General features: G+C 39.6%; 1 protein-coding gene across 6 annotated transcripts; it reads right to left on the bottom strand.

Moving 5' to 3' along the window:
• Window positions 1-25,234: 25,234 nt before the first annotated feature.
• pcdh15a (protocadherin-related 15a) lies at window positions 25,235-247,768 on the bottom strand. 6 transcript variants are annotated; one of them, XM_038737732.1, is made up of 39 exons: window positions 247,161-247,768; window positions 223,904-223,959; window positions 184,131-184,249; window positions 168,008-168,073; window positions 147,301-147,461; window positions 143,935-144,090; window positions 142,732-142,851; window positions 142,483-142,593; window positions 136,505-136,675; window positions 131,395-131,503; window positions 131,136-131,248; window positions 126,981-127,187; window positions 123,506-123,640; window positions 119,295-119,444; window positions 117,733-117,926; window positions 116,550-116,682; window positions 114,934-115,013; window positions 109,213-109,306; window positions 105,150-105,278; window positions 97,394-97,699; window positions 95,609-95,839; window positions 93,218-93,334; window positions 88,713-88,853; window positions 86,233-86,345; window positions 63,501-63,610; window positions 60,811-60,951; window positions 52,733-52,860; window positions 48,685-48,900; window positions 47,220-47,308; window positions 45,554-45,730; window positions 42,706-42,924; window positions 41,348-41,356; window positions 39,814-39,933; window positions 31,836-31,857; window positions 31,137-31,175; window positions 30,918-30,991; window positions 29,248-29,362; window positions 27,237-29,083; window positions 26,475-26,536 (listed from the first exon to the last, which is right to left on the bottom strand). In XM_038737732.1, the coding sequence occupies exons 3-38, from the start codon at window positions 184,219-184,221 to the stop codon at window positions 27,260-27,262; spliced, it is 6,411 nt and encodes a 2,136-aa protein (XP_038593660.1). In that variant the 5' UTR covers window positions 184,222-184,249; window positions 223,904-223,959; window positions 247,161-247,768; the 3' UTR covers window positions 26,475-26,536; window positions 27,237-27,259. The 6 variants fall into 6 exon arrangements, with proteins under 6 accessions (XP_038593659.1, XP_038593660.1, XP_038593655.1 ...); XM_038737727.1 differs by lacking the exon at window positions 31,137-31,175 and having other exon boundaries at window positions 247,161-247,767; XM_038737729.1 differs by lacking the exon at window positions 31,137-31,175 and having other exon boundaries at window positions 31,836-31,854; window positions 247,161-247,767.
• Window positions 247,769-248,367: the final 599 nt, after the last annotated feature.

The following is a 248,367-nucleotide window of genomic DNA, read 5'->3' as shown; positions in this document are numbered from 1 at the left end:
CTGGACTGGCGACCTGTCCAGGGTGTACCCCGCCTTTCGCCCAATGTCAGCTGGGATTGGCTCCAGCCCCCTGCGACCCTGTACGCAGGATAAGCAGTTGACGATGGATGGTTGGTCAGTGATTTTGAATCCACCTGGAGTAAAAAAGCTTAAATAATTAAGACATACTATTTCTAGGATCTCAAGAATGGTGATGCAAACATTGAAATATATACTAATGTTGCCATTTGGTATGGTTATTGGGCAGGTTCCTCCTGTTTTCTGGCTTAGTCGAATGGAGTCAGTGGCAACAACTGGAGCATCTGGACACAGTTTCCAGATCAGTTTCAGGTTTAGAATAGAGGATGAGTAAGAAATCAAAGCATGGCTTAAAGATTAAAGTGAATAAAGTGATCAAAGATCTTCAAGTGGACAACAAGAACTACAAGCTTTGGTGAGATAACACAGATCACTGGTCTGTGAACAAACACACCGGCAGCATTACACTTATCAGCCCGAGACAGACTCTTCAGCATCCAAGTGTCCCGATCACATGCAATATTTCCCAGCACACAGGTGTTTACAACCTTTTCCAAACAACCGTGTTTGCAAAAACAACAGCATTAAAAAATGATTCCAAAAAAAGTTACAGGCAACGAGGCAATCAACGCCTGTGTACCATGTCAAGTGCCTCAGCTCATTGCTAATGGTTTGGGGCTGAGTACCAAGCCTGCTTTTTATTGAGCGTTCTACTTGTGAGACGTCCAAGTGTTGCCACAAGGGAGTTTTTGAAACATTGGCTCACCTGAGGCACAGAGGTTTTTTTTGGTGTTATGTGCGTGTAATTTACAATCAAACTTGCTACTGTTGACTCCCGCATTGCAATCACATAAAGTTAGAATTTTTAACTGGGTGCTCTTTGGATGCTGTACAGGAGCAGTGAGACATTACATTCAGCTTGGTGCCAAGTTTGGCTCTCAGCTGCAGTTTTTCCACAGAGGAGGGGAAAAAACAACTAATTAGTGGCTCATTTATGATAAAGCTAAAGTTGTTGTCATTTTAATTTAAAGCACTTTGAGCTTATCTGACAGGTGGTATAAAGTGTAGAATCATTATTCTTGTTAAAAAAATCCAGTTCAGTTACGAAATTTCTCATGTTTTCTTCAAGTATCTCTCCCCTCGCTTCACCACATGTATTTCTCAGTTCAGTCCCTCTTTTTCCCTTAAATGTTGTGTATCGCTGTTCCTCTCATCTCTGTCTCTCTTTTTCTTCCCTTCTTCCCTCTGATCTGTCACACATACATTGCAAGGAAACTAACCCCTGCTCCTTAGAGATCTGTGAGTGCATTGGGAGGAATGTGTGTCCTTCCTGACATTACAACGCTCTTTATCAACTAACAAGATGAGTAGGAGGGGAGCGGGGAGGAAGAGAGAAGGATGTTAAGATGTTAGGAACGGTTTGGGAGCTGGAAAAAAAGAGAGCTCTTTGTGGCCGCTTATCTGACAGGATATGAAGCAACTCAATGGCTTTGGCATTTGGCAAAATAGCTTCCTTCAATGGGCATTCACTACAAGAGACATCCCCTGACAAGAGGCCACATATGTCTGAGCAGCTGAGAGAGAGAGAGAGACAGAGAGAGAGAGAGAGAGAGAGAGAGAGAGAGAGAGAGAAAGAGTGAATTTCAGGAAGAGAAAAGACAGCCGGAGGGTGTTTAAGAAGTTCCGTATTTTGTTAATTGCCCATGATAAGATGCAGCAATTTGCCAGTAGTTGAGATGATTATCAATGGCAGCAATTTAACAGATGTTGGTGCAGTGTTTGAGCTTTTAAACACATTAGTCTTTCCAGCGCTGACTAAAGGACAATCCTGACACATTTCTGAAGCAGTTCTAGTAGTAAAGGAGCCAAATGTTAGAGTTGAGAAACTAAATTTAACTCACCAAAGGACACTTAAAGTGCTTCCTACATGGACAAGCACAGAAGGCACCAGATACACACACACACACACACACACACACACACACACAGACCACAGTTTCTGAGTATTATTTTTGTTAATGGGATCTAAGGGGACATCGTTTTCCTGATGTGGTGTAATTGAAGCTGCTGTATTAAAGGGTTGTGTTCCTCTCCTGCTGCTGAGACACAAAGTAATGCTAACCCATCCCAGTTATTAACCCAGGAAGTCCCCACGGTGCACTACACTCTAATGAGAGAGGCCGATATGTATTTTATTTTTTCTTTCATTTAGATGTTGCCCTTTTGACCCCTGTGAAGCTTTTCCAGGGCTCAGTGGTCTACCTCTGTCCCTGTGGGAAACTTGCTACATCCAAATGGTCCCTTATTCATCTTTTTTAACCTTTTTCCCTCCAATCAAATGATTAAAAATAGGAAAATTAAACTGCATTGCAAGTTTCCTCTGCCTTTTTTCCACACATCTCCCCTTTTCTGGTTAATGGTATATTATTTCAACTTTTGGGACAGTAAATATTTGTAAGTGAAAGGAAATAATAGAGAGACTTTAATGCAGGTTTCAACCCCTTGAGCTACCTGTCACCTGATCAGGAGCTTTACCTTTTAAACTTCATGAGAAAGATACACAACAGATTTGCTGTCTTCAGGATTAGCCATGTCATCTCAAAGAAACACGGTTATACCATCTCATTATGAGGTTAGAAGATGATTTGTATTTGTATCCCCATTCTACACTTTAATATCAAATGTTTACACATTTCTTTGCCTTTCTTCTCTTTAGCCACAAAACACACAGCATTTTTTAAGTAATTGTATCTGTGGGTTTACTCTTGAGTGTTCCTTTTTTTTAATCAGCTGCACACAAATATTTTCCATTCATTAACGATTGACGTTTTCATTTGCTAACATTTGCAGATACATCTAATTGGCGCTGTCCACGCCCCACTCTCAACACAATGGGCCTTCTTCTCACAACACAACAGCTCCTTGTCTTTAAACAAATTAACGCTAATGCATCTTAATGGGGTTGAAATTACAACCCCATGTTGCCCAAGGGCAATTTCTGACAGGGATTCTTCTTGTTTTTCTCAATTTCACCAAACATCTGGTGTTTCCCATAGTGCTTTCACTTACTGCACTTTATTGGTCCACTGGCTCTATCTCCATTTGTTCACCTGATTGGCTGTGTTTCATACTATGTACCTCCACAAGGAATGCCATCACTGTTGTGTATCCAAAGAAGAGATTAACCGTACAGCACTCAAAACACTCCTGATTTTCTCACACAAGGCAAAAACCAGTCACAGTTGTATTGTCTCCTTTGCTTTGATGTAGGACTTTCAGCCCTGACGGACGTATAATATCATTTACAGTCAAAATCAGGGGTGGTCTTTTCCTGGTGTTAACAGCTCACCCTGCTTTGTGTCCCACTGATTCCAAAAGACTGGATTTTTCTCAGGCTGTTGAACATTCATTGAACAGCTTAATTGCAAGCAGACTCAAAGAGATGGATATTTGAATCACGCTGAATAAAATATGGCTCCATCTGGATTTGATAAGCTCAAAAATGAATGCCATCTGATGCTGATTTTACACTTTACACTTCAAACAATTACATTAACTCCAGGGCACCTACTATACTACGCCTGTTGAGTGTAAAGGCACTAATCAAAGAGTAGACACATGGCTAAAAAACATAAAATTTCATGTTGCGACTACTTCATAGTTCTAGTTCTATTACCAAGGAAAACAAAAAATGTGACATGTTTGCTAAGAATAGAGAATAAACAAATGAAATTAGCCTCCTTATAAGTGAGAACCATTCATCTTTATCACAGGGATGGATAGTCTCATCCTCAGAGAAAAGGGATTGCAGCGTTTCCACTTTTTAATACCAAAACAGTTTTTAGCCAGTGTTTGGAAACAAAAAAAACATTTGCCAAAAGATCTACTGCAATCCCTGACTCAATAACATTTACACACCAATAGATCTGATGAAGAGTTCATGAAATATGTGTCAAAACAGGTTGCAGAGGAAGCATGAATCTATAATTATATAGATGGTATAATTACAAATCAAGCACGTATACAATTCATGGTATAATTATGAACCTCTGCAGTTATAAGCCACTAATGGGAACTGGGAGTGAGGAGTTATTCAACATGCAGACAGCGAATTACTGTGTAGACTTCGTTAATTGGTTATGCCCCCTGTTTAGAACAGGAGCGTGATAAGGTTGGCAGATTTATGGAGCAGTACCACACCTACACAACACTGACAAGCATTTTTTTTAATATGGCATCTTTCATCTGCGTTTACCAGAATAGGTATGAGAAAAGTGTGACAGAGAGATTGACCACATAGCACAGAGAATTTGTCTCACAGTGAAGAGAAGAGCCGACACTGATAGTTGAGATGTTTTGCAACAGATGACAATGATAAAGTCCACCGCCGTGTGTGATACAGAGACTTTCACACATGATGTGATGAAAAAGGCAGCCGTGCAGGAACAGCCAAACGATTAGCTTTGTGGTAGTAAAAAGAAGAGAGAGAAAAAATAAAAGGATTCGGATAACCAAAGCAGCTTGGTTTTGTATGGAAACAACTGTGGCTCGATGTTTGGTTCTCATGGAAGCCACATGACTGGGAGGTCATGAGAGAGACAGCAGGCCCGGCACTGTGTGTGATCTCACCGCACTCATTCTCCACCGCACTTTTGATGTTTCCCTCCTCGACTTTTATCATTGTTATCATTGAGAGAGAGACCCCTAGTCACTGTCAGGAAAGCACACACACACACACACACACACACACACACACACACACACTCCCCCTGGCCCTGCTCCATCTGGGCAGAAGCTTGGCTACTGCCACCCATTTCCAGCTTCACAAAGCTATTTTAACAAGCACAGAAAACATTCAGTGGACACTTTCCTGGATCATAGAACACCAAATGATGGCTTTGGGTTCCTGCGCTTTTATTGATCTGCGCTTTCCGATCAAATGTATACTTCCTGGGCCAGGCTGGTCAGCTTAGAAATGGAAAGAGGAAATGGGGAGGTGTTGGGGGGAGGGGGAGAGGGGGTGGTGTGGGGTCGGAGGACAGGGTGAAGTAGGGGGGTGCTCACATGAGGCTGAAATGTGATCCGGAGCCTGTGTTGCATTAGCCTTAACGGCCGTGCGGCAGACGCACTGGCACCACAGAGTGGAGAAGACGGGCGCTGGAGGAGGAGGACTGAGGAGGAAGACGACAGAGGCGAATGGCCGGACACCCTGATGCAGGAAAAGCATGTGGAGCTAAGGAACGTCATCATCCCCACCGGACGGTTTTCTGACACCTCCCCCAAAAAAGGAGACAACAGAGCGGGAGAATGATGCTTATCCCTCCATCTAAGTCACCTTTGTACCCACAGCACACACATCATCACACGTCTTCTGTCATCCTGTCATCCCACAGGGTCACGGTCAGGCTGGCGCTCCCTCTCTCAATGTGTCATGTTGTCTCTCCCCTGCTCTGTAATTTCCTTTTTTCCCTCTCCTCTTTCCCGAAAGAATGCTTCTCCTGTCGCTCCCCCAGTCAGTGTCAGGGGGCTAAACAGCCCATTTCAGTGTCTGACTCAGTTATAGAGTCTCAGAGGTGCCTGAAGGATTCCAAGAATTCCAGCTTTTGCACTCACTGTGACGCTACCTGAGGGAATGCCATAGAGATCATACCAGACACTTCCGGTACACACTCAGGATTCATCTTCCAGCAGCAACATGAATCCCTGTTTACAACTGAGATCAGGGCAAAAAAACAAACATAGTAAATGTATATGAAGCATGACTGAGTGGAATGTTGTACAAAATACAGTGAATGGAAGACAGGGTGATGATGAAAGAGAGGATGAAGGAGCAAGAGAGGTAGAGAGGGCAACAGAGAAAAGGAGACAGAGCCAGAGTGAGAAGAGTGGAGGGGGTAATGACTAGGTCTGCTCAGGACAGAGGAGGCGACAGAGGGGGAAGCGTCTCCGATCGTCTCCTCATGGCTCCTCTTTGGCGTCTGTGATCCTCGGACCCTTCACGCAATCTCCCTTATTACAAGGCTTCCCCTCTCCACACGGGCACCACTACAAAATGGAGCAATTACATTTAATTAGGCTGCAGAGGGTAGCTAGCCTGTCCCATCCCAAAACCTCAGAGAAGCGCAGACTTCAGGTAACACAACGGTCGGGGAGAACTTCAAAGCGATGTAAAATTACAGCGCCATTAGTGGAGCCACCACAGAACTGCTGTGAAGCCAGGGAATCATTTGACCCAGAGAGGTAGATTCAAAGGAGTTAAAACTGAAAATCAGAGCAGTGGAGACAAAAACATCTCAACAGCCAAAGATTAAGGGGCAGACTGAACACTTCCCTAAACATTGTTTGTGCTGTATGGGAGACTTGAAAAATTAAGGAGTCTTCACAATGCCTATTAGTTATCCCATACCCATCTAGCCTCTCTGGAAGGATGCTCTTTTGGGGCATGTCAAACATTTTGTGGTTTTACAGTAAAACATTTTGTTCCAAAACAAACAGTCTGGGATTAAGTGTCCTAATAAGCCATTCAGACTGTCCTAGAAAGACGATATGCAAGGCAATCCCACTTTATCTGCCTGCTGTTTGTAGTGCAGGATTTTGGCTCACAGAGGGCATGATGGCCCTAAAAGTTTTATTGATGCTGACTCACTAGTTCTCCAACCAGAGTGGAAAATTCTAAATTAAATTCTGTTAGATGTGCGTATGAGAGACAGAAGGACTCTTGTTTAAATGCACAACATCCACACAGGTGAGCAAACAAACAAAAATGACTCATTCTGCATTTTTTCAATTTTTCCTTTTGGTTGTAATGCTGAGATTGAGTCAAGCGGTGGGTCAGGGTATTTTGACACACACACACACACACACACACACACACACACACACACACACACACACACACACACACAGACACACACACACAACCAGCCATGTGGGGACCTATCATTGACATAATGCATTCCATAGCCCTTTACCCTAACCCTAACCATCACAACTCCTTGAATAACCTTAACCTAATTCTAACCTCAACCCTAAATTTGTTCATCTTGACCCTCAAAATGCCTTTTAAACTTGTGAGGTAGAACATTTTGGTCCCCCATAAAGCTGTAAGCCCACAAGTTTAGTGGAATCTTGTTTTTTTTGACCCCACGAATATAGTAAAGCATGTGCACATTTCATGTACTTTATTTGATTCCGCAATACAGTCACAATTCATCGGGAATCAAATTTTCTGAACAGTCCAGCATCAAGCAGATCACACTTCATTATGGGTGTTCAATTTTTTAAGGGCAAAGATGTTGTTAACCATCACAACTACATGGTTAACCTTAACACTTACCCTAAACCTAACTTTAACCTAATTGTAACCTGAACCATAAAACCAAGTCTTACCAAGTACCCTCAACCCCTTGGGTGACATGGGTCCCCATCGGTGAGTCTCTAAAGTCCCCACCGGGATACAAAAGCTTGCACGAATAAGCGGAGAAACATAACAAATGCAGATGCACAAAGGGTCTTTGTTAGATGTGTGTTACATTCTCATTTTGTCCTCACTACCAACAATGTCTTCCAGCATCATAAAATTGTGGAGAATTGTGGAGAAAACACAATCAGCCCAAGACCGATCACATTTAATGTGGTATCCACATGGTATCTCCGCTGCCGCCGTAGCCCCAACGTGTAATTATAATTTTGGATACAGCATAGCCCCTTAATGCACAACTATAAGTCCAGCTTTACACAGCATTCTCCATCCCCTAATCAATCAAAAAATCACCCCTCTGATAGAGTTCAGACTGAGATTTGTAGGATCTATGCCAAGTTGCTTTGAAGCTGTTCTTAAGGCCCATGGGGGGCTCAACACCTTACTAAGACACCTAATGTCAGTGTTTCCCTTAATTTGTCATCTATCTTCACATTATTTCTCTTCCCATTTTCACAGCTGGTCCTCTTCTTTGATTTTCTCCCACTGAAATGTTCTTTCGCACGGGTTAATGTGTCTTTTGTAGTTAACTGCGACTCTATAAAGAAAGGGCCGGGGCTTTTTTTTTTCCACCACAAATTAGTCTCATGCTGCGTCATGATTTACTGTCTCCGTTAAAGTAATCACAACCAGATCTGTGCTCACCGTAGACTACAACGACTGCTGGAAACTTTGACAGACAGCCAGTCGTACTGTTGTCGCCAGTGTCACCAGTGCGCTGGGTATGAAAGAAACGCCATATTTCAGTAACTGGGCTGATGGGTTACCACAATGTTCAAATGTATTCACCCACTGGATTTAATATTTTGTTTTCTTCATGTGGTCAACTAGAATTAGTGATTATAGTAACATTCCTTGTAAAATACAGCACAGAAATAATCATAAAATAAGTAAATGGATACTGCAACTGAAAGAAAAAACAAGACTTATGGAAACACTGAGGTATATAACAAGCACACTGGAACGTTCAAATTAATGGGGCTGTGGATACTGACAACCAATTTGTACAACAAGCTGGTCCCTAATAAGCCTGACAAGATAACCAAAAATATTCTCAATAGATGTTAAAGGAAAAATACTGTTTGTGTGGCACATTTTCAGCACTTTACACATAGATAAATATTTCAAAGAGCTATTTATTTTTGTTTGATTATGATTGTGAACTCTAATAGTTCCATAATTCAGCACAAAAACACATTCATTAAATGCTCCAGCAGGACTCAACTTCTAACGATCTAATGATCTAACAATTAATATATGAAAAGTAACATCCTTTTGCTTGTGTGCATCTTTAAGCTGTAAAAGCAGAAGAAGGAAATGTTGATTTAAAGTGTGACTCACAGTGTAGTGCAAACCTTTGAGTTCAAGATGACATCGTGTCTTGCTTGTGTGTCCTGGGCTCAGCCTCCTGTGGCTGGATGGTGACGACAACATAAGACCAAAAGCATTCCAGCGTTCATCAGCTGCTATCTGAACGAGGCCTGCCTCCACTTCAGGCAGCATGGATCTCAACTTAAATGCAGTGTCTGGTGATGGGAGCAGCCTGTAGATACAGTGAGTGATATAAATCTTGGGATAAGAGAAAGAGACACAAATAGATGAGAAGCCAGCGAAGCGAAACAAAGACGGGAGCAATATCTTGTGTCTGAATGGTTCATGGAACGCACAAAGGATATGAGGCATGTGGTGCCCAGCTGCGTTTAGCCTAAAGCAAGTCAAGTTCTTCCTGGTAAAATATATTGCTGTAATAAAGGTATTCCTAGAGTGCTTCTATAAGAATAAACTCATATATTCTGCTGTATGAAATGACAGGGCAAAATCTATTTAATAGATCATCAAGATCAATGTAGTGAGCCAATCCATTGAAGGGGCAATGTGAGCTTTAAGATTTCGAGTACTGCATAATGCCAAACATCCGAACAACGTCTGGCATGTTCTCCCCACAATACGTTCTTGAAGGTAAGCAGACGTCTAACCGCCTCTACAGCTGAGAGAGCACACTGGCGCTCACTCATCTATGCAAGCATGTCATTGGTCACATGTGCATAGCATTAACAAAGACACAAACAAGGCAGGGGTGTACCACAACCCTATGATTAGGCTGATTTATGAAGATGTCAGAATGCACTCCACATAAATATGATCCTCTTTCCCCCAAAAAACTTAATGGATGAGCATTTAATCAAGCAGCCTTTCTTGGTGACATCAAATTGCAAATTGTGCTGAATTATGGAGGCCACAATGTTCTTTAACATAATGGCAGAGTTTTAAAGAAGGCTTAAATTTGAAAGAAACTCACGTTTAAAAATACATTTTGCAGACAACAAATCACCAAGGCCACGGAGGTCATAAAACTTTAGGAATCATCACTGCTGCAGTGCCCTAACAATGACATCCCAGCTTGACAAAGAGGCCTGACTGCAGCTCTCCATCACATCACCGATCAATACAATCTCGGCAGACACAAAATACACTGCGGGCAGCATTGCCACAAGGCCCTACTGTATCATAAATCACCATTGAGACCACCATGCTACCAAACCGCACCAGGCTTACATTTAGGTCACTCCTAATGGGAATCACTTACAGCTCAAACCCTGTAAATGATTAAGAGCTGAGGTCATGAGTGACATTTTACATTATGACAGCCTTAAACATTTTTCTGGTCTTTCTGATGCTGCTTCTCTGCCTCACTTTCCCTGATATCTTGTGGAATTACTTTCTCCAAGAGAACCAGAGTGTCTCTCAAAGTTGTCACTCTGATGCTCCACTTTCATCCCAGGAAAGCTGTCACTCCGTTTGCCACATTTTAGCCACATTCAGAGATGTGCAACTTGGTTTTGTGTCAATACACATCATTGCAGGATAATATCCAGTCTTTCCTCTCAACACCTCTTCTATTTCTGCCCACAGACTTTGAGAGGTACCAACTCTAGCCCTGCTGCTCAATGGGAACCCTGGACCATACAGGTTGCATAACTCTCCCTCTTAAGAGGTCTCTCTTTATTTCTTTTTCTCCCTTGTCCTCCTTTCAGTAAACACCTCTACTTTGACAGGAGTGGCAATTTTCATCTCACTGATTGAAGAGTAAAGCTGCTGCTGGTCCGCCACACAGACTCCTGCCCTGCCCTGCCTTGCTCCCTCTCTCTCACTTTGTGCTATCAGTCATTTAAAAGAACCTCCCCCATAATCTTAATCCTTCAAGTCTCAAGGCCCCTTAAGAACTGTGTCTGAGCCCTCAGTGTCTCCACTGGCCTGTTTTCTTTAGCTCTCGAGATACAAAGCTGCAAAAGCAGCACAATTTTAACTTATAAAAACTGCTTCAGTCACAAAGCAGTTTTTCCAGGAGCATGACTTTCTGCACAAATCCCCACATGCACGCTAATAAGTATATTTAGACTCATGGACAACAAACACAACTTGGACAAACTAACTCAACCTTTAATGAGTTGACTGCTTGCAGTAACACAAAGAACCACTTCATTTCTCCTTTCTTAATCTGCCAGTAGCCTGTCCCTTTAATAGCACTGCTTAATTGTAATGACTGTGTCTGTTTGTCTTGGGATGAATGAGGCTCTTGGATAGAAGGGAGGCGGCAGGCCTAAACCACAGCAGCAAGGCTGGGCAGTGCTGACGACTAACAGCTCATCAGTATTGGAGACAGAGGGCACCTCATCAAAGACTAAATCAACTAAACTGTCCCCCCACAGATTAGAGCAACGAGTAGCCGAAGCCTCGAAGCAATGACTTTGGATAATCTTAACCTCACCAAAGCCTTAACTAATATGAAGAGAAAACACAAAACCAACCACAGATTGTGTCTAGACGGGGCCTTAATCTACTCTGATGACCTATTCTAAGAACTTGGAAGTTGAGGATATTGACATCACTGGTCTAGTTTAGAAAGAACACTACACGCAAGTGAAATATACACATTTGCAAATAATAATAATAATAATAATAATAATAATAATAATAATAATAATTTGCAAAAAATGAATGTACACTGCACACCATAAAATTAAGGTTCACAGATTGTTGCACAAAAGTATGTCGACAGAAACTAGCTTGAAGAAGACATGAGTTTTAACAGTGACATACAAAAGCCAGCTTTAAGCTCCTCAAGCTGTTAATTTTCAAAGACTTGTAGCTTTGGTTGCAAAAAGAGATTGTGTCTTGTTTTTAATTAAAACTTTGGAACGTTGATTAAAGATGTGCTTCAGGACCCAAAAGCTCTGCTCTATAACTCTGTTTTTAGAACAATCGAGCCTTACAGGTAGCAATTAATTCTAAAATGAGCTGAGGTGACTTGCTATAAAAGCCAATAGGTTTCAAATTGGAACAATTATCTACTACAGGTTGGATCATTAATCTGATGGAAGTGGTTTGTCTTCTTTTGTTACATCCCTGTAACATTCAGTCCAGAGGACGTAGATAGGCAGGTGGTGACGTAATGTATTGTTAGCCAGGCTGTTACATAAGTTTGTACAATCTTTAATTGTCTTATAAAAATGAAACAAATGAAAAATAGGAAAACCTGATTAATGAAAAAATGTAACAAAACAAGAACACTGATTTATGTTTTATCTGCTATTTTAAGGCCTATGACCAACCACAGACCATAATAAGATACTAATCTACACACTACATTATGTATTTGTGTGAAGGCATAAGTTCCAATCAAATCTGTGTGTGCAATTTTTGAATGAAAGAGGCCAAATATGTTTGAGACAATGCTGCTAAAAAAACATATACAAGTAAATAAGGTGTCATCAAACTTTCTACTGATAATATCTCACTCTTACTACAATATAACATGTTGACCTTAGGCCCCATCCCCACTACTCCGTCCACACCAGCGTTTTAGCTGCGAATCAGAGTTGGTCTCCGTCTATATTAAAACGACTGGAAACGCACAGGTAGTGGCCATTCACATACACTGGGCATGAGCGTGCCGGTGTAAACATATAGCAGATGGTCTCTCTCTTCCATAGTTACAAAACATTTGGCGAAAGAATGAAGTACTACAAAACGAAGAACCGCACCAGGTATTTTTTGTCATGGACCAATAATGAGCTGGGACTGTTTCTGAATGTAACACGGGAGTTAAAAGTGGCTGTGGCGGTGGAAATCAGACTAGGAGTCGTCACAAAGTAATTATGGCGACATACACAGAAGTACAAGTGTAGGCTATAAGTGTTATTTGCACGGTACAAAATATTTTAATAAAATTACCAAATTAAAATCTCTGTCAGTAGCATTGTGTTTCTGCTTTGCATGACTAATAAGACCCAATCAGAGAGCCAAACATGAGTGGCTACTTCCTTCGTTTTTGCCCGTCTTTACTAAAACGCCCTCCAGAGTTTTAAAACAAAAAACAGGGTCGGCAGCGTTTTCAAATTTCTATATTCATAACAATATGCAGCTTTTGCCAGTGGTTGGAAGAGGTGGAATGAATATGAGTTTGCTTTAAATACTATATTTTTTTAGATGGACAGGAGAACAGCTACAAAATAATAATTAGCTCTAAGGATAACTCCAGACTGCAGCATTCATTGTGGCATGTGATGATAACACTACCTGTGATGAGAGGAGCAAAACAACATGCCTCCTTTGCATTTCCCCCAATGCCTCACTTGATGTTCCTGCATGATGAAAGCATCCCATAATCCCACTAGAATGACAGTGGACAAAACATGGATAAGAGCAGGGAGGAAATTGCAGTACAAACAGCCTGATGAGTGCCAGAGACACGGCCCAATGAGTATGGTCTGATCTGTGTTTGCACAGGACCGAAGCATGCAGATTGAAGCTCAAAGCCTGTATGTGTGTGTGTGTGTGTGCTGCATTGAGCAACAAGTTGAGGTTGAGGCACAACAGCAAGTGAGGCCAACAGGTGATTCAGGAGAAGACTCTTCTGCAGGGATGGATTCCCATGGGATTTGTGGCCAGCTTTTTCCCCTTTGCTTGTTTCCTCTCATAGATCCCATAGGTGTGATCAGAAAGACTTTAACTAAGATCTGTTGTGGATTATTGACAGGCAGAACACACAATAAACACCTCTTTTTTCACACGAATTGAGCAAGGCACAAGGTTTTGGATGATAATCTTTTCTTCCTCTCAGAAAGCGTCTAATTGCAATTGCCTGGCAAGCCCACACAGAATGGTATGCAGTTATGAATGGTGTGTTTACGCAGGTCGTTTTTATGTGAAGTGTATGTTTGCTCTCATATTGCATATAATTTGCCCAATAACACTCACATCTACTATTAACTTACCACAGTTACTTCAGGCAAAAACACAAGGGATTAACTCTTTGTGTTCTACTCTGGACAGCAATGAAGTATTAAAAACAACAACAACAAAAAGATTGGAATTTTTCTGCTCTAGAACTTTAATTGTAGGTTTAAAATTAAGAATTCAGCTCTTGTGGAGCGCAGCCATCCCAAACTTCATGTTAAAATTGCTGTTTTTTGCTCTACATATAACCAGCCATCCTGTGGCTATTCAAACTGTCCCAGACGCCACAGACACATTTATTAAAAAGACATTCACATCCAAAATCATTGTTAGAGCGGCTGTAATAGGTGGATAGTGTCTATTCCCATGCTCGCATTGTCCCTCCACACACAGCCATGGCTAAATCAGTGGCGCCACAGCCGCAGAAGCAGGTAGTAATAAGGCTCTGGATGGTGGCCCATAGATGTGTTAGCTGATGTGTTACTCAGAGGGCCCCTATGAAAAGACCCCAGGCGCCTATCCCAGTGCCTGTCTCCACAGCACTAAGCGACCATTAGGCTGGATTTAAAGGGCAAGACATTTAGGCTGCTGTCATCTTGTGTCAGTCCACCACAGGGACCGCGCCGTGGTTAAACAGGCTCGTAAATAAACACCACACGCATACAGGCAGGGAGCTGGGCTGTGGTGGTGCTGCTGCTGCTGGTGGGGGAGCCGACCACAGGTTTGGACCAAGGCTCCTCTCAACGCCCCTCTCCCCGCCACCGCCAGCAGCTCTGTGAATTGCCAGACCTAACCTTCAACTTCATCAGTCATCGACCAGACTGATGGCTCCCCACACAGTCGCTTTGTCCCCATCTTGCTTTCTCTCCTCCATCTTTCTTTCTCTTTCTCTTTCTCTTTCTCTTTCTCTTTCTCTCTCTCTCTCTCTCTCTCTCTCTCTTTCTCTCTCTCTCTCTCTCTCTCTCTCTCTCTCTCTCTCTCTCTCTCTCAGACACACACACACACACACCATCTGCCTCACACTGTCCCCTGGCTTTGCTGAGAGGCAACACCACCACCGTGGTGGTGGCAACAGCAGTGATGGAAAAACTGAGGGCTTCTTTCTGAGCAACCCTGGGGTCCCACCACCCCTCCCCTCTCCTGTTTCTCACCCTCTGTCTCTCCCCTGTCTGTCTTCTTCTGGAGTGGGGACCACACAGATGTTCCAAACCACATCCAAGCAGTCTGGCTGTGATGAGCACATTTGCACATAGAATGTAAGCTAACAATCTGCCAACAGCTAAAATGTGTCTGACTCTGGCCTAGCACTAATCTTTGTCTAAGACAACGGCCACTGGAACTAAAATTGAAGCTGCTTACGTAACTCTGGTAGACTTACTGGGAGACACACATAATGGCAAATTATCACATGGAATATGGGATGAGCTGTTGCTCTGGAAATACGGTGAACAACTTAATAGCTCTGGGTTGCCTGTTGAAGACTCAACTGTCAGCAGTAATGTTTTGATTATCAAAAATAAGACGAAGTATAAGGCTGTTTGCAGAAAGGCTTGTGCCTGAAATCACTCAAGAAATGAAAATAGTGAGCAAGAAAGCCATGGATTAAGAATGTATTACAGTCAGGAACAGCTTAAATGGTGTGATTCAGTCAAACTCCACCGAATAAAGGGGAATATAATAAGAGTTACTGAATGCCACGTCCTCTTTGAGTAATCAGCCATCTTTACCAGCCTCACAGACATCAATGCAAGTATGTCTCAGCCCCTGTCATTTAAAACAGCTACTGTTTTAATGCACCAAAAACTAGTCAAACCCCTCAATTACTCTTCATGTGAATAGTGTGTGTGTGTGTGTGTGTGTGTGTGTGTGTGTGTGTGTGTGTGTGTGTGGAGCGCATACTCATCTGAAGTCTGTGGTTTGGTATGGTTTGGCGGGTGTGGGAAAGTGTGGTTAGAGCTACACTCACACAAATAGCGGTTTTCAGTGTGAGCAGACAGTGAAATTCTCATTTTTAAGACAACAACACAGTATGTACCTCGAGGCTCGCCAATGGCCAAACCGCACAATGTTTAAATCATTTTGGCTTAATTGCTTTTTAACAAGGCTCCCTACTGCGTTGACATTATACATTAACACTGTGGGTGCTGAAAGCTCACAGTCTGACAAGTCTGGCCATGTACAGCTGCGTGTGACTCAGAATAACACAACAGAGGCTTTTTGTGAAAAAACTCCATTATGGGCTGTTTATAAAATCAAGAACAATGAGAGCAGAAAAGCGCTGCAAAAAGCATTAAATTATATTTTGATGCAAGAGGAATAAAAATCTTTTTATTTTTTTAAATAGTGGCTGGAATAATGTCTCCACTATGTCTAATAGACTGAGCTCTCATTGCAGACTTGCACTGCTGGCAAATATAGGATGAGATATGATCTGACCTTGTATCCAGTGATAGAATGGCACATGATACATGGTGCAAACACAGGACTACCAGTCATAAACCCCTTCATTAGGAGAGCCAGACAGTGTGGAGCATGTATTTTACTACACACCCAACATTTCGGATAGAATATAACCTTTGGGCGGGATGTCGTAGGACTGGGCTAGTTGAGTTGTGTGTGTGTGAGAGAGAGTGTGTATGTGTGTAAAACCTCTCTGTCAGTTAAACCTTACTTTGGGTTTTGAGTACATTTCCTAAATAACAATGTGCAGCATAGAAATTATAAAGCACTCAAGATGTACAATATATAGTTATGGAAACCTAAAAACATCTGAAATGACTACTAAAATGGCAGTAAGTGAGATGGCACACGCTTTGTACACACGACGCTCGATGAAGGACGTCAAAACAAAACATTCTGAGACATCCTAATATCCTCAAATTAGTTTGAAAGCAGGTCCCCGGATAGCTCCGGCTGCGGCCATCAGGCGCCTATTTTGGAGAGGCACAGTCTTAAATAGCTGCAGGAAATGAGGAGATGATGATGGACTTGAATCTACCCTCTGCCTAAGCACTGCTCTCTGAAAATAGCAGTGATCTGTTGTCCTCTACATGCCAGAAAGAAAGAATATAATCAGATTGAAAGAAATGTAAACTTATTAGGAAGGCAGAAGCAACAACAACAAGTCATTGATGTATAGTATCATAATGGCCTGATAAAATCACAAAAACACAATTAATTTAATGAATATTTAAGTAATATTTAATGGGCTGCCACAAAATGACATGACAATGACATTGAAAAAAAAAAAAACAGATTAACACAGCAACAAGGAAAAAAACCTCCTCAAATGTTACTTAAGTAAATCAAACAACTACTGTTATTAATATTTTAACGTTTCTACTTTGGTCAAAGGGAATTATCAGCGTCGTCAGTTACAGCATGGCCTCCCTTAGTGGAGTAATAAACCCACACAAGATAAATAACCAGCCATGCTTTAGGCCTCTAATGTCCATAGAGAGTACAAGCCAAATATATTGTCTTTCATTTCCACTCCTCAGTGCCACCCCTTTATGAGCAATTAGCATGACTTCATTTGCATTCTCATCTCACAGGCAAAGCAACAGCCGTGAGTTTCAGGCGCCATCTTGTGGCCATGTGTTTACAACATCTACATTCACAAGGATGAAAATGCATCATAAACGATTTAAATGGATTCACAGCACTCAGGGTGTGTTCAAGGTAACCATCAAATGAGGCTTTCTTCATTTTTTTTATCCTGGTTTCACCCTGATACAAAGTTTGAAAATTAATGTAAATCTCTTCATTAGTGACAGCTAGACATTGATTTATTAACGGTATATGGATGGTATATGTCTGTGGAAGCAAATGGCTCCACATTTCTAAATAATCACAATATTCACTATTGCCTCTCTGCTGCCTCCCTGTTTTATGATGTGGAAAGACTGACAGCACGAATACCCAGCGAGTGAGAGATAATTAGCATTTCATAACTAGGACATTAAATAATATAACTTCACTCTTCAAGAGGAAAGGCAAATAATTAACTACGGAATCCTTAGAAACACTGGCAGGGTACAAAAAAGTACATTACATGATGAACGGGCTGCATGGGATTAACTTGTGAGGAGTGATTTAATGCATTTCAGCTGCAAATACTTTGTTCCTTGAAGAAATAAAGTCTAGGTCATGATGTTCTTGCTGGTCATTTATCATTTCTAAGGGTGTCTCTCTATGGGATTAACAGTTGCGGATGCTTCTACTTGGGTCATGCAGGGATTCCCAAAATTATTCTCAGTTGACTTCACCCTCTATCTCTCCGATCAGAATTTCGACTCCACTACGCTCCAGAGGAAATCTAATTAGTAAGCAGTGATGTGCTGAAATGTGAAGAAGTTGGGTTAAGTGTAATCTTAACAGGTGGCTGAGCTGCAGGGCATAACCGAAAAGGTGGGAGCCAAATTGATCACCAGTGAAATGAGTGGCCTCTGGGTGCACCGAAGAGAATTTGCAGAATGTTTATGAATTGGACTTAAGTGTGGTTAATCAAGTTACGGCCGATGGAGAAGCTATGATGAGTTTAGCATCGATCAGGAAAGGCCAAAGCTCCTACAATAACACCACTTGTCAGCGGGATTAATGAACTATCTGAGAGGTGCAACAACATCAGAACCCGATAAGCGACTCAGCTGTGTAAGCAATACAGAAAAGGACACAAGAACAATACATTTTAGTATGTAACTTTATCTGACACTGATGGAGCAAGTAGGGCAACACATACGCTCTACATCTTGAGTATACGGTAACATATCAATCTTAATGCTTAATGCTGTTTGAAAATGGAGAGTAGATGACCAGGAGTCGTTGCTTCAGTGGTTTTGAGCTCAGGTCTCTGTCAGTCTCTGTATCACAAAATGAGAGATGATTAAAGAAAAAGTTAGGCTTAAATGGATATCTGTTTGAGTTGAAGAATATCTTTAAAACATGTTTTCATCAACAAAGATACTGACACAGTGATATAATAGTAGAGGGAGTGAGCTTGTTTCAGTTCAATTGAACTTCCATTTTGTCCATAACAACTGAATCCAAAGAACACTGTTTACTATTTACATAGCAAGACACAATCTACACTCCATCTCCGCAGATATCCCAGTCTTGTCCTTCACAACTGTCACCATCGCAATCTATAATCCATAAGAGTTCTACACTAATTCATAAACTGCCCAACAAAGCATGAAAACAAAATAAACCCTATGTTATGGTTATATTAAAGATACACATACATCTGGAGCACTTCTCAGAGGCCTGAAGAGGTAAAATATCCGCTGATTCACTAGAAAGAAAGCAAAGATTCGAGACAAGTCCACAAAAATCAACATTATTGTGTGTGATCTTCTGATCCCTGTCCTGTTAATCACCTTGAGACCCCTCAGAGTCACCTTGCGACCTCTTGTGGGGGTCAAGAGTTGGTCAGCCTTCCATAATGGAAAAAAACACAGCTGTTAAATGATTTAATCCTCTTCACATAGTCATAACATTTATAAAACAATTGGCTCGTTTATATCTTCAACATAAAGTTTTAGTTATTACCTTTGACAGTTTAAAATTCCATCATCAGCTTATTATTGTACACTGGTGAATGAAAAGCCAAGCATTCACAAGTTATAATCACAGCATCCTGTCTGTGTGTATGCAAGCAAACCCCAAAATCAGGAACACTACCAGCATGCACCTTGTTTACCTTTCAAAGAAAACCATCAAAGCTTCAGATTCTTAATAATAAAACAAAGAAAACTCACAGTTTTGCTGTTTATCAAAGAAATGACCCCTACACCAGATGGTGTATTTGGCATAAACAGTATTACACAGCACCCTCTAATGTGGCTCCACTGTAATAACCAACCTGCGACCAGCCCCTTTCTCCCCTGCAGCATTTAACTATTCCCATCCGTTCCTGTGCCAGCTACAGGGCAAACCTGATCTAGTTTAATGAGTGAAAGCCAGAGTTCACTGAATTACAAAAATAATGATGCACTCGAATGCATGGCAACAGTTGTATTTCAACAGTAGCTGTGCTGTGTGTTCACAAAACACAGCAGCCTCTGTGTTTGGGCTCAGGATTATAAAATGTATGGAAATATGACTTTTTTTTTGTCTTGATTCCTTGTCTTCAGTTGTATTCATATATTCAACTGATTTTGCAAAACTAAATAAAAATGTGACCTCTAATTTTAAGCCTGAAGTAGTGATTTTTTATTATCTATTTGAAGCTAGATTTAGGAGGAAACGAAGAGTCCTGCCCTCCAGGTCTGAGCATGCAATAAGCAATGGTGACGGATAGGTATTATGAGGAGTTTCTCCTGCCTCCGTTGGGGATTTGTGATGATCTCCTTTAGAATGAGTCATGGGTAGATTACCATATTGCCTGCTGTAGGCCAGGATATCCTATATAGGCTATGCTAATAGGTGAAACTCAGGAGGCTCGCCGGTGGACTTGAAATGAGAACAGTGCTTACCTGTACCAAGGGAGCACATTCCTGAGCAAGAGGAAATGGTATTAATGTATTAGCCACTCCTCCTGTGCACACAGAAAATCAAATCTGCATGCCTGTGTTATGGCTTCAGCTATGTGACATCTCTTTACAAATTCACGACATGCAGATTTACATGTGATAAATGTTTGGGCACCGTGTTTGCTTTTTCACACACACTCGGGGGTAAAGATCAACAAACATGGGTGCACAAATCAAATAGTACTCTTAATATGGTGTCTGCTGTGCATGTTAATGCAAAGACCTCAGAGGCTTTATGTGCATTCATTTTTGTCAATGCAGTGTTTCTTTATATATAGTTTTTTGATGAGTTTCCTTGGCTTTTGAATCATCAGTGTTTCTAAATGTTTCAAAATGATTGATATACCCACAATCCTGAAATGTGGATTATGTTATTAAACATTAGGAATGACAGGGATCATGCTCTTTGCAATAGCATCACAAGTATGTAAGTTAACCATTTATTTACCCTTGTACTGGGCATGCTTCTTCTGACATCAAATGCAATAAGATGGTATGAGAAATGTGTTCATACAATGCCAGCATGGGATCTATAGTCCACAGGATTAATCACATTAGACTACTGACACTTATGTCAGTGTATGTTTCTATTTTGCATTAACTATGAATATTTGATTACAAGGTGATTCAATATTGATGGATTTCTGTGAAGTTGCTCCCACTTTAAAATTAAAAATTAAAAATTGAATGTTATCATATCAGGAGCTACTGTTTATGTGGCTCTGTCTGCTGCAGCGATACTACATCCTCAGCAAGCCAATGAATTTGTTCACCTGTTACAGAGGCGTCAGGCTTATCTGAATGCATGCATGAGCTTGTTGCACTGATTAAACTAAGGGCCAGGAACAAGGCCTCAAAAGGCCAATTACAATAAGTAAACTGTCACAAACTAGCGACAGAGCATGCTCCTGTGCCATTGTTTGGCACATACTTGCACAAAATTGCACTATGAATAATCACCTTCCATAAGATCTTTAGAGATTTATGAATCTCGGAAGTACAGCAGTATTTCTGTATCATGATTTACATTCACAGGTCTATTACAGAATTACTGCTGCAGAAAATTACTTCACATAACACAAACTGGGACAGAACCTGTTTTGGAAGACGTATAAATACATTTAAATGAACCCTGAGGTGAAGATTAAGATGACACAGGAGTACAGAAATACTGCTTGGCACTTAAGCGATCAGTTCATAAAACACAAATTCAACATCTTGTTTACTATGAATCCCACTGTGACCATAACAATCTACAGACACAACAACATGGGTGTATAGAACAATTTTATATGTGCATTGCAACTTCTGCAGCTGTCACCCATTTGTACAAAAATTCGTGACCTCAAAAATTCATGTTTGAAATAACAAGAAATGCACCTGGATATCTGCAGGTTACTACATACCCAGTGAAATCTTTTTTGAGGAGGGTCACATTTTCAAACAAGCCAGAGTCTACAGCTACACTAGCCTCTGTGTGGCTGCTCTGTGGTACGGCAGTGCTTTGAGCTAAATGCTTTTCGTTTTAAAACGGAGAGCTTTTGCTACATTTGCACCTTGCGTCCAGACTAAAACGGTGAAAATGAAGACATAAAACGGAGAAGTTTGGAAACGCTGCCGACCCCGTTTTTCGTTTTGAAACTCTGGAGGGCGTTTTAGTGAAGACAGGCAAAAATGGAGGACTTTAGAAACAAAAGCTTACTTTTGGCTCTCTGATTGGCTCTTATTGGTTCATGCAAATAAAAAGGTGCTTTTTTTTAATGCTTTGTCTGCATTACTTTATTCTTTTGCCAAATATTCTGGAACTAAGGAATAGACCATCTGCTTCATGTTTACACCGGCACACTCAGTGTATGTGAACGGCAACGAGATGTGCGTTTTCATTTGGTGTGGACGGAAATCGTATTCGTTTTAATTCTCCCTTGGTAAACTAAAACTGAGTAGTAAGATTACTTGCTCACTTTAGTAACATGCCGACATTTAGCAGGCAAGCTACAATGTTCACCATTTTCGTTTAGCATTTTAGCTTTTGCTAATTAGCACTAAATCAAAAGTACAGCTGAGGCTGACGGGAATGTCATTAATTTTAGATATTTGCTCGTAAACCAAAGTACTTGACATATTGAAACTGACCTGATCATGGCGTTGTTAAGACATTTCATTCAGATCCATGAATGTCAACCTCATGGTGTCACTGGAGGATTAGTCAGGGGATGACTAAAATTATTAGGATTCATATTCTAGGGATATTGAATTTCTGTATGGAAATCAATATTTTCTGACTGATATTTCAGTCTGGACCAAAGAAATTCGGAACCCATCGGCTATTGTCTGATGATGATTTAGCCTCTGGGGGCAACGGCCAGTGTTTCAGGGTTTCCGTTGTAGCCAGCGGATATCCAGATATGGTAAGGTCAAGGTCATCATTTACAGTCTGATTAGCAATCTTGGAATCCTTTGAATATTTTCTGACAACAATTTTAATGCAGCTGAATTTAAAAAAGCTAACAAAAGGCTAATCTCTATGGTTCTGAGATTGATAAAAAAATTTTTACAGATCATATGGTTTGAAAATAAAAGTGCGTAAAATATCTGGAAGTTAAAAGGTTACAGCATGACACTAAAGGGCAGTTAATGTTGCAAATTATTCAATCTTTAACTTGCCACTACTAAAACTGAAATGTAATGCAACAAGAGTAAGCTAATTTATGTCTATGGTCTTTTCCTAGATAATTTATTGTAACATCTTGTATAACTTTTACATGAAACAATATAATTTGGTCCCATTACGATAAAGTGGGAGATGGGCATTATTTTTGCATCCTTCTATCAATAACCAAATACCAATTAATATTTTCTAGCATGTCTTCTAACAATTGTTTACTGAAGCAATCTGCTGAAGTGTAGTGGACTACATCCCACTTAAATATATTTCTGTCATGTGTATTTCCGAGGCAGAGGATTTGGCATCTTGAAAATGTTTTAACATCAGGTGTTACTGGACCAGGTTTTTAAATATTCTAGCTCAGTAGTGGTGCTGGCTTTAAAAGATTGCATCTTTATTTCTATAACCTTAATGTCTCTCACATTTAATCCTGTTATTTTTATCATTAATATATAATCTGTCTTTTATTAGGCTCAGAGGTATAATTTAATTTGATCTCATTTCAATTTAATGTGCCCGTTCACTTTGTTTTTTGTCATCTTGTCTATACAAGCCTGTTATAACACTGAACAGTAATGAAACAAAAGACCTGCATAGAACCTTTTCTTTAGGTGTGCAACAGTTCATCATCTTTGGAATATATTATATGCAAATGATGAATAAATCCTATTTGAGGAGACATTGGATTGTGGATCCAAATGATCCACAACAATTACCCATTGTTAACGCTGTAACTTAAGCTACTAAGTGTCGGGGTGAAGAGTAAAGAAAGGGTTGGGGCATAATCCTGTGTAAGATTGAAATGCTCAGTCGTAACGCTTCCATCATTCGTTGGGCCAGCTCCAATCCAATTCATCAGTATTCCAAAAAGAGATTGGTGAAGTATGTCCTTGTGTTTGATAAGATGAGGGCATAGATGCACATCATATCTACTGGTAATTATTTTTCTTTCTGGTTCAGAATGCAGAGTTTTATAAGAAAATTGTCATAAACAGCACAATATTGCTATACACCCACCCATCATACACCAGCATGGTTTTTACAGTGCTGTTCTCTTGTCACCAGTGGTAGTTCCTGTGAGTGTGCATGCAGAGAGGAGTGGGTCGCTCTTGATAGACAGTGAATACTAGCGAGCCTCATCTTGTCTGTGCAAATCCAAAAACGAATCCACATAAGATGTCACTATTTAACTGGTGAAAAAGACACAACTGACAATTAAAACAGACTGATCTTTATACTTTTTAGCAGATCTTGCTTCCATTTTTTTTCTTTTTTCTCCTATCAGCATAGCATAGTTTTTCTTTTTTATCCTTTAGGACAGCAGACTTGTTGTGGTGGGAACAAGGCTCCCTCCTGACCTATTTTCTGAGCAGCTTTTCAAGCTACTTCACTCTGGCATTCAGCTCCTGCTCCTTTCTGAACTTCAGCCTCCTGTGAACTTGATTGGCACTCTCACGGTTTGATTGACTGCAGGACACTTTTTGTAAATGTCATTCTGCATGTGTTAGATGTGTCAATCTCTGATAAAACAAGAAACAAATGAAAAGAATGTGCTTGAGATTTCCATTGCCGTCTACCTTTTTGGTTACAAACACTGCCAACTTTAAAAACATGTTTTATTTCCCCTTTTTCGCAGTTGGTGTTGACAGTTGAGAAAGTGGGCTCAAGAAGACAGTCAGTTTCTCATACTTTCCACTGCTTTTCAGAGATACAGTAGCTATCCATATCCCCATGTTTGGTGACCTGTCAATGCTCTTCTTCAGAGTGAAAGCCCAGAGAAGGCCTCATTTTGACAGACCTCTCTCTACAGACATTGCCTTTTTATGAGCTGACTGCTGGGTTCTACTGCTCTGTGCTGCCTAATATTCAACTTTCATTCATTATGCAATTCAAGGACTCTATCTTTATAACCCCAAACACCACATTGTCATAAAAGGCACACAATTATGTACTTTAATAACATTAAACCGTGAGCTGCCACCAACACTATCCACCTAATGCACCTAATACTAATGCACCTTGACAATGAGGATATAGTGAAGTTGCAGAAATAGTCAAGGCCTGCAATTATGCTTCACAATACACATAAAAATAGGTTTGAACTTTATTGTTGAATCTGGTACATTTTTTGGTAGTCTTATCCCCCCAGTATGGGGTCCTGATGTGTCAGTAATTAAATTATCATGAAGATAGTGAAGCATGTAACAGGTTTGAATATACCACATTCTGTATATACAAATGTCCATAAAAACACTACTACTGTCATATTTCCCTGTTGAAATACAGCAATGACAGCCATGTGGGTATTATGTCTTTAATGTCATATGTTAGATTCTCCATCTCTGTTAGATACAAAATAGACAAAAATAATTTCATATACTTTTCAGAAATTTTCAAAAACATTGTCAAGTGATCACAACATAAAATAATCAATGACAATCTTAATTATTTGCAAGTAAAATGCTATTATCAAAATAAGTTTCCTTGACTTTATCATAGACTATCATCACAATTTCTTCATATATTCACCATGATTTCTCTGTAAATATCTTTAACATCATAGTATAATGGATGACGATCTCTTTGTGATCCGTTGCAGCATAAAAAAAAAAAATGGAAAAAGAAAGAATTCTATAAAACAAGCCCATCTTCTGTGTTGAATAAAGATTTAAAATTACAGTTAAGCAGGGTTCACATAAAATTATATCATATTTCTTTGAGGCACTCATTGCCTTGTAGCTCTATGTTCCCATCTGCAATAGCCCTGTCTGTGATAAATAAACGTTTGTACGCAGATAAAAGTAAGTTTTAACATATAATGGTTAAATTAAATTTGACTATAGGTGCAGTCATGTGTTGTTGACAGTGATTGGAGCTTATCCAGTTGAGGCACACAATCATTTTTTAATGATACCTTCCTAAACAAAAGCAACATGAAAAAGATACAAACATAACAAAAAGTAAATACATTTTCTGCACGGCCAGTCAGAGTTTTGTCATTGGTATGTGCAGGCTGTTCCAGGGTCCCATCCATAACTCCTCCTCGTCTGATAATGTGTGGTCACTGTGGGACTCCAGTGTCTCCCTACTGTCTTTGTGGTTATCAAGAGAAGTCTCTTGGTTCTCATTGACACATAGGCCACTGATGTTTCTGTCAATCAAGGCCTTGGCAAGATTGGTTTTGGACCCCAAACTTCTAAGATCTGTGATGGTGGATCCAAGGGAGCCACAGGAGGACCGAGTATTGAGGTTGACATCCACGTTAGAAGGAACACATGTACCTGTTCCATTTTCTGTCTCGTTTCCTGTGCCCTCAATGCTAATAATTGTAGTGGGTTCTTCATGAGTCACACCCAACTTGTCTAGTTTTTTAAAATGCTTACTGAGCCTGCATGGAGAGCCCACCTTCAAGTTGTTTGGTTGGGGTGGCCGCCTAGTTCGGATGATAGTGCCATTCTGTGCGAGGTAGATGTTCCCGTTGATGTTGCTGTGGCTGTTGGAGAGTCGGCTGCGCTGAGTCTCTGTGGTGCTCTCCTCTCCTGTAGAGCTGGTCTCATTCTCCCGATCTACCACCAACTTAATCCGCTTCTTTTTCCCAGGCTAAGGAGGAGAGAAGGGGTCATTGTCAATATATGTTTTTTTCAGAAGGTACAGTACAGTATACACCTGTTTTTCTGAAAAAAAAAAAAGCACGCACAAACACTTCAGAAAGGTGGGTTGTACACCACGTATTGAGATCCAAAATTCACAAGAAATGCTCGCCATAATTTACTCCCTTGTCGCAGGAAAAAGTAGGATTTGTGCTTTTTATGGTATGTCTATTTGAGAACTGAGGACTATCATCCTTCCTCAAAGGTCATTAATGATACCAAACAATGCTGTTATTATAGTAACATAACAACACACTTTTAAAAGGAATAGTTGTTCTACTAAAGACTATTCATACAAAAGAAATTTAGAAAATCTGTAGTAGCAGTTCTGTTGAAACTGAAATTATGGCGAGAAATCTCGGTTTTCTATGGAAAAGAGTAATAGGTAATCCTGGAAAGTAGTTATTTCACAGGAATCACAGGAAAACATGCAGAATCTCATAGCAGAAACAAGAGCATAATGTTGTACAAAAAGAACAAGTTAAAGACGTAAGAAAGACAGCAAAACTCATAAACTCTGCAGGAGGAAACCACCAAATTGTTCCTTGACGAGGAGAAATGAGGAAAAATTGGATTTTTGAAACACTCTGTAGTGGAAAGGAATATTTCTTCACTCCCATGCAAGGGTAATTGATTTTATTCACTCTTACTTCACAGTGGGCAATATTTCTCTCTAGAAGGCAGTTGAGCTTCCTTCAGACCCTGTTTCTGTTTCTCCTGACCCCTTTGACGCACTGCCGGCCTCTGATCCAGAGCCAATGACTGAAGATTTGTCAGAGGAGATGGCGTCTTCGTCCACCTCAGTGATAGGGGACAGTCCTCCGTATGTCTCTACAGAGGTGTCACCGATGCTTCTGATCTCTGAGCTGTATGAGGGACCAGTGTAGGGGGCAGACGGCCCTGCATTTTCAGACGCCACACTGGACCTCCTAGAAGATGCATCATCACTGAGCTCGCTGGATGACTCTTTGCTCTCGCCAGAAGTCTCAGAACCTTCCTCATCCTCCTCTTCACTCTCCTCTGTGATTGTGTCCTCAGATCCCCGGCTCAGGATGGACTTTTGGGAACGCCGGCTGCCACTGGTGGACTGGGAACTAGCTGAACTCTCCTTACTGCCCAAGGAACTCTGATCTGTCATTTGACTGCGGGCTGAAGACCCTCCACCAGACTCTGACCCAGACATTTTCCTCTGGCTGGACCCACGAGACGAAGAGCCTTCACTTCCTGACCCTGACTCTGCCTCGCTGGCTGTCCCTGTCCCTGACTCCGCGTCACTGAGGTCTTCACTGGGTTTCTCTGAGGTTACTGCGCTTTCTGAGGATCTAGTTCTTTGTGACGACCTTACACTAGAGCCAGATAAGGAAGCAGCACTACTGCCACTGCCATTACCACTGCCACCTGAAGCGCTACTTCCCCTGCTAGCCTCAGTAGCTGATGATCTCATGGAAGAGTGGGCAGAAGACCCACTTTCTCTGGTGTTCCCTGATGCCTCTTCCTCCTCAGACTCTTCATCAGAGTCTCTTTCTGTTTCCGAATCCTTTTCTGTGCTTGTTTCTTTCTCTGTTGCCGTCCCTGTTCCAGATTCTGTTTCTTTCTTGGATTCTGACTCCTCCTCTGGCTCTTCCTCGGACTCTGACTCTTTCTCAGTTTCTGACTCTTTCCCTGTAGCCGATGACTTCTCTGACTCTGATTCTCTTTCAGTCCCCGATTCTTTCTCACTGACAGATTCCTTCTCAGTTTCTTCGCCTTCAGATTTAGACTTGCTTTCCTCATCAGAATCCCCCAGCTCTTCATCAGGCTCTTCCTCTGAGTCCACAGTGCTTTCGTTGGCATCGTCCAGGTCTAAATCTACTTTCAGATAATCTCTGTCAACACTGCTTTTCTCAGATGATTCATCATCAGAGCCTTTCTCCTTACTTCCACTTCCACCTGCTTCTGGCTCACTTTCTGTCACACTAATAGACACTTTAGACTTCTTTTCATCCTCACTGGTTACTTGCGAAGCCTCCTCATCTCTCTCGCTGCCCGTGGCCGAGCCACGACTCAAACTACTCTGTGACTTCCTCCGGAGGTGCAACTTTTTGCCTAAGTTGATTTTCTTCATAACTTTGCCAAGCTTGCTGCGAGTATCAGACTTGCTATCGATTGGTCCCGTAAGTACAGGTCCGTCAGTCAGACTCTCCTGGCTGTCAATGCGGCGAGCTGACATCAGTTTGGCATAATCCTTGCCCTTCTTCCCGGCACCAAACATCTTGAACATCTTGGCTTTCTTCCATGGAGATGGGCCAGAAGGAGCAGCATCAGATGGCTGTCCTTTTCCCTTGCTGGCCGCCAGGAGTTTGCTGAGTTTCATGACAGACTTCAGTTTCTTGGCAGCCTTAGAAGGCTCCTCTGCTGGCTCAGCTTGTTCGATTTCATCCTCTGGTGGCACATCCTGAAATGCAACCCTCCTGGGTGGACCTCTACCCCTCATGCCGCCACGGCCCCTGCCTCGACCCTGAGACAGTCAAATTTAATTTAGCAACCTTTTGTGATGATAAAGTCACAATGTTGGAATGTCACATAGAGTTGATATTACTGTGTCAATACTACAATGGACACACAACCTAACTTATTATGGCAATAATGATTATGAAAATCACATTTAAGGAAAGATAATACCTCAGGGCCATGAGGACTGGGGTAATACCCGTCATCCTCCATTATCACCTCTCCATATTCATCATACATGGGAGTTATCAGCCTCCTCCGACTGCCATACTGAGGAAGGTCGTACCTGAGAAAAGGATTCACACAAAATATAAAAAGAAAATACAGTGTTTAGAATTACTGTGGACTATTCTGATTATTTGCTTAAGGTTTTAATAATTCCAAAATTAAACTAGACGGCATCAATAACAAAGATTTAATGATTATTAGTTTAATAAAATATACAATAAAAACAAATGTATGACTTATAAATCAGACATGAAACATGAGGACAGTGCAACATGACTTGTCTAATATTGCATTAATGTCATTGCCAGAATTATGAAAGCCCTTACTTTTTTCTTTTTGTAATTCCTCTAATTTTATTTTCAACCCCTTTAATCCCTATATCTTCCATTATTATATCAGGCCGGCTCCATTCCTTACTTCTTTTGACCTTAAGTGTAGATTTGGCAATATTTTTGATCAGGTAGGCAGTAATTGCTGTGGTGATTTACTGCTCTTTGTAAAAACAACTTTGCAATGGTGATGTGTCAGTTGCGAATGAAATAACTTTAAGTGAACGATGGGAGCGACTCCCGTCTGAGAGCTCATTAAAATCAGGTTGCATACTCTCTTCTCTACTGTGCTGATTTTTATTATTTAATTAAATAATAATATTGTCTTAGATTGTCAATATTGAAGATTTTTCTTCTTAATCTACAATACTGACTCAGTGATGAACCTGAAGAGGCTGATGGCAATATGTCTTACCGCCCCCTTCTGAACACAAGAGTGGGGCTGAGAGGACCACAAGGTCTGGTGATTGCTGGATTAAAATCTTGACCGTAGAGATAAAGTGTGCCCTTAAATGCAAATAGAACCAGATCAAAGGCATCCGGTCACAGTTATGGTACACTCATAGGCCATAGCAGCTTTTACAAGGAACTTTGTGACATACCATCAAAATATAATTACATCTTGTTGAAAATGAAGGCCGGTATGATTCAGACACAGGGAGCAATAGATGAGGAAATTAGAGCTAGTAAAGATGGCAAGTAGGTCGGCGAGTAACCACAGAGGCAATTACAACACCTAATTTTAATTTGGACAGTTTCTAGCATTTCTCAGATTTCCTTTCAGTGATTAAAAAAAAGCTTCTCCCTGCTTTTGATAAACTTGCAGAGTAACTCCCCAGAGTGGTGCAAGTCACCTGCTATAGAGTGGGAGCATTTAATGAATAACAATTTCTCAGCAGCTGTTGAGGTCCATGTTTTTCCTCTTTAGACCATATGGGCAATGTAACAGGCAAGCCAAAAAACCCTCTATCTATTAAACCATGGGAAAACACTTTCAGACTGTCAGGTGCCCTACTCAAAGCAACATAATTGATATAATTTAATGGGAGTAGAGAGGGTAAATGTACTGCTGAAGGGGTAGGGGAAGTTATGCTCATCATTTTATTCTGAACTTTTTTAAAATGCTCCTCCAAAGGAACTAAGCACTGGGAGTTGGAAGGCAAGGTCACAATAAATAAGTCTTAACGACATAATTTTAAAACTTTAAATGAACCAATGGAGATCAGTTCCATGGGTTAGAGTAAGATGATGACTGATGAGACGGTTAGTGGGCTGCACGCTCACCCTTGGTCATAATTATAGTAGTCCTGTGTGTAGTAGTCCTGGCCGGGGTCGATACCTGACTCCATGGAGAGTTCCTGCATTTTAGAGAGGCAGAGAGAGAAATTACTCAGCACTCCTCGGAGAAAGACAGAAGAAGAAGACCAGCAGCAGCATACAGGGTGAGTATACAGCAGAATGACTACAATCCCTGTGAATTAAGAAAAGCAGGAGTGTTTCTACCTCAGGTCTCAGAAGAGATGGCCTCAGCAGTTGCTGTTGCTGCCAAAGATTAGTACAGAAGAAGGATAAGGTAATGGAAGGAAGGGATGGTCAGGACAGACACAAACATAGGGAAGAGTTCACTGTACACATTTCTGATTTAAAGCCAGAAAATGCAGGCCTCTATTGTGCTTACTGCTAAATCGATGTTATACGCCATGGAGAAGCAAGGTGACAAGACTGATAAAGTATTGATGGAAATGAAGCAAGGAAAAAGAGGGAAGATGTAGAACAAGCAATGGAGACGTAGGAAACTGCAACAAAAAAATACAACATCCTGCGTATGTCAGATGTTGACAGTTCACAGATTATTTGAAGGTGACAAAAAAAAAGAGTTGTGTCAAATGTTGTCAAACAGAATCACTTGGTTTGGTCCCTGATTATGCCTTTTTTCCAACAGGAGGTGAAAAACTCATCCAAATGCTTATCTGCTATTTGACAGGAACATTGGAGAATACAACAGACTTCCGAATCAAACCTAAACTGTAATGTCAGTGTCGTGAAGTCCTATCACTGGGATCTCATCTTAATCTCATTCAGTGTTTTCCATCAAGAGAGTTGCAGATAAGAATAATAGGATATAAGCTGCCTCAAGCTACCTTGAGAGCGACAAAATGTCACAGCGCAACAGTGAGATAAAAACACAACAGGAATGCTTACCTGTCTGCCGTAGCCTCGCCTGCTGTGCGCCGCAGAAAGGAGGAAATAAGACAAATAATGAATATGGATTGTCAGGAACATTTCAAGTGCTGTCAGACAAATGAAATGTTAAGTCTACAGGACTAGCTCATCTACATTCTGCTGACCAGTGAGGAAATTGCAGCTTTACTTACTGTGCATTTTCATGTGTTCAATTACAAAGTTTCAGATATTGTTCAGTTTTAAAAAATGTGCACAAGGCCACAATGTTATCATGCTGGTGTGGGCTGTTTTTACCCCCATTATCTCATCCAAAGAGGGAGAAAAATAGATACAATAAATGCAAATATCAAAGAGGCTGGGAAGATTGGAATTTGAAAAAAAGTCAGTGTTTATACAGACATATCTAGAGCATCTCCTAGCAGATATGAAAAGGACATTGTGATTCAGGGCAGAATTACTGACTCATAGAAAGTTGATAAAATTGTCTTTGGTTATCACGCCATAATGTGCCATTTTCTTCTTCAACTAAATTGAAATAAGTAAATCTTTTCATCACACACATACAAAAACTACTAAGAGCTGCTCCTGAGGACAACAGTGCATCTGCAGTGCATTCAGTACAAGTCAATGTGAAACGGCGAGTAATGGAGGAGCCCGGCTGAAACCTCCAGGTTCACAAGCGTACAACTGTAACCTGTCTGGGCCCGTAAATAATGACAAGTTTCACACTCAGATATATTGCCAAGCAATGATGTGAGCATCCTCTGGAGAGCTGTAATCTGTTATCATGGGCAGGGACCAGGGGGACAGGGCTGAGCCATATGGCCACACCTCCCAGGCAGAGGGGATGATGGGAGTGGGATCTGATGAATGACCTGTTGGCTTGGCTGCTGGCTACTGCTGTTCCATGGAACATCAAGAAAAATGGCCTGGTGGACGGCAGCCATAGAAAGTTTGCAGAAGAGGGGACTTGGGGGAAGATAGGTGATAAGCTAATGTTGTAGAAAAAGAGGTGAGCTCAGAATTAGAGCATGAGTTGAATACTGAAGAACCCAGCGTATTATATCTACAGTATAACAGTAAGGTGAACTTGGCATCACAAATAACTAACTAGCTTTATTCTTTTTTTATCGCATATATTTGTGTATAAATACCTATGTAGGAGATAATAATTAGTTTGACAGTTTGGAAAATACTCTAATGCTTTCTGAGAGTTACTGTAAATGAGAAGATTGATACGACTCTTGTGTGTTTGGTAAATATGAAGCTAAAGTTGGCAGCTGAATAGTTCTGCTTAGCATAAAGACTGAAAACTGTGAAATTGCCAGCGTGGCTCGGTCAAAAGGGGGAAATATTTTTTGCGTCGGACATGTAGCTATTTTTCTGTTTCTTTGTGCTAAGGTAAGATAAACGGCTGCTGACTGTAGCGTCACATTTACTGAACACACCAGAGTGGTATTCAAAATATTTTACCTGTGACAAAAACATAATATAGCATGTGGTGTAAGAGCAGGTGGATGTTCTCATGCAACAAACAACCTATCTAATCAGCATTTGTGTGTACATATTAATTATAGCTTAATTGTTTGTATACCATATGGTTTTTGGTTTGTATTGTCTTGTCATACTTTGCTGAGATCCGGTTATTTGAGTATATACATAAGGTCCACTGTTGATTTTAGATATTTTTATCTCTCATTTTGTAACTTCTCTTTAGAAAAGTGCTGTAGAAAAAAAAGTTGAAAACTACTTTAATTATTACATTTGGTTTAAAGTTTTTTCATGTTACTGCACTGAATTATCAGTCAGAACACTAAAGAGTTTGATAAAAATAGTTGTGAAAAATGGAATATAAAGAATACCATCCATTAAGGCTCTGGGTTGAAAGTAGAGCTGCGAGCCCTGTCAAAAAAGCGATTACCCCATGTAGTGAACATGGAATACAGAATTATCAGGCCTTCGATCTGCCCATCAGGGGAACGTGTGATGAATCAAACATTACAATGCACTGGAAGGCAGGTATGCTAAGACCATTTGCCTTAGGGCATAGAAGGTGGAACAAACACATGAAGGGTATGTGGGAGAAAGACAGAGGAGTGGAAGTGAAAAACCTGAGCACAGGAAAAAAAGAAGGAAGAGAGAAGCGACAGAGGCCGCATTGCAATGAGTATAAAAAAGGTAATAGAATCTCCTGAGATCCATGAGGAAAGATTAAAAAGAAGAGGCCAGGGATTGTAAAGTATAACAACTAACTAACTACAGGGGGAGAGGAAGTGGGAGAGAGAACCACAGACCAATTGGACAGCAAGAAGGTCAGAAGGATGGAAAAGGAAAGGAGACGGTAACTGTAGTTGACAGTCCCACAGCCAGCGGCCCTGGTTAGCGATTGATTGGTTCTCTAATTAGCCTTTTCCAGCGTGCAGTCGAACATCACAGTGACTACTTTATCATGCTGGGAAGATCTCTGCAGACATGTGAACAGACCGATCCCCCAGAGGTTGGCTTTCTTCATTCAACATGAGTCTGCCTGGGAACAGAGTCGATGTATTTTTATAGCTGATGCTTGAACAAACACGTAGACGTGCCCTATTGTATCTGCATTTAAGTAAAAAGATTTACTGTAGCCTGCCTCTGTATAATATCCAATATGTCTAATTTCATGTAATGTTGGTTGCAGTATATATATAGTCCTAGATTAGTTTTTGTTTATGTTGTCCAATGTTCCCTTGCTCAGGGGGCTGAATCATACATGTGTAGTCAAGTTTATATCTCACCAACATTCATCACTATGTGAAGTTCCTGTTAAATACACTTAAACATAATGTACCATTTTATGTGAGCTTAAGCCACTGCAACAACTTTCTGAATATGTTTCATCAACAAATATGAATACAAAACTGAATACTCTGAAGCGTATTTCACAGAATTTGCATACCTTTGGGAAATTCTTAACAGTTATGGAAATTTTCCCTCATTCGAAAAGAAAACATTTATCATTTTTTCTTTTGCCTAATTTGGATTCTACATGAAGCAACAGCATCCCACATTTTCATGCTCTTATCTTTGTGAATAAGTAAAAGAACAAATTCAAAATCAGCAAATGGTTTAGGAAACAGACCCCAGGGTTGAGGGATTTATACATTTTGGTGTTGAGAATAATTAAATTAAGCTTTGGTTATGAAATGTTAATGTTAAAATCATGAACTAAAATAACATACTTATAACATAATGAGCTGACTAATTCTGGGGTATATTTAACACTATAATAGATATCATAGCAGTTCAGATAATTAAAACACACAAATGAACTGGGAGAAACTGATACTGTGTATAAGCATCTTTTATGTTCTAATGCAAGCCTGTAAGCATATTGTACAGTCAATGTAGCACAGCTGAGTGCATTTCTTGGCAGGTGACACTAAAATTTGATTTCCACACAAAGTATCAAGTAAACCTACAGCTAAGGCTTATATAAAATACTACCATTTGTGCAAAAAATAAAAAAAGTATTCAGAAACAACAGAATAAACAGGCATGAAGATGTATAAACGGAGATAATGAGAATATGGAGACAAAGTCAGAACACTGTGGACTGAGAGGAAAAGTGTTCACTGAACTCTGCAGTGTTTGGGCTGTTCGAGTTCAATTGGCTTGTCTGCTGAACCTCTGCTGCCATGTTCAGTTGACTCATTTCATTTTCAGCACAGTTTATTCTTGCTGTTGAATTGATTTGGACCGCAGAGCAGGAGTTGGGTGTTTTTGGCGTGCTCTGCTCATCCCAGGGATCAGAGCTTTGCAGTCTGTTAGCACCCTCTGATTCCTCAGTCACTTGTGGTTTCTTGTTAAACTTGGGCACCTTGCAGTTTTTGTCTACTTGGCTGTACAGGTTGGCAACAGACCTCTCTATGTCGGCTAAATTTTGGATGTTTTTCAGGATCCCTTTTAGCTCTGTCTTCTTCCCGACGTCAGTTTGTGATGGGTCAGGAGGAGGGGGGCGTTTCCGTTCTGAAACAGGGCGAAGCGTGGACACAGGCGGCAAAGAGGTTGGAACAAACTGGATGACTGGGCGCGGCGGATTGCTTGCAGGTGAAGGAGGGGGAGGGAGAGGCGGTGGAGGTGGAGGTGGGGGAGCAAGCTGTTTATTGACAAGAGGAGGAGGGGACTGAGGGGTATGTTGAGGTTTATGAAGGTAGGAGGGTGAAGGGGGAGAATAAGGTGGACTAGGGGGAGGAGATGTTGGTGGGGAAGGTGGATGTGGTCGCTGTGGAGGAGGAGGTGGTGGATTTTCTGGGGGGTCTGGTATGATCTCCACAGTGATCTGACAAGGCTGAACTGCCATGTAGCTGGAGATGCTGGAGCTGAACTTCCTGAAGACCGGTGAAGTTGTTCTCTGGCTATCCAGAGGCCATGACTCATCTCCCTGAGTAATGATAATGCTGGGGGACACATCCCTGCCAACAGACGTGGAGCTGTAGGGATAATCTATGATAGAGAGCAAGTTTTCTGAAGTGAGCTCCAGTGTCTCATTGCTGTCTCTATCCCTGACAAGGATGGAAGAGAGGGAGCCTTGGGAGTCTTTGTTTTGTTTTAGGGTTTGTTCCTGGAGGGTCTGTTGCTCAAACTGCCTGGCCTGTTCATGGATTGACAACTTGGTGTCTGTGCTGCAACTCAGGCGACGCGTGTCCGAACTCTCCGGCCTTCGCTTGCCTGTCATGGCTTGTTGAAGTATCTGCAGTTCCCAATCATTCGGGTCCATAAGAGCTTGTCTCCTTGGCATCTCATAACCGTGCAGATCTCCGTGAATGCGAGCGGGCATTGACCAGACGCACCCTGACTCTGCTGAGTGGAAAGGTGAGAAGGAGAAACGCTTTTCAGACAGACTCTCCCCCCGAGCAACATCAGGACTGCTGAGGGGACTGTTGTCATCGTAGACAGGGTTGTGAGTAGTGAGTGGGTTGCAGTCAGAAAGGAAGGTCACGTTGCTCCCTGACTTGGGCAAGTTGATATGCAATGCTCCGTTGCCTCGGGCTGCAATGGCACGACAGGCAAAGGTGCTAAGAAGCCTCTGGTGGTCGGCCTCCTCAATGACAGACTTTTTAGCCCTGCTCCAGTAAAAGGTGGAGGTGAAGAAGAAAAAAAGACTTGAAACAGATGAAGAGAGAAGCAAAGAAAAAAGGGTGAGGCAAAAGCAACAGTGCTAAATAAACTAAACTTAATTTGACTCTAAGTAGTGTGACTGTGGCTCTAATTTGTATAGTTTTTTTATTTCAATAGCTTAATACATGGTTTAGTTTTCAACTGTGTTTTGAACATCTGCATAGCATACATCAAAACATATGTGGGTATTTTGAAGCAAATCAAATGAAGAAGTCATTAAAAATAGTTTTCAGCTCAAGCTACAGAATCACAATGTGATGCGATTAAATATTGAAATAGTAAAATGATGAGGCCCACAGATGTGCTGGGCTTCGGTCTGAAGATACAGTATAATACAAATAACCAGCATCAACCCATATTGGATGCATTAGTGCAGTCAGTCACAACACCAAGAGATGTGAATGTAAGGGCGACAGAACATAAAAGGAGATGACTGTCTAATGGGAAGGGAAAGAGACAGCTATAGTGATCTACTGAATTGCAGTACTTCTAAATAAAGGGAGCTTCACATTTCCTGACTACATGGAAGTAAAAAGGGCTTCACTAAGCTTAGAAAACTACAAAATCTTCAAACTGTTACCACTGAGTTTAATTAACAAAACAGGCTTTGCCAATTACAAATGCATTAACGCACAAGGGTTTTAAGGATAAAAGAAAAAGCCATACAATTTTAATAAAGGTTACGTACATACCAAAATCATACCTATATATTATGCTTATGCTCAGCAAATGCTATAAGCAAGAAGGGAAACAAGGGTGCTTCTCCTGTGCAATAGTTACAAATAATACTGATCATATGCATAGACCTCATCTGTCATATGTTTTGGGATTACTTACTGCAGTCTGAATCCAGGGAGACAGGGGAATGGAAATAATGGAGAAGATAGAAACACAGACAGATGGTAAGATGACTGAAGCAGAAATATCAGGTGTGGATAAAGTGTAGGTCCAAGAATACGTCAACGTTTTGCATTTTGAGGGTAAATACTGTGCTGATTTATTTGCTGTGTGCATCTGAGAGTATGCAGGACTTCTGGCACAAACACAAAGCGCGCGCGCACACACACACACACACACGTGCGCGCACACACACACACACACACACACACACACACATGCGCACACACACACACACACACACACACACACACCCTTTCTTCATTGAAAACTTTGTGTTTTACACATGGAGTTTTAAAGTGTTTTAATGGGATTGTTTATAGGACCAACCCCTCTTGCTCCTAGTGCAGACTGGAAAATAACCCCCAAATAAATGATGCTCGGCTACAATACAATCCCCATGAGAGCATTTCTCCTGCTACAGAATCAAAAGCTTCTGCTTGTTGTTGAGTGTTGGTCAACATCTGTTGTAAACATTGCAAAAGCTCTTTACTGCTTGCCATTAAATTTCCATTTTCTTTTTTTAACAGCAATTGCGATGCTTGTAGCAGTGTTGTTTTAACATACTGTAAATCAAAATTATTAAACCCAGCGGGGCAGCAGATTCAATTCAACTTAATTTAATCAGCAAGCATTAACATTTCACTACACGTGCATGGTAGTATTTAACATGAAAGGTGAAATCCAATTGTGCTGATGGCAAAACACTCTGGACATAAAGAGGCAGGAATTAATCAAAGAAAAATTCAGTAGTAAGTAGTTTATGACAAAAAACGCTAAACTATCTGGTATTTTATGAATTTAAACACACTCTTACCTTGGGAGAGGGTCTTGCAAAAATGCATATGCAGTCAAATTAGAAACACATACATATGCTTAAGTGTAATCACCAGCTGTGCTGTGACATACAGTGCGGTTTGCAGACTTCTAAAATGGATCATGGTTAGGAAGCCAAAGATCTAGGAGATCCAGTGATTCAGCTTCTTATATATCCTAAAGCTGCAGGTAGATATCGGAGGTCAACAGTGAAATCTGCCAGTGGTCATTTTAGAAGAGAGGAGTGATATTATTTTGAATCCTAGACAGTGGTTGGTGTAAAAAGCAGGAAAATACTAGCATTTTACCTAAAAACATTTTTCTGAGTTTGGATCAAATCTTTACTTTTCCCAGTGCACCTCTGCCATAACCACGCCAGAAGTCCAGATTGCCTGTTTACAGCGTACAGCTCATAGGACGCAAAATATGTTGTTAGCCAAGTCATGGCATTAAATAATATGATATAATATCATCGTTGACCTACCTGAAAAAGTTCACCACAGTGTATTATACAGTAAGCGCTCAAAACCCATAGTTCAACCACCAATTAATGAGTCCCTATCTCAGTTCAAATCTCCTTGGAGTCCATCTTTCTATATCCCAGTATTCGGACTTGTTTGTTTGGTTTGAAACACCGTTTCACAGATATTTCCTGAGTTGACTGGTGGCTGTGTGTGTGATGCAGTCGGCGATCACCACAATACGCTTACCTTCCTACACGTGTCTTTTTCCTGTCCATCAAAGCGGTGGATGGCCCAATGATTTCACCCACCACCAAGTTACCTGCAGGTGGCGGGTTCTAATTTCATTCCCTGTGTGACACTAAAGTTTCTGTAGTGTCAGCTTCTGTCAAGATTAAGGCCATTGTACAACAACAAGTTAAGGTACAGCGTAACATGCGAAGTTGATGCTTTGTCTGCAGACTGCTTTACTCTTGGGTGTCGTGTGACCAGAGTGTAATTGCAGCCTTTGGAATTAGATTTTCTTTAAAAATCACATTGCGATACTATCGCAAATGCAATTAATCATTCAGCCCTAGTTGTTACCTAGCTAAGTTTCTAATAGCTGCACCAATTCTGAAACAGGTGGGATGGGAGACATATATAAAGGGTCAGGGTTGACTCACATGCTGCTGTCGCCCAGTTCTTCATAGAGGTTAGCAGTGGGAGCACCTGCTGGAGCTGCTTTTCCTCCTGGTGGTAAAGCCATCTGAATCCTGGCAGTTTTGGCACACTCTGCCTGTCGCCTGTGAAAAGTGTTAACATTTACAGTCATGTTTCTAGTACCCATGTGAAAAAAAAATACCTCATGCACTAACATACAAAGAAAAATCAACCCAAAATCCCAGTCTTTGTTTCTTTCGCAGTTCAGAATGAACTCCCCCTTTACCGAACAGTGTGGTTAAAATGTGAGTAGAAGCCAGACACATCACTTATGCATGAAGTCTCGAACATGAATTAACCATGTGCTTTCACAAGGAATTTTTGCAACAAAAAAAATGCAGTAACTGGAGGTAAAACTAAGATACTGTTGTATCCAAGAAATGTTGGGGATAGGAAAATAATAATGTGCTATTTTGGGCTTATTTTATGTCGACGGAAATGCTTCTATGGTCAGAAAACAGATTCCAAAGCAAGCTTACAGGAATGAGCCAAGATACATTATTTTAACTTAAGTCAATTAACTATTAACTATTTAATTTAATCTAATTTCTTATGGCTAACATGCTAGCAAACAATTGCCAGCGACATTGGAGTCATCTTAGTTGCCATATTTCTACTGTATGCAAGTCCAGAATTCACTGCCATTTTAGTCCTGGTTTGTCCATCAACATCTCTTAAGAAAAATACCTAGCTGTTGTTCAACACTCTTCACAAGCTACTTCTTTATTCTGAAAGCTGCTTAGAGCTGCAAGTGTTGATTCTTAGTGGGATAGGCAGTACTAGCAACCCTTTGTCTTTTAAGGGGTGCATTTGTTTCAGTGTTGGTAGTAAAAATATTGCTTAATGGAGCTTTAAACACAAGAACGACATCATACAAGCACGAAACAAGAATGTTTTAGATCACAAGGGAGCAATGAAGTTGTGACAATATAGTTGTATTAAGACAACTAAATAAATGCGCAGTAATCAAAGAAAATTACATTGGGTAGTATGATATCTAACAAGTGAAACTCGCTAAAAGCTTTTATTTGTTTTCAACTACATATTTTGAGTTAAATTCTACACAATTATATTTTTCTTAACTAGTAGGTCTAAAATTAATATACATGCAGTTTATGCATAAGAGGAACAGATCAGAAGGTTTTCAACAGAGTGTAACTTTAGGGTTGAGTAAAATGATATTAGGACAGAAGTGTGAGTCTTGTTGACTTTGGGTTGATTTTCACCAGATTTTCAACATGGAGAGAAAAAAGTTATTAACTAAACATTCATTCTATAACCTAAAAGATGAATCAGTGTTGCTTTATGCCATTATGTTGTAGACATTTCAAAAGGGTGGCATAAGCTAGCATGTATTTTGTTCATCATCTTCACACATTGAACTCATCTTTAAGTAAATAATGAATAATGAACATGAGAGAAACTGTACTTTTCACAAAAACTTCAAGCAATGAAAGAGCAATCCCTTGTAAAACATGATGAAGAAGAATTACTTACTCTTTGAACCTGGTGATAGGATTTGAATCAGAGGACAGGAGATGAGACAGGGAGAGAGAGAGGGGGACAAAAAAAAAGATAAATTACATAATTTGGCAAGACCCAATACATTTTTAATGCTAGGAGGTATTCTTAAAACACAGACACACATACGATTAAATACTGAGCCTTATTCATGCAATCCTTACTCAGACAACAGAAGATCTTTGTATAACATACCACATTTATCTATTTAATCACAAAACAGAAGAAAAGCCCTTAAGACTTCAGCAGTGACCACTGGGCTACATGCAAAAGTAGCTATTACTTAAGTGAATCTGCTATGCTTCACGTCACCATTACTTATTCACTACCAAATTCAATTATTCCACACGAATAAACTGATTCATGTTTTAAATATTATATTAATTCCCAAATTTAGGCAGCATCGAATTATGTTGACACACAGAAATGAGAAAATGATTTCCTAAATCATTTAATTTTACCAAAGTAATGTTGCCACCAACAAAGCGCCATCTGCTGTGACAGTTTGTGCGTTAGGTCTAATGTCACCATCAACAGCTTTCTGCTGTGTGTTTGGTCTGTACATTTGCGTAAGGACAACCACTTCGCCCATCTGCTGTGAATAAACATTTCCCAAACATTACTGTTTATGGAACACTTGCAGCATGCCAACAATTAGATGGGATAGGAACCTGACTCCTGCCAACCAAGAGTTCAATTACCTCAACAATCTGAATAATGCTTTAAACAAAAAGCCTCATCTTTTGTGTACATGAATGAGAGACAGAGCAAACCAGACCGCGAGAGCACTGTTTACTGTGTGTGTGTCAGGGGGAGATGATTAAGTAGCGTGAAGACGCACTTTGACGATCACAATTGGCTGTAGATATTTGTCACAAATGAGTGTTAATTAATCTGCTTTCACAGAGCATGAGCAGGGAGATTAGCCCAGCAGAGTGCGCAGTCAGCATGTCTGATGAGAGAGAAAGATATAGAGAGAGGGAGAGAGAGACACATACACACACACACACAAATAGGCAGCAACCAAGCAAGAAGTGCTCTCGCTTTATCTTAAATACTTGACAAATACACTTTTCAACAATGCTGTTTGTGGTTTTGCTGGCTCTATTCTAACAGGCCACAGGGTACAAGAGGTAAACAATAGTTTATATTCCAACAATAAATATCTGAGTGAGGAGCAAACACTTTAGCTAAAACCAAGTGTAACAAAATATCTCCCAAGAACATGGTCTGTATAATTAAAATGCATTTCCCTCTTAATTTCCTGACACCTAGTTAAAGATGATTAATTGATTGCAGAAGCCAGTGATTATTAGTGAGGCAGGAGTACTCACTGTTTGTAGGTGACCATGACGATGAGGATGGCAGGGATGCAGCAGAGGATGATGATAATGGCCAGGGCCAGCAGAGCTCCCTCTGTGTAACCCACAGCCTGGGCCGCCTTCTTCACACTAGCCACAATGTCTGGAGAGCGGATCTCAAGGATGCGGCCCCCCTCACCCAGGTACGGCTGGAACTCCTTGTTGATTTCCAGCACATTCCCATCGAGAAATCTGATTGGTAAAATAATGAAAATAACTTGTTTTCTAGCAGCACAGTGGCTTAGCACAGAGTTATCTTAATGTTGTAAACTGCTGAATATCATATTTATTATTAAGCGGTTTAAATTTATATTTCAGTCAATATATTCAATATATCAAATGGCAATGTGAAAACAACATGAAAGTGATCACTTATAGTGAAGAACCTACAGAAAATTACCACCCAAATCTAGTGAGTTTCAGCTCTATTATTCATAGAAATGTATTTTTATGTTTAATGATTTGTAAAAAAGGAGCACTAAAAAATAAATGAAATACTTGTGTGACCAAGCGTTGATTCCCACTTCTACAGTGCTGTTCCAATGTTCTTTTGTAACAATAACCAAAGTGGCTTTCAAACATTCTGCATCACAGGAGCGAGCACACTGCCACATCCTATTACTGTCATTTTTTTTTCTATAAGTGAATAAATGAGTGGAGATGAAGGTTATCAAGTGGACTCTCTGGCTATATATCCTCGAGAGAGAGAGAGCTGAAATTGTAGACAATGCTGTATTCAAGGTGGCATAAGGACACTCGCATGCAAGAATCCACTCACTGTGTTGTCTTTCTCTTACTCCCTCTGTGATCTGACAGCAAAGTCGCAGACGTATTACATGCAATTACCCCTCAACATTGTCAGACATGCACGGCATACATAAAAAGACTCTCTCCTCTAGTCTAAATTATTTTCCTGACAGCATCTGTACCTAAGGAAGCAAATTCATACTAAAGCAGGAATGTAGCATGCCTCTTTTAAAATGAGCTTGGCCCTCTCAAAAGCCACTTGCAATAATTGCGACAGTCACTAGTTTTGGTTAAGAAAAGCAGTTTTTATGACACAAGTGCCACCCATTCCATGGTCAACCACAATCCCCCACTTAAACACACAGTTGAGGCACTCAGCTGAGGGTCAGACTCTGATACACTGTTTGTAGATTAATTCTGCACATACACAAAGCACTGCTAAATAGGGCTGTGCGATATGAAGATATCTATCATTTGACGATAGAAAAACCTCTACTGTTCACAATTGTGCTCTATCGTTTATTAAATTGAGTCGCATAGTCCACACTTTACCGTAATATTTTGGTGAGGGTGAAGTTAGTTTTACATTGGATTCACCATCTATCCAATGTCCAATGTAAAAGTAATGCCCAACTTTAAACTAACTTCACCGCATTCTTCTTCCACACAAGCCGGTGTTGCAGGGACAAAATTTGCATTGAAAACAATGGTCGAGCCACACAACACTGTCCAGCAGTGGCAGCCGCGATGTGTCAGTCAGGTAATGTTAAGTGACTTGCCCATGGACATACAGCTTACTTTCTAGTTTGTCAAGACATGCTAATGTTGAGAGTCGCTGTCTGGAGCTGCTGTGCTGACTCTGGGACCATCTCATCCTCTCATGTTAGCTTTGCAGCAGCAAGTAGCCTTAGTTTGCTAATCCACAACCTACCTAACATTAGTTACATTACTTGCTGTGAGGTTGTTCACTGTATCATGCTATTTATCGTGGTGTTGGATTTCTGAAGAATCGCTTATCCCACTTTTATAATGTCCCGAGCTACAGTTGGAAATGCCATTTCATTGAATTTACAATTTTTTTTTCTATTTCAGGATATGTATCGTTATTGGGATATGAAATGACCTTTATCGGGATATGAATTGCGTCATAACGCACCGCTCTACTGCTAAATATCATTTGAGAGGAGCATTTACAAATGAGCCGAAATTGTCACAATATCATTCCAAAGAGAAGGGCTGAGGTTTCTTAGGAGCCACGCACAAAAAGGAATTGGCAATAACCATGGATAAGGAGAAATAAAGACAGAAGATGGTGTCAGATAGCTCAGTGTAAGACAAGCAGGAGGGCAAATAGGTAGAGTGGGGGGACAACTTAGATGGGGGTGTTTCCTATTGATTGGCCACTCACATGCTCTTATTTTGCGCTACCTTTTTAAGACTGGTGTCTGATTGGTTGGACAGAAGGGCTAAGTATTATGAGAAAAGTAAATACAAGATTGTCCTCAGCTAAGGCCAAGGTCTTTTTTCTTCTGACAGGATGAAAAAGTGCCTCGCAAGCCCTTTTTTTCTGTGTTGCTTTAATAGCATGTGAGCATGGCCTCTCATTGGTCAAACAGGGGTTCAGCACACAGACGTCTTGTCTATCTCTATGTCCCCAAACAAAAGGAATGAAATGTATTACTGGTATATATCCAAGCTCTTGGAACAGCCTTTCAGGCACTGGCATAACAGGTTGATGAACTGACTGAAATGCTCCCTGCTTCACTGTGTCCTTCCCTAACTTCACCCAGCCCTTTTTCTCCCTTATATCTTCTCCTTTTCTATGACATATGACAGATTCGGTGCCCCTGCAGGATAATCAAAGTAAAGAAAGTGAAGGCAGTGAAAAAACTGAGACGTTGCAGAGGAAGAAGCCTAGGGGGGGGCCTGAGAAACGACACATTTGCTGACTCACTGTATGGACAGAGGGTAAAGAGAGACTGCGGGGAAAGCATGCAGCACAGCAGGGACATTAGGACATCAATTTAAAACAAATGGTGGACTGTACTTCTTGTAATAAAATTCCCCCACTCACTTGAATAGCTCCTTGGGTGAAATGGCCCTGTTCGTGAGCGGGTCAATGGCATACACCATCAGGTCCGACTTACTGTAGTCCTCTAGTTCAAAGCCATCGCCATGACGACGTGGCCCGATTGACTCTACAACCACCTTGGCACCTGGAATCTGGTCCTGTATGTGGCGCTCCAGGATGCTGCAATAACCACATTTCAAACTTGTATAAAAGAAAGCAATAAAGGTGTAAAATGCTAAAAAAGCAGTCAAGAATTATATACACCAAAATCCAGGTTCACAGCAGTTCAAAATATTTCTGGCACCTCTGTGCCCAAAGCAAAATGAGAGTCACCAATCTTAAGTACTCCTCTCTGGCAATGATTGTCCCATTGGGCAGCAGTTTGCTTCTCCACACTGGGCTCTTGGCAAAGCAAGGCTTTGATAATCCTCTTCAGGAAGGGAGAAATCCACACCTCAAATTACAGCCAATAAAGGAAAGCCTTGCTATCTGCCTTTGCCAAGGTGGATAAACAGTTTGAGTACTCAGGTGAAATGGCCCAGGATCATCACCAGCACTGGGGAAAATCACAGACCTCTCAAATGACATAACTGCAAAGGGCTTAACATGACTAATGTGTGTGTTTATCAGCCTAATGACAATGTCACTTGTGTGGGAGAGGCACACCATGCTCTTGAAAAACAACTACTAACACTCATTTGCCTTTCAAATTGACTAATTAGACAAACACTGTACCCAAAAGATGTCATGAATCTCTAGTATTAAATTAATTTGGACTCTAGAGGATAGACTCTATTGTTTCATTGGCCAATCCATGATCTTAATGGATTGGTCTGTGGTTATTGAAAAATCTAACTGCATAACTTTTATTATGCAATTAGTGTTTTTTTCAAATGTTGTTTGGCACAGCTAGATCATACACATCAGTCCATATTAAGGTCCCACCTTGAACCAAGTTCAAGTCATATCATTGCGGGCAAAGCACTGCCCAAAAAGATGCAATTAATTTTCCACTGTCAGTTCTTCCTGAAATCAATTAACAAAAAGAATAATAGAAGGCACATACTATAAAACTATATAGAAATATTCAAATGTATGTTTAATTATTTATAGGGACAATTCACAACAATCAGTTTTGCAACAGTAGGATATTCAAATACTACAAAACTATTTAATAAGGGACAATTCACAGTGAATGCGTTGTTGCAATACATGTAAAATTGTCCCTATTAGACAGGTTATTACTTTACTACTGACAATTTCTTTCCACGGGTCTTCTGCAGGACAGCCTCTATCTGCTCAAAAACAGACTAATAAGTGAGTCTGACGAAGGCTACTTTCACATGGGCAACACTCCTCCTTGTTTATAAAGCATGACTAGACATAGCTTTTGTATTTTTCTCAAACGGATGATCTTACTCTGCCCATACAGCCACAAAGTCTTTAACGAGCTTGCGTCTTGCATCTGCCAATGTGGTTGCACTTCTGAGAGTTTGTTGAAGTGATAAACTCTTGCTAGAGCACCGACCACTGATCTGTCGTGTGCATGTGTGTGATTCCGTCCCTGTTTTCCGCATAGTGTTTCATTCATACTTTACAGCACTTTTTTGCCCGCCTAAAAACTTTGCACAGAACTATATACTGTATATCATGTTAAATTTTTTCTTACCTAATGAGCTGCTCCTTATGCTCTTCCACTAAAGTGGATGGGACAGTGGACACAACAACTTGCATGTCCAAAGCATTGACCACAGAAACCTGAGGGAGAGCAGGGTAGAAGGAAAAAGAGAAATAAAGAACAAAGAGGTAAAACAGAGCAGAACATAAAGATAAATAGTGATAAAGCCACTTAGTTACATGTGTCCTAGTGTTGGCTCGATTGACTCATTCAAATACTCCTTTAGGTGGACCAAATGAGACCCTCTAATTGCCTACTTGCGTTGGTGCCATGCAGCAAACTAAACAGGACCTAATTCTGATGCCACAGTTAAGTGCATAGGCAACAGCCTCTGTGCTCTGAAGCCAAATCTCCCATGCAGCTCCTGTGAAATTAGGTTTCCCCTTGAAAATTAACGAGCACCATGGTTAAGCACTCGCTGCTCTCTCATATCCAGGCAATGTCCCAGACCCTCCTTCTGTCTCGTTAGAGGCTTGTTAGCCAGACATATTTCACTGAGACGAAAAATAAGCCTGCCCACAGTCAGGAAAGATAAGTATTGAATTGGGGGCAAAGCTGAGCCCAATCACAGTGAGTGCGTGGAGAAATTATTGGGAAAAAGAAATTCACGCTGAGCCTAAAGACACACAGACACATTGACACAAACATACGGACACACACAGACACAGACAGATGTGCATAATGTGTAAAGAGTTAATACACAAGGCTGAAAGAAAGAGCTTAATTGCCACATGTTGAGTGTCCTGTACCTGCTGTGAATAATTCAATAGACTGGAGGACATTAAGTGCTGAGTAAACACACAAAAAAATCATCATCATAGGCTCATTATGAACAAATTAGTAAAGAAAAACAGAGTAGAGGTTTCTCTAAAATGAATAAGTCAAATTTGCTCTCATATATATACAGTGTGTTCATGGCAGGCATATTTTGATATACTGACAGATTCATTATTATAACATGCCAACAATTCTACTTCATAAAACATGAATCTCTAAAACAAATAATATGGTACTTAATATTCCAGAATGTAGCGGGAGTAGATGAAAAATCTGTGGAGCAGAGACCAAGCTATCCTGACTTTACTGACTCCCATGTATGGGTCAAGCTCCAAAACACTAGAGCCGTTTCCAGTTTTTGTGCTAAGCTAACTGGCTGTAGCTTCATTTTCATAAAGATTCTCAAGAGTCATCCAGATCATAGCTATCTAAGGGTTAAAATCAAGGGAAACTGGACTTGGTTGAAGATACTTCAAGACGTATACACCCAAGAGGCTTCCTCAAGTATTTTTTTAGTTTTAGTCCAGTTGCCCTTGATTTTAACCCACCTTGGACTTCATATTTATAATATGGACATGAGGCTGATCTATCTATCCATCTATAAATTAAGTATAAATATACATTTATATTATTGATCATTACAAACATAAGTACACACTCTAAATGGCACCATACTCACCACCACGTCGGCTCTGCTGCTGAGACCTTTTCCATAGTTGTCGGTGGCAATAACTTCAAACTTGAAGTAGGACCTGCGCATGTTTCGAAACATGATGGCAGACTTGACGATACCTGTGAAGGTCTCGATGACAAAGCTGTCCTGGCCTTCTGGTGTGGGTGGGATAATAAGGCGGTAAGCCATCTTACTGTAATTTCCAGAGTCCTTATCGGTTGCCTATAACACACATGTCGCATACACATACAAAGTTAGATGGGAAAATGTGTTATACTCAAAACAATAAGAAAAAGAGACGAAACTAACATGGACTTTGTATTTTGAGATTTCAATGGGCCTGAGCCAGCATCCACCAACCCTTAATTGAGCTCTTGACCATGATGGTGTCTGTTTAGTTCCAAGCATATTGCACTTCTGGCAACTTCCCGATCAGTGATATCACAGGGGATATTTAGTCTTTGACAGTGGATGGAAAAACGCCTGCAGTGGCAGGAAATTGGGCAGGAAGAGCAATATGCTTGGAAGTCTAAACAGAAAACACTGCAGACAGGGTTGTCTTCTGTGTCATTTTTACCCTAAACACCCCCGTGGTGCATCAATCTTGCTGTTGCTTATCACACAATTATTCTGCAGCGATATGACAAATCAAAATGATATAATTTTCTCATAACAACAGATCACCAGAGCTGCATGGTTATAGAACTGAAGGTTAGCATGTTTTCCTTCCGGGGGGCTGCATTTCCTTTTATGCATTCTTGGTTTGTTGCCATGGCGTTATGTTGCCTAATGATATAAAAACCATTGACAGGCAGCCATTATAACATTATGTTAAACTACAGCTGACTTGAGTGGGAACCACTGACAGTTTGGCACATCTTTTTATTAACAATTCATTGATCACAGCAAACTGACAAGAAAGAAAAGAGCTGCAGCTGGAGGCCCATAAGTGTCTCTACCTGAAGTGGTTTGTTTCACGCTGCTGCACCTTTACTCACTGTTACCCCTATAAAAAGCTAAAGAGAATGCAAGATTTCCTAACTTTAATTTTATTTTGTTTAATGCAAGTGATTTTTTTGACCTGCTGGAGGTAGCGTTATCAAGCTCTTTGGTGCTGAGCAGGGCAGTGCACAGTGGGGTTTTAGAGCTTTTTTTGCTGAAAAATATGCTATAAAAGCGTTATGAGTGAACCAAAACTGTAAAGTTGCCGGCTGGACAGCCAAACAATGAGCTGACACTCATCACAAAGCTCTGTAAAGCAGAGGGGAGCAGCAGAGTCAGGTGACAATTCTCTGTACATTTATCACTATGAGCAACGCCTCTCACATTTGACATTGTCATGTGAAAATTATTATTATAAAAATATCAATTAAAATTGCTTTAAATAAGGAAACCTATTAAATTTGAGCAATTACCTTTTAATTTTTTCAAAGAATTTTGGACCAATGGTTATTACCATTTCAACAATAATAATTTCAGCATTAAAAAACATAATCCTCAAAAACAACATATAATTTATGAGGATCATAATCTGCATCTGCACTTTATGTCAATGTAGGCAAAAACACAGAGCACAAGTTCTGAATGGTCACTGAGCTCACACACAGACATCCATTTTCAGAGTGGTTGTCTGCAGCTAGTGACACTGATAAATAGGAATAATCTCTTTTTTTTTCTCCAGCTACAGTATTGGCAGAGGACAAGGAGGGGGAGCAAGGTCCCAATGAAAGGGCTGCATATATCATCAGAGTGAGATACCTTCATTGGGTAAGACATATTTACCAAACATATGCACCGGCATTATTTATGTAGGGCAAACCTTAAAAAAATTGTTATAGACACTGGGAGGAGGAAAACAGTCACTGAGTGAGGTTTGTTTGCAAGGGGGAAACGTATGGATCCCACATTAAAAATCCTTTAGAACACCAAAATTATTTTTTAAGGCATCTTGTTGTTTTACAAATCTTTCCCCTGTGCTTAAAATTAGGGGTCAAGCAGTCAAGGAGGGAGCTGAGAAAAAGTCATTTGGCTACCCATGAATCCAATTACTTACTGATTAAAAAAACAGGTGTCACAAGGAGCATGGTGTAATCAGGTAATCAGACTTTTCTTCTAAATAGCGGACTTCTACCTTGTTAATGAAATATTTTTGACTTAAGTTTTCCACTCCACTGAAATTAGACTTCAGCAGCAAACAAGGCATGGAATGTTCATTTGCTTAAATGAAAATGAGACTTCTTATTTGACTATTTCTTGCTGAGAGTGAAATAGCAGAAGTGTCAGAATATGCCAAATTTTGACAATATTTCTAAGGATTATCTCCAGAGAAAGGGCCACTCGGCTTCATTACTAATTAAGTCAAGTACAAACGCTTCACACTAGCCATACTCCAAAGAAGCCTTGGCCCCAGGGAAATTATAGATAGCACTTGACCCATAATTCTACACTTTGGTGTCCATTCCAAGTTAAAGGAAAGACAGAAATGGGATTCCGAATTGGTCGGGTGGTAGGAGCCACAACACAGTGTTTAATCAATGCAACATCGGAGCCTACATGAAATGGGTACTGCATATTTAGAGGAGATGCGCGGTGAGCAGGGTTAATCAGCCATTGTTTTTAAAATAATCTCCAGTATTTATGATTCCAAAAGCTCTGCATTCCTTATCAAAAACTACAATAACTTCCATCCCTGTTTCAGGTTTCAGTTTGTACATAATTAATTTATACATACTGTCTCTCACATACAGACACACCCACACATTAGCCATGCAAAGTGTATTTGTAACAATGGCTTAACTTCTTTTATCTAAGTGTAATGATGAGCTACTGTAGTAATAATGTTCATAATCAAATTTTCTGCAGGTGTTATTATGTTTACATACATTTCTTTGATAGTTATCTGCTATAGTATTTGCATGTCTTCGCGTGCCGTAATCTGTCTTGTTAATATATGCTAACCCCATGATTAGAGTTGTTAAATGCAGTTGAACGTTGATGTCAGTCCTTGAGGAATGTTTCTGTGCCCTACAAAAACTTTTTTTTTTAAAGTTCTAACATAAAGATTAAGGATAAGCTCATTCCCCGCAGTAAAAGCAACACTAGACTTTAATTTGAGACCATCAATAGAACGAGTTTCTTCCCCGGCTACCCTGGTATTCATGTCTTTTTACTTTTATACAGCAACAAATTTCTTGCATATTTTGGTAACGAAGACATGGATGTCAGTGACTGCTCCCACCTCTGTATCATTTGCTGGTCTTTGCTGATTTTCATATCTGCTGAAAGGTCTGAAATACTTTTTATTAATCTCCCTTGATGACCTTTGTACTTCTAAACCTGCCTGCTAGATATTACACCTACTTCTTTTCTAAAACATTCTCTAGACACCGTTGGCCTGTATCCAGTGTCCATTATAGTGTAAAAAGCTCCCATTTTAATTTAAACTGGCTACAGTTCCTCCCGAACTAGTTTCATTTCACATCCAAAATATTTGAAAAGGTGGTAGTAAAACCCATAATATGTATCAGCCATATCTATTTATATATTTCCACTTCAGTGAATGACACTCAAGAAAATTACATATTGTACATTCACTTATAAATGGATTACTGTATGTCAGCTGAAGTGTTGACATTTAAGGCATTGCAGGTACTAGTTCTCAAGCCACAATCCTAACACCAAGTGCAAGTATACACCAACACCCACCCATGCATACAGAAAATAGACAAACAGTGAAGTACACAGGATGACAAAGTGAAACCTTGTCCAGCCATACTAGTAAACATACTAAGATTATGCCGCTCACTCTGATCCCACCTGCTCGTGGACAAGATAGACAGTGGGGAGAGCAAAATTGAGGAAGAGATGAAGCAAGCAACAGGGGAGGAGACAAAACTGTGCTACAGAGAGCAGATCGGATGAATTCTCCCATCATGGCTGCAGGGTAAATGTTGAAGAAGTGGGAGTGAAATCAGGCATTTTAGTTTCAACCTGTTTCCATATATGCTGATGCAAAAACAAACAAATACAAAGACCAGTGCTCATGTTTTCTTACCACTATCTTCAGCACAGAACTGAAGATCTTGCTGTCCTCTGCAACGCCACCAATGTAGAGCTGCCTGGAGAAGACGGGAGGGTGGTCATTCTCATCTTGCACATCAATGAACACCTTGGCTGTGTTGGCTGCAAAAGGCAAATTACACCAGAATATAAATCCTGTGGAAGTATTTCCCATATAAATACAAATCTATGCATCTAGCACAGTATAAGACCTAACAGCACTTTTGAAAGTAGATGTGACACAAAAAAACAGCCTGTGACCTCAACGTACTAATGTATGTAGTGTATGATTAAGGCATCTGATAACCCACAAAATAAGAATTGGGACACACAAACCCAGAAACTAGTCACTAGTTGCCAAATAAACACATATGTGAAGTCATCCAAACTGGCATTGATCAAATGTTGCATAATTTAGCCTCAAAATCATCACGTCAATATAATGTTTTCATGGTCATCAGTTATTTCACAACTTCAAAAGAGAGCTTGAAATCATTTTCCAGAATATTTTGCAAGTTAGTCATCACTGAAGACATCACAGCATGGGCCAATCCCAATCTCTAAACCCTGAACCCTCACAGACCGAGTTGACGTCACCTTGTAAGTGCTTGACTGTGAGAGACTGCAAGGGCCCAAAATGGTGTAATGGGACAACACTTTGTGACATATCACGTTACCTTGACGACACCAAAACATGTAATGTACAATTGTGGGTTTGGGAGTTTTTATTTTGTGATTTTTACATTCTTCATGGCCAAGGCACTGAGGGAACCCACTGCCTTACAGTGGAAGAAAGGTAATTTTCAAGTCAATTTACTTTTCAAAACTGCATCATACACTTCCATGTAAGCTTCTTTTTTTCTTGTAGTTGCTCCTTCCTTGTTTTTTTTGTTTTTTTTAAATGCCTCCGGCTTCCTCTGGCAACCTTGCGTTTAATGTTATGAACGCTATGCACACTGACGGACAGTTGTGAATAAAGGGTTCAAAATATCTGCAAGAGAGCTGCTGAATGCAGCTGAAGATTTGTGGAACACCCCTAAGCACTCGCAGATTTACTGGGATTGGGCCTCACAGTCCGTGAGTCTGTGAGTGTGGAGAGCGGGATTGATTGTCTGTTTTATTGAATACCACTGTCATAAAGTAATACCTGTGTATTTTTTAATCATCTGAGGATAAATGGTTTGACCAATTTTGAAATGTATTATATTTTTAAATTGAGGAATCAGATTCACTTAGCTTTTGAAATCTGACTGAAATTGGGATTTGACTGAAATTGGGATTTTGTGAGAATACTGACTGCAAACAGAAAAACTATTTTCTTGGTTTCATTTTGACCAAACATAGACTGAGTGAGTTGAGAAAAACCCCTCTTCATTTAGTACACTTTGCACTGCTATTACTATTTGAAGTGGATTTGTAATTGCTTGCTAAAAAGAGAAACATATTGCATTAGTCCTTACACAACAATTTCGGATGAACCAATTTGAGAAGATATTTTACTAAAGCTGAAAACTTTGAGTCAATAATGAGGAGGTTAATTTTGTTTTGCTTACAGCAAATATTTTGAATCGAGAAAAACTGAGTCTGAAGTATGCTGATGACTTCTCTCTCAGTGCCCCCAATAAGTAGATCAGAAAAACAACTGAGCCAGTTTGCAGTCTGTTTACCAACCAATTAGTGATTACACTCACACTCTGAGTGAAATATGGCTCTGTGAAATAATAGAAACGATGATGAGATCTTGCCTTCTAAACCATTATCTTTAAGTGAGGTTTAGCTCGCATTATTTATTGTTGAGAAGTTTGTTTTCCCCACAGTTTGGTCCACGACAATACTATTAATAAAAGGCAAGGAAAGCAGTTTGCACATTATTGGGTATAATAACTTGAAGGCCATCCAATAATCAAGCAGTAAGAATTTCTCTGGAGTTAGAGAAATACTGTGAAAGAAATGGAGAATGGGGGCAGAAAATGTGGTATATTTATTATTAAATTTGCTGGTTAACTGGTCTTTTTGTGAGGCTTTTGAAATATTCATCCTGTCACTTTCAAAAGTAAAACACACATATCCTGAGAATAAACATTTGTCCCTGTAATTTGTCACAGTTACACCTACAGTGTGCAAGGTACAGCATAAATATGTACAGCGCAAATTCTTTCCAACACTGCAGTTTAGTTAAAAATATGCAGTGTCAAGGACCATTTTTCTTCCAGTGGCATACAAAAATGTAAAGTCATGTGGCATTGGAGCTAAGGATGCACCAGGGGTATTGGATAAACAAAAACACAGCACATCAAATTACTGGCACAAAAGCTGTAGCGTGAGACACAGAAGGAGGACTCCAGGGGATGCGAAAGAGGTCTGCAGAGTTTCTTTGTTTGTAGAAAGTGGCTACATTCCATCCTCAGAGTATCAGGACATAAAAACATACATACAGTACACCCACTCCTCCTGAGACACTCACAGATGCATGAAAGAAGCAGCTCCATTAAAAGGAGGAATTCTGCTAAGGCAGAGTAGGCTTGAGTGTGCATATGAGTGCATTATCATTTAGAATTCGTGTTTAATTAAATCTCTTACTCTGGATTATTATATGTGTGCATGTGCATATGATTGTCAGTATGTACCTATGAGTGCATTTTGGCAATGTGCACAGGTCCTAACAGGGCTAAGATACATCCATCTGACAAATCAGTCCAGTAATGCTGTGATAATTGAAACTCAATATAGACTCATTGATGAGAAGAAAGATATTCCCTGTCTTGGAGCCCTGGTCGGCATTACAAGTGAAAAAAGAAATGGTTCCTTTACATTGCGCCAAAAGAGGATGGCAGCCTATAGATGCCAGGAAGGCTCACTCCTTTGTGTGAGAGAGTGCTTTACTTTACACAAGTGTGTGTGAGTGCCCGAATATTGTGTACTTGTAATTGCTGTCATTATTAGTATGTGAGATACTGACACTGCAAGAAGGACTGAGGCTGGTATAGTAGGTCATTGATTATTCATTGGAAGCTCAAATGGATAGAGAGTGAGGTATGCACCCAACTTCTTGTTAGCACATCCATCATTTTACAAAATGTTTGTCGGTAAACTGTCCATAAACAAGCCTAATTATATTCCAACTGAAGCATGGCCATCAAAGAGTGCAGCCCGAGGTTCTCAGTATGCTTCAAAGAAAGTGCTTCTCAGGTGGTCAAACAGTGTCTCAAACCTCCTTTCTGACTGCGGGTGCGTCTGACAATTTATGTATGTTTCTGAAACTGCCAATCATCCCTGCTTTACGCAACAATTTTCCAGGTATGAGGAAGTTTGAACTTTGAACAACTACAAAGACAATGAATTTTTGGAGAGATCGGAGAGGCAATGGGATGCAGCCAGGAAGAGGCTTTGACAGCAGGCTTTTAGCCCCGCCTTCGAGTTTCTGGCTCTCTGTATGCTCAATCACACTGAGCCCTTAAGAATGGAAACACACAGGTGTTGCATTACTGAGCCTTTGCGATGATTAATGTTATGTCACCCAGTCTCGTTTTGGGGGCGGTCTGCCTAAATTAAAACAAATGGGCTATTTCTGTTCGTTGACTCTTGCAACAAATTTTGACACAAGTTTTCAAGGATTTATGATATTTTTGGACTGACATGCTAAATAGAGTTTATAATAAGTCATTTTAATAAGCTTGATGCTGAATGGAGTGTGAAAATGAAAAACCAAATCAAAGGCAGCAGCAAAGGTGCCACCAATTATACAAACGGATCAGTGCAGTGAATAAAGACAGCTGTACACACTGTTAACCTTGTTTTGATCTAAATATGAAGCCTAATAGTAGGGATGGGATTGAAACCCAGATCTAAAAGGACCCGGTTACAAAATTTCTCAAAACCCGAAAATCAATAAGGTCCGAACTTATTGATACTGCTATCGAGACTAGTGGGTCCTTTAATGTAACATTATGTCATGAGCATTAAATCTTATTTAACGCGATGGAAAAGAAAACTAATGTTATTTAGTGATGCCACAGACGCAGTATTAAACGGGCCCGGGACTGCTTATCATCAGGCTGAAGCCTCTGCTGCTCTCTGTCAGCTCCTACAGACTGGGATTTGTTTTGTAACTGTAGAATCGATCCGTACCTGTAAACGTTGGATTTTTCTGATATTCAGATTCATACACATTCAAAACTTTCCCACACAGCTACAAAACATTTTCACGAGTATACAACTTTTTCACACAGCTACAAAACATTTTCACGAGTATACAACTTTTTCACACAGCTACAAAACATTTTCACAGGTACAAAACTTTTTCACACAGCTACAAAACATTTTCACAGGTACAAAACTTTTTCACACAGCTACAAAACATTTTCACGAGTATACAACTTTTTCACACAGGGTTGTGAAAGGGTTAATTTAATCCTCTCTCTCCTCAGTCTGTCATCCTGAATGTTATATACAAGCACAGCAAATGTTAGCTTGTCAATTAGCCAAATGTTAAAAACAAGCTAGATAGAAAGCTGTCTGTCTGGAGCATAGACTGGTCTGTATTCTTAAAATTTCACACATTGTTCAAAACTCAGCTGTTGGCTAAGACAAACCAGCCGCTCCTCCTTCTACCAGGTGATGTTACCTGCAGGCAGTGAATAGCAGTGCAAGCAGATAGGAGGAGGAGGGACTGATATAGACATATGTCTGGGTTTTTATTCTTCTAAACGTCACTCATTATTGTGATGTCAGATATTGGGTTTATATATAGTGACTTCGCTGTTGTTAAACATTAATGTTGCTGCTCTAGAAACAACATTCAGCTGTATGTAAAATATTAAATTCTAATCCTATAATTCAGTGGTTCCCAACCTTTTTGCCTTGGCGCCCCCCCTACTTTTATCTAAGAAAAGCCGAGCCCCCCCAACAGCTGATAAAACATGCACACAGAATATTATGTAATTACTTACTAATAGCGAACAAATGGAGTCAAATGACACCTCCATGGCTCTGTGTAAATCAATGTCAGCTCTTGGTTGGCCTTCACCAACAGTCTCCTGGTGTTTTGTTTCTTGGTATTGTTTAATACCAAGAAAAGGGGTTTATAAGGTGTAATATTTACAAAATAGCCTATAGGCCTACAGCTTGCACTAACTAGTGTTTTCAACATAGGCCTATACTTCTATACTTTACTTGGGCGGGCCGGACAGGTATAGTTGCACCTGCCAAAGTATATTTAGTAAACCCATTTAGCATTCTACAGAGAAACCGTGAGCGAGAGGTCATCTGGTATTACGTTAACGGACACGCAGGAAATGTTACATTACGGAGCGACAGTGAACGCACCACTGCAGATGTCACTCACTAACGTTAAGTTTCAGTTTCGATCCACATGCGCTGCACTTGAAAACTGAATCACAGGTGAATTTATACAGGGAGAGAGAGAGTGTTTGCCGTGTGAGACCAGAGGTGCAGGCTAGGTGTGTGTGAGTGTGGGGAGAAGAGCAGAGGAGCAGAGTCAAGTAAATAAACACTAAACTATAAGGTGGAAAATGAAATACACTGCTCAAAAAAATAAAGCGAACACTTAAACAACACAATGTAACTCCAAGTCAATCACACTCCTGTGAAATCAAACTGTCCACTTAGGAAGTAACACTGATTGACAATCAATTTCACATGCTGTTGTGCAAATGGAATAGACAACAGGTGGAAATTATAGGCAATTAGCAAGACACCCCCAATAAAGGAGTGGTTCGGCAGGTGGTGACCACAGACCACTTCTCAGTTCCTATGCTTCCTGGCTGATGTTTAGGTCACTTTTGAATGATGATGTAATTTCACTCTAGTCGTAGCATGAGTCTACAACCCACAAAAGTGGCTCAGGTAGTGCAGCTCATCCAGGATGGCACATCAATGCGAACTGTGGCAAGAAGGTTTGCTGTGTCTGTCAGCGTAGTGTCCAGAGCATGGAGGCGCTACCAGGAGACAGGACAGTACATCAGGAGATGTGGAGGAGGCCGTAGGAGGGCAACAACCCAGCAGCAGGACCGCTACCACGCCTTTGTGCACGGAGGAGCAGGAGGAGCACTGCCAGAGCCCTGCAAAATGACCTCCAGCAGGCCACAAATGTGCATGTGTCTGCTCAAACGGTCAGAGACAGATTCCATGAGAGCCCGACGTCCACAGGTGGGGGTTGTGCTTACAGCCCAACACCGTGCAGGACGTTTGGCATTTGCCAGAGAACACCAAGATTGGCAAATTCGCCACTGGCGCCCTGTGCTCTTCACAGATGAAAGCAGGTTCACACTGAGCACATGTGACAGATGTGACAGAGTCTGGAGACGCCGTGGAGAACATTCTGCTGCCTGCAACATCCTCCAGTATGACCGGTTTGGCGGTGGGTCAGTAATGGTGTGTGGTAGAATTTCTTTGGGGGGCCGCACAGCCCTCCATGTGCTCGCCAGAGGTAGCCTGACTGCCATTAGGTACCGAGATGAGATCCTCAGACCCCTTGTGAGACCATATGCTGGTGCGGTTGGCCCTGGGTTTCTCCTAATGCAAGACAATGCTAGACCTCATGTGGCTGGAGTGTGTCAGCAGTTCCTGCAAGAGGAAGGCATTGATGCTATGGACTGGCCCGCCCGTTCCCCAGACCTCAATCCAATTGAGCACATCTGGGACATCATGTCTCGCTCCATCCACCAAAGCCACGTTGCACCATAGACTGTCCAGGAGTTGGCGGATGCTTTAGTCCAGGTCTGGGAGGAGATCCCTCAGGAGACCATCCGCCACCTCATCAGGAGCATGCCCAGGCATTGTAGGGAGGTCATACAGGCACGTGGAGGCCACACACACTACTGAGCCTCATTTTGACTTGTTTAAAGGACATTACATCAAAGTTGGATCGGCCTGTAGTGTGGTTTTCCACTTTGATTTTGAGTGTGACTCCAAATCCAGACCTCCATGGGTTGATAAATTTGATTTCCATTGATCATTTTTGTGTGATTTTGTTGTCAGCACACTCAACTATGTAAAGAAAGGAGTATTTAATGAGATTATTTCATTCATTCAGATCTAGGATGTGTTATTTTAGTGTTCCCTTTATTTTTTTGAGCAGTGTACAATAACCTACTGTTAATACAAATAGCCTACAATATACACCGCTACCGAGCCCACCCCCCACCAGCTGCCGCCGCCACAGTTGCACTTGAGTGTCTTTATGAGAGCTCAACAGTCCAATGAGCGGAAAATGTAAACAGACTTTTGTATAAATTATCTAGTGTGCTATCACATTTTTTTTTTGACAACCTCAAAACAGATAAAGCATTGGGCACCCCTGTGATCTCTGGCGCCCCCCTCAGGGGACCCCAGGTTGAGAACCGCTGCTATAATTCATTTAGCACAAACAAGCAGTTAATATGCACACTTCAATATTTGTTTATTTATCGCAAGTTATATGTCATCTCAATATATAACAGATAACAATGTTATTGCGCATTGAATATTTTCCTCATACTGTGCAAGGGGTATTGATAAAGAATCGGATTGTCAAGCAGTCTCAATAAGGGTATCAATATCAATAAAAAATAATGATCCCCATCCCTACCTAACAGTGTAGGTAGCACAAATAGATTTCATATGTAAAGGGTGTATAATAATACTGTAATAAACGAGGATCATGAAGCTTCTTTATTAGACTGTACTTTTAACATTTTAAAAGCACATCTGATGTTGCTGGTGCATGCCTATGAGGCACCAGTGAGAGAGCATGTTTCCCATTTCTGTGACATTTTTCTTCAGCATGGCTCTTGTGAGGCAGAATTAAGCATGTAATAATCCACACATACATACAAAAATATAATACAAAATAGCTCTACATACTTGCGGCAACTGTGAAAATAAATATGAAAGGTATAAATAGGCTGCGATACAATTTATACAAGTGTATTTAATCATAATCTGTCACAGTGAGGGATTATGATTACATATAAATGCAACACCTGGAATCATATGAAACAGAATTTCATCCCCGATTTCCTACAACACAACTCACCCTCCACATTCAGTCATTTATTATCAGCTCTTTCTTACTTTTAGAAGGCACACGCAGGTTGGACATGACAACTTCCATAGAGTCCGCCTGGACCCGGAGGACATAGGTGGTCACGTTTTCATAATCCAGAGGTTTAGCTGTGAAGATGACACCTGTCCTGTTGTTCACCTTAAAATGATCTGGAACCAAACACAGCAAATGAAAAAGTGGAAAAAGAACTGTAACAGAATGGATGGCAGATTGATGATGATTAGCTGCATAGTTTACACATGTCTACGTCAATACAATTCCACTCTGCAGGTATAACAACTGAATTCATATGCACGCCTTCACAGGCACTTTTCTCTTCATGGTCAATTAGTTCTTCAGTGTAGACCTTAATAGAGCCTTTTTGAACAACTTTCATACACAGAGCCTCCAACAATCTCGAGTTCACTTATTGGCAGTCTTCACACATGTGCTATAGAAAAATTTACAATATGTAGTGAGTGGCAGCACTGGTTGAATAAAATAGCTATTGTTGGACAATAAGGAAATCCCTTAAATCCCTGATAAAAGAAATATTGCAGAAATACATCTGCCTTTTTCCCCCTTTTAATGTCATGGACAGATCCTAACTCCTCTGTGGTTACGTAAAAAGGTCAGGCTTCAGAACGCATTTGTTTTTGCTTTTGCTGAGAATATTATTGCTAAGGACATGGAGGTAGATTTATAGAACTCTTATTAGGTTTTGAGCCTGCAATTTTCAGGAGTGTATCTATGGAAAAGTGACTCTAGCTCCGGTTTCCATATGACACAGACATAGATCACCGCAGGAGCGCTTGAGGTGCATGTGGGGAAGCGGTTACTGACTGACATCTTCCTTATACACTTTTCGCTCTCTCCAGCTTACAGGTACATCTCCTACTTTTGGCTTCAACACATGAGCTAACCTCACACCTGTCTGGTGTACTCTCTCCCTGGGTGTAATTATGCTCTTCAGACTTTGCCAACGAGTCAGAGAAGCATTTTAAAGCTGCAAGTATCTCAAAATTGTCTTCTCTACTTCTAGAAAAAGACAGGACAAACAGTGGCTGTGGCTATGGTGTGCATCCCACAATTTTCAAAATAATGTGAGTTTTTTTTAGGGATGGGTATTGCTACTCGATACCTTTATGGTATCGAATGAAACAGCCCAGTATCGAGTAGAATTGAAACGTCTCCAGTCAAACAAGTACTTCAAACGATACTTTTTGTAAACAGATCGCTGCAAAAAATGACTTTTTGTATGGTTTTGCTTGCATCCAAACACGCAAGCAACACACCACTCCCCTTCACCCCCAGACAAAGCAGTCTCTTCCGACTTTTTAACTAATATCATTTTCAACAGCAGCAAGGAGTATGGTTTTTACAAAGCATATAGCCTAGGCCTAACGTTTCTTAACGCCACCGGCTGAAAAAAAAAAATAAAGCAAGTAAATCCCGACTTTTAAACAGCTGAATTTCTGCACATGTAGCCTGTTTATAAGAGCAGTCTTCAGTAGTTACAAAACTTTACGTTAACGCCACTCTCTCCCGACAAGTCCAAGCATTAGTGACAGTAGCTGCTGAAGTTTCTTTCTATAAGTTTCACATTGCTGTGCTACTTTAGCAGATGCTTCAATAAATCAGATGTAGAAATGTTCGTGGTTGAAAGCATTTTGCTGGTTTACACTAGACAATGTTCTTGCATCTGTGACACAATAATGGCAGTAGCTACTTACAGCTGTGGAAAGAACGCCTCTCTCCCTCGTTCTACTTTCTTCCTTCAGTTTTGGCTGTTATTCCAGTAACACATTACTGCCCAACACTGTTTGTCACTGATCGATCAGCTGAATTTACTCACAGAGACTCTGGCTACAGCTGCAGCTGCTTCAGGTGTAGCTGGTTTGATCGGCTGGACGTGCAGCCTCTGTTTTTTCCTCTGTTTGTGAGTCTTTAGCGTAGTTAAGTGTCTCGTTTAAACAGACTCCTTACTCGTTTTGTACTTATTACTGTCATCTTTTTGGAGGTTTGCGACTCATCAATAAAGGAAAAAGCACTCACGGAGATCTTTCAATTCAGTTTATTGATCAAAAGTTAAATCAATTTTCCGTTGTTTACTTCCAACACACGCATCAAAGAATTGCCTTAAATTCGTTTCCCACAACTTATTTGGTCACTAAACTATTTCACTCCTCCTCTCTCATTCAAATATTAAAAAAATTGCAAGCTGTAGTCTTTCCCCATATAGTACTACCTGTGAGGATGAACTAATTAGGAGGAGGATGTGTTACAATTTCCCAGTACTTTTATGAAACAATTATTTGAAAGAAGAAAAAAATAAAATAGATAACTACTATGGGTTCAACAGGTGGCATTTTATGCAAGGTATTGAATGAAGTACTCAATTGGTATTGGTATCACTTTAAGGGTACTGATTTTGGTACTGGTATCGTAAAATTTTAAACGATACCCAAACCTAGGTTTTTTGCAGGAGTATTTTCAAATCTGACTACACCTATATCGTTTTGCACTTTTCTTTACTGTGGAGGAAATCTGTTTTTTCGACAAGTGCACTTGCCAGAGAAAAGGCTTTGTAGAAGTTTGACACACTGGCACAAAAGTATCTTTGCTTTATTTTTAAGTAAAAAAGTAAAAAAAACATTCACTTGGAGTTTGTGAATTGTAGACTTAACTCACTGTATGGTATACAATCTGTTGCACATACCTAGTTCATTTCCTGCCACAATGGAGTAGAAGATAGTTTGATCCATAGCAGCAGCAAGAATAGTCCCCACTGGGGTGCCAAATGGAGCCAGCTCACTAACTGGAGGAAACCTGGAAAGACAAAGAACACAAATTATAAAAAAAAACAGTATTAAGGAAGTGAGGTACCAACAAAGGCGTCTGACATAGTGGCAGATATTTCAATATCTACCTACAGTATAAGGAAAAAAAACCCTTAGGAATAAATTCAAAGTCGGGTTTGATTTCAACGATTGAATCATTTAATCACTTAATACATGAAAATGGTTACAGAGTAGGTAATGATTACTGAGACTGTGTAAATGTTTGGTAAGTAATTTAAACATTTTAATGATAATTTATAATCTTGGAAAGAAGTATCTGCCACAGACACAACTCTTGCTCAGCAGTGAGGTTTAGTGGTGTATACATGTATTTCTTTTTACAGTTTTTTCCTCCTTGTTTGCACCGGTGCATCAATCATCGTACTTTCTGCCTTTGTGGCTACTTATATGCAGAGGAACTGAACTGTATCATATATATTCACTGTACATATTCTTAAGTGTTTCCGTTATGGATGTGCTGTTGTAATGGTTTCTGGTGCCTGTGTTTGTTTTTTCTCTCTTTTTACACTGGAACTGAGCTACCATGCTGTACTAAAACAATTAACACCAACACTGTTGCGCCGCAATCATCTATCTATCTATCTATCTATCTATCTATCTATCTATCTATCTATAGAATTCTCTGTTTGGGTGAAATGTGTTATCAACAATTGCTGAATGTACATTTTTCTGCTTTGAAACCCTTATTGTTCCACTGATTTGATTTCTTTTTTTCGCTTCTTCCAGAAGTTTTACCGTTCACTTTAACTTCCCTCAAGTTTCCAGATAACAATACAGCACATCATTTTCTCCCTTGTAAATGAATAACTAGACAATTTCCCTCTAAGGGAGCACATTGTAGTTTGGGGAAAATTACTTAAATAATAAATAAATAAATAAATATTCTACAACAGCTTGGACTGATGCCAAATCTTCCCACATATCCAATAATAATTTAGTAGTAAGGATAAGAACACTCAAAAGACGCCTACGGGTTAGGTGTATCAGCACCAATAACGCTGGCTTTGTATTTGCGTTATTGGTGCATGTAATAACGCATGTTATTGATCTCTGGGAGGTCTCGAAAACAGCTGACTGGGAGTAGAAAATGGGGCGGTCCCTTATTATGGAATAATTAGATCTTTCAGCTTCCTAACAGTGCGGGTGTTTTTTTTTACCAGGAGGAGTTGCTGGGGTAAAGCATGTTTGGGCTGCTCTGCTGGTCCTGTTACCACATAAACTCTGACCCCTGCTCTCAAAGTAGAACAGCAAGGAAAATAATCATGAATCCAGATTTTTTATTGTTATGGTATGTGAATCTACTTGCTCATTTATTCATACATTCATCAAACTCTTTGAATATGAGGCTCTTTGAGCAAGTTTAAGCAAATACCTTTTGACCCAAACTGCCAGACTGTGTTATTATCAGATATAAAAATCAGACCCAAACAAAGGATTTGATAGCAAATGCAACACAAATTGTTCTGTGAACATATTTGAGTGTTTTTCCCTGATAAGTGAGACTTTGTAACAGTTAATGATTATGCTTGACTATCAGGCATACAAGTGGGTAATCATATCCAGCAGATATGATTGTCACCGCTCTCCACAGAAATTACAGCTGCCATAAATAGCAGGGAACCCTCTCTAGGCGATGTGTCGGTGAGGGCTGATTTAAGCTGATAATATCATCTCACGGTGACACCCTCTTGTGATACTGCAACTGCTTTCTCACTTATTCCCTCATCTCTGCATACGAGGAGTGTGTTTATGCGTTTGGGCATGCATGGTGCCTTCTTTTGCAGTTTTCATTACAGGTTTGACTATTATTCTGTGACAACTTTGTGGGAGTGATACACCATAATCAGTCAGATGATATTATACAGTCAATGTCAGTGTTGGAGGGTATTTTGGGGAGTAGACACTATCTTGGCAGTCTGAGTTATAAACATGGACTGGAAACACTTAAACGCCTTCAGTCCATGTTTATCCATTGCTTTCTTCTCTCCAGTCTTTGCTGACCCCTCAGTTCCAACAAATCTTACTATTAGAACAAAAACACGTTCAGCCTAAGTTCCCCGTCTGGGTTTATTGTTATTTTATAAACGAGCTCTCCCTTGTACGATTGCAGTTGTGAGAGGTTCCATAAAGGAAGAACCAATTTCCCAGGGTGACGATTAAGAGTAGGAAGAACTTAATCCACACAGCAAGAGCGAAGTGTACTTGCTGAAAGGATTCACAGGTGTTGACATAATAATTTACACTGTCTTTGCTGCTCAGTGGAGTAAAACAACACACTCTTCAAACTTTTTCGACAGTTGGCAGTCATAACAGTCACTATAGAATATGTGTTTACTTCTCTCAAAGTTTCAGAGGCAAACAAAGGTGCAAACTACATCCTTGAAGGACACTGAGTAAAAAAGTCTCTGCAGGCAAACAATTCCCAAGGATATCTCAGGTTAAGAATAATTCTGGAAAATGCTACCCATTCTCAGAGGATGAAATAGCATGCCATCCTGAGAGATAATATTGTTAAGTGTATGCTGCATTGAAATAATTGAACTGCATGTGCTCACAAGCCTTTCACGAAAAATACAATGGTGTTATTGACACATGATTAATGTGTTGTTAGGATAATACTAAATGACTTCTGTTCAGTTTCCCTCTAGGAGTACTATTGGGCTGTCACTGAATAATTGCTGTCTCTGTGGCATCCAGGAGCACGAAGCCACATCATGCTCCACAGTGATGGGAACCAATTCATTAATGTGGCTTTCACATAAGTAGATTACCTGTTTGGCTCGGGAACAGGATGACAAAAATACAGAGGTAAGCCCTCGAACAGCGTGAGCACTGTGAGGTGCAGCACAGCTCGACATGTAATTCTAAATCAGTCACATAAATGTGCCATTCATTGGAACCATCTCACGATGGTTGTCACTAAATGCACGCGCCTTCACTTTTAATACCCTTTTCAGCAATCTAATGTCTGTTCTGGAGATTAACAGCCCAGAAGTGGGGATGTCATTGGCCAGATGAGACTGTTTTCAACACACAGTTACAACTCCCTTACTGCTAAGTGGCTGGGGTAGAGACTAATACAAGTTTTTAACCACAGACCCTGTTTATGATACATGTTATTGAACACAGATTCAACTGGTGTTTTGACTATTCAAACCAGACTGATGGTCAATGATGTGAAAAGTCTGGTATAATTTTTTGGATATCTGTTTTTTATTTGGTCAATGTATGAAACAGTTGTGCAAAAAAATCATCTTTGTCAACCCTATTGTTACTTGTGTTAAATGTGTCCACTGTTTAATGTGAAAGCAAGGTTGTATCAGCCTCATTTGTAGCATTTGAGGCCTGAGTTTGAGGCTGTGTTTTCTGCTCATTCATGGTTACTGCAGCTAGAAAAACAAATTTTGGCATCAGCGTGGAGCCTGAGAGAAGCCGGGGTGGAAGTAAGCACCAGCCACCCCAGCTGAGAGACCCTCCAATCAAGGCAAAATGCCCCCAAAATGCTTCTTTTTGAGCCTTGCTGTGTTGTTAGTGACACAATCACTACCAGACCACACATAAATTGTGACATAAGCCACTGAAGCCCCAAATTCATCTAGCAAAAGGCAATGGCACTCAAGCAAGAACTCTTTTATATTGTTATCCTAAACCTACTTACTTCCAAGTAGCATAATCAATGCTTCTAAAATGCTATATAAGGTGACTTGTTCCACTCCATTTGTGGGCAAACTTAATTTATTAAAAACATCACAGCGTGGAGCTTCGTGTTCTGCTGTCGGAAATCAGCAGACGAACACTTGAATAGAATAGAAGATTTATAACAGAAAGTAGAATTAACATAAAATTAGATGCTAAAAATGCTTTCTTAAGCAAAGTGGTCCATGATGGGGCCGCTTTGTGTGGGACAGTCCAGAAATTGGATGACAAAAAATTATACAATAATATTAGTATGCTGGGTGTTAAATAGCATGTTCCCCTAGACAGGCTGTAAACCTGAGGTCTCTGTCGGAGTGATCATTTTCCTACCAGTCACTGAACTGTGGTTGCCATGCCAAAATATGCCAACAAAGAAAATCAAACAATAAAAGTGGTAAATGGGAAAGCCATGACACACATTTTATTTTATTTCAGTTATTTAGTTTTTAGTTTATTTTTGTAACAACTTAAAACTCCAAATTCATGCGGATTAAGTCATCCAAATGTCAAACAAGTGTTTTTCCCTTGTGAAAAAAGGCAGACTGTTTGAACATCGCTCGTAAGACATGTCTGGACCATACAGGAAATTCTGAATATAAGAAAACTGGTAAATGTGACAAATCCTCTTAACTCACTCATCTGACCTTAAACAAACAAATCTGTTTGTACAAGCAGTTATAGTGTGACTTTCTGCACAGATCCTGGGCATTTCCCAAATATTGAAAAACAGTGTTTTCATTCAGTTTTTGGTGGTTGCAGCTTCGGTAAAACTGTGGTCTGGAGCAGGATAACCTGTGCCGGCCCACTCATAGGTTTTCATCAGTTTGTTCTTTGAGTGTGAGTGGGGTGTGAAAATCTGTGTGGAGGTAGTACAGGCTGCATGGTGTGATTGCCAGGAAGAGGCAGAACTGACATGTTATCACTTTCCTACAAAGTGGCTCTGCCTGAGGGTTGTAAGCTGTTGAGAAATGCCAAGGGGGGTGTGAAGGTGTATGAAGTGTGCAGATTAATATAAAGGTGTATCCACATGTAGACAGAAATGATGACAGAAATGTTAGATACAATAGATACTGATAGGTAGGTAGATAAAAGGGCAGACAGAATGAAAAATAGATCATCTAAACAGCTACTTGAGCTAAAGCACTCTAATAAAATCCGATAATTAGGTGGGGGAAGTTATGTGATTGCTGATACACTGAGACCTGAAGACACAAGAGAAGGTAAATAAGTTGTGTATTCAAGAGGCAAGTAGTAGGCAAATTCAAAGAGTCAATTATGCATAATGCAATACCATGTACTACGGAGTAGAGCCATAACCACTTTTTATTCCTTTCATATTCAGATGAGGAAAATCCCATCCAGAGAGAGAGAGATAAAGAGAAGGGGAAGATGCTGACATGTCTACAGGCAACAGCAGAGAGTCCTGGTGTCAACATGAGAGAGGGAGAATGGAACGCCACTGAGAAGCGCGGGCGGCACACAGGTGTCAGCGAACACTTCCGCCCCAGGGCCAATGGCGGAGTGATGCTTACGAGACAAGGCAGAGGCGTATAAACCTCGTCACGCGCCACAGGGGCCGCTGTTACAGTGTCGACACTCTCTCTACCTTGCCTTCCTTCTTTCTTCATACATTGCCTCACAGAGTGGCAGTGGACACGCAGGGAGATACAATGAGTGGCATCACTGGGTGCAAGTCTCTGCTAAAGAGTCTTCTGGTGGATGTGTAGATGTGTTCCTTTCATATTCAGATGGAAGATTTGACTGTAATGCTCACTAGCAATCATCATACTGTGTGTGAATACCCATAAATATGTACTTGTAAATGTGTTCCAGCATATTTCTGCCCGACTACGGCACTGCGTATTTTGTTCAGCAATTATGAATCAGCCTAATTCGACGACTGTTGAGGTGGATATGTGCTTGAGAGTTTGTTAGTTAGCTGTTATGTCACCCTGGTGTTAACTTGTTTGTTCCTGCCTGGAAGCAAATCTGGAGAGTGACAAACAGAGACGCCTCTGACTTGAACTAAAATACACATAGGGAACGCATTTCAGCTTCTCCTCGAATGTAAGCAGACAAAAAGGAAAAACACTGTGGTGAATCCAGAGCTTATGTTCTCTATTAAGACCACGGTTCTAAGTTCTAAGTGATTTTGACAGCAAAGGCATGTCAGCTCAGTTACACAGGCAATAGCATTTTAACCTGAATCTTAGTATAGGTTTTCAAATTTCATTAGCGTTTAACATTCAAAATGAATAACTGAATAATTAAGTATGGTATTTAATCATGGCATCCCAGTCCCAGATGTTGGAAACTGTAGCCAGTACCTGGCTTGGAATATTACAATACCTGTGAATACTGTATCATGTGTGTCAATAGTTTCAAAGAGGCAAATCTGCTTTTTGAGAAAATTACAAATATTCCTTTAATTTGCAATACTGTGCAAAAGTGAAAAATGCTGTAAAGTAAGAATGCTTTCAAAAATAAACATGTTAATAGATCATATTCATCAATTAACAAAATGCAAAGTTAGTGAACAGAAGAAAAATCTAAATCAAATCAGTAGCTAGTGTGACCACATTATGTCTTTGTCAAAACAGAATCAATTCTTCTAGGTATACTTTTGCACAGTCCTGTATGTATTTTCCTTTTTCAGACATAGCAGTCCATTGAAAGCAAAGTTCATACTGAGATAAAGAGTGCCCCCCCCCCTTAATATAAGTTATTTTAGAGTTCAGCTGTAGAGTGTTATGGACTGAAGGGTGAACTGTAAAGATTATGTTTGGCAAGACCAAAAAGTGACGGAGAAGTAGAGGGGAAAAGGTAAACAAGAAACAGATAAAAAGAGGTAGTATGAGATCCTGAAAGCACTCAAGACATTCAGATGGTTTATGAAAATAGTACAAGGTCAGACAGCCAGGGTATTACAAAGCTTTTTCATTTGGCAAGAGTCAACTCTCTACCTGCAATATAGGATAAATTACTGCCATTGTCGAAGGTTAACTCACCATTTAACTGCAAACGCTCAGGAGCAAAAACATGGCAGGTGATAAAGACTGCAAATATTATATACATGCATTTATGGATATGTATGCGCATATGTTTTCAACTTGACTCCATATCTATGGCTTGATAAATGTTCTGCTGTCTTCAGTGAGAGCCCATTTCATGCAGCATATCTACCTGAGCAGGTAAGCAGGTGTTGATTCTCAATGGGATCTTCAGTAATACCCACTCTTTCACAGTAAAGGGAGTAATTTGATTAAGCGCTAATATCAAAAATATTGCTTTCACTCTCATTTGAATGCCCTGTCCAGTGACATCAATGTAAGTTTTCTGTTTGATATCTTCAATCAACCAAATTTATTTTTGGCTTCTTAAACGCAAAGAAAAATGTGCAAAAGGACAATTAACAGTAAAAGTAAATATCCACACTGTCAGTCTCTGATAATCACACTCTCATTAGCAATCTTTTTTACAAATTGGTTTTAACAGGAAAGCTAGGTCTACATAGCTTTAGCATCAATGTTCAAGAAAAAAAGGCCTCTTTTGAATTGTGGTATTTAAGGAAGGGTTTAATTGAGATTTATAACTTATTTCAGTATTTCCTCTTTTGCATATCAGTTTCAACCTGCAATTAATTTCAAGATATTTCATAATTGTTGAGACACCAAGACAAGGCAATGGTCCATTTTAAAAGGATATGGGTGCAGTTTCAATAACATTGCAAAGAAGTGGAATTTTTGATTTGCATTAAGTGTGTAATTTAAGTGTAAATTTGTCCTTCCAGCTTTCCAGCATTGCACAGCTTATGCTGAATATGAAAGCCCTGCAGCTTCCTAACACCACATTCTGAGCTATTTCCATTCAAAACTATTATACGTTTTATCTATACCAATCAAGGCCTCCTCAAATTCCTCAAATTTGTGTACAAATGAACAATTCATCACCTCCTCCAGCAAATGCTCTCTCAGTTGTAAAGCAAATTCAAAACTAGCAGATATTAGTACATACTGTTTATGAGCTGCTGACTCACACTTCCTAAGAGGATTTAGCAAAAAATGCTCTGGTGCTAACAAACATTTCAGAAATCCAACACTTCTGACATTAAGTAATGCTTAAGCAAGTATTCACATTAAACTATCGTGTTCTATAACACAAGATTTTTTTTTTTTTACACAACCCCTCGTTTGATCATGTTCCTCTCTGAGCTACTCCTCTGATCACTTATCTTGCCACACCAGACCCAGAATTTATTTTGTATTCACAGAGAGCCATTTTTCTGAGTTCCATGAGAAAGAAAGGGGATTCAATCATAAATATCTTCTGGAGGGCAACATGGAAAACATTAGCAAAACTAGAGAAACAACATTTACTGTGAAGCCAGACAGTGGTCCCACTCTGTGCCAGCTTAGCCATGTCAGCCCACAGGACATAACTTCACATATCATCCACTGGGTCATTTAGCACACAAGAGGAGACCTGGCCAGCGAATGTTTGGACGCTGGTGGACGAGTGTTATCTAAATTGGGCCAGCCATTCAGGCTTGCAATGTAATATCACACGGTGCAATATTAGGACTGTCCCCGACTAAGGATTTACCAATTTGAACTGACCTTCCTCGTTGTTTAATCACCTCACATAAAAGAGATACTCCTTGTCACGCCCAGGTGTGAGAAAATCCAGGTCACCAGGGACAGCCCTGAACTTCTTTATGTAAACAAAGACTGCTGTCTCCCAAAGACTCAAAGCATTACCTTGTTTAATTAAATAATCTTTTAGTTACTTGATTACCTTTGCCTCTATTTGATTAGTTATGTTACCATGTTGTTGCTATCTGTTGTTGATATTATTGCTGAAAAGAATCTAATTGAGTTACTTTTGCAGTGTTTTAATTTTCAGCAAGGTTAATGACATTCCTTCATTTTATCTGTAACCAAATTTCCCAGTTCCTGAGCAAAGATTGTTTTAGGATTAATCTGAGCTATCCTCATGTAACCCGAGCTCCCCCAAGTGGACAAAATAAGTATTACATGCCATCATTCTGAAATGCTAACCTTATGCCGTTAATGTATAAATGTCACTCGGTATTTATCATGACCAATAATCTGACAATTGTTTCCCTAATCAAGTGCTTAAAACTAAGAATGGTACATCCGTTTGACAATTGAGGACAATTCTTTTCCTTTTTATAGACATAATAAAAGTTTAGAAAGACAGTACCTCGGGAAACCGGAAACAGCCCGCCCCTCCGGGAAACGAAGGACCGCCCTCTGGGAACCATGCCCCAACAGACAAAACAGCGACACACGCTGTTGTTCGATCTCTTGACGCTTCCCTCTTCTTCTTTGTGCTCTGATTGTTCCTGACTCTTCAACGGCGCTTCGGCACGCGCCCGGCGAGCCCCCCTCTCCCAGCAATGCCCTAAGAGTTCGGCCCGGCGTAACGTACGGCCTTTGTTCGCTTCAAGCTTTTCCTCGTTTAACAGCAACTCTACTTGCGTTTTATTTTCTTTGGTTTTGTTTTGTTAAAAGTTATCAGTCCGTTAAGTTACACTAGTTTAATTCAAGAACGACCAAGTTCTTTTTAAGCCTTATCCGTCGAGCTAACTTCCACTGACCCCCACTGCGAGTTTCTCCATTAAAGCCGACCAGAGACGGACCTCCAGAGCAATTCCCTGGCAAAGAAAGCGACTCGCCGGCGGCTTGAAGCTGACCTAAACGAGAACGCACGGACTCTGCCAGTGTGAGGCTGTTTTACCAGCAACCCGGCGGGGTGAAACACAAGCAGAAAGACCAAAACCCTGCATTCTGTGGTCAGTAATGTCCAATAGTTGGTTAATCCAGCATATGTAATCCTTGAAATGCCTAGACAAATTTAATCGAGTTATCATCTAATTGCATTCATTATAACCAAGGAATTGTGTGTGTTGCCTATTTCTAAGTCCCTGCCAAGAGAATTTACCCTTCAGATGAGACTGACTGACTGATTGATTTAAGATAATTGAGCGATTATTAGCTAATTGATCACTAATGAATAATTGTTTTTAATTATTAAAATGCTACCCAGAGGTCCGGAGACTTTGGGTTAATAACAACTCCGGTGGTGCCCCGAAACGAGAGATTTATGGATTAATATTTTCTGAATATTAAAATTCATAATTGGGTATTAATTCTCATAAATGTATTAAAAATCATACGTAGCTTTAGACCTGCTACAATTGTAATAGGCTGTATATTAACTTATTGGGAGAAAACTGGTAGTTCTATGTAAAATCAGACGTAGAGCACCCCCATCGAAGCATCGAATCTTCGACTATTTGGGGTCAGCCCCATGCAATATATGTACTGATTCCATCCTACATGCTTGACTGTCAAATTGCTGCTCATGAAAAAATGTTCTGTTCTACCACTCCAACACATGGAGGCCTCACAGACAGAACCACATTAGTACCTCTGTAACTAGCAGAATGCTGAAGGAGATATCAGGAACAGAAATTGTCTGTTGGACTGGATACCACAAATTACAGAAACCTTTTTGGAATGTATCCAGCGAGAGCCCAGTCACATCTGAACCATGCCACATTCACGTTTAATGGGATGGATGGTAGAGATAGGAAGGATTCTAATTTTAACAATTTGCGGGCATTGACGTCATGACGTCGTGATGATTAAAATACTGTGCATTTACAATATATCCATTACATTTACAATATATCCATTACATTTTGCATTAGTTGAGTTATGCTTCACCAAAACATTTAATTTTACCTTTATTTGGACATTAGGTGATGTTCATAGTAGCCATTTAGTCTCACGCGACACATTGTTTCATATGTCATAAAACATGAGTAATGAGTTGAGATTTTCCTGTTGGTTTAGTCTCTGTCCTGCTTGTTACCGGTGTCCTAATATGACATTCTTCGAGCAAAAGGGAGAATCAGGGGTGTTAACTTACCTATAAATTTTCAGTGTGGTAATTGGTCAGAACCAACTCATAAGAATCTATGGAGAAGTCAAAACTTCAAATGTGTTACCCAATATGATTTCTTAAATCATACAAAGCAAAGCAATATTGTCGGTTAAACTAATCAACTATTTACACTTAACGTTATCCCTTTACTTTGTTCAATATGTTCCCTTGTCCCCCATTTTTGTTATCACTGTCTGATCTGACAGCTATAAAAGTTTCCCTTTTGTCTCTTTGTCAGTCAATCATCTTACTGTGTTCATTACTCATGCCTGTAGCTCAGTTTCTGAAGTGAACCTCATAGGAGGCTAGAAAGGTTCATATTAGTAAAATGATGTGTTTATTTCATTTCATAGACTTTGAAATTTAAATAGAAGAAAATAAAATCCTTAAATTGCACTTTTTCCTCTGTTGTGTTGTTTATCATCCTCTGTTCTGCTAAAATGTGGGAAATTATGAGGGAAAATAACTTGCATGTCACAAACATTAGGCAATGGTGAGAGCAGGCCTGTCAGATATAAGAGGAGCACTTGTACCAAAGCTTACATAACATCATGCAATATTGCTTCACCATCTCTCTCAGTAATACTGGGGTAATGTGACAGCTGACCAAGCACTTCAGAAATCCAAACAACATAATTATATAACAACAATCAATGGTTTAGATAATTTGTATACAGACATACGGTTTATGGTTACTGATAATTATCTGGAAAGTTATTGCGAGCCCTTAATGATAGGTCAAAATTATTTTCTTCCCTGGCTTTCTGCATTGACCTTTAGCTGATATTTGGGATGTATACAATGAGTGTGACTTGGCGTCTATTAGACAGTCAAGTGATGCCTGCCTACTTAGCAGAAACAAGTGAAAGGTCAGTGCGTTCCTGGTGCTTAGAGGTTCAATGCTCAGGGCAAAACATTCAAACCTGTGGCTGAAAATCAATCATGCCCTTCAGAAGTGAAAGCGCTCAACACCGTATAGCTATTATTAAGAGAAGGGAGGAGGGATAGCAGGAAAGAGTGATAGAGAGAAATAGAGAAGGTTGAGGTTGCTTTTTTAAATATAGGCTTGCAGTGAGGCATGATGACAGTGTGTGGGAGAGGACACTGTAGAGTTTACAGCTAACCCTGTAAATGCCTGGCAGTGAGCATAAATGAGCAAGCTGCGAGCACTTGTGTCACTTGTATCCATGTCTGGCAAAGCATCAGTTGCAAGAGGGCTGCCAATATAAGAGCTTTATGCTATGAAAGCATGTCATTTGTCTAATTATGTAAGAATTACAGCCTTGTCTGAATTGAAAATATGGTATGGATGGATATGTTTTATCTAACTCTGATAAATGCTGTTTGAGCTATTACCACTGACATTTACATTAACGGCCAGATTAACAATGTGTAATGGAGGAAAAAGCAATGTTTCATGGCTGATAAAAATTGTACCTCTTCTATACCAAAGGCACATTTTTCTTGAAATCAAAAAGTTTTTATAATGTCCATGTATGCATGGAGCAGCATACATACACAGTCATTTTAGCATACTGTCACTAATTGTGTAATTAGTGGGAAGGCAAGCATAGGTAGTGATAGGACATTGTTGATTGTAGTAAAACTCACTGTTGACACTGTTTACTATGCTAACAGTATAACTAAGAGCATCACTCAATAATGGGCTGTAGTGCTCTTCTCAGGATTGCCAGACTGCATATTAATGGGACAGGTATGGCACAACATCTGCTGCCTGCGACTACAGTGAATTGCTGTAAAGGGAATAAATAATGGCGTGACATTTCACTCCCAAATGATGTTCTCTTCAATCAGTAAAAAGACCAACTTATTATTCAAGATTATAAAAGATTAGTTGGATACACAAACATAAAATTGGATTCAAAGCAAATAACCATTTGGGCCAAAAGAGGCTAATGTACATTAATACATATCTAATCCAAGTGTTAACACGTGCATACGAAATCACACATACTCACACAGAGAGAAATTCACCCCCGTGGTGAAGAGAAAATGAAGAGACCACTGACTGTACAGTGAAGAGAGAAGCAAAGAGAAGACAAAGTGAGAAACTGACAGAGAGAGATATAAGCTGAGAGGAAAAGCTCAGGGGATGTCAGGGCTTGGGTGGGTGGGGTGGGGGAAGGAGAGCAAAATGACATACTCAGAAGTGGTGAGGCAAAAGTCTTGTGTGATTTAGAGTAGATTTAGAAGGGGAAGTGCTGTGAGGAGAGAAAAGCAGCATGGAAAACTGCTCAGGCCGCAGGTTTGCAGCATCAGGCCAGAGAAGTAGCCTCAGTACAAGAGGGGGGATTCACATACTGGGACCATGTTAGATGGCAGCTTAGCCCTCCTCATCTCTAGTCACATACACACACACACACACACACACGAAAATAAAGGCTAAAGACTTTTCTAAAGGGTGGTATCCATGTAAAAGAGTCATCCACTGTGGTGTAATGATAGGGCTTTCCCCTCCCCCAAAAATGTAACCAAGATGTTATATCTTTGCTCATGCGCATTAGCTATCATTTATTCACATATTTAATATGAAATGAAAAAAGACATCACATGGAGAACTCCGCACAGGCAAGGCAAGTTCATCTGTGTACAAGGCAATTCAAAGTGCTTAAAATAAGACAGAAAAGCATTGAGAAATTATATGAAAGAAATACAAGGCAATATAAAAAGACAGAAATAGGATGTAATCAAAATTAAATTACGGCTACGGTGCAGTGCAAGAAATTAATGAATAGTCCCAAGTTTAACTTAAAAACGCAACCATAGCTGTCTGAAAGACATTATTCGAGCCTACTACAAATAAACGCACAAAAACGAGTTTTTCTTAACATATTTTTAAGACAAAAGTAGGTTGATGTTGTAATGATCTTAATATGGATATGAAAATTTTAGTCTGTGATTGCACAAAGATTTCTGGCCTGGTTTATGGACTTTAATATTGGAGATGAGCACTAACTTTGAATTCCTCTTCTTTGGGTCCAAAGACAATAATTTTATTATTTCTGTTTTATTTTTCTTTAACTGGAAGAGGAAATTTGCACAACCAACCACTTATTAAATGCACTTGTTTAGTGTTTCTATTGGATCATAGTCACTTGATGATATTGTTATATAAATCTGTGCGTTGTCTGCATGATTATTGTATGATTATTGTAAGATATTTTGTTTTTTTCCATAATCTAGGCTAGTGGAAGCATGTAGATGCTGGACAGAATAGGCCAGAGAATGGAGCCCTGGGGAACTCCACATATCATGGGATGTATAATTGACCCTTCGCTAAGCCACGCCCCGAATACACAGCTGGCCAATCACAGCGCAGTATAGGACTCGCTCTAACTGAGGTCCGACACTTTCATGGCTGCGCTCCATTGACTCTAATTGTCTAGATTTTTTTGGCTGTATTTTTCTAAGATCTGGTCAAACGCTGTTCCTGGGTCACTTGTAACAGTTACAGTTGCTACCCAGAGAGGTTGAAAGGAGAAGTACGATTAATTCTCTTTCCAAAACCTAAAATAAATCAAGACAAATATCGGCGGTGGATTGTTCCTAATGTGATGTTTAATAGCTAACGCTAGCTAACTTCCTACTGAATGTAACATAATAAAGCCCTACTGTTCTGCTTTGTAATGATTGTAAAAATGAACAGAGCTGAACAGAACAGCTGTACAGGAACACTGTTAATCCTTAATATCGTTGTCTTTTGTCTCAATCGTCAGGGGATGCAGTGGTTCACTTGTACTGTGTGATCGGTAGGCTTTAGCTTCTATCTTTCATTTTTGCTTCTTTCTGTGATCACTTTTTCCAACAAATTAGACAATATTTCTCCAGCGAGTGCAGTAATAGACAGTGGCAGCGCAGGCAGTTTGTCGGACTTAGCAACAGTAACTAAGGGGGGCGGGGGCTTAGCGAAAGGTCAATTACCAATCGATGCAAAGTAGTCCCTGTCCCTAGGATTAGCACTGTGCCTGATGGTCCAACCCAGTTTTCCAGTCTATCTGGTAACATGATGTGGTCAACTGTATTAAATGCAGCACTGAGATCTAACATCAATATTGAAACTTTTCCACAGTCTGCATTTAAGTGGATGTCATTCAATACCTTAACAAAAGCAGTCTCGGTGATGTGGTGTGCACACAATCCTGACTGGAAAACATCAAAACAATTGTCTAAGGCCACAGGGTGTTAAAAATATGTGTTGAAGATAGCCTTTTCAAAGATTTTACTTTAAACTTGGAAGTTTGATAACTGTATGGGCCTGCAAATCTTTATTAGTGAGTTGTCAAGATTATTCTTTTTTAGGAGTGGCTTAATAACTGCAGTTTCCAGGGCCAGTGGGAAATAGCCTGAGAAGAGAAATGTTGAGTATTTGCAGAAGATCTGATGCCATGGAGTTAATAACATTTTTGAAAAAGCCTGTAGGTAGAATATCAAGGCAGCAGGAGGAGGATTTCAAAAGTTTCTTTCAAGGTTTTACAGCCGATAGGATCAAATTGTGTAGAGTAGAAAGAGTAACATCAGTCACCTTAACATTAGAAATATTAGAGATTATTAAGTCCAGAGTGTGTTGTAGAAGACCTGCTTGTAATTGGGTAGAATTATTAAACAAAATGGAATCTCCACCTCCCTTTCATATGCACTCTTGCACTGTTCATAAAACTGACGTTGGGAGGAGTTGACTCAATGAGAACTGATGCCCTTTTATCTTGGTATAGCCAAGTTTAAGTTAAAAACAAAATTGAGATTGTGCTTTTTAATTAAATAATAAATAAAAATTGGTTTGCCTTCCAAAGATGTGATTTTTTTGTGTGGTAAAAACATTCTGTGGCAATATAAAGTTTTTTTTGTGAGTGGATTGAAGATGGATATAAAATTTGATAGACTTGCAGAATTAAAGTTTATGTTGTTCATTCTACTACTAATCAAAACAGGAATAGTGCAGTGAACCGATTAATTTGGAGACTCAACTCCTCTTTTCTCTCCCAGAGAGAAAGAGGGGGTTTGATTATCAACCCTCTACAGACGGCTGAAGAGACCCCAAAAGAGGGGGGGGTTGAAAGGTCGCTTTTACCTAAGTGCTATTCCGGGGCAGTTGATTGTAAAACTGGCCACCTTTGGCAACAGCTGAGCTGATAAGCCTCTCAGTGCCTGAATTGTTAAAATGACAAAGAACCTAACCAGAGATTATAAACAGCCTATCAGAACTCTTCGTAAAGAAAGGGGCAGGAAACCCTAAACTGCCCCACACATGTAACCATGGCAACTGACCTTGCTCTGTGTTTAATTACCTCTCATCAAAGGGATACTCCATCTCACACCCAGGTGTGACAAAATCCAGGACACCAAGGACAGCCCTGAACTTTATGTAAACAAAGACTGCAGTCTCCAAAGACTCAAAGCATTACCTGTTTAATTAAATAATCTTTTAGTTACTTGATTACGTCTGCCTTTATTTGATTAGTTATGTTACCATGTTGTTGCTATCTGTTGCTATTATTGCTGAAAAGAATCTAAATAAGTTACTTTTGCAGTGTTTTAATTTTCAGCAAGGTTAAGGACACTCCTTCATTTTATGTGTAACCAATGCTTGTTCACAATACTTTCTCACACAATTCCTTTAGAAATGATGATAAAGAAATGTCATACTATACTCTATTAATTGCCAGCTTGAATTTAAGACTAAATAACTACATTTTCCAGCTCCTGAGAAGATTGTTTTAGGATTAATCTAAGCTGTTGTCATGTAACCTGAGCTCCCCCGAGTGGAAAAAATAGACCTCCATTCTCATTGTTAGCCATTGCTTATTTCTTTGTTGTATTTAACCGCAATTTTATATCATCTTAGTTAGTTAATAAATTCACTGTAACCAAGGAATTGTGTGTATTGTCTACTTCTAAGTCCCTGCCAAGAGAATTTACCCTTTAGATATGAGACTGACTGATTGATTTAAGATAATTGAGCGATTATTAACTAACTGATCAATGGTGAATAATTGTATAATTATTAAAAGCTACCTAGAGGTCCGGAGACTCTAGGTTAATAACAACCCCGGTGGTGCCCCTGCGAAACGAGAGCTTTTTATGGATTAATATTTTCTGAATATTAAAATTCATAATCTGGTATTAATTATCATAAATTTATTAAAATCATATGTAGTTTAGACATGCTACAATAGGAACATGAAGGCCACACAAAGAGCCTTCTTCAGAAAGAAAAATCTACTGTACATTATGTGGACGAGAGACAGAAAAGTAACAGGGGGAAAGAAAAAGCTTTTTGTGGAAAATGACAACAACAAAAATCAATAAAAATAAAGAAATATGATGATGTTGATGATCATGATGATGACGACAGTAAAAACACATTCATATTTCCATACTACACACATTTGCCAAAGCTGGAGCAGATGAAGATGAAGCTATCAAGGCCCCTGAATACCTGGATCCCTCTCAATAAGAGGCACAAGGGGATTACAGATTCAATCACTTATCACCTGGCTGAGGATATGGCTCTGATCAACAGTGCTGATTCGAACATATCATTGTTGAGTTACTAATACAACTCAGGCTGCAATTTGGGCAGGTGATGTTACTGGACTGCTGTAAAAATGGTGGCATTATAGTATTATAATATTAGATATACTTAGAAACACAACAAACAACAAACTCAATGTCCATGACTCAGATTTATGTCTAGATACAGACAAAAGAATGGAATTAAAATAAAATAATTTATAAATTCTTAACATAACATTTGTTATTCTAAAGAAACAACACAAAGTATTTTGATCAAACCTTCTGAAAAGCAAGTGTCAACATGCTGCTACAGTAGCAACTACAGTGTAAGCCATTTATTTTGGCCAACAATGACTGGGAGCCCCTCCTTTCCCTATAACAGATGGAGGGGACCAGCCATAAAGCAGGAGTAGAAATCATTAAGTCAGCCAAAGCCCTGCAGAGTTGTTTTAATTGTGTGCTCTGGAGCTGTAGGCATAGCTTACCTGATTGCTGCTATAACTAAGTGTCTTCACAGAGACAGACGAGATCTTCTGTGGACGTTTAGAGAGTGATTTGTGTTCAGAAGGTTCCTCTGGGAGAGGATGATGTGGAGAGATAGACAGGCGAGGAATGAGGAAACAGTTCATTGCAGAACGAGCAGATTGGATGCTCTCTGCTGGAGAGAACCTTGTCCAGCAGGAGAGGCTCGAGCACCTGGCTAATGCTTTCATGGCTCACAATTTACAGCAGACCTGCCACTGTGTATGGTTAGCGCTGTCAGTGTGACGCCCTACAGAGGTCTGGGCCTATGGTACTGACCTTCCGTGTGTGTGTGTCAGACTGAGCACTCATTCAAAGCGTTAATCAATGGCGTTTCAACAGCTATGCGGCTGTGCCTGTGTATCAATCATTGAATAATGCTGAGCAACGTGAGCACACACACAAAGTGTTGGATTAGAAAGGATGCACTCAATGCACACACACTCATCTGGTTTAGGAAATACACAAGTACCCACACAAACAGACACACACACTCAACCAGGCACACATTCACAAAAGGCAGTGAGATGGGCAAGACATACCTGTATACAAACAAAGACATATACACTTCGATTGATGTGTTGACAGGTTTGGCAGGATTTACATTCCCCATCCTATACAGAAAGGCATATCAAATTCTGTTACAGAAGCTGGTGTGCCAAGACTCCCTACTTTGACAAGCGGGTAAATCAATCCACTTAAAACAAGCTTTACTTTAAGCTCCCAGAGACTGCTTTGTGCCAAGCAACATTGCCATCAGACCTTAAAGCGCCACAGTCTGGCTAAGATCTCCTGAACACTGCAGACAGGTGCGTACTGCAGCACAACATAATAGACAGCAACTGTTAGTGGTGTAACTGATCATAGTTGATCCGTGATCCGTATGGATCCCCCCCACATGGTTCGGCATGCAGGTGAACAGTAGATTGATTGCAAAGTTTAACCATCAAAGTGTAAAAAACACTTTTACTGTCGCTGTTAATTTTTAAAGTAATCAATCCATAAATCATGATGCAGAGTTGCAGTGAAAAGACAGAAAAGACACATGCATTCTACTTTTAACTCTGAAGCGCAATGACTAAGTCAGGGGAGAGCGACTGATTTAAAAGACGTCGCTTTTGCCTCCATTGAGCGAAAACCCGTAGGCTGTGACTAAGGCTACGTTCAGACTGCAGGTCAAATGACCCATATCTGATTTTATGCTCATGTGTGACCCAGATTTGATTTTTTTATGAAGTCAATGTGACCTTTTCCAGTTTAGATTTGGGCCACTTTCATATGTGGTCCAAATCCGATACAGATCAGATCTTTTTAAATGCGGCCTGAGTCGGAATTGATTTGACTTTGACGTCACTGCTGTAGACAGAGCTGCGGTAAACAAAAAAGCTTCTCAAAAAGCCATTATTAAACATGTGGCTCTCTTTCTTCTCTACCTCACTATCATCTGCTCACAAATTCCCTTTCTTACACCTGAAATCCACCGGACAGTGAGCCCTCTTCTGAGTTACGTGCATGCTGCTGTACGTGCAGAAACAGCGGAGAGAGAGAGAGGGAGTAAGTGAATTTGTTGTGTTATTCTTCTGTGCATGCTATTTAAGCAATAATGTGAACTGTCAAACAAAAAAATCGGGTCTGGAAAAAAAAATCGAAATTGAGCATTAAGGCCTACAGTCTGAATGTAGCTTTAGAGCATTTTCGGTGGTGTAACTGGGACGCTGGGCATGCTTGTCATCGTAGAAATAGCAGCTTTAGTAATATCCAATGCCTTCCTGAAAATGACCTAAAAATTATCCGATCCGTATGTAACCCAGGTTAAAATTCCATGGTCCCATTTTTCCCAGTCACCTGAACACACCCTTCATTCACATCTTTGTGCAGGAGTGACATGCTAGTCTCAGTGAATGCTTTCAACCAATCATAGCACTCGAGCGTGGTTTTACAAACTGCAGTGAGTTTCCCCCAATCAGTAGTGCGAGGGGGAGCAGCTGCACATTGTACACGTTGTCTTTAGAAGCCGACTGGTGCCACGGTGTGTCGAGTATCTGTGGGAACTGGCCAGGTGAGGCCAGTTGCGGGTCAGTTGATGGCGAGCTACTACTACCTGGAACAGAACCTGCCCCAATAACATCATCGCCCCCTGTAGGGTCTGGTAGGAGGCTGTTGCAGCTCTGCTCACCCCTCAAGCCCTGGCTCATGGACTATTTGCGTCCCACAGACCGTTCTCGATATTTGGACGTGGCGTTCATCTCTCATGAACAAAGGATATAGTCCTATAGTGTGTTGTGAACTGTCCTTAATCTGAGTACTCCTCAATTTGTTGCTGTATTTTGTTTATTGTTTCTGTGAACTACTGAGTCAACGGAACTGAATTTCCTCAAGTGCACTTTATCAAAACCAACTTCTCTGCAGATTATAAATATTTTGGGTATTATTATTGTTTGTTTTGTCTTTGTTTTCACTTAATACATGGTACCAACACCAAATCTAATTATCCGCCTCTGTGTTATTATTTACCCTTTCAACACCTCCTTGAGACAAACCCTATATTCTGTAGCCCAATCATTATTTAACCCTCTATAGCCATATCCATCTGCTATATAACACATATACTCCACTTTTTTGCTACACGTAACTCAACGCCACAGAATGATCCAAAGCATGAGTTTTGTGATCTGTTGCACCCGCAACAACTCCAGCTAAACTGAGGCTTTTTGAAGACCCTTTTCTCTCTCTCGCCTGTGATTCACCGGTCTTGTGCAGAGTTGTATGTGCATTACTGCTGCCGACAACTGCATGCACGTCGCGGTTCCTTGCGGGTCTATTTCAAGTAGCTGGCTATTTAAAAACACTAAAATATTCTTTATGTGGTTCATCAACGGTGAGTAATTATCCTAAAGTCCCGCGAGGTGCAGATAACTCGGCACAACACCAGTGAAGCCGGGGCTCCATCTCTTCAGCAAGTTCTCATCTGCCACTGCACACATACACGCTACGCTTACACACGACCCAGGGTTAGGGTTACAATTTTGGATTTATTCATGCCCTTCAAAAACATTTATTGAAAGTTTTATTCTTTTTACATATTTATTTATAGCATTAAACGTTGAAATGTATATTGTAATAGGCTGTATATTAACTTATTGGGAGAAAACTGGTAGTTCTATGTAAAATCAGATGTTGAGCACCCCCATATCACCAAAAATTGCACGATCCTGGTTGCACTGCAAAGCTTCAATTGTGAGATTGACAGTCGAATCAGGCTCCGCCCATCGAAGCATAGAGTCTTCAACTATTCGGGGTCAGCCCTACTAATTCACAAGCTGGCATGCGGTGCACCTGCTGCCGTGAAAAAGGATTGCGGGTGAAAACATCCAGAAAAAAAGACGTGTTCTGTGTCTTTTCGTGGACTTTATAAAACCTACTGCTGATGGCGAAACACAGCAGACAAGGAGAAAGAGACAGAGAGAGGCAGGGAAAGCCGGTGTGTGAGAGACCAGAGGTAAAGGTGTGTGTGAGTGAGTGCAGGGAGAATAGGTCAAGGCAGGCGCAAAGAAGGTACATTTACAAATAATAAAAATAATGTCCATGGGGATTAAAACATGCTTTCACAACATGCTGGGGTTGAATTATAACCATTATATCTGGGAAAATTCATGTGATTACTTTTGAGTTTTTTTGAGCCTTACCACCTTATAATGGCAGGAAAACACATGACCTCTGAATCATTACAGATAGAACTGTTCATTTGCCTTTAGTGTCTTAATTTACTGCTTTATACATTTGTAGAAATTGACATAAATAGGCAACATGAGAACCACATCCCTTCTGTATTATTACAAGCATTTCATTTGCACATCAACATCCAAAAGAATAATCTCCTCATTAGCTTAAAAGGACTAGTTTGCATCCCTAATTTGCTTTAACGTTACTAACCTCAACTCCTTTGTGGTCAACACCGTCCTTTCTTTTTAATATAATTTAACTATCAACATGTAACTTACAGTATGTGTACAGAAAAAACATTCTAAAGCGCTATGGGAACATTTCTATGAACATTAGAGGTAGCGTTAGATGGACGTTGGAAAACCAAGACCTGTTTAAAATTATTTTTTCAGCCTTTTTAAGACCCCGTGGAAACCCTGATAATCCATGTTTAATTTTTAAATACAAATGACTTCTTCACCTCCTCCTGAGTCACAGTAACATCAGTTCAAACAAACTCCACCCTGCCCTGGCCTAGTTCTGCCCATATATCACATGTGCAGCAGCCAGTCATCTCAGAGCAATATAGACTATGTTCCCTCATGCTGCATCTCGCGCTGCCAGTTTAACAGTCTAAACACTTAATCTTGTCAAAAGGGACTCTTAATAAACCCAGAGGGAAGCCCTGCTTCGCCCTCAGAGAGAAACAAATGTGATTTACAGTAGTGATAATCTGCAGCATCTACCCTAAAGCTCTAATGCATATTTATACTCAAAACTCCATCATTAGTCACGTACGTAAAAGAGAGCACGACAAAGACAGAATCAAAACTGGGGCCTGACAACGACAGCACAATAATGCGCTGGTAGCTATCGTTATTACAAAATAATAAATGCATGTGGAATAGTGACTTCATGGCAATTTGCGGCAGTTCAAGGTAGAATATATAATTTACCAAGTGATAAAATATTAATCACAGTATTACAGAAGCTGAATGGAAGTGACCACAGATATAAATGTGTGTCAAGGTGTTCTTAAGATACCATGTCCACTTCTTCCAGCATCTAGTCTCCTCCTGTCTGGCACTACAGCCTAAGCTGCTCTTTGATGTGTGAATTCACAGGCAGAGGCAGCTGCATTAACAATGTGTCAGGGAGACGTACCTGTACTCTTCCTGGGTGAAGATTGGGATGCGGGAAGGCTGAAGGACTGTGATCTCCACCAAAGTACTGTTGGACTTCACCGGCTCCCCATCATCATAGGCTATCACAAACAACTGCAGTGGGCGAGAGAACGCACATAAGCAACACACGCATACAAATGTAAGCACAAATGTATTACATTCTCCCCCCAATACTACTCTCTACACAAATAATTCCCTTTTTGAGGTTGCCAGGCATTTTTTGTAGACATGTTCGGCATCCTAATAAAGACAGACGGGCAAAATAGGGTCTGGCAAGCAGCCTGCAAAGCTCCCAGAGAGTGAGTATGAATGTATTGATCTACATTCATAGACTGTGGAATACGGGGCCTGGGGGAAGCAGGGGGGAGTGGGGCGGCAGAGAGGGAGAGATAGGCAGGAAGAGAATAAACAGAGACTAATGTTTAAAGAAACTGAGAAACATATGGGAGAAAAAGGGCGGAAGACGAAGAAGAAGAGGTAGCCAGACAACATGGGAGTGTAAGTGACAAATCCCCATTAGGACCAACAGTTATATCTCAAGGCCCCCACTCCACTATTCACAGCTACAGATTGTCCATGTAAGATCAACTTAAGTTGGTAAAAAACCAACCTGGGAAGAAATGTGTTTAATTATTAAGAAAAAAACAATATCACTGGTCACAGAACAAAGAGAAGCAATGACCTGATCACTGAGTAGGGGTGCAACAACTAATCGACGTAGTCGACAAAAATCGATTATTAAATTAGTTGCCAAGGAATTTAATAATCGATCATTCGTTCATGACGTCATTGGGCCGTAGCGACACACTCAGCTTAACAGAGTAAAGTGATGTGAACAGTAACTTTAAAGTTACTGAAACAACATCAGAGCTGCAGTAACACCTTCACTACCTAAAACCTCCAGAGTGTGGCAGCATTTCACTCTTCACTCAGCCAGAAAGGTCGTGAACTGCAGCAAAGCTGAACTCTCCTGGAAACACCGGAGCATCTGAAGAGGAGGCGCGTAACGTTGTGTCTCTGTGGATGATGAAGACTCGTATCGGTAAGCTAGTAAGCGAGCTATCTTCACGTTAAAGCCGTGTTACTTCACGTTATAGCCGTGTTACTTCACGTTATGAGCTGAAACGTTTTCTATACAGTTGGTCAATTTGATTGTTACAGTAATGGTGCTGAGTAGCACATAATTATGATACACAACGGCCGCGTTCACATTCCAGATGTGCCCTCACTTTAGAATTATAAACGATACATCACTCATGGCGACGTTCCCAGCTGCAGAACGTGTTGCTGCCGAGTGTGCAAGATAAGACAACACCGGACAATTTCATACTTTCTAAAGAAGAGAAAACAGTTCTCCTGTCTGTGCGTGAGGCGGCGGCTAATCCACCCCAAACTCCCCTAAAAAATCACGGAGTTTTGTGAGTTGTTGAGTTAGGGGAAACTATATTTGTTGTGAAACGCTGTCTACTACAAAATCATTATTATTGAGCCCCTCTTGTAAATTCAGCAAATCAAATGCCTGACGTTATTCCTTTCTTTGTATACAGTTTCAGTTTGTCCCGGGGTGTTGCAGAACTGGCGTGAAAGCTGCTCCGTCACTAAACAGCGGATTAGCTGCTCATCAGGACTTGATTTCAGTGGAAATTTTCTGTTGCTGCAGCAGAAACGTTCATTAAAGAAGCATTTTTGAAAGCAGTATTTATTTTATTGTCTTGACTGTTAATTAGAACATGCCTAAAACAACCTCAGGTTTAATTTAAAGGCTAATAGTTAAATGAGAGGCATTTTGCAATTCATAATCCAAATAGTTGATTATTCATTTCAATAATCAATAGATTAATCGACTATCAAAATAGTCGTTAGTTGCAGCCCTATCACTGAGACAATTCAGGAAACACAGTGATAATGCCCTAAAAGTGTTTATCAATTTAAAAAAGTCAATATGCGCAAATCTGACCAGCTTATTTTCACAGCAACTTTCTATTGCACTGAAAGATGAAAGACAGAGCAGTAAACGTCAACTACGATAAGTAAATCTTAATGATGATTATCAATCTAATACCATTATCATCAATTATAATTGTCGATGCCACCATCATCATTATTAACTCGACATGTTAAATGTTGAAAGCTAAAATAAGTAACCTGACATTTCTCACTATCACTCTGCTGATACGCTCAAGCCAAGACTGTCTGCTGCCACAGCTCCATCAACAACTAATCTCCTTCTAATGTGCTATACTTTAGCTATTGGTGATTTAACTAAGATTTCATGTTCATGTAGAGAGCACAATTTTTCCTGCCAAATCTAACTGTATAACCATTCACTATAAATGAGCAATATTGGGAATACTGTGTCTCTGAGTGAATAACATTAATATCTTGGAAGTGAAACACTGGCATTACAAGCAGCAGTAGCAGCTTATCACTGCTATTGTCAGTATAATCACAGCCACTCACCTTAAAGGTGACGCTGGGCTCTTCATTGAGGTTGACCTTAGTGATGACTCTTCCAGTTGTCTGCTCCACATCAAAGATGCTCCCACTGTAAGGTGACCTGTCCTGGTCCACTCTGTAGCGGACAAAGCTGGCCGGAGTACCCTGGAGGAAGGAGGAAGAAGAACATCAATCCAAAAGCAATCCACTTATCTGGTAACCACCTTTCACATTTTCAAATGAAGCCATGAGGATTGAGAGAGGGTGTGTCAAAGTAATTAGGTACAGTAAAATGTATTTAAGCCATAATGTTATAGCAATAATGTTTGCTTAGGAATACAACTATATTACAGTTGACCGTTTCATCATGCAACAGTGCTGAAGTAGCTAAGAAAAGGTTGCTCTTCTCGCTGTGTAACCTGAAAAATGATCCTAATGACTCACTCTTCTCTCTGCTCATCAGGCAGCCTAATATAAACTCACTGTTATTCATGTGATTCAGACCTCTTCCCTTTCATTTGCAATAAAAAAAAAACTTCTCCATTAAACTCACCCCTCTAGTCTCCAGAGTAACACACTTACATTCATTAGCGAGAGCCTGGACTTTAATATGACCCTTTGATTAAGATTAATCACAGTTCCTGATTACTAATCATTTCTATAGCTTATCTTATTCCAGTTTTATCCCTTTGGACCTCAAATTCAGTCTGATTTTTAATAAGCTTTTCTGAAGCTCTGCTCCCTTGCTTGAACTGATTTTTCTCCCCAGGGACAGGGTAAAACCTGGGGCTAGGGTGAGTTAAATCCTGGTGTAGCAGTGGATCCCTCGGGAGGCTTACTCACATAAATGTGTCTCTAAGAGGTTACAAAACTATCTGAGTGAATTCACTAAGGGGCCTCTCAGAAAAAAGGGCCTCATCTCTAAAAGCTCTTCAACTTGTTTTCTAACATATAATGGAAAAGATGTCAGGACAGGATCATTAATAAAAAAACACCTTTCACGGAAGAATCTAATACAGCGGCTTCAGTAGCAAGTCCTCTACAGTGATGGCAGCAGAGATGATTAAAAGTGCTTCGCTCACGGCTAAATACAGTGTAGTCAACAGAGTAACAGTAGACAGCCTCTAGTTTTTCCCACTTCCCACTTAAGTATTATTGGTTTACCTTTTGAAACCCATATATCTAACTTTGCCCAAGAATATAAGGACCACACAAAGGCAAACCAATGAAGACAATGTTCAGTGATATATGAAGACAATGTGCCTCACACACAATAGTTTTCAAAACTGTATTTTGTATTTTCCTGAGCACACTGCACAATTTCAAAGTAATTGATACATTTTCTGGTAAAATCACAGTGGCTCAGACATTATGTGCAAAAATGTGTTGTGAATATACTATAGTTACAGTAAAATCTCTCTGTTTACAGATATTTTCATCTGTACAACACCTTTTCATCCAGCATTCGACTCACAGCTTATGAATGTTTGATATCCAACGCTGGAGTGAACTCAATTTGTCATTAACATTGCAGATGAGCAACAAAAATTGTAGACATACAGTACTTTGTACTTTGGCGTCAAAAGAAATCTTCTTATCGAAACCTACAGCAAAGTTCTAAAGAAAGATTACTTTCAAATGTATTTCTTGTTTTGCTTTCATTTCTTTTCTAAAAATCCAGTTCTCCTCAGTATAAAACAGTCAGTTCATGAATTAAAGAACATGCTCTGAAGCACTGTATGATGCTTCAGAGACGCACGACACAACAGCAAGGCTTGAGCTGAGAATGTAAAACAGCAAAGCCGACACAAGCCAATATGACTTAAAGGGATAGTAAGTGATTCTAATCCACTACACTTTTAGTTAAATTCAGCGAATATTTCCTGATGTTTTGTTAGCTTTCCGTTTTTTTCTACACAGCCCTGGCTCTGTAAGTGGAAAGCAAAGAAAGTGGTGTGGACCCTGCCCACACAACATTGTTCTAGCCAATAAGCAACAGGTGGTGTTGGTGCTTGTGTGCAGGAGGGTTAGTGGGAGAGAGAGTTCTATATACTGGCACATTTACACAGCTGCATTCAAGTATTAACATTCTGTCTGCAGAACCACTCACACAGAAATGATTAATGACTGATTTGATTTGAAAGTGGCTAAAAGACTGGTGAAAAAATGGTAATCTCTAAAAGTGGCAACCGTAAACTGTCACTACTGTGATGAACAACATTTCAGAAGAAAAAGAAACTTCTCTCCTCAGTCCCTAATAAAAAACGCAAATCCTGTGCTTCTTACTAGAACATTTGTCTTTTTCTTTCAGAGTGATATTAACATTGATGGGTTGAGTGGCATTGCCAAAAATAGTCAGTTTTTAAAAAACATTGGAATCACTTCTCTCAAAGTACAAGTGGACAGACATAATGCCTTCTTCCCAAAAAAAATAAATAAATCAGGAATGGTCTACGCCATTATAATCTTCAGACAGAATATGCATGGATGTTTGTTACATCAACATTACAAACCAGAGCAAGTCTCTTCCTGTCTTTCTTTCTTGGTGAACGTAGGTTTTTATGAGCCTGTGTAATACAGAGAGAGAATGTGTGTGTGCACACATTTCTGTGTGTATTTGCACTAGAATAAGCCATGTTCCACCAGAGGTGTCTATGACAGGCATCCTGTCAATAAAATGCTTTGAGCTCCCAAATCCAGGTCAATAAGAGACTGGGTTAGTTTGCTCCTGTTAGTTAGTCCTCTGTCTATCAAACCACTTTGCTGAGTCACTCCAATCTCTCACTCACTGCCCCTGTGCTTGTGTTAACAAAGAGATGATTTCATACCCATTATGTGTGCTTCAGCGCTGCTGGATATTTTTGACTGTACAAAACTCCTCAATAAGAATAGTTCAGAGTAAAATCTACTAAAAGTGGGAAAAGGCACAAGTTCACATTAAAAAGAATGGTTTGGGCAGGGTGGGGGGTGGGGGTGGTTGGGAGGCAGGAGGAGAGAGAGTATCCCTCTGAGTGGGAAGCCGTCATTGTGGCACTCTGGAGATGTTTTACCACCCACAGCTGGAACTGACAGGCATCCATATACCTCAGTGTTTATGTGCTGCAGAGAGTACACTATCCTGGTGAGACCACACCAGCAGGCCACTAATAACAAGCATCGGCTTGCAGAGCTAAAGGTATAATGGAATGAAGAGGGAGGTCAGTGGTGGATTCTTATTCCCTTTTTTCCACTGTGAAAAAAAAACAACCAAAAAGAGAAAAGAGGATGTAAGCAAGAACACAGCTGAATCACCAAGCGCAATAAAATATTAAGGTGGGTGGCACTGTAAATAAAATAAGTTCAGCTGAGGTGAATGAGGTGGAACATTTTCAGGACCATCCTAAATATACATGTTGTGCTCCAGATAGCAAAGAAGAAACTAAAAAAAGTCATGTGATGCATGCTCTGGTGTTGCCTCCTCTTAGTCATAGAATTTCTAGTAAACTGGGTGTCAGATTTTCTCCTCTGCATTGTGTAATTTTGTTCCTTGGTTTGCAGATTCTAAAAAAAAAAGAAAAGAAAAAAATCCTTCATAGCTCAAGTCCCAGGAGAACCTGCTTAGATATAGAGGGGTAAAAGTATGAGGAAACAAGATGCTGTCTTAGGCAACTGGTAGATGACTCATACAAGTGAAGATGCTAAATAAGACCTCCTTACAATAAATGTACACAGCATCGAAGTCTTGAAAACATCATGTCAAATGCTACGGCTAAAAGTGGTTGATGTTTTGAGAGCAACATGTAATGAAGAGGTAAAAATCTCAAAGCAAGCCTTTTTATGTCTGTTACCTTTATTGAAGACACAGATGGAGTCGACAGGCTTCATGTGCTTTGAAATTTAACAGCCAATGTTGTACACATTGTGAAGGACTTTGTCCTCCATTAATAATTGAAGGAAATATCACACAGGTTTCTCCAGGTCATGTTAGGGTAATTTGCTGACCAAAAAACAAGCTAAAGGTGAGTGTGACTCCTCAAAACAATAAGTCAACCTCCGTCATTTTTCTCTGTCTGCTTGGTTCAGTGACTGTCGTAGCTGCCATGATAAGGACGCTCTCTGTGGTCCATGTACTAGGTTACTGAAGGTCAAGATTACCTTTATTTTGTTTAATTACAGACAGGCCGGCTAGTTTGCTTTAGATTGTTATGCCTGTGAGCTCTAGCTACCAATAGTATGATGAGGACACATTTAGACCACTCAAGAACGACCTTGTATGGGATACACCATAGACTCTATGGGGTAGCTGGGGGATAATATTGAGGACCAAAAGGGATTCTTGTGGTGTTTGCTAGGCATTGGGTTCTCACTCTGTATGCTGATGCTATGATCTCTCTGTCTGGCCGGGCTTCAATAAACAATGCTGTGTAAGTCATCTTGACATTCCTGAGAGCACCTTCTAAGGGTCAACGTATCAACCAGAATTTCATAATACACATTGCATATATATAAAATATCATTTAAGTTTAATAGAAGTATTTTTCCATACTCACCGGAGGGTCCTGGTCCTCAGCAAAAACAGTTGTGATGACAGTTCCTTTCTCTGCATTGGGTGCAACCATGCCCTTATACATGTCTTGGGTGAAGACAGGGGAGAAGTCATTCATGTCCTAAAAAGAAAAAAGACATTCCATGAGTGTAGGTGTGTCAGGTACGTATTGGTGATATTTGTAGACGTGGCTGGCTTTCACCTACAATTGTGGTTATATGACAGTGAAAACATTACTGGGTTAGCAGAGTACAAAACATTTGGTTACACTCCAACAGATTAATGGGTTACAGAGACGGGACAGGAAAGATATCCCTCTGGTGACAGATAAGATTTGACATTAAAAAGGGTCAAATTCATTTTACAATGTATTCGCCTACTACTTTTGCTGATGCTGTCTGCAGGCTGAAAGATGAATATTGTAGCAGCAGTGCAGATTTTGCAGATGCTGCTTTGTTTGATTTCACTCCCAGCAAATTCTTGTGGATTAAAGCAAATTTTCCCACTACAGCAATTCACCATGCCCCAGGCTTTGTCCACGCACTTTAAGAACTGTGCATCTGAACTGAATGTGATCAAATATAAACATATGCATTTATTGTAATCACACCACAAAGTCCAAAGTACTGTGACTTGCAGATTAAAACTATTACGTTGTGTAAATTTCATGTGTTTGGTATATCTTTACTGATAACATACACATTACACTCTATAGTACCTGATGACAGGAGGAAGGTAGATGACTGCCAAATAAGTCAAAGATAAATTTAAAAGCTAATTGCTGTTCATTGTGTTAAAGCTTTGAATGGTTACAAGCAGCTTACATTTAATAATAGTTTAATTCTCTCAAGGTATCTCAAAAGAAATCTCAAGATGTCGGAGCCTGAATTTTAAGGACATATTAAGATGACAACCACAAAAGAGGTTTTCTGACCTACATGCAAAGACATGAAATCTTGTTAACGGTGCAACCCTTGTTTTGAGAGAATGAAAACTCAGTAAGCCATTCACATATCTCTCAGGAATAGCTTAGCTTTGTAGTATAACTGCCTGATCTTCCTTTCTCTTGACTTTTCTCTTTACTTTCCACTATTTTGACTGAGCCATGAGTAACATTGTGTGTTCTATAAACTCAGTGGTGGAGGGCAACCTCACTTTCATCTATACACAGGTTTAGTGTTTCCTAGCAGAAAATCTTTGATCCAGCTCTTAACTTTGAACAACAAAGCCTGATCCTCATGCTGCAGGTGCATGTACACACACACATGCATGTGCTACGTGTGCACACACATACTGTTTCTCAACACATGCAGGGTCTTTGGAAGTACAATAATACAGCAAAAAGTTTGGGAGAGTCATTCGAAACAAGACACGCAGGGCACTCAATCAATCACTGCGAGGCATCCGACGAAAGAGACAACAACAGAACAATACAAGGGGAAATCAAACACAAGCAACATCAAATAACCCTCTAGAGGTATTATATGAGGAAGGAAGTGGAAACATTGGAATCACTTCCATCTCTAGTCCCCGAGAAGCCTGCGTGAATCCATTAGGCTTATTCTAATTCATGTCTGCCATTTTAAATAGCAGACATTGGTTTGATATCAGTGGCTGTGCGATGCCTTATCCTATCAAACACAGTTCCTGGGTGACAGCATGAACACTGCAACAAAGCTTGTCCTTATCGGAGGACAAACTAACTCTACAGGTTGGCGGACCATGCGGTGAGCCTGCTTGAATAAGCTTCCTCCCATTTAGTGTAATATAGAGAGCTTAATTCTGCAGACTTTGAGACTGTCATTAGGAGTGGACTAAATTCATACACAGAGCTGAATGTGAATGCACACATTTCGAAGCACAGAATTACTCACAGAGCAAAAACACACACGCATTAACACACGATTGCGAATAGTATCGCAACACAAGGCCTCTAATCCTTTCGTTGGGATTGGCTGTTAATCTCTTGAAAGGGTGTAAAGGGAATACATGCTCTGGAAAAAACCTGACATAATAGCTGTCACTAAGCTAATGAGTCATTCAGATTTGGAATAGCACAGTGCGCAAGGCAGAAATTCTGAAGTCATAAAATTCTGTTTGTCCTGCTTCTACAAGGACAAACAGGTCAGGAGGCCAAAACATCTTCTACAAAGGAGATGCATTTAGCTTTCAAGCTGAACAGCATAACAATGACTTTCACATCACATAATGTGCATTACTGTGCAATATGTCTCCTATTGGACTGTGGCTTATGCAAGCTGTTACTACTGTAAAACTCTGCTGATGAGTCACTACATATACACTGCCACTGCTGCAGCTCCTGAGGGACAATGAGGATAGACAGAGAACAGACCAGTGAGAGGTTGTGGTGGACTGACTATCCGGGGGCTCTCACCGTGATGCGGACCGTGACGGTAGCTTGTCCTGGGGGCATGACCCCTCCTTGGTCGACAGCTTCCACTTGGAAAGTGTAAGAGGCCCCCATGCCCATAGCTGCCAGGTTCTCAAAGTCCAGGGTCTGTAGCACAGCCAACTCCCCTGTGACAAGGTTCAGAGAGAACAGCTGCCTGGCCGATTCAGTCTTGATCCGATACGTGACATTGGAGAAGAGGTCTGCGTCTACCGCCTACGAGAAGGAAGATGAGAGGGAGTAGAAAAAACAATTACAGTACATTAAAGACAACAGTGGACATGTGTGGAGAAAAAGTGGGGTGATGGTAGGAGAGGGAGGAAGAGCCACATATACTTTCAAAATTGGAAACTTACATTTACATAGACATATGCACTGTGGCCGTGGACAATGAATATTAATGTTTCTATTTTAATTCTGTTTAATGCTGGAGGGGTACCTTAGATCAATCATTAATAGGTTCTGATTAAATTAAATTGCTTTGGAAAGCTTAAGTTGGTCCTCACTGCATAAAACCTTTTAAGATAGATATAATTTGCAAAGGCTACTGCAACAGTAGATGATTAGGTATTACAGTATACAACACTGAAACATGTGTTGTGAGGATGTGCCCTCCAATCTTGTGTCTAATGGACGAGCTTAGTCATTCTCCGACAACAAAGCAGTTACCTCATGGCAGTTGTGCTACTGGCAAGCTAACCTGCTGTCACTCAGGAGGGACTGTGCCTCTTTCACTGATGAGTTTGGTTTAAAACGCCACCATAGATATTCCCTGAGCTGACTGGTAGCTGTATGTGTTGTGTGTGATGCAGTGGCATGCGCGGATTGCCACATTATGCTAACATTACTACATATCTTTCTCTTGTGCGTTTTCCCTGTCCGCCAAAGTGGCAGATGGCCTGACCATTTTACCTGCAACTGTCAACAATTTACCCGCATTTTGCAGGTGGCGTGTGCTATTTTCAGACCCTGGAAGTAAATTTCAAGCTACCCAACTCAGCCATTTCCTTTTCTCAGAGTCTCGGATTTGACTCTTTCGTTTAGAGCTGAGGTGATGGTGTAGTGAATAAATGGTGTCACAGTGCCACTGTAACTCAAGCCCCTCACCCCTCACATCCATCCCTGCTTCTCAACCTTCCCTCTTGTTTTATCCATCTCTGGGAAATGTCACTCACAATATGCCAGCAATTACTTGCTCTTGTGCTCCTTGTTTGCTCTTCATGCACAGGGTTTTTTCACATCAGTGAAAAAATGTGCCTCACCGTTTGACAGAGCTGAATCTATCCAAAGACAGATTCCACAAAGTTGATAAGGTTTTGAAAATTTGTGGAGCATTATATTAATGTTTAGCAGGACAGATGGAAAAAGATTCATCTATTAAAGCCTGGTTTTGACTTGAAAAACCTAAATGTAAGTCTTATGCTGTTTGAGTCTAAAAATGCCCAAAGAGCTGCCGTGAGAGAAGAAAAAAACTTAATGTTTCTTTCTGCTGTGTATATAAGGCTGTGTATGTTTCTGTCTGTGTAGATGTTTCCGTTTGGAAGCATTTGACATTTTACATGTTAAATTGCCTGCACTTGAAGTTAAAAGATACTAAAAGCCTGTTAATACAACTGCTGTTTCAAGCACCCGTGATGTCTTATATAAAGTGAGACAGGAGATATATAGAGTGGAGAATGGAGAGAGAGAGAGAGAGAGAGAGAGAGAGAGAGAGAGAGAGAGAGAGAAAACACAACATTTGGCAATAAACACATGCACATAAGTACTTACGCTTAGCTTTAGCACCAAAGTTCCCACAGGGCTGTTCTCAGGTACGTTCACCACATAAGTTTGCTGAGAGAAGACTGGGCTGTTGTCATCAATATCCCTGACCTGGATTGAGAGGGTTAAGGTGGTCCGCCGTGGGTCCACTGCCCCATCCGAAGCCTCCACCACCAGGTCATATTGGCTCCTAAGCTCCCGGTCAAGAGGCATTCTTGTGTAGATGCTGCCGTTAGCACTGATCGTAAACAAGTCAGGATGATTCACGATCCGGTAGCGCACCTGGCCATTAACCCCTGCATCTGGATCTGTGGCCTGGGGAGATAGAAAATGATCAAAGGGCTCCATATTATGGGTATATAAATATAATTATCTGTGTTTACTTAGTGTAGGAATACAGGAAGACATGTTTCCCTTGCAAAATTAATATCTGGGCAGCTTGCCTATGTATATTGAATGTCCTCCAAAGTCTTTTGTTTGATTTCAGTTTGGACGGTCTGATCTGAACAATCACCATGTATTGTATTCATTGCACCATCTTATCCTTACTTGTTTGCATAGTGGTCTGTGGCCAATGTAGACTGAATAGAGACACAATCTGAATTATAGCCTTGACAAACAGATAATGACCCCGTTAATGTTGAAATGGCCATTATCTTAAAGTAAACTAGAGTGGAAAGAGACTTCGTAGGCTGAAAGTAATGTGAGTCAGCTGGCTAACTGAAACGCCAATAAAAAGTCATCAACAAACCACCTTTGCCTCCTGATGCTGCTGAAATAAATTGACAACCTGTGGGAAACACCAAGAAACCATTTACATATATCAATAATTGCAGAGAGAGATAAATATTCACCAAGACATTGAATAGGAATAATGGATTTTAAAAATGAAATGCAGAGGTACTTCTCCTTAGGCAAACAGCAGCTGTTGTGAGTTTGATATGATCCTGGCTGTATCTTAACACCTTACATATTTACAGAGGTAGAGGTACAAAGCCATGTAAGCTACAGTGCATGCTACAGAGCTGCCACACCGAGCCAAAACAACTCTCATACATTTGAGTCTCATTTTCTGTTCTACATATTGAGATTAGAGTCTTTGTCGCAGACTCAATAGTAATCATTTAAGGGTTCATAAGGGCTGAACCCTATTTTATGCAATATCTGCATTTCATGCTAAATTTAACTTCAATAGCATACATGTGATTATTTAAATAAAAAGTGTAAAATAAAAACTGGAGAGAATAAAGACATGGTCAGAATGTGAGCTTAGGAGAGGCACATGGTACTAACTCTGTGATGATGTGATCCTGCAGGGCTAAAATAAGTTAGCGACTTCAGAAATTTGAATTCCCGTGTGGATATGACAGGTCATTATTATGCCTGTGTGTGTACATGTGTGAATGTGTTCATACTGCAACAGTCTCCTGTATGGCAGTAATACTTTGTTGTAATTTAGAGAGAGACAGCGAGAAACGGGGGGGAGAAAAAAAAGACAGAGGGAGATCAAGCCTTTTTTTTTTGGTTTGGCAATAATTTTTCAACATCAGTGCAAGTAAGGACAAGGCAGCACAAAGGGGGGGGGGGCTATAAAGAACAGTGGAAGAAGGAGGAGGAAACACATATGGTTGCTAAAAGCTGCCCCCAATTTGTTTTACATTACTTTAAGTGCCTGACAAATATTCAAAGCCATGGCTAAGAATTGGACCGCAGCATTCAGCCTTTGCAAAACAGACTAAAGCCCATCATGTCAATATGTGCAGATGGATCACTACTTCTCTGGAGTGATTACATAACAAAACACTGTCACTGCTCCTTGCCTTGTCAGAGGTGAAATCCAATTAATTTGAGGCCAATAAAACTCAATGTGTATATTTCTGTACTTGTCAACAATAGACAAAATACTGTATGTATTATAGAGGTCAGTGCAGGACAGGCCAGTCCACAGGTCCCACAAGATCTGCTGCAGATGTTGGTAGACGTGATCATGTTGTAATGCCTTGCCTTGGTGGAGACTGTAAAGCCTCTGGTTTGTGTGCCATAGTTCACTCAAATTATTTATCTAACTATTTGGCACTAAATCATAGCTCAGGTTTCCTTCACACTGTAGCATGTATAGGAATCTTTCACAGAGTTTTTCAAACAGGACTAATCTAGTGATGGTTAAATGGCACAGACTTTGAATTGTGAGCTGGTGGCCAGGTTCAGTACATCTATTGTGAGAGTGGTAGAACATCCTGCAGGTGCATGTGGCTGCAGCACAAAAAGAAGCTTGAGCAGGTGGCTGCAGTGTTTAAAAAACAGTCCCACACAAATGTGTTTCCTTTACGTGGTGCTGGTCTGGGTTCAGTGTTTTTTTTTTTCGTTTTTGCATTTATAAAAAGAGCATATTCGTCTTGCTCTCTCAAAAGTTTAAATAGAATTGTCCACTTATATTGTGAGCAGAAATATGTCTCGCTACACCCTGGTCACAGTATTTTTAAACATAAAATTAGGCACTTATGTCATCTTCTCAAAACCAAACGGGAAGGTATGATGACAGTACGTGTGTTAACGAAGTGAAATGCAGCATATCAGTGCTTTCAGATGTCTTGGATAGAAGCAGGATACAACCATTAAACTCACTTTATCAAGGAATCAGCTTGGCAAAAGAAAATAGCATTATATTCAACAGCCTGTCTAATTAGCAACAATTCTACATGATGCTTCCATGATGTGTCTGACACGAATGCTAATCAATTTGTCCTCCGGTCATCTGCATGCTCAGATTATGGCTCCCTGTTGTGAGCAAAACAGAATGAGCCTGTATGGTGTAGGATTTGTCAGTCACAGAACAAACGACTCTATAACCAGCAATGCTGTCAATTGAGATAACCTAGTAAATCATCTCCAGTCTATGCGAGTGTGTAAAATAAGAACAGGTGGGAACCAGTTCCAATTACTGGAATGATAATCCAAAGCGCTTTAGGGCTAGCATTAAGCTACTTAATAGCATTATGCATTTGCACTGCAGTCATCTTCACCATTGGCAATTGCCCGAAGCCTCTTGGTTGGCTGCGTTATTACGCCCTCTCTGCAGGTAAATTCAAGGAAAAAATTAACTGATTTTACAGTAACACATTACATTTAAATGTTAAATTCAAACTCTCTATCTCATCCATTTATTCATATGTCACTTGACTTTTACTTAGCGTGTCATGTGACAGACATGGACTTGCACACAAAGCTCCTAAAGAAATTCACATCACAAGATGTTATTCAGACTGGCGGAGAGAGAGCTAGCAGTTACAAAGCATTTGTCAGCCTATGACGATGGGTGATGAAACAGAGAGAAATACTTAAGTGGTGTACGTCAAGCGACAATGTTCGTCAAAGTCTCCAATATCAGGTGTGTCCCCTAATGTATGAGCTCAACAGATCAGAGCAGCAGCTGTTTTAAATTTAGGATAACTCTAATATTGGTAAACCAACAATTCAGCATTTGGTCTAATATATACATAATATAATGTAATTGTGTATATATATATATATATAATAAAATGTTTTTCTATCTACATTTCTATATTTTATCCCTCTAGACAGTCTTTGCACCGTGAGCATGACTTAAGTGAGGCTAAATGAGTGACAAAGGGGCGTTTTCATTTACATTATATCGTTATTGGCACATAATCTAAATGCCAAAATGTCTTTATTTCTAAAAGGGGTATTATAGATTTACAAACATATACTCTATTATAGAGTATGAGTCCTGCAATTATAATAAAATCTTTGAGAAAGACACCAACACTTATGACTTTGATATGATACCTACCTAATTATCTTGATACCGATACAGAAACGATACTTTGGCAAACATCTAAAACATCAAGAAAAATAATGGAATAATAAAAGACAGAACATGAATCTTAAAATTCAGTTTCTTTATTAAATAAAAAACCCCAGAAAATATCCTGTCTACTGTAGATTGTAAACAACTTTACAACAAAGCCTGTTCTCATTGTCATTTTTAAATCTAATTTGACTAAATAGAAAAAACTCAACGAGGTGTATAGAGTCTTGTGTGTTCAGTCTACTTTAGTGCCCTACTGTAGTGAGCAGCCTAATAAATTATTAGGTGATGAAGCTCAAACCACCACCAAGCGCCAGATTTAAAGTTAATGTAATTTATGTTTATTATTTTCATACTGAATAAAGTTGTTTTGTTTTTTCATATAAGTACGTGTTTTTGACAATGAACTTGCACATTAATAATTGGATTACTGCAAATAAGCAGATCCATGTCATTGTTATTAAAGCTTTAAATTGTATGCAGTAATCTGATGTCCCCTATACTTGATTTTATAGATTTGATAGTTCACTTTATATTTGCAACCAGCACTAAACATTAAACACCGTCAAGACTCAATACACCTCCATAGCGGAATTGAGTGGCTTTGTGGAGACCATGTGCTTGCTCTCACTGCCGGCTACGTAAACAAAATAATTCCATAGTTTGCTCCGTGCGTCTGCTTTGTTGACAAGCCGGGGAAGACCTTCTGTTTGTAGCCATGTTTCTCCCTCTGTGTGCTGCTCTGAGAGCGCTACACACACACTCACTCCTCTTAATTGAATCAAATTTTTAAAGTATAGATACCAATAAAAGGCAGTATTGTATTGTTTTTAATGGCAGGGTATTGCGATACATTTCTATTGTATATCGTGCAACACTACTTGCCAACGATCTGATATAATAGATAAGATAGATAAAGAAGAAAAACATACATAAAAAAGTCCTGGTTAGCAAAAGAATATAGAGTATGTGACCGAGTGACGACAAGTGAGGTGGAGACAGATGCATTTCTCCTGAAATGATGTAGACGCATAAGAGAGCAACATCTGTTAATACCAGATTTCAAAGAATTCCAAGATAACAATAAATTACAAATAGTCCTAGGAGAAGGCCATACGGCAAACCTTGCCGCCAAGCATGTGTCCCTGCGTCACAACCTGAGGGACAGCGAGTTACTCAATGTTCTCTGCATGGCATGCATTCTTGTTTGTAATTTATTTATTTGTTTTATCTGTATCTTTCTTATTTTGATGTTGGTCATGATTGTATTAATTATTGTTATGTCAGACTCAAAATGTAAACTTTACCCCTGTTGCAATTCAAAACAATTTTATTTAGCACAATGCGATTAAATGCTATACGACACGATGCAAAAGAAAAAGCATAGGCAATGCAATTTAATATGGCACAGAGAATTTGATTTGATTTCGGTTTATCTATGCAGTTTCTTCCCTGACAAATGTACCTGACAAAAGCTAAAACAAAAAGGGCCTAGACTTTGCCTTAAACCAGTCATTCTTTCCTGTCTCCAGTTACACTTTTATAAAGACCTTACACATTTAACAGTTAAACAATTTTATCCAGTTTCAATACTTTGCTCACCAGTCTTAGTATTGGTACTGCTGGGGTTAGAGCTGAATCCGAGGGAGAGGGGTGGCAGATGTCTCCATGCTCACACCAAACTTGAGTTAGGTTTTAGGTTAGTCATGCTGTCTGTGTTCTTTAAAGTGGCTTTATAATGTCTTCAAACTTCTTTTCCCCAATGCAAAGATGTTAGCAACAGTACATCTAGACTCCATCCCAAATTGTAACCAGCAAAGTAAAGATTTACGAGTAGGCATAATGTGCTCAGTTCCCCTTGTTTTTGTTAAAATTCTGTTTCAAGGAAAGACCAGATAAAAGACTCTGGCAGCAGTCCATTCAGAATAAGATGAAGAATGAATGACATGGAACCTCACATTTTTGCTGTTTTTTGTAGATGGTAGAAGGACTTTTTAACAATTATTGCATTGATATGTTGCTAAAATATTTCTAACTTGATGTGTAGTCTTCACCGGGCAAAGAATCAAAGTGGGCAATAACTACTTTTTCTCCTTGTTAACATACAGAATTATATATATTTCTGTTATAGAAATACGATCTCTCTTTTGTCCATCTGAAATCACATCCACCTGTTTACTTGACACAGTCAGTTGGATCATAGACTTTTGATGAAAGAGCAATGTAAATCTGGGTGTCATCCCCGTAACTATGGCGAGGAACTACTGTCTTGCAAGATTTAGCCTAAACGGAGTGCAAAATGTCAGACAAAAGTATGTCAAACATGAGCAAAACCTGTAATGTGACAAAAAGGTGAAAATTACATGTCTAGTTCATAATATGTACACATTTCATCTATTTGATGATCATTATTATTCACTAATTTGTGTATACAATATCCCGTCTGTGTTTATGAGATTGTGCTGATTCCCTGAGATTTTATAAAAACAGTTCAGCATTCAGGAAAAAAGCCTCCATTCCCTCTTGATCAGCTACAACAGGCTAAGCTGTAGCCTCACTATTTGCAAGTGCATGGAGATTGTGTTGAGCTAAGTACTTTAATGTACTTTTCTTTCAGTCAGAAAGGGACAGCCTCAGCTAAAGTTGGCAATGTGCCAGCTGTTAAAACCTGCCGAGGCAGGACGGGGGGGAGAGAGAGAGACGGTGGTGAGGGCTAAGCCCCAATCTAGCTGCTGGCTGCATTTGTGAGGAAACACTTGGGAGTGAGACTGAAGGTGGCTTTACCTCACGCAAACACCAAGCTTCCTTCATATGTCCTTCTGTCTTATTTCACAGCTCATAAACTTGCAACATTTTCTGGTAGTCCATTTTATTACCCCCTGAAAAATGTAATGGGATGCCTAATGTTAAAAGCATATATCCTGAAAAGTGACAAAGGTATATATGTATACCCATGGTTAATTTTTTGTTCGCATAAGCAATAAGAAACAAAAAAAATTCCACACTAAATGTGTAAAGCTATATCTTGTCCTTGATACATTGATATATCAAACAGCACAAGTAACTAAATCAAGAATTACCCAATCTACTGCACATGTTCATTAGATTGGAACTCATTATCATACTAATTACATTCATTATTTCTTAATTATCTCACTATGAGACCATGATTATTCCATTTTATTTTCCTGATATTGTGAACCTGATTTAAAGAACAGTGGCTGAGACAACTTCCAAACTCAGACCAACCTCTTATCAGACTGTAAAGATGAAGTCTGGTTTTATAATATTGCCAAATCCCCCTGGAACTGCCCCAAATTTCTCCAGGTTCACCGTTTTGAAACTTTATTGTGAACTGTATTGATTTTTGTAACTATGTTTCAAAACATGAACAATATCGAGTTGAGAGGAAATGTGGTATCTGGGGGCGCTATCATATTTAAAATCAGGGAGTGAACCTGTAGAAGAAAAACACTAAAAGTTAATAAAGGAGGCAATAAAAAATGGGACCCCTGTATTTTATTGCCTCATCTGCTACTTTGTAAGCACGTACTGTATGTACAGAATCACAGAGGATGTATCCTCTCATCATTCCACAATTAATCCACTGACACACATCAGGCTAATTAATCTACAACAGTAATTGGAAAAGTCTGGCTGCTCAGTGGTGCTGAACCAAGCCAGTCAACAGGGATGCATCTCTGGGTGACAAATCTGTCCAACATTGACCATGTTGGAAAATGAAAGGAATTTTTGTTGTAATAGGTAACAACAATGAGAAATGAGTTACATTTGTGACTCAGTGGTCTATACAATTTATAAGGGATGACAACTGAGGACAGAACACATGTGATCTACTGTGGCTAAAAAAGAGGGATATGTGGATGGTAGTGAAACAAAGGCTTTTTCATTTCAAAAGAACAATGTCACACTTACCCTGACTTGTCCTACAAACAAATTGGCTTGTTCTTCTTGGACGGTAAAATTTGTGGGCATGGTGAGGTTGAACACAGGGTCATTATCGTTGACATCAGTGACGACTATGTTCACAGTAGTAGTGGATGTCTAAAAAAATAAAGTGAGATAAAAAAACAAAAACAATGTTAATCAGTATTTCTTTATATTGAGTGTTAAGTTTTCACATTTACAGACCATAAACACAGCATAAATATGCAGACAAACATAATAATACATTTGGATAAAATGTGGAGCAAACTTGATGATGACAGGTTAGGGAAATTAGATTCTCTCATGCTCAAGAAGCAATTTTCAAAGCATTAGAATGAAGAAAAGTCGACTGCTAGAAACTGACGATTTTAAGTCCTTTTGGCATTGTGAAAACTAAGATAAACAAAAGGTATAAAACAGCACACATTCGCAGCTGTTTTTATGAGCTTTCATTATGCATTAAAGATACCCAGCTTTTCTTTTGTTACTGGTTAACCAAAAAAACAACACAATAGTAGCCATACATTAAATAAAAAGAAAGTATATGCAGACTAAATGCTAAACTGTATTTGCTGTCAGAAACTTCCTATCAGGAAACCACTGGCATTTCAAGATGACACAGATTCTAGTGTAGGTATGCAGTGAAAATGTCATCAACCATCCAGATAAATTGAATGCAAATAAGCGAGAAAGTTAGGAGGAATTGCCACTTCGCCAAAATTTGTGGCTGTAGACTCTTAAGAAATGTTTGTGTGTTTTTATTATGTTTTTTATGTAGGTTTGTTTGATTTCAAAGCTTATTGGGCAAAGCAAATTCCCCCCAGCATCATTTGAGGTGTCCATTAATTTGAAGGGCCAGTGTCTACCAATATACTGCCATTAACCTTCAAACAAGGGCACAGTTCACACACCTACAGCATTCCTATAAATCAACATAGAAAAATGGCTGAATATGTGCAAACTATAATCTTTCAGTGCACTGGGACAAAGCTGCATTCAAATAATGGCATGAATGGTCTGGGGACATAGAATGGGTGGGTTGTGGGAGGAGTTGGCCCTTGCAAGAAATAATACATCCCAGAAGACATCTGTTTGAAGTTGCCCTGGCAGATGAGACATTCAGCAACACGTCACGAAGGAAATGACCTAGTTAATGTCACCTTCATCTCACTGTCTATTGGGAATTCCTTCACCATTGTTGTTTTCTTTGTTCCGGGTTCTGAGACGTACATAATCAGCCCTTTCATGTACGAATTGACATGGCAACCCATGCTGAAAACCATCACACTCCATGCCTCTTTTGCTCTATTCACTTCTAAAATAGGATACAAGAGGACGCAGCTCACCATCAGTGTGGTGATGGGATCTACTTATTTTTCATTTCACAGAAGACCTAAAGCTAATTACTGTCTCCAAGCTGGCGTGGGTGTTCTTATCAAAGCCAAAAATCCTACCTCTATGGCCACAAGTGTGATTAATGAGCTGCCATTATTTATTTAACATAAAATAGATGGAGCTCTGTGATGTCTCGTCTTCTATCCTCACTGTCTCAAAGATCCAGAGGTGGCTGATGGTGCTTTGCCTTTCAAGTGACAACCATGACCAGAAGCCACGTTGCAAGGACTGATATGATCAGGCTGTTAGGAGTCATGTACTCCCTCCTTGGAGGGCAAGAAGAACAGCTTTATCCAGAGTCCCTGGGTGAGTTTCTGGGATCAGAGTCTGTTTGGCGGTTATGAGTACAGCTTGCACAGCTGAGAATACAAATTTTGAATTGGTCACACAGATTAGCATAACTTGGTTAGCACACTAGTAGAGGTAAGAATTAAAATTATGAAAAAGTATGAAAAAAAAAAGTTTGTGTGTGCGGTCAGATTTAACTATATTCAAAGAGAAGTAGCACCAGGGGGTAAGATGGCTTGCTTCGCTCCTTGTGTCAGGTTCCCATGGTTACCAAAGTTCTGTGCTAATTACACATCTGAATCCCCAGTGTCACCCTTCTTTTCTGTCCCCTCCTGCTGTGCTTATTTTGATCCTTTCCCTGTCTCCAGCCTTCCCCGCGTTACTACATCTCACTGAATGAGTTTCTCACCTCCACCCTCCTGCAACCCTTTCCCGCTCTCCGTCATTTGACTTCCTTTCTGTTCTGACGGCATTTCTTCCTAGCTGTGACATTTAGTACACACGAATCAGCCAGTAATTTACTCTGTGAACACACACACACACGCACACACACACACACACACACACACACACACCCCAGGTAAAGGGTGTCAGTTTGTACAACCTGTCCATCAATATCAGGACAAAGAGCACCAGCTTGTGGTTACCTCATTCTGTGAGGTAAAGCCCCATCTTACACTCTCTTTATTTATTTGCTCTTTTCTCTCTGACCCTGTCGCTGTCCATCACCTCTGCCCCTCCCTCTCTCTTTGCACTCCTACAGTTCTGGAGCACTCACAAATACTGGGACACGCTGGCAGCACATATGCTTCTTATATAGCTCCACTTGACCAACACACGTAGTCTGCCAACAGATGAAAAGGAGCTGTAGTTCTGAGTGTTTATGCGTGTGCAGGTGAGATGGGGGCAATCAACATCACTCCTGTGACAGCTCATCAGCTAATGTTCAGTACATATCACAAGCCGCATCTTAAAAAGGAAACCTCATTTCACCTCTGCCTGGAACAGAGACAGCTGCAAAAATTGAGCCAACTGAGGTGAAGTCTAATTAAATTAAGACGGTTTATATGATTATCAGCTCTCCGTGGGAGACGGAGCAGGCAGTATTCACTTTCAGTTAGCGTATCTGCTGTTACTCTAGCCTAAGTTATAGAGACAGCTCTGTGAATGTAAAAATCAAAACTCACAACTACTCATGATGATTGTACAGTACAATTAAAGATCAGTTTACTAGTCATGGTACTACTCGGGTGAAAAAAAGCCATACAGTCTCTTCTGTAGCTCTGCAGCTTTCTCAAGTCTGAGAAAATCACTCTGATGATGTCACAGTGATGTCATCAGGGTAATCTCTGTTATTAATGTGTCCGGTCCAAGCTTGGGCTGGGGCACCATACATTTACAGAAAGCATGAGTTTGAAATATGTGGACATTTAATTGACAAATAGAGTCGAATAAAAAGATGTGATCAGCTGCATGATGGGAAATGTAGGATCCAGTGTTTCTTTTTTTAATGAGTCATCAAATGTGACAGAAGGGCAATATTAAATCACTTGAGACTTAACATTTTGCTTTGGATGTGGTACTGCTCCAAACCGCTGTGTGTGGCTGCTAAAAATCTTAATAGCAAGATACAACAAAACTACTTCTTTCCACTAGTTTGCAGCTACAGTATATCCATGCATTGAATTTGTTTTAATTTGTTTCTTATTCAGTATCTGCTTTGATAACTCAAACTCTAGGTAAAATACACGCCTTCAAAATGTACTTGTCAGATGCAGAATTTTAACAGCATGCTGTAAACATACATTTACACTACAAACATTGATGCTAGAAGCAGCAGTGAAAACCATTAACATTATTGCAGGGCAGTAATTGCTCATTGCCTTGGTAACTGCATAGCCGAACACTTGGTGAGTGAGAATCAGTCAGGTTTGAATAAAGGGAAATGACTGATGGAGTGACAGGCCCGATGTCAGTCCTGATGAGCACATCTGTGCTGTAGGAAAAAGCCTAACACAATGCACACTTGTATTGTCAGCAGTCCTTTTTTCAGCAGCGTTTGTCAAGCAGTGAAGAACTCCCACTCAACAGGTGACCAAAGTCACAAAATTATAATTTCCACATACAGTATATGGACTTATATGAGCAGGCAGTCCAATAATGTGTGAAACAATCAAAGGGTAAACATTCAAATGCACTATTAGATTTTCCAGACTAATGAAGCACTCTGGTTCAGTGAGCCAAATTTCTAAGCTAATAAGCTTATATGAGAAGGACTTATTTGAGCTTAATGTGCTCAAAATGTTTGAGGAGCGTCGACCACATGGAATCAAGCCAGCAGTTTAATAAAGGGGGTTGTGTGCCTTACCCCTCCAGGGTTGCCATCCGAAGCTGTGACAATCAGACGGTACTGATCTGTGGTCTCTCTGTCCAGAGGCTTTCCCAGAAGTAGAAGGCCAATACTGTAAAGAGGGGTCAGAGAAGACACTTGTATTACTAATACACATACAATTACAGACCTCACAAAAAAGGAACACAATATGGGGCTATGTGTAGTAATATTCCTGCATTACTTGTGAGTGTCACATCAAGAAAAAGCAATTATTTAAATGTGTCTATAGTTTTGAATACTTTATCGCTGATGCAACAGAGTGTGATGGAGAAGGCTGCACTCCAGAGTTTATTTACTTCCAGATAAGACAGATTTATAAAACATGGTCGATGATAGAGGAGGATGAGTTTAGGGAGAAGAGCAGGTGGGCTTTTAAATGCTCCCACTCTGTCTTTCTCTCTCTATAGCCCGCCTCTTGCTCCCAAAGCACATGGACTACAGACAGAAAGATTCATGTTTTCTTTCCAATGACTGCAGCAGACACAGCGGCCCCCCTGCTCGTTCACAAGGTATAATTTGGCACTCTGGCATTCTAAAATGGGGATGCAATCCCGAGCAGAACACTGAATTATCTTTGTTTGCACACACAGGCACAGAAGACACGTGAGTGCAAGTGCAGACACACACACACACAACAATTTCCCTGCCACACTCAGGAGAGCCTCTGCCAGAATCGTAAATGGAAGGAAAGACGAATGCATCTGAACGCACTCCTAGATTAATGCCCATCGCAATTCCCTGCTGTCCCCCTGCTCCCTCACATTTCTAATTTAAAACTCCTTTGGCCAAACAGTCCAAGCAGAACCTGACCGCTACTTCTTACCTGCCTCTCTGGCCCATAACCACCAACCTATAGAGCTTCATCTTGAAATCTGACAGGAATTACTGAAACCCTGATTAACACTATTTCTCTAAGCAGTTGCCCCCAAGTTATTGCGTACACATTCCTACTTTGAATCTAACACACCTGATGATCGGTGGTTTAAGAGGGCAAACATAGCTTTCTACAAACACCATCAAAAGGCACTACTGCCTGCTGTGCTCATGTTTGTTTATATAAAAGCACAAGCGTAGAAAATAACCTCCTTTGTGCTCAATGAAGCTGAAGGTACAGGAAATTTTGATGTGAATACGATTATGAAGATATACGGTGATAATTGTCATAATTACTGTGATAATGATGATGATCTCGATGGTGATGATGACAAAGATTAGAATGATTAATGCCACTTAGCCAGCCTAGGGAGTTCAATCCTTACTAGAGCTGGAGTCCTGAACTACACTTGAGCGGCTGGATCTGAGAGGTTCACTGATCATGTGTGATAACGTCTTACCTCCTCTCCCCATCCACCACAAATGAAAAGATGTTGTCAGGACAGGTAGGATGCTGTACACAGCAACATCTAGCGTGACAATGGTGCAGGTTAGAGTCTATCCATCCCAGTCACACCAAGTCAGTTGATCTTTCATTCCACTCAGATCATGTCTCTTTAAGATAAATTGGACTTGATGTACAGGACATTATTGCCAGGTGTCATGAATGTTTCACCTCAGACACAATAACTCTGATATACTCTCACTTAAGATAAGTGATTCCACAAGGGGAAATTAAAGACCCCTTTGTGACATCAATTTGTACTTAAATTGTAATATCTAAAATACTTGTTCTGAGTCAATTTATTTAGAACGGACTCTGTGTTTTGTTTCAAGGAGCAATAAAATTTTTACCTTATCTTGAACTGTTTTTCAATTTCACTTTGAAGCTAGAGAATCGGCTGCCAACTGGAACACAAGGCCACACACCGGCATTAGTATCAAAGTTGGCATAGCCTCTATATTAGGCAAAAAAAAAAAGCTTTGGCTTCAAAGTGTATGTTGGCGTCAACAAAGAAGAATAGCAGTTAGAATAGCAGTAACATCTGTGAATTATATAATTCACGCCAAGTATTGTGACGAAGAAACACATTTTCAGAATAAAAATAAACTTTTCACTGCTCTCTGTTGGACAAACTATGTAATGATGACACTGACACTGCTTCTAAAAAATCTCAAACCTAGTTTGGCATTTCTCTACTGCAATTTCTTGTCACTTACTGGCCCACATATACACTATATCCATATATCTGTGGTAAGCTAATATCGGCCTGGCTGATTTATCTAGCTCTATTTACAATTGTGAAACTATGACAGTAAACTTCAGTAAACTGTATAATTAAAGTTCAAATTGTAGTTGATCGGAGTTCAGGTTAATTAATATTTGAGTTTATATTTCTGTATTTGATATATAGGTTGTAATAAATTTTTACATACGCTGAGCCACTGATTCGAGGCTGCGTCCTGCTCACTATAATGGTGAGTGAATCTGAAGCAGTTCCACCTCCCTCAGGGGACCCTGCCCCATTTACAGGCAGTTTTATACTGGAGAGCTCATTATTCATAATAGCAGGATTGAACCAGGCCCATATGTAGCCTGAATCTGAACATGCAGCAATGCAAAAACCTCTTCACTGAATCATATTGGAGGATTGAAAAATGAGAGCGTCAAGAAGGGCTCTGTATATTGCACACTCATCAAGTGTACAAGCTAATCATTCTTTGATTCATCATGTGCTACATCAGCACCAGCTTGAAGTTATTATATTATAGGTTGTTGAGAGCTTGTGAGGGCACTGTAATATTCTGCCACAAAAAGAATGGACTGAAGGAGAATGTTTTTATCTATTTCAGCCATATCTGGTTTAAGAGATTACAGTAGCATCGCCAACAATAGCAGTCTCCCTTTATTTTGCTCATGTCACTATAGTTTTGCTTTCCGTTGCCACTATGAAACCATAAAGTCCGTAAAACAAACTATTATAACATTGTGAAACGGATTAAGGGTAAACTAATGGCAGGGATACAGTGCTGCAACACAAGTGTGTCCTTGCATAGCTGGGAGACAGAGGATGCAGACAAAGGAGGTTTTAATCAATTAGCGAGAAACGTGTCTGGCAGGGTCCTGCATTTTCAGTCTCTCCACGTCATTTATCTCTATATTCAGATATATATTCTTTATTGTCCTCTATATAGGACATCTGTTTTCGCAGTCTGTACACAAAATAACACTCAAAACAAGTTATAAAGACACAAGAACATTACAACATAAATCTATTGTAGTATGCCCAGGAACATTTAGAGCACTTTAGAGCTGAGGGCACCAAAACCTCTCCCAAAATGTTTTTTTTTTCTTTTTTGCAGATTTGTTGTCTGTATCTGGGACCAGAGGGGAGGAGGGTAAAACGTGGGTTAAGAGGATGGCAGGGGTTGTTTGCTGCGGTCAGTGCTCTCTGAGTGGTGGTAGTGTCGATGAGGGCTGGCAATTTGGAAGTGCGGGGACCAGTTGCTTTAGAAGATATGTTATTGATTTTCAGGAGCTTGTTTCTATTGGTGAGGGTGAGCATGGTTAAATAGCAGGTGGCACAGCACATGGGCTGTAGGATGGGTTCAATAATACTTATAGAAGAAGCAGGAGGTGGAATTTGACTGAGAGAGCCCTGGTTTTGCGGTTGGCAGAGTGTCTTTGTTGGCAGATTTTATGGACGTCTGTGATGTGGTGATCAAAGTTCAGTTTATTATCTAGGATGATGCAAAGGTACTTAAAGCTCCCCACCAGCTGGCCATTGATGGAAGTGGGGCAATGAGGGGTGGTGAGTTTATTACTGGTCTCAAAGACGGGCTCCTTCGTCTTGGTGACGTCGAGGAGGAGGTGACTGACTGGGCACCACTGGGTGAAGTGGGCAACAAATTTTTGGTAGGTTGTGACCAAGTCCCTGTCTGTGAGGAGAGCGAGTATGGCTGTGTCATCAGAATATTTGAAGTATTTTGTAAATGAGGAGGGGCTAGGACAATGATTGGTGTAGAGTGTGTATAGAAAGCGACTCAGCACATAGCCTTGGGGGGCTCCAGTGTTGAAAGTGATGATGTGATGGTACCCACCCTGACTGCCTAGAGTCTGCTACTGAGGAAACTGTAAGGATAAGGAGTAAAAATCTATAAAGAGGATTTGCCTGCTTATTTAAGAGATGGTAAAAGGCACTGACCACTTTACTATTTTATTTATTTTCCTTACTCCAGACAAGTGGTAAAGTAAGGTGGGTTTCAAATGCTGATGGTGAGTTTGAGAGGTAAGCTAAGATATTTGGGGTCCTTTTCCATTCCAGAAATATTTGGTGTTTGATGCCCTATCTTCTCTCAGACAGCAACAGGCTGAGAATGGGACAGAGCTGGAATGAAAGAGGAGTAGAACCAAACTTCAGCAATCAAATATACTTTTCTGACTTACCTTCTGCTAGGTCTGACTTTTCACCTCCTCATACCACTGAGAAATATATTAGTATCTTAAAATTTTTTAATCAATCCCAAAACGATAGACTCTGATCTAAAATACATTTATTTATACAGCATACATAGCATGCATTAAAAAGTCTAGCTGATCTTTGGCTGTATCTGGAAGTTGCCTGACTTTTCCCTGGATTTGTATTCTTCATATTTGCACTCTATTTTGACCTAATATTGTTATTTTCTTTGTCCATGTTATTTTACTATAACTTTTTCTTTCTACCCTGTACATATGACATCTACTGTATGTCTCTCTGTCCTGGTGCAGGTGTCCCCCTTATAAAAAGTTTTTCTTATTCAAATCACTCTTGAGGCAGATTTGTGATTTTAGGATACAAAAATAAAATGGACTTGACAAGCAAATTGGATTCATGGGCACAAATAACTGCCCCAGGCTGCCAGTGAGGGTAAATAAATGTGGTTTTCAACTTGGTTCATTGGAATTCTTTATGTTGCAAACAACACCAGTGTTCATCAAACAAAGTTTGGTATTAATAAATCAGCCAAAACCAATAATTGGCAAATCAAAATCTACTCTCTACTATCACCAATTGCACATCATTTCTCTTCTCATTCCTTCTTCCCCGCCACCATCACTCACTCTGGTAGTCTATATCAGAGGAAAGCTAATGATGATAGTCAGACCCTGCCTGGTTTGTTCCATGGTCATCACAGTGAAGGGAAGAACACTGTGTCTCAATGCATTATAACTGTTTGTATATGTATAGCCTTTACACTTGAGAGAACATGAAACACAAAAGTGTACTGACAATTCATAGCGGAGTTGTCCTTTTGGTTATGTCTCTTAGATACCAAGATCAATAAAGTGTTTGATAAACCAGCCAGTGTTCACAAGAGCTTTGTCTCAATAAACTTTTGAACTGATGTCAGCATTTGAAGAGTAGCCCTTGCAGTTTATCAGGGTCTTGTTATGTTTAATAAAGCATTTTACATCCATCCATTAACCATGCCTGCTTATCCTGTTCAACATGCATGAGAGGTGGGGCACACCACAAAAACACTCCAACACCAACAAATTATTTACATTCTCCAGTTCACCTACAGTAATCGGAATGCTGTTGAGAGGAAACCAGGGAACCTGGAAGCGACAGATGCAAGACTAACATACACTATTTCCTATTCCTACTTTCATTTCAAAATCAGGTTGTCACAGGATCTTATGAACAAAGTGCTGTTGATCAATAATTCAGTAGCGTTTCCATCCATCCATATATCTATACAACCACACTTGCATCTCTAGTAGGCCCTGATGGGAAAACGTTATGGGGCCCGTCTGTACTAAAATATATCTGGACTTACGTTTCAGAGAGGTTGAAGACCTTCTGGGAATCTCCACTCACAATGCGGTATGTGATGCGGTCATTTTCTCTGTCTGTGGCCTAGGGGAAGGAAAAGAAAAGCAGGACCTTGAAGATTATATAGTACCATTAAAGCTGAAGGCTATGAGATATGGTAGTTAAGCAACATGGATGCTGGACGGATTGCATGCTGGAGAGTGAAATGTGAGAGAAAAAAAATATTCTGTTGCTTAAAACTGCAATTTTCCTTAAAGGGGCATTATGGTGTTTTCAGCGGCCACTAGCGGTGCGGTTTTAAGATTGCAACCAGGCGTGTGCTCATATGCGTGCTCGCTTGAACTCATTAAATTAGCCCCTCGTCCACGTTCAACCTACATGCACGAAATTTTCTGGGGACATGTATCATATTAACACGCACAAAAAAGCCTCAAGAACCCATACCCTAAACTCAACAGGAAGTCGGCCATTTTTGGATGATTTACACACACCGTACTTTAACGAACTCCTCCTAGGGATTTAGTCCGATCGACTTCAAATTTCTGCTGTGCCTTCTAAAGGCATTGACGATGAAAAGTTGTGCTATCTGTGAGTTTTCATCAATGGGCGTGTCCGTGGCGTCAATGATTCACCGTGAAACAGGAAGTTATTATAACTTCGGTGTGCATGCTAACATCTGCACCAAACTGTACATGTAGGATGAGAGTCCCGCCCTGAACACATGTACATGCTGATATTCACCCACAGTCATAGCGCCACCTGCTGGCAACAGGAAGTAACCTTTAACGAAGCGACCCCCGCCGCACGTTTGACCTACATGTATGAAATTTCTGTGGCACATGTATCATGTCCAGACGTACCAAAAAGCCTCTTGGAGCGATGCCCTAAACCCAACAGGAAGTCGGCCATTTTGAATTTTACGGATATTTTTGGATGATTTACACACGTACTTTAACAAACTCCTCCTAGGGATTAGTCGGACTGACTTCAAATTTCTGCTGTGCCTTCTAAACGCATTGAAGAAAAAAATAAATAAAATCTTTACAATTTCAATAGGGACCTCGCACGGTTCGTGCTCGGGCCCTAATAAATAAATCTCTTCAGTTTCAATAGGGACCTCGCACGGTTCGTGCTTGGGCCCTAAAAAATATATATATAAATAAATAAAAATAAAAATAAAATAATCTTTACAGTTTCAATAGGGACCTCGCACGGTTCATGCTCGGGCCCTAAAAATGTAGCATCATACTGAATGCCTCATTAAAAACCAAATGCTCCTATTTGCTTGTACCTTGTGTGAGTGTGTGTAATTCATAGTTTTCAGTCACGTGACATGCGTGGTGACCTGGAAGGCAAAACAACAGAACAAGATAGCGGCTCACTCTGTGACTCTCCTGTAGAGATGCCGCAAAAGCAGTCAAATTTTATTTGGATCACATTTCAACTTAAGAAAAAGAAAGATATGAACACAAACTGCAAGTGTTGGGCATATCCAATTCATATAATGTTACAGCATCCGCTGCTGCATTTCTACTGTTAAAAACCGCCAGGTCCCTGCCGCTGCTTGACTGCGGTATGTTTGTATGTGTGAAAACTATGAATTGTGGGTTATTTACTCACCTGCAAATTAAGCAGAATAGCTCCTATCCTCATGGCTTCACTGACTTCGAGGCTGTAGGTGAGGAGAGGGAAGCGTGGCGGGCTCTGGTTGTTGGGTGGCAAAACCTCAATGTACACTGTAGTGATGGAACTCCTGGCAGAAGGAAAAGCACACATCAGTCCACTGACAGCACCAGTTTCTCCTTGATAACCTGTTGAGCCATACTGAAGTACCTTGCCTACAGCATAGTGAGAAATATCCATAATATATAATCCCACACCAAAGCTCTCGAGTGGAGTTTTGCTTGCAAAATCATAGACAAAAACTCAACATGTTTTGGTCACATTCCTTTTAAAAGGGATCTGCCTTACAATTGTATCATGAAAGTTTCTTTATACATTTTTAAGGGTATGACAGTGCAGGCCTTTCATTCATGATTTGTTGAAAAATTCACTTGCTTAAAATCAGCCATCTTATTCTCATTTGTTTCCAGCAGCACAAATTAAAAAGGAACTGACTTCACTGATCATTTATTCATTCATTGTGTGAGACATCTTTTGTTGAACTGCTGTAAAGGTTCACGTACAAATGTTCTCAAAGATGATCTGACATGTGCAGTGCAATAACAATTTTGTGCAGTACATCGTGGCATTATGTCAACCTGTAGACTGCTGTAGCTTGTTTTAAGCCTGGGCCATTGAAATGTGTCTTTGCCAGCCTTTATTCCACCACCCAACAACGTCTTATACCCTGAGCTGAGATACTTTGCTTTTGCACAGAATGAAATCCTTAATTTTCAATCACAAGATAAAGAGTAGACAATGTACGAAACATCTCATTCTAGAATCTCCACAGTGTTGAATGGGACAAGACCATCTGTTGTTTGAGTCGCACCAGCTTTTCAGAAATGTTATTTCTCTCTAATTTAGCCTTTCTTTGTTTCAGAAGCTTCAAAACTTGTAAAATTATGCATGCTGGTAGCTCCCCTGGAACTCTGAAGAGGCACTAAAATGAAACTGACTGGCTATGCATACGTTCGGGCACAACTTTGAAACAAATTTGCTCTTTATTAAAAAGTAATGAACTGCACATCACATGAATCAAATTAAAATAATAATCATGTAAATTCTACTGATGCAGAATCTTTTAATGTTCAAAGAAATCACACAAGAGAGATCTAGCATAGCTGCACGGCTACTGTACCTTCTCTGGGTCTCTGGTGCATTGTCAGAGGCCCTGACAGTCAGTGCGTAAGATCGTCCCACAGTTAAAGTAACACCTGGCGCTACAGTGATGCGTCCAGTGCGATTACTAATGATAAAATCTCCTTGGGCACCTGCCAGTATCTCATACGTCACCAGACCGTTCAGTCCCTCATCAGCATCTGCTGCTGTTAACTGAGAGAAAAGAGGGAGAGAAGGAGAGAGACACACACATTATACCAATAATTTGTTTAAATATTTATCTGTGCTTTGTAGTTTATGGTGGAGTTCTACCAGTTATGCTTACTGAACCAGTCAAGCAGCAAATATTTCTCAGTAGGGGTTGTGACTGACTTCAGTCAAGTTTCCAACCTATAGAAGAATCAATTTTGGTTCCCTATTATTATCTAATGGATACATGACCTTTGTTTTATGAATAGGAACAATGCAGTTTGATGACCGTAATGATGATGACCGTAATGATGAAAGTTTAGATTAGATGGAATTAATGCTACAAATCCATTTTAAAATCGATTATTAAGTCGTGGAAAGAATTCTGCTGGACAGAGTTTTTTTGGGAAGTAAGATAAATATATATATAATATTTCTTGCATACTCTTATCAAATTAATTAAGCAGCCACAATTTCCACCAATTATTTAGGGCATCCTGCTGCTTGTAATTATGAGCCCTCATGGTGTAGTTGGCTTCATATCTTTAAGGCCTTGAAATTTTAATCCAAGCTGCCCAGACCTCCCTTTTCATGCTCCTGACGTTGGAGTAAAAGCTGTAGCATCAAAGCAGTAGCATCCTCAGGGGGCCTGGGGCTCTCATAAATGGCTTATAAAAATCGGTTAAGCGGTCATACCAGACACTCTGTGACCCCTGGCCTCATTTCAGGGAGGGCGAAACGGCTGGATTAAACTTGACCTTTTCAGCGTCTGACATTTTTTTGAGGAGGCTGCGCTAAGAGGACAGATCAACTGAAAAACGAAAAGATCATGCTCCGACTACCAAATAACAAACAAAGAAATGAAAAATCTCCCCACATTAATAGATAAAGCAGAATGGGGTTATGGATTTACATTATGAAGACTGTGTGTGCATGTATATGTGCCTGCGCATGTGTGCATGGATGCTTGCTTAAGTTGATATTAACATGTGAATATGTGGGAGTTTGAAAAGAAACGAAAGACATGACCTTTAAAGCCAGTAACTAATGAAATCAAGTACACAATGTTCCTAATCCATAAAAATTAATGAAAACATAAAATCCTGTTTCTAGCTAGGACAAGATTGATAAATGGTCATCACTGATGCCTACCACAATGAATTAACTTCAACAGCTAATCTAATGGGTAAAAGGTTTCCCAGGATGGAGAGAAACATTATCTCTGACTTGTTTGTCATAAGTACAGCTAAGATGAGGGAAACTGTTCGAGCGGTTGAAGAATGTGTGTGAGAGAAATGCAGTGTGACGGAGACAGAGGCGTAAAGCAGAGTGCAAGAGCAAGAGGCTAAAAGAGAGGGAGAAAGGCAGGAGAACAATTGTTGAATTAATTACCTGTAGTACTGTTTCCCCCGGCTGCATGTCTGTGAAGACTTCAACGCTGTAGGAGACCTTGGCAAATGTGGGTGTATTGTCATTGGCATCAATGACCAGGATGTTCACAGTTATTGGGCTACTCTGCTGGACACCATCTGATGCCACCATCTGTAAACATAAGAAAGAGAAATACATTTTAAAGCTTTAGAAAATGGAGACAAACAAAGTCCATTCGTTGAAAGAAATCACAGAAAAGGCATTTTTTTATTCATGCTTATGCTCTTGGGATTGTTTTGACAACGTGTCAAACTTAAACACGTTCCTACCACCACAACAAAGCCACTTACACTTTGCCTTTATATATGTTCATTTTTCATTCCCTTAGCAAAGCCTTCAAAGAGATGAGAAGAGAGAGCTTGTAAAAAGCTCGACTAAAGGACAGTTGGCAAACTGGGTTTTATTTGTCACTGGCAGCTCTGATCTCCACTACTTGGCAAGGGAGAAAGAAAATGGACTGAGAAGAACAACAAATGAATTGTAGGAGAGATTTAAACAACATCTGTGGCAGCAGCAAGAAATACATGTTTCTGTGGGGGAAATTGCTTTCCCCACCAAAATGTGCACTTGAGCCCTGAAATGAAAATGATACGTCTTGCTGGTTATAGTGTACATTATACATCAGGATGCGTGCCTTTAGTAGTAGCTAAACATTCACAGCGAAGGTGTTGTACAGAAACACATGATAACATATAAGAGAGCAGCTATTTTCTCTCCCGTCAAACAGTGTTTCTGTTCTCCAGCCAGCCCCAGGGGAGAGACGTCAGACATTTTTTAGGAGCCAAGGGGGAAAACAGATTTATTGAGTCATCACAACTGTATGTATAGACATTCCATACTTATACAGATGTGAAAGTACTGATACATGTCCTCTGCACAAACACACACGCATACACACACACACACACACACGCACAGAGTGAGAATTAAAACAAAACATAATCTTTGAATATTTGAATCTTTCAATATTTATCTAAATTGGATCTCTGTGTTCTCTCTCCTCTCTATCCAGTCCAGAATATGCTGAGTAATTGTAATAAAAGTGATTTGATGCTAGCGTTTACTCAAAGACAAGATTTCGCTCAATAACAATCTCTGAAATAACGTCATCTTCATAAAAGCAAAAGCAAAACTACAACCCATCTACATCTAGTAAACATGTTAACAAGTTTCTAGCTTCAGAAAACATTGCTTGCAAATGTCAGTACAGATTTCATACACAAAAAATTATGTCATGGGTTAAATATTTTCTACTAATGCTTTTTTCCCCCACAGGTTAATAGCTTGTGTATCATGTACTGAATAAAATGTGATTGATGAGTACAGTGTGAAAGGTGGAGCAAACTCTGGTCAAAGTATAGACTGTATGTGCTGAATATTGTGGTCAAAAATGTTGAGGTAAAAATGATACTGAAAATCATCAAGCTTTCTTCAAATACTACTATTACTGCTAAAAAACAGAAGCATCACTTCACACCACGGCAGTTGACTGTATATTGCAGTTTTGCTGAACTGAGTGCAGGACTTCGTGTTTGTATCAACTGCTGGGTGATACCAGTTAAAATCATTTTAAAAAGGCACCCAGAACATAATAGCGCAGCACAGTTATATCAGGCTCTTAATGAAAGCCACTTGCACCGACTGCCCCTCTGCACACCATCTCAGCATTACTATTAACATATTAGCTATATTAGCATACCAAGTCATAACCATAGTGGCTAGAGCCTGGTTCACTGATCCTGCTGTGGTCACTTTGTCTCCGACCAGTAAAAAGGTATTCCCTAGACTGTATGTGCTGAATATTGTGGCCAAAAATGTTGAGGTAAAAATGATACTGAAAATCATCAAGCTTTCTTCAAATACTACTATTACTGCTAAAAAATAGAAACATCACTACACACCATGGCTGACTTGGCTTGGATTTTGTTCAATGAACAGTTTACTGCATATGGCAGCTTTATCAAACATCAAATATACCTAAAACACCAAAAACCAGACCAGGTTGGTTGTTAAAATTTTAAGACAGTCGACTGGAAATTGCTTTAAATGCAGCGCAGAGTCTGCACAACCACATGTTTTCAAAATGCATAATTTTTGATGGAGTTCAGTTTATGGTGCGACACAGAAGAAATAAGAATTTGGAATTCTTAAGACTTTCTGGAGTGAAAAGTCTTTGTGTTTGTATCAACTGCTGGGTGATACCAGTTACCTCTAGTAGGGACTGACATTCTCATGTAGGAGGAAATAGTCCATAACTACCAGCTGTAAAGATCAATTTGCAAGTGGCGTTTTTGCACAGTGTTCGTAAAAGGGTTAGGTCGTTCCAAATGCAGCTATCTCTGAAGATATCTTGCACTAAATGTAAAGCAAATCTCTGGGAAACAACAACCACTAAAATTTTTCACCAGGCAATAAGCATCATCTTTCATTCTGGGGTGGAAACAATGATGCAGAGGATGTTCCAGAGAAACAATTCTTCTTATGATCCTCCAAGGGAATTTCACATTCATCACTGCAACACAGAGGAAAACTATCAGCTTTAAAGCTTTCACTGTAATGTGAATTCAGAATGGATCCCAAGCTTAAAAGCTTTTTAAAAGGACTTATATCCACAAAATAAAACCAGCATTTGAGATCCTCATACCTCAAACCACAGAGAAAACTATACTGGACATGGAAGTAGTAACTAGATACACAAATCCTATGCATGCACAATACACATACATACCTTCATAAATTGCTGATGTCTAAAGCACCTCTACCAACCCAACAACATCCCTCTGAGCAGCACAGAAACAAGTTACCTTGATAAACCAGGCTGTTGAAACAATCAATGAAACAGCAGTAAAATAGAAACCCACTACCAACACCACGCAGTAAGAAGTCTAATAAAACATCATAAAGATTACGAGTAACATCGTTCAGAACCCTAATGGAACACAAAGGCAGCTCTGAAACTGAACTTTTATCTTTAATGTTAAAAGTATAGAGTTCCCACAAAATATACTCTTTATATGTCTCTTTAAAAGGAATAGTTTCACATTGTGGGCACATGTTTTTCTGAGAGTAAGATGAGAAGTTCGATACCTGTTTTTTTTGCAGGTTAAACAAACAAGATTTTCTCAGATTTAAAGGAGCTGGTAGGCATATTATGTTTACTTTGGATTGAGCCAGGCTAGCTGTTTTCCCCTTTTTCCTTAAGCTAAGGCTAACTTGCTGCTGGCTGTAGCTTCATATTCAGTGACAGATATGAGATATGAATTTTGTCTCGATTGCCAATCTTGAAAAGCTTTGTACAATTGTTTGACTGAGTATGATTGTTTTTATGAGTATCTGAATGATTTGTAACCAAGGCGAAGACAGTCTATGATTATAAGTCTTTGATGGCTGAGAGAGCTCAAGACACTGCAACAACCACAAGCAAATAAATAAAACAAAGCAAATTACTAAACACATTCAGGGGAGTGGCTTTGGAGGGAGGCCTTTTTGATTGAATACTTTCAAAATCTACATATCTATTGTTAGTTTCTCCAATGTTTGCTACCCTAGCTTTAAGACTAAAATGAACATGGTTGGCTCATTTTCAAAAATGACTGACAGACAAATGGTTAAACTGTTCATCAGTTTTTAATGTCACACAGAATTTTTCATGGTGTTCTGTATAACTTGCTGTATTTTTCCTATTTGTTTGTGTTTTCTGCATTTGCAGCATGTATTCTTTATGCCATGCTGTATATGTGCTGTCAAACTGGTGAATGTATTTCTAAATTCCTTGTGATTTGAGTTTTTTTTCTTCTAAATGCTGCCTTTGTGTTGTCAAACTGAAGATGTCTTCATTATAGACATGAGTTTTCTTAAATTGCATTATCTAACTATATGCCATAAAGTTGAGATTAATGTGAGATAAAAGTCTTGTAATTCTTTTTCAACTGAACTTATATTTTGAATGATATTTGTGAATTCAAGTGAACAGACTTTAACTTCACTGCTATTTAACCACTGATAAAGGTCATATACTGTAGCTCTGAAAGTGTCAGGTCAGCTTTGTATCTGCAAGTGCCTCTTGGTATCAAGCTAACCTGTGACTTCTATTAATATACACAGAATAGGAGATGTAGGTCACAGAATTTAACTGCTGTCTTGTAGATAGCTACGCTGAGTCTGAGGCCTACCGTGAAAGTATAGGCCATCTGCTTCTCCCGGTCCACAGGTTTGAGGAGCCTCAGGTAGCGGATTATCCCAGTTGGGGTCAGGGCGAAGATTGTGGTGTAGTCATCCAAGGTAATCTGCACCATAGGGTCTTTCGTCTTCCAACAGAAAGATATACAAAAACACGTTACCATGGTGACGTGAGTGCTTCGTCAGTTCTTCCAAGGCCGCAGCTGTGGGGCTGAGAAAACCCATCAAACAGTACATTTTGATTTGCCAAAGAGTTGAAAAAGTAATCTGCTGGCAGGTCTCTCATCTTCCTCTTCTGAGAACAGAGGAGAAGGAGCTGAGGATGGAACCAGAAACCAATCTTTTTTTTTGACATGACTATATCAATAAAGAAAGGAAGAGAGGAGTTTATTAAGCAGAAGTCATCTGCTAAATAAACGTACACCCATTACTGCCCCTGTAACCTTTTAGGGAAAAATATCAACCACATTAGGGAGTCGTTAAAAAATATGGCTTTTACAGCTTTTGTTCAGGGGGTCCAGATGCTAAATGAGCTTGAAAAACTTTTATTAAAGAGCCACTTACCAAAGATGTGTCATCACTGCTGTAGTTACACTGTGTTAACAAATAAACCTAGAGTCCATTGTGATCTGTTGCTGCGAGTCGGCTTCGATTCACGTCCATCAATGAGTCCTCTTAGAGGACTCTTAGAGAGTTAGGTAAACATTAGGACTGGGTGGCTTATTGATTTTGTTATCTCTGTTTCCACTCCACTTTGATTTGTTAATCTTCTCCAAAGACTGAGTAAAGGGATATTTTGAAAGATGAACTGAAGGTAGTAGTCCTTTGTTTTGGCTATGTGTGACAGTATGTTTTCATCCATTTAAATATAAATGTTTGCAGTGCAGTTACGAGTATGGAATTTAAAAAGAATTTAAAAAGTTTCCCATTGCTAAGGGCGAACTCACACATTTACACAATCATACAGTTTGTTAAATTGTGTCAAACAAATATGTCAAAACACCCCCTTCATCCAACTACACACAACAATCAATTTAAAAAAAATCTTTTAGAGTAAAGTTGGTATTCCAAGAGCATAATTGCAAATGTTTTGACTGCAGTAACTGCAGAAACCACAGCAAAAACATTCATCTACATATAAAGAAAGAGAACACAGCACAGCAAAACACTCCAAACACACATTCCCATTTGGATACAAATGTAAGTGCATCAGATAGATTATTTTACTCACACACCCATCATTACTGGAGGCCGGCTTAGTATTTAATTCAGCATTTATGAAATTTTGAAATAAGAGAAAACATATAATTTCTGCTGTTGTGAGCGCACATAATTTTTCCCCCCACTCAAAACAAAGTTGTACAGTTTATAATTGTATGTTGAGGATATCTCCAGCAGTGATGAGTGCTGTCAGATGTTTTTATTTTTCCACAAAGTGATGCATGATTTAATAGTAGGGATGTCCAGTATCAATTTGCAGAGTAGGGATCAAGCTTTTTTAAATAAATCCATTTTGACTATATAAAACCTATCCACTTGTGATGCTTTGGTTATTGTAACTTTCTGTAACTTACTGTGATCCAGGTATGGCAGCTGTCAATGCCATCCCAATTTCAGTATGTTCGAAACGCAGGTACCACATTCTAACGGCGGGTAAATAAACTTCATGTGCCACAGTGAGCAAAGAGAGTCATTTTCTTGTTTACCAAACCACTTAAAACAACACCAATGTGTTTAACCTTCAGCATTTTGTTCAAAGTAGAGATGAAGAGAACTTTCCTGCCTCAAATGCTTCCTAGTAACACTCCATTCTCCAAGTACACTAGACAAAACACCATGATGCTACACAAAATATTGAAACCAATTAAAGCTGTCATGCAGGTTTAACGGAGAACTGTTAAGCACTCAAATCTCTTAATTGATTTTGCTTTACTGATATAAATGTAGGCCTACTTTAAGCTATTAAGTGTGCTTAGTACAGCTGTATTCTGCAGGAAAACATAAATATTGTATTAATCTGGGTATCAGAAGATTCTCAACATTAAAAGGACACAACGTGGATTTAGGAGCAAAAAACTTGATCGGGACATCCCTATATTACACTATGTGTGTGAGTGTGTGTCATTGCATCGTAAAACAGCCCTTTTACCTACAGGTGTAACACCGGGAGCCAGCTACAACAAGGGAAAAATACAGCAGGAAAATGACTTATGAATGTGTTAATTTCTGTGAGTACACAACACAAACATGAATAAATGTGGACCTTCAATCAATATTTAATCAATGCACTACAGGAGCTTTGTGTTTGTATGCAGTGGTGGAAAGTGTACTTAAGTAGTTTTTTCAATATCTGCACTTTACTTGAGTATTTTTAGTTGTTGCAACTTTTTACTTTCCCTTTTCTATATTTCAAAGCCAAATTTTGACTTTTTACTCCGATACATTCTGTATGAGACCTCGTTCCATTGGTATTAGTAGCCTATGCAGCGCACCTGAGTGGAGCAGCACTGAAAAACAAATGTAAAACTGATAAAGCCGATTCGCGCAAATCAATTTCAGCCAACTGACGGGACACAGCGCAGAGCTGGACGGCCTCGCCTCACTTTCCTGTCAAAGGTGAACATGAATGTTTAAAACTTTGATGAGAGGATGAAGAGCTATCCTACGGACGAGATTAAAAAAACGCAAGGAGAGTGAAGTGCGGGAACAACAGCCAGGTAAACTTGTGTTCTCTCCTCTCAGTGTCTGATGTCAACAGATCACACTCAGCCTAATGTGCAGTTGCAGTGAATCCCTCTGTCTGTCCTGCTAACAAGCTGAGTAGCGCAGCTCTTGTCTGTTGTGTCTTGGGTGCTTGCCAGACTGTGACTGAACAATGTTGAGTGAAATACAACTCTTCATTATGATATTATATGATATTTTTATTTATTATTATAATAAATGCAGATGGGCCAGTTTATAAACAAACTGTAGCTCGGAAAGATGACCACATTGCGTGTGGAAATGTGTTCATATGCGCGTGCACAAAATTAAACTTACGCATTCGAGTCTGTGAAACCAGTCCAGAGACAATATGTGTGTGTCAGAAGTGGTTTCCGCCTCCTTGTCTCATCTTAACATGATCCTCTTGCGACTTAGTTATCCTTATTGTGATTCACTATAACTTATAATGCTGTATTCAAATCTGTCTTGAGTGAATTTAAAAAGATTGATTGTGTTTTGTAAGATCAATAGATTTGAATGTGTAGTACTAGTATTTTTAAAACTTTTAAAACTTTTTTACTTTTACTTGAGTAGGTTTATACTGGATGACTTACTTTTACTTGAGTAACATTTTTCATGTGGTATTTGTACTTTTACTTAAGGATGACTTCTTCCACAACTGTTTGTATGCACACATGCATGGGTGGGTATGTGTAAAGTGTAGGCATCATTGAGCATAGGCTGGTGAATACGCTTTCTTTCTACCTCCTCAATGTCATTATCCAGAGCGATGATTCCCAGGGGGGCAGTGAGGTTGGCACTGGCTGAGATAGTCGTGCCCACTGGGGAGGACTCGCTCACGTAGCCCTGATAGGTGGCAAACTGGAAATATGGTGCCTGGTTGTTCTCATCCAGGATTTCGATAATGAGGTCAGCATAGGCTGGGAGGGGGTGACCATTGTCCTGTTCAGCCTAAAGAAAACAATAATAAGAACGAGAGCAAGAGAAAGTCAAAGTCAGTGTCAAATATCAACGAGCATTTAAAAAGTCTACATTTACAATAGAAAAAATAAAATTCCAGCCGACTGGTTTTCCTAAGTACTAATTATGAGTTGGATGTTGAGAGCAACACACAAGAGTGATGCTGTCCCAACTGTTATGCAGGCGCAAGGACAGAATGGCATAATTTCTCTGAGTGCCATTTCAATTACAAAAAGCTACATTGACTAAATTTAATCAGGGGTCCACTTAGGATTAGGCCTCAGTAATTACCAGGGCACTTACTGCCGCAAATACCATCATTTGTAGGAGAGAGACAGCAATTAGTGGCTCTTGCTACTCCGTCAAATGGGTGACCAATGATAGAAGGAGGCTCAATGGAAATATTACTGGCTGAGTCAGTGGCAAAATTAAACGATTAACTAGTAAACGAGTGTACAAGCACTTGTTTTCACAGTTTTCCATGCAGCATCGAGCCACAGAACACAACTCATTTAAAAGTCACCTTACAAGTCTGCGAAAGACAACAATGTGGGATAGAAGTTACGTTAAAATTGCTGAAACAAGTCAGTTCTTGAGAAAACCAACCAAAATCCCATTCCTAATACATGAAATCAATAGACTTTCTTAATCTATAAAATATTACAAAAATACTAGAACATGCAGTGTACTTGGACATAATAAATGTTGCAACGCAGCTTACACATACACCCCCAGAGCTGTACACACTTACACGAGTGAAGTGCTGACTCACCTGCATCCAAAATCAGTTCGTATTTGTCTCACGTACAGTGGAACACATACCAAACTGCATCATGCAATCACCAGAATGTAAGCATTCCTTCCCCTTCATTTTCCAGCACAGTTAGTGGGTGAACATGACTGCTAAAGCAACATAGTACATTACCACAAATCAAAAATACTATTCAAACTGTACAAAAACCTAAAGAGGCTCTTCTTCAACCCGAGTTCCATTTGACATCAGCCCATTGAGACCAAACCAAATGAACGTGGTCTGGTCAGGCTGTCACTGCAATCTTTCCCCTCCTAAGTGCATATGTCACTGTTGGCTCCTGCACTGGGGTGCTTCAGAAACATTAAGGCTTTGAAAATACAGATGGCAAGGGGGAGTGAGGCGACATCAGTTTAAGCCATGACCTGAAACTAATTCTGCACATTAGCTTGATTTCACTGGGCTTCTGTTGCAGAGTGCCGATTGTAAAAGAAGAATATAGTTCCAATGCTAAATGGTAAAGTGCAGAGGCCAAAACACTGTCATTTCTTGTCTATTGTCTTGTTTGTACACCCTACGATAGTAGACCTCTGCTACACACGTTTGCAGTTTTGGCACATCAAGTTGAGTTTCACTCCAGTTGAGGTAGGCACCTGTTTTTATTGCCATCACAATGTTATGCCAGACTATCTCTCCCGAACATCGTCTACCCTTTTCCCTTATCCGAGTGATAATAAAGAACACCCACACTGCGCTGACCCAAAGATCCAATCTGCTCACACAAACACCTGAGGGAAAAGTGCTGTCATTGACAGACAAAGTGTGTGTGCCAGGATGTTCTCTCTTTTTACTCGACATTCACACACACACACACACACACGCACACGTTTTTGTCTAAGAGAGAAAAGACAGGGTGTAGGATTACAGTGTTCCCTGGTGATTTAGCTCTTTAGCAGTGTCCCTATTTCTGGGAAGCAGCGCTAAATGACCTGAGCTCAACTGCTACAACACGTGGGCCTGGACCAAAAGTCACTGTTTATCACAATGTCTTGATTCTACCGTCCTGACTACATCATCCTTAAAGTGTCATATTTAGGGATGTGTATCACTACTTGATACCTTTATGGTATCAACAGAAACAGCTCAGTATCAAGTACAATTGAAACGTCTCCAGTGAAACCAGTACTTCATTCAATACTTTTTGTCACCAGATCACAGCAAATAATTTGTATGGTTTTGCTTGCAGCCAAACATGCAAGTGACACACCGAAAGAAAGAGAAGAGAAGAGAAGGCTTTTTTTCCCTCTTATGTGCCTGCACCATAAACTATATAACAAAAGGCCTGCACGCCCCAAGTCTATGCGTGATTTTAACAGCCACTCACCTTTGGCTGCGTTCTCAGGTATGTTCGTCACTGTTACAAGTTTATCACCACAAGCTTGGCTTTCCGTTGGTTTCATCTTCTGGTATCTTTTAACATTTCTCGGTACATTTTCATTTGCTATACACATCACTTGTCACTGATCGATCACTGCGTTCCATCATATCAATTAAACGCTTTTGTGGCGCAGCAGCGATCAGCTGATTTTACTCACAGAAACTCCAGCTGCAGCTGCTTCAGGTGTAGTTGGTTTGATTGGCTGGACGTGCAGCCTCTCTTTTCCTCGGTTTTATCTTGTTGGATAAGCCTCCATTTTATCTTCATAAGAATCAATAAGACTTTTTTTAAGAACAAAAGATGTATTTTCTAAAATAAGCTTGAGATGCTGCAGCTCATCCCACCATTCGCTTTTTATCTCGTAAAGCATTAGTTATGTATACCACATACTGTGCTATATCTGAGCATTCTCAAGATACCAAAGTCTAATTCTCACTTTCCTGCCCCTCTGAGTCCTTGAGAAATGGCCCCTCCCCATCTCTATGAGTCAGGTAGATAAGTCTCCTACCATCCTCCACAAACAAACACATCTCTAGATCATTTTCTTGCTGTTTGAACTGATTCCCTTCCTCTAGCTATGCACAATCCTCTCGAAGACATGCAAAATGCCACTTATATGATCGATCTCCCCTCACCTCATTCCTCTTGTGGAATCAGCTTTTGCTCTCATCACTATGCTCCCCAGCTATCCCAGTAAACAGCAGGTTACACAGCGCTAAGAGGTGTCTAGGGTTTAGTGATGGGTGGATGGAAAGTTCATCTGCACTGCTGCTCTGCACCAGCAGCACTGAGGCGATTTCTGGCTCTGCTCTAAATTAGGATTCATGTGAACGCAGCAGCCTATCCTCCTGCTAAGTCCATAAATCATAACATCTTTTTCACTCCCATCTCCAAAGCAGCTAGAGATAACGATAATGGGTTTCAGGACTGAGGTTATCTAGGCGGGGTTGGTAAGGGTGCATTCCTAAGTTTGTGATATACGAGTTAAACTTTATGTGTGTACAGAGGTGGTACATAGGGTTGGGCGATTTAAAGTATCATACCGTGCGATGGTTGAAATGTGTCCACCAGTAGAGATTTGGCAAGACCGTTTCCACCGCAGGAGCTATCCCTTAGTGTCTCTGCTACATATATTCGGCAGGCTATGTAACAAATCAGGCCTCGATTCTCACGTGATCTCGCAAATCCAGCTGACTCGGTAACATGATTTGGAGAGCAGGATGATCACGTGCAGTGAGAGCCTCTAAGCTGGTTTACCAACCGCGGCAGAATAAAACGGCCCAGGATGGACTCCAGGCAGACTACCGTGAGTGTACGCTAAAAGTGGATCGCGTATTTGCTCTAACTTGGAGTGAAAAAATCCACAGGTCATGTGCACACAACACAATTTTCTAAGTCCTTGACATTTCCAGGTTTTTCAGGATAAATCCTGGACGTTTTTGGATAGTTGTAATTCATGCATTTGCACATGCATTGTGTTTACCAGCCTTGCATGCCTCTGCACATCTGTGAGTTAAGTGCAATTTTTCACAGCAGTCTAAAGCTGATCCTATTTTGTCCCGCCTACTCATAGTGTGACCTTATATTACACTACACTGAACATTTTTGGGGGGTTTTCAATCAAAAGCCAGTAAATCTTGTTATCAGTATAGGTGACGTTCCAGGAACATAAGTTAATAAAATAAAACTAGGACTGATTCTGATACAACAATTAAGGAGTAAATAAGTCAAATTGAATGTTATTGTTTACCTTAATGATGAGTGTGAACCTTTGATACAAGTCCCTGCTGATAGGCTGCAGAACACGCAGCTCTGCAGTGGTTCTGTTCAGGGAGAAATACTCTCGGTATGTGACTGGCTGACCTGCAATAAAGAATAATAACATTCACATATTTGGATTCAGTGCACTTTATGATATCATAACACCAGAACGAACATTTAGAAGTCAAGTCATGGTATATCAACCGAGCCAAAAAACAATCAATGTATAAAATCAATGATGAACTTACCAACCAGGATGGAATAAAGAATGCCAGGTCTGTCTGATGGGGGCTGTATGTTTCTGTCCATGTCCACGGCCCGGATTGGGGGGGTCACATTCAGTGGGTTAAGTTTGCTCTGCAACAAGGGTGGAGGAGTCAGTCAACAACACAGCAAGACAATCAGATGTAAATCCATTAATTTTCTTTTGATGATGTAGTTGTAGCATATAGCTGCACAGATATTGTCTCCTAAAATAACTTGGGAGTACATCATTATGCAGAGATAGGAATTTCACTATCTTATGAAAGGAAATTTCATCTTATATTGTTTGCCCTGTATAAAAGAAAACTACACTCCTCCAGATAAAAACAGCATTCTCTATAGAGATGTTGCCCTGGACTCTCTTTTCTGTATTTAAAGGGGATGAGCTGCTGTGATTAGACATTCTTGAATCTTGACCCTGCTCAATCTCCATCAAAAATGTTTGTGCCTCAGTCTCTACTCCACATTGTCCTGTGCTGAGATTGCACTTGTGTCTGTGGTCGTCAAAGCTGAATAAATCTGAAAGCTGCAACCATGTGTGCATACCCCACCTTTGCGCTACTAGTCACACTTAAAGAGGTGGTATTATGCTTTTTGGCTTTTTCCCTCTCCTTTACTGAGTTATATATCTTTTATGTGTATGTAATAGGTTTGCAAAGTGAAAAAACCAGCTCAAAGGGAGTTCCCATCTCCCACAGAAAACACTGCTCTGAACTGCCTGAAAACAGCTCGTTTGTAGTCCAGCCTTTATTTCCCTTTCTTGAGACGTCACATTGAAAATACGTGTCATAATGCTCGCTGAGCGACTAGTCCGGCACGCCCTCAAAAACACCGGTAGAAAAACAGTGAGCTGCAGCACAGCACTCCTCTCACTTCCAAACACTAGCTAACCTCCAAGCATTCAATGGACATAAAGTTGTTACTGTGATGTATAGACAGAGCTTTATGGACGAAAGATAATTTTGTTACAGATTAATAACTCACCACTCTGAAACTCTTGCTCCAGTCCAAATTGCCAACCTGGTCGGCAACATGTAGCCTACAGCTGAATCAAAGCTGTTTACCTTCTTTTCGCTGACCTGCCCTTCTCTGCTTCTGATTGGCTAGTAGTCCTTAACTAGGAACTGCGCATGTGCAACTCCCAACAAAGATCATTTAGAGACCAGATGTATCAACCCATAGCTAAAACGAAGCCTTCAACACAGGGTGAAAAGAGGAGCTGCAGTAATGTGCAGTGTTTTTTGAAAATTAAACCATGTAAACTTGTTCTGGGACAACCCCTAAATAGGATTTTGAACCTGAAAATGAGCATAATGCCACATCTTTAAAGTCAGGTTAAGCGATTTAAATCCTTGTTTTAAAATTTTGATTCAAATCCAATACACATCTTTTTGTCATATTTAGCGAATATCTCCTCACGGTCAGCTAGCTGTCTGTTCTGTATGTGCGCTGAAAATAAATCTGGTGTTTGTATGTAGCTCTGGCTCTGTAAATGGGAAACAAACAAAGTGGCTTGGAACCATGCCACACAACACTATTCCAGCCATGACTTGTGTGTCAAGTAATGTTAAATCACTTGCCCACGACATTCAGCTTACTTTCCAGGTTGCCAAGGCATGTTGTTGTTGTTGTTGTGATGTTAGCTATAGTAGTAGGGGAGTTGTGAGTATCGCTGTCTGGAGCTGGTGTGCTGGCTTTGGGACAGTCTCATCCTCTCTGCATGTTACCTTCACAGCAGCAACTGTAGTGACAGCTAACCCACAACTTAGCTAACGTTAGTTACATTACTATGTTGTTGTTCGCTCTATATCATCATATTTGTTATGGTAGTGGATTTCTCCACAATTGCTTACTCTGCCTTTAACCTCACTTTCAGGAAAGGAGGGGCCAGAGTGTCTTTGTTATTTAAAAGCGTCCAACACTGAATATTAGGACAAAAAGAATATTCTGAACTGAAGAACCAAATTCCTGATGTTCAGTATGCCAGTGACCTAGCATTCATTTTCAATAGCACACTGGCCAATTATTAGGTTATTTTATAAATAAGCCAGTGATATTAGATCTATGTCTCATCGCATGCTTCTAAATATGACTGATAAGAGTTGTTCGTGGTGCTGTAGGCTACTTTTCCTGCTCATGCATACGCAGACACCATCTTTACTATATACACAGCTCTACCTCTACAAAGCAACATATGGCTAAATGGGAATATGTTTAGCACATCACATTTCTCTCCTCATGCAAAATGCCTCCATATGGCTGATATAGTGTATGGGAGTATGCTAAGAGGCCAATGCTAAACTTTCTTAGCGTAGACAGGCACATGGCTAACAGCTCTCTAGCAGGAAGAATCCCTCCCTGAGGTGTATATTTATATCCCTCAGCTCTAAAGTAATCCTTACACCCCTCCCTAACCAGCTCTCTCGCTTTTACAATGTCTGGAGGTGCGCTAAATCAAATCCCCCTAGCTCTGCACAATGATGATTAGCTATAATACCCTCCTCCAGCAGTCATTATCCAGGGGACTCCAGAGCCCACATTATATCCCCCCAGGGCAAAAAATAAATACAGATCAACTTAATAATGCCTGTATAGCCATTGTGATTAATTACAATACACTCATCAATTATGAGAAGACAAATCTCCCCGTGGACTGATAAGTTAGCATAATGGTTACACTGCAGAATGGAGAAAAATCAGAGACCAGCAAAAAACAGACTGAAAACTGCAAAGCTAATGTAGGCCGTTCCTAAAAAACTGTTGTTAAACTAAAGTGTACTCTGTTTATTGAAAGTAAAAGGAAGACAATACTAGGTTAATGCTATGAGAATATTTTGTGAAAACCGTAAGTATATAGAGAAGACATCCTACTGAGAGTAATGTAGCTGTATATATACACAGTAAAGATAAATGTAACATCAGTTTAACTGGTGTGAAGCTTTGGGAGGATGAACCCATGCAGAGTTTAGAGAAGCAGGAGAAGAGGAAGAAAGGCCAAAAATTTCTCACACTAATGAAAAAGCTTTGGTTTGTGTAGCCGGTGCTCCCAGGTCCTGCATACTTAGCAGTCTGCAAACCTTTTATCATAAATTATATATTACATGGGCAAACTCTCAATGGAAAGTCTGGATAAACAACTATGACTCACTATGGTTGCTCACCCGTCCACTGCAGCTACAGCTGCACACGCACATGCCTATACATGTACAGACTGCATACATTTTTTGTCACTCCCTCTCTCAAGGCCTCAATCAACTTTTATTGACCAATCTAAATAGCTCCCCTTGTTATTATTAAATCTCTCTTTGTCTCACTTTTATTTAATTCAGTTCAACTCCCATGTTTAAAACATGTCAACCCAGTACACTTCTTGATACAGCCGTTTCCCAATACTGCCTGATGCAATATTCTCTGCTAAGTGTATTACATAATGTCATCATGATACAGCTGATACCAATTGCATTTACATTACATTTCTTCATTTAGCTGACACTTTTATCCAAAAGCGTATCCTCGTTTCGGTCTCGACCGCATTTGTACTCGGTCTTGTCTCGATCATTGAGGACTCAGGATTTTATTTAAAGACCAGTCAAGACCGTAACTTTAGGAATATCAATAAATTGCTTTTGCATTGTCTGATTTGTTAACATCCTAACTTTGATTGGAAGTAAAACGTATTGCTTCAAATGCAACCAATAACCCTAATTAACGACTGTCACCCCTCCCTGCGATGCTTACGTTAATTTCAGCTCTTAGTGTTTGTATGTGGGTGTTTTAATGGGAAAGTGGATCTTTCAGATCAATTTGAGAACTACCTATGATCTCGCTCCACATTTTATTGCGTGCCATGCAATGCTGGGAACTGTTCTTGGTCTCGCCCTCCCTTGGTCTCAGCCCCTAAAAGTCTTGGTCTTGTCTCGGTCTCGATAAACTCTGGTCTTGGTCTTGACTTGGTCTCGGTTTGGGCGGTCTTGACTAGAATACTAGTAGCAGGGTAATTTAGAGTTTCTAATTCCCACCTCTAATACTGTGTCTTTGGGAGGAAGCTGGAGCACTCAAGAGGAGACCAATGTGATGACCCGGAAAACATGCAAACTCCACACAGAAAGGAACCAGGCTGAGATTCAAACCTTCCTGCTCTGAGGACACCACAATGCCAACTCCAGTCAAGTCCAGTCTAGTAAATGCAATCCCGAATACTTCAATCCAATTCAATTCAATCCAGTTCAATCCTAGTCTAGTCTGCTGATGAAAACTGTTATATGTAGAGGCTGAGTTGAGATTATTTTGTCAACTGCTATTTAATACACTGTCAGGCTCAACCATTAAGTCAACTTGAATGAGACGTGCAAGAGGTGCTCTGAATCATGGACAGTTTACACATCTACAGTTCAATGGCAACTGATCAGACTCCATCTGCTGCTGAAGATCATGTGAGATGATCGGCAGCTCCAGAACAGTATTAAATGGACCTTAAGGTCAGATTGTTTAGTTAACTAGTCCAGTCTAGTTCAATTCAATAAATCAGCACAGTTCAATTCAATTAAATCAGTTCATTCTAGATATTTTCATGAGTAGAAAAACACATAGATATAGATTTTTAAGACATAGATTCACTGTTGAAAAACACAAGTAATTCCTACTGGTGCCCCTCGTGTTCAGTCTACTTCAAAGTCTTTATCTCAGCTGCCACACCATCTCCCACTCCATTTTTGCTTCTATGAATTTCCATGGTGCGGAGCTGTCATCCCAGGTCAACACAGTGTTCAGCTCTAATTGCTGGTCCAGCAGACCAGAAAATGCCCCTGGAATTACCATGCTGTGACGAAACAGCAAAGCTTACTCTGCCTTAAGGTGTGGAAGCAAAAACAAAGTGTAAGCAGACAATTAGGCTATTTAACAGGTGTGGCACAGTTTAAAGATTTGACAGGAATGTACACATTGAGCACAACTGCACATACAGTATCACAGATAAAAACAACCTGCGAGCATGAAAAGATTAATATCCCCATACCATTAACAGGAGGAATTCTGTTAAAATGACCTTGTGCAACAGCAGGGCATTTCACACTTGCCTGTCTGCCCGGTTCTTACCGGTTGAGTGAATTCAGGGATAGCAACACGGTAGGTGAGGGGGTTGCAGTCGCGGGTGTTGTTCACCAAAACACAAGGCAGGAACATGGGGCCCAGGTCGTCTCCGTCCAGAACGTCCACAGTTAGAGTCGTGGTAGCTGTTAGCCTGTTGGGGGGGTACGGAGCGCGGTCCTGGAAGATGAACAAATGCTTTCTAATTTCAACTTTCAAATTCCCACATGACTTGTCAATTTGTGCACTGGGGCTACGCTCTCCTCGAGCTAAAATCAATATAACTTGTTAAAACCATGACAGATCTCTGCATCTGTTCATGAGTGTGGAAGCTCACAGTCATGCATTTGCTCTATATTCTTCATTTGTTTACCTGAAAGAAAGGTAATTATTACCTTGTATAAGTGACCTAATACATTTTTCTAATACACTGAATCAATACTATAGTCTGTAAATAACATGGACAATCTGTGATGTCACCCATAGGATTCTGAAGAGCGATTGTTAAGCTCAATGCGGGAGGCTCTGGCTATCGCCATCTTGGCTTGTCTCTCATCTAATCAAAAATTGGGTAAAGGGCATAGACTGTATATAAAAAGGTGGAGCTGAGGTGGGCCACATTAAGCCTTGTTGCTGCGGCTAGCCACCTGTGACGGCACCAACTTGTCACTCAAAACGGCCATATCCTTAATTATGTATAACTATAAGCCTTAATATAATTTAAACGTGTGAGATATATATCTGATGGACTGGCGACCTGTCCAGGGTGCACCCTTGCCTTTTGCCCAATGTCAGCTGGGATTGGCTCCCGCCCCCTGCGACCCTGTACGTGGGAAAAGCGGTTGACGATGGATGGAGTTATATAACCCCTCCCCCCCAATACAGTTGTCATGAACGGGGAAAGTGGCTAGAGAGACCAAAACTGTTTTTTGTACCAGGCTGTAAACATGTTTATTTCTTCTGTAAAGTTGGGCATTTTAACACTATGGGGATTGGCTTGCTTTTGAAGCGTGCCTCAAGTGGCCATTCAAGGAACTGCAGTTTTTGGCACATCGACGTTTGCTTCATTTTTCAGCCCCAAAGGTTGCTGCTTGAGTCGAGGAAACATGCTTTTAAGGCATGTCTATAAGAAAATGTTTACATGCTTTAATGTTCAAAAAATACATTGTTAGAACACTTCATTTTAGTGCCTCTGTCAAGGATTAGGTTGTATTTCTAGGTGTGGGGCCTCACTGATAACAGTACAAAAACTTTTATTCATATTATATAGTATAGTATAGTTATCATATTTTATGAAGAAAATATTTTCTGGTTTCCCCTATGATGTCCTCCAGCTGTTCTGTCTCAGGATTCTGATTTATCGAGTTCCTTGTCCATATCTTCTTATGGATAGATAGCTTTAGTTGTTGTTAGTGCTTACTTTAGCTGTCAAATACTGCTAACTGTAGCTACCGTTAGCTAGTTTGTGCAGCCTGCCTAGTCCTAATTCTGTCCAAATTGAGAATTGCTTTGGACCGCCTGTGCTTCCGAGCTCCCAGTCCAGCCAGACAGCTAGGTTAACAACGGCAGTTACAGTTAACCATAAAGCAAATAAAGCTAGGTCTTATTATAAATTTATGGGTGGATCTGGATGGGCTATGCTGGGGGCATGGCTGAGGGCTGTACAGTGCCTTGCGAAAGTATTCGGCCCCCTTGAACTTTTCGACCTTTTGCCACATTTCAGGCTTCAAACATAAAGATATAAAACTGTAATTTTTTGTGAAGAATCAACAACAAGTGGGACACAATCATGAAGTGGAACGAAATTTATTGGATATTTCAAACCTTTTTAACAAATAAAAAACTGAAAAATTGGGTGTGCAAAATTATTCAGCCCCTTTACTTTCAGTGCAGCAAACTCTCTCCAGAAGTTCAGTGAGGATCTCTGAATGATCCAATGTTGACCTAAATGACTAATGATGATAAATAGAATCCACCTGTGTGAAATCAAGTCTCCGTATAAATGCACCTGCTCTGTGATAGTCTCAGAGGTCCGTTTAAAGCGCAGAGAGCATCATGAAGAACAAGGAACACACCAGGCAGGTCTGAGATACTGTTGTGGAGAAGTTTAAAGCCGGATTTGGATACAAAGAGATTTCCCAAGCTTTAAACATCCCAAGGAGCACTGTGCAAGCGATAATATTGAAATGGAAGGAGTATCAGACCACTGCAAATCTACGAAGACCCGGCCGTCCCTCTAAACTTTCAGCTCATACAAGGAGAAGACTGATCAGAGATGCAGCCAAGAGGCCCATGATCACTCTGGATGAACTGCAGAGATCTACAGCTGAGGTGGGAGACTCTGTCCATAGGACAACAATCAGTCGTATACTGCACAAATCTGGCCTTTATGGAAGAGTGGCAAGAAGAAAGCCATTTCTTAAAGATATCCATAAAAAGTCTCATTTAAAGTTTGCCACAAGCCACCTGGGAGACACACCAAACGTGGAAGAAGGTGCTCTGGTCAGATGAAACCAAAATCGAACTTTTTGGCAACAGTGCAAAACGTTATGTAATGTAATCACCCTGAACAAACCATCCCCACTGTCAAACATGGTGGTGGCAGCATCATGGTTTGGGCCTGCTTTTCTTCAGCAGGGACAGGGAAGATGGTTAAAATTGATGTGAAGATGGATGGAGCCAAATACAGGACCATTCTGGAAGAAAACCTGATGGAGTCTGCAAAAGACCTGAGACTGGGACGGAGATTTGTCTTCCAACAAGACAATGATCCAAAACATAAAGCAAAATCTACACTGGAATGGTTCACAAATAAACATATCCAGGTGTTAGAATGGCCAAGTCAAAGTCCAGACCTGAATCCAATCGAGAATCTCTCGATGTGCAAAACTGATAGAGACGTACCCCAAGCGACTTACAGCTGTAATCGCAGCAAAAGGTGGCGCTACAAAGTATTAACTTAAGGGGGCTGAATAATTTTGCACGCCCAATTTTTCAGTTTTTTATTTGTTAAAAAAGTTTGAAATATCCAATAAATTTCGTTCCACTTCATGATTGTGTCCCACTTGTTGTTGGTTCTTCACAAAAAACTACAGTTTTATATCTTTATGTTTGAAGCCTGCAATGTGGAAAAAGGTCGAAAAGTTCAAGGGGGCCGAATACTTTCGCAAGGCACCGTAACTGTATAGCTGTAGCATCACAACCTTATGGAAGTCCTGACAGCTTGTTTAAATACACAGTTTCTGAATATTGGCTGTGTACATTTCTCAGAGGACTGAGCATTTTGATACAATAGTATTATATGGTACCTAAAACTGCTTTATAATTAATAAAATACATGGAAAGCTCACTATCTAGAATATGGGACCTTTAAGTTAACTGCGTGATTTGCTATATGTCTTTCTACTTAATAAAATCATTCCTTGGCAGAGAGCTTGTCAACTAATACTCAGGTAAAAAAATCTCCCTCTTGTCCATGTATTGGAATGGAAGTGATTAGTTGATGAGTGATGAGTGCAAATGATATGTCCAATATCAGACCACTTCAAACCAGATGGAACAGAACTACACCTGTACTAGGGCTGTCCTCGACTAAGGATTTACATAGTCGAATCAAAATCGGCAAGTTCTGCCTATAGTCGAATCATGTGTGTTTTTGTGTGCGGCAATTGCGAGCCAAAGCTAAACTGAGGCTTATTGTTGACCATTTTCTCTCTCTCTCTCTCTCTCTCCCCACCATTCACCCGTTTTGCGTGCATGCCATGCTGCCGACAACTGCATGCACGTCACGGTTCCTTGCAGGTCTATTTCAAGTAGCCGGCTTTTTAAAAATGATAAAATATTCTTTGTGTGGTTCATCAACAGTGACAAATTTTCCGAAAGTCCCGCGAGGTGCGGAAAACTCGGCACAACACCAATGAAGCTGGGGCTCCGTCTCTTCTGCAAGTGTTCCTCCACTGCCCCTACAGGTTTATTTATAGCATTAAATGTTGAAATGTATATTGTAGTAGGCTGTATATTAACTTATTGGGAGAAAACTGGTAGTTCTATGTAAAATCAGACGTTGAGCACCCCGATATTGCCAAATTGGCATGATCCTTGTTTCACTGCAAAGCTTCAACTGTGAGACTGACAGTCCAATCAGGCTCTGCCCATCGAAGCATCGAATCTTTTCGGGGTCAGCCCTAACTGGTACATTCTGTTAATCCATTTATTAAGGAAATAATTCTTGGTAATAAAACATATTTTTATAGCAGTTATCCTTTTCCTTAATGTTGCTTCCAAAAGTGGTACCCTGGAGAAGTGAGCAGCACAGCACTTCAAAGATTCGCGTTGCCAGTGTAATTGAACTCTTGACACAAGCAGCACAGTTCTAGTAAATACCATGTCTTCTTTCTTTCCCTAATCTGACGTCCTCTTGCAAAAGAAAATGAACTCTCCCTGGAGGACCTCTTGCCAGGCTAAAGGGTTGAGTCTTTTGCTCCCTCATGCAGGAAATGGAGAAAATAGGAGATGGGTTGAATGCTAAATGATTATCTGTCATGTGGTACTTTACGTAATCTATCTTATAGTATGGAGTGTAATATTTGACCACTGCTTGTTAGTAAGTGATTATGTAATCAGTGATCAGGAAGGGATTATAATGATTTGAATCATAACTGTTGCTTGAGGTTTTGTCTCAGCTTTCAAACAATAACCGTTTGAGACAGTCAGCACTGGCAATATAGGAAAGAGGGACTCTTAGATCCCAGCCTGGGTGTTTCTCTAATGGAAGTCAAATTCTTGGCCTGTGGCTTTGTAGTGGCCAATGGTCAACAGACATTTGCTGGCTAATTGTTAATGACCCAAGAAAAAAGTATAAAAATGCTTTCATTATAATTCATACTGTCATCATTAGGATTTCTTGTTTTACAGTATTTTCTCAGTCATGTTGCCTGTGAGAGTGTGAAGGAAAATGCCCTCACATAAGCAAAATCCATAATTAAAAATTACTCTGATATCAATAGCTGTGCTGGTACATACAGACTACAAACAGTTCTCAGAACATCTCAAAGACAGCTTCAATCACTTTTAATTAAAAAAAATTAAAGTAAGTAGCAATGAAACCATGGAGGGTTCAATCCGCTCAGTGTAATATTGCTGACCATGAGCAATCTTTTAATTAGTATTAGTTAAATGTGAGTTAAACAATTTGTGTGATGTCCTTACACTGAGTGCCAATTAACAAATCTCTATTACTTATTAGGAATCCCTCTTATTATTGGTAAAACTGAACATGAAAAGCATGTTTTCCTAAGTGATGACAACATTTAAAAAAAAAAAAAGTAACAAAAAACAATGCGTTCGTAACATCCGCCCTGTACAATAACTGAAAAATCCGAAATATGGTAGAAGTGCTATTATCTATTAAGCCAAGAAAAAAACAGGTGTTTGAGTGTTTAATTTCCATGAAAATCCTACTTCAAAATCCAGCTGCTGCTGCTGAATACAAAGCACATCTTGAGATATTGGTTTAGTGCCATTAAGAGTTCTTTACCCTCAAGTTGTGGTCGACTGATATGGTTTTTTGAATGGCCGATTTTTAGAGAGCCAAGGCAGCCAATGGCCAATATATAATACCGATATAGAAACAAAGAAAAGGGCTTTTTCCACCAACTTCCCAAAACAGGGGAGTGCTAACCACATCGTTCCACCACAACCACACTGACAAGCCTGCTGCAAATGTGTACGCAGACATTTCTTGAATATCGGCCTCATGAGTGCAGGTATTGGCCGGTGCCGATTATCTCAAAATGCCAGATATAGGCCCAGTGAATGGGCTGACGATTAACTGGTCTATCACTACCCTTAAGGTCAATGCTTAAATAGACAATCTCAAGCTAAATATACAGATCAGGACCTGTTTATAATTTCCTGAGACTGAGCACTTACTGATCTTAAGACTTGCAATTCAAAGTGATGATGCTTGTGCATTTTAGCTCACTTACGTTGGCTTGGATTAAAACCAGGTAGCGAGTTCTCTCCTCATAGTTTAGCCTCTCTGCCAGAATTATGTTTCCTGAAAGGGTGTTTGCAACACTCACTGTTCTGTTAGAAGCCTGAAAGAGACAGAGAGTCGATATTATCAAACAGAAAGAAAGATGGATGTGAGCAATAAGTCATGATTGTTGAAGAAATTTAAAATGGTGTACAGGTGGTGTTTATGGTGTTTATCATTGTGTGACTTGTCCATATACCGGGTCATTGGGGTTGTAAAGGACACTGTATTCTATATGTCCATTGGGCCCATCGTCAATGTCCGTAGCACCATTATTTCCTGAGAAGCCGGTGAAAATGGTCGTTCCAACTGGTGTGAGCTAGAGAAAAACATGAGTGGGAAAAAGAAAAGTAAACAGTTCAAACAGCCCCCTGAGAGTACAACATCTACTTACAGCAGCAAACTCATGTATATAGCTATTACTGTTGCCACTCCACTCCATTAGTATACAAAAAGAAAAAAAATATATCACAAAGCAGGAAATGTTGCAGTCAGCAGCAGTCTGAAGGCTTATGCACACTGCTGACAGAATAACAAAAAGTATGTATGAGAACTACTGCTGTTCTCCAGAGCCCTCAGCAAAGTCCACAGGACCAGGCAGTGGGCAAGAGAGCTTGTTCAGGGGAGAAGTCGACAGCAATGTAGAATGACTCACTATACTTGTTGGGGCAACTGCACATGACTATGATAACACACTGTGACACAAGTTCCGAACACGCAACGTACACTAAGTGTGAACAAAAAAGACAAAAGTCTGGGTTGTCTGAAAAATTTTGTCATAATCTCAAGCACATGACTGTAAAGTCAGAGATGAATTGTCTTGAATTATTGCAGGTGACGCAGGTTTGTTTAGGTGGAAAAAGGTGTACTTTGACCGTTATACCTTACAGGAAAGTAGCATTTGAGAGCACTAAAAATGCTGTTCCTTTTAGCTAATAGACTGTACAGCCACATTTTACAGATTTGCTGTGCAAGAAACTGAAAATATCAAAACTGAAACATAATAAAGTGTTTAACTAGAAACTAACTTCTTACTAACAGCTGCACGCAGTCAGTCAGTCAAGTTTCTCAATAACCTTGTGTCAGTGACTTAATTTGACTCTTGACCATTTTGCACCAGTGGGCCCTGATAAAGAGCAAAATATGTGGGATTTGATGTGGCGATCCCACTGATAGTATCTAAAAAGATTCATAAGAACATATGCAACTAAGCCCAATGCCTAAGAAACCAATAGACAGGTTACACCAATTTTCAATTTCCACAGGGTTTGACTAACTTTTCAAAAACAAAAACTACTGCAATCAGAATAATCTGAAAGTTGCAACAACAACATTACAATGCTGCACATAATATCTTGATTTATAAATCCTGCAGAACCGACAGAAGGAGTTGCTCCCTTACCTCGTTTACTGCGACATAGTAGCGTGGCTGCTGAAAGCGAGGGGCGTTGTCATTCCTGTCCCTAACAACAATCCGTACTTCGTGCAAAATTACAGTACCAACCAGCTCATTGGTGCACTCAACCTGAACCACAATGGTAGTGATGTAATTGGGAGGCTGAGAGAGAGAGAGAAAAGAAAGACATATCATTAGGATTACAATGTAGGTTGTAGTTAATGTTCAAATTCCCTTTCCCCCCAACATACAGTCAGCTATCACAAAAGTTTTCTCAGCTCAGCTGACCTTTACTGGTTTCAAATATGTCCAGTAAACAAGTTACTGAACCAGAACAGAAAACAAACGATACACACAAATGATGCGCAAAGCAAAAAGAAAGACCAGAGAGAGGTTTTGGAAAATAATGTCTGTTTACCAGCATCCATCGGGGTTGTCATGAGAACCAATTTACTTATATCAATTTGTTTCTTGGCAGACAGTATCCTGGCATTGAAATCATCCAGGCTGAATCTATGTCAGTCCAGTTAGAAAAAAACAAGACAACCAAAATTGCTATTCAATCCTCTTGTTAATAAGTAAGTAAACAAGCCATGGCTATTGTTATTTTATTTTAAGCTGCACAGCCAGTTTTTCTTTTTGAGTATTACATGTAATAAATTATTAAAATGCCGGATCAAAACGGAGAGCTGTGAGTCTTGTGCCATGTTCTGTTCAAATGTATATCGGTCAGCAGCAGCTTGTCTTATTTCCACTGCTACTTGTCAGAAACATTATCTGAATTTAGAAACAGGAATAATTTTGCCATATCGTGTAAGGCAGCCTGGCGAGCCTCTCCCTCTCCCCTTCTTACTTGCAAAGCTTTGACGCCCATGTGCTCATCCACTGTAGTAATATCTCCTGTTAATTGGCCATATTTCTGAGATATTCCCATAAGTAGCTTCAAGTCCCCCCTTGGTCCATATAATCTAACCACACACTTCAAACAGTTTCTTTCCCACAGCAGTCACAACACTTAACACCCAGTGCTAGCCCCTGTGCACCTCACATCTCACATCTTATACTGTAGCATACCATTTAGGCTGATCTGTATTTGCTGCAGGTTTACTGGATACCCTGGAGAACTGAAGTCAAGATATTACATACAGACACAGTGTCTACATTTAGTCAATATTTACTATATTTAGCAATAGGGGTAATTATCATGCAACACTGAAACACCACCAACTCTGTTGCTACATTACATCTTGTATACTTTGCCTTTGTAGCTTAATAGTGAAAGACATAATAAATTCAAATATGTTATTAACATGAAGGAGCAATGGGTTATTGTTGAAATTGAACTATACTGTAATATTAAAGTCTAGTAAGACTTGAAGTAAATTACCTTTTTATATTGATCACTCATCACACATGATCAGTCAAGTTTGCAAAATGCTAATTTAGACTATCTTACACGACACATTTGATTTATCACTTTCCTTATCTGTTCACTGTTTGAAAGCAAGGAAGATGACAAAAACTACAAAAAGGGGGCAAAGTAACAGTGCAAAACAAAATGCCTTGAGTGACAGAAGGGACAGCAGGGGTTGTGTTCTCCGTCATTGACTGAATTTTTTAACAATCAACAATCATTTTGACAGATTTAGACTTAAGGCGATTTACCATAACGTAAAATAATGCACATGCAACACTGTAAGTAACCTGTGTAAACCACCTGTAGTAGACCTCCTGTCCAGTTAGCAGAAAGAATATCAATTAGTTGTTGAGTAGTAGTTTTTTCTTAGATCTCACATGCACAACCTGGCTTTAGCCATCGCATTGGTAGGCTATATCGCTACATAGCCTAGCCATTCCAAATAACACGGCAGCTGAGTGTCCGAAGTGTCTTTAAAAACCACAATAAATAAAGTGTGGTTGATGAATTAAGTGAAAAAAGAGGGATTCAATACTGTATATTCAATACAGTATTTTGTAACATTTCTTTTGCTACTAATTTGGCTCAATTTTCAAAATGTTGAAAAGAGCCAAAATATCTTCACCATAATTGAAAAACATAATATTCTATTAGCGGCTTAAGGCACAAATCAAATGTCCTGGAGCTAAAAGACAACTGGTGACTGCTTCTTTTTGTGAGTACAAGAAAGTTTTAAATGTTCAAAAACAAAAATTGTATTTCTCTTTTCTTTTCATAATTTTTTTAAATTGGCCAATCATGAGTAACATTGGAAATAAGTGTTTGTGTATCTGTCTATCTTTGTGTGTTTGTGTCTTTCTACAAAGTTTGGTCATGTTACGTGAATCTGTTTAGAAGTTCTGCGTCTTTTTGTAGTAGGCCACTTACTACGGTGGCCCAGAGGTATCAGGCCAAATACAAAACCCACAACACAAATACAAAACTCATTTGGCAGACACTACTATGCGGAAAAAAGTCACATTATAAAGTCTGTTCTATCCAAGATTCAAACCCAGCTCTACTGAATGCAGGACGGCAACACTGCCACTGTGCTACTGTGTAGATGTATGCCAACTAAAGTAATCCGCTATTACTAAACGTCTCTTTCGTTGTCAACTTCCGTTGTGGTCCACTGCCGTTGTGTTTTTTTGTATTCACGTTGTGGTTTTTGTATTTCTGTTGTGGGTTTTGCATTCGTGTTGTGACTTTTGCATTCGCCCTGATACCTCTGGGCCACCGTACACTCACACAGACACCACCTTTTTTCCAACTGGCATGAGCATTTAATCATTTTCATTTATTTATTTAAAAGGAACAGCGTACAGTAAAACATACTTCTCCATCTGATGCACTGTACCAGATTATAGCTTCAAGCTAAAAAAATATAAAATAAAATAAAATCAGCTGTCCTTTGGCTCATGACTAATGGCTCATCTCTGGGAAACCATTTGGAAGTTGTTGCTGGTAACACAAAACCATAAAAACTTAAATAGCCAATTAAAACATCTGAATATCCTTTATTCTTTATTAATCACTTGAACCACCTCCCACTGGCCTCAGAAATTATAATAATGATGGCAATTAGTGAGTTAACACAGCCCTGATTAATGTGAAGAAACTGACTCAGCTATGATTAACGTATAAAACAACTGTGTGTATACAACACTTGATCATGACTATAAGAGCCGAGACCACAGGACACAATTAGCTTGTATGAAATCTGTTCACTCTATTTTTTTCCCGTGCTCCGTTGCTAACATACTGTTCTCTAATATCTGCAAATTAGTTCACACAAAAGAAGCTACACATTCATAAATGTCAGAAAATATATTTACTTTTAAAACACCAGGACACAAGTGTGACTTTATTTTTCCAGATTCATCCCTACACATTACCATCTTTTGTCCTGTACTCACATCTCTGTCCAGAATGCGTCCAGTGCTGTTGAGGTAGAGCCTCTGTTGTGCTGGTGCCAGTATCACCCAGTAGTCATGGTTGTCCAGCAATTTCAGCGAGATGGTTCTGCCTGGATTTTGGGCACGGCCATTTATCTGCATGTTCTCTACCAAAATTGTACCTGTGAAGGCAGAGTCTCCATTAAATACATAGCCCCCATGTAGAAGGACATTCACCATCACTGTTTTATTGTTACAGTATGTTAATAAATCCGGTTGGTGGTAGAAAAGAAATGTGTTACCTATAGACAAAATACTTTGTCAAAAACAAATACCTAAATGTAAAGGCACTGGATGATGAAGGTCATATTACTTACTAAACAATCAACTGAAATGAAAAGAAATGAAAAACAAAAGTAGCACAGTTTTGTTGAATACTACTACTTGAATGAAAATCAAGACAGGAGCAGTGCAAAGACGTTTTGTAATTTGGTAAAACTAGCATTATTTTTTACTATTCCACATTATACATGTGCTAATCTCAGAAATGTACAATTATCATCTTTGAAGGCACCAACACTTTTTCTGATTTATTTCCCACAGCTTTTAATCAGTGACTGCTTAAATTTTTCCACAGCAGCCCTGTGTGACAACACTCCCAAAGCCTAATAAATCATGGGATTGCTTGATTCCTAAGAGGCCAAATTAGCGGATTCATAAAATAACTAAAAAGGAAATCCAGGAGGAGCAGTGGTGAGGTATTTTAATTGAGATCAGTGGTGCAAAAAGGAATTGAAAGTCCTACAGTACTTAAAGTACACCTTGCTAGAAATGTCTCAGTGAAAGTGAAATCTACCAACAAGTCAAAACCAGTTTAGTGCCATTTACAATTACCTCCTACATGTATCGTAGCTTGTAGGGTATAGATTAACCGACGCATATTGGAAAGCGTGCCTCATTAAGAAGAATTTGTGGGAATAATGCATCACTTCAAGGTTATGTATGAATATGTAATTGGCTGGTCACATTTCTAATAAAATGCCGGTCACTGCTACTATGCCGCTTAGGTAGAAAAAAACGTATAAAGCTTACATTACATTAGTAAGAGTTACAGCACCACCACAATTTAGTTTTAAGTAAGTAAATTTAACCATGTATACTGTAGAGTACCTGGCATTCCTCGCCAGTGTACCAGCTGTAAAACCTAAAAGGGTGGTGGTATTTTAATGGGCTTTTTAAATTACCGCAGATGACACCTTGTATTTTATCCTTTATTATAAAGCAGGTTTATCTATTTCGCAGACTCACTCAGACTCTCAGATACTCAAGAAGGAGCACAGATGGAGGTGTGATGAAGCTTTTGCCTTATAATTATAATACCCACTCCTGCATGTTTATGCTATTAATGACTGTGCTCCCTGTTTGCAGCAATCAGGGTTTGATGCATTTGTGTGTTGTCACAGGGACCTATAATTATCTGTCTCTCTGGGGCTGAACTCCATCTGAAAAATGGATCTTCTAAGAATTTAATTTAAAAGTCAAAAGACCCCCTTGTTGCTCGTTCATTAATCTAAAACAGTTTTTCATAAATATATCTGCCTCAGTAACTTGAGTGGTGAGCTACATCTTTTTGAAACTCTCTGGTCGTAAATTACGATGCTGATAATATTACAAGGGAGGGCACAGAGAGCCTCCTTTCTTTCTCAAGTTAATTGAACTTAAGCTTTTCTGCTGTGGCAGCCAATACTACTTCTGGGCACCTCCTCTCTCAATCTCAGTCACACAGCAAAGTTGTTGTCCTCATCAGTCAAGAGGATGCCAGAGTTTGTCAGACATATACAAATAAGCACTACCCAGAGTCCCACCACGCCGTATATGTGCTTGCTTTCTAAATAAATAAAATCACTCTCTTCAGTAGCCTGTGACTCAGTCAGGGTCATCTCCGGTCAGAATCGCCTCTGATCTGGGCTTCACAGTGGACTAATCCCACTGAGACAACACAGAAGGCTTGCTTTTATCCCTAATATCAATAATGTTGGCATCAGTAGATGATGGCATCAGATAAGTGTGGAAGCCCATTTCTGATAGGGCTCCAGATTTAGTATGGAAAAGAAAGTTAGTTGCATTAAGGCTTTTTGGTATTGGCTGTATTATTTCCTATTTGAAATATGCTTTAAACGTAATCTATGATCTTAAAACATAATAGGCTCTGGCTGTCACAAGGAAGCAAACCGAATTAAATAAGTTGGTGTGGGAGAGTAAAACCAAACAGTTAACTCACAACTAAAAAATAAAACGGCAACAAGACAATTATTGTTGCCAAACGCTGGAATGAGTCAATGAAACCAACTTTTATTAACTGTTCGACATCATTTGAAGAAAATTTTATTTTTTTCCCCTTCAAATGAGATTAAATAATAAAAAGCACACATGTAGAACGGTGGTATGTTGTTGAAGGATGGGGGCGAAAAGGAATTTTGTGTGAAAACAGCTGCAATTAATTTGTACAGATAGCTCTCTTTTGAAAGCTGCAGGATACAAATTAACAACAATTTGAGTTATGACTCGATGAGTATGAAAGCTCTCTTCTACTGGTGTTGAGTGGTTTTCTCTTCTTTTTTGCACTTGTTTACAGTGACTTTAACAATTTTGTACCAAACCCAAAGATTTTGGGGTGTTTTTGTGGGTAAAAGTTCTGAAGGAAATTGTTGCAAATCGACTGCTGGCTTTTATGAACGAGAACCCTATGCCTGAAAAGTTTCAGTCTAGTTTTTAAAGCTCATCAAAACTACTGAAACTGCCCTCCTGAACTCAATCAATAAATTATCTACTTTTGTTATCTTTTTGAAATCTCAGTGCTTTACTGTAAGTCTTAACTCTTTGGCAAAACTTTTAGCGTAGCCCTGAGTGACTGCATAGGTTATTTTACAATGTCTCTGCAGGGATCCCCCTATTTTTATTTCATATTTTCTTATACATACATAATATCTAATTCCACCTTTATGTGGATGTCACACATTTACTTGGGCAATGACCAAACACAAATGTGTTGTGGCCACAGCTGTCTCTAAGACATTTACTACTGCTGCTGTTAAATGCCAAAAAGTCTTGAGATCCTTATAACTGGACAAACCCCCTGATTTCTTACCCATGTAGCCCTTTATTAAGTTTTGTTACTTAGCATAGTGGAAATCCTGTTAAACAAACTCAGTGTGATATAATATTGCTGCCCTTTCACTCAGGAAAATTCAAAAGTTTAAACATTCCTCTCCTAAAAATACTAATAGACTGCTGTTTGTGTCCTTGTCATGTCCCATCTGGATTATTGTAATTCCCCTTCCTCCAGAAATGGTGAAAAGTTGTTTTCTGGCACTAAATTGAGATATGCATATTACCCCTATCCTGGCGTCTCTTCACTTGTTACTTATTAAGATCTTAGTGATTACTTTTAAAGCACAGAGGGGCCCTCATATGTGCCAGCTTGTTGGATGAGATCCTGTGTTCCTATTTTGGATGTTCAAAAGTCTAAAGACCAAACGAGATCAGCTTTTGCAATTCAGTTGTCTCATTCCTGGAATGAGACAACTGAACTTTGGAGATCATGGCCCAGTTTCCGGATAATGAACAATCTTAGAGTCCTTAAAGACCTTTTCTACTAAAAACCTTACATTTTTACAAGTATTTGCTCAAACAACACTTCAAGGCAAGCGCATGCACAGGACTGTTAAGAGCATCTTAATGTTAGCTGTCGCATTACTACAGTGTACATTATGAAAATGTAACACAAAATAAAGACAGCTTACAGCTTTTTGTATTTATATAATGCATACTAATATAATATTTCTGTGTTCATCAGCATTCACATACTTGAATAAGAAAACCCTCACATAACTTTCTATAAAAGGGTTGTGTAATGCTAAAACCCCAAATATTCTTTTTAGATGTTATTTAAGTTCACTTTCCACCTGTCATATGTGATTGCGGTGCCCACATACTGACTCCTTATCCCACTCAGGCACAGACTCACACAGTACAAACATGTGCACCAGCTGTCAAGGGACCCACTGTGCAGCATACATTGCCAAAATTAAAATATGTGTATTACAGCTACAACCAAATGAGAAGTGATGTAATATCACTGCCTTCTTAGCACTCCAAATGCTTAATAACCTCTAATTACTTTTGATATAATTTGACATGAAGAACATCTGTTTATGCATTTCTGCCAAAGTAAACTAGAGTCAAAGAGACAAAGGAGAAAAAAAAGCTGCAGCTGTTTCATTCAGTAAACAGGGGTATCAAGAAGTGTTTTGAGAGACAATGTTGCAGCAATCTCTTCCTCTGGTGTTTTTTTTTTTTGTACTTTTCATCCCAGGTGAGGTGGTTGTCATACACGTGTGCATGCTGCGCTTATATGGAGTCCAGAGCACAATTTTGTCAATGCAGGGCATAAAATTAACACCCTGCCATTCTCCAAAATTGGGTTAATTTCAGCCTTGGTGAAGCTATAATCTTTTTCCCATCATTGTGGGAGGCAGTTAATTTGCCTCTGTGAACTGCCCAAAATAGACCAAACACAAACACCATTTCCTCACTGCAAATTGATGTATGAAAATCACCATGGTACAATAGTGTAGAGAAACTAACAAGTTGATGCAGCTCCCTCCCTATTCTTAGTCTTAAACCACACACACCCTCTTCAATACCATATCGCTGAGCATCGTTTGCATCAAGGTATCAAGAACCTCTTCAGTGTTTTGGTGTCTGATAAGCCTTAATTCTCATGCGTACATTACTCAAACTAGCCTTCCTGAATCGTATTTCATGTCCGACGCCTGAAGCAACACAACCCCACCAATGCAGCCCCTTGTACTGTTTCACCGCAGGACTCCCACTACGAGTCAACAGTCATGGTAGCTCTTTGAGGCTGTATTGGAGCTTTGAGCCAAACGCTGACCTGACCATGCTCACAATATGCTTGCTGCGAAAATCTAAGCATCTAAGTTTAGCGTGTTAGCACATTAACATTTGCTAACATTTGCACAGTCATGTTGTTGCCAAGTAGTTTCCACAAATTTGGGAGCATGAAACTGTCCAAAATATCTTGATATGCTGAAGCATTAACAGTTCCTTTCACTGGGACTAAGTGTTCTAGCAGTAACATTGTGTACAAGCTGGCAAATAACTACTACTTATGCGTACTTGACACAAGCTGGAGAAAAGACCATTACAGTAGTCATGCCTAGATGACAGATACCTGTCCAATCCAAAAATTTACTAATAAATGACACATACTTACATACATACATATACAGAAAACATACTACAACAGAAAGTTTGTCCCCATAAATCCTCATAGCATTGCACAAACTTGTGTGCACCTCACACCTCTGCAAATTGTAATTGTTGTTAAGGCTGGTTGGTTTCAGTGAAACAAGTACTGTATTGTCAGTCTCCAAAAGCTTGTTTACACCACCTGCCATAATTGAAGATGACTAAATCGATTTTAAAAGATCTTTTTTCAGGCCTCTTTTTTCAACAAAATAAATATTTTAATAGGAAAATTTGTTTGTGATTCAAATGAATTAAAGCAAATATTTATTGACGATATATTGAACATTAATTATATTGTTACTGAGGAAAATCATATTGCCATAATTATCATTATTGTTTTATTGCCCAGCCCTACTCTTTACTTAAATGAACATGCTGGAATCACCATGTAAAACAACTTTTACTGTGTCAAAGTTAAATATTGTGATAACAAATTATTATTTATTTTAGAGTCAGGATTGCATTTCTCTTGGTGTAATAACTGTATTCCTTTTGATTGTCAAAGAAGCAAATTGGTCCTAATGAGTTTTGACAGTGCAACTTGCATTAATGTAATATGTGATGTGGTTTCTTTTTGTAGGCCAGACTACAGAGAGAATGGTCTAGGCAGCTTCTATGCTGTCATATTGGAAATAAATGTTCATAATTCCCTCAAACCATCACAGAGGCCTATATGTTAAATGATCTAAAAAGTCTGTTCACCATTGGAAATCCATGCTAAGATGTAAATGTTAAAAGTTAACAGTCGTTATTTACATGAGAATCAAGTGGTGTCTTAGGCTTTTTAAGAAAGTGGCTGTTTTGTGGCAGGAGATTGTGTGGTCAAAGAAAAGATGGACAACTCAGACTTAATTGATGATGTTGAAAAGTGCATTAAGCCATCAGCACTGTTGCTAGATAGAGAGCATTAAAATAGAAAGCAAGGCTGTTGTTGGTTCATCTGCTAAAGAACAATAAAAAATACAGTCTATTTTCTCTTTCAAGTAGTCCACTGGATACACAGAAAGCTGCTGTTCATTATAGAGAAATATCCTTGTGTAATACCAAGATACATTAACTTTAAGTCAGAGCCAAGGTAAATATTACCACCAACATTGTGCTAGTGTCATTGTGTATATTGTGTCAGAGCAATAAAGTCTATTACATACCATTTCCTAGGATATCTCCAGCAGCACCCATAACCATGTCTTTGTCACGATAATGACAATCGTTGTCTCATTGGTCTGCTACACAAACAATGCAGGTTTTAGTTGGATGGAGCACATTGTTACCAGTTTTAAAAGCATTGTACCACCAGAAGAACTGACAGATTTAAGCCTTGAGTTTGCCCTTAGTATTAAGAGTTTTGTTGGGTGGAACAATCTATGTTCTGCTGGTGAAAATGTGATGACACTCTCTGGAAAACACTCTCTGGAATCCTTTAATATTAATATTTTCTACAGAATGTTGTCTGTACCATTCCTAAAAACATCTTGTTGTTCTTGCACCCTTAGAAATTTTATGACTTTTGGAATGGATGTTTGCATAAGCATATGTCCTTGATCAGGTCACTGACATCAAATACAATATAGTTTATACGTCAGTGACCAAGACCTTTATCTACTCCCTCAAAGCCCTTTCAACAGGTCGAAACCTTTAAACAAGAAACCTGTTGCCAGGATAGAAAGAGCATTCATTATCTTGAGTAACATGAAGTGGCATGTGAGACTTAGCTCTTTTGAAAAGAGAACAGACAGCCTGGATCTATGATTCAAGTCCTAAAAATGCTAAAAATACCAGATAGCTTTGCGTCTGTCGACACTGCTATGGTGATCCATTTTCGATTACATGAACACATTTTAAGCACATAGCTTAAAGCAGGAAATGTCTTAAAAGTTCAGTTAAAGATGGTGCACAAATGCTTTGAACAACATTCTGGTTGTTCAGAATAAGCAGATTCACATGGATGTTTATATAATCATTAAGACGAGCAGGGTACATATATTGATAAGATTTGGATTTGATTTAAGTTTAAAGTGTGCATCACAGTAATCCTAATGTGAAACTGGACAAGCCTTGAGTCATGTATTTTTCACCAGTGTGCATCCTGCAGGAGGCCGCATATCTCTGTGTGAAAATCAGAAAATTGGGGCATCATCATAAAAACCAAATAAACCACCACTGCATGATGTTGAAGTGACTGTAATGGGCTCAGTTAGTGCCTGAATCTCACACAAATGCAGTTTGTCCAAAGCTCCGATTTCAAGAACCATGCTTTTCATCTGTGATGTCAATCTTGCCATTATTTTTAAGCATCTCTCTATGAATTTATTAATTTTTTTATTTCTGATAGTTAGATTTAACCCAGACAGTGTTTCTTCTTGATCACATTAAAAGATGTATATCCATAGTTCTCGAAAAACCGTGCCATCTGTGCCAAGTCAAACATTAATAATCCAAAAATTTACACATCCTTCCTGAAAAATATATCAGTCTCTAAGACGAATACACTACCTAAAAGATTCTGTTGGAATCCTACTGAGCTGTCCCATGTGGACAAAAATAGCTGTGTGACACATTTTGCAAGAGCTCCACTACAGTATGCAATAACCACATTCAAAACTAAGAATGGGGTTTGCTTCTCAATACTGAATACTGAATACTTTGCAGTCGCTTAATACTTTTTTACTCTCTCTACATGGTGCTAAACCTGGAGTGAAAACTTTCTGATTACCTTTAAGTCCCATCACAGCCTCTGTTAGTTAGACCCAAGGCTCTTAACAATGCAAGCTCATTAAAAATAAATAAACACTGCATTCATCCACAAGTGACAAATTCATTGTCAACTTTCTGCAGTAAAATAAGTTTACAAATATAATGTGACTGAGAAAAAAGGTTTCCATAACTGGGTGGGGTAATGCATTAAGAGAAACCTGGTACACACAGCTAGATTTCTGGGCAATTAGCCGTGCTTTGTGCGAAGAAAACAAAAATTATGCTCTCACACTACACAGTCTGTCCTCCCACAGTCCAAATCCTCTGAAAGAAATCTCTTAGACCTGAGGTGTCACATACAGTTTTACTAATACACTTAAAGTATTCCAGCCTTCGTTCAAAAATGGTAAAGTACCATGGGGAAGAAATCTCATTACTGACCACACGCAGGTTTTACACTAACCAGGTTACTGCAGTGCATGTAAACTCCCATTTGCTGCCATAACCGTATTTATCCTAACAAATTTGTTTCCTGTGAGCATGTAAACACGGGCATTTTTAAAGAAAATGCCCACATAAAAACAGAAGGCACCACTGTATCTGCCAGCCTACCTCTCAATCTCACTGTTGTCTTTGAAAGATATTTCATCCCATGCTAATTCATCTGTAATTGACTAGGGGGACCTGTGTGATACAACATAATATACAATAATTCTGCCTAATTCTGTGTAAAGCGGTTTAATAACAAGACTAAAGTCAGCAGCCAAGTTAGCATAGTTCATCGTGTTAGCATGGTAACATTTACAAAGTACAGCTTAGGCTGATGGAAATGTCAGAACTTTTGCAGGTATTTAGTGATAAACCAAAGTATTGTTGACCTCATGATGGTGCTATAGGAAAAGTTAAGATCACCAAACTGAGTCCAGCAGGGGTACATGAATGTCTGCATAAAACTTCATGGCACTCCACTTAATGGCTGCTACGACATTTCACTCAAAACCACCAATGTCAATCTATAGTGGCGCTAGAGGAAAAGTCAGGGGTTCCCCAAAGTCATTAGGATTTTACACCTGGGAACCTTGAATGTCTGAACAAGATATTTTTAAAATCCATCAAGTAGATGTTTAACTATTTTCCTGAATAATATAGGCTTCATCATCTTGGGACTACAAGTGTCTGTACAATACCTAATCCATCCAGTGGTCTTTGAGCTATTTCTGTTTGCACTGACCAGCCGATGGACATTGTCATCCCTAGAGTAAAGACACTTCAACAGCAGGTCTCAGAAGGCAACAAACTCCTGCAGCCATTCCACATTAACAGTGAAGGTCAAGTATACAGGATAGATTTGGATGTTGTTGCCATGGAACAAATGACAAACAGAGGCGGATGTAGCTCAGGAGGTAGAGCAGTTTGTTGGGTTAATGCAGGGTAGGTGGGTTAATCCTCGAACAACTCAACAAACTTCAAATTGCTCCATGAGTGTGTGCAAATGGGTGAATCAGAGACAAATTGTGAAGCACCTTCTCCTACAAAGGTTGAAAAGCACAATATATAGTAAGTACAGTCCATTTGCCATCACCATATTACCACCATGACTGTGTGGCCATCATATTCATAACTGAACCGCAGGAACCTCTCTATTGTTGAAGCACGTATTGTTTTCTGCTTGCAAATTTGTATTGCTTGGAAATGAGATCTAAACATGAAATATGAATGACCAATCATTTTAATGTCTGTTCAGCCTAATGTGAGGATTAAACTAATCCAGGATCTGATTACAATATGCTGGAAATTAATTGGTGAACGCTCCGCAACAGAGGAATACAAATTACCAGCTGACAAATAGAACAACAATAGAGACAATTTTCAGACGTTTTCCTTATGAAATGATACAAACATTGGATGACAATATTCCTAAAAGCTTTGAAAACATATACAGTAAGCCCTGAGAGCAGGCAATATTAAAAAACAAAATGTTTGCAAGCACACACAAACATATATACAGAACATTTGTTTCCCTACAACTGAAGATCCAATTATTACCTTCTTTCAGTATGCTGGAGAAGACCTACAAGTTGTCGTATAAAGTAAAATATACAATCAGTGATCCATCACAGAGCAACAGTATTCGTCCTTTCTGTTGACGATGAGCTGTGTGCATCTTCTCAAGTGAAGTTTTGATTAACTTTAATTTCACTGCAATGTTAACAGTTATGAGCCAGAAAAAGCAAGGGTCACGTCCCATCGTCCCATGTGTCATTACGATGTCAACAAAGTTGGCATCGCTGTTTCAGTGGAACAGCTCTGGGATCTCTCTACTGACGATACCATCAATACAGTGTTGGCTCTGCAGCTTTTTAAGGAGGAAAAAAAGGTAGATTTTCTATTTAAACAACTAATACATTACGTGATCTTTACAACATTTTCACAGTTTTGTGTATTTGTGGGAGAGATTTTATTGTGGTATACAAGTTACTTTTTACATATTGCAGTGATCTCCCCACTTGTCTGTGCCACAGTGCAGTATGAAAAAGTAGCAAGCATCTTTCTGCTCTATAGTCTCTTCACGTACAGTACATAGGGGGAGATGCTGCAGTGAAAAAAACCCACTGGGATTCCCTTAGAGAGATGTGAATATAAAAAACATTCTATGATGACACTATTAATCTAAGTTGACAATCCCACCATATTCTGCAAGAAAACCAGCTGAATAATGCAGTGATGGTTGTGTGCTCACATCAGGACCTGCACTTGAGCACCTTTTAAAAAAATTTGGTGAGAGAAAACTGAATTGTTAGGGTAAATCTAGCGCAGACCGTTTAGTTAACATGTTATTTTCTCTGATCATGCATAAAAATATTAAACTAGATTAAGCATTTTGACATGGATATTATTTGCATCTCAGAAACTGAGCATTTTACAATATTTAAAACCCCAAAGAATCCAATATATTCGTTAAATAAATCATTCAGTGCAGCGTAACACAAGGTCTGTTTTATAGTATAATGACAATAAGCACAAAGTGATTTATAACAGGAATGGCGGTAATTATGCTGACCATTTATCTCCACAATATTCTGTAATTGAGGTCTTTATTTGCACATCAGACAATAAAATATGTTTTCCACTTCTAAAGAAAAATAATACCATTAACTCGAACAGTAATCTAATAAGGGGCAAGAAGACGTTGAGGTACAGGATTTTGCAGGCCACTTGTGTGGAGGTCTTTGTTTATCAGATTTAACCATAAATGATGTTATATAAAACTAATTGCTGGTGCATAAACCATACAAAAACATCGACATTGTACTGAGGTAGTCATAATGTACTGTATGTAGTGTTTAATTGAGCCTCGTTGCATGTCTGCCCTCCTATTTTGCTCTCTAATCCACAAGTAGCAGGTGTTGTGCACTAATCCCCGCCTTTCAGCTACGCTCTAATTATATATTGATGACCTAGCAATCATCACAACTGGATGTGATCATAGAACTGAACCAGTGTGTGTGTGTGTGTGTGTGTGTGTGTGTGTGTGTGTGTGTGTGTGTGTGTGTGTGTGTGTGTGTGTGTGCATGAAACATAGAATAGAGAAAGACAGAACATGTTCAAACCCTAATCAGACATCTGCATTTTATTGAAAAAGTGGAATTCACACACACACACACACACTAACTGCATATAAATAGAAAGAAATATAAACACACATACTTTGCAAATGCTCTAATGCGTGCCAAATTTGGGTAGTTCTAGTCTGATTTGCCCAGATGTTTCTTCTCCTGTTAAGATGCACTTATTAGGCAGAACAGTAATGTCCAAAATAAAGACAACCTTGTGAGAATATCAAATATATTTTCAATATAGTTCTTAAAAGTGAAGCTGTATATTTCACATTACCTTTTTTTTTTTGACCTATGACCTTTATTAACGTATTAAGGTGCGGTAAGCAATCCTAATCCAATACAGGTCATTTTGTTAAATTCAGTGAATATCTCCTCATGATCTGGTAGCTGTCCATTCTGTGTGTGTGCTGAAAAAATATCTGGTGTTTGTACACAGACTCTGTAAATGGATAACAACCAAGTTGCTTGGACTGAGCACACAACACTATTTCTGCCATTTGTGTGTCAGTTAAATTGTATGTTAAATTACTTCCCCACGGACATCCAGCTTATTCTTGAATTTGCCAACAACAACTGTAGCAACAATTTTCTAACCAACAACTTTGATAACATTATTTACATTATTTGTTTTATTGCTTGCTCTATATCATGGTATTTGTCATGGAATTGGATTTCTCCGGAAAATCGTTGGCAATAAAGCTAGGGTGTCAATGATTGTGGTTAGGGAAAAACATCCCCCAACAAACAGCTCTTAGACACTAAGCAAACCCCAGACTTGGGAGTCAAGGGTTAGGGTTAGTTAGGACAGGGTAAGGGCGGGTTAGGGACTTGTAGACTACTGAATACTTGCACTGAACCTGCATTGTAATAATCAAGTGATTATAATTGGCACAGGTTATTTTCTGGTCCAAAAGTAACAGAGATTATATATAAAAACGCTCACTACACACGGTGCCTTGCGAAAGTATTCGGCCCCCTTGAACTTTTCAACCTTTTTCCACATTGCAGGCTTCAAACATAAAGATATAAAACTGTAATTTTTTGTGAAGAACCAACAACAAGTGGGACACAATCATGAAGTGGAACGATATTTATTAGATATTTCAAACGTTTTTAACAAATAAAAAACTGAAAAATTGGGCGTGCAAAATTATTCAGCCCCCTTAAGTTAATACTTTGTAGCGCCACCTTTTGCTGCGATTACAGCTGTAAGTCGCTTGGGGTACGTCTCTATCAGTTTTGCACATTGAGAGACCATTTTTGCCCATTCCTCCTTTCAAAACAGCTCGAGCTCAGTGAGGTTGGATAGAGAGCGTTTGTGAACAGCAGTTTTCCGTTCTTTCCACAGAGTCTCGATTGGATTCAGGTCTGGACTTTGACTTGGCCATTCTAACACCTGGATATGTTTATTTGTGAACCATTCCAGTGTAGATTTATGGATATCTTTAAGAAATGGCTTTCTTCTTGCCACTCTTCCATAAAGGCCAGATTTGTGCAGTATACGACTGATTGTTGTCCTATGGACAGAGTCTCCCACCTCAGCTGTAGATCTCTGCAGTTCATCCAGAGTGATCATGGGCCTCTTGGCTGCATCTCTGATCAGTCTTCTCCTTGTATGAGCTGAAAGTTTAGAGGGACGGCCGGGTCTTCGTAGATTTGCAGTGGTCTGATACTCCTTCCATTTCAATATTATCGCTTGCACAGTGCTCCTTGGGATGTTTAAAGCTTGGGAAATCTCTTTGTATCCAAATCCGGCTTTAAACTTCTCCCCAACAGTATCTCAGACCTGCCTGGTGTGTTCCTTGTTCTTCATGATGCTCTCTGCGCTTTAAACGGACCTCTGAGACTATCACAGAGCAGGTGCATTTATACGGAGACTTGATTTCACACAGGTGGATTCTATTTATCATCATTAGTCATTTAGGTCAACATTGGATCATTCAGAGATCCTCACTGAAAGTAAAGGGGCTGAATAATTTTGCACACCCAATTTTTCAGTTTTTTATTTGTTAAAAAGGTTTGAAATATCCAATAAATTTCGTTCCACTTAATGATTGTGTCCCACTTGTTGATTCTTCACAAAAAATTACAGTTTTATATCTTTATGTTTGAAGCCTGAAATGTGGCAAAAGGTCGAAAAGTTCAAGGGGGCCGAATACTTTCGCAAGGCACTGTAAGCTGTCTTCAGTCATAACAGTCCTATAGAAAGTGAGGTAAACCTGTTTTGACTCCATAGCTATTTGGATCTGTTTGTCTGCGAATCCAGTGATGGCCATGGGAATAGACTAAACAGTTTGCGGATACTACAACTGTCTGTTCCTGCCATGTAGCTAGCCAACACAAGCTAACCTCTCTGCAGTTATCAGGCAGTTATTATTAACAGTTAACAGCAGGAGCAGATTAATTAGTGAGCAGACTTTCAGTCTCAACACTGTCTGTGTTAATATATTTACATCTTTACTAACATTTAAACTGAATATTCAAATTGAGTCATGTTGTACTTGTGAAGGAGTTGGGTACTATGATGACACAGATTTTCCAGGTCATGATGGAGCAGGTGATCAATAACCTTATCTGGACAGTGAATCACTATAGATCTAGAAAGGATAAATATCCCCAGACAGGAAGTATTTAGATTTGGTGTTGGCATGCCATGTGTTCACACGTTTCTCCTCGGCCGGGCTCAATATTCAAAAGCAATGCAAGTCTTCATCAGGCCTGCATTGAACACATGTCATGTACTGCGGATTGTGAACATATTTCTCATCACTTTCTGAAGAATCCCACACAGCGTAGAGAAGTAGTACAGTGAAGTGCATATATCCATTTGTAATAGGCAGTAGTAATGTCTTCCTATTTCACAAAAAAATGGAACTCCTTGAGTTCTCAGCCCAACTGAATGTGTCTGCAGTAATATTTATTTAGGTCTTCGGAAAATTTACTCAACAAGAAGCAGGGAATGCACCACAACCACAATTATCTCATTGTTATAAAAACAGCAATGAATGTTCTGGGGCTGCTGAGTAATATGAGTAACAACAATATTTGTTTTTTTGAGTGTGTTCATGATGTTGTTTTGAGATATTAATCACCACATCCTAAATGTAACACAATTAATTTGTTGTGAGAGGAGAGACTCATATCATAGAGGTTAAATTTCTCATTTTATTATTTAGTGATGAAATAGGATGCATCAGGTTTTTGCCTGGAATGCACATCTTCACACCTGGCAATTTCTGGGTATCAACTCAAAAGGCAGCTAGGCAGCCAACAGTTCACTTGTGGCAAATGATAAAGCAATATGCCTTGTGCTTTTCTTGAGCCAGGGATCAAGACTTTCCCCCCCACCTGGAAAAAGGGTTACAAATTATGCCCTCGCTATTTGTACAGGGCTACACTGAAAGTGCCATACATCAATTTGCTCCCCTGCTGACAACTACTATTGTCTGAAACCAGAGGAATTCAGGACTATAGGTGTTTGAAGATTCATCATAGTAAGGTGTAGTGCTATATGCTGGGGGTGTCTTACTGGAGTGTTAGCCTACTGTTGGGCTACTCTCTGAGCTTTCAGGGGCAACTACTGGAATATAAATTACAGACTTCTCAGGTAGGTCTGAGGAAGTTCAGTTTTAATTAGGAAAACTGACCGAAATGTGAACCACATGTTTAATTTCCAGCCAGTGCAGTTGTTTTTAAAATGTTCCCAACAACTTTAGATTCTGATTTAATATCCACTGTCCAAAAAGAAGCATTACAATTTCAAAGACAATTTGTTAAAGTATTAATCATTTTATTATTTTAAGGGTGATGGTCCTCTACAGGTGCATACAAATCAATCATGTATCATATAGTAAGGAGACCGGGGATGGTTGTAACATTTGATATTTTTGTCTGTATCTTGGATCTCTTTTAAACCAGTGTGTTCAAAATGTGATTCAAACTAGTTACATGTTTCTGCTATTATATGATGTAGTTATCTCTGCAACACAGACGGAAAACACATGGTCTCAAACATGAGTGAAATCTTACAATTCACCCCATAGTCTGGCTTAGTTCTAACATAGCCTGTGGTGAAATGTAACACTATGATCTACCCTGGGGGGAAATCCAATATCATGTAATAAGGAATATGAGAAAGCCCGGCGACCATCAGGCTGTGTTCGAGGTAAATCAATCGGCAGTCGGCAGTCGTTATGTGTGAACTACTCGACGCATCAAAACGGCTCCTTGACGCATCGCAGAAGCCAGCCAGATATCTAACATGCCAAATATCTGCAAGAGTCAGCCGACTCGACATCCACATCCAGCCAATGAGAGCAGGCAGCTGGCCGAGCAGGCAGCTACTTTTTCACTGGAAAACACTTTTTACTCACCTCCAGCTCTCTCTGTTGCACAGACAATCCCTGCTACCTGCGTGTGCTAATCCATTCTTTCACCCATATTCTTAATCTTTATAATTGCTTTCTTTATAATAACAAACAACAGCTGTTTCATGTGTAGGTTCACATCATTTCTCGTATCACATTTCACGTGTATTTTCTTGACAAAACATAGTTTGGTGACCCGCATCGGGTGACACAGCCGTTGTCAGCTCATGTAGTGTGTGACCCCCTGTCACCGATCAGTCAACGACTTCAAGACTCCCATCACAAGACGGCAAGTTGTGTAGTCTGAACAGCAAGGCGATCGGCCAACGCTAAAAGTCATAGTAGTTACATAGTAGTGAACATTATAATGCAATATAACAAAATGTACAAATGTGCACCAACTATTACTATTTGCGTGCATGCTCGTTTGTCTTCCACTGTCAAAGCGGTGACAGACATAACATTTCCATTGTTGTTACAACTAACCCAAATTCTTGTAGCCATGAACTAGCTTACCTTCCAGATTAAAACTAAAATATTAGCACTGACAACTTGCATATCTACATAGACACACAATACAAGTGATTTAAGTTTGATCAGTTTAAATATATAGCAGACAACTAAAAACAAAAATAATTGAAGTAAAAGAAATACTTTATTATTTTCAAAATTCTAAAATTGTCTGTGCATGCCACAGGGTGCTACTTTTTCACATGTGGAATAAGGACTAAACTGAGCATGTGCAAAGTGAATCAGGTGATTCTCTACTTGTTCCTGATTGGAGAAATTGGACGTGTTACAACTAACCTGTGTTTTAACCATCCCCGGTCTTCCCTAAGCATGAAGAGACTACATCAAGCCCTTACTGGCTAGACGTTGTGTCTTAAATACAGAAAAAAAGAAGTAGCCCCTTTAGAAGCTGAAAAAAGTTTAAGCTCGCCGACTCCAGCAAAAGTGGATTTATTTTTTTCAATCATTAACAACACGGGCAATTGAAATAAACAAATTGATTCAGCTTAGCAAAATAGCCTTGCTTGGGTCAGAGGTCTGCTCAACATCCATGCCACCGGGCACTATTCCCCCACAGGGGGCCGTGCCACCAGTTTGAGAACCACTGATGTAAAGGAATGAAGCAGCAGAGTATGATCGAACTAATGACAAGATCGTTGGAGAGAAACAGTGTGAGGGATTGAATTAACTTTAAGGAGAGAAGCTAATGAGTCCATGGTGTCTGAGAAAAACACTCACATAGGTTGTCTCATCTCATTAATTCTTTAAACCTGCTAACACATTCACCACTTTCCAGAGCTGCCTCCTAGCCCTTTGAATGCTGCAGGCACAGGACCTGGTATTATGGATGGGAAGAAAGCCTGCACGAGAGGAGAGTCATCCTGGCTGAGATGAGAGACCTTTAAACAAACTGCATGGTATTTAGCATCTGCACTCTCTATTTGCCATCATTTTAACTCTGTCAAATCTTTTAATGCTGTGTCAAGGCGGCTTTGTAGCCAGTTGTCTCAGGTCTAAAAACAGAAGCACAGAGTCTAAACCCAACATACCAATGAGATGATGAAAGCAAGGACCTTGCAACAGACTAGAGAAAATGGCTGAAACACTTGGGCTCACTTTGTTTGTCTTCTTACAGACTGGCGTGACTTCTTTCTCGGTCAGACGAGCTTTGTGTGGTTGACTTTGGTGCAAGTTCAGAGATGAGTGTGAAGAGGCAGAGGCCAGACAAGGATATTGTTTCCTCCCAAAAGAGTGTACTTTCCATAACATGAATGTTTTGTATGAGTACTAGTAACAACCAAACGACTTAAAGTGATGGAAGGATAAGAAGTGCTTTGTGTTGAAGTGCCCCTCCAACACCATCAATTTTCATCATTATCTTATTTAAATATAGAGTTTTCTTTCATTTTTTCATGAATCCACTGTAGATGTTAATAAAAGCATGAAAGACCATAAATTACCATCAAATAATCTCCACACCTTTAATGTGGAGAGTGCATTCAAGCTGATAATGTGTCTCATTCTGCTCAGAGATATTCACTAGGTCATAATATTAACAGCTTGTGGTGCTAATATGAAGTTTTTATCATCTTTCTTTTGCACAGTTTTCAGACTGCAGATGACTGTAGCCTTAATGAGAGGCTTCTAATGAATCAATCAGAGCTTGCCATAAAAATTACTCTAAATCCAGGTATACTGCAGTGGCTATAGCTGGACCACTGCCCAGACCATGTCTTGTAACGGTCTCACACTTCACTTAGAAGAAAAAAAATTAAACATCAAACTATTTTTACAAATTTAATATATAAAACAACTCACCCATGGCTCTAACTGAGAGTTACTGTGCTAACATATAATAACCACTGGTGAATCTATTCGATTACCCATCAAACCACTTGTTTTGAACATTAAGTTTATCCAGGAGGTTATGTTTAACGTCAAGCATGCATTTTTTAGTGACCAATACGATTACCTGCATCATTAGCTTATGGAGTATTTTTTTACTTTGATTGCCTCAGTCAAGTGGAGGTCAGCCTTCCTCAAGATGTAATGATTTATCAGCATTTAGAGTAAATCCACCTTGGCAGATACACCACATAAAATAATGCTAAATTGACTTTCTTTTTAATAAAGCCCTTCAGCAACACTGTTTTCTGATTTCCTATAAGATGATGTTCAATATGCAGAGGGTTGAGAGGATCCTCACTCTTCAGGCATACATGATGATATGATACAAATCATGAATTTGAAGAGACAAGATAAAAGCTAGCTCTTTTATGGACAAACTGATTTCCCACTGCTGTTGTAGGAAGTGTTCTGTCAATGTGAATATACACCCTCTTTCCTCATATCTAGCTGCCCCTATTCTATGAGATAGAAATCTCTTCAATCTGATTAACCGCTTTTGGATTTAGCTCATAGGCTGAATAACCATAAGAGACTATGGAAAATGTCTTCCCAATAGAGATCTACTCTGCAAGTGAATGAGTCTTCATGTGTTGTGTCTGGCACCTGTCAGTGGGTCTGCAGAAGCAGCAGCTTGGATAAATTAAACATTTTAAGCTTCATTTGAGCAACTAGGTTGAACCTATGCATCTTGGCTCTTCTGTCTGATGTTGAATTTGTCCTTACGAGAAGCCAAGCATTATATATTTATTAGTTTGTCTATCTTTTCTGAACTCCAGACAGACAGGTGATTATGTTGTTTGCTTTCCCATTCACTGACATGAATGAATATAAAGGCAAATGTTCAGAAAATATGGAATCTTATTATGTGCCATTTGTATGGTTTCTGTGTGACAGAAAAGAAGAGATGAAACACATTTAGAAGGATAATTGCTTTGGTCAATAATGGCGGGTTGCCTGTTTTACATTCCATTATGGGGAGGACGAGCTCTGGGCTGTTTCATCAAGGAGAGATAAATAAAGGGACGGCAGAGCCAGAAGAGACCCATATCCCAGGTAAATGAGTGCTTTATGAGGAAGATTAGCGCAAATCCCTCACACACAGAGCATCAGCACATGTGGGGCGAGGGAGGCTTTCGGATGCAGGCTTGGCTACTTCCATCTCACACATTCCCCCGGCAATCGATCAAAGCCCCAAATCACAGCTGCACACACAGAGAGGAAGGAGTAGGTGAGACAGTATGACAGCCTGAATTGGAGGCTATTGCATTGATGAATGGCGGCCTCATCTGACACAGAGCCACCCAATCATACTCGCAGGATACAAATATGCACATTAGTTGTATGCATATGTGCAGACACGCAATTTCTTCACAAAAGTTCACCCACAAAGCAGTGCTCAGAGCACATGCAGTGAAGTGTAGCATCAGTGAAAAAGTATTCTGATTGCATAAACAAGCTCTAGATTCTGTCTTCAGTGAGAGCTGTTCATTCAACTCTATTAACCTGCAATACTAATATCTGCAGGGAGAACTGAGTGAGAGAAACACACACCTGCTCCATTTAGGGAAACGTATTTCTCAATTCCGTCAATGAACATATAGCTCCTCTCCAAGCACAAAGTCAGCACTCATACACACACATATTCGCATGAACACACACAGTCATCAACAAAATGTAGATGGCAAATGCTCACAGCAGCAGAGCCATGAGAAGAAAAGAGAGGAAAGCTTCAGAGAGCCGAGAAGTGGGTGCAGGCGATGGAGAGGCCAGAAGGAAGAGAAAAGGAGGAGTCGAATAGTTTCACCTGACCCACTCGAGAGGTGAGTGTCTGCTCTACGCATCAGTGATTCCTGTACTGCCGTAGCACAGGTATACCACAGTAAAGACAACCCGCGAGGTGAGCAGACTGCTCATTAATGGAGCCCCATGTCAAGTCTGTATGCCAAACACCATCTGTATTCACTCACTCAGAGACACCCCCACACCCCCACACCCACCCACCCCTGGGAGAACAGAACAAATATACACAAGACATCAGCCAGAATTTGTTTGTCTTTAATTTAAAATACAAACAAAATGTTCCTATATGTGTGACAAAAGATCCCCCATAACCAACCTGCGGCAAGAGACATCAGTCACAATAGGGGAAGTATTAACTTTCACTGTAGTACAGAAATGATCCCAACAGTGTATTCCACGCCACTTGAATGCAGAGCATTTACCATGCTTGAATACAGAATGAAGTGGATCAAAAAATAAGTGAGGAGCATAGGCGGGCAGTTGTTTGGTACATACCGTTTGGGCTCTCCTCATCAATGGTCACTATGGTTGCAGGGGGGCCTGGCCGGGACAGCTTACACTCTGCATAGGCATAAAGGAAAAGCAAATTAACATAAAAGAAGCTCAATTACCATTTTTAAATAATTTACTTTGTAATCCCAACAGTATTTTGTGCTTCATGACAGCTTATGAAAATGACTGCAAATAGATTTAGCTTTGCAGCTAAACAGTATTGATATACAGCAGTGGTGAAAAGTGCATTTATTAAGCATGTACTTAAAAACAATTCTGAGACTTTACTTACTTATACTATGATATTTTAGAGGGAGATATTGTACTTCAATACATTTATTTGACAGCTATAGTAACATATTTACATATGTTAGATTTAAAACAAAGCATGTCATAAGCTTAGAAAATACATCGCATTGTTATAGATTACACCGGTGTTAAACGTCTCAGGTAGTTTCATTCAAATGACTGTTTGAGGCCCAAAGAGGTAAAATTATCCAATATTTCCACAAAAAAGCAACATATTTTTAAAAAAAAAAGGTCCAAAAAATGAATTCAGATTTTGTGTAGCAGTGACAGGGGCCCTTTTTTCAGCAGAATGAGTACTAGTACTTTGACTTGAAACTTTTACTTTTTACTTGATGATGATAAACTGATATACCATAATACCTGAATATAGCCAACAGCAATGCTAGAAAAAACATTGCAAAAGAAAATGACAATCACTGACACTGTAAATATGTCATCGGTCTGAGGAAATAAACCTCACAATGTTGTTTTATTGTCTGTCATGCCATAAGCTGTCACGTTGACACATCGTTTTACAGCGTGGCTGTACAAGTGGCATCAATGACTTCTACTGCACAAACACCAACAGGAATGAACTGTACGATACTGACACTAGACAAACAGGGTGGTCAAAGCATGTGGCAAAGCAGAGCACTGACGAGAGCCGCTCCACAGATGGAGGTCACAGCAGCTATATGGTACAAGCACATGGGACACAGGTAGTGGCAGCTTGACAGACAGCACCAGATGGGACAGCAGGAAAGGTGGAGAGGAGGACACAGGAGGAAGGGAGGTGTCTAGTGAGGTGGGATAGGTGCTGAAAGGCAGCTCGCTATGCAGCTGATGTGAGGATTGTTCAGGATTAAATGTCTTTCAACAGGAAAGAGAGAAGGGAAGACAATGAGAAAGGGAATTTAGGAATGTAATAAAACAAAAGGAAAAACAGACAAGAGATGTTTGACCTCTTACCCTCGTACTGCCAGTCTGAAGGGGTCAGGGGTTAGTGGAGCCAGAGGGAAGCAGAGCAGAAGCATGGAAGAAAAGAAAAGCATGAAAAAGTTGGTTGAGGAACAGCTCTGATATTAGGAAAGGAGAAAAAAAAAGAAAAAACATAATTATAAAAAAGAACAGATATTAGAAAATAGGAGGACAGAGAGGGAGTTTCAGGGAGGATACACAGCAGAAACCTCCACTAGAGAAATGGTGTAAGTTAGTGAACCACACATAGTTTTTCGCCCGCAGATCTTTTATGCTGCCAATAGCTGCCGGCTGACCTTATTCCACAGGAGAGGTGTGCATCACAAATATAAATCAATTTAGAAACTAAAACACTTTCCTTTGCTAAATTAATTGGTACCATGTGTTGAAACCATATGCAGATTATTCAGCATTTTCCCATATCTCTCTTTCTTAAATGGCTCAGCCTTCATCTTGTAAGATATTTAATCTCAAGCAACTTGCTGTTAGTTGGTGTCTGCTAACGTTTCATGTAGTCAGAGATGGACAGAAAGAAAGACATATGGTCAATGACACAACGTCAACAGTGCTATAGGGTTTCACAACCGCCTTGTGTTGCCTGACTTCAGTTGTGCAACTATGCACCTGTTGCCAGGAGCAAAACAGGGATAGCTTTCTTATTAAATATGCATACCCCTGAGCCTTCACTAATGTGGTGGTTAAAAAGTGCACTTTAATCAGAGATAACAACCTTAGGATGTGATATTGTGGCATTTTTAATCATGGCTGTTTCCGAAGAGCAGATACACACAATAATTAGCAATTAAATGGCAATGAAGACCTGAGGCTACAGTATGGGATATTTAATGCAAATCATTGATTGCATTTTCATATTCTTCTTTGTATCATAATCTGGGTATGTTTTGTGAAGAGTTTAGGTAGAGCTGAGATTTACATCCATGCAAGGAATCCAGTCTTCCGGTGTGACAATCATTTCTCAGTACAGCCTTTTCTAATCTAAATTCTTTGAGGAATGATTATCAACTTACTTGTTTGTTTTAAGAGTTTTACAGAAATTAGAAAACCTGTATCCATCTGGTGAAGAAATAGCAGGGTGAGGGTTTCCTTTAATAGCGACAAAATGAACAGAGCAAGTGGGTCACACCTCGCAATCGGAGACATAAACAACAAGCAACATCAAAATAAGTATGCAAATCTGCTCTGAGAGAATATACTCTGTGTGAAGTAGAAAGAGTGTGCACATGCGTGCGTGTGTGAGTGCGTGGAATAAAAGTTACTTGCACTCATTTTGGGAAGCTTTTAAAAGGGATCACAGAGAGTCTGTTTTGTTAGTTTTGCATGTGTGTGTTCAAGCACAAGTGTGTGTGTGTTTGTGTGGGTGTGTATATGCATGTGTAGCTTTAAGTGGTAGTCGTGGCAGCAGGAGAGAAAGATGTGAAGAGTCCGCTTTGAAGACAAAAGGCAGAACCAAACAGAGATAAAGAATAGTGCCTCCATTCGCCGTGCTAATGGTCCTATATTGCGATCAGAGCACAAACATATGTTGCACTGAGGAGTAAGGTACGTGCACACACACACGCATGTGAATACAAACACATGGACAAAAACTTGAAGCAACAAAGTCTGCTCAGTCATGTTCACTACGGAATTGAAATTATTCCAACCTCTTGCCAAATTTATACCTTTATGCAGCGGGTGATATTTTCAAATGACATTCTACATCAAGCTTCCTCCCTTTAAAAAGCCTTCTAGAATAATAAAATCACTTCCCCATGGCTTTCTGGGTTCATACAATATTGTGCCAAATAGTCCTATCAAATCTCCGAAGCTGTGCACCCCCCTGCTGCAGCACTCAAGATAATAATGCAGGGTGAAACCTACCCTAATACACATACACAGTAAACACATACATGATTGGAGAACTACTTATAGATTAATCCACTTATCTGGAATACCATGACCAATCCTAATAAGCCACATTCTTGAATTAGGAAGATAGAATGGTAGGAGAGCCAGAGCTAATTTGGTGCAGCAGAAGGGGGGTGTTCCTACAGAGGAGAGCCAAGCTTTGGAGTATGTACACAGTAGCTATACTGTAAGATGTTGAGTATACATCTCTGAAATGCATGGTAATGTGGAAAAAACAAACGGATAAAGAGCAAAGTCTATTCAACAGGCTTGGGGCTGTTTGTGTTTTTAGCGGCAACCACATTTAAGAATAGAAAGTATGTGTCTCTTATCTACTTTTTTTAATTGGTTGCATTTTAAAAGGGTGAAGGTTGAATGCATGAACTATTGTGTGGGTATCAAAAGTTTTTCCACCTATTTTATTCAAAAGAACTGTAGGCAATGGCCTTGTTTCAAATCAATACCTTCAGAAAAGGGGAAGCTAGTGGTGGAATATCATGTGCCAGCGAATGAAAGAAATACTTCACAATTTTTAAACTTCGCTTTTGTGTTTTTAACTGTAGTCAGTGCATCAGTATTGCGGTGACAAATTCATAAAATAAATTTAATAATAAAAACAAAATAGTCAACAGTCACTCAATAGGTATTTTTTTAGCCTGATCAAGAACGAGAAATTATGTCGTTTAAGAAGATGAAGACAACATTAGATCAAACGAAAAGATGCAAGTTCTCCTTATATTGAATTGTAGCTGCAAAATTTCCAATCACATTTTGTTGGATTCTTTCACTGGTTGAATTCTGCTAGCAGTGTAATAATATGCAGTTTGCTTGGTTGCTAAACAGTTCTAGCATAGTCACCAACAGAAGCTATCAGAATAATAGGTATATATTGTTTTGATTGACCCTTCTAAACATGGTCAGGTTCTTGTGTATCAGTATATAAAGTACACATTGTATTGTTCATATCTGTAAGACAAGTAGAAAGTACCATGAAGCAGAGATGGGGACTCGAGTTAGAGACTCAGAGAGGTTAACTCCCGACTGTCATTCGTTATTAAAAGATGAATGAGCGTTTGTTTACTTGCCAAACTTGTGGTAGTCGATTAATGTAATCATTTACGTCCTGCTGGCTGCCATCACGTTAATTATTACCATTTGCTAGAAAGAGGTTTAAGGTTTATTGTTGATCATGCAACCTTACAGTTTTATTTAGTTATAACGTTACACTGGTTTGAGAGTGGGGGATGAGTTGACCTGCAGTAGTTTAAGCTGTCCTTGATTGCATTGCACATTAAATGGTTGTGTGTATATAAGCTTATAATAATGTAGACGCATTGTACATTAGGCTACATGGTTATGCTCTGTAAGTTAAAAACAGGTTGCAGGTTTATTGTTGACTATGCAACATTACAGTTTTGTTTAGTTAACATTACACTTGGTTTAAGAGTCTGGGGAGTGTGTTGACTTACAGTATTTAATAAACCATCAATAATTGCATTGTACATTACATGGGGCTCTGTAAATGAAAAACAGGTTACAGTTACAATATTCCTTATAGCTATGCTGTTTTATAACCAACCTGGATTGAACACAGCAGGTGATATAACATTCGTAATAACCACAAGAGACTTGAGACTTGACTTGAATAGCTCAAAGACTTGTGAGCATCTCTGCCATTAAGTGGGAATGAAATACTGACCAGGAACTGAACTGGGTTTGGGAATACACCTAGCTGCCTGGCAGGAGATTAAATCTTCCGATCACTAATCTAATAGGTAATCAAGGCCAGTGGCGGCCTTAAGCATCTGGGGGCCCGTTTTGAGAGCTAATGTGGTGCCCTATCCCCAGATTAGTGCATAGTTTGCACTTTCAGAATCATGGACAACGCAACATACAAATAATCCAAACAATTTGAATTAGAAACTGAAACAATGACATTTTTGCTCAACAAAGCAAACATTTTTGTTGTTACATCTTTGTTTCAGAAAATACCTGCACGCGCAATAGTGTTGTAGTACTTGAGACCGGTCTTGGTCTTAAGACCACTTTTTGATGGTCTTGGTCTTGTCTCAGACTCGACCGCATTTGTACTCGGTCTTGTCTCGGTCTCGTCTCGGTCTCGGACATTGAGGACTCTGGATTTTATTTCAAGACCAGTCAAGACTGTAACTTTGGGAATATCAATAAATTGCTTTTGCATTGTCTGATTTGTTAACATTCTAACTTTGATTGGAAGTAAAACTTATTGCTTCAAATGCAACCAATAACCCTAATTAAACATGTGTTGTTCCCGTTAACGACTGTCACCCCTCCCCGCGATGCTTACGTTGATTTCAGCTCTTAGTGTTTATGTGGGTGATTTAATGGGAAAGTGGATCTTTCAGATCGCTTTGAGAAGTACCTATGATCTCGTTCCACATTTTATTGCGTGCCATGCAATGCAGGGAACTGGTCTTGGTCTCGCCCTCCCTTGGTCTTGGTCTCGACTGCTCTCAGCCCCTAAAAGTCTTGGTCTTGTCTCTCATTTGTGTACCTCAAAACACATTTATTTACAGCTGAGACCCTAACCTTTCAATTGCTGCTTGTTACAATATTAATAAAAATATTAATAACATAAATTATGCCAGGGAAATACGGCAGAGTGAGAAGTGTGCCAACCAACCCCAGTCTCACAGGGACACTGGACATCAGTGACAGTTGGGGCTGCTGAGAAAAGGTCAGTCTATACAATGCCGATATTCATGTTTTTTGTATTAATTTAAATTGCCAGGATAACTTATATTTAATAGTAATTATCAACAAATTGGAACAGGTTATTCACCAACATATTGTATGTCAAAGCATCCACAGAAGCTACACAGTCAACCAGAGGGAACTAATGAGTGAGACCTGCAAGGAGACAGCGCCCGGACGAGGGAGAGGTGTGACCCACGACCAGTTCATTATAGTTTATTATAATGCAGCGCAGTGAAGAAACAGCCATTTCATAGGGACAAGTGTATATAACACAGATCTGTCTGTCAGTCATTGAACAGAGACTCAAGTCTGCAGTGTTGTTCATTCACTTCAATGACAAACCACAGATCTGTAGATGATAATTAGGCTTCATGATCAAAGAAAGTTTTTATATCACACAGACATCTGTATGTGTACACTCCCTCTCTCCCGTTCGTCTACATGCGCTCTCTCTCTCTGCTGCAAATCTGCATCACACTTATCAATTGATGGCTTTTAAAATGCCTAGTTTTATGGGTGCTGAGGGGGTTGCTGCACCCGAACTTCCCACACCCATGCCTCTACACATTGACAGAAATAAGTAGTTTATGTTTAAAGTGGGTCAATTATTTAATTCTTGCATGACAGTCTGGGCCCGTTTCAACTGAAATGGGTGAAACAAGGCTGCCAATAACCAGGGCACTGTTCACTTTAGAGACCTGATCCGAAGACAATCAAAATTTCTTATAATTTTGAAATTGGGGTAATTTGCTCTCACCTAAAAAGATTGTCTCACTAATCAAACTAACAATGTTGACCTGAAGCTATAAAACCTCAATTACAAAATGATTACTGCTCGTCTCACAGAGGAATCGGGTGGAAAAATGGATGCAAGCGAGCAATCAATTAATTTGTGGAATGCCTGTGATTGAAAAGAATAACTTTTTTTTCGCAAAACCATGCCATTTTACAAAAGGATAAAGAGCAGCGCAGAATATATCAGACAATGCAAATGAAACAATGACTTCCTTGTATAACACTTTCACCAGCATCTCTTTAACACTTTGAAACATACTCTGCCTGTCAAATGAATAGTGATACTGACCTAGTGAATCAAATTGTTTAACAGTGTCATTTAGGGGTATACAGTGGTACGAAAAATGGAATAATTAACTATAAGGTGTTTTGGAGAAGGCAAAGCATTTCTATGTACTGCTATGTACTGTTCACATGCACCATCAATGTACACTGTTAACATTTTTTCTTTACATAGTTCTTTCATCATACTTTTCAAATGAGACGGTCTGAGATGCAGACAACCTCCTAAGCAATTCAATTCTTTGCAAGGCAGCTCATCGACCGCTATATTACTGGAGCAACAAGGCAGTGGGAAAATGAATTCTACTCACTGACATTTACTCTCAAAAGGCATTTTTACCTGCCACTCGATTCAATAGCTTGTGCTTTCCTGTGGCTTCATCTGCAAAAGCACCTTTTTAGCAAACCAATAAATCAAAACTGCAGCTCCCTGAGAGTGGAGATTTAAAAAAACAAAAAACAGACTTTAAAGGACAACTAACCCTAACAAGCAACATAGTCCAGGAGGCTGCACTGTCTCAATCAATCTTGCACAACTTTACAATAAACCTACAAAAAGGATCAGGCATCTTATTTAAAAAACAAAGAAATGCAAACCATTTCACAAACTGCAGCCAAACACGCTTGATTTCTTTAGATGTGTGCCGCCACTCATTAAAATTGTGAAAGAAGGAGAGGGAGCGAAAAAAAGCGAGACGCAGAGGGAGAAACGTCTTGAGAAAGGGCAGAAGCAACGAAGAGGAAAGCATGAGCTACTTTCTCATCCTTTAGATGGATGGCAAACTGCCAACTCAACATAAGGTTCCTCTTATCATGAAATGTCTCACACTATATCCATATGCAATCATAAATGCTTCTGCCCTTTCATATAATTATCAGACCCTATGTGATGATAAGGAAATGTCTAAAAGGCCTATGGGAAGCTCCTCCAGCAAGCACAGGAAAATCAGGAAGAGATCATTTCTCTTCTTTTAGACACAACACCAGAGGTCCACCTGAGGGAGAATGTCCGCTGACCTCTGGTTTGACCTGCATCTACTTAGAAAACGTCAAGGTTGGAGGTTAGAGTTATGACTAATCCCCGGGGGGGGCAGGCAGCCCAGGACAGGGATGAGTGGAGACAGAGCAAACAGGGACACGGTTTTAATTTCCCAGTTGAATTGATAGAGTTTATTTTGCATGGATCCGTGTCCAGTGAGGCAGAGGGGCATTGTGGGACAGGTCCAACAGGGCCTGGCAAAGGACGGAGAGACAGACAAAGGGCAGCTGTCCACTGACACACATTGCCAGGTAATTGCTGCTCATGGGCAGACAGCAAGTCAAAACAGATGAGCATCCACAGTGGTTGGCTGTCAAAGCTGTGCTGCGCACATCATACAGTAAAGGTTCCTTCTTGTTCTGAGAATACTCCACTGGTTATTTCTTCACCATGCCTCAAAACCTTTAAATATTTATAAGATAAATGATTTTTGTCCAGTTCATTTTAAGTTTTTGCTTTTATGTATTTGATATGTTTATCTATTAACAAAGGGAGGGGAAAATACTTAAATCCTCACAAAATAACAGACATTAGTGTATTTGATTACATTATAATGTACACGTGTTTCTTTGCTCCGCCCCTTTAATTGTAGGTCTCCCTTACATGTAAGTAATATTACATTACAGGTATGACTTTTATAAAACAGTTACCAAACATAGACATTTTAAATCTACACACAATGCATTTGCAAGTATCTTCTACCACAATAAGTACCACTTTGTGTTTTTATACTGTGTGTTTTATGTGTTTTAATATGTAAGAGTAATTAAAAATGAATTAAAAACATTATAGATACCAACCTAAAGCTAATTTCTGAGTGGTAGGTTTAGCCCCTTGGACTCTATAGTGACTACAATGTCAAGACAAACACGCCAGGTATGGTTGACTGTCGCTGTGACAACCATCTTAACTTAATAGAAATAACTTGACTGCAGCAATCAATTTCCATTATGTCATATTAGAACCCAACCGATTTATGATTTTGCAGATATATCTGCATCTGCGTTTATAACAGCCAATATATGACTATTAAAAAAGAGAAACAGACAGTCGGATCCTTCCCTCAGGTCATGAGTGTAGCATAGTTTTCCCACCAGAAGGTGGGCTGCAGCTCCTCTGTTCAAAACATTGTAGCACCACAGAACAAAACATCAGCTGACAGCAGCCTAAGTCTAAGGTCAGAGCCGGTGTTCTGTCGATATGCTACCTATCGAGATGTGCTACTTGGCAGTTCTTTGCATGGCTAATGGTTAGGGGTAAGGTTAGGGTTAGATGTTAGTAATTTGCATAAAGGTTGCATTTTTCGATACCAGCTCTGCCGGAGCTACGGTGAGGAGCTCCTGGTAGCTCAGTGTTCCCAGTCAGTTGGTCTTTTGTCACATCAATTACATGACTTAAATAATAATAAAAACAGCCCTTATCACTTCTCTCCTGAAAACATTCATACCAGACTTGCTAACCCTCCCGATTTTCACTGCACTCTCCCAGGTTACAGCAAGATGTTTCATGTTACAGTATGTGAGTGGTGGAGGCTGACAGACGTGATTGTAGATTTATTCTGAAACAGAATGTTACGCTGACAGACTTAATTGTATATATATTCTGAAACAGTGGCAGCACTTCTAGTGAACGGTCTTCTCATTTCTCCCTAGTTCATTACTTCTAAATATTATTTAACATAACTTACAGCAGCTAACGCTGCCCGTTTGTAAATTAGCCACAAAGCCAATGCTGTGTTTATCAGTGGAGGAGTGCTAATGTTAATGAGCGATTAAACTGTAGTGTTTGACGTATTCTAAATATATCAGCAAGTTGCTTGTCTCTAGTTACAGCAGGTGTGTCAGAAATAATTAAACCAGAGCGGACTTGTGAATAAACGTGAGCTGTACAAGTATCTAACTCAGCTTCCTGCCTAACAAAGTTCTCTAACGTTACCTCTTCTTTTGAATGTGAAACGAATCTCAAAGTTGCAGGTCATCATGTAGACAGTAATTTAGAATTAGATTAATTAAACAGCAGCGTTTCTGCAGTGTCACTGTATCATAGACAGTATGTTTTAGAAAGTTGTCATTGTGGAAGATTATATGTAAGGTAATAACTATTGCATGACAAAAAAAAAAAATATATAATTATTTGCCTATATAGGAGAGCCCTGTTTATCATTATTATTATAGCAATTACATGAGATACGATATATGGTATTATTCATAGTAGTAGTAGTAGGATATATGGCTAAGTTTTATAGTTTGTTTTGCTGGCCCCCACAATAAAAATTAAAAAAAACAAAAAAACAAACAAAAAAAAACAACAACAACTTTTAACTACCATAGCTACACACGCGCAAAGATTTGGTTTGTGAAAATAAGAGTGGATTTATTTCTGTTTATATACGAATAAAAGTATTCTTGCCAGTAACTTTACTCCTTACACAGTCGAAAAGCAATATGCATTTCCAAATGTTCAAAGCAACAGAAGCCAAGTATCTGAATCTAAGAATAATTTGTTTTCTTTACAGTGAAGGGACTGTTGCAGCTTTGATGTCATGCCACTGCACTTCCCTAAGACAACAAATCTGGTGAAATTACAAACCAGTAAGGATTATAGCAGCTAACAATCCAAGAATTTAAAACCCAACTCAATGTGAAACAATACTTGGGAATGTGTGAGTCAGTTCTGTTTCGTGAATAAACTTGCAGCCTCACGCCCTTATATGTAGACATTCAGCCATTCACAATTTCCTTACTTCAGAGGAAAAAACATCTAAATCGATGTGGAGAGAGACAGACACGCTGCAAGAAGAAGCACGCAGCACTATGTTTGGCACACGGAATGCAATCACTGCCTCTGCCTTCCTCTCTTTCTCTCCAAATCTCTCATCATTAGAAGTGTGTGGTTTCTCTGTGGGGCTTCTCGCTGTAATTGTGTGTATGTGCTTATTTTTAAGGGTTACGAGTGGGGTGGAATATGTTGGTGCTAAATGGAAAGCAAATTGCAGACAGTCATTGAAGAAAGGAGAAAGTTTATTGTGGGGGGTTGGGGGTGGGTGGAGGCAGTTGTGATTGTGAAAAGTGAAGAATGTCAAAGAGAGAGGTGGAAATTTGTTCTTGCAGCATCATGTAAATCATTAGTGGTTGATAACGGAAGAGAGAGGGGGATTCATTTCCTGAGGTGTAATCCCTCTACAGAAGCTCTCCTTCCTCTTCATTGCTGTCTATCTTTGTCTCTCAGTGGGGTTAACCACACAGGCAGGAGGGCAAGGTTGCAATCACACTCCCAGTGAACATCACGCACATGCTCACTTACTGAGCTCCAGTATGGGCCTGTTGGTACAGACCACAGGTAGCACAGGGCCCAGTCTTAAAAAGAGTGCCCCCCTCCCTTCTTGTTCTACCCAGAGCCTGATTACAGCCTACTGGTGGGCAGATTAAAACCCCTTCCCCCTGTCACTCTGCTGCTCCCTCAGTCCACAGGCTTCTGCTGCAGCCAGACACAGTCTGCACATCTGGCCTCTAATCAGACAATCCCAAAAATAGACAAACAATTGTGGGTCAGAATGGATGTGCAGATGGGAAGAGAGGCAAAGAGAGAGAGAGACAGGCAGAGAGATGGAAATAGTGTGAGAGAGGTAGGCTGATGTCACATGGCAGAGGTTTCCACAGGCGAACCAACTAATCCTCACCTCACCCACAACTGCAGAGATGCACACATCCAATTGTGAATGTTTGTGCATGGGTGTGCATGCATGCATTTGTCTGACATCTGGATTTAGCGACAGAGGGATTTAGAGGTATGGACTGTGTGCATCTGTCCACTCTGCTTAGGATTGACATTTGTCCTTTCATTACCATTTGTTAAACTGCAAGCCGCGCTAGTCTTGATGGTAATATACATGAGGTCCACTGCAGGGTTTAAGTGCACATGTGCAGTGAACAACCAGTCCCTGCTGAGAGAGGCTATCTGAGGCTAAAGTACAGAGCAGTCACAGTGAGATGATGCGAGGTAAGGTTATATATATGAAAAATTAAAACGGCAAAGGTGTTAACTACTATAAATCGCAGAATGAGGTAACTACGGCTGAAACGATTATATTGATAAAATCGATTAATAAAATGGTTCGACACAAATTCTTTGCATCGATGCTTCGTTTAATCCATGTAACTATACGGCACAGTGTTTCGCATGGACATTTATTACTGTCGCACATCGCGCTTACGCTGTGAACACGACGTGATTATAATGCCACTTTCTGAAAAGTAGAGGAAAAGAGAGAAAATAGCGAGGGACAAAGAAGAAAGTGTCCAAAGTATGGGACTTTTTCAAGCTAAAGAAAACAACAATTCTGTAATGTTACCGTCCATCCACCGTAAAACTTATGTCGCCTCAGCAACAGCACGACAGCACCTTAACAAAAAGCCCCGGTGTTCTGCCAGTGGACCACAGACAAGGTAACAGTAACAGCAACTTTAGCATTTAACTGAAATCATGATTGATTGTTGAGTTGAAGGCTAGCCAAAATAAGCCGCAGACCTCAGCTGAAAATTTGCGCACGTGCGTTTGTTGTTCTCCCTTTTGGCTGTGAGTTTAGTATAATTTGTATAGCACTCGGGTGATGTTTGTGTTGGTAAAGCGGCTGTCTAGTTGTTGGTCCGATGTTTGCTGTATGACACACTACGAATTTCCGAAAGGAAATAATAAATATCTATCACCTATAAATGTGCACAGCTGATCCCGTTACGGGGGAGGCGCCGCCGCCGCCGCCAAGCAAAAGTACTTCTTAAATGACGCATTGATGAATCGTTGAAATAATCTATCGAAGCTTCGAATACTAAAATCATCATTAGCTGCAGCCCTAGAGGTAACACAGTGGTGTTTGAGGATTGCAACTTTAAAGAAAGGAATTAAGGGACAGACTACTGAGGGAACATAGGCGGAGTAGTGGAGGAGAGAAACAGAAAGAGAACAGTCCTTTAAATTTCTTATTGCTTCCTCCTATTAGTTGATACTAGTTGGTCTTTATTGTTTTGACAGACAGAGACTTTTAGCTTGATTGTTGTTTTTCAATGTTCATGGTGAAAGAGCTATTAGTCTGTCATTCTTCGAAAGAAACACTAACTATTGTATTCATAAATGCACTTTTAATTAACAATATATTTGAAGAGATCACTGCTTGAATACATTCATGCAAGGAGAGACAATAACACTGAATACTTTGACATGTTTTTCAATTAAATGAACTAATTGATGAGTTAAATAAATCCTAATGTTTGTCAAGCTGAGCCCTATATTCTCACATTGTGTCCACATTCACATTATATACAGTCTCCCTTATAATTAAATCAAGACTTGACTCGGCTTGAAAGGCACTGGGAAGTCCACTGGAAATTGCTGCATGCATCACTCCACAGCCCATCTAAAACATTTCTGGTTGCCATTTTCATTAGATAGACAGACAACAAACAAGTTGACAGAGCCAAAATCCAAGGACGCCTTGAGGTGGGCAGAGGAGGGAGATTTATGAGAGAGAAGATGAGGGATGGGGAGTTGAGGGAGGTGAAAATCCCTGCTCAAACCAAGTTCATCCCTGGGTGACACTGAACGGCAAAGGGAAGCAACAGCATCCACATTCGCCCTCAGCCTTCAAACCACAACAACTCTGATATACTCTTTCACCCTCTGCTCCCTCATTACAACTATGACACTGTGGGTCATTTGCTGGCAGACTCTGATAAAAGCTCACTTGCATTGCTAATTACTAATTCCTGCACCCCCTTTGTTATTATTTCTGTTTTTTATGGTCATATTTAAGCACCCACAGCACTTGGTAAAGGTTAGGGAAAGATCATGGTGTTGGGTTAATACTGAAAAAGTCAACACTGACTTGAATCACGAGACAGGACATGTTTACTGTTTAACAAGTGCATTTCTTGCCTAAACCTATCCACACACAGGACTCAGGATGAGAAACTCTCTGGTCTCCAGTGTCACAATCCTGCACTTTGAACACTACTCTCCTTCCTATAGGACTAGTGTGCGATACATAAATGTATTGGTTCCTACACTAGAAAAAACTTTGCCAGGGAACATCATCCAGGCAGCAATTAAATTTCCCTGTAACACGCAATTGGCAAGACATATTAGAATACTATAATAATTTCTAGGAGACAGGGTTGGATTAAAATACTTAGGATGCAAAAAAAATCCTTTACTTGCATAACAGAAATGTATTTAAGGTCTGCCATAATTAGTCACAAATGTTTAGTAATGTGTTTTCACTGAACTGATCTAATATTAAAAACGTAACTAGAGATTACAAATTATAAAGAAACATTGTAATTTTGTGTCTATATTATAATCCTTTCACATGGCGTGCCACCAAACTTGCTGCCCTACACTGTGAAGTCTGAATCTTAGGAAAAGCGAGCGGGAAAACACTGACATGTAAGCAACATTAGCTCAAGCAAACAAGTTTCTTGATTCATTTTAGCTCAAGATCAGTGATCCTAAATAAATAACAACCACTTGTCCTGTCTGTCGAGAACACAATTTGAAGCATTGATAAAGAGACTCTTGGAAATAGTACCTTTGTGTGCTAACACCATTACAAATTGTAAAATAAGTTACCCACAAACCCATATTGCACAGGGCTGTTCTTGAGTACAACAGCTGTTGTGTTTTGGGTCAATGGTTTCCTCACTCCACACAACATTTATCTATTAATGCGGTCAGAGCCTCAGAGTGAGACTTCATCCAAAAAGCAAACCACAAAGTACTCGTTCACCTTCAAAGGCTCATTTAGTTTGCCATAAAGCAAGTCATTTCTCTACTAAAATATCACACAAACTTATGAAGCAAACCTTAATTCAAATAAAAGAAGAGCTTAAACCCTTATCTAAAAATGCTTTTACATTAGTGAGCTTGTCAAGGGAAGCCGGAAAGGAATGAAAAGAACAAAGGAAACGGGGTTGGGATCTTAAAATTGACCTGAATCATGTGCAATACTGCCCCATGGGGGGTGACGTTGGAGGGGTTAGGGACGTCTCTGTGCATGTGCAGACTCCTCTCAGCATCATCTTTAAAGACCTGCCAATCTTTTACAGTTGCAAATCACTTTTAACAGGCATCTGTTACAAAGTCAGTGACTCAAGACTATCAATGCTGAGATTCCCAATGTAATGTGGGAACTAAAACATGAGAGTACAAGGAGAATCCTCTTAGCACAATCAGTGAACTGTGTAGGAAGAAAGCTGGATTTACACCCGCTCTTTAAATAATGTTGTCTTTTGAAAAACATGTACATTTGAAAGGGAGGATAGAAAGAGAAGTGTGAAAGCAAAGCTATTTGCATGGAAAGATTATGCACAATGTTGAGAGCTCACCTGAGAGCAAGTCTCTACGGTCCCTCCTCTTCAATGAAATCAAACTTTTCTTCTTAACTCTTATGAAGGTTTTACAACGACGTACTGATGTAAGCAAAATATATAATTTCTATTAAAGAAGGCACATACTATTTGGGCTGTGATGGAAACCAATCAGCCTTACTATCCATTGGGTCTTGGCGATAAAAAACAATAATTACTGTGATATAATTTCCCTCAAATGTTCAATAAATATTCATTTTAATAAACTTCAATCATGAACAATTTAGCACTTAACTTATATTTTAATATGTTTATTTTGTTGAGAAAAAAAAAACGTACTTAATTTTACTTATAATGCTACATTTTTGTTGAAAAAAAGATTTTATTATTGTAATTGTTTTGAATGTTCTAACTCAGATTTCTGAGGTGATCCACTGTTTGGCAAGTGTTTGTTATGTTCTGACCATTAAGAATAGTTTAAAACCACAACTAACTGTTTCTTCAACTTTCACTCAGGAGCAAAAATCAGCCATTAAACTTTAATGATTCGACATTTATCGTGATAAATATAGATAGACTGATCTTTTATTGTTGTAACTTTTTTGGCCATATCGCCCAGCCCTACTATCCGTAAACATTACATTAGAAATAACAGATTTATACAGCGAACCATGTTTTGCAAGTAAATAGCTAAAAAATATATTTTTTTAGATTTTAACATGAGTTGTACTTCCAGTCATACCTTCTGTGTTCTGGCCCCAGCTGTGGGTTAGCAAAGAGAGGATTGCCATTCCTGTCCCCAGCCATCTGACGAGCCACCACCCCCGTCGCATCTTCTGTCAAGCCTTATTGCCTGCCCACCTGGACATAAAAAAAAATACAGGAGAGAGGATTTTTCATTCATGTCTCAGAGAGCCCCCCAACCCTCATGCATGCACAGCTGTGACCAACACATGCACAGAAACTCCTACAGCATTATCACTAGGTCAGTACTTTTGACAAAACACATTAATCCCGCAATTCAACTGTGTGTAACAGTAAATAACATAGGCCAAAGGATAGTTTGACTTAATCTGAATGTATGCAGTTACTCCTGTCGACAAATTTTCTTAAATGCAGTAAAATTGCTATTTTACCATACTTGCCATTATTTAAAGCAACATTTATCTCGACAGTGGCGTAATGCTTTACAGCACCAACATGACTCTTCAGCAAGCAAGCTATAAGAAGCAAAAAAGTATATAATGTTCACAGTAAATTATTTCTGTAAGCTAGTTCTTTATTCTCTGTATGGATATAATGGCAAAGGCTGTGAGACTGAAGACGTTGTAGGAGGAAGCGAGGAAGAGAAGGAAAGAGAGTGACAGAGCAAGAGGCTGGACGAGAGTAAATATCAGACTGGCTTCTTGCTGTTTGCTGTAATAACTTATTAACTGGCTTGCAATGTCTTGTGTTGTTACGCTTGCTTGATGTTCGCCTGTTAGCAAAGTTATGGAATTAAATCAGACAGAGGTTCGATAGAGGTTTAGCCGCTAGCTTTAAATCTCAAATGGATGTTTGCAAACTTACTAGATGGCACACTCTTACATCAGTAACGTTACTATAAGTGCTCTTGTGTCGGTTGCTGTCTAGCTTTGTTGGCTAGTTTGTCATCCAAGTTTCAAGCAACATTATGCTGCTGCAGGGATAGAACAGCAGGGGTGTCATGACGGAGCAGGGCGAGCGGGCAACACAACCAGGTTCAGCAGCCTTTATGGACACATTGTTAGCTAATGGCAGAGGGAAAGAGAATGAAGAGGAGGATCTTGGATAAGTTGACCAGATTTTTGTACTAAAAACCGGGGACATTTTTGGTTTAGTGGTCAGTAAAAAAATATAATGTTATTATATATGAAATAAAAAAGGGGGACAATTTCAGTTTTATAATCTGTCAAATATAACTAATTTTGAGGCAGAAACCATCCTTCCTTTCAGTCAATAAGAGGCTACAATCACTTTCTGACAAGTATGTGTTGTTTTGTCCATTTAAAGGTATTTTAAGACGTAAAAGTACTAGGTCATTTATAATCTGTCAAGTATAACCCTCATGAATATAATCAAGTCATTTCAAGGCAGAAATAAACTTTCAGTCAATAAGTAGAGGCTGCAATCACTTTCTGGCAAGTAGAATAAGCCTACTGCATTTTATGTGTTGTAGGTAAGAAGGACTGAATTGGTTGGTACACAGCAAGTAAAATAATGCAGAGTCATAAGGATAATTGCAAAAGAGATCATGTCATATATATATATATGTATAAATAACTCAGCAGTAAATCATGTTAATTATAGGCTACAGTCTGTTTACCAAATATAAACAAGGATATTAGACACAGGCCTACCAAAGACATAATCCATCTGCAACAACAAGCTTCTATTATTGCCTATAATCAAGTAAATGTCCAGCCTGGTTACACTATAAACACTTTTGACCACAATTGTGATTGTTCTGTTAGAAGAAACGTTAAAGATCACAAAGACATAACTTTTTTATTCCCACGGACAAGTGATTTTTTTTTTGATATGTCTGTTTGCTGTTTGATCCAGATAAAAGCAGCAGACATAAAATGAGTGAGCAATACAGCTTTAAGATACTGCGCGCGTTCTGGTGGATGGCAATCACTTTTCGGCAGACGATCACTTTTCGGCACGACACCTATCTGCTCCGCTGTCCCGTCTTTCTGGCCATGTAAAATCTGATTTTAGATCTGTTATAGAGGGTATGCGCATGAAGTCACAGAATGCAGTTACGCTCACTTGTTTAATGTTTGGCTGTTAGCAAAGTTTCGACTTGCTAGTTCATCATCATAAGTAATGTAATCCTAACAAAGTGTCCTTATTTATTTAAATCTCTATTGTAATTTAGTGGTAAATGTATTTTAGGTGAAACCTAAAAGCCCTCTGACTTTTATAGGGAGGATTCAGTGCAGGCAGCACTCACTCCCTTCCCTAGTAGACAAAGAATGAATGTTTGATGTTCCACCAATGAGAGCATGACCAGCCTACAACAAGTCATTAAACACGTAATACAATCATAAGTCTTATGCCACCTCGATTACCATCCTGCTGTCTGGTCCAGCTCACTCAAAATAGAGCTGCTGGTCTTGCTCAACTGCTCAATGATGGACTGTGTGGAAGAGTTTCATGCAAGGCTGTCATGAATGAGGATGGAAGAGAGACTGGCATGTAGCCCCAGTTTATAAGAAATATCTGTGCCTTAAGAAAACCTGCATACTTATATTCACAGCTAACACTCCCACCCACCAATGATAGACATGATTATGACACTAGATATGCCTTCATGGGACGATTCACATTACCTTTACCTAAAATCAATCCCTTAAAAAAAAAAAAGGTTTAGAACTATGTCATACTGCTACAAACTATCACTACATTTAACCCAGATTACCAGTAAGACCATTTTCAAAAATACATTAAGAACAGCAATTATTCAGAAAGAAAGCAGTGTAGGTTAAATATGATACTCTGTAAAGGTTGATTACACTTGTGGTGCTAACTTAGTTAATTCTTCACTGTACACTGGTAGTATTGAGCAGTTATATACACACACACAACTAATCTTACTATGTTATTTATTTTAACCACCAGCCTCCATTCTAGTTGAAAGAGCGAGCTATACACTTTTCAAAAAACTCATCTAAGTCTACAGGAGGTGAACATTTTATACACACAGAAAGAAATACATTTCAGGTGGGATTTAATGGCACAAACAGATGAAAAAAAAACATCCCTGCATCACCAAAATCATAAGCCGCCAGCACCAAAGAATCACTCAGAGCAAAGACATTGTATCAGCTCCAAACATGATGATGGTGCCTGAACCAAACTGACAAACAGGACTTACAGTAAATACACTATACGCTGCTCAAGCTCTGGTGGAAATCACAAGCAAAGCAGTGAGAACAGACTGTACATTGCATAGCACACACATATCCATAGCACACAGCCTCCACTCTGAGCTAGAGGAAGGAAATGTGTCAGTGAAAAGAATACAGGGTTTAAGCTTCTATCTGTCTTAGCTATTTGATGTCACACCTTGCTCACAAGGTTTATTCTCCGAACAGGTGATAAGCTGTGAAATCAGCTTTCATAGCATATGCTAAAGGGACGGGAGGGAACTCACAAGCATCATCACTATCATATCAAAGCATGTTTGACTGAATCATAATCTCTTACTCATACTATCAGCAATTTGCAAGAGTGATTTCCCTCTCTTTTTCACTCAGTATGTCTTCCATACATATTGCACAGTATTTACTTACTTATTTGCTTTCTCTCACATATGTGGAGACGTACATCCAAACAAATTTTACAGCACTGAACCCAACGCCAAAACAAAAGACATCTTGCGTGAAAACTCTGTGGACAGCAGGAGACAGCTGTGTTCTCTTCTCTTACAATGCAACAACAAGAGTGATTTCACACTGGTTTTCTACTCTCTCAGTGCCTTCTCATCTCTCTGGCTCCCAGTGGTGTTCCCTTTTGAAGCAGATTTGATTTCCCACATTCGTACATCTATCTTTCTTAAGAGGGCCGAGTAAGATTGCTTTGATCCCTTTCACATGAGAAAACTCAGATCTGCACAAGCAGCCACCCTGAAGAGGTAAGTTATTTCTTTCCACAGCTTCCTCCAAATCTTCTTCTGGTTGACATGGGAACGCTGTATCTCATTTACATAAGCTAACAACGATGTTCCTTCAGACTTAATGAACAGGGAAACTGAAGAGATTGCTGACCGAGTGGTGAAAGAAAAATGGCTCCAATACTCCAACGCCGCGCTCTCATAGTGGCACATGAGTCGCATCATGAACAGATATCTGCATTTTCAGCAACAATATAATCCACTGATGAAACTCTAAGGGCAGCTGTTCAATTCCAGTCTGCTCTACCTTAATACATATCATGTTACCTAAATCCAACCACAACTCCCTCCAAGTTAAATGGTTCTGCCGAATAAAAATGCTTGCCTGTATGTTATATAGTATCTCTGCCATGATATCTCTTTGGTGAAGGGGGAACGTGATTCAATGCATGATGCAGGGGGTGGTCAAGAAAGAGCAGACAGTGTTTAAGGTAGGGTGGGGAGAGGTGAATGAAGCAATCACAGTTATGGATTACACAGAGAGTCATAGATGCAGTTCTTTATCCCCTAAGTGCAGGGGCTTTGCGCACCCTGGAAGAAAAAAAAAAACAGCTCGTCTCTCTCTCTCTCTCTCTCTCCCCCTCTGTCTGTGTTCCTTCGATCGCCTCTCATCCGGCATTGAGTTCTTTTTCCACCTCTTCCTGTGCGTGTGCTTTCGTGTTGACAGACTGTTAGAGATGTCTCCATAACAGAAATCACCACTTTTTATGAACTCTTTAAGGCCAAACATGTCCCCAACAGCAGGAAACACAATATTGCTACTAATTCACTGCTCTTACCAGGTAGAAATAAGTAAATATAATTACTTAAATATTCAGTCACAACTTTTCAATTTCAATGTCACTTGAAAATCCCATCCAGGAGTGAATTTGTTTCACACATGGTGGCTCCGCTTTAATCTTGAGAAGCTGCAGAGCTGTAGTCTCTATTCATTCATTCTTACACTGTAAATTTCCAGCTAAACTGACGCTTATTGTTGACCTCTCTCTCTCTCTCTCTCTCTCTCTCTCTCTCTCTCTCTCTCTCTCTCTCTCTCACCAGTCTTGTGCAGAGTCTAGCTTGCGTTCCGTGCTGCTGACAACTGTATGCACGTCGCTGTTCCTCGAGGGCCCTCACAAGTAGCCAGCTATTTAAAAATGAAAAAATATACTTTGTGTGGTTCATCAACAGTGATAAATGATCTGAAAGTCCCGCTCCGCTCAGTCTCTTCAGCAAGTGTTCCTCCACTGCCACTACACACATGCACGCTATGCCTACAACTGTGCACGGACGACCCAGGGTTAGGGTTACAATTTTGGATTTATTCACGCACTTTAAAAACATTTATTGAATTTTTTTTTATTTTTACATGTTTATTTACAGCAGTAAATGTTGAAATGTATATTGTAATAGGCTGTATATTAATTTATTGGAGAAAGCATCAAATCTTCAACTATTAGGGGTCAGCCCTAGAATATATGTATGTTTTAGAATTGATTTTAAGATATTTTGTTGATATTGTTGACTTTTAAGAAATATAGAGGCCACACCACAAGATGCAAACCACTCATCAGCAGGAAGAATCAGAAGGCCAGATTGAAATTTGCAAAGAGATGAGCCGCAAAAGTTCTGCAACACAATCTTATGGACTGATGAGACCAAGATTAATCTCTACCAAAGTGATGGAAAGGCCAGAGTGTAGAGAAAGAAAAGAACTGCTAATGATCCGAAGCATACAAGCTCATCTGTGAAGCATGGCGGAGGTAATGCCATGGCTTTGGCATGCATTTCAACTCCTTAAGAGGAGACTGAAGGTAGAAACACCCAGAAACAAACAATAAAGATTGAGGCAGTTATTGCAAGCAAGGGTTATGCTACCAAATATTAAATGTTATTTACTTTAAGATTATTTGTTCCATTACTTTTGCTTCCCTAACAATGCTGTGGTCTAATACAAACAGTGATATGTCCTTAGTTGTTTAACACATCTAGATGTGAATACCAGGAAATAAAAGCTGAAATTCTGAACTCTTGTCTCATACTCATCTTTTGATCTTAAACCCAAATGTCTTCAGTGAACAACAAAAACAAAGGAATTTGCCTTACTTTTGGAGGAGACTGTATGTAACCCCTTAGTTACGTACAAGCCAGTGCGTTGCCTAATATCCTCAGGCAGATTTCTTATATCTGTTCCCGAGGCATGGCTAGAGGTGACAGAGCATTTACAGTCAGAGCCCCAAAGCTATGGAATGACCTGCCTAAGGAAATCAGCGAGCAGAATATTAAAATTTACTTTTATCTGCGAGGCTTGTCCTCATTTAGATTTTTATTGAATGCTCTTTTGCAGGGTGACATGGAAATGTTTTTTATGATCTGTTTGTTTTGAAGTCTTGTGTGAAGCACATTGTGACATGGGTTTAGAAAAGTATATATCTATATTTAAATAATAATAACAATAATTATCATCATCGTGACAAAATAACAAAGTTAAACCGAAAAACCTAAATCTACAGCAAAATATCCCTTTCATTCGTAGGCTGTATGAAATTGTGTAGTGTTGCTTTGTCTTCACGAAATGTTTTGCCAAACATATGTCAAAATATATCTATTTAGTTATACAAAATAACTGGAATTGTCAGAGAGAGAATGTGGATCTGAGATGGTGACCACTTGAGCAGTGAAGTAATGATACCTTACAGCTGTTTTCCAGTGGAGGATTTTTTGAGTGGGTCAGTCTAACACCACTGTCAAAAGGCTGTTTACTGACATCACTGTTAAATATGTTGCAGCACAGTAAACCACTGTAGCAGAACAAAATGGACAAGATACAGAAGAGCCGAGATTTACTGACATAATCGGACTGATGCACCACTTCAAAAACAACTTATTTTGACAGGTACATATTTCACTACAGTCTAAGTGATTACAAGGATATTTACCAAGATATATACATCATGATATGTAAATGTTTGACAAATTACATAAAATAATCAAACTGATGCTCAAAGCAAAATAACTGTGTTCCATTGCTACCATTACAAGAGTCCAAACTCTTCATATGTCTAAAACAAAAACGTCTATGGTTAGTTTTTAATCACACTTTGCTCCAAATCATCGCTTTAAATATCAGAAACTTGTAAAATAACACCATGTTAAGATCATATCAACACAATATGGTTCTGCTAAAAGTCAATTAATGTCCATTCTTACTAAAGACTGAAAATGACAAGCATAATTCACACTAACCTAATTTGATAAATTAATAATAAAGTAAATGTCATGAAATGTAAAATTATAGATGAAATGATTTACGGATTAATCAATTAGTGAATTGACATACAATAAATTAATCAGTCAAATTAATTAATTTGAGCTTGTCTGAAGTGAGAATTTGTTTGTGTGTGTTTTATATCATAAACTGAATATCTGTGTGGTTTGGAATGTTGGTCGGACCGAACAAGACATTTAAAGACGTCCCCTTAGACCAGTGGTCGGCAATAGGCAGCCCACGGGCCAAAGCTGGCAGCAAGCATATCTGGCCCATGATGAGATTACTTTAATAGCGGGGGAAAAAAAACACAATAACATTATAGCAGCTGGTGCTGAAACAGATCTGAGTCATGACAGCAAAAGTTACTCACATAATCACTTCCTCTTAAGTGATTGTGCCTACAAAATAAAAGCGCGAGAACATCTTTGCAACAGTAAGCCTACTTCATGTTGTGTTTAGGTGAGAGCTTTTATTTTGAAAAGTTCTGAAAGAAATTCAAAAGAGTCTCTGGCTTGCTTGACACACCTCTCAAAAAGCCGTCAGAAAACGTGAGATTGGATTCCCCTGAATGAGAAACGCAGGAATTTCCTCTGCCTGGAGATAGTGGGGAAATGAAAATAAGCGTCCATTGGTTGATGTGGACCAATTGCCAGGAGGCCAACACTCCTGCACATGCTTAATTGCATGTAGAATGATCTCTTCAAACAGGAGTGCTGTGCAATACTGACTGAGCGAAAGAGGCATACAGCAAATTATGGATTATAAATGATAAATTGACCATGTTCTGGCCTGCCATCTAATGACTTAAAAAAAGATTTGGCCCGATATTTGCCGACCCTTGCCTTAGACTGGAAAAATGTGATTGGTATTTGTCACAATTTTATGGCATAAAATAGTCTTAATGATTAAAATAATGGACATATTATTTAGTATTGTTTTGTTTTTATGCTATATGTATTATGTATGATGATGTGTTGTTATTTTTGTCCAATATTGTCTTGTACTGTCCTGAATGAGCCAAATCACTAAAATGAATTCCAGGCGACTTGTGTCATTTTGGCAAATAAAGATTTGAACTTGAACTTGAACTAGGGATGAAACGGTATGAAAATTTCATATCACGATTATAGTGACCAAAATTATCACGGTTATCAGTATTATCACGGTATTGTAAAAATGTGCCAAAAAAGATTAAAATGTACTGATACACACACTGAAACCATTTCAACAAGTTTTATATTGAAAACTACAAATACGCTTGCCATTTTGTTTGCATAAAATATTACAGCAAATACCTTTTGTAAACAAATGGAAATTATCAGTGTGCATTATCAAGACTTTATATTTTATAGGTAGGTAATACAATGACCCCATGGACAATTACATGAAAACAAATGAGTCTTTAGAAGACGGTGATAGTAACTGCAATGAGCCCAACAACTGACATAAATACACAGGAGTCTGTAGCGTTTCTAGATATGCTGGTTGGTTGACTAAACTCCGTAACGTGTTATCATGTGCAGTGGACGAATAGACTCTGTCAACACACAACGCACACAGCAACAGAACAACGTGTAGTGTTTTTACAAGAGCAGCAACACTGAGAGCTTCAGTCAGAGAGACAAACCAAAGCTAAAAGTTAACTCACTTGATTTTCTTCAATCAAGTTTCCCTCAGCACTCTCATAAAAACTAAAATAGGACTGAGTGAGGTTTTTCTATTATTTAGCCTACCCTTGCTTCTATAAATGGGATGCACAAATACAAGAAACACCTGTGTATCTATCCACCCACAGTGTTAAACATTACAAACACAGGCTTTATTGCAATCATTGTTGCAGCTACACATTTTTCTTTGCATTGTTTTTCCAAAGGAATGATTCTATACTTTCAAACAGCAAGTCTCGTAGTGTTCTTCCAAATGCGAATTAAATTGAGATTTATAGTTATTGTTTATAGTTAAAATTATCTTTTTCAGGTTATAGAAAGCACTTAGTTAAACTCCTTTGAATCTCAAACTGAGCTGAACATTCAGCAACCAAGTGCCTCATATGCTAACTCCAGAAAACAGTAATTTCTCAAGAGGTGTGACGTCCTCATCAATCTCATTTCATAGTCCTCCCCTAAGTGCAGGTAATGAAAATTGCAGCCTCATCAGTGTAACAGAAGCACCAGATTACATCTTAACTGGCTCCTCCCGATCCCCACACAGAGCCATATCATCTGATTGATCAAGTGGCCGAGTGAAAAACAATGCACTATAAATTATGCAAAGATCTAAGGCATAAAACCTGGGAGATGCCAGCAGCACATGGGTTCATAAATTAGACATCAGTGGATGCTATTTTACCCATAATGCCAGAATGCTGAAAACAAACTGCAACACAAAGAGTGTTTGTTTAATCACCATGTTTACAACTTTGTTACATCCCAATTAGAATTGTTTTGGCAGCAGACAGTCCTGTCATATTCATATTTAAAAACACCCACAGGCAACACTGTTTAGGCTTTTACAGGAACATGAAGAGCAATACAATGGAATGGAAATGGATTGAGCTTTTTAATACCAATACTAATCAATAAAAAATGCTTTGATAGACACTGGTGGCACACAAGCAGACATGAATAACCCCAACATTTTTGAATTAATAAGAGAATGGGAATATTTGTCATTTAGTTACAAATTCGTAAAACGTTGTTGTAATGTTGCACAACATTATATCATACAGATTTGTTGGCAATCTTGCCTTCATGAGGGTGGCACCTTTCTTTATACAATTTTTTACAATGATATAAAACACTGTAACGCAGCAAATCCTGACATTTGAGAAGCCGGAACGAGACAACATTTGTTTTCTTTGCTTAAATTCAATATAGATTATCTTTCTGTTGAGGAACAACTTTAAACCAGCTTCCATATGATTAGGACTTTGGTTCAGATAAAAAAAGATAAAGAATGCATTTACATAATGGTTTACAATTTGCCTCACATTCACATATACATGGTGAGCTTCCATGCTGGCCTGGAGTTACGTTCAGAACCACACACCAAGAAGTCTCAATAGGTTGCATCACAGGTATATAATGTCTAACCTGGGGCTGTAAATTGATCTTGACTTGGCACGAGCCTCAAAATCAAGCATGTAAACTACCTGTCATAGGAACCTAACACCAACTGCTCAACTCTAGTGTGTAACTCAAAACTAGGGAACGTAAACCAACCTGATACTTCTTTATGCAAGGTCACACACAGACATGCACACATGCACATGTACATGCATGCGCACAAAATCCACAAAAAGTAAACAAAAATACATAAATAAACAAAGCAAAAGTTCAGTCAGTTTTCTTACGTGTGTTAGACCATTGCAGAGCTATTCACCTACTGTGAGATGTAATCAGTGGTAGCAAGGGAGACCCAGTGCTCTAATGACAGGAGTGATTAGCCCTGGCTAAGCGAGTGGCCTGCACATGGCTCGCACTCAGAGAGTGATCCGGCCAAACACTTTCAAGCAAGCAGCTGGTGCTAAAGCCTTATCTCTCTCCTCTGTATTCAGTGTTTCCCGCAGATTGATTGATTTGATCACTGACACAAGGACACTTTTGAGGAGACTGCAGGGCTAGGCACTCCCCTTCACACTCACAATTCCCCCTGCACCAGGCAACAATAGTTTACTGCTAATTTTTTAACAGGACTTGGATCAGTAAACAGCACCACCATGCTTATGTGTACTAATGCAGCTGGTCACTGATGTTTAAACCAAGGGATCCAGTTCCCTCACTTGCTGCTAGCAGCTTTTTCATTTGCTCTCCAAGTCACAGTGAAATGAAAAATGGCTTTTATACCTCATTAGTTTTTCCATATTCCACACCACAATACACACCTATTTAACAGTAAATGTCAAACAATATACATTTTTTATACATCTTCCTATCCAAATCTTACTTCCTACGAAAGAGCGCACCTTTAATGGTTTATCATACGGCATAAAGGCAGGCCTACATAACTTCAATCAATAATGTCTTTTGGCAATATCAACTTTGGCTGCCCTGTTCAATTCTCTCCCTAACAGATGTCAGATTGGTTTAAGCTTTTGAGTGATCACTCCCTGCATTACAGACCGCCCTCATCTTTCATTACAGTATGACAAATTAGATGAGCAAGATGTTCTCAAAAGGCTGTTTACTGACAATTTAAGTTTAAACTTATTGCTTCATGAAGGCAGACAGGACGACAATCAGTCGCTGAACAACAGCTTAGTGATATATCAACATAACAATATCCCATAAGGCTTCACAATTACCATACTTTTTCTATGGAAAAAGCATGTTTTAATCTACTGTCAGACTACACTTTTAACTGTCATTGTTTTAACATGTAAAAAATGTAAATGTAACATGTCCAGGTCAATTTTTCTTCACTTGAAATCAGACAAAATAATAATAAAGCAACAGCAGCATGCGGCCAAATGAAAGAAGTAATACAATATATGTTTTAGCAATGAAAACAGTTGCTTGCAGCCGCAACCTTTTCAGAAATCCAAGACCAGATAATCACAGTGTGATCAAAACAAACACCTATGATTGACCAGACAGTTGACCTATGAATCCAGAGCACTTAATTTCATGTACACCAAGGCAGAGATATAAAGGAAAATTGTAAGTATCACAACAAATCAAGCTTAATTAGTTGTGTAAGCCACAGTTGTGTGTAAACAACCTGTGCCATCTTATCTGGATCCTTATCCTGTGCATAAAAATCTTAAAGCACCAAAAGTAATCACTATTCATATTATCAATATCGAGTAATAGTATTTGTATAGGAGGTTTTGGTAATTGGAGGTAGTAAACTCCAGTTACATTGCTCTAAAATATAATTTACTTGTTTGTCTTCAATCACTAACACGGCTGGTGCTTCCCTCTGTAGGATGATGTAACAGTTATTAATACATGAGTGATTCCTAACCGAGTGCTCACTGTTTGCATGTGGCTGTGGAAGCAGTGATCTCAATGTGCACTTGACACAGAAATGAAAAGCTATTATTTTCATTCAGTTTCCCTAATTATGTAACTTTTTTTTTTTCATCCCACCTCAGTTATGAGGTGTATTTTATCATTTTCCCTATGGAGCATAGTGCTGAGCTGACTGCCGCTGATGCTAAACACAAAAGGTTGAGATGTTTAGCCTAGGTATATCAGCTGGGAAGACTGACCCTAATGCGAAAATGTATAAACATCATTATGTGCTTTTGCAGTTCTGTTAGCAGCAAATGAATGTTTTAATGTGGGCCTCGAGTGCTCTCATGATTATTGTGATGGGCTAGGATGGTATGAACATGATAAACCCTGTGCACCTGCTTATGCAATGTACTTTTACAGACCAAAATATACCTGTTCAAAGTAGAAAAACTAAGAGGAAACGAGTAGTCCAGTGTTTGCCATAACTGTTGCATATCTGCAGGCACAATAAGGAGGTATCCTAGATTAATGGCAATGATGACATACTTAAATAACCTCCCTTCCAATATTTAAAATAGATCGAAACACAAAATAGCTGCAAATACATCCACACCATAATTTTTATTGAAAAATACATTGGGTTGGCGGTACAGTGTTGTGTGGCCTTAGGGGGAACACACACATATTAACTGCTTGGACTATACCAGGCCTGTGGAAATACAGCCAAAGTAACTAGCAGGTCCCTAGCACGACCCCTGGTGAAGATCAGGCCAGTTGGGATATGTACAGTACAGTACAATCTGTCACAGGACAGATGATTCTGCACTACTTAGTTTTAATGATGTGGGATATATCTCAAGGTTTAAGTTAAAGCTACAATCAGAAAGTGGCTACAATCATATAGTCTTGCACATTTTGATATAGGTTGTTACATGTTCTCAATAGAGACAACAGAGACAAGATCTCTGACGTAATCTGCACTCTGCGCATGCGTTGGAGTCTGTAGCCACCTGTCGGAAGCTCTGTCTTAAACCGAACTCTTATCCAGTTTTAATCCACTCTTTTTCGTTACATTTTTTAAATCCTTTTTATTTAACTTAAGTTTTTAACTTAAGTTTAACGTGGGTTAAGGATTTTAGCCATCCGACATGGATTTTAAGCTAGATGACCGTAAAAACGCGATCAACGCTACTGATCGCAACAAAGCTCCGGTGACTATGCTAGCTGAAATAACTCTGCCCCATGAGGACTGCACACTCCTTAAGAAAGCGAACAAGAAGATTGCTGACCTTATGGAAGACATCCGACGACTTTCAGAGGAACTCAATGAGAAAGATTCCCTGCTGACTGGCTTTATGGATGTGGCTTCAGTACAAGCTAAACAGATTGTTTCTCTTAGCGCAACCGCTAACATCCAGGACACCGTGTTTTGGGACCCCTCTAGCCTTCCGAGGCTTTCATCCTGCTCGACTCCGAAGCATCAGTCAACCTGGGCTGAAGTGGTGGTCCGTGGCTGCAAGAGAGGCTCGGATGGGGCTGCCTCTCCTCCGCACATCGGCCTCTCCAACCGCTATGCAGCCTTGTCTAACGACACTCCGGTCCATCCAGCGGATGCACCTGCGGCTTCGAGTCTCCCTGATACGGATCTCTTTCGGTGCACAGTGCCTGCCGACACTGTTGCATCTCCTCCACCGGCTACATCTCCTGCACTGGGCCGCCGGTCTGCCGCCGGGCCTGATCGGCGGCCGTCATCCCGGTCAAAAACCTCCGCTTCCCGACGTAGGATCCTGAAGGAGGCTGTGCTCAGACGCTCCGGAGGCCGTCTCTACCCTGCACCGTCGGGTAGCCCTTCTCTCAGGTCTGTTACTGCTACTCCAACACAACACTCGGCAGCTCACACACTCCATCCTCAGTCCGCACACAGTGTTGAAGCAGATTCTGCTCAGTCCTGCTCTGGAACCACACAACCGGCATCTCCTCGTCCTCTTTTCTCCCCAACCACACTAATAATTGGTGACTCCATAACCAGAAACCTCCGTTTCTTTAACGCTACCACTCACTGCTTCCCCGGTGCCACCACAGCTGACATTTTAAAAAAACTCCAGGACCTGATGCCGTCGCTCCCGTCCTCCATCACAAGAGTGATAGTCCATGTCGGAACAAATGACACAGCTCTTCGGCAGTCTGAGCTGACAAAATCAGATTTTAACCGTCTTTTTAACTTTTTAAAGCAGTGTGGAAAGTCCGTTTTTATCTCTGGTCCCATTCCCACAGTTGGTCGCGGTGCTGGCCGCTTCAGTAGACTCCTTAGCCTCCACGACTGGCTCCAGTCCGCCTGCAGGGCTCATCGTGTGTGTTATGTGGATAATTTTAATATTTTCTGGCAAAGAATGTCTCTTTTTAAGACAGACGGACTTCACCCAAACAAACGGGGCTCAGAAATGTTAGCTGCGCACATACAGCATGTGGTGCGGTCCACACATGATTTACGTGAATGACTAATCATTAATGCAGCACACCTGGACACACCACCGCTCACTGAACAGATCTCTGGCTCACTGCCACAAACAACTGTATCCACCTGCTGGCATGTAAAGCCGTCTGCTCCCAGCGCTGTTCCACAGACTTCTATTCCTGTCATCATCACGCATTGACCAGTAAACCAAAATGTGCACATCACACACAGAAATAATAGTAATCTCTTAAGGATTAGGACAACTGCACCAACTCCAGCACCCAGAACAAACTCATTTAAAATGGCTCTCTTCAATGTGAGATCACTTTCAAGTAAGACTTTTATCTTAAATGATTTTATCTTGTCTGCAAATCTAGATTTTATGTTTTTAACTGAATCCTGGTTGCAGATGAATGACTATAGCCAGCTAGCTGAACTGTGTCCGCCTCAATATGATTGTTTTAGTCAACCGAGGGTCAGTGGTCGTGGTGGTGGGCTAGTGAGCGTGTATAGGAAAAATTTTAAATGTCATCAAGTACGCTGTGATGAATTTAACTCCTTTGAAGTTCTCACTCTTAAAGTTGGAGGGCTGCAACTTATCATATTTGTTATAATTTATCGCCCCCCAAAACTGCCTGGAGGATTTTTATCAGAACTTCCTGAATTTTTATCTACTCTGGTTTTAAATTATGACAGAATTGTTCTTTGTGGCGATTTTAATATTCATGTTGATGACCCCAACAATGTTAATGCAACTAACTTTTTAAATATGGCCACTTCTTTTAACTTAACAACATGTCAAAGGGCAAACACATAACCGTGGTCATACACTGGACTTGGTTTTTACCCTGGGTGTCAGCATTTCCTCTGTGGAATTTGTGGACATGACCATATCTGACCACAGATTTATTGTTTTTAGCTGTGATTCGCCTGTTACTCATGCCGCCTGACCAAGCTCCGTGTGTTCTCGCATCTTTAATGAACAAAGTTTTTCAAAGTTTTGCGCATTCTTTCAGAGCCAAAGCCAACACCTGTCTGATTCCAACACCAACAATCTGGTCGATCACTTCAATCATATCTGCTTGTCGTCACTAAATATTACTGCTCCTCTAAAGGCCTCTTAGGCTCTCTAAAGGCTCTTAGGCCTACGTCTAAAGCTAGTAAGCAACCCTGGATAAATGACAGCCTAAAAAGGGAATGCAGGAAAGCAGAGCGCAGATGGAAAAATCCAGTCTCCAAGTCCATTACCTCAGTCTGAAGGATTTATTAATTAACTACAATAACATGGTTAAGGATGCGAGAACACACTATTTTTCTGAACTCATTACTACACATAAACACAATCCCAGGTTTCTGTTTAAGACTGTGGATCAGCTGGTAAACCCAACCCCTCCTTGTGCCTCAGCTAGAAGTAATGATGACTGTGAATTGTTTTTATCTTATTTTACCAATAAGGTGGTGTCAATCAGAGCCTCTATTACCCCCACGGCCTCTTACTCAGAGGTTCCTCACCAGCAACAAGAGAGTTTTAACCAGTTTTATCCCATCGACTTGTCTGAGCTTTTAAAAACAGTATCACAAATGAGAGTGTCCTCCAGCCTACTTGATGTAATACCTACAAAATTTTTACTGAAAGTAATAGATTCTGTTGGGCCCCATTTGATCTCTGTTTTCAACAGCTCCCTATCTACTGGTTGTGTCCCTGATTATTTTAAAACAGCTTGCGTGAACACACTTTTAAAGAAACCTGGTTTAGATCCCTCCTTCCCACATAATTTTAGACCAATTTCAAAACTGCCTTTTATTGCAAAGATTCTAGAAAGAATTGTGTCCAAACAGCTGCTCACTGTACTGGAAAATAACAAATTATTTGAAAAGTTTCAGTCTGGTTTTAGGAAGTACCACAGCACTGAGACTGCCCTGCTTAAAGTCACCAATGACCTTTTAATGTCTGCTGATGAAGGTATGTGCTCAGTCCTTGTACTCCTGGACCTTTGCGCTGCTTTTGACACCACTGATCACATCATCATGTTAGACAGACTGAGGCACTGGGTGGGGATCTCTGGTACTGCCCTAGAATGGTTTTCATCCTACCTGTCAAATAGGAAGTTTTGTGTGTCTGTAAACAACTATGTCTCCTCATTCTGTCCAGTTAAATATGGTGTGCCTCAGGGGTCGGTCTTAGGACCCATTTTGTTTTCCTTGTATCTGCTTCCCCTTGGACATATTATCCATAAACATGGCATTTCTTTTCATATTTACGCTGATGACACACAAATATACTTGCCCGTCAGATCCACAGACCCTGGAATGCTGAGTTCACTTAACAACTGCCTTTGTGAAGTTAAAAAATGGATGTCAAATAATTTCCTCCAGCTGAACTCAGACAAAACAGAAATCCTGGTCATCGGGTCTCAGCAGATGGCAAAACAAATACTGCCATCTGCTGGTTCCCTAGTAAATCACATTACGCCTGTTGCAAAGAACCTTGGTGTTTGGTTTGATAGTAATTTAAATTTCGAGCAGCACACCACAAAGCTTGTTCAATCATGTTTTTATCAACTTAGAAATATAGCAAAAATTCGATCTATGTTAACTTTTAAGGACACCGAGACCATTTTACATGCCTTCATCTCATCACGCCTGGATTATTGCAACAGCCTTTTCACCTGTTTAACTCAAAAATCTATTGAGAGCCTTTCCCGATCTTATTTGATTTTATTTTATCCCTTTTATTTTATTGTATTTCTTGTTTTTTTGTATTATTCTTTACACTTGTTAAAGCACTTTGTAACTTGTTTTTGAAAAGTGCTCTACAAATAAGGATTATTATTATTATATATTATGTAATAAAGTAAAGCAGGATAACATACGTTAAGCAGTAATGGGCTGTTGGCTTTTAGGCCACTGTATTATCTAGGAGAAAGTGATAGCTGCTGGAAATGTAGCAGCAGCAGCTGGGGAGCAGGCAGGAAATAGTCAAGATGATGTGGATGAAAAGCAGTGGGGTGTGCTACCATCTTCTGAATGAGTCAAGAATATATATTTTTGTTTTTGTTTTTGTTTTGTTGAATTCACAGTACAAAACAAACAAATTGAACCATAATTGAACCAAACACAAAAAGCACAAATCACTTGGCAAAATATTCAACAGTATGTGAAGAAATAAACATATATATGTATTGTGTTGTAAGGATACAGTATCTACTGATTTAGCATGCTAACCAGTTAGCTCCAGCCTATCTTGTCTCATTATACCATTTTGGCATCCAGTCTGCCCTCAGTCCAATGTGAGAGGATGAATAATTAGGGTTTCCCAGAGGGCAAGAAATCACATTTGGTGGCAAAGGAAGTAGTGATAGAAATAGAAGCAAAACAAGAGTCAACTCTGGAGTTGCTTCCTACCGTTGGAGATAGCTCTCGCAATAAAAAGGGATGAAGTTTGGTGCTGATTGCTTAATTTCTTCTACACTGGGAAGTAAACAGCTGTTAATGCTAACATTGGCTATTTAGCGATACTTTCTGAAGGTAGCTAATTCTATAATGCAACTGACAGTGTTGTGTGTTAATTGTTTGTTGAAAGAAAGACCTAAGGGAGGGACTGTGCATTTCTTTTCTGGTGATATGCTGCCTGCAATTTGTTTGGAGTATAATTTCAATAGGTGGCCAATTCTTACATATAGCTCCTTTTAAAAAACTACTATAATTGCACACCACAGTATCTCTGATTTTCATTTACTAGTGAATAACCCGTAATAGGATGCTGAAGAGTAAACCTAGATCCACTGTAGTAAGTAGATAATGTATTGAGCTGCATCTAGTGTCAACAGAGCCTGGTGCTCCACTAAACCTCTCATTTTCTCTAATTCAGAGCGAGTGAGGCACAGATCTCAGAAGTTCTAATCCCTCTGCCTTAGTCATCTCATGACCACATTCTAAATCTCTAAACCCTCGCTGAGCTTGGCCCATGCGGGTGCCATGACCACTCTGCGCTGTCTGCTTAGCGTCAGCAATAACCTATCCATGTCATGAGGCGCATTGCTCTGCACAATAAGAACCACTTAGCCACATGGTCTTAAACATATGAAAGTGATGCCAGACAAAAGAACAATTTTGACTTTTTGTAAATCTTTCACCTCAGTGGGTGACTTTTAGTTTTTCGCCATGCCTTAATACATACTGGAAAAACTAATCCTTTCACAGAAAAATTTAATCCATAAGGGAATGTTTAGAATTAAAAAGCATGTGGTTATTTTTGGTGTATTTATCTAGATGAACACTCCGTGTCATATTGTTGTAGTCTAATAAATCGGCTAAATAATGGCTGATGTATCGACCGATATATCATTTCATTGCAGATATATCGATGTATATTTGGGCCAATAAGTAAGAAGAAACTGCAGCATAGAAACTAGGTTTGAGGTAATTTAGAAACAGACAAAATTACATAGCTAGTAAACCAGAGAGCACTTTATGTCAGTATGGATCTTGGTCACAATCTAAAACAAAAACATAATCAGATTTATTTTATATGCCCAAATATCAATATCATTATCAAAAATCCAGTAATGGTCAGACTATAATTGCCTGCTAAGGAATACTTCAAAATGAAGTGAGTCAAGTTTGTGTTGCAAACTCATGCATGATACAGTATGACAGGGGAAGAGTTCAGAGGGGTAACAAAAATACAAGAACTCGTGAGCAAAGTACAATACTATGCATTGCCATCTGCCACTTGCCTGCAATGTAGACCTCAATAAACTGATGAAAACATCTCATCTCTGCATCTGGTCTTCCAAGGTCAGGACAACCACTCAATCCATTTCAAAAATCTATATTTATAGCTGCATTATTCCGTATGGATTGTAAAACAGCCCATGAGATTAGACATCAAGCCAATATTCTTATTATTATTATCCATCATTAGTCCTCACATTTGTAAAGAAGTTTCATAAGCTATGGGCTCAACAGAGATGTAAAATAAAACAGAAATGTCCCTTTTTAGAGGCCTGCTTAAGTGATATGTCAGCCACCACACAATGCTATCCACTCACCTTTGTCACTGCTTCAAAGGATTCTGTAATGTCTGGTATAAAAGACAGAGTGCATTCATTTGTATAGAAATTGCTCTTTTATGTGCCAACACAGCCATGTGAGTAATATTCAGGAGAATATCAATGTCAAGGCGATGGCACTACCTGGTACCTTAAACCCAAGGGGAACTCTGACCTCAGTCCCACATCCCGTCAAGATACACTGAAGCCATCTGGCCAAAAATATATCACATATCTATTTAATTGACCTTTCGCTAAGCCCCGCCCTCCTTAGTTACTGTTGCTAAGTCTGACAAACTGTTGGCGCTGCCACTGTCTATTACTGCACTTTTTTTGAGAATTTGAGAAATATTATCAAATTTGTTGGAAAAAGCGATCTCAGAAAAAAAGCAGACAGTTTTGCAGTTGCATTATACATTTGAAAGTTGTATTCAGGCTGTCGAACTGACTCAAACTGACGTGAAAAAAATGAAAGAAGCTAAAGCCTACCGATACCGCCTACAGTACAAGTGAACCACCGCATCCCCCGACGAGACAAAAGACAACGATATGAACGATCAACACTGTTCCTGTAAAGCTGGTTAGGCCTCTATTCATTATTACATTCATTAAAAAGCAGAAAAGTAGGACTTTTTTACGTTACATTCAGTAGGAAGTTAGCTAGCGTTAGCTAACTAACATTACATTAGGTCTATGAAGATTCTCAGTCATCCCTTGATTTTAACCTTCGTTGGATTACATTAGGAACGATCCACGGCTGACATTTCTGGATTTATTTTAGGTTTTGGAAAGAGAATTAATCGTACTTCTCCTTTCAACCTCTCTGGGTAGCAACTGTAACAACTGTAACTAATCTTAGAAAGATGCAGCCAAAAAAAGCTAGAAAACGACTCTTTTTGCATTACAGTCAATGGAAGATATCCATGAAAGTGTCGGACCTCAGTTAGAGCGAGACGTATACTGCGCTGTGATTGGCCAGCTGCGTATTCGGGGTGTGGCTTAGTGAAGGGTCAATTGCAATCAGGATCCATGATGTAAACTGCAATCTTTTTTTCTCATTTTGAAATGCCCTGTAGACTATAGCCAAACCGAAAATGAATTTATTTGCACTATTAAAACACAATATTGCATTAAAATGTTTGAAAATGGTGATTAAAACCTCAGTTTAACTTGAAATTGTAAACAGAAGGCAAAATATAACAATCCTAAAAAACACTTTAAGTACTCACAACTCGATTGCATTGTTTACAATACATCACCTAAGTAAGTCATGTGAAGTAATTCATCCAATCAACATAGTCTAGGCTACTATGCACATAACACATCTAGGCTAGTTCCCCACTATTAGCTTGTTCATGTGAAGTTTGGAAACAGAAGTAAGACATTAAAGACAGCGATATCTATGATTCGCCTGAAAAAACTGATTGTGGACGCCTTAGATCACAATCTCCATCTAAAATCGTCAGATTACCCACCCCTAACTGAAGCACTGAAACATCCAGATCGACTACACTGTAAACCAGGTGATTAGGAGAAAACAGCCAAGCCATTATAATGTGGATGAAATACCATGTTTTTAAAATCATAGGTTGTCCGTGTCCAAGATCCTTCTCTATTAAACCACTGTTATAAAGTTCTAAAACAATAAATATCAATAATATATACGTCTAGTGCATTCATTAAGAACGGCATGGTGTTTATCTTTAAGTTGTCATCATTAAATATACATTTACCAAAAGCATTCCACATATAGTATGTCTTACTCTTAAGCAATAAATTAATCAACTTAACTGAAATAATTATGCAATGAAATAGAAACATGTAGTAAACAACTCTGGTGGTGTACTAGCATACCAATTTTTAAGATGTTAATTGCACATGTCTGAGTATAACTTTCAGAAAGTTCAGCATTCACTGTTGTCTGTACTGCAGTGCACCATAGGGTTAAAGCACGGCTCAAGGGAATTTCTGTAGTGGTGACAGGCACCATAGATGTAATGCCAGCCACCCTCTAGTCAACAGCTCGCAGCTGGAACAGTCTGACTAAAGACACAATAAACAAATAAATAATGCAAATGCCCTAAATTCAACTTTCAAATTCAGTTTTTATTGCTTTGGCTCAGCGTGGAGTGAAACGCAAATCAAAACTTTCTTTTTCTTGTTCAGTAAACTTCTCAATATAAAGTAAACTAATAATTGGTCAAAGGCTGAGACACATTTATTTATTTTCCAGATTCAGCTAACAGCTCATAGCATTTTCACTAAATGCCTGTCAAGGAAGGAGAAAACTGTAAACAGTTGTTGGATTAGCTATTTACAATATGTGACCTATAGTTAATAAAAAATTTTTAAAAAAAGCATGAAATCCCGCTTCACTGCTTGGCGTCTGTACAATACTGCTATTAACTGTAAGTTTATTAACAGTGACTTATTTTCCCAACAGACTGATTTAATTTTTTTCCTTTTTAAAGACAAAAGCCATATTTATGTGTCACTGTATTGTACCCTCAAGCTATTTCCTTTGTTTAAGCTCACTCTCTGGAACTGCAAAGGTGAGATGAGGGATAGAACAAAGAACTGACAGTACAATGACACTTGTCCTGATGGACTGAATGTACTGAGATCATATTGCATGATAAATTTCAGTTTTAATTAGTTTTCTCATGTATAGTAAGTAGACTGACATGCCATACCTGTGACAAATCCATAACTGACAGTAATGAGTGCAGCTGTAACATGGTCAAAAATGACAGAGTGATGTGAGGGCAGAGATGCAGACAATTTGAAACCAATGAAGGAGAACGAAAATATCCACCACTAAGAAATGTGTGATTATATTAAACTAGATGTCTATTCAAATTACATAGACCCTGGTGCGGAGATCAGATTATCTGTCAATCTCCTGTACCAACCCTTTTGTCTGACTCATTTCAATACTCACAGCCTGTTATACTGGTTCAGTACTAATGATTTCCATTTGCATTTATTTCATTTCACTACAGGTGGTAGAGATGAAATAGAGTTTACTACCTCTGATATCTGACACTGAGCTGCTGATCTGATAATGGCGTTCTTGCTGTGCAGTACCTGCCCTTCCCCACATGGAATCACAGAAGGGGAAAGTGGTAAATCATAATACATGCTTGCAACACACAGGATCTCCTCTGAATCCGAAAGAACATAACTGGAAATTGAGGAGGAAGGTGAAAAGGAAGAAAAAGAATTTCACAACTGCTCCTGTTTCCTCTTCCTCTCACTATGCACTTGGGCCCAAATCATTTCAGGCATCACTACCCACGAGTCTCTTATCAAATAATACTGAAATGGTTACCCTGAGGTGTCCATTGTGCAAATGAATAAAGTCATATTTTCTGAATGATAAGTAGGTTATGATAGTAATGCACTGTGGGGAAAATATTCTTTATCCTATGATGAATTCATACTTTTAAAATTCATCCTGTTTCTTCACTCTGTGAAACCTGAGAGCAAAATTTTTTAATTGAAAAACACATGAAATACCAAATCAAAACCTGCTCTACAGTGCTAACTTGTAAAATTACTTCATTGACCTTATTGTCTTGCCTGCTTTTTGGTGAAATTCTGGAGTTTCACAGTGTTTAACATAATCACACAATATCTAGCCAAACTTTCTCTAAGCTGCTCTAAGAAATATTTTTTATTTTTATATATTTATATAGAGATCACTCATACTGACTCAGATAATTCACACTACTTTGCAGTTCCTCTCAGTTCTACAGAGCTTTATTGCGTCTTTTAGCACATTGTTTTGCTTTTTCTGGCAGTATTGGTTCACTCTCAGTACTCTCATCAGTGTTACTTCTAGAGGTGTTTCATCTGGAATGTAGATACCACATTTGCCATAACAACTTTAAAAAGTGATAATATGTCAATGTCATGGATACAAGTAGCAACGCAGCCCTCCAAGTGCCAAAACAAAAATATCAATTAATGCTGGTTTAAACAAAATACCTGACGTAAACCTTTCTCTAAAAACACACACCACCAAGAAAACATGATTGAGTCGTACTGTTTGAATCAAACACTATTTAAAGAATAAGGCAATATATAACGGGAATATATTTTTCTTACTGCCAATAGAGCGATCCTAAAAAGACCAAAAACAACAATAATTTGCCTGTGTATCCAAATCCTAATATACTTATTTCTGTGTGCCATCGATATAGATCGATGGCACACAGAAATAAGCTACAACCATTAAAAACTCAAGTGTTGCACATCATTGCACTGGCTGACATGTTCCTTCATTACATCAACATGGGCACTGTTTATTTTGAGTCAGTCCCATGTATGTAATACTATATGGATGGATATAACCCCAACAAATGCACTACTTACTTACTTACATGGCCTTTTTAAAACATTCCAGTATATATGTGGGACATGTTTTAAAGAGTTATATCTTCAGTTGGAACCTTTAACCAGCAGTGGCTTATGTTACACATTTTTTAAGCCTAAAATATGGCCATGATACTCCCAAGATTGTTTTCTACCTGCATTGCTCAAGAGCTACAAAACCAACACCAGAATGCATTTTGTGTGAAGCGCTGATGCAGCAGACAAGATTAGATCATTAGTCTGTCATGGGAGTGTTGCAGTCCTTGTTAATTACCGTTCTATCACATACACACGCACTATCACATGTGCCTAGTGTGAGCGCATGTAATAAAGAGGTGAAGACTAAATGAATGCAAATTGCTCACCCAACACAATCCGAGCATAAGGTGCCTTGAGCTGTGTAAGTATGGACTGCTGAGCATTTTATTTCAATATTGAAAGATAACGCTGAGGTGGAATAATGGAAAACCATCCAGTTGTCTAAAAAAAAAAAAAAAGCTCAACGTGAAATCTTTGCTACATCAAGTGGAGGCTGACCACCCAGTGGAATGATATGTCTCATTTTGACTTCCACCTGTATGAGCCAAACCCTGAAGGCTTTCCTTTCCATTCTTTCGTATGAACAAGACACTCCATTACGTCTAAGGATAATTCACCACTGCCTAATTTATCCCCTCTGGTTCACTTCAGTTACCAGAGTATTTTATAACCTCTTCAGTTCACCCTATTAATACTTAAAGAGAAGACCGCCTTGAGCTTCCTGTCTTCCATCATGACAATAAAAATGCTATATATCTTTTACCAGTCCTGAAGCTCATAGCAGAGGTAAAGACCTCACATCAGTCAAACAGCTACCACCTAATCTGAAGAGCAGAAGTACCTTAATATGCAATTCCTCTACTGGCCACTAAACATTGGCTCCACTCCACTACCAATTTCTTGGCTCCAAGAAAGTTCAGGTCCTTAATTCTAATTTCATACTGTCTTCTTCGTGTCTTGGTGGGAACTGGGAAAATGCTATACACATATTTCCCACTTCCAAGTTTAAATCACTCCATTCACAAACCTAACAGATGTCACGGATACTACTTCCATTTTTAGACAGTCTATGGTATCTATAACGTATTGTAACAGGGAGGTTAAGCTAACATGGATAAAGTTCTCTATCATGGTTTTAGAGTTGCAACACATAGTCCATCAACAGTAAGTTTATCAGCAACTGTTTTGATTATTGATTGATCATTGCAAATCATTAAAAAATTGCCAAAAATCCCTTAGTCCCTGCTTCTGAATTGTAAGAATTTGCTGTTTTTCCTTTTCTCTTTTTAAATCATAAATATCTGCGTGTTTTTTACTCCTGGCCATAAACAACAAGCAATTTGAAGATGTCACATTGGGCTTCGGGACATCGTGATCTGAAGTTTTCATAAGAAAAAGTATTTTGGCACAATAACTGAAACTGAAAATAGTTGCGGTCCTACATGGTGTGCTGTATGTCTTTTTACATCACAATAATTATATATTTCAAGATAAAGTAATGTTTTTGGTAATTCAAGTGAGAATCTAATAATAATGAGCTGAGAATGTCTTTTTGTGATGCACAATCCTGTTAATTTAATATATTAAACAATATGTCGTAAATATATCAACAAGACTGTCAGATATTTTCACAATATACCACATATACTATAATTGATTGTGATTACATTCTACTCTGTGGTTGGTTGAGTATCCAGAACAGTATCTAGGGTCGTGGATCATTGTATCAGGCATGCAAGTGCATTTTCCCTCTTGGGCAGGCACATCATTTCTGAACCTCTGCGACCTCCTCAGATGTTGAAATTCAGAATTTGTCACATCATTATTTTAATAAAAAGGAAAAAAATCCATGGACAGTTACGTGCTAAATACCAAGGTGTAGCCTACAGAGAAAAAATGACAGGTATGCACACACACACTAGGTGAACATATGGTACAGAGGCTATTTGAAGTTGATTGTTTAACATGTAGAGGCAGATGTCTAATTATGCACTATCTGCGTAGCATTGTCTGTTAATTAAGAAGGCTGTGAAGCATCTAAACTACCTCATCTAAACTATCTGTTAATTTGATAAATTATACAATGTTTGTTTTAACCTGTTTTTGTCTTTTTTGTTCTTTCTTTTCTTGTTTTTATGGTGCAAGGGTGGCTCCGTGGGAGCACCCTAAATTTCGTTGTACCTTCACAGTGCAATGACAATAAAGACTATTCTATTCTATTCTATGTCGTAAATATATCACAAAAACTGTCAGACATTTTCGCACTATACCACATATATAAGTCTATATAGGTATAAGAAGTACTAAGATCACATCTAACATGAATTTAGCTTTAACACCAAATGTCTTTAAAATGATGTAAAGTTTGACAAACAATGGGCCATAATTTATTATTCATAGCCTATTCAGGTTGTCTGAACTGCAACAGTCTTGATAACCATTGGGCAGATTTTTCTTAAAGCATTGAACATGAGGTCTCAAGATAAACAGCCATGTAGAGATTGCTTAAGACAGGATTACACGATGTTGTTGGCATGTTAAAATTTTGCTGATCAAATGTTAACTGTGCGAGCTTAAACCAAAAATGATGCAGAATGGTGATGAATTTCAAAGCTGTACCTCTGGGTTTTTGGTTTAAAGTTGAATTTAATATGGCTCATTAGAGCAGAAGCTACTAATTTTACCAAAATTAAACAACAACAAACAATCAATTGGCTTATCATTATCGCTATTTTTAGCATGCGAAACAAATGATTTATCTCACCTGTGGGTTCCCAAACAGAAGAGAACCACTTACAGGACTCCATAATGCTGTTCGGTTTAGTTGGTGGTGCTGCCTATAACCTCCACCAGCAGACAAGTGCTTACGCGTTTAGAGTGAATACAGTCTGCAGTCATTTGGGCTTTTAAAACGTAAATTAAAATCTCAACAAACAAAAAAGTAGCCCATACGTCCTGACCAAATCAACCGCGTTACGTTTCTTTTAACGTACTCTTGTGAGCCCTTGAATAGACTGCCTGAGTGAAAGAGGATTTGAAGGGGCATGCACCTCCTGCAGCGCGACACTGCTCACACTCGCGGGGGAAAGTTAGTGCATGCCAATCCTGTTGTTGATCAAGTGCTCTTATTGATATGCATATGAGGCGAGATATAAAAGTCAACTAATAGGAAATGCAGCTGTCGACGCTCAGCCGGTGAATTGACACTCATGCGCTCACTGAAAAAATGACTATTTCGCTAATCGCTTTCTAACTCGAATAGCTCATTGAAATATTATTTAATAGCCGCAGTCAGCGATAGCCTCTGCGTGGTCTGTCAAACCAATAACTGCATTTTACAGTCGACCGCAGGATATCATCCTTAGATAATCCAAAGTGAACGCTGATGCGCTGTCAGTGTTTGAAAACTTCACCCTCCAGAGATTAGCGGCACAGATCAGGGGCACAGTTGAGGTGAAAACTGCGCCTTGCCAATGGATTACTCATTTCACGGCTGGGAATCGACATGATACGGTGGAAATAGTGCCAATGCAAGAGTCCCAAACGAGGTCATATTCCGTGTTCAAAAAGACAATTACGCAGTGGGAACATTAATTGTGCTGTGTGTGCGGATCGTAACGCCCGTGTGGTAGTTAATGAGGATAAAACATAAGGACACTAGCCCAGTGAACGAAAGAAAACGTCTTACCATGTTTTGGCTCCAGAAGTTCTTAACAAAAATCCCTTTCGGACAGGCAAAATGAGCCACAAATACCGGCTGGCAGGGAAGCTACAGCCTCCTCACACGGGCACATCGGCACTCTGCTGCCCCAGTGACTATAGCCCGACTAAGCAAGAGACAGCGGCTTCACCGGAGGGCTGTATCCTGTGTCTAACGCAAGCAAACTGCACGGAGCAGCCCTGTTCAAGTCTCTCTCTCTCTCTGGGCGTGACGCCTGTAGCAGGTAGGCTAATCTTATTACACCGGTCAGTAAAGGTGAGCCCGGCTAAAGCTCCGTTGCCCCTCCTCCCACCCATTTGCGAGATATGCACCTGACCAACTCCGGTATATTACCACCTGAGACAGACAGATTATATTTAACAGGATATGTAAACAAGAAAGTCCCCAAACTCATTCATGAAGGTCAAACTAATCCATAACTTATTACAGTGTCACAGCATAGTTTCTGACAGTCAACAAATTTACTGTCAGTTATTTCCGAGTTAAATCTGGTCTGTCTGCACCAATCGAAGTGGAGCTGTGAACTAATACCACTGGAAGCAGTTAGCTATGATTCACCTGCCACTTTGCAACAATCACTGGCCTTTTCTTCCCTCCAGTTTAACCAACAACAAAAAGCCTCCCATCAATACACTCTAATTAGATGCTATGCTGAATAAGTCCTGACTAAAGGTTGCAGGGAATATTCAATAAAACAACTTCAGACACAGCTGGGGGTCTTGTTCACAAAAGAAATGTCAACAGCTGTAACATTTCAGACAACTGTTCTGATAATATAAAATTACCAGCAATAATAGCAGATGTAATTTGATCAGATATAAACAACTTACCAGCATGTATTAAGACTATGGAGGGAAGAACAGCTTGGACTATTTGGAATGGTATAGATCTTTTTATGGGATTTTCCCATAGGCCGTGACAGTTTGCAAAGGGTATGAATAATTTTGGACATGCCACTTTTTGTTCAAATGTAAATTTTTTTCCACAATGATGCCTGTTGTACATCGTCTTATTATCTTCTGGGAGACGCCTGTGTCATTTCTAATCAAGAAACAACTTACTGGTTGAATAAAAGTAACTTTAAGTCAGAATTTGCCGGGCGGACATATATATATATACACACACACACACACACACACACATATACATATATATACATATATATATATATATATATATATATATCACATCCAGCCACACCAACAGAAATTAAACTGACTTGTGAATCAAAATCAGCATATAGTTGAACTGTTGACTGCTGAAGGATTGTAGGTTTAAATGTCACACTGCATAAATATGATCCTATAAATCATTGATTCCCAACCAGGAGTACTTGTACCCCAGGGTGTAAATCTGCAGTGACCAAGGGAAATGTTGACAGATTGTGGTAGTGCTATTTAACTCTAACTAAAAATATACTGAAGTTCAAGTGCAGTTTTCGATCAACAGCAGCACTTTAGAGTTCTGGTAAAGCTGCAAAATGTTACCAAAAAGATGCAAGACATAACAAAAATTCATGACACAAGGTGGCGGGGCTGGTAGATACAAGGGGGCCTTTTAGATGTCTGTGCACCGTGGCTCTTTGTCTCATAATCTATATATGACTGCAACATGTCTTAGTCAAGTCCACAGGCAATCCATCTAATACTTGTTGAGATACTTCAGTCTGGAACAAAGTGGTGGATCGACAGACAGACTGACACTACCATCCCTGCAGAGTGTGGGTGAAGAAGAAAAAGAAGAGACTAAACCTAAAACCATGACAATTTCAGTATCACTTCTTGTGAGAAAAAGCTACTGCAACAATATCCACTTTCATATTATTAATGTGGTAAACAACTCATTAAAACATAATGAATAGAAACGGTATCTGAGGACTGTATACCTCAGACAAAAAGGTTAGGAACCACAGCTTTAAATACTACTGACATGTATAATTCAGAGTGAAATGGATGTTCACTCTTGACCTTTGGGACCAATAAGAATCTAAATACAAAAAGGTCGGCTTACTACCATTTGAAGTTTTAAACTACATCTTACAGTCTATTGAATGAGTGCTCAGATTCGCTTCACCATTTATAATTCAAGACCATAGGCTCATTAGAGAGCATATCATGTCAGTCTGTGTTTGAGAAGACTGGCAGAGGTAGCATTCTCAGTCATCCAGGTCATAGGTCAGGAAGATTTTCAACAAACACCACATCTTTGTGTTTTCTAAACCCAAGAACAAGCTAAGACAGAGCTAAGACAGAGACTGGTCCACCAAGCGGTCTCCATCACCTTGATAACCCCACAGGGGTCAATCAGGTGAAATACTTGGGACTCCCTGTCAGTCAGTTAGAACTGAACGAGCCTCTTGGATGAGAGGTAAAACATCTTAAGTATCTTAAGTATCTTCAACCAAGTCCAGTTGCCCTTGATATTAACCCACCTTGGATGAAGTAGCTGTATTTTGTTAATCATTACTGTTGGTTGATTTATAATATCAAAGACATTTGGATGCAAGACAAGATAATTGCATATTTAGTCTTTCAGTCATTCACAGAAATACCAAATAAAAATTTGTTTAAAAATAGCCATGCATAGTCCCTGGATGAGCATGAAGAGCTAATCCAGGTTAAATCATCGCTACCTCCACTTGGCCTAACTTGTTTTTGGTATGAGGAAGGCTTTAAGAAGAAGCTCTCTAATAATCAGCCCCTGCCATAGTATTAATGCTCCCTCTCATCTCGTCTCTGTTGCTGCACAGGAACTAGGGGCCAGGGTTCAGGCAGGAGTGAAGACACTCCACAGAGAAGGGTGATTAAGGGATATGCTGCTCTTGGGAAATGGTCTCATCTCAGAGTCCCAGTGAAGTCTTCTCAATGAGAATTAACCACACATCATACATATCTAGGTTTGTGTGACTGTGTATGTATGTAGTTTGTCTCTCTTAAAGCCCTATGTATGAATGAAGTCTGTGCTAGTGTGTCAGTTGATCAGTAAAAATTAGAAAAGATTAAGAAGAGAAAAACATTAACTGTAGGCCCTTGTCTAATAAGGACATTAATAACTAAGAAATAAAGAAAAAGATATTAACAGGCCTTCCCCTCTTCAATATTTCATTATTCATAATATCATTCTTCAAATATCTGCAGAGTGTGTGCCCATCATAATAATGTTTATATAAAAAGGAGCATGGAAAGAGGAGTATGGAAACTAGTATTATTTTTATATTAAAAAGGAAATGTTTCAGCATGAGATGTATACGTGATACATAATTCAACAAAAAAATTCCTAGCCCCTTTAAAACTAATTGAGCAGGCACAAAATTCATTTAACTAGGAGCAATTAACTTGACTTTGAGGTATCATCTATTCTTCTGAGAATGCTCAAAGTTGTATCAATGTTTGTGCCTTTTTTCCCTGTACAACCAGGGAAGCCTGAGGGTCCCTTTATGAAAGATGCACACTGCTTATTTGTATTCCGTTGAGGGTTCAGTCACTTAGCAGGAGAGTCTTCTTCAGGGAAAATAATTCCTATTAGTGATCTTGCATTAATACAGCACCTTCAGTCATTTCTTTAAAGCTGAAGAGGCTGATTTTGCCAAGCAGATGTAAAACCCCCTGCAGTGCCAGACAGCAATGGTTTAATTATTCTCAATGAATACCTTCTTGTCTCACATTTGGGAGCTGCGGAAAGCGTTTCTTTATTCTCTTTTGGATGGAAGGTGCATTGTTTACCTATTGAATTTTGCCGACCCATTAAATTGGTTTTGGTGTCATCAAAATGTTTGACTATGACTTGTTTTCAAAGAGCGACTGGATGTTTTTACACTTGGATAGAAACTTGGGTAATTGGTTGCACAAAATGTGCAGCATTATTAAGCACTACCAAGTTATATCACCAATGTGAGACTCAAACAACCATACAGTCAGCATGGATCTTATTCAAGAATGAGTCAACTGGTAGTGTGTGCTTCTTTTTGAGCTCTTTCATTGGCACAATAAATCATTCGAAGCTTGTTTCTAGGAGAGCATGGTCATACTCTGATGAGCAGAAAAGCAACACAATTCACTGAATTAGATATTGCTTTGCCTCTTTAAGGTGACCTCTTAAAGTATAACGTCAACAAACCCATCAAAACAGCAACAGTGACGCTATGAGTCTTGTGAGAACATAAAAAAAAACTAAAAAACATCAAGAGCAAGAAGATAATAGCACTACAAAAACACATGCTTCATCTAGAATATTGTTTTTCACTCGGGACAAACTGAACAATTCTTCTTGTTGAAGCGCCAGTTCCCTGGACTCTGTCATGCACTCAGCTGTTCAGTCCTGAAAATCCTCTGCCTGTGAGCTCCCTGTAGGCGATCCCATGGGAGAGTGTACATGCGCATAGAAGTGCATGTGCACCTACATACTCAGATGTTCGCAGATCTAAAGCTGCCAAACAGCTGAAAGGGTCCAATCTTAGCCATGCAATTGAACAGCACATCAGTTATTCTGTGATTTTAGAGGTTGATGTTGGGAACATAATAAGATTAACAAAAAAATAAGAAAATGCCAACATTTTCTCCTCTCTTCTCTCAGTTTGTACCGTCTGTGCGGCGCCAAGTATCACAGGTTGAAAGATGAGAGGACAATTTCCAGACGTGCTGATGGGTGACACCATGTGTGAAGAAAATCTAGGCTATGATGGGAATGCCTTGCTTTCTGAGCACAGCGCGGTGCAATGACACATTCTCTCTCTTCCTCTCCCAGTAAATTTTTCTGGAGGCATGTGAACTGGACTTCATGATGCAGTCCCCCGAAGGAGCACCACCCCTGCATTCACAGAAAATAGACAAACTATAGACATATTTTTCTACAATTTTTGAGATTTAGGACTCAACTCTGCTCTGCACAAGGCCCACTCCCAAGACCAAAGAAACAATAAGAGCCCGAACCAGCATTCCGCACAACTGAATGGTAAGTGTGCGTGGTGAAGTATTAAGTATTGTGTAAAGCGTGAAGTATTTGGTGCTGTCCATGGTGCTGAAAGAGAGCCTGCTCTGTAGCACCAAAGCACAATGGTGAGCTTTCTTCTATGAGTCTTCATTAGCATGTTAATTGTCTCTTTAACAGTTTATTGTTATGAATTAGGCTGATTTATCTAAGAAGTAAGAAAAATATCCATGGAATTTACTTGACAAGTCAGTATTTGTACTTGTCACGCCATTTAAAAAGGATATTGGATAGTTAGTTCAGATGGTGGCATTGCCAAAATGTGGGTTTAAATAGGGTCCACGGTTGTGTGAGCCACCCTTTCAAGAAAACAAAGACACACACAAACACACAGTTCTGCTAAGGGCGCTTGCTTCTGCCTAACTGCAGGCCTTATACTATAGCCACCACCCAACCAACTACAAAAATTTAAATTGGCTCTGTGCAAATGGAAATGCCGAAGGGAGTCCAATAAGTGTCCAGGTACATTCATAGTTTGGCACTGACAGCTTGTGTGATATTGAGAGGTCACAGCAACTGAGACAGCAGGCAAGCAAGAGAGAGAGGGGGCAGTGATACAGGGCACACGAGTGCGTGTGTGTGTGTGTGTGTGTGTGTGTGCGTGAGCAAGAGAGGGGTCAGTGAAAACATGTGAACAAGTGATAAGAGTACAAAATAAAGACATTTGGAGAACAGGTGAGCCTTACAAATACATTTACCATTCCCAGAGATAATAGGAGCACAAAAACATCAATACAAACAATTCTGTTGTTATTGTTACTTGTCAATACTAATGAACACTCAGGTGTGTGAGAATGAGTTGAAGATGAAGCTGATACTGCTACTTGAAAACCAGTATCAATAATCTGAGGTTGCAGAGATACTTTAAGAGACTTGAGTGTAGAATTAAGTTATTCCACTGTCATTCTAACAAAATTTAAAAAAGAAGGGGTTGAGGCCAGAGCAACTCAGCTGACTCACCAGTTTAACACAGAATATCCATGGGCTTAAGTCTGCACAAAGGGTGGATTTAATAACTACTAGTTTGTTCAAAACACCATGCTGTGGTGTTTCCCCTGTGCGTTATTGATATGCTACACGACAACATGAATTTGAATCCGACAGCTAATCTGACAATGTCTTATTCAATTGAGTTGAAAGTTCATAATTATGCAAAATATATCTAACTGCTGCCAGATTTGAGCCACTCTGCTGGTATTTATAGTGCAGACCTGGAGTCAATTTATATTTTATTGCTGTCTGAGTTTTCTGCATGAGAAATAATCCTTAGTGTGAAAAGGCTTTTAGTGTGGTAAATCCTTGAGCGGTGCAACTATACAATATGGATAGTCATGAAAAGGTACATCAGGTCAATCATCACAAGCCAACAAAAACAACACAAGCAAAAGCACTTGTCCCATGCAACAGTTTGCTTAGCCTTGCATACCATCTGTACGTGTTGAGATTTTAAACCTTCAATAACAGATTTTGTCTTGACCACTTGCATGCAGCAGACACAAGCTGTGAAAAACAACATTGACACATTTATTACCCTTTATGTTAATATGAACAAATTGTTAGAAAATATTAACACATCCAGCAGTTACAGAGCAGCAGTTGTATTTCTGGCCACCTGACAAATTAAAGCCTAATATTCCTCCTCAGGCAAATATGTGGCTCTTTAGCTGCTAAATGCTCCACCAGCTAGTCACTAACTGGACAGGTAGCATACAGTGGGATTATCAGAGCCTTTTTGCTGAAAACAGCTGCCTGTTGCGGCTAAAACTGTGAAGCTATGAGATTGGGGGATAATTCTCTGGGAGTGACACCTTTCACATTCAAGTAATCATGTGATCCGTTCTATCTAATCTAAAAGTATTGATTATTTTGAGCTTTAAGGAATAAGTAGTAATAAATAAACTGGCTGCAACTGCAAATGAAAATCATTGCACGGTTATTCCTGTAATACATTTTGTACTACTTTCTTTCAGTTGCTCTTCAGTTATGTGACAGCAGATACTCATGAGACATGATGTCTTTGGGATGCTCACATGGGCATGGAAGCTAAAGGGGTTTGATAATTGGAACACATGGGGACCAGAGCACTAGCACCAGATCTGTTACTAGGAATCCCAGAGGCTATAGAAACCAACACTGAAGGCTGTAATGAAAATGTTCCCTCTCACAATCCCCCCCCCCCCACACCTTTTTTTCTCCTCTTCAGAGAACACCTTGGCAACCCTGGGGAGAGAGCTCTTTTGACAGCTACCACAGGTTATTACTTTCATGACCAGGGGCAACCTCTAGAGAGTCCATTAGCACCTAGAAGAGCAGTTGACTTCTTCAACTGGCTAGCAGAGACTTTCAACTTTAATCCTGGATGGAATCAAATCAAGTACTTATTATACATTAAAACCTGACAGTTTGTGCAAACTAGGGTCAATTAAATTCCAAAGTGAGTGCTTTGTGATGACACTGATTGGTGTCAGAAGTTGTCCACAGAGCCAGAATTGCATCTTTTATCACTCCGTGGAAATCAATACATACCCTAAACAACAGTGAAGATGCATTGTATTTTGTGCACAGGATATATAGAGAACAAAGGCCTCGCAACCCTTTACAAAAAAAACATTTTTTTGCCTTTCTGTGAAAAAACCTTAAAGTCATGATTGTAAAATGACCTTTTCATTGTGAAATAAAATATTTTGATGATTAAAATTCCAATTTTACAAGATACAGTTTCATGCTGTTCAAAGTGGACACATCTTTTTTATTTATTTATTTTGTACTTCATGTGAGTATAGTGCTTAATGGTAGCTACAGAAAACCTGAATTTCTCTTTTTCTCACTGTTACACTATTTTTTCTCCATCTCTACCCCTCTCCCTAATTCTGTGAGTACTGTTCTCCCTTTCTCTCTTTCTCGGATTGAACTTCCTTGTGTCTGGCACTACAGATAAGATGCAGGAGATAAAGGACGTAGATGCTATCGTGAGATAAGATTTAGATATGGCTATGGTGAAGAAGTAGCAGATACTGCGAGGAGGGAGGGGAGAACAAAAGCTAAAATCCCCCCCTTCACTGAAAAATGCCCTTGACCTGTGTTTTCAGTATGCAGACAGCTAAATCTGCATAACTGTTAGTGTTAATGAGACAATAAAAGATTGTCTAGTCAAACAGTCCCTGACAAATAAATAGAAAACTCAACTAAATGTGCTTATATTGTTCTCTTTCTAGACTTTAGTCAGGCCAGAAGCACACACACACACACACACACAAATAAAATAATTCTACAAGCACACCAAGTGGCAGTTCATTTCCATGCTAACCTCTTTCCTATTTCTGTTTCCTGGGCGTAAGCGTGTCTGTGTGTGTATGTACTGTACATACATGTGTATCATGAATAATATGTAATCTCAGACATTTACAAACACCTTTTACAAAAGCAGAGATTTTATTTGAAGATTTTCAACAATTCCATAGTTGCAACATCTAGAATTAGAGCCAGAAGCCTAATCATAGCATTGGGCCTTACAGCAAGGACTCCATTTTCTGCGTCTCCTGAATATGCCCTTTCACCACAGACACACCAGCTTATTGACGAGTAGACATGCAAACAGCATACTACATTTTCTTCTGCATGACTTGAAAATATATTTTCCTTTTATTTAAAAACACCTGGGAATGCAACTGGGTTGAATTATTTTGTGTGTGGGTATGATGGTTAACTACTGTAACAAACAAACCGAAAACCAAAAGTACTTGACTGCACATTCAGACCACAGGAAATTACAAACATCTAATGCCACTTTTGTGATGTTGTTCCATCTCCTCCTTTGTTGGTATACTGTAAACATGTCACTAACCAACCAGGTAACGTCAGCCTGAATTTGGCCTATATTAAGTCTCAAGAATAATAAAAAAAACGATAATCCAATCTATCAGCCAATTTTGTTTTTACAAAAACACATAAGATTTCTCTGAGTAATTTTATGACAATGACAGTAAAATACAACTGTAAATTTTAAACAGTAAACTTGACAGAATATGTAAATATTTTAAATCATAACTTCATTAAAATCACAATAAACTTGAACTGACAAAAATGTAAATATATATAAAATGCTTTCAATGAAAAATGTATTGCTGCAGTTTACCATTTTGCTATTTTGTTTTAGCACATGATCAACGGACATCAGAGCCAAATGAAACTGTAAACTTCTTTGTGTTCTATTTCATTTTCTTTGTGTGCATCTGATCAGCAATGGTCCTATAATATAGTTCTCCTACAATGGCAAGGCAGAGAGAGAATGGTGTATATTGTGGACTTGGTTGGTTGAAAAATGACTAACCTCGATCTTGTAATGTCATTAACAAACATGGATTTCACTAGTTTAAAACTTATAAACTGAAAAAGAAATACTGCATGACAACTGCATTCTACATGCCACCACAACTTAAGAATGACTGAAACCTAAGCTGTGTGCTGTGGTGCTTCACAGAGAAGGGTACAAGAAATATAGAATAAACTGAGTTCAAATATTCAAAGTACAGACATTTTCTGAATACACAAGAATGACTAGGTGATCTTCACTGCAAAAAAACCCCACCTTGTGCTGTATGTGTCTTGAACCGGTTAAATTTTCCCAATGAACTGTAGGTCAATATAGTACAGGTTACAGGATTCCAAGGCACACACAACTCACACATACACACAAGGAAAAGGCAAAGTTGTCAGCACAGCCTTCCTGAATTGCTGTTTGTGTTCTGCCTACTAGAAACATCCAAATGAAATTGGAGATGAGTGAAACAACAGTCATAAACATGCCGCAGTTTTTAACATCCCATTAAGGGATGCGAGGCAGAGGAAACTGTGCACTGATTACTGTTTTGTCAGGGAGATGCATTCAGGGCTTGAGTGAGGAGCGAGATTATATCAGTGTTACAGTAAAGCTGTAGAGGAGCGCTGAATTGGATTGTCTCAAAGGCACGCTTTTCTCTCTCTCCTTTATTCTGTTAGAAATCCCATGAAGAGGCAAGAACTGTTTTGAAAGACAAGAATGACAAATGTGATTAACTGTGAGATGAAGAAGCCTGTGTCTGTGGGTTGGCTATGGCCCTGAAACAAATACCTCCATTGACACCTCTATAATATAGTGCAGGCATACAATAGTCCTTCGATTAAGACCATTGAGCTGAAGCCACTAATGCAACCTCAGCTGTGATTTCACTTACTTATACAATGTTGACTTCTATATTTCTCTGATCCTGAACCCCATCAAAGCACCATGTGAGCCTGATGTCTCTGCTCGACCATACATGCTATTAATGGAGTATAACCATCTGAACCCCATCAGTTCCTTCTCCACTCCCCTTTATGCTCCAACCACTTGATCGGCGTATATCCCTTATGCTGTGGTACATGCCCCACTTCCTGCTCTACTGCCTCTTTATTTCTCCCATCTCTCTTCTCCCTACTCCTTGTTCTCCAGTTCACGTACAAACTCTAAACTTGTCACTCAGTATGTGGATTGCAAATCTGTGCACATAGCTTTTCTCTGTGTGTGTGTCTGTGTGTACATAAGTTACTGGGCCCTTCAGAAGAGGTGGTCCAAAAGCTTAATTCAACACCAGACATTTATTATTTAAACAACAAATAATTGTCAGAAACAGAGAGAAAGAATGAGACCATTAAAATCAATAACACACACACACACACACACACACACACACACACACACACACACACACACACACACACAAATTCAAATGATCAACATATGAGTCCTAATTTGTATTTGCAAAATATCTGGCATCTATAAAAAGGTTTTTTATCCAGGAGAAAATTAGAAAACCTACATTAATTACAATACCACAAGAATTTTACACAACACACATATCAGCTAAACCTCTTCATCACCTGGTGTAAAAAGCCATTTTAATAATAATTCTATCAATAATGACATAAATCTCAGTTTGAGTGCGTCACCCTCTGGCACAGACATGTAGATTTGAGCTTTCCTGAGCTGCTGGTACAAAGTTCCGCACAGGCAGCAGTTCCTGCTGAATGAACTGCTTTGTCTTCTAAATGCCTCCCTTGCCAATCAGGATACAGATATTGACTATCAAGATGTGCTGCTGGTTTTGCCCTTTGACCAAACAAAAAGCAAAGTGCAAAGACAAAATCTTCATGGTGAACACAGATTCTGTTGAGACAATAATGATTAATCATAGGTCTGGGGCTTGCCAATTGAAAGTGTCTTAGAAACCCCTAAATAGCTAAATCTGTTTCCTTAAGAGTCCTTAATAATGTGGCTAAACACATAGGTACAGCTCCATTTACCAATATTTTTTGTAACTGACTGAAAAAATTCCCTGTAATGTGAAACAGTTGCTAGTACTGTGAATCCCACTGGAAATTAATGCCACAAACTGAACCTCTATAGAGCTCTAAGGCACTTTCAGCTAATTTGTGGTGCCAAGCTGTCTGGTTGAGTCACAAAGTCTGCGAGTTTGCTTTGGAGTCTACTTTCTGTCCTAGCTCTAAATGTTAAGGGTAGACCTTGGTAATTCTTAATACCAGAAACATTCTTACTCTAAAGACACCACAACCTGGGCCTTGGACGCTCACTATCTAGGGAATGGTCAACACTGATGGGGGGGACCCGTTAAATATTTACTAAGCAGTTTTGTGATGGCCAGAGATTTGCTTGAGACAGAGAGCATCAGCAAATGTCAGGGTGAATCATCTTAGGGACATCAATAAAACATAGTAAAGCAATCCCATAAAAACCTCTACAGTCCAGCCTGTCAGATTCAGTACATCTCTGGGATGTCCCACTCTAGTTCACCAGGGCAAAATTACAGTGTAACTGACTGGCTGAGTAGAACACAGAAAGGACCCTAATGCACACTTGCATGCACACGACAGAAACACACAGACTTTATCTTTTACGGGTTACAAACTACCAAAAGAGAAATATCTGAGAAAGACATACCTGATTTGAGTTCCTGTGATCACACCACATCTTCTTTTAGTCAAATTCACACATGCCTATAAAGCAAAAAGAAGGAAGGTGTTAAATCCACAATGCACAGTATACCATGTCCCAACTACAGTATAGCACAATCTTCCACTAATTTATTTGTGACTAAGAGTGCAATTATTTATCTCATTCTCAGAGAGTATCTCTTCATTCTCACATTTCCTGTCAGTTTCCATTATATGTTCAGTAATGCATTCAGGTTGCCCTACAAACGCCGGAGTTTGTCTTGTGCAAAGATGCACAGCAGCCTTGTACCGTGTGATGTTATGTATTGTGATGGATTACCAGCCTGGTTAATTTGTCTTTTATTCAAATCTGGAAGCTAGAACCCTTTTAGACAAAGTACACTGGAAACTGTTGTGAACTGTTGAAACTGAAGGTGCAAAACTTCTGGCGTTTATCAGTATTTTTAGAGTGCATAAAGGTCTCTGTTGTTTATGCTGTTTAGGTTGGCACTTTAATTAATTGTCTCCAAGACTGTTTTGTCTTTGGATAGCAAATGTTAGCATGCTAACATGCCAAGCATTAGGATTTAGTTTAAAACACACGAGCATAGGAACACATTGTCGCTAGCATGTCTATGACTCTAGTATGTTATATTTTCTTTCTCAACAAGTCATTAAGAAGACTGCCTTCAGTCTAAAGAGTTTGTATTTGCATTGTTTTTTCCCATAACAAATCAAATTTTATGAATGTTTGCGTGTCTGAGCATGATGACAAAGGACTAATATACAATCTTAGATCAGTTCTAGACTAAACATTTTCTTGACAATATCTGTGCTGAACAGAGAAGAAACCGATATCAACTTTCTCATCTCAGACAGTGAATAGGCAAGCAATCATATATTCTATTATTAACAGGAGAAACTTAATTGGTGAAATCTAAATGTCTCTCATACTTCACGAGGTTGACAACATCACTTGGGTCTTGTGTAATGTCAAGACACGTATGTTGACAAACATGTTATCTAATAAATTCTCAAATTAATGCATTTATGCAATCATCAATGACCTGTACTGTCACACCAGTCTCTCAAACCCTCTACACATGATTTTCAGTACATGCTCGGCAATTATCAAATTGTGTTTGTAATGGAGTGAAATGACGTGCAGAGAGCTAGAGACATTCTAGCAGTGTGGAGAGACCTCAAGACTTTTTCCATCTCAGAGTAATCAAACAAATTAAACAGCCATTAGATGAAAGTTCAGCACACCACTGAGAATGAAGCAATCTTCTACCCACATGCTTCACAAAGTGCTGAAAACACCATTGCAGGTATTTATAGACATAGGAAAAGCAAATGTGATACATGTGCTATTCCCACACATATTAATTAAATAAAATTCTTAGTTCATGAAAATAAATATGAAATGTCAAGTTGTCATCATGAATCCTTATGGAGTCAGTCTTGTCAATATGAAAAGCAGAAAGGGATTTGTCTGTATTAAGCGTAGTTGATGGAGGGTGAATTATATAGGTAGATCATCTATGAGACAGACTTACTCAAGAACAGCTTAAAAGGACCATGTAAAAACATCATGCAGTGTTGGCATTAGCATGTAACAATATGAAAGAAAGAGACAGACATAGACAGAAAAGGAAATTGGAAAGGAGAGAGAGGCCGTATCAGATTTCAAAGGGAGGTGCATACAGCATAATGTGAGTAACTGTGAGATACAGCTCGAAGGAAACGTGGGAGTGGATAAACACATGTCTCAGATGCTTTAGCAGACGATAGTGTATGCCCCAGTCACGGATTGCTTCCCAAAGCACTCATTTTGCTTCATTTCCCGTTCCATCCTTTAGTAATGAATAGCATTCATCACGGCATGGATGTGTCTGTGGCTGCATGCAAGGAAAAAAGACAGGAGAGGAAAGACAAAGACAATGGTAAAGATGAGTGATTGTCTTTCTCCTCTATGCTGACATGCTGCACTAGTGAAATGCTTTAACTAGAGTCTTGACATGCAAATGCGTCTCCATAATTACACCTTGAAAGTCTCATACACATCCTGTCAAGAAATGGACAGTTATCCAGGTTCAACAGTCACAGCAACAGAAACAGACAGGCATGAGAAATGAGTCATAACGTTCATCAGCCATGCTGTGCAGATGTAATCTGTTGACGGCTTGGAGGATCAAGGCCTCTGTGCAGCCATTGTTGTTGTCACTGCATGCCGACCATACTTCTGATGCTGCCTCCTTTCCTCCCATCCTCCTGTGGTCCTGAGGACAAGATTCAGCTGTGCTGCACTGTGCCATGCAGTTTCAGCCTGGATTTCCCAATGAGCTTAACAGTGTAGCTCTCTCATTGTTTAGCACTTCAAAGGAAACAAGAGAAAAGCGAGGGGAGCAAGAGAGAGAGGGAGAGATGAGGAAATGATAGACACAGGGTAAGACAGGGAGCATGAAAAAGGAAAGTTGGAGGGGAAGCAGCAAAGGAACAGAGCAGGGCAGTGGGAGGGAAAATATAAGGAGATGTAAGAAGTGAAGAGATGGACAGAGTTTGAATGAGAGTAGTTGCTTTCACAGCAGCTAAACTGCCAAGTGCAACATACAGTATTAAATTTAAGCCAAAAGTCAAATTAAAACAATTGCTCAGGATCCATAAGTCCTATAATATATTTAACACTTTGCCAAATAACAAGGGCATGGACATCCGATTTGGTTTCGTTTTTTGGCAATCTTGCACATAAACGGGCAATATCTGAAGTGCACAGAATTTCTGTTGGGGCCATATACTGCTTTTCTCTGCCTTCAAAAGGGCTTCTCCCTGTGGCAGTGGTATATCCACCACCGCAACCGCCTTTCACATTAACAATCTTATCCAAGGGCCAACAAGTCCTCATACCTAAATCACAACATTGGTGGAGTGTCAGTGAATTCAAAAAACACATACGCAGGTTTTGTAAAGTAACAAAAAGCTGGGGTAGGCAATTCATTTCAGAAGCATTCTTTGTTAATTTGGTGAATTTATCTTTACATCCCAACGGCTATCAATAAATCAAATGCTTGCACACAAAAATGAAAAATATCTGGTATCTGGCTGTCGCAGGACTGTAATAAGTATGGCCAATCATTTCATTTGGTCCGAATGAAATTATTGGCTGGCCTACCTGAGCGCACTCTGCCTATGTACTCATAGCACATGAAAATATGTTTTGGGGGAGTGGCTTTGGAGTAAGGCCTGAAGGTAGGGGGGTTTGGGATTTTTTTCCATTGGATACTGCTCTCTCTCTTCCAAGTTGCCTATCCTAGCTTTAAGCTAAGGTTAGTTTTTGGCATCTACATGGTTAAGGTTAGGGTTAGAGTGAATATGGCCAATAAACCACTCATATCTGTCAATTCAATTTTAAACTGTAGCCTGGAGACAGCTAACTTAGCTTAGCATAAATCATGAAAGTTGGGGGAAATCTCAGTCTCAAAGTGATGACAAAACTACAGGAGGAAACTGCACCTGCCTGATATTTATGCACAACTCCCTTCAAAGCCACAGCTTTTCAATTTCTCACTTTTGCACAAACAGTTTTTGTAGGGATAAAAAAAAAAAGAGAGATCTAACTTAATATTTGTGATTTAAAAACAACCATGCTTAAGTACAGAAAGGACATTTGTGGAGGTGATGAAGAATTATGGAATTATGGAGTTATTATGGAATTATGGAGGTGCATCTTCACCCGATCACCGGTGATTGGGTGAAGATGCACCTCCATAATGGGTGGGTGGGTGTCACCATCCCCGCTCCTCCACATTCTTAATTACCTGTCACAGAGTCTGGCTTTTATGACAATGAGAGGACATTAGTTAATCTATGTCACATTAAGAAAGAACACCACATATAGTCACAATTCAATAAGGGCTTTGCTGAGACTCAAACATGTTAATGGCAAATCTCTACACTCCAAGTATGGATTTTAATTGTTACATTACTCTCTCCACACCTGTCCTTGGCGAAAGAGCTCTCTATGGAACAACAATGACAGTCAAATCTGCTGTAAGAACAAGGTGTGTTTATGTGTATTATACTGGTGCTCAGCAAGAGCATCTCTACAGATCAGGCTATGAATTTTTGTTTATGTCTTTACAGATAACATGTTTTTATACTTTCTATTGTAATTACAGTATGTATTGTGCTGCTCTGGCTCTTGAGGTCAACTGTATCTTCAAAGTCACAAGCATAAATCATAAGTATCAACAAGCCGGACGCTGCTGTGCTGCATTTCCATGTACCAAGAAATATTATAGTGATTGTAATGTATAAGTTAAGTCAAGGCATGAATTAAATATTTTGGTTGGTCATTGTTTTTAGTGTTACAAAAACAAGTTTTTAATGTCAACAATTATACTCAATCCAACAATGCATTTCCCTCTACATGAACCCTGTCAAAAGCCAATACTAACATAGATTGAAACTCTGACTTTGGCATCAACATACATATAGGCTTTTTTCTGATGAGCGGAATCTCTCATGCAGCGTCTTGTCTCGGGTTCTTAAGCCAGGATCAGGAATCCATGAAACTTCAATTTGGTCCAAACCCAAGCATCACACATCTACAACCAAACCTAACCAATAAGTGTGTGATGAGATCTTGTGCCACATTTCTGACAATATTTCTTGTCAAGGTGAAAAGCTGTCTCACGATATCAGCATGACGGAGTGCGAGTGTAAAATTAGCATAGAAGATGCCCCCCTCACTTTTAAAATCAACAGAATTTTGGGTACCAATGGTGACAGTTACAGACAAGACACAAACAATATTGTTACATTTCAAAATGCACCTGCATTGTTTTGCCTTTTTTGACTTTCCCGATATCGTGTATCATCTTGTCCCATGAGCTAAGTGTATGGTCACACCCCTACTGACCAACATATGGTTAGTGGACAATGTTGGGGTACAGTTGGCCGGCCTGTGAGGTTGTGTGAAAGAGGACCCCATCACCTTAGCAGTACATTTCTTAAGCTTTAAACATATTTTTGTTGGCAGACTGTGCTAGTAGGGTTCATTGCTTTTAAGGATTTATTATGTCTGAGTTATGATAATAAAATATTTTAGACAGCCAAGCTAGCTGTGCATATCAATTCAGCAATGTGCAACTGTTATTCTTGACAATACACAGTGAAATTTCCAAGGCCTATAGGAACGTCAATTAAAAAAAAGCAGATGATGCTGCACGCCTGCACACTGGAACTGAACAACATCTGGACTGTGTGTGTGCTTGTTCATCTATAATAACTCCATGCTACAAGCAAGAAATTCAAGGCTTACAAAATTATGTAATCATCAATAGCAGTGACTCCAGCGTGGTTCTGTTTTCCAGAATAGGAAGCCAGTGAGGGGTTATGTCCTTGACACTGCACTAGCAACTCTTACTGGTTGGTTGGAGCACCTTCCTAGAGGAGGATGACATCTGGGGGTGTCTGGGGGTAAAAGCTCCCCACTGGTTTCAAATTGTTTTTTAATTTATCATTCATACTGAAAGTGCTACAGCTTGTTTTTATGCGTTTGTTATCAGGCATAGTAAAGCTGTGTAACAAATGTCAAGGTGTAAATTAACTAATTAGTTTAGTCAGAAAGCTTTTCTTGACAGTTCTCTTTCTCTGGTACAATATTTCAAGTGTGTCCTGCTTCTCTGTGCAGCTGTAAACAAATGAAGAATCATCTAATCATCTAATCCCCTCACACCTGTACACAAATGAAGTCACCCGCCATGTAGTGTGACACCTGACTTCATGAGATAATTCATCAGCAATGTCAGCACAGGTTGCTAAAAGCAGCTCCCCCTTATGAATTCATTTAGCATGTGACACTCACAGTCTAACAGCCCTGGACCTGTGGTGGGAGCCATTAAGCCGAGATATTCCTTATAATTAACATGTGTCATGGCTGATGTGCTTTTATGGAAAGTAAAAGCAATTGAGACACTCGCTACTGTGAAAATAGCCACACTCAAACTGCCACTTTGGAAAAGACGTGTGGACAGACTCAGTAAACGAAAGACCGAAAGACAGAGAGATAGAAGCTGATAGCGAGATCTTTTAGTCCAGGAAATTACAGCAGATGCCATTAAAACCCATGGTCAAAGTAAAAAGACTGATGCAATTTATTGAGTTTCATCTTATCTTTGTCAGCACAGTGATGGTCATTGATGGACATTTTACAAAGAAAACATTTTGGAGGGCTCTGGTTTGAGCTGGTTTGAGCTATAGTGGTTTCTCAACCACTATAGCTGCCTTCAAGATTACAACAAGCTATTCACAAATTGTCCACAAAAGGGTAAATGGAAGTAACAGCATTACATTCTGAATTGAATGTTAACAACTTTGAATTGCCTTCAAAATCTGAGCCAAGCTTTTCTTGCTTGTTGCAACATTTTCAGGTTTACGTGGACAAAAACATCTTTATTTGAATAAGTGTTGAGTTTAGGTGTTTATATGCTTCACTGCTAGATTCACTTTCAAGTTTTACATCAGGGGTTCTCAATCTTTTGTAACTTAAAAAAGATTTCCACAGACCACCAACCCAAATAAATGAGAAAAAACATGATATGCCAAAAACAAAAAAGGGAGAAAAAAAAAAAAAACTGGGCTTTGACAGGATGTCACCTTATTCAACACACAGTGCTCTCAGCTCAGCATCACTGCCTGCCATTATTAATCCAAATGTATTGTATTCAGGGTCATATTTCCTCACCACACACTTTGGGATGTGTAGTAATCCAAAGGCTAGTAGGAAAAACAAGGGTAGGAAACTAGAGGGACTTCATTGGTATTCATTGATTTTCTTTTCCTTGACCTCGTGCTCTTTTGGTTTCCTGCATCCAGTATATGGATGACCTTTGGGGTGTGTGTGCAGAAACAAAACACTGAGAGAAACGAGGCTAAATTGTAAACCAAGAGTGATTTGAAAGATTAATGAGTGTTATGTGCTCCCTCTGTTGCTTTTATTTTAACTTTGATGTCCTTTCCCCTCTGGTGTACCTCATCTGTTCTGATTATTAAAGAGGCCAGGGACACTACAGGCTCTCTGCTGTCTCCTTCCTTGCCCCAGCTACACCCTGTTTACCTTTTTGGGAGAAGATTGTAAAGGTAGTCGTGGTTTTGTGGCTTTTTATCCTAAGCCCAGTGAATAATTGGCCTGGGGCTTACACTTTTTTTTGGCTACGCTAGTGGCATGGCACTAGGGATAGGAATGTCAGTTGGTCCACTGCTTTAGTTCAGATGAAAATATCTCATGGATTGCCATTAAATATTGGACAGACATTCATGGTCCCCAGAGGATGAAGTGGGTGATCTCCTGACCTTAGCAGTAGCATTTAGCCAAAAGCACCCGTGTCCCGCAGCCTCAAAGAGATGCTAGTGTGGCTGAAAACTCTTTGCATCTTGACCGCCTTCGAATTTGCATACAAAAATAAATGTTTACTTGCTTTCCGAACTAAACCCCTTTTGGTTATTTTTGAATACTTTCATAAAAAAAGTGAAGAATAGTAGATGACAGAATAATCCACCTCTGTTAATCAGGCTATACTTAATCCCATTATGTCCTCAATTCAAATAAGATCACCTGGTGAATCTAACAACATGACAGCTGCAATGATAAGCATATCCTTACATTGTGTATAATTTAATTGTATAATAATTCGAACACAGTGAATGTCCCTTTCATGAACAGATGAATGGTCGCATGTTGGCTCATTTAAATGCATAATGAGTAGTTTTCAATAACCAGAGGACCAAGATGATCACTTATTGGATGGCGATTATGTTAGTAGTAATTATCGTTGACCTTACTTTGTAGGAAATGAAAGACCACGACTGTGCCAACAAAGCTTAATACACCATTACAAAGCCAACAGTACTGTGAGCAGTCCATATGCTGGTGTCCCCATTTTCTGACTGCACCCTGTGGGTTCATGCCAAAACAAGACCTCGGTCTGACCTGCTACTAAATAAAAACAGACACAGCCGTTAGTGTGGTGCAGTGCCCACTCTGGTAAACTTTAGAATGAAACCTGTGCTTGATGTGTTCGAGCACTGCATTGTGTAACATTTAACATACAAGAGTTCCATGTAAAAAATGTCTTGGGTAGAGCTTTTTCCGCTAAAACACTTCCAGTAGAAAAAGAATGCTGGCCATTGATTGCTCGTTGAGGTATTGGTGGCCTTTCCAAAGGTGGTCTAGATTTTTCTCTGGGTTCTGCAAATGAAAATCGATTACTGGAAAACTATAAACATAAATAGACCACAGCAATTTCTCTTGCACTTGACTGAGTTCTACTGAATCAACTTGAGGTCACAAAGGAAAACATTTATAAGCTGGGGTGAAGTGTCCAATTTTGCTGGATAACCTATCATACTAAACAATAAGGTAAGAAACAAAAAGGCACCCAGAACGGACTGTTTGTCAGATACAGATAAATTATATTGCATATTTGTAATAGAGAAGACTGAAAATATATTCTGTGAAGGATTTCAGCCTTGCTGTAGGCTGAAATCCTTCCCTGGAAAAGGCTGATACAAGCAGACAAAGTAAATAAATGTGTCGTCATTTTCAGCAAAAAAAAGGGACTAGTTTGATGTATGGGTTACCTTTTAATTTCAGGGGGTTTTCATGCTCTATTTAGTTATGTAAAGTTGCATACCTTTATGTAGCCCACCTTGAAAGTGAGACTCAGTGGGCTTCAATTAAAACCTGACATCAGCACAACTCCACATTTCACAGCTAATTTGCTTAGATCACAAGGTGTACATGGCTGCTGCACAATCCTGCTGAGTGCCAATAAGAACGCTGGCCCTTTTTTCACATTCAGAACAAACATTAATGACGGAAGCCTCTTTATTGTCAGCCGTACATGTGCAAACAAGTACAACATGGCATTTGCTTAAATATTGCTGTCATATGTTGGTTTGATAAATATTATGGTCACTGTATGTGTTTTTGGGGGGTAAATGTCATCCCTCAGAGGAGTGCGAACATAACAGTGCTGAGTCTGAAGACAAAGAAGCAAGCTGATAGTCAAAATTAAAAAAAGAAAAAAATCATCATCTTTCTGAAGCTTACTGGAATAAATGTTTGAGCGTTTCCATTCTTAACTAAACACATTGTGGGATTAATTAATAAAGACTTCAAACTTACAGACATGCATAAACCACACTGGCTTGACATTGCACAGTCTAAGCAGTTTCTACCAGCATTCGATTATTGATGATTCCATCTGCAGCATGCTGTATGTACACCATCATAAGGCCTGTGGGGTCCTTGCATGATTGTGTTAAAGCCTGTATGCAATCACTTGAGGTTTCAGCTGAGTGCTGGCAGGTTGACAGCCTGTGAGCACGAGCACTGCACTGGCTCCAGGATCCCTTTTTTCACCTCAAGTTGCTCATCCATCAGCATGAGCCCTGTCCAGCAGTTTCAATCTGAATATCCAGAAGCCTATATTCAGAAGCATTGTAAAATAGTTAAAAGACAGTGGGTACACCTCTAATTGTCTGAATGTAAAGTAAGAAGGATGGGGGCAGCAAAGTTCAGCTCTAACAGGAGTAAAATCCTCAACTTCTTCGAGGGCGACATTGTCAATCGGTGATGAGTGAGAGGGAGTGTAATTGGTCGTGAAATTGTCATCGCACCTGCAAGACATTCCAACACTGTTCGGAAAGTGATAACCTTCACGATGGAATACAAGGTTACTCAGCCATTTGCTCCCCGAGCCTGCCCGCTGAACAAATGCACTGTCAAACAAGAGGAAATATTTGTAAGAGGCCCCTGTTCTGGGTGTTATGAGAATAGTGATTGTGCTCGCCAACTGGCTTTCAGATGCAAATGGAAGTTTTTACATATAAGCAGCCCTCCAGCTTCTTGTGTTATCAGAGTTGTCAAGAGAATTCATGAAGGAGGTACACGGGAGGAATGAATGGACAAGAGGAGAGCACATTCTGGCAAACAATCTCATTTGATGCCCTCTTTAATGGATGTCCTCCTCAGGGCAGAAAAGGCTAGAGCAAAAAGGAAGACAAGTACAAATAAAATACATATGGAGCCAAACATGATCATATCAGAAGATTTATCTACTAATGCAGTTGTGTATTTATAGTTCAGTAGTAATGTCGTCACAGTAGAGTACAATTCTATACATCAGCCTAGTAATTTATAACATTGTCAACTAAATCAGTCCCACATGCTTCTCTGTGATGCTCCTTCATTTAAATCATTAATAGCCAATGGAAAGTGGAAATGTGACTTTTAGAAGTTTTCACATAAACTACACTTAGACAGCATCAATTGATTACTTTAATCAAGTAGATGCACATTTTCCTGTTCATTATAGTCCACTGCCGGGAGGTTATTAATGTTCAAAATGACTCACTCACTGGTGCATAACTGCAAGAATCAAAACAATTTAAAGCATTGACAAAAGATGACAGATGTCTTACTGCCTTCTGTTATAATAAACATTTGTTCTTTGTGCTACTGCTGGTGGCATTAATGAAAGACACTGACCAAAGAGGCATGAATTTTACAATGTAGAACAATATGACCCACATACTGAATTTTTAGCAGAACAAATCCCTCTGAAAATACTTGATCATCTGCTATAACTTATTGTAGTTTATTAAAACTCTCCTGAGAGAATGCTTCCTTGAGGTCTACCACCTCGGTACGTAGTTTATATTTTACTGCCCAATTTGTTTCTAATTCCATTTAAATCCCTTTCATAAAATGTTTCTGAAATATTGGGATTATTTTATTCAATGTCAAGGTTTGAGAGATGTGTATCCAGTTATTCTGTGGAATCTGCTGAATTGCTAGTGGGAACACAGTTAGTTTGAAATGTATGTATTGTTCCTGATTTAATCTACAATGTCAGCTCTCTGCAAATAATGTGTTCCCTGAGAAAGTGTGCATATCATGTACCATAAACTGTCCTCATAGCAAAAGTGTACATTTGATTACTGTGAGGTACCTGTCTCATGCAAATAAGATCAGGGTTTTTCTCCCCCTCATGTTTTTGCTATTTGTGAAATGACTTAGACTACTCTGGCAAGCTGTATTACCAATACCTGTAGTAAGAAAAGTGTTTATCCTAACATATGGAGAAAAAAAAGCACACCAAAAAGTCATTTTCTCTATTGAATGTACTACCACTCACTGATGAGGTAATGAGCCTCGACCATGTGCATTTACACACTGCTGCCAACCAAGAGTGTCATATCCCACATGCAGCAAAAACACCACATTTCTCATCTTGCAGAGTGTGAAACAAGATACAGAAGCACTGACGTCCAGGGCAAGTGGGAGGGCTCTTTACGCAAAAGGTTAAGGATTTCTGCTAAGCAGACCAAAATGCAGGGGAAAAAAATGACTTTTTTTTCAATTTAATTCAGCCTCTCACATTAACTTCAAAGCGACAGAAGTAATTCCCACTCTTTGCTGGTGTTCATTTTCCCATGATAAAACCTTGTCCTCTTCATTAAAAGCCAATTTCTCCTCATCCTCTTTAGCCTGTCATGTTCAAACAGTGTTCTGCGCTCCTTGCTAGGCTGGATTAATACAATATTTGATATAAAATGTCAAAATAAGGGAAAGGCAGCGTGGACTAGGGACCACAGTGATTATCACAAGGAGAGAGAAAAATATAAGATACAGTATTTTTCCCCCTTCTTTTTCCTTAACTGCAGCCTATGCTCTACTATGGCAGAGGAAAAGTTGTAGCTTAATAGTAAACGTTGAAATCTCTCTCTCTCTCTCTCTCTCTCTCTCTCTCTCTCTCTCTCTCTCTCTCACAAACAAACAACACAGATGCAGGGTATTTGAAGGCTAACTCATGTACATCATGCTGCATTGCAGTGTGTTAGACAAAAAATAAATAAAATCAGAAAGGCTGGCAATGAAATTCTTGTTCTCTGGCTCTTGTTCAAAATCTTGTTTTCCCAACAATGCTCATAGAAAATGTACAAAAGAAAATCACACAAGTAAAATGAGAAAAGAGAAAAAGAGCTCTAATATAGTTCTAATGTACCACAATATTTTCCTAAACCTAGCCAAGTAGTTTGGTGCCTAAATCTAACCAAACTGCAACCACATGTTTTATTTTGAAAGTCAAACCGGACATTGCATATTTGTTATTGCTAACTTGACCAGGGAGTCCTGCAAATGCTAACCTGATGTTAACCTGGGGTACGTAGAGGAACATAGTTGGAAGCATAGGGCCATGTGGGGGGGCTAGGGTGATGGCGTTGTCCGTTGATCTGTTTGGTCAGTATGCAAACTGTAGTGGGTGCAGTGAGGGGGAATAAGTATCTAATTATTTGATCCGCTTTCAGCAGCCACCTTGATGTATGATAGCCTTATTCATGTCGAAAGGCCTGTCATGGACTTTCATTATTCTGTGCCATGATGGTATTTAACTGTACCAGCTCTTCAACAAGTGTCTCCCGTATGGGGAGAGAGACATAAATTAGGTGAAGGTGTCCCTAATTAACTGTCTGGACCACTCTCTCACTTCCCAATCAGCACTCCACGAGCAACAGGAGTTCAAGAATCTTTGTGAGGTAAGAAAACTAGGCGGATCTCCCTCAGTTCAGGGAATATACTGTATAGAAACATTAAGCATAGTGTATGTCAATAAATGGTGACTCACAGCTGGTGTGAACGACTTAAAGAACAAGGTGAAGTGTAATTTCTTTGATGTTTAAAGGCCATGCAAGGCCATAGAATTAGATCCTTTCCTTCTTTTTAACAGCCATTACTTATGCAAGGTTGCCACACAACCTGACACGCTCGCACTGACACATGCACATTTATGAACGCACACACTTTCATGAGAATGAATGAATGAAAGTTCAGGACTTATTCTTAGTTTTCTTGAAACGTGTATAATTGCCTTCCTCAAGTGGAACATATACAGTATCAAACATGCATTTACAAGACTGAAATGTTTATTAAATTGTCGGCTGTAAGCTTGTGCTGTGGGGTCTGCTCATTGTAGGGCAACTAATGGAGTATGTGTGTTACAAATGAGACTCTACATTGGTTTTGATCAAGTCAAGCTCTACTTCATCTGACCTGATTATCAGCAGACGTCAACACAATGTCCCTTTCTTATGATGAATGGGTTTATTTTTTTAGGTCACGTCAGTCACAAGTATGCATTGATTAATATTAAGACTAGGCCTTTGCTACAAAGCTGTGGGAAGGCCTTGCTGAAAAAATGCCTCAGAACAAAAGTTGTGGAAACGACATATTCTTTAAAGTTAGAACATTCCATAGAGAAATATGACAGAAAATCACATAAGAGCCTAAACAAACCTCACATAGCAAAATTGCTCTTTAATCAATAGTCCATATCCCAAGGACCCTATAGGGTGACGGTGAATGGGCCTCCAAATGGACTCCTGGAATGAGGAGGCTTTATTTATTCTCACCTGAAAGTAAATTTAAGGCACTTGCAGCCAAGAGCAACAACAGACTTCAGGCTTATGCTTCATCCACTTCTTTAATTAAATCACCATTTCGTACATTAAGAAGTATTTGCTCTTACTAGAGAACCGAACATAACAGAAACTGTCTGCTGTGATTAATCCGTTTCTTCTACCAGTCTCACTTCTACACCTGCAGCTACACTGCCAAGTAATACTTAGGTGAACAAAAGGTGTGATGTTCAGTGTCTTGGAAGTCAACGTTTAAACACATAGGGCTAAAAGAATCAGGCACCATTTTACATGTGTAATTTACAAGGGGTTGATTTTTGTTTAATTTTGCATAACCTATCCAAGTGATAAAACTCATGTGAAGTTTCACTTGAATTGCTTAATAATAAGATAAACCTGTGATTAGAATGCATCTAATTGTTAGATATTGTTTTCATGCGGAGAAATACACTCCAGCAATATGATCTTTTGGGACTATCTCTTTCTCTCCAGAACAACTGACAGCAATGGGGAATATATTGTTCAAACAGCTTAAAACAATATTTACAATGCCAAAGCAGCAAAGAAGTTTTCTTTTTGCCAGGAAAGGTCTGACAGCCAGTACTCACATCGAATATGTTTTGGCAGAGAACTACAGCTACTGTATGAATATTCATACAGTTTAGTCTCTGTTCAGTTAAATGTTACTATCACACAAACACACTGATGTTCTGAATTTTTATAGCTTGGTCTTGCTAACTGAATTTCCAGAAAATCAGCAAAGAAAATACAAACTGTTGCACATTTTCATCCATTACCATTATGCAAATATTCGAGAGATAAAGTTTGTTGCTGCCAATTCTCCAGTATGGCAACATTAAACCACTGCAGAAGAATAAGGTGCAATAAGATGAATCAACGCCAGTCAAACCTCAAATGATGGAAATATGACGTTTACGATATGATCGGCTTCTAACCCAAAACATGGAAACACTGTTGATTTTGGTATAACCTTAGCAAAATACAGCAGAGACATGTGCACATAACCAGTGTACGCAATTCAATTTCAGTATGAAGCATAGTTGTCAGTGACAGGCCGATATGGGATTTTGGAGGATATGATGAATAACTGGTTCGGTGTATCTGACATTTATGAAATCCACCAGGCGTAAGTCACCTAACCATGACCAAAAAATAAATAAAATTTTAAAAAATCAGTACACATCATTCTGGTCCTCAGAAACCTTCATTGGCTACCCAATTCTTTCAGAATACAATTTGAGATCCTCTGCTAGGGATAAAAAAAAGCTCTTAATGGCATTGCTCCACAGTACATGTCAGACATGCTCTCAGTTTATACATCCAGCAGATATCCCAAGTCACAAGGCACCAATCTCCTTCATGTTCCTCAAGCATTTTCAAAGTCCGGTGAGACTGCATTCAGTATTTACTCTCCTAAAGAATGGAACAGAGTGTCCTGCTGATCGTAGAATTGACCAACAATATATTTACTATAAAGCAATCTAAATCTGTTGTCTCAATCTGTATCCCATCGTGTGTATGTGTGTGTGTGTGTGTGTGTGTATATGAAGAACTTGTAATTAGCTTAAAAACTGCGGGTGAAGGAAAGAGTATGTACTATGTGTGCCGTTTTATGCAATTCAAGACCTTATTAGAATCAATTTTCCTGACGCTCTGCTTTGACCTTAGATTAATGTTTTGTATGCATATCAGGTCTTTGTAAGCGGTACGGTCTGGGGTGAGTTGTCAACAGTAAAATTATAGACAGGACGATGATCAGATATAATTGCTGTTTATATCTCAGTAACACATACAAACAAGTTTAGTTTATTAACACACAAGGAGGATCCCCTCCTACGCCAAACTGTTGTAGAGTGTAAACAGCGGCATGACTGAAAATACTCATTTATCATGCAAGATGTTGTTGAATGCAAATACAGAAACAACTTTATTTACACACACACACACACATCAATGCTATATTTGTTTTGATTTATCATAATATAAACATTTTATTAGACAGCACTTTTCCAAACAAATGTTACAAATTGCTTCATACAGCAATAAAGGAAAACTGATGAAGCAAAAGCAAAAAACAATAAAATAATTAAAAACAGAGCAGCACAAAACAAGCATCTGCACATGGCTTTAATTAAAATTTGTTAATGCTAACTTTTTCCAGCCAAATGTTCTAGCCATTGGTGTACTGTATTTTAATGATAGTTTTTTAAGAATATACCACAAACCAAAACAATTTAGCCAAAATAATTATAGCCTAATAATAACTTTTGATAGTGGCACGTTAATGAACGTGAATGGCTGTTGATCACTACATGTCTCAAATTACAATCCTTACAGTTTATTTGCATTTTTAACTTGTCTTACGGTCCGTACTGTTCATTTAAATTGAGCAGCTGACTGTGTGTGGAGAGGTTTTCACACTACCTGGAGCTTTAAGGCTACAAGTGTCTACCCAAATGCTTTTTGTTATCTCTGACTTAAAGCATAATCAGTAAAATGTCATCCTGGAATCATATCGGGCTCCCACAACCTGTGATTGCCTCACAGCTCTGTGGCATTGTGTGCATCTTACTATTTTTAGGCTTGAAATAGATATTCAAGGAGAGCTGCGTACATGTGTGTTTGAATGTGTGTTCAAAAATGAGAGGGAGAGCATGAGAATTTGGAGACGTTTTTATCTGTGAGGTGGAGGGTGGATCTTATGTGCTTCCAGATTCATCCCTCTGAGGCTGAAATCCTTCCAAAGGCCTTTTGAGTTGCCTTGGGTCTTGATGCTTTTTCAATTTGTGTGATATTGCCAACTCTATAACCTACATGTTGGAAATTCTGAACACAAAAATGATAGATTTCAATTTGAGCATCATTATACTGATGATGCTGCGCCTGGCGAGGTTGTTTGAGTGTACAGCTCCACATCAGTGTTGGGCTTGTCAGCTGGAGCATTCATTGAGTTCACGGAGTTCACAATAAAGGTGTGATGAGATCTCGTGCCACAAAATCTCACAGTATTAAAACGTGACGAAATTTCTCATTTTGGTGAAAAACTATCTCAATATCAGCATGATGGAGTGAGAGGGTGAAATTAGTATAGAAGATGTCCCTGCCACTTTAAACCGTTTGTGTGGCAGCATTTTGGGTAGGGCTGGGCGGTATAATGAGGTATACCGATATAATTTCAAAAGAGATAAAATTTGACAATACCATTTATACCGAAAGTTTGATGTTGAGTTAATTAATATGTTTCCGTAAAGTCCTGCCAGCGTTTGCTCCTCTCGCTCTCCCTCACCGCACAGCCCTGCCCCTCCCTCTGCGCTTGTACGCAGCCGTCTATTCAACATGGAGAGAGACACAGTGCTGAAGACCTGGCTTGGAAAAAGGAAAAAAAAAAAAAAAAACAAACAAACAAACACAAGGTTCAGTCAGTGTTTCCTACACATTCACTTTAATTTGGCGGGCTGCCCAGCTTAGGCAACACATTGTAGCATTTCAGAGAAACACAGAGTGATTAGGCTACAAGTAACGACACAGTGGATACAGTGGCGAGAACAAGTATTTGATACACTGCTGATTTTGCAGGTTTTATTACACTTATTTTTTAACTCTGCATCACACTGACTTCAGGGCTTGGGTCAGGACTTGGGTTGACGTCATCTGTCAAAAAACCGAGGTGACCTGAGTTGGATGCATTTCATTTCCCACACAACATGACAGGTTGGACAACAAGATGGACGTGTTGTTGTAGCAACAGCCTCCATTGTTGTCGTCAACATCGACCTAGCTAATTTTAGCCGCACCAGTGAACACCGCATTAGTAGCTAGTTCACACATAACATGATCATAGCATGCCTATAGGCAATGGTAAGACAGTATTGTGTCTAACTCTTACTAAATTAGACCCAAAAAAGAAAAAAAAAGTGCTAAAAAAACCCCAAAACAACAACAACTTTAAAGAGGTGGTATTATGCTCATTTTCAGGCTCAAAATCTTAATTAGCGGTTGTACCAGAACAGGTTTACATGGTTTAATTTAAAAAAAACACCATATTTTTCCTCATACTGCACATTGCTGCAGCTCCTCTTTTCACCCCATGTGTTGTACTCTCCGCTCTTGAGCTACAGAGTGATGCATCTTACACGCACATGCGCAGTTCCCAGGTAAGGACTACTAGCCAATCAGAAGCAGAGAAGGGCGGGTCGTAAGAAACAAGCTAGTGTGATCCAAATCAAAGCCGCTTCAGACTGCGACCGTAACCTAGCAGATGGTATAAGTTACTTACAAGTCCACAACATCATTGTTTCACATCTTACCATATTAATTACCATAATTTTACATAAAAATTGGCCGAACAATTTGAATGTTTGCTCAGTAGCTTTCACATCGGGTGTAACATTAGCATTATAGCTATAACTCTAGCTGCGTTAGCCAATGTTTACAACAACTCCGCACTTGAACAGTCTGTGAAGTTACATTGCTGTGTTTATTTTAAATATAATTCACAACTAATAAAGCATACTTACAGGTTGTGATTGTGAAATTCCAGGTCCAAACAGAGTCGGAGTTGCTTCGTCTTTTAGAACTAAACGTTGAACTGTTTCCGACGTTCTGACAATCTATGCTGCCTTGCCGAAAAATAGTGCAAAACGATAGACTTGACTAGAAATCTACACAGCTGATTTCTCACCTCAAAACTTCTCAGAAGTGGATTTAGTGATGAAATTCCATACGAAACTGTAAAATATAAAACCTTCTGTTGCTGGCCTCTGTTTGGTGCACGCAATGACGATGCAGTGAATAGTGAGTATTCTCTGACCAATCAGTCTGTCGTGTTTTCACGTTACATTTTAGTATCCCCCAGCTCGCTTGGAACCTTGACGGAGGTGAGGTGATATGAAAAAAAATACCTGGAACCAGGTACAACATTTCTACAATGGAAAACCAAACAAAGACGAGTTGAGCTAAAGGGCCTCCACTCAGACTAGTTGGTTTGAGGGCGTGCCTGACCCCGCTAGCCGCTTGGCAAGCTTTATGACACGAATTCATTGTGACGTCACAAGTAAAGGAAGTGAAGGGCTGGACTAAACGAGATGTTTTCAAGCCGTTCAGAGCAGTGCTTTCTGTAGGAGATGGGAACTCCCTTTGGGCTGGACTTTGGGCTTTTTTTCTTTGCAAACCTGTTACATGCACAAAAAGAGATATATAACCACAACTGTGGACAGTCGATGCTCTTCGCAGCCATGTTGCTTTCTGAACTCGGTCCTTTGGGGGACATTCCATTTGTCAGTTCTGTTCTCGGAACATGGAATATACCTTGGAAACCAATAATGATCCTCCATGTCTGCTGGAAGTTTAAATAAGCCACTATTTGCCAACACATTTGCTGTAGCCACTTTAATACAGTACGCCAATTTTGTGTTTACAGCTCACTGCCTTTTACAGTTACATTTCCAACATGACAAAATATGTTTTGCTGTTGCTGAAACATCATAGCAAGATTTACATTTTGATACTTCAAAATCTTACTGCAATAAGCAATACCCAGAGATAGGAAAACTCTGATCTATCTAGTTTAATTGTTAAGTAATATAATTTAAAATATTCTATTACTCCAATCATCATGATCCAATATGAGAAGCAAAGTCATGAGGGTTCATGCACAGATAAATTCTCTTGCTGAAGTGTGAAATTAAAACATGGCCACAATGTTATCTGTCCACACTTACGAATGGTGCAGCCACTGTTTAGTTAACCTATTATCATAGTTTTATAATTCACCTCCTTCCTCGTTATTTGCTTTTTGTCCTGCAGTTATTTATTTGGAGCTCGGGCAAATATTAATGTATGCTAATAGAATTTCAATCAGCAAACATATGGACACTTGCAAACTTCCTCACAAATTATAGATGAAAATAATCTGCATATCTGCTTCTCTCAAATGGATTCCCCTCAAAACTTGAGCCGTTGGTGGTTCCTCGAGCAAAAATTAAAAATGATAAATTCCTTCCAAGGGCTGCTGCTAAAGGGAGATGACGCTTAATGTTCACCTACTGACGCACCCGTTGGATCCTGCTCATTAGGTGGACTTTAACTGAAGGCAAGTAAGCTACAAACAGCACCCAGCCTCTAATTATTGATTCAGAGGGCATGGTCGGACTCACACACACACACACACACACACACACACACACACACCACAGTATGATAACTGCTCAATTTTAGCTTTTGCAGCAGGTGTAATTGACAAATTGGCATTGTAGTTTGACAATGGGCAATTCAATACAGGGAACACAGAATTATGCAGCCTCTTTCTTACTCCAAAGAGTCTCCATATGAGTTTCATATGGAGGAAAGGTTACATATGACTTACAGACGTGCACATAGGGGAGCTAATCAGCGCAACTATTGTTCCAATGTTGACCACTGTCCTTCTCAAAAGAACCTTAGGTAATCATTTTTGATGGAAGGAAGAAGCATTCCAGGCTCATATTTTCCTCAGAAGGGCCAGTGATGCCAATCAAAAGTCCACCATTCCCAAACACACACAGCTAACACTAAAGGCTTCCTTGTCTCCACAAGGAACTGCTGCCCAGTCAGCAGTAGTTTCTGTGGTCTACATTCAGAGACTTAACAAGGTGAAAACACAGGAGCTGAGGGACAAATTGCTCAAACATTCTGTTGCATCCAGGTTCTACTATAGATTATCTGACTGTGGTCCCTTCATCAATAAGGTCTGTCTGTTAACCAAATCTATAAACAATGATCCAACATATTTGTAATAAAATTATTTCATAAACCTGTTACCAAGCAAGAAAGGACAGATCTAGTCATTGTGTTTGAGTGACAAGAAAAGAGATAAAGCAGATTTCCCTCTGCTTTATCTCTTTTCAACAAGAGAAGGAAAGCACGAAATATATCTGCAGTGCAACCATATGCATGGTTTTTCATATTCATATCAAGTTCCCTTTCAATTAATTTTGAGACTATTAGTGTAACCACACTGAGATAACTTGTATGAAATGATATTCTCCTTTCATGCTTCAGTGGGGGCCTGAATATAGATTTCTGCTGAAGCTGCCAGCTACGACGGCTAGTCAAGCTCTACTAAGACCTAATGCAGTTACAAGCTTTTGGCTCTATATTTACAACACCTCAAGACTGATCTGATATAAATGTTGTATTCTTGATCTGTAGGTCACATTAACCCATGGGCCCTTCCAAAATGAATAATAATACTCTAACGCTGAATCTTTACTGTTGATTTTGACAGTATCATCATTTTAATTTGTTTTTAGATAATGACTATTAACAATGAACTCATCTCTCATATTGTCCATATTGTAAATCCTGGCCACGGAGCATCAAAACATGAGGAAACCATGCATATTATGTCAATACATCTTAATAATTAAACCTATTGATGATTACAAGATCTGAAAAGTATACAGTAGCCCTGGCTTATTTTCTTTTCCAACCCAGTATACCGTTTAAATAAAAGTAAAATCAATTCAGATGTCTAAGCATGAACTGATTTACTGTATGTATGCCCTGTAAGCTTTAAATTAACAGTGCCTTTCACAGCAGACGGTAGGAAATTTGGAAGGTGCAACACCAAAAAACTGTGAAAAAATAATCAGTGTTGAGCTGTGTGTACAATCCGACCACTGCAGCCACATGTACACTTTTGCAATTAAGTGTCAACTTCCTAGGCACTCTTCAAAAAGTTACACTTATTTGTTTGACTTTTTTTTTGTTATTTCCTCTTTGCTGCTCTTTTCTGCTCATTTGTGTTCCCTTTCCACACACACAAAAAAATAAATAAAAAATAAATAAAATACAGCTTGATCACTTCTACCTGGGACAGAGCTCGGGCAGCCATCAATGCTTGCTGTTTTTTTTTAACTCTTATTTATTTCCCAGAGCAATGGAGCATCTGTCTCTCCCTCACCGGCCATGGACTGAATACTGCAGAGCATTGCGATTTCACACCCTTGCGACAGATAAATCTTTCTGCTGGGCTTGCCATGAATCTTCTAGCGCGGAGTGGCCACATAGTGTGGCACTGTTGCACCTGACGTTAGAGAGGCTGCACCCTTTGAAACTTGAGATGCACCTGCGTTTCTTGGATTTTTTTTAAAAACCCTTATTTTTTTTTATGTCATCTAGGGTACAGTTAGAGAAAATGAAAGAGCCACTGGGGCTAGATTTACCTCCTCTCCATGCAACTCTCACACAATCAGCCATTACTGTGAAGACATATCTTTAACCTTCAATAAATTAACCTTTAGTTTCTTTCCAAGCTGGCTTTCAAATCTCTTCCATACCCCTCAATCATCAGATGCTGTCCCACTGAGCGGGCCATGACAATGGGCTGCCTATGGAGCAAGACACTGGCAGAATATCAATGGATTCTGGCTGGCCTGAGCCACCCTACTCTTCATCTCTCATTTCCCAAATGTGAGCCTCTGGAAAGAACTGGCCCATCCCTAAACTGATGAAGGCATCCTGTAGCAATGCTTTTTAAGTATTCCCTGCACACTTCTAGGGCACTACCCAAACCTGTAGCTGTTGGGAACTGTAGTACAGAGAGAACAAAATTACATAAGAGAAAGCAGAGCATTTTAAGCACATCCGTCAAGAACAGGATAATGGGATCGTGTGTTTTCTTGATGTTCACTGTAAGCAGTGCTATACACATACTAATATAAATATGTAATCTCAGTGGTTGAATCCTACTAAATGAATAGCTGTCTTCAGCAACCCCTTCAAATGCAGTTAAATTATTTGTGATGTGTGTCAGGTTTGGGCAACAAGTGTGCTTGATCGTCTTCAGGGAGATCTAAAAGCCTAAACTTGACAAAATGTAGTAGTGGTATAAGTCAAACTTTACTGAATCATATCGCTCACAGATCAGAGCCACTCAATTACTATGGCTTCTGTGCTTACATTTGGCCTCCAGTTGTTTTCTGTTGTGTATATTATATACTGTAGTTCAAGGCATAAGAAAGTGCATTACTATGCTGTGCAATAAAGTGAGCTTTCTGTAACCTCAGTTGTTTGGTCAGGATCAGAGGCACTCTACATCAACTCATAAGTATTTTCTGGATTTACTGCATTTTTGGTGAACTACAAATTATAAATTCTTTAAAGCGTTGCAGAAACAGTCTATTCTATAAATGAGCATTAACAAATGTTGCTTTTTTCCAGAACAAATGCCATGTTCTCAATGGTTCATTTGGTTGTATTCCCCAGACCCGTTCTCTCTAAAATTATATTATATATAAAAAGCTCACAGAAATAATTTTAGATGTCCCTGTTGAGAGCACATCGAGGCATGTTCTAGTTGGCTTTGACCCTCCTAGCAAACACATAGTAACGCAGACTAAAACACGAATACCTGAAGTATCGATCGTCTCTGAATTGGTGCACATTCTGCAAATTGCATTTGCCTTTATGGAGCGTTGTTTCTTGGGTAGGCTTACGTGTTAAGCGTGTGAAATACCGTGCATGGTCCCTGGATAAAGCCGTAGAACGTGCGTCATGCGGGATAACCCTCCACTGACCCTTTATCTCTCAAATATATGTGGTTTTCGATTATAATAAACAAAAGGACTGCGATGGCACCTGCGCGTAACAGGCTCCAATAAACGATGCCGTTGTCCAAATACTAACTACTATGTGTTTAGGGCTGATTTAGCTGTCTGACACAACTTCACATAATGCCATAAATCCCAACAGCCTGGACTCGAAAAAGATTTCCTTACCTCACAGATGCACCCGATGTATTCCAAGTGCACCAAAGGTCATTGCGCAAATATTCAGAGGACGAGATGTGGGAGTGATGAGAAGTAGGTTAGACTGCACAACACCTAATCCTGTTGTTAGTGTCCTTCAGACATCGTCAACCCTCTAATCTTCAATACGAGAGGGGCGCTCAGAGACTCCGTTTATTATCTCACCACTGTCAGTTAATGCGTGTGGCTCACTTTCTCTTGCGCAGCCGGTCAGACAAAGTTGTCCGTGTTCCTTTCACTAATGCAGGCGACCCTGCACAAAAATGTGAACGTTTTCCAGCAAAACAGTGAGAGAGGTCAGCTCAGTCTTCAGCAATGAAGCCTGTTTACCATTCCCGACAGGTGGCAAGTCCAACCACCCGCTGAAAAGATTTACACATCATCTAGCTGGATGTGGAGACGGCCGAAGCCTTAGAGCAATTCTCCGGGCAGATTAACCCAATAGTTGTGTTGATCCCCTCCCTCCCTTCTCTACTTCCTCCATTTCCTCTTCCCTTGCGCTTTGGCGCCACCCTAAGTTGTGCTGGAGATTTTTATCCACACGCAGGGGTTCTCAAATGTCTTCACGTTCAGCTCCCCTATACACAATTGATAAAATTTAGAGTTAGAGACACACTTTCAGAGATTATTTTGTTGAGGTTGGTCAGTTGGTTTATTATTTGGTACCTTATTTCATTCTCATATTATTACCATATTCTAATCAGAGCATTAGCCTAAATGAATTAAATATCACTGAGATGGAACTTATCCAAATCCTTCTGGAGCTCCACTGAACGCCCTCAATTCACAGCTGGATAATGTTGTGAATTTATAGGCCCCCCAAAAAATAAAGCTCTCAGAATGTGTGTTACCAGTTTCCCTTTTGCCACTTACCAATTACTCCTGTATTTTCAGAGCCTGATATCCCATGCTGTTCTCAATATTTCCCGCCTTTTGTCATCACGTGACTGCCACACCCACCACCTGTTCTTAATTCCCTAATCAGCTCCCAGCATATAGCCTTCCCCCCACTTGCTATCTGTTGTAACTATTTACCTGCCCTTTTGTATTCATTATATCTGTTGACAAACTCTGGTTTTACTATTGGTTGGGGTCTCATAGATCCCTACTGTAAACCCTTTTAAGCACAATAAAAGGTCTTTATATATATATAACATGAAATATTTCCTTTGGTATT

The sequence above is a fragment of the Micropterus salmoides genome, unplaced genomic scaffold, assembly GCF_014851395.1.
Source record: "Micropterus salmoides isolate LMB-PRFRI ecotype aquatic unplaced genomic scaffold, ASM1485139v1 Ms_hic_scaffold_22, whole genome shotgun sequence".
In the NCBI taxonomy this organism is placed as follows: Eukaryota; Metazoa; Chordata; class Actinopteri; order Centrarchiformes; family Centrarchidae; genus Micropterus; species Micropterus salmoides.
Note: the sequence above shows the minus strand (reverse complement) of the source record. Positions and strands in the feature narration are given on the sequence as shown.

Bases quoted from the DNA above. Each gene is read 5' to 3' on its own strand.
- pcdh15a (XM_038737732.1), bottom strand. From the start codon at position 184,221: ATGCGACGGGGGTGGTGGCTCGTCAGATGGCTGGGGACAGGAATGGCA. The intron at 52,861-60,810 runs GTAAGAAAGAGC...TGCCTTTTGCAG, and splicing joins CCTGCGTGTGCCTTCTAAAA to CCAACACAGCCAAGGTGTTC. The intron at 29,084-29,247 runs GTATTATCTTTC...TGACTGTCTCAG, and splicing joins CCAGTCCTCATGGCCCTGAG to GGTCGAGGCAGGGGCCGTGG.